The 288358-nt window shown below is 40.5% G+C and overlaps 1 protein-coding gene across 1 annotated transcript; it reads right to left on the bottom strand.

Annotated features, from left to right (window-relative positions):
• Window positions 1-54321: 54321 nt before the first annotated feature.
• Window positions 54322-276837, bottom strand: ca10a (carbonic anhydrase Xa). Its single transcript, XM_051416835.1, has 10 exons — window positions 276455-276837; window positions 275231-275687; window positions 249181-249255; window positions 186960-187102; window positions 85401-85586; window positions 71331-71426; window positions 61580-61652; window positions 57820-57974; window positions 57318-57492; window positions 54322-55356 (listed from the first exon to the last, which is right to left on the bottom strand). Exons 2-10 carry the CDS (start codon window positions 275289-275291, stop codon window positions 55334-55336), a joined length of 987 nt encoding a protein of 328 aa, XP_051272795.1. The 5' UTR covers window positions 275292-275687; window positions 276455-276837; the 3' UTR covers window positions 54322-55333.
• Window positions 276838-288358: the final 11521 nt, after the last annotated feature.

Below are 288358 nucleotides of genomic sequence, written 5' to 3'. Positions count from 1 at the left end.
TGATTGTGATCAATACTAATGAGCTGCTTTCTTGATGATCTCTAAAGCACCTTATCCACCTGTATCATTTTCGGTTGTAATTTTCATTTTCTTTGATGAGCTAAAATAAAATGCCACCGTCACTCCTAAAGTGCTGAGTCCTGCAGTGAAGACTCATTCCACCAAGAAACATTACTCTGAACATTATAGGGATGTAGCAACAGGGAGGCAGCCTCACACAAATTAGTTTAAGATGCAAAGTAAAAATGAAATTTTACTACTGCCATCTGGAACTAAATTTACACATCCACAAACACACACAGCCAGTAGACATAAAAATATTAAAAATGATATCATAAAACAGGAACAGAAGAGGGACTAGGTATTTATGTTCTAACTGAAATCTATCTTACAGCATGTTTTAGTGAATCCAACTGTTACAACTGCTACACTATAGGCTCAGAACAACTAATAATAAGGCCAAAGAAAGATTTCACTGAGTGAACTGAGTGGTTAAACTATAATATGCATGCAATATCATTTTCATTTACAATTTCAATGTGATAGGTTATATATGAAAAATTTTTCAATCTCATTAAAATGCAAAATACATATATTTGAAGATGCATTAATGGATTTTTTTCAGCGACTTGGTGGCAGCGGAACAAGCTAAAAAACACACATTAAGTTGCTATGGTGAACGTGTTGCCTGTTGACACATCAAAATCAGCATACATTCATAAGCATTCAGGTGACGTAGTACAATGACTGCATATGGAGGAAGTGGGGTCAGCAGCGGCACCAGAGAATTGTGATTGGGGGAGCTATGGTGGGGTGCATTATTTATAGCAGGTGCTAATGAATTCTGATGCAACAAAAAATAAATAATACTACTACAGAAAGATTCAGTGATTGGGATCACTCATAATAACTTTTAGCGAAAAGCAAGCACAATTCATTCTGTGAATTTAGAATGAAGAAATCAAATGCATATAAAAAGTTTAGCACACAAAGCATAAACACACAATCGTAATCCAAATCATATTCACCAGAGAAAAATTCTGGATTTACAATCCACCATAATCCACTAACTAGTTTATTAATTTATTGTATTTCACCGAATCAATCAGACACATGTAGGGACTGAACTGCCGACTAGACTAGAAACAGCTAGAACTGCTAATGTTATCACACATAGGCGTATGATACGAACAACCAATCAAATCACACAACAAGCAGCAAGGTCAACGCTCAACATCAAAACAGACAAGAGAGGGAGACTCGACCCTATTTGAAGTTTCAGTAAGTGTTACACAGAAACAGCCAGTAGAAATGTCCTTTAAAAAAAAAGTTTTGTACACTGAGTACATTTTTACTTGAGTAAAGAAGTTGAATCAGTACTTCGGTAGTCGTTTTTTACACAAGTATCTGTCCTCCTACTTGACTAAAGAATGTGTGTACTTTTGCCACCTCTGTGAAACCAAAACAATGAGCTGAAAGATGCTAAAAAGCTCTGTTGATCTGAGGGGAAGGGCAGAAGTTGAATCATAATGGTGCTGGTGTTGGCAGGGAGGAGGATGATTAGATGACTGCATCAACAACATGGGCTAAAGGCAGAAAGACACAGGGACAGCTGATTGGAAGTACTGTATGAAGAGCGGAAAAAAAACTACAGTTACTGATCGAATGAATTAAACCAAGAGAGAGGGGGGTGAGAAGAAGTGAATGAAAAATAAACGTGAAAGAATAGTCTTGTGGACTGAACCTTTGCTCCATTATTCAATGCATTAGGAACTTTGAATATCTTAAATTTTGATCTATATATTTACAAAAACATAGAATGTTGTGGAATGACCTTGTTCACATTGTAATTTCACTATAATGCAGATTTCCATCAGTACAACAGAGTCACTTTATACTCACCACTCTGCTTAGTTTCTTTTTAACAAAACTTCCAGTTTGAACTCACTTCCAATTGCTTTTACTTTGATGTTTTTTTATTGCTGTAACTCAACACTTTCTACAGATGTTTCACATTAAAAACCAGAAAAGGTACAGATGATAGCATTTGAGCTACTGGAGGACTTTAAATGTGAAGCATCTCTGCAGGAAGTTTCATTGTTGGTGGCTTAACAGCTATTGAAAAAAAATGAGACTACTCATGAACAGGAAATATGATAAAATATACTAATAAAGCTGGGGGAATTGGGACTAAAGACTTATCTCCAATATAAACCCTTTTCAAATGAAGGCCTCTGCACTTGCACAAGTATTCTTCAGTTTTTGAAGTATTCTCAAGCATCAGCACTGCTGGGAAAAGTTGGAAAGAGTGAGTGTAAAGTAGCTACGAAAAACTATGCAATGGGAAAAAAAAAAGGTGTAGGAATTTTATTTGCACTATAATACCCCTTAACCTTTTTCATTTTATTTAAGTGTCGGGAGCACTTACATTGCCCGAACACTTTCATTTTAGTGCAGGGAGACATCACATTAGTTTAAAAACATATTATAATGTGTCCTTTAAAATGGCACCTCAGGGCCAACTCTCCAAACGGACCCCCGTAGTAGTTTTACTATTAAAATGCTCTTAGAACAACCTTCAAGTTCCAAGTTATGAGCGAAGTTATTTTATTTGATCCATTATTGACAAAACCAGTGAGACGGAACTCTTTACATTTAAGGGCTTAGTCAATACAGCACAAATTCAATTAAAGAAAAAAACAGGAGCCAACTCGAGAAACTGTCCAAGTCTGAGGTAGGGTGGAGATATAAAGAACAGGAAAACACAAGTTTGATCAGCTCCGTGTTTGTACTTACTAAACGTAACGTTGCCTCCAAACAAACCTACCAAAACTCGCCCCTTGAATGTTAGTCTTTGGGAGGATCAATTTCCCAGATGATTGGCGCCCGGATGTTCTGCTGTTTGTTGATCAGGTTTCTGAGACGAACACGCTGATGAATGATTTCAGGGTCTGCTGGAGGGAGCGTCGGGAGGAGGAGGGTTGAGGGGACCAGCGCTGTCACACACATACTCTGTAGACAAAGCAATCAGACCACAGATCCCATTTGAGTAAGATATTTTCCCAGAGACATACAGAAAGATTTTTACCGTGGCTAATTTCATGCTGTCTTTTATTGGCATCTACTCCACAAGTGGGAAAGAAGAACTGAGAGCGCAACCGGTGATTTGAATGTTGAGGCATTCTCTTGCTGCGATAGTTTCTACTTAATTACTGGCAATCTTTGATTTCGCTTTCATGATTGAGTCTCTATCTGTAGTGCTAAAATAAGCCCTCTTTGCTTTACTAACCATACCATCCTGTATGTAATATTTGCTGTTGAAAATTTTATAAATGCATGCTATACAGAATGTTTACCTCTGCCAAGGATGTAGGATGTTCAAATGCAGGATAACGAAAAAACTGCTAGCCCTATTTAGTTATTTATGTAGCCCTTACACTTATAAGAATGGTGTTAACCTGACTGTGCCAGATGGTTTGTTCCACAGAACTAGCTGGGAAGTCGTTGGAAATTGTTTGGAAAAGGGCAGGTGCCTTAAAAAAATACCTGTCAAATAATTGGAAGAACCATCTGTTTATTGTCTATCAAGGGCAAACCTCAACCAATCTGATCAGTCTGGAGAAGAGTGAAAACATCTTTTCCAAGGTTGGTTTGGGTTAAAGCTGCAGTTGGTAACTTTTATAAAAATAACTTTTCATAATTTTTGCTGAAACTTTAACTATATCATGACAGTAGTACATGAGACTACATGAGAGTGTGGTTCTTTACTGCTAACAGCATCTACGCTAACCTTTTTAGCAGCTGCCATTGTTGTTGTCACACACACCTAGTGTTAAATCACGTCCATAACTCATGCCGTAGCTACCACTAGTTCCGCAAAGAATGTTGATTGGTTCCTAACCACTGTGATTTGGACACAAGCACAAAGATTTGCTCTAAAACAACAATGGCTACTGCTAAAGAGGTGTGTGTAGATGCTGCTATCATCAGTTGTATCGGAACTGAAGAGTATTTCTTTGCTGAAAGAAGAGCGAAGACAGGAATTGAATGCTTTTCTTGATGGAAAAGATGTTTTAGCTCTTCTCCTGACTAGACTTTGATCTGATTGGATGAAGTTTGTCTGTGTAGACGCTAATAGACAGCTGGTTCACCCAATCACCTGCCAAGTATTCTTTGAAAGGGCCTGCCCTTAGTTTCCAACAATAACTTTCCATTTGGTTCTGTAACAAGCCATCTGGTGCAGTCAGGTTGAAAAAGGTTGGTTTGGGTTTGAGCTGCAGTAGGTAACTTTTCTTAAAATACCTTTTTGTAATCTTTGCTGAACTTTCACTATATCCTGACAGTAGTACTGAGACAGATAATCTGTGAAAAAATCAGGTATCTCTGGCTCCTCCTAGTGCTAATGACATTTGCAAGAATCCACCAAAGCTGAATAAAAACAACCAATCAGAGCCAAGAAAGATAGTTGATAGTTCTCATTCCCAGGTTGTGAAATACCAACGCTTTGGGTTGGTGGCTTAAAGATTTTTGATGGTTGAGTCTAATTCCTGGGACTAAAATTTTGACAAGTAACTATCTTAATTGCTCTGATTTGTTGTTTTCGTTCAGGCCCGGTGGAAGCTGATTTTTTCAAAGATTATCTGTCTCATGTTCTATTGTCAGGTTTAAGGGAAAGTTTTAGCAAATATGACAAGAAATATTTTTATAAAAGTTACCTACTGACTTAAATGACATTTTTTACGTAACTAAATTTACATAATGCCTCTACGTAAATTACAATAAGTCAACATCGAATTTGTCTCCTGGGTGAAAGTCCTTTGTTTGACCCATTCATCTTCCCAACACAGACTTTGTCACTCTCTGTACTACATCACCTGACTTCCTTTCTTGGCTACTAGAGGTCGCCGCCGAACAATAAATGTAAATGTGGGCCATAATAAGCTGCTTCCACAAACAACATATACTGCTGTTTTTCAGGCAAGCACAGGCTGTTTATTCCAAAGAGAATAGAGAAATAGAAGATTCACTCAGAGCTCAATGCATGTTTTTCCAAGAAAGACTTGATGGTGAGTGTTTATAAAGAAAATTTAAAACTATCATAAAAGAAAGAAAGACATTAATACCAAAGTGACAAAAACAACTTCGTGAAAAATTCCCCAAACCCCTCCCCAGTGCAGCGCATTTCCTGAGATATCTGCATGGATTCACTGCACCTTACTTAACTGAACAGTTTAAGTTTGTAATTGAAAAAACAGTAATTGAAAAGCCTGTCTCTGGAGGATGTGTTTCTTAATTAATCATTTGATGCCGGTGTCGCTGGGCCCACTGGGCGTGCTTTATCTTTGACAGAGAAGGTGCATGAGGAATGGTCCTACTGCACACGCAATATCAAAGCAGGCTGTCATCTGCGTGATAGTACAGAGCCTAGTCACTTGAATTATTCAGAAATAACAGGAGGGGGGCTACTCTAAAATCTCCTGCTGTGCGAGATCTGTAAAATCACTTAAAAATGGAACAACACAACGGGAGCAGGCCAAAAGAAAAGGATAAAAAGAAGTAATAGTATCACCCTGAGTGCAGTTATTTTGACTCCAGACCTGGCAAGGTAACCATGATAATCTTGTTAATGTATTTTTCTTGAGGCAAAGCTTGACTGAATAACAGAAACATGGCTCTGACCATCAATAAATTTATCTTTCTCAACTGCAAAATACCCAATGCAGCACTCTTTCACTGTCTCTGAGTCTGAAGCCCTGAGGATATACTGTAGATATAGAGAAAAAAAGCTGCACTTTGTCAGAAACAAACAAAGAAAACTTGGTCTTCTTTCATTTAAGACGCAACACAAACTAATTCATTTAACCACGTCGAGGCAAAAGCCTTCCATCATAGAGCCCCATTAGTTCAAATTGGCTTGGGCCACTGTTGGCAGTTCAGTGTTCAAGTACTACAAGAAAGTGCAATATTCTGAGTTAACAACATCACACAAAAGTCTTATCAGACGTGCATTTTGGTGCATATTGAACAAAGTACACTTTTATTTATTCAAAATCACCAAGGCAGGATTTGGATCTGGCTGATCCAATCAATTCCCTAGAGTAAGAGTAGTTCATTAAAATTAAAAATGCGCTGTTGGGGCTGCTCTTCAGGGGGTGCTATCGAGCCATTTTGCCATGACCATGTGCGAGACCCATAAAATAAGTACATTTCACCACCACTGATTTCATATCTTTTCAAGCATGTTTCATTTTTTATAAACTTAATCTGAGCAGTTACAACAGGGTCCGTGGCGTGGTTGCTGCTTGGGCCCTTACAAAAAAGAATAACAATCTTGCAGGCCGGATTATAGTATATTTTCGATGTCATGTCCGGCCAGAGGGAGAGGGGTGGATAGACCCCTGGGGTAAAAAGACGATCTCTCTTTGAAGGCATTCATGTTCCACCCACTGGCGGATGAAAAAAGAGACAGAACTAGTTGTCTTCAAGTTCAAATCCTACATACTTTCCCAATTTTGACATTAAAAAGGTAATTAGTTATGCAGCTGTTTTGTCATTAACCATTTTGACCTTACATTGGTGCTTTCAATTCATGGCAATCTATCCAACACCCTTGTTGGGATATTTCACTCTGGACCAAAGTGGTGGCTCAAGGACCAAACAGCATTGTTAACCCTAGAGCTATGCATGGCCCTCGAATCCTTATGTCTCTATCTACAACACCAATAAGGGTATGTGACAGAATGGTGAGTTGAAGGCATGAACTGCTTCTAACATTTCAAGCCCTTGCTTTGAAGCTCTCATCACTCTAGAGACCTTTGGGTATAACCTATCAAAGTTTCACAGATAAAGGGGAATGTCAGAAATACCATAATGTGATTTCCACGACATATTCCTACCATCTCCAGCGGACACATTGTTAACTGTAACAAAGCTTCAGCTCCATATTGTTTTGGCTCAGACTGTGTGAATCTCATCATCATGCCATAAACACTTTTCCTCCTTTAATCCTACATTGCCTTTAAAGTCAGAAGCAGATTTCCTGCACACTGATCAACATTTAGGAGCTTTTACAGAGCTCTTTCTAATAACAGGAACATTATGGGTTTACTGTTGTCAGGCTTGCAGAGTTACCATCACTATACGTATTGGTTTGTTCCAACTGCATCCCACTCCTGAAGACTACAACTAAGACTAAGTACATCACTTGCTTAGGCTGCCTTTTAAAGCATTGTTTCCTATAATATTTCAGCATGGTGTCACAGAAATACTCATCTAAATGGCTGAGCTATTTAAAAAAAAAGGGTAAATGCTAAATTTGACACGGTAACGTTTCTTTGCCCAGGGCTATAAAACCATGAGTCATGGAGATATCCGCTTGAATGAAACAGAAACCTTAAACCTCTTTTGTGTTATGAAGCTCAGTTTTTTATTTTAGCTAAGTTATTTTATGTGATTATACATAAACTGCAAAAATGTAAAAAAAAACTGCAAAAATGTAAAAAGTACTTTCATCAATTTCACAATTTTCTTCTCATATTAAGGAGGGCACGGTACAAATTATCACGGTACTACTACTAATAATATACTTGGGTAATAAAGCTAATCTTTTGTGGCTAATTTTAGCCTTAACAACATTGAAAATGTTTCATACTGTCAATGAATACAATCTCTATTAATTGGATTTGCTACAAACTACAGCGACCAGTAGCGTTGTGGGTGGATCTAAAGGGATGGCATGGGGTTGCAGCTGCCCTCCAAAAAAATACCTGCTCATCCCAGCTGCCACTCCAGTTTGGTGTAAATTTAAACACATTATTTTTGATTAATTTTTAAAATATATAAATAAAAACAGAAATTTTCTTAATGATCTAGACTAAGTGAGAGGGTTAACTTAAATGGCAAAAGACATGTATTTGTAAAAATGTCTGAAGATTTGGAAATAAAACAATTTATTGATTTCTAATGCCACCTTTAAGTATCTGTATTCATTGCTTTACTAATTAGGCAAGTAAAAACTTCTTTTTAAGAGGCGGAAACCTAGGACAGACCCCTCGGCTCTAGGTGGGTTGTCGTCTGTCTCGACCAGTTAGGGTGAGAGAGAGAGAGAGACAGACAGACAGACAGACAGACAGACAGACAGACACACAGACAGAGGTGCACAGCAACAACAGAAGCAACAACTACACTAATAGAAGTGACTGATGATGATGAACATGAAGAAGATGATGATGGCGACGACAACAACGATGGGGGACAATGAGCAGTGATTATAGTAATAATAGTATCTGTAGTAATAATAATAATAATAATAATAATAATAATAATAATAATAACAATAATATCAGTGATATTAGCAATGGGAGTCAAGCTCAGTCATTTTAAGCCCCGCCCACTCAGAATATGTATGAATACAGATAATTTGAAAAGATATACAGATACAGATAATGGTGAATTTGTTAATCTCAAATGACAAGCTGTTTTGGGCAATTACTCCACCTTTAAATTTTTTAATTACAATAAGATTTATATTTTCAGTGGGAACAAATGGTAGTGACTCTTGGGGACTTATCATTGGCTCACAGACCCGGGGTCCTCGGAAGAAGGTCTGTATTTGGACCTCTCTTGTTTTATCACATCATAATTATTTTCATAAAGTGTTGTAGATTTGGCCTGAACTGAGAAAGAAGCAAAGGCTGGACACTCTTGAAGCAGACACAAATCCAATTTCATAGTTCTTCCTTTGCATTGACCCTCTTAGACTGGTGGTTTTGAGTTATAGTGAGGAATTAAATAGAATAGCTTGGGGAATGTCTTAGCATACAGATATTACTGAAGCAATGCCTGCTGAGAAAGTACATATTTAAATAAAGCCTGTGGCAAGCAATGTCCATTTTGAGTGAACCCAACCCTGATGTTCAGCCCGTCAGAAGTGGTCTGGTGTAGAGAGGATGGGGTTGTCCGAGTGCGATGCAGGCTATGCTTTATTCACATCTCTGTGACCTTGGGACTTGGAGATCCATTAAATTGTGATTAGTTTTGATGTTATTCTGCTGACTCAACCAGAGGTGCGTGCTGGTATCCCTCTCAGAGGAGAAGCCTCATAAACTCAATTCTGCTTATCACTGTATCAATATTACCAGAATTATGAATAGTAATAAAAAAAACCCAGCTGAATCTAAGGGAGAAGAATATATTCTCAGGGTGCTAGCTCAATGTATGGACTCACAGGCTCATTGCTCCTGCATGCACACACACTTGAACGTATGCTCTGTTTCTGTCTCACACACACCAGTCACTGTGGGTTATAACAGGACGTGGATGAGACAGGTGCTTGTGTCTCCTGTCCAGACTGATGATTGGAGTGGAAGACATAAGTGGAAGCTCCAATCAGGAATGAACACGAAGCTAAGGTAGCCTCTAACCTGACTGCAGCACAGTCAAGATGTCGGGGCGGAGGTCACTTTGCAGTGCAGTCTAGACACAACTGGACCCACTACACTGCTGCAGTCCTATTAGCTGAATCCTCTTCTAATTCAGCAACGAGAGCAGTATTTCATCAAGGCTGGAGGTTCTCAGACAGTTCACCATGTTTCAAAGTAGATATTTCCATATTCTGTTCTTTATTCCTACATTCAAGGACACTTAAAGACTTTGTAACTTTAGATAAGTTCCAAAGTCATAAGCAATTTTACTGTGGCAGCCTTACTTAGTCTTTTATAGCCATGTTCCTGTCATATTTTTTAGACTGTAATTATGAGCAACAGAGTCGGAAAAACTGTTCACGTCAGTCTGCGAGTTGTAATTCTTAACTCCCAGACTGACGTGTGTGAATTTCTGACAGCAAGGATATTTCCCTCTTGGTGAAATTAACGACATAAGTAAATCAAAATATAAAACCTCATTTAAAAGGAGCTATGCACAGTTTGTATCTGGTTTCATTCGTAACCAAATTTAGGCGTTAGGCTAATCTTAATTTGACTGTAAGGCTAGCAGTGAGCTATTCTTTTCACACTTAGACAGGTTTTCCTGTTCTTCCCATTCTACCAACATGGTCAAGCCCTGCAGAAGGGGGCCAGGCTTTGAAGCCAGTTTGACATAGTGGCAAAACTGTGTATTTGCAGTAATAGCATCCGTCACATGATGCACACTGGCCCAAAAAGAAACAATTGATAAATTTTTTTTGCGTCACAAACACTGACAAAATTACTCTTTTCACTGTCAGAATTTGGTCCATTTGGTCAAAAAACCTTTGGAAAGTCTAGAAGAACCACACTATTATAGGATTTTATCCCATTCAAGTTAGCAAGGGGCTTTAGCATTACCATGTTTTTCAAATGATGACATAACAATTCCTTGCCATCTGTGTTGATAAGATAATGGCTAACCCTAGCCCCTCTACATCTGCTACTATTCTAGACTCTTTCCAACCCATCGGCTTACAAGATTTGATGGATTTAGCCAATCAACTCACTGCTGCTTTGGAGAGGCACAATATTTTTGATAAACATCAGTGTTTTGGAAGCAGCACTGAAACTGCTCTTCTGAAGGTTTCTTGTAACATTCTCATTTCCTGCAGTGTCAGTTCCATTTTAGTACACTTTGATATTCTAATTAAGAGGCTATGTGATTGGGTAGGTATATCAGTCATAGCATTAGATTGGTTTTAATCCTATCTCACTGAGAGAAATTCCACTGTTATTGGATATTTTGTATCTGATTCCTCTCCCTGTCTTGTGGTGTTCCGCAGGGCTCGATTTTGGGGCCTTTGTTATTTTTCTTTATACTTGCTGACCCTGGGTCAGATCATAAATAATTTTAACATAGCAGGTGATCGAGCTTTTGAGGCAGTAGCACCTACACTCTAAAAACAAATGTCTTGGCTCTACGAAGAAAATCAACGTAGCAGTTTTCATCTCTCATTTTGAGTTGTGACAACACAGGATGAAATTATGTTCAACTAATGAAGTATATTAAGTAAGGCGAATTAGCTTTTCGTCTACAATGAAAGGTATTTTTAATTACCACCTACTTAATAATTAGTAGCATAAACACATGTTTTTAAGATCAATTTTACAAAAAACTGTAACAAACAGCAGCAGACAGTCACTATCAATGTACATTTAAGTTCCAATAGGTCAGATTCCCGTCAGCAAAGCACAGCACCTTGGGATATCCTTGCCCTCCAGGATTTTGGTTCCCTCAACCATGATGGTTGCTGTCATATGGTCAGATTCTAGCCTGTCTCAAACGCTTCTGTGTCCTAATCTGAATTGGTAACTGTCAACAAAGATAAGCCTAATAATTTCCATATCTGGAGTTGCATGTCTTTTATATGTCTGATTATCACTCCTGTAGCTCCTGTCCTTGATGAGACTACATCCATCATTTTTGTTGTGCAATGGTCAAGTCTGGCCATTTTTTCTGGAATTCTTTATTTATCTGTAGACTGTAGACTGAACTGTTTGTGTGCACACACAAACGGAAGAATTCAGTCTTGCAGACAGTTAGCTATAGTGCATTAATTCATACTAAAACACATTAGTTGAAGAGCAACAACTCCTCAACATATGTGAACTCTGACATACACTTGTCAAAAAAGCAGGGCACTGAAATGACCTACTATCATTGACTGCCATTTTGTTCCAAGTAGTCGCAAAAACCAGGCAATAAGATGGGCCAGTCAAGTACCCTGCTAAAGCATTACATTTTATCCAGTTTAATAAATACAAACAGCAATGTAGTTTACCGCTGAACACATAAGAAGTATCATGCTATTCCTCTCCATGGCTCTTATCCACTGCTATGCTACACTGAAGGGTAGAATGGCTAAACTATGCTGCTAAATATGACTAGCCCTATCTATGTTTATTAGTACAACATATACCATTAACTGTATTAACAGATGTAGCCTAACCTTCAGTCACAAGTCCACTGCTCAAATCACAATTGAGAATATAAATGCCCAAATTCTTGCCATAATTTATTTGCAAATAAAATGATAGACTGTGGAATGCTCAGCCCCCACGCTTACGTCTGTAGATTCTGTAGATCCTTTCAATAAGCAGCTGAAGACTCACTTGTTTATACATGCGTTTGGGTAACATATGTTGTGTGTCACTTCTGTATTTTATGTTTATACGGTATATTATTTATTGTGTTTTATGTGTGCATGTGTATGTAGGTGTATATGTATGTAAGTATATACACATATGTGTATATATATATTTGTATGCTTTGCGTAGGTTGTGTTTGTATGTTTGTGTATGTAGTTATATTTATACACTGCTTTATTCGATTATGCATTGTTCCTTCCTTTGTTGTTATTGCCTTTTGTTGCATATTGCCTATTGTGCACTGCCTCTGTAAAGCACTTTGTGACTTATGCCAGTGAAAAGCGCTATTGATAAATACATTTTACTTACTTACTTATTAACATGTCACAGATAAAGGTTTCAGTAGCTATCACAAAAGTAATACAAGAAACTAACACACCAAATTTCAGACTGTAGCACTTAGCAAACAATCTTCAGTGAACACCTATTTGGTTGCAAGAGACTCAACAATCACAACACCCCTCAATTAAAAACTTTAAACGTTTCAATAACCCCATTCATAGCAGAGACTGACAGCCTGGTGGAGATCAAAATAAATCACTTGACACCAAATGGCACAATCCCGACTTTTATATCCAAAATAAACCACTTCAACTCATTGAAAAAAGTAAGAATTACACATTTGGAACACTTATTTGATCACGGATCACTTCTTTCCTATAAAACACTAAAACAGAAGTATGGTATTGCCGGTAACAGCTTCTTGCAATATTAACAACTGAAATACTGCTTAAAGGGAAAAATTAGCTTGTCAAATAACAGTCTGCAAACACCTCCATTGTTCAACCAACCATAGCCACTAAGAAAAAAACTTATGCAATACAAAATCGTACACAGAGCTCATATATATATATATATATATATATATATATATATATATATATATATATATATATATATAATAAATCTTTGACTTGCATACATATGTAACAAAACAATATATACATACACACATGCTCACATCCCTCCCTAGATAACACCTACACACACTCTCTTTTCCCCTACTGTCAGTGCACCTCCTCCTATTATTGTCATTGTTATGAATAGTTTCACTGTATCTACTGTTAATGCTATTATTTCCCTCCTCTCCCATACTCACAATCATACAAAACGTGTTCCATTACAAATCCTATCTAAAACACCATTGCCACTGTATTACATATATTATGACTGTACTCATCCTTTTGTGTTTTTCAGATACACACCATATCAAGCCCTGCACATCACCTTGGGTGTTTTTTTGTTTTGTTTGTCTGTGAGTATTTTATTCCTCTTTATATCATTGTTGTACCTGTAAAGTCACTACTGTTTCATTTTTCTGCCAATAAAAAGAAAAAGAAAAGAAGAAGAACACACTATACCTCATTAGCACATGTGTTTGTTGTTTTCTGCTTGTGGTCCTATTCCATTTGTTCTGCTGCCAGGTCTTTTTTTAAGGAGCGGAGCATTATTGCCACCAACTGCTGTGTTATTTATATCCATGATATCAGCCCATCTTGTAAATAAGTTATGTAAAAACTAAATTTCCAGGTTTGAGAAGTTTTAAAATCCTCACACCTGCAGGAAAAAATCTAAAATCATTGTATAAAGTAATTATACATCATGCAGAAAGATGAGAACAACAGTTCCAAAAATTCAAAAGTTCAAAACTACTGGCTCAACAAAGAAAATAGAGAACATTTAGTGTCTTAAGCTATTTCCATATTTAATATTGATAGCACATCAGGCTGTACATCAGAATAACACACTAGATTCTGGGAACTCTGGGCCAAATTATTAAAATGCAAATTCTTAAAAGGTGTTTTTTCATTTCCTGGCAGAATTTATTCCTAAGTCAGAGTGCCATGCAGTCTTCTTGGCAGTGTCAAGTGTATTAGTCGGTGCATAAAGACAACGCTCTTGTTTTGAAATACTTATCTGCCGTACTGACTGAGAGGTTATCTTCGTAAGCTGCTATCATTATTCCTCCATGAATAAAACCTGGGGTCATCACAAAAGGTGTTCACTCTCAGAGAACCCAGATGGTAGGAAATAAAACTCATGCATCCTCTTTCACTGAGTTTAGACCATCAATGGCATTCTGTTTTAACAAATGGGAGGCTATACTTACCTAATGTGGACTAAATATCATGTGCTGTGGAAGTGGGATGAGCCGGGAGGTGAGGACGTGATGCTGAAATGCATTTGTACATATCGAGCTTTGAACTCTGTTTTGCAGGAATTGCAACAACACTAATGTAATTGTTTCGTTCGATGTACAGCATCTGTTTTATCAGACTGATCCCATTTATACCTCAGACTGAAAAGAAATCTGCATCTGGGTACCTCATCTGGATAAGGAAAACATATGTAACATCATTATCATAAGTACAGAGAACAGCACAAGCAGCATCATAGCAGTTCAGGCAGCCAACCATAAAAGTGCTGCTACACTCACATACTCCTTTAACTGGTCATGGTAGAAGCCGTCAATCATCCGCTCACTCTTTTGTTGCATCCCTGCTGCCAGTAAAAACTATGCTATCGATTCTGCTACATTTCCCTTGGGGGAAGAAGTTTTGGGGACAGACAAGGTCACACTGTACATATTCTACATTCACATAATAATCCAGTTGGCTGATTGAAATCATTGTATTTTCATGGAATTTTGTTGGTGGCAAAAGATGCTTTTGACTACCTGCAAACAGTCTTCATAGTGCTGACCTCTGAGGGAATGGAACAAACCAAAATGGCATTTTGTGGCAATGTCCTTTTTTAACCTTAATCAGTCCAGTTATTTTCATCATACGCAGCTGCAGTTGAAGTTTGAAGCAATTGAAGAATTGGTAAGTGGTAAGTGTTCTCAGATAACTTCTTCTGTTATGATTTGGCGCTCGACAAATAAAACTAAACTGAACTGAATTGAATTTACTAAGGAGTAAGCCTCCTGGAGCTTTTTAGGAATTACTGACTTTCTCTTCGGCATGACAGCTAACAAATAACCTGACAGGTTCACTGATTGACTGACACATACACACACAGACACACAGACACAGACACAGACACACACACACACACACACACACACACACACACACACACACACACACACACACACACACACACACACACACACACACACACACAAATCAGTATTGAATCCAGGTGTGGTGCATTGTTTGTGTTTTTATATTGGGTAATAATGAGTGGGACACAACATGATAAAATTTTACTTGTGGTGAAAACTGGGACAATTTGGTAGTGAATGCTGAAAACTGGAACATGTTCGTGTTTTACATATACGTGTCAGGACCTGCGACACCCATCTTAAAACCGGAACAATCCCAGACAAACTTCTGGTAGGCCAATTTTGGTGTCGCTCTTTTTCAGCCTATGTTGCTAGCTAGCAGGAAGTTAGAAAGATTTTAATCCCTATACCAAACTTTTGACCAAAATATTGTTTTCTTTCAATGAAATTGCGGAAGAAAGGAAAACAGCAGAAAAGTTGCAGTGATTGGACAACAGTGCAAAGTTGTGCAGAATTCACAGGGATTGGTTCGATTTGTGTTAATTGTTGCAATCACAACATCTCATCTGCTGACTGATTATTGCAATTGTATGTTACATATAGTAGATTGCCACTGTTTTTGACGATCTGATTAAATTTTAGCTAGTCCACATTTTAGTAGAAGGAGTATGACTGTCAATGCCATATATTTCTCCAGCCAGTCTTTTGCTGGGCCACCCACAAATTAAAGAATTTTGTGATAGTGGAACAGTAATACAGAAATTATAACCATCCGTGACCGTCGCCTTGCAGGTCCTAGCGGTCCCTGGAGACACTAGATCTATTTGAATCAGAGATGGTGTTGATTCAGTGGTCTGGAACAAGGCTGTCCAGCACCACAGTCAGGTTAAGTTCAAAAAAGGACAAAGATAACTTTAAGAATAAGAAGAGCAAATGTTGAAAAGTTGGAATAATGCATGACGGCTGGAAAATTCTTTTGCATAATGATGACCTTCACCTTTTGCAAAAATAATACCTCCTATAGTTCCTCTGAAGTGCAGACTGTGTGAGAGTAACTTCAAGCACTAAGGAGCCACTGAGGAGTGGTGAATAAGAGAAAGAGAGAGGAAAGAGAGAGCTGTAGTTGAGGACTTGAAGACATTTTGTATTTGTACATCTGAGTGCTGGCAGGACGCCCTGTTGTCTGCCTTTTATAAAAGAACTTGCTGACAAAGAAGGAAATGTGTGCAAAGACTGCTCCTCTTAGTAAAAATATACAGTATATTTTGGCTCCGTGTTTTGATGCCACCTGTCTCCTGCTGCAGGTGAAGTTGTAGCCTTCAAAGTGAGAAATATTCAAAGCTGTATCATTTTCACACCATATTTTTGGAATAAGGACGTTTTGCTTTGAGTTTGAGGGAGAGGTTACAACGAGGCAGCGTTGATCAGGACTGCTGGTGGCTGGCAAAAAGATATGATTTCCCCTAAACAAATTATTTCCACATACTGTAAAAAGCTTTACTGTTTCCATCAAAACTGTGGATGTAAAGTAGGAAATCAATATGCTTCCAAATGCCCTGATGTCAGACATTCTATGGCGTACATACAGCTGTAAAATCAATTACCTAAGCCGTGCAGAGGTAACATTTGAAGGATGCTGCATACAGTTCACTTGTTATCAGGAGGCTGCGGTTTAATCAAATCAGAGCGCTTGAGTGTGAAACCAATCCCAAACTGAACATTATTTATCTTGGAATGACACAATGGATGTGTTTGTGGCTAAACTGTAAGCTCTGAGCCAGGGAGGAGAGGGAAGGGAGGACAGAGGAGTTCCCATTCAGGTGAAATAACATCCTGCTTTCTACTTCAGTGCCCTAGGTGCTTTAGAAAGCGGAGGTCACGCGCAAACTAGCTCCGTTTTTTTCTCCACTTTACTTCACTTGCTGTTTCTGTATCGACGTTCAACCTTGAACTGCCAACCTGAATGGCTTGAGAGGATGACACGAGCGCTTTCACAGAGAGCTAAAAAGATCAGGTACGTGCGGAAGCTGAGTACATACGCCGACAGTCAAACAGCAACACACACAAAGACATAGAGACAGATGTTAACCCGTACTGACACACACCAGGGCTGTCGTTTTTTATTCAAAATCTTAACTTTTGTTCAGATGTGTGGGGAAAAAAACAATATTCCAACTGTAAACTACTTTGTCTTATGGTCTAGCTGATTGAGCTCTTAAAATTCAATATCATTCATTATCATCAGTAAACTAAGATAATCAGTAAAACTGGAGGACACTTGAGAGCAAAGCTCTGCTGATTGAATAATCACGACACCGAAGCATCTGAGAAGTAGTGTGTGAAAGTATTTTGGGTTCTTCACTGTAGATGTCAAAATGTAACCTGACTGTGCCAGTTTGTTACACAGAAGCATCTGGAAAGTCTTATTTGGAAACTGTTTGGAAAAGGGCAGGCACTTTTGAAAAAAAATACTTGGCAGATGAATAAAGAAATACTCTCCAGTTGGCTTCACTTCACACACCCGGAAGCTCTGTCCGTCAATGGTCACACTGCTAGTAGCCTCATTCCTTAAAAGGACGCTGTTTGCATAGCGTGTAGAGTGGCAAGACGGATTATCTTGTGATTTTGTGATCACAAAATCACACGAGAACCAGCTGCCTTACAAGGTAAGCCATACTCTACAACCACAAGAAATCTGAGGACTCAGGTGCTAGCTGCAACCCACATGAGGCACCAGAAACAGCAGTGGTGGGGTGGGTGAGTGGGTGCTTTTTTAAATAGTGACAGCCCCAACACACACAGCACCCATGCCAACCTTTTCCTCCGTGTGTCGGCTCTTTCTTTTCTGCTTCAGAAAATACATGCACAAACAATAACCAGAACCAAAGAGCAACATCACCTCGCAGTCCCCAGTGAGACAGAGAAACAAAGCCTGTTTTTAATGCATGATATCGTTTTGCACATTAGAAGCTCCAGAGCCAGTTATTCAGTACTCTGCTGTGTGTGTGTGTGTGTCTCGCTTATATATGAATCCTTAGCTCAAACTGACACAAAAGCACATCAAACTCTGCCAGCTAATAGAGTTTTCACTGAACTCGCATGACTTTAAAAAAAAAAAAAAAAAAGGAGGAAGGGCTGTTATTGCAACACAAACCCAAATCCAGGGCAGAGTCTCAATCCAATTCGGTTCAAAAAACTTTCTTTTCTTTTTTCCATACAGAGCTTCACGGGCTGCAGATAAATGGATGCACTGCAGACAGTACATATGGGGAGGATAAGAAAAGTGTAACAAAGGACGAGACAGCTCTATGAATACAGGGATGGGCTGAAAGGCCTGCCTATAAAAAAACTCAGAAATACTTGACGAGAAGACTCAAATTCACAGTATCAGCACACACTCTCATATTTATCAGTTCTGAGACGACAAATCCAATATAACAGTGCTGAGGCAAACAGGATGTCTGGGGATGCGCTAAGCTGATCATCTCACAATCTTGCTATTTGGAAATTAATTTTGTGTCTTAAGTGCAGTGTTGTGTGTCTGAGCAGTGGAGTGCTTCACAACATGCTGTGGCTGGAAGCACAGGCAGCGCTTAGCTGCTGGTTTGATAAAGACTGTGAGGAACTACAGCTCATTGAAACTGACTGTGAGGTTTTCATTGTAATAATGTTTTTTTTTTACTCCTTAAACCACAGCACATTATATTACATTGTGGCAGTTACTGTCACTGCCACTCCTACTTAGGAAGTTTAGAGGAAACAAAAAATGCTGTTTAAGATCACATCCTGGGTCATACTGTGCACCTGTTTAACAGTGTACGCCAAAAGAACTACAAAACATTAATTACTTTGTATTCTTGTATTAAATTAAATCTAATCTCTTTTTCCCCTGTAAAACAGAATGTGACGTGCTTACATTAGCTTGAACCAATCAATTTCAGCCATCAATCAATTTTCAACTTTAAGTGACACAAAGCTAAGATCCTCCAGCTGCTCTGCCTCAATCCCGCCAACTGCTGCTGTAGCTACCGTTAGTGTGCAACAAAACTGGACTGGGACCCAAAACAGCCAGGCAGACATTGGCCAGTTGGACAACAGTGGTACCGAGTACCGAGGTAACCACAGCAAAAGACAGTTTATATGCTCAGGCAAATGCCTCTGTGTCCAACCCAAAGTCCAATGCAGAGAGAAACAGCAAAAGCTTCTTCCCTTAGGCCAGCTGCATGGTGAACTCTGACCTGCATGCCCTGTACATTTACAAATGACTGTATTGTCCTTTTTTAGACAGCGTGACATTAGCAGAGATGTGTTTAATATTTCCAAAGTTTGCTCAACACCTGGGCAAAAAGTGAAAATGAGAGCTTCGGGGTGAGAGAGCTATAGAGAGACAATCTGCGCTGCTTTAGAGGCCACCGGTGGCCCCTGAACAGCTCAAGCCGCCTCTTGTCTATTCTCAGCCATTCATACATGCGTCCATCTAGGGACACGACTCCATACCCTCTTTCTCCTCTCATCCCCTCTATTTCCTGTTTTCATCTCAGCCTCTGATCCCCACAGACAACAGGGAGAAACTGAAAGGACGTAAAGGTGCTCTCTGCCTATCCCTGCCTGCATATTTCAGTGGATTTATTCCAGTTGTCTGGCCTTGTCTGTCCCTGTCCTACTACTTCTGCTTGCTGGTACCTGAGGGGTGCATGTACCCCGTCCCCACATGTGCAAATACTGTACCTATTCACGTGCATTCACACGCTTGCATGTTAGGCCCAGATGCATTGTAGACGCACACACGCTTTCCCCACATGCATTCTCTGTCTCCTTCTCTCTTTGACTCTATTTTGGGAGAATACCTTTAGAGCAGCTTGAATAATTCTCTTTGTGCAACACAAGGCTCTTCACTCTCAGAAAGGTTAAAGAAACTTCTCTCCGAAACCTGTTCCCTGGAGCCCTAAGACACTCAATGAAAGAATTTACATTGCATCACTGCACCTCCTTCATGGGAGTGTAGCGTGTATGAAACAAGGTTGTGTTGTAAGGGGCTGTGTGAAAGCGATAGGAGTGAGGAGGGGGCTCAAGCTTATGTTTGGCTTTTAAAAAAAAAAAAAAAGGCCCTCCCCAGCGTTATTAATATTTCCATCATATCCTGCAGCCTTGACTTAGGGAAAAACACAACAACACCCTTGTATTTTTTTTTATAAATAAAGGGTCAAATGACAACACGGGGTAACTCGTAGACAGTGGCAAACCCACAGAGGTCCCAATTATGAAGTTTCCCTCAGATCTACGGAGGCATTAGCATCTTTAAGCTCACTGTTTTGGTTTTATATCCTGCACCTTTACCCAATTCAATTCAATTCAATTTTATTTGTATAGCGCCAATTCATAACAGAAGTTATCTCAGGACACTTTTCAAATAGAGCAGGTCTAGACCGAACTCTTTATAACATTATTTACCGAGACCCAACAGTACCACCATGAGCAAGACATGGCGACAAGGGCAAGGAAAAACTGCCTGTTAAAAGGCAGAAACCTCGGACAGACCCTTCGGCTCTAGGTGGGTGGTCGTCTGTCTCGACTAGTTGGGGTGAAGAGAGAGAGAGACAGAGAGAGAGAGAGAAAGAGAGAGAGACAGAGACAGACAGACAGACAGACAGACAGACAGACAGACAGGTGCACAGCAACAACAGTAGCAACAACTACACTAATAGTAGTGACTGATGATGATGAACATGACAACAGCAACGATGGGGGACAATGAGCAGTGACAACAGCAACAACAGTAACCGTAGCAATAATAATACTTATTATAATAATAACAATAATATCAGTGATATTAGCAATGGCAGTCAAGCAGGACCATGGCAGGAGGCTCCACCAGGATCCATGAGAACCTGCGAGACGAGAAAGCACAAGAACTCCGGGGAAGAAGTGAAGTTAGTAACATGCATTAATGGGACATGAATGAGTGCAGAAAGAGAGAGAGAGGCAGAGAGTACCCACTGTACGCTATACAACCAGCACCAAACAGCAGATCGATAAGGTTAGCAGCTTGCTTGTAAACATAGAGGGCCATTTAACGACTAAAGACAGATATTTCCCTGAAAGTTGGTCAAAACTAGTGATGAGCAAGTACAAAGTTATCTGTATCTGTTCAACCAATTAAATAATCTGTATTTGTGTGTATGGAACGGGCGGGGTTTAACACAAATATGGGTAGTGCTTAAATCAGAAATGGGCAGGGATAATTAAACGTTAATTTAAAGGTCCAGTGTGTGGAAATGGATGTCCAAATATAATATTCATAACAACGTATTCATTAGTGTATAATCTTGAAAATAGGAATCATTGTGTTTTTGTTGCCTTCCATGGAGTCCACCATGTTGAACCGCCATGTTTCTACAGTTCAAACACTGGCTGTGCTTTAGATAAGGCTGCTTGCGTTTTTTTGTGCTTTTCCTGACCACCGTTTCTCCTTCATGCTTGGATGGGGAGGGTGAAGCAAGGAAGTTGTGATCTGCAATTATACCGCTCGCTAGATTCCGCTAATCCTACACACTGAACATTTAGGCCTGAAATTGATATGGGTTGATCAGAAGTCGCTATATTTATTAGAAAACTATTTACAGAACAGTCCGAGAATTTAGCTTCAGATATTTTTTTATCACAAGAGTGAGAGAACTATTTACAGAATAAAAAAAACCTGTTTTTAATAAACACTGATATATTTGCGAGTACAGATATTGACACCTTTTACTCTAATGATATTCTTATCTGTATTTTATACATATCTGTACCTGATGCTTGTTTCAGCTGAGTACTCGCTCAACCCTACTAAAACAAACCTAATACGTGGACCTTTCTTCAGTTGCCTAAGTCCATATCTTGTGTGTGTAAGGCACTTATGGTAAAATGGTAAAACATTACCATATCAAAACTGTTTTAGAAAATAGATTTTTTGAACCAAGAGAGACTAAATGAAAGTTAGCAAGAGAATAGTAATATGTATGTAACACTGATTAATTGCAAAAATCAGTAAAACAAGATGGTCGCATGTAATGCTTATAACTTTTAAATTGGAAATAGACTATTTTTTGTCATCATCACTATGAAGTAAGTGTTGATTGCACAGTGTAATGGCTATAATGACACCATCTGCATTCGGTTCCTTAGCCTCAGTTTCACTATGGAATTCTGGGCTCAATATTTCCTAGGGAAATGACAACTAAATTTTCTCCTAACCCTCTACCTTCCACCTGGACCCCAACCCCTCCTGTAGTTATTTGTGTGGACCAATAACGTAACCATGTTATTACTATGCAGTGCACATCATTACAAGAGCTTTAGTCTGTTTCCAAACTCAATATAAAATTGTGACAATTTCAATTTACTTCTTCAGTGAACATGCTTCTGTCTTCTCTCTTATTTCCAAGAGTAAACTGACTAATTCTGCTCCCTGTTATAATGCAGACACTGAGATAATGTTTAATCCGTAATAAATATAAAGATCCACAAAAATGCATTCTTGTGTTTCTCCAAACTGACAGTGATCCCTAATACCTAATACTTATTAAAAACAGTTTTTTTTATCCTGTAAATAGTTCTCTCACTCTTGTGATAAAAAAATATCTGAAGCCAAATTCTCAGACTGTTCTGTAAATAGTTTTTTAAATTGAGATATAGACAAATAACAAATAAGATGGAGTAAGAAAAAAGGCCATCTCCTGCCCCCCCGTGCCCCTTCTCTGCGCAACCCCTCTACTTTATTCTTTATGCATAACTGTATAAATGAGTCCTTAAGATCTGATTTGCGAATGTGCTCAGCTTAATTGTTATTGTACTTTTGTATTCTACTTAGCGTAGAAGAACATTATCCCTACTTAGCATTAATCATAATCACAGTTGGATGTGAAAAAAACATTATTGGAAGTCAAAATATTCTCTGTAAAGCATTTACTCGTCACCACTCACATTTCCTAATTTGCAATTCACTCAATCAGCAAGAGTTTAATTTTTCCCTCCAAAGCACTTCATCTGATTCAAATGTTGGATTAATTAGTCTCAGCTGATATATGCTTACACCTCACAGACAAGAACGATGTAAGGTGTTAGCGTATATGTGCGGTATCTCTCACACGTTCCTGTCTTCTCACCTCGCATTAAAGTTAACGCTCAATTTGAGCAGTGACTTTACAACTCGCTTCTGTAGCCGAGATTCAGACTCAAATTGTTCCACAATGGAGCTTAAAAATGCCACTGGTGTCATTGGCACAAGCAGCAGAAAGTGTCCCAGTGCAAAGAGAGAAGAGGATATGAATAAAAGATGGCCAGGCACTGCCGGGAGCTCTCTATTATTAAAGTGAGTTTCTACATCAAGGAACATGGAAGCTAAAAGTATTTGCGTGTTTGTGCGCATGTGCGTACCTGAGGTCACAGTAATTTACTGCTCTTGTCACACAAATGTTCAGTGTTCAATATTAAAAAATAAAAAAGTAAATAAATATAAAATAAATATTTACATGAATAAAGTGTGTAAATTATATGAAAGAACCAACAATTTCTGAAATAACTGACAAAATGATTAATACAAGTCATTCTCATTTAGTGTTATCTTTTTAGATATCATTTTTAATTCATTATCGATATTTTCATCCATTTTCCAAACATTTGTTTTTATTCCATATTGACTCTTTCACATCCCCCGCTAGTAAGCTCGAAAACTGCTAGCTGGTTTAGCTAGTTAACCCGTGTTAGCTAGCAACAGCAATGTAATTCTGAACCAACCGACTAGAGGCTTCTGCTAACACAGAACAGCCTTAGTATAAGCCTCAATTTAACAAAGCTGCTCGTGCTACCTGCCTAGACAGCTAACAAGCTTGGCCGGCTTGTGTGCTTGGATTATTACGCAGCATCAAGGTGAAGAACCAGGGTTAGTGTTAGCTAGCTCTTACCAACCATAGAAAAACAATTTTTGCTCTTCACAAAGTTCGGTGTTGTTCTGAGGAACATTTTTCTTCAAAAAAGTCTTACTTAAAAGACTACTGCTAATTGCTGCCGTTAAAGGTCCATTGTGAAGGATTTAGTGGCATCTAGTGGTGCAGTTAGAAATTGCAACAGTGTTTGGTTCGTCCCTTTTAGGCTACTGTAGAAATATGGGAATTCAACATGGTGGTCTCCATGCCGTTAGCTTTTTAGCTTAAAATAAAAAGTCACATTATGAAATAAAAAGATCCATGAAATAAAAGTGTTATCAGGAAAAATGCCATTGTGACTTTTGAAACGGGACATTTTGGGAATAAAAAGATAAAAATTTGAAATAAAATGAGGTCTAATCGAACTATGAAAATAAGAATGATGAAATAACACTTCATAATGAGTTTGAGTTTTCATAATTTCTTGAATTATTTCACAAATGATTCTTTCATTTGTATATTTTTACACAAGTTATGTGATAATAATTTTAAATATTAAACACTTGAACTACTCCATACATAAAAAGTCAAAAGCTGAATGGAGGAAAATGTGTTGTCTGTTGTTCAGGCATACTGCTGCTACTGACAATGATTAGAATGTTCAAAGGTACATTTGTGTGTGTGTGCCCGGAGTAAATCAATGACATTTGTATGTAACTTTATGGCCACAGGGATTAACTTGCTTTTGAGCTTCACTGATGCCATTGAACTGAATCTGCAACTTGCAAATGCATGCAAGACCCAAAAACGTTTGATCAGCTCATCATGACTTCCACAGGTGAATTATGAGATGATCACGGATGAATATATTCAGGATGTGTCACGTTATGCACTTTTATCGTGTGCAGCCTAGCCATGGGCTAGCTTTTAATTGGCTTCCCTGAGACATGTAAACATCAGCTTGCATATACGGCAAGCAAACATCAGAGGAGAGGAAATGGGGATGAAGAGGGTGAGGAGGAGTACGCCCTCTGAAACATAATGCCAAAATGTATGATTTCCTGTCCTCATGTTGAGAGAGTGCCCTTGTTTCTGCACTGTGTGTCCCACTGAGGAGGTAATTGAAATGATATTGAGTGAAGACCTTAGTGCTGCTTTTCCTCACGCCAGACGGCAATAATGTGGCGATTCCTCTTGCCACATGTAATCTGTGTCAGCCTGACATGCACTGAAAGGATAAAGTCATTTTCAGGCACTTGAAAAGCACAGGAGTGAAATAGAAATGGTGTGTGCAAAAGATATTGCTTGGGTAAATGTTGTAATTCACAGTGAATGCATGGAGCCCCCATAATGATTAATTTTTTTGTGTGTTTGCTCGTCTAAGTGTTTGCGATTACTCTGCAACCCGTCATCCTCACGCTGTCTGTTTCCTCTAGCTCCGCTCTGCGTCCCTGCCTCATTTTTAATATTTCACAACACATTTTAAACTTCTGTTTACTCATCTGCTGCGTGGGTACAGAGAAACATCAACTTGCTTTTAACAAATCAAACCGGGAATGGAGAAGCCATAGGCTGTGTGATAGTGGAACAACAAGAGAGAAGAGAAGGTTTCTCCACTGTCGATTTGAGTAATACTTTGTTGTCATACTCAGCTTTTGTATTAATGTCTTGATCTTTCTCTTTTATATTTATATGTTGTATGTATGTGTTTGTCTTTGTAAAATACTATCCATCTATCCAATGCCAAAGAGCATCTTTGGACAGGGTTTTACGATCTCCCTACTTATCACGTGGTGACAACTGAACCAGCTCCATGTTAATGCTGCTGAAGGCAATGAGATCTAGTAAAAAGGTTAGCGTAGATTCTGCTAGCATCAGTTATATCAGAGCTAGAGAGTATTTATTCACTGGAAGAAGAGCAAAGAATGGCACTGAAAGCTTTTCTTGATGGAAAAATATATTTTTGCTCTTCTCCTTCTCAGTCTTTGCCAACTGGCTTCAGTAAGAGTTTAACTATGTTATATGGTTTGTTGATCTGATTAGTTGAGGTTCACCTGTTCTAGATGGCAATAGACAGATGGTTCATCCAATCCCCTGCCAAGTATTCTTTGAAAATGGATGAACAAAAAGGCTATCCAGGAACTGAGGGCCATTCTTGATGGAAAAGATGTTTTCACTCTCCTCCCAACTGGCTTCAGTAAGAGTTAGACTACTTTACATGATTCATTGATCTGATTGCTGGAAGGTCACCTGTGATAAGCTGTAATAGAGGGATGGGTCATCCAATAACCTGCAGAGTATTTTTTGACTGGTCTTCTCCAAACAATTTACAACAACGACACAGTTCTGTGTAACAAACATTTACAGTATATATACAGAGCCTGGGTTCGCAAAGTGAAGCCAATGTGGGACTGTCTTCATTGTGCATTTTATGTAATGGACAGCAGGTGGAGCTCCACTGGCTGCAAATTAGGCAGATAGCATTGAGTCTTACAGAGAAATTACTTTACTTCTGACTTGATTTATTAGCTCAGTAAACAGTTTCCTAATGAGTTTATAGTCTCTCTCTAGTTTCGGTCTTCTTCCATACAGCATGATGTTCATTTAGTAAATTATGGTCCCATTTAGAGTAAAATAGACCATAAAGCAGGTTGTCAATGGACATCGGGTCCAAACAGTTGACATTGACATCACATAGAACATGAACTTGAACAATTCAAATTATGTTTTTTTTGTAGGTCTAAACAGTTTTAAAATATAATCTTTTTAATTTTGTTTTTTTTTGTTTTTTTGTTTTTGTTTTTGTTCTGCATATGGAATATTTTCAACTGATTATCAACTCATTCTCTTGTTCTGATGTACTGTTTTTATAATAATAAGGTCATTCATCAATACTGGCAAATTCAATACATGGCTTCTGACCCACTGTCCATTCTAATGGACAGCGATAAAAAAAGAACTTGCACTGAAACTTGCACTGAAACATGTGATATTACACTTCTATTCATACATTCCATCTGTCAATATTATATCAAAACTATGAAATCTTGGCACAAATATCTATAAATGTGAGTTAAACTGTTGAAAATGATCCTTACTTCGACGTGTGGGGTGAAGCCCTGCCATGCCTCTCATGGATTTTTTTCATACATCAACAAGCAAAGCTATACTGCTGTTTGATTGGTTGTTAAACGTCCAATTTAATGGACTTGAGGGTTCAAGTGGTGTTAAATGTTGCAAAAAGTAAAAAACCACTCCCCCCTGCTAAGACAGACTGTCGCCCACTCATTGAAGTCTGGGACGCCTGTAGCTCACCCCAGTTACCTGATCTGTCCCCATTCAACCTCCCTGCTCACTCATTGGGTCTGAGTGGATGTCTGTCTATCTGGATCCTCATTTCAGCCCCCTACCTTGATTTGTTCGCGCAATATCCTAATGGACTTCACTTGTATATGTATGTGTGTCTAACAGTATATGTGGAAGGATATGAGTGGAAAGCAGCAATTTAGGTAAGAGTGAACAAAACATGGACTGGACATTTACACGCAACTTGCTGTAATAACCTAATGGACGCAACACAGGATTAAGGCTGGATGGCCGCGTTGTTTAGGAAAATGAGTGGATTACTGCAATTAATAAATTGGAAATGAAAAGGAGAGTCAGAAAGGTGGGATAATCCGAGGACATGAAGAGGTTACATTTCAGGACAATAAAGCAAAAACGGTGAAGACTTACACAAAAATAACAAACTTGCCCACCTTTTAACATGAAACAGGTCAGCAGTGTTTTTATGAAAAGCTTTCCCACCTACAAATACACTTGATGGATGCTCAAATAGGAACATTAAAGGGTCACACCATATTGTTAAGGGCTTTCAGAAACTTCAAAATACATAAATTCCTTGTTTTTTCACACATCTCTCATTGAATGTTAAGTCAATAGGCCACAATGAAGTTTTTCCAGATCAAGCTGAGACCCAGCCCACATTTCCACAGTACACAACTCCCTGCTGTCAGGAACTGTGGGGGACTACGGCTGTGCCAGAGCAGCTTTATGTAAATCCCCACCTCCATGACAAGGTCTGAAAGCAAACCATTGCCCTGCGGTTATTTGGTGGGAGATGGAAGAACAGTTTCTCGTATCTGTTGCTTCCTCACAGTGGGGCAGTTTTTCTAATACATGTTCAGGGTCAGCGTATCTCCATACTGTGCATCATGTGGTGACGATAGAAGACAGAAGTTTTTATTGTGAAACTTCAACAAAGACTGAGCATTAAGGATGGTGCTAAGGCAGGATATGTTCCGTGAAATTCCATTTCACCATAATTAGCTTTAGTTTGTAAATACCCCTTGAGCACTGGTAGATATAAGTAATGTACTTATGTACAGTCTGGAGGTACTTTACTTGATTATTTTTACTTACTTAAGCACACCTTAAGCTTGGTATACTTGCCGTTGGTATACGTCACGTTGTCGCGCGACAGGTTGGGAACGGCGAGTATACACGAGCCTTTATCCATTCACTCCCTCCTTGACTCATTTTCCACATGATTGGCGTCATACAGGAAAAACAAAAACAAATACCTCGAACCACGGAGAACAAGCTCACGCTCAACTCTTCAGACAGCGACATGTTTGAAGACGAATGACCATCTCACGAAATCTCCAAGTCCTCTTCCTCGCCTTCCATTCATTCCTTCTTGTCAGCCACCCCGGCTCCGCCCAACAATCCACATGCCCCGACGCTCCCAGCCTTCATCCACTGACAACTCCAACACCATCGGGCCTTCGCCCCCCAACAGGTCCAGGGGAGTTCTCCGGCGTCCGGTGGACCTCCCTCCTTCCAGCCTCCTCCCTCGGCCGTAAACATACCCGAGCGGACGGTCACTTGCTCAAAGATCGCCCTCTCTCAGCGAAACACACCCTTCAAACGCACCGATAACAAAACTAAACTTCTCCAACTTCCCACACACTTCCAGGAAATCACCACTCTTCCTCGCCGAGCTTCACCGCCCGCTTCTGGGTTCCCAGCGTTGCGTCCTTGGCAACGCCGATGACGTCACAGTGCATCCCACGGCCCAGCCTTCCTCATCAGCCCTCTCAGAGGGCCAGGTCATATCAAAACCAGTACCTGCCATTTCGGCTTCACAAACAACCCATGCACAGGCATCCCTCCATCCCATTCCCCTTCTCTCATTTCTAACCTCCCCGTCCTGTCTTCCTTGACTGCTTCCACTCCTCTCATTCCAACACCGACCTTCTCAGTCGCACAGAGCGTGCCACGAATACAATCCATGTATTCATGTACGCTCCCAGCCAAAAAACCCTAATCCTCCTCCTGTTTCTTTTTACATAGCCAGTGTTTCTCTTCCTTCATTTAACACACCTCCTTCTTCCCCCACAGGTTCAATGTAGCCCAATCACGGACTTTCCCACCCATCCTCCCAAACATAATATTTTGATCTAGCCTCCGCATTACCTCCGGCACAGCCAATCCTTCCCATCATCCCCATGTCACCACTCTCAGACGACAGATTTTCATCTCTCACTATGTCGACATCACCATTTAATTCTGCACGCTGAACTTTTTAACGATAAATGAATGTTTCATGGCTAACTCTTAAAACCTATACGTAATATATCTTTTTACGTTCGTTCAAATACCGGTTCGCCTCTTAGTCCTGCAACAGTTAGTAGTTTTATTTCAGAGTCATCAGCGTGACATTAGTTCGGACTCATACGCATCGACCTCGCCATTCAATACATCCGTCCGAACTTACCATCTCTCGTTTTGGCCCATCGGGACCCAGTCGTCCCTACGTTCCAGGGTCTCCTCTCCTTCCCCGTTGATACTTTAACGATAAATAATCTTTCATGGCAAATTTTTAAAATGCATACGCACTATATCTTTCCATGTCCGTTCAATATACCGGTTTGCCTCTTAGTTCAAGCAAGCAGGAAGCCTTGCAACAGTTATTGGTTTTATTTCAGAGCCATCATTGTAACATTAGTTTACAGACGTAAATGCGTCAACCTCGTCATTCAATACATCTGTCTGAACTTACATCTCTTGTTTTGGCCCACCGGGACCCTGTCCTCCCTTCGTTCCAGGTTCTCCTCTCCTTCCCTGTTGATACTTATTTAACAATAATTAATCTGTTATGGCAAATTCTTAAAACATATATGCAATATCTCTCTACGTTCATTCAAAAATACCGGTTCGCCTCTTAGTCCAGACGAGCAAAGAGGCCTGGCAACAGTTAAACATTTTTATTTGAGTCATCATTGTAACGACAAGAGAAACAGACCAGTCCTTTACCATGCCAAGAGGCTGGTTCGTAACAATTCCAACAACCTCAGAAGCAACCTCTCAAGTTGCCGCTTTCTCCTCACCTGCTCCTCCTGCGGCGGAGCACGCGCAAGACCTGCATGTCCCCATAATCCAACTAAGCACAGCCCGCATAAGCATCCGAATACACCAATAAAAATCAACGCTCGTGCCACCGCCTCAAAGAACCACCCAGATTGACAGTTCGTTAACCACCTCATACAATGTTTTACACACATTCTTTACCTAGGTTTACAGGTCACGCCAGATTCCTCATACATGCCACAACTCTGTCAGCCACCTCCGAGCCCGACATAGTTGATAAATTCCCGGACAGAGAAAATAAAGACGCATTCATGATGGGTCCATTCCCCAGTCCACCGTTCCCTACATTCAGAATCAATCCAACCCACGTTGCTTCAGGAACATGACACACCAGACGATGCATGCAAATCATGGCACCAGTTCTTCCCACCACGTAATGGCATTTTATTCTTTTACAACTACCACATCACTAAGCAGCACCTCCCACCGAAGCTGCTGAATTGGGGCAGGTGGTTTTAAGCCAAGCGGCTGCTCGAATTCTCATCCCTTTCTTCTTCCTCTGTCATCCGTGAAACGTACCCAGTAATCATAGCAGTGATTCTTTGGGGTCACTAATGGTCCAAGAAAATCATGACCACCACCATACGACATCATAAACAAACAGTCCCACTGCCTTAATATAACGCAGTTCATACGGAAGCTTACCCTAGCTTCAGCACAGCATCAATTCATCACCCGAGCTTCTCGCATCCCACGTCACAAAAAACAATCGCTGACACGCTCTCGCTTCTCGTTACATAAATTCAGACAATCGGCACTAGCCTCCGACGCATACATACATCTGCTACAACCTAAACAATATCAAACACGCCACGCTTACGAGTCGTTTCGAAGTCTTTTTGGGGGCTCTCTACAAGAGATACGAAGAGACAGCTCCCCCACTCAGTGTCTCGCAACCCACTCAGTTCCCTCTTACATCGCGCCGAACCCCTCCATCCATTCATCGATCCGCCAACCGACCTTCATTCTTCGACCTTCATTCCTCCGACCTCCATCCCTCATCTCTCGACCCTACCTCCATCCCTCATCCCTCGACCCTACCTCCATACCTCATCACTTGACCCTACCTCCATCCCTCATCACTTCATCCCTCATCCCTTCACCCCTCATCCCTTCACCCCTCATCCCTCAGTATACCACATCGGTTCACATTTGTTCATTATGTGCAATAAACGTTTCTTATTTCATACATTCGATGGCGCGGTTGTTGTTAGTGAATTACTATATAAAAAAAAGAAAGGAAAGGAAAAAAGAAGACCATCACCATTCAATGGCACTTGAGAACATACTATACTGGCAATAAACTTGGGCACCTGACAGAGATTATGAGGTGCGACAGGGCAATGACTGACTATTGAAATAATTATTTGGTTCTAAAATCATATCTCTGTAATAAAGAGCTTACAGCTTTTCCACTTTCTCTGTTAGTTATAATGTTATTCAAATAATTTTTGAAATAACAAACTGTGGTTTTGGGGTTGCCTAAACTTCTCCAATAAAATAGAATCCTGGAGGTGTGTCCTATATGCTGAACACTTTATTTTTATTCTTTTACTCATATTCAGCCATAGCCACATTTTTCCAACAGATGGTTTCTGTCATTTGAGGTAGCTTGTTTCTCTCAGGATAATATAGGTGTTCGTTTGTCTGCTAAGTTTGGTTTTAATTAGTTATTTTAAGCTATAAAAGGGGGGTTTCACATCGTGATTGACAGCTGAGCCCTGCTAGTGATTGAGTCGGCCAGTTGTATGAGTGGGACTTTGAAACGGTGGCACTACTGCGCAGACAAATGACATCACCAAGACACGTAAGATGGCAGTCACCATATCCGGGTTATTTTGGCTTAATTTTCATACCTTGGGAGTAACTCGAGATGCCTCATCCATTTTTATGTCAATGGTTCACAAAGTTTATTCAAGAATGTTTGCAAACCATGTCTGTGGAGTTTTGGACTCTTCAACTCTCCAAGATGAATTGTTGTTATCATGTAAATTCACGTGACCTTGACGTGAAAGATAAGTGCCTTTTTACTTTGCCCATATGAGTGGATCCAATGATTGCGGTGATTCTAGGGATAGGGTACTTTTATTGAATTTTTAAATGCTGGTGTTTGGTCCTTTAAATTAGTGCCAAAAATTGGAAAAAGTTAGGTGTCATTCTACCAGGGTCAAACTGTTGCTTATGAAAAATATGAAAGTGTGAAACATGTTTGTTTGATTTGCAGTTGAATTTGTAGCTTTCTAGATATTGGCTATTTTATCCTGTGTTTGTTAGCAGGGTTTTTATATGGTAGCCTATTGTATAAAGTTAATCAAAGCTGTCCAGCTGTACCAGAAACAGAAACTGTACTGAATTACAGGTACACACACAGAAAGTACTTCTGTACTCTCAGCATTTTTCTTCATCACCCCTGGCTAACAAATGGCTCTTGGACACTAACTCCGTGCTGAATAAATTCTAAGTAATAGTGGTCAGCTGTATGCATCCTGTCCTTTAGAAGAGATCTTTAAAGGCGTGCAAATGAAGTACAATCTTGGGGCAAATACGTCCGCTCTGAATGATAGCTGTGCAGGGCATTCCACAGAGAATATTTCACAGGCATGGCATTTAGAATATGTTTGATGTGGCTTGCTTTAATTGTGCTTGAATTTATGACTTCCACACACGCAAAAAACATCCTTGCTGCCCCGATCTTCCCAATATTCCATTCCCAAGCTATTACTGCAGCAGGCACTCAATCCCTTTTGCCTGTATACTCATGTAATATCTATGTTGTTTAGCCCAGCAGATAAAGACCTGTGTGATCCCCGCTTTCCAGTCTCGGATGCACACATACACATTCACACACTGTACACACACCCTCCGACATCGATGGGAACCACCACCCTTATTCCATTTCCCTGACTGAATATATTATTCTCCCTCTCCCTCCGCCTCGGTTTGACAGGGACAGATTGAGCCGGCCTCTGATAGCTGCAGTAGCTACTGTTATGGGAAATGGAGCTGCACATTTACATTTACTCATTCTATTACTTTGATGGATCTTCTGGGCCAACAGGCAGCTATTTTATGGTTAGGGCGCAATGTGTCTTTTTTGGAGTAATGCAGAAAAAGATTGAGGACAGGTATTAAAAATGCTTAAAAACTGCAGAAATGTGTTATCAAACACTGCAGACTTCGCAAGTCAGGTTTTTCATGGATTCATAAGTGTTAAAATAATGCTGTTACTGTAAGTTAAATGAAAAGCTAAACAAAGGGAACAGTCACACTTAAAGAAACACGGTTTGCAATACTGTCTGGTTGACGTTGGCAAGCAGACAAGGTACATTTTCACACTCTGGTGAGCAGCAGGGCCTGTTCACACATCCAATCCCTATTAAATGAGAAGCTAATTGTGACTTATATAGAGTTTACATGTTGCAGTCTCGGAATGCAGAGTAGTCTTGCTCACACTAAGTGTATTAATATTCATAGTTTTGCCAACAAACTAAATAACTTGAAATTAAACAACAATACAAAGCATCATATGGTGCATCTACTGTAACAATGACAGCTTTCTACATAGCTAGGGACCTGCAAAACTTACAAACTTATCTAAACACAACATATATGCAACCATGGATAGTGAGTTTATTGCAAGATGAGTGCCATTTATCTTAACCGCTAGCTCCAGATTTTAATATTACTTATCTGTCTAAGAGAAGCTGTATTGTGTTTGAATCCCTTATCTCTGTTAGCTTGTTGTAGCTTCCCGCAAAGACTTCAGAACCGCCTCATCTTTGAGGGATTTGTGTCTTTAACTTTTGGCTTCCTTGTTTGCCACAGACGATTGCTTCCTCTTTTTTATTTACGCCTGGCGTAGAGGATTGCGTCGGCTGTTTATCTGAATCACACATAGCGAAAGTTGAAAAGTTTACTACTTGAGTTTTATTGTTGATGAATGCGCGGACCTTTAAAAAAGATTAATGCATCCCTCGCTGTGGAAAAACTATGCTTTAAGCAGACTTTATCAGAACTGTCAGCCGGAAATGTATCATGCTGCAGCACAGAGTTATGAGTGAGTGAATGGTGGTGCATAGACAGCACGCTCGTGAAATAAATGTCCCGGTTGACATCAAAATATTATTATTATTTTTTTAGATAAAACAAGCTCTGATTTCACCTTCGAAAAATGCCATAAAAGATGTTTTGCTGGGGATGAGAGGACAGATGCAGAGCAAATCAAGGACAAAGTAAGAACCAGTGAAGCTTTGGAGAGGGAAGTCTTCATAGATTTGTTGTGCAAACATGACTTCACCTTCGCAGCAACTGATCCACTCAAGGCAACTCCATTCTCATCCCTTTTGAGTTCTGCTGTTGTATTATGCATCTCAAGTTACTTAGTAACGCAAGCAAAAAGAGCAACTGTTCAAATGAATATTGATGAAAGAAAAATACAGTGTTTGTTCTGTTGCCAAGGTAGCAGGTGTACAAACTTAACAGCTCATACATAAATGCTTAGCTTGGAATAAAAAAACAACAACTTTTATGTTAATTCATCACTCAAATGTCTAGTTCCACAGTTCTTATATAATTTTCCCCATGCTGTGATTAATCATAGCTTCATTTGCTTTGATAACAGATGGAAATAATGGCTCTGACCGTCGTTCAGGTCAGGTTAATTCATTGACAGTTGGTACTGTGTTACAAGGAGCCATTAGGATTGGATGAACTTTGCAGGGCTGAGTTTCTTTTCTTTTTTTTGAGACTGGCATTTGGGTCAGTTCACCCAGCGACAGTAGGTGACTAACATTGTCTGAAATGAGAAAATAAAGGCCTTTTCAGACAGGTTTCATTTGCCTTTAAAGGTAAAGATTTTTTAAGCATCTGTAATGGCTTTATTGAAACATGTCAACATGTTTTACAAGATATTATGGCATCAGGTACATAAGAGGTGTCCGGAGAACACTGCATTGGAAAATTTCCACCAGAGCAGAAAGAGAGAATTGTGAGGCTAGCTCCCTTTTGTGCAAACTAGTGCAGTGCCCGTAGGAAGTATGTATTGCTATAGAAAAGTGGGAGGTTAAGTAGCTTTTTCATGGATGGCCAAATGAGGTTGTGTTTGAAGGTGGGACGTCAGGGACATTTAGGTTTGTTGTGAAATGTGTAGATTGATAACTATCGTGTTTTCATATAATTTGGCTTTTAGCAACGCCAATTCTCCGCACCCTCCTCTGTGTGAAAGTTTCAGATGTGGCGAGGGGGGAAATTTCGCTCCATCCCTGATCCTCCTCTGGTGGTAGTATCAGGGACGCAGGAGCGAGGGCGTGTCGGTCAGACAGTCTGATAACTGCACAGGTCTCTCACTCAACTTAATAAAGAGTAATGTCCCACAAAGCAACGTTACAGGACCAAACAACAGTAACGTAGTAACTGTAACTGTCTTTGGAAACTTTCATAAGGAAAAAAAATACTACAGCTGTACGTGGAGAAGCGTCTGTCCTCCTGTCTGTCCTCCCGCCTGTCCTACCGACTCTTCGTCACATTTCTGCCCGAAAAACAGCGTCTGTCACCGGCGAAAAATGAGTGTTTGTGATCAAAAATCAAAAATCACCGCGACCGCCAGCCCTCCGGACCGAAACATCAGTTTACCTTCACTTTTCAGGATGTTTGGGCTCTGCAGTGATTGGCTCTGGTGCGCACGTGGATACGGTGGCTATCATTGACAGTGCTTGCGGAATTTGGAAATAATTCATGAAATAATTTATTAGCGGTATCTTTATAGTCCAAACAAAGCCGACGTTGCACACCCTTAAACCACACAGCAGACATGTTGAAACTCTCAGGTCAGTCTGATCCTGATCTGCAGAGATATTTGAGCCACACACACACAGACAGACAGACAGACAGACAGACACACACACACACACACACACACACACACACAGATTTCTTGCTTTATAGATAGATAGATGCACAACAGGCTGCAGTATAAGTTGTCATGTTGAACTGTTGGTGGCCACAAATACAAAGTTGTCAATTCATAAATTAGTAATTAATTAATTTTATATATTTATATATGTCATATAGAAAACAACTAACAAGGGGAAATGCTAACATCGCTCCACAGCAGCCACACTGACAAGGCTGCCTGCAGATGTTTTTTCGGCCTTGTGAGTGCAGACATCAGCCGATGCCGATTATCTCAAAATGGCAGATATTAATTGGCTGACTGGTTAATTGATTAATGTTTACAGCAAAGTCACTTTATAAACTCAATAATAATCCACTGAAAACAAATCTAAAATGTCAGTCAAATAAACAATATTCCTGACATCAAAATACTGAGTGAAGTTTAGAAAGACTCAAGAACACAGACATCAGTGAGTATCAGTCATTCATCCTGTCCTCCTCTGATGTGATTCAGTGCCTGCAGATAAGGAGAGCGAAGGGGCGCGTTTGTCTCAGCCAGCAGAGGTTTACATGGATTTAACAACAATGCTATTAGTTGAGTGTGGCTTAAGAGCAAATTTAATTTTCACTGAAAAAACTAGTAAAGTCATGATGATGTGAAATGTTTAGGAGTCTATTCCAAACAAACATGCTTTCTTTAATCTGGAGAACAGGACTTGTAGGTCAGGGCATCTCTTCAGAACTCCAGTCCTTCATTATAATGCTCTTTGTCATATTTTACCTTTGTCAAACAAACTGCAGCTCCTGTGATTTGCATATTGCACTTGGCCATATTGCAGTTCGATAATATTTCAATTAATTGTGCAATTATTGCACTTACATACATCAGCTTTGCTTCAGCTGTACTGCTGTCTAGGTGTGTGTGTGTGTGTGTGTGTGTGGAGGAGCTGCAGCTCTGACAGAGAGCAGACAGAGAGGCTGCAGTGTCATAAATACTACAGTCTTTAGCCCTGGGGCCCATTTAATACCTGGTTTCTCTAGCCATCCCTAAAACAAAATATTTTTCTTATTTATCGTGTTTGAGGCTGTTTTTTGCAATGTGTTCATATCGCGGTGACAATGAATATAAGATTGGTGCCAATTTATTTGTATGTCAACTACTAATTTGTTTTCCATAAATAAGCCAGCAGTTCAAACTTACCCCTCGGCCTGTGGACTGAGTTCTAGATTTAAACTCTGGTCGTAGCTATCTGTAACATCTACAATACAACATACAGGAATGGAGAAATTGGCAGAGGTTCCAAACCCTAAGGAAGGGTCAATTTCCCACACTACTGACAATAAAGTCAGGGCATGCAGACTGTGTAACACAAAATGCAAAGTGTAACGTTACTGTGTTTGATTGCCTGAAAGCCAATTAAGTCCCCTGCATCATTGGCAGCTAAAGTTAGCACGAATGCAGCCAGCCCAGCGCTGAAGTTGAACCCTCCATGTACAGTGACACTATAATCGACATCTTCACGTAATTAATTAGCTAGTTGATAGTTGTTGCTTGAGATAACGGGGCTTTTCTCACTTGGTTGACAGACAGTGTCGCTCCCCCTCCTCTTGCAATGTGTGCAGGCAGGAGTGAGCGAGTTACCATGGTAACGGGGACACTGTGTCTATGTTGCTCTGAAACTTTCTCATGATTTCCAATAAGAGGTTATTATTAGGTTCATAAGCCTGTGAAAAATCACGAGTGTAATTGGGAAGATACCCTAGTTAGATTTGCTCTCCTGATTTAGGCTGTGATGTCTGGAGGTTGGCAAGTGTGCTGATCAACTTAACAGGATAATTAATGATTATTCGTTATGTGGTTTTTTAATATGTCTGAACCCTCAGTATGAAACCAGTAGTATGTGAAGAGCATACTGTTTACAGGAATATATTACAGTATGCTGGCACTGTGGTAGTAAGAGGAGTTTGGACTTATTTATAGAATTTACTTATAGAGTTTAATTTTGAACTGTAAAATCTCAGTACATTTGTTTGTGCAGTCAAAAGTTTGCTCATTGTTTCCTGGTTTATTGAACTGATTTTATTTTCTTGTGTAAGAGATAATAATTAAGTGACCAGTTTATTATTTATCAGGAGCAGGAGATCCAGATGTAGCCCACATTAACTTTGTGCGTGTTTAACCTTGTAGCAGTTATGTTAGTGTGATGAGATTCAATGTGACTTTTACTGAAAAGTGTCATCAGATTTATGTAATGAGGTCGATGCAACCCTGTCTCCTTTAAATGACTTTTATAGAATACTAATTTGCAACAGCAAATCCATTCTGAAAGAAACATAATGCTGCCCTGTTTTATCAACACAGATTGTCATCTTGGTTAAATATTGAAAAGGTCTATGCTGACTACAGGAATACTATTCATTCCCCAGATCCACTTTGTTTGAACCAATCTGACAGCATCCAATAACGTTAGTTGAAGAACTAACATTACGTTACTGACCACAGTTGGTAAAAATGATACACAATGCAGATTTTTTTTCAGGTAATGCAATAACCAATAATGAATTACTTGTTTCTCATGGCCAATGCCACTAAAATAACCAATAATGTCACAGTTTGGTATTTTAAATAGGTTATTAACCTGTTTTTACACACCTGAGGTGTCAGAATGGCTAAGATGTAGTGAGCAAAGATGGATGATTTAATATTCCATAGCTCAGTTCTAACCAAATCTAAATCATCATCAAAAAACACATCAATTGTTTTGCATAAGAATTCAAATTAAATAAAATTATTATTAAATTATTGGTTGAAATTTAATTATCGGGATAATTTATAATTAGGCAAATTTCCAATTATCGGCCAATAATTTCTGTTCATTATAACAATTATTGAGCATCCCTAACTGATATTTTTGCAATGGGCCAATATCGGCTGATAATATTGGCCAACCGATACATTGGTCAGGCTTTATTTACTTGGTCCCACCTCTGCACCTTACTACAACCTTTTGTGTGGTACAAGAATAAAACACTGTTTGAAATGGGGAAAAAAAAAATCAGTCAGTAAAAATAATCCAGACAGCAATTATATTTCCTCCTAACATATCTGACAAAACAGTGTGAAAATGTAACTATTAGGGGACTTAAATGAGACAGCTAAGGAGAGACCGTATTTTCATCACTGTGGGGCTTTGTGCCTGCAAATTGGTATTTTTATCTCCCCTGTACCGGTTTGTCAGTTTAGTGACTCACAGTGAACTTAACTGTACAAAAGTGTAAAGATAGGTACAGTAGGGATCAAGATCAAACAGCAGGGCCATTGTGGTGTTAAGATTTATAGCAATTTGTAGTTAGTATTTGTTGCCTGTTTGGATTAATGACACACACAGCACCATGCACAGCTGTACTGGTAAATAGATACGTCACCTTCTATGACGGCTACAATATGCTGGTCAGAATGGATTTAGTTATGAATCGCTCAAGTAGATGAATAAAAAGCAACACTTGTCATTCTAACTCAGTGCACATGGCAGTGGTGTAAACGGCTGTCATCCAAAGGGGGAATCATTAGTGTGTGCAGAGTGAGGACTGTGGGAGCAGCCATATTCAGTGTCCCCCCCCCAACACAATGTGTTTAAGTCTTTGCTGTAACTTAATGGTTTTTCTTAATGGGCAAATGTTCTCCTAGAATCAGAGCAGCACTGTAACCAAGCAAATAATCACCTCCACAGCTAATTTAATTTAAGCTGCCTATTATCATGTGGTGATTATACACCTCCATCAAGGACATGACTTCTGGGTGAAGTTTCTGTGGTGTGTCTGCTCCCTAATGCTCTGCCCATCAGGAAATAGTACTGATGAGATGCCACAGAGAGCTGTGTTTAAAGAGGAAAAGAGGTGACACTGTTTTTTCATGACTGATACCGAATCCACCTCATTTCCAGCTGTGCAACAGCTGTGCACCAAAAATCCATCTTCATGTCCTACATGCGGAGCTACTCCTGTGTCTGTATTTAATGCTGTGCACCACTGGCTCATAAATATAGAACCATAAATAGGAACTAACTGTTGGTGCAGTGGTTAGCACAGCAGAGAGAGTTCTGGTTTGAATAACAGAGATTTCAGGAGCCTAAAACCTTAGCATCAATTTGCATCTATATCTTACAAACTTGCATTAAACTGATCCTCTGAACGGTGCGTAGCTGGTCTACATTCTTCTAACATGCTCTCAACTTAAGTAACTTAGTAAAAAAAATACTGCCACTTGGCCCGTGGCCCTCTGCATCAAAATATGACGCATTAGGTGCCTATCTTGTGTCATTTCTGGGCTCCCCTGTTAAATTAGCAACAACAAATATGCAACTGCCAGTTATACTTTCGAAATAAAGCGTGTGTGGGTAACATGAAACAGTTCCATTGTTTCAATGTAGTTTGGTTATTGTTAGGTACAAAAACTTCTTGGTTGGGTTTAGAAAAAGGTTGTAAATGATGTTACATATGTTACGTACCTTCCGTACATTAGATTACATTTACCTGGCCGTTATTAACATCTTTATTTATTCTGGCTATTATCTGAGAATTTACAGTATATTATTATTTCACCTTGAATATGTAGCCAAAAATAAACAAAAAAAAAAATAAACCAAAACATTTAAAAATATCAGTTTTAAATGCCAAAGTAATCAATAGACAAACCTCCCAAAACTACCAGAACACTAAAGCCTAATTAAAGTCCCACTCCAAATCTGTGTTTCTCTGTGCTCATTGAAAATTTGAATTTAACGGACGGGGCCTACCAGCAGGATTAGTGACATCACAAATAGTTTGGAAATCAGTCCTGCTCCAGTATGCAACCTCTACAGTGTGATGTAGAAACTTGAAGCCACCACTGCACATCCACTGAGAATGGACTTTACAGTGAAGGAGAAGACATCTTGTGTCCAGCAGGAAAACTTTAGAAATGAACATTTACATATTCAGAGATTCTGGAATCTTTAATGAGGTAGAAGGAGGAGATGACTTTTGAAGGGTTTTAATGTGGAATTAATACCTTTATTGCGGCTGTGGCGCAGAGGCAGAGCGGGTTCTAATCGGAAGGTTGTTGGTTCGATCTCCGGCTTCTGGTGCCACACGTCGAAGTATCCTTGAGCAAGATACTGAACCTCGAATTGCTCCCGATGCTGTGCATTGGTGTGTGAATGAGTTAGTTTCTTTTCGATGGGCTTTCACTGAGTGAATGTGTGTGAAAGGACGAATGTGCCACGTAGTGTAAAAGCGCTTTGAGTGGTCGGAAGACTAGAAAGGCGCTATACAAGTACAGGTCCATTTACCATTACCATATTGCAGAAAAACTAATTAGACACACATTATTGTTCCAAATAGACAATTTTTACGTATGTCCTAACACATCTGGAGGGGATCTTTAAGTAAAAATCAATGATGCAATGACCAGGAGACAGTAGCAAACAAACTATGTCCTCACCACGTTTATGACACTGCTTGACCCAGTTAGGTCAGGACAAGACCGCTACTGTAAATCTCAATCCCAACAACACGCAAAGGAACTACTACTTCTGACAAGCACTCATATGCATAATAGATTGGCTTATCCAGAGACTGCTGGTCAGCAAAGCAGCAAGCACATGAAGCAGACATGAGTCAAGCCAGCATGTAGCAGATGCACAAGTCATGTACTACTTTGCACTGTCATTTTAAATAATAAACTAGTGGACTCTGTGTCCATTTGGAATTCACTGCAGAACGGGGAACTTTTCAAAATGTTATTTTATGGAAAACACTGCTTGCAGACTTACAGCACAGCTGACAGTTACTTAGGCTTTAGTGTAGAAAGCAATTTGTAAAACAACCCTGCAAGAACTGGGACAACAATTAAACTTAAAGCCTTTTTTTATTCACTTTGAGTAATGTAAATAACAATTGAGACATTTATATTCAAATCCAGTTGCCTCTCAGCCATAGCAGTTTATACCAGTAATCATCAAGAACTCTCTCAGTTCACCGCTGCCTGGCAGAGGTGGCGAGTCAGAGAGTGAAAGCAAGCAGGAGGAGGGTGGAGGGAGGCAGAGGAGGAACTGGTTCAATCCCTGAGAGGTCTGTCAGATGAGAGCGATGTAACACATCTGGCCCGTCGGCTGCTCCCGGGTCGTTAATATTCACAGGAACTCCCAGGAATCCGCTGTAAAAAACCCACAATGAATAATTGATGCATGCGGTGCCACAGAGCTCCTTCCTTCTGTTAATTGGATTTCAAGAAAAAAAAAGAACAGAGAAACAGGTAATAAAATAAGAAATCAAGAGACTATTTTCACGCTGCTTGCAATGCTGTAACAGTGGTCAGTACAGCCTTAATTATTCATCCTTTTTAAAGACGCTGTCCACTGGCCAACCTTGAGCTGTGCTGCAGTGTGGATTTGTCAGTAAACCTTACATTACTGGTTGATCTCCGTCATGTTCTCAGGCCTCCAATGAAATGGAACTCACATTTTAGATCTTGAGATCACTTTGCAGAATTGTCTTGCCTCGTGGAAGGTGTTGTCACGTCTAGTTTGGAAACAGAAACTCATGGTCCCATGGTTGCCTAGGTTACAAACAATTAGCTACTGCTAGTTCATGAATATCTAACCGATTGGAACCCTTTATGAGGATTTGTGAGTTGTAACTGATGATTTATAAATAGTTAATAAATAATTTATCAATATTGTATAGATAGTTGTTAGCTATTAAGAAGAACAAGTTTTGAGGTTGTGAAAAATTGGTTACTGGTACATTTATTGGTTGGTGGTATACATATTAACCAATTTTTTGGTGGCTTTTCAGTTCCTTTAATGCTTCTTCCTACAAAACTGACATATTCTTTCCCGTGAAATGCACCGTTAGTTCAGCATTATGAGCCAAAACTGCAGTGCTGTATTCAGATCACAGTGGGTAGTGAGAAGTTTCAGAGGCAGTCAGAATCAAATACTCCAGTAGTGAGTACAGTAGGAGGCAGAAATAACCAATACAACAACTTCAACCTCAGTTGGTGGAGCCTTAGAACACAGAGTGATTCCTCAAATGAAGGCCAATGGCTGAGTTTCAAATAATAGCCGGGCTGAGCAGAAAAACAAAGGCTGGGTAAAAAAACGGGGTGGAAACACCATGAGTTAAAAGCTCTAATAGGACAATATACTCAGCACTGTGCTGTTTTCTGTCATCAATGGTGAACAAAATGTTAATATTAATAAAATAGCATATTATTTATATATTATTCATTTATTTTTATAATGAAATTGTGGTGACATCTTAATACCTGCCATAATACATTTATGTAATGCGGTGGAGTCACAAGGAAGTGGTTGGGGTGAATAAAGTGCAGGACTGTCACACCACAGTCAAGGGTTTGCGTCCTGACTCCTACAACAAAAGCATTTTGGGTAAGCTAAGGGAAAGATCGGTTAAATGTTAATAAAAATTACATTTTAAAAAATGCTGCAGACACTACGGGTGGATAGTATTTCAAGAAAAAACAAAAAACAACTGCAATAAGTTTCACTGATACCTTTCAGTATCAACATTTACAAGACTTGCCAGGTATGTTAATTAACATTTCCTTATTTTGTTAACAGAAAACGGCGTTAGGGTTTCCTGAAAACATATTTGCCTTTGCAAATTGGTTTGTATATTAACATAATTTCTAGGAGAGAAGGCTGAACATCTGTGTGGGATATTTTGAGTTCACTGACAGTATCTTAACAGCAGTTAAAAAAATTCTCCCAAAAACATTCTAAATTCCCTTCCTGTGTGCTCCCTCAGTGGTGGAACGCGTCACCAAACTCAGCAGAATCTTTCTCTGCATTCTCCCTCCTCAATATTTACTTACCTAGCATGCTTGTTCTCTCTCTCTCTCTCTCTCTCTCTCTCTCTCTCTCTCTGTTGCTCCATCCCTCCACTTCTCTCTCTATCTCTCTCCTACCATTTACTAGGCACTTACACTTGGTTACTTCATGCACCTGCAGTCTTTTGGCACCTGTGCCAGGTGGAACACAGATCTCAGTGCTGAGGCTCTTAGCATTGAAGGTTTCTGCTTCATCTACCATGTCTTGGATCGTACCTCATTTGGAAAAAATTTGTTAATAATAGTGTAGAGTATGACGGGACTTTGTTGCTGTATAGATGTAATTAGTGCTGTGGTAATTTACATTATGCTTAATTTACAGCAGATAAACATGGGGGAGGTTTAGAGTTTGCATTCACACAAATGTGAGCGCATCAGAAAACAGGGATGTACAGTATATGCAAACACTGCTGGCTGTGCAAGTACCTGAGGTCCCTTATGAATGAGATCATTCAGAGCAGCTCGATTTCCAAGAAGCGTCCATATAAAGCCGAACACACCTTCAGGTATGTCGGCTCAATGAACTCCTCCGTCCTCAGCAGAGGTGTTAAAACCAAACCGCACACAGGAGATGTGCATTTTCTGTGGCTGCAGGCTACAGCCATTTAAACAGCAAAGAGAGGGCAGCCCATCTGTCGGCTAATAAAACCAGGTTAAAGCAAGCAGGAGAGGCAGAGTGAGAGAGGGAGAGAAAAAGGTCATAATATAGGCAGCAGTCCTTCATGTTTCACTGCCCCACTGCAGCCTTTATCCCTTTGCTTACTAGCAGGCCAGTGACACGCTGAGCTGTTAAAACAGCTACACGTTGGAGGGAATTTATGGCATGCAACAACAGAGCAAGCTTGTTTCGGAGATCTAAAGACCGTTATCTGTGTGTGAGTCTGTGTAATATAACCCATAACATGTGTTTCACACGTCGATTTGAAGGACAAATGTGTAGTTTTGGGCCGTACTTACTCCACAGGCCCAGTGAGATGATCCGGTGTTTTCATTATGGTTGTTGTTGCTGTGGATGTGGTGTGACACTGAAAATATCCAGTACCATCTGTGGAGGCAGGAGCAAAGAAAAGATGCTCAGCTCCTCTTTCCCTGAAGCCCATATCTACGCCTGAATGATGCAATATAACTCATACATAAAGCATTGTGTTATTATGAGAGCTGCTGTAAGCCTGGTGTTGTAAGAAAATACACATAAGACATGATAAGTACTTAATAAGGTCAAATATCACAGTGGAGTTTTATGGCTTTTCTACTCAATTTGCGTGAAGGTTTATAAGGTGTTATGAGAATGGCAGCGCTCTGTGTGGCTATATATATGTATATTGAGTGGTTATAGCAGCCTGTAAATCCTTTATGACAGCTCCTCATCGGATTATTCCACTACATGTTTATAGGGAGATATGAGGTATTTTATTTCAGCGTTTCTGTCACTGGTCATGGTCAGTGTTTACATCAAGTAAAGAAGACAGCATTGCAGTTTTTCTTTCAACAGTAGCAAAGGTGAAGATGTAGTCTATCAGCATTTCAGTTACGGATGCTGCTTGTCTTTAAATAGTAACTCCACTGCCAAACCCTGCCAGACTCTCCCTCCCAGCATACTTAAAACGAGAGGCGTAGGTAGGGACACAAAAGGCTAGCAGAGCCTTCAGCCATGGTGACAGGATTAAGATCTTGGAATGAGTGGAAAGATGTAGGCTCGCTTTGTTCAAAATAAATCAGGAAATCAGTATGCTGGAGAGCTAGACAGCTTTTTCAAATGAAGCCATGTGAGGATATTCAGCATTATCATGTTAATGGAAATTCACCACAATAAATGTATGAGTTTTTTATCACGATACACAATAATATCGTATATCGTCACATCCCTTGACATAGGAGTATACAGGGTTATGTCATGTTTTTAGTTTAGTTTCATTTTTAATTTTAGTTTTCAATTCAGTTTAGTTTCAGGAGGGTCTGTGATTATGTGTACAGTGCAACAACAATTCTTTATTGTGGCGTTCCTCCTTAAAGAAATAGTTTGCAGTCTTTCCAAGTGTGAAATGTGAAGATTGATACCCCTCTCATGTTCACACCTATTATTTCAGACTGTATCACAAAAACAAAAAGCGGAATTTTTTTTTTATAACAACTTCCTGTTTATTCTGAGCATGAGATATTGGGACTATCATTATATTTCTCACTTGGCTCAACTATATAAGTGTGAAGAAACCTGTGGCAAAATGGCTGCAAAGCCTCCATCACTGGCAGTTCCACTGTAACACTTTGAGCTCATTTAAAAGTGTCTGGTTTCACTAAATAAGCAACTGATGGAACATAAGTACCTGCTATTTAAAAGGTGTAACTACAAGGCTAGCAATAACCATCCTGAAATAATGTGTGAACACTCCTTAGTGGGAAGGTTTTCTGTTCCCAGACATTGCTTGAATTCAGCGTTAAGGAGAGAGCCAGGCTAGCTGTTTCATCCGCGTCCACCTGAGATATGGTTAGCTGAGCTTAGCATGAAGTTCACATGAAGTCAAAATGTTTACATGGTTTTATCACATATGTATTGTGCTATACCTTTGATGTTCATGACTCATCCTGCTCTCGGGAACGTTTACTAATTTTGCATCCAATTGAACCCTTTCTCGGTTTCTTTCTTATGACGCTGTTGTAGAAAAAAATAGGGTGAGAAATGACATAAAGTTGAAAAATAATTAAACTAATCTATATTTTATTAACATGTTTGCTGAGTTATTTATTAAGTGTGCTGTGTTAACTATGGGAGCTCCCCTGAAGTAGTTAAACAAAGATATAAAAAAAAGATCAGGAACTGTCAGAGCGCAAGCAGCCATTGGCTCTCAGAGTGGAGGCAGCGCTGACAGTGTGGATGGAAGACACCAGCTATTACGAGAGGCGAGGATGGAGGTATGGATGGCAGACATCAGCGGATAGTAGTAGTAGCCGGAGTGCAGAGTCAGCAGAAGATGAGGGGAGGTGTGCGCGTGCCACAGAAACACTACAGTAAGTTAGGATGGAGTTCATAGAGAGTTCAACCATATGAAAACATAAAAAACATTTGATCCGGTCCTAAATTTGGGCATAAACAAACGTCACCACAGTGGTAGGCAAAGGAAGAGCTCCAATACAATATACACTGATCAGCCATAACATTATGACCACTGACCGGTGAAGTGAATAACACTGATTATCTGGTTATCATGGCTCCTGTCAGTAGGTGGGATATATTAGGCAGCAAGTGAACATTTATCCTCAAAGTTGATTATTGTCCACATTGTGATGGCTAGACGACTGGGTCAGAGCATCTCCAGAACTGCAGCTCTTGTGGGGTGTTCCCGGTCTGCAGAGGTCAGTACCTATCAAAAGTGCTCCAAGGAAGGAAAAGCAGTGAACCGGAGACAGGGTCATGGGGGGCCAAGGCTCATTGATGCATGTGGGGAAGGCTGGCCCGTGTGGTCCGATCCAACAGACGAGCTACTGTAGTTCAAACTGCTGAAACAGTTAATGCTGGTTCTGATAGAAAGGTGTCAGAACACACAGTGCAGAGCAGTTTGTTGGTATGGGGCTGCAGAACATTGTGACCACCAGGGTGCCCAGGTGGTCACAATGTTATGGCTGATGGTCCCAGCACCACACTCATTGTTTTGTTGACTCCAATAAAGCTCTTATGCATCAGATTCTGCAGACCCCAGAGCATTTTTCTGAGTAATTTTCTGAATTTTTGAACACCACCACAGTGTAGTGTTTCTGGGTAGCAGGCCTCACTGATTACTGTACAAAAACCCAACTTTATAACTTTATTCACTGATTTTGGTGAAACTGTCCTCCAGCTGCTCAGCGTGAGCTCTCTGTGATTTAACTTTCTTTCTGATGGACAGATAGCTCTACTTGTTGCTAAGGTAGCTAACCACTTACTATAGTTAGCCCGGCTAACCGTGCAGCTAGTCCCTCCCTAGCTGCCTGCTTTTACAGGGAATGCATAAATATGCAGACGCAATAAGCACTGTGCTAGCTGTTTAATGGGAAACACACGGACATAAGAGTGGTACTGATATTCTCAGTTAACTCTGTGGAAGTTGATTTCCCTAAATGTGGACGAGTTGCAGAATTTATTGACAGTCCTGCTTTTTGATGTCATTTATGAAGTGTTCAAGAATTTGGCATGTGTGCACTGCCTCCCACTCAGTTTATTACAGATGTGTGCTTCTGTTTTCTTCCACTTTGACATTCTGTCTCCCAAGACTTTCAGTGCTCTGTAAATATAAAGGTTGTACCTATAACATAAACCCCCAAAATAATGAACCATAAAAATAGCCTACCTTTAAATGCTGTGACTCGGTACGTTGCTTTGAAAGTTTACACATGAAAGCGATAACGGTTAGATGTCTGTCAAGGCTGATACATCCTGCAAATTGACTCTCCTGTGCAGCTGCCTTTGAAAATGTAATTTAACTACTTCAAAGTCTTTAATGACTTAGTGTCTCTGCTATTTTGCCCACCATCTTAATGCCAGCCTTATATAGGTGTGCTGGGTGTTAACATTTGGAGATAGTCAGTAGACTGATACATGTGCAGCTGAGTTCCTGTCAGTGTCTTATTTTTAGCATTTTATCCAAATGAAAGTCATTTGCCATTTTTATGTATCTTCATTTTGAAAAAGATTCTCTGCTTTCGTGGCCCTAAATTTCAGCTCCAAGCTGATTGAATATGTGACGGCAGCACCGCCAGGCAGCTGCTCCATGGGAACAAAATTTACCATGCACAAATTAAGGACACCATGTATGTAATAAGACTGTCTTGGAGGATAAAGAGAAGTCTGAATAGCATCCAGCTGCAAAGGCAGCGAGAATACATGAATGGTAAAATTAATTAGCATCCTACGAGACTGCGATGTTAGTCCAGGGTGAGTTTTTATGGCTCTTAGAGGTTTGGAGGCCTCTGAAGAGCCTGGTGATTATGGAATAAGTAGATTATACAGCTCATCCGCACACTCATCACTGTGTGTGAAATTTCTGAGTGGGGGAAATTCATACAATCAAAAATGGAAAATCATCTTCTCGTTAATTGTTTCCAAACAGCCGTGCAGTTCACTAGTAAGTCATCTCAACAAGCCTGATGAATATGTAATTATACAAGTGAGAATTGAAGTGTAAGTAGAACCCAATCGTCATATTCTTACTTAGAAAAACTAAATATTGCATATTTATCTTAAGTGTTGTTTTTCAAGTCGCACTTATGCATTATGTATATAAACACTACTGAATACGATTAACACTACACACAGCCATCAGTTCATTCATCCGTATTCTTGATTGGTTGTATTGGTTGTGCTTGTAGGGGTTCTACATAATATGATATTTCCCTCTCTGTGGTGGCATAGAGACTCACTTCCACTGTGGCCGTTCGGAACAACTACAAACTGTTTTGTTGTCCGACAGGCAACACTTCTTTTATTTCATTCTTTTTGAGCCAAGACAATACCGCATAAACAGCCTGACCAGTGTCACGCCCCTCGGCACCTCAATGTAAACTCATCCATGTCAGGTGATGTGACGTAGGACAAAAAAAAAGGACAAAAGTAAACTTATAGTTATTTTAAGTTACATAAGTTATGTGACTGGTATCATCACTTACATCAACTGATTTTACAAAACATTGCATTGCCCATAATCTGGACAAATACATAGTGTCTGTAGACTCACTGACGAAACATGGACGCAGCATCAGTGATGTCACCGATGCTCAATGATCTGTTAAACCCGGTCCGTGGCGTTCATTGCCAGCTTGGAACCCACTGCAGATTAAATGTTGTCAATTCTGACAACTGGACAGTAAGATGACCTTTACAGAAATGATAAATGATAAAGGGTACTCCAGTGATTTTTTCTTTTATAAAGTTGAGAGACAAAGACAAGAAAGATAAAAACAAATAGAATGGAACAGCCGAGGTTGCGATATCCAGACTTTGGGTCTTGAAATACATGGGTGTACTCATAATAGTGGCTCAAAATCAAACACTGATGACATAATCAGGATTCTTTTCTGTGATTTAATGAATTTCCTCCAGATTATAGAACTGCTTTCTCAGGCAGAGTGGTACTCCATGTGATGAGTAAACTGACCCTTGTGTAAAAAAATCATGGCACTGCACCTTTAAAGATTAAGTCAAACTGAATTGTGGATAAAAATAATATTTTGAAAAGTGAGCCGGACATGTACTGGTTGTTTCCAAGTTTCAAAATAAACCTCCTTTCAAAATAAGAAGCATTCCTTGTGTAGAATCATTGGAGGTCCTTGAGGTTTGAGTAGTGGGCTCGTAAGTGGTTGGGAAAAAGGGAGCAAGCTCTCTCTTCTCTCCACCTCTGCAATCAAGCTGCCTCTGGGCAAGACACTTAACTCTCAGTGGCCCTGGTGGCCAGCCTATGGTTGAACTGGGCAGCTGTATAAACATGTGTAACATCGAGTGTGAAGACTGTTGGTGGTTGGGAAAAGAACACAAAAGCCCAATCAGTCTTTAAAAAACATAATTGTGTAATTGATATGAAGCACCCCCACTTGACTCAAGCATTCCCCTAACTGAATCAAGGAGAAAAGTTTGACTCCACCGCAGCAGGGCTGATTGAAAGCTGCGCTGTTGCAAACACATCTGGACAGGTGTGTCTCAGGAGTCAACACACATACGGAGATTTGCACATTTTCGATTTGGCTCGGCAGCTGTTCCGCTCCACTCTAGCTCCCTGCGTGCCATCGCCTTATTACGCTCTTATTAATGTAATATCATTAAATGTCCCCCTGAACATCTGAGTGCAGCAATTTATACACACCTCGTAACATTCATTCCTTTTGGCAGGCAGATAGCGGCCGAGTCCGGGGAGATCTACTGCAGAGTCACAAGGGTCGAACTGATTATTTGTTGGGATGTGGTGGAGTGAGGGTGAATTGGAGGAGGTGGTTGAGGGCGGGGGGGATCGGAGCATTGAATCATTTGGCGTATTTTTTATCCATCCTCTAGCTTTGGCTCAATCCTGCATCTCCTACATCAGGTAGAATAATGGCCTCCATAACCTTGGGCATTGGTGGCCTCAGAACTCTCTCCTCGCCCCCCCCTCCTCTCTATCTTTTCATTACAGTTCTGGAGAAAAAAGGCACAGATCAGATAGCAAACGGAAAGCGCACATGTGCGCGCCCACTCCCACAAGCTTTAAGGCAGTATTTCTCTCCACATCAGGGCTACAAGAGGAAGCATCCTGAATTGATTGGGAGATAATGAAGGAGGGCAGGGAGGGAGGGATCGATGCAGCAGGACCATGTTGACAGAAACAGACAACAAAGGGCTGGGTGCGCCACTTACACACAAGGCCAGGATGGATACAAAATCTATCATGATCCGGACTGTATTCATATTTTAAGTTTAAACTAATACCTATTGATCATTGATTGCTTCTGATGAACATTTCCTAATGTGGCGAATCTCTTCAAATTTGAGCATTTTGATACCACAAAAACCGCCCCAAAAATCTTTAACTGGGAAAAGGTGTTTACTGTACATCACTGTGGAACACTAAACCTCTCCAATGAAAAACAGAGCAATGAAGGTTTTTAAGGAGATTTATTAGGCCTTCGCGGGATGCTAAAGAGGCTTTTTTTTGCAGGTTTACGGGCTCCTTGTTATTTGAAATAAAACTAATATTCTTGTTAGCAATATTGCAGAAATAAAGTCAGAACCTGCGCATGCAAAAGATAATAAAATAACCCTGACAAGACGTCAGAAGTTGAACTATTAAATTTTTATAGCTGGTAATAGTGGTGGTGTTCGGCTGGCGCGCCTCCTTTCCAACCATAAAAGCACACAGTCCTTTTTGGAATCCTCTTTATAGTGAAGAGAGGGTGCTATTTATACCTGCATGCACAAAAGAATGAGGACGGTTGAATAGAGTATATGGACACGCAAACACTATACTCACATTTGATTAGTTGAACGGGACAATCATGGGCAATCTGCTGCCCGCTATAATAAGATTTTGAACTTCCCTGCAGGGATTTGCTCCCATTCAATCACAAGAGCATTAGTGGCATTGGATGATAAAGGACTCAGTATGCTTATAATGAAGTGTCTGAACCCCTCTTTCCAACAGGGGCATCAGAGAAGGCCATCCATCAAATTTTGTAATGTCTTTTGAAAGACATTCTGACCATCATTCCAACTTTATGCAGTGATTCTTGCAAGTGTCCAGAAATTCTGGAGCTGCTACTGCCATCGCTTTTTGTGGGTCATTATAGTTTTGTAGTTTTATTGCGTTTTTAATGTTTGTTTTCAGTGTTGATACTTTTTTTATAAAATGGGGGTATATAGAAATTTCCTATAGATTTTTAGTTTAGTAAGAAAACCATTTAGTTTCAGTTAGTTTTAATTGTATTTTAAAAGGTAAGTTTTTATTTTTATTCCAGTCAACTAAAATGTTTTTTCACATTCAGTATTAATTTTAAGTTTGATTTTAGTAAACTATAAAAAACTTGGTGGGTGCAACACCATAAATCAAGGAGAGACTGTGCGGATGAGTGTAATGTTACTCCATTTGTATGAATCGTTGCACCTCAACCCTGTCTACACCCCAATGTGTTTGGAAAAGGTATAGGCATGATTGCCTTTAGACGTGTAATCCAACGTAGTTTTCCTGAATACTATACTGAGACCTTAATTGAATTACCTTCTGATTTTTATAAAATCAAACCTGATACTGTTTAGTAAACAGTTTCATGCACTGTATGAACTTTTCACATTTAAGACAATAACAATAATTATGATTACATACAATTGAAAATTGTGATGAAAAAATGATCATTATTTGTTAGTTAGTTAGAGTCCAAGTTAGGTCTTTTAACGTTAGATCACATTGAAATCATTCAACCTCCAAAATGTGGTGGCTTTTATTATGAAACAGTAAATGCAATGTATTTGTCACAAAGATTAGCGCTGAGTCCAGGTGATCACAAGTTGATAAAGAAAACACTTAAATGAGATATAGTCACTTTAGGTGTTTGGCAGTGGATCAGTTTTAAATATTGTAAGGAAGGAGCAGCCACAGTGAGCTGCAGACTACAGGCTGCACATCTCCAACCCCTTAAAGTAAAGTAACAGCTGTTTACCGTGCTCTGCTTTTTTGTTGAAAACTACTCACAGCATAAAATTCGGCCTAAAATTCTGATCATTGGATTTTAGTTTTTGCTTTTAGACAGCGTACCTTGATAAAATCACATTGCAGCTGCCCATGGCATGATAGAAGACGGATTAAAACAGCATGAACTTTGTTTGGTTTCAAAGTTAAACAGGACTGAAATCTTAAAGATCATATCTTCAAGCCTGAATCAGTCAGTATTCTAGTTCATCCCAAAGGTTTTAGATGGGGTTGAGGACAGGGCTCTGTGCAGGCCAATATCATATTGAAACAGGCGAGGATATTCTGCACACTGTTGCCTAAAAGATGTCACGTCCGGTCTAGCTGCTGTTCCACTAGTGTCTGTAACTGTTTTTTAAAGTGAAATAGTCACTTTGCTCATTGACCTTGCTGAAAAACTGAATATGGGGTTAACTACCCATATTCTACACAGTTTGTTGCTTTGTTTCATTGATATGAGGTGTGTTCTCCCTTTCGCCCGACCTTTGATAACCACCTGAACCAGTCGTAGGGTCCTGGCTAACTTTTCCTGCAGAGAGAAAAACATGGTAGATTGCATCCGTACTGTTAGGCATGTACCCTCATCAGCACAGGAGAGGAGGTTCCTCTCCTCCACAGTCCCCTGAAGACCCACTGATGTGATTTGAAAGACTATGACAGGTCACGGCAACCCTGATGGAGCTTCCCCTGCGCCCGGCTGATAGGCTTCGGCTGTATCATGCAAACAACGGAAAGAAAGCCAGACTGTAACACTGCATCTGTTTCAGCAGGAGACAATCCCATGGCATTCTTTTAGAGGCTCCGTCAAGCAAACACTACCCTGATATCTGCTCGTAATCTAAAAGCAACGTGTTCTCGGTGATGCCGGTGTTATTGAGCATGCCTCTGAGGAGGAATATTGACATATCAACACATTTAATATGGAACAGTACAAAACAGGTACAGGTACAATAAGTCAGATCCTCATATAGTGAAGCATTTTCCAAAAGTGAACTTTCCAGACACATTTATTGGGCTGATAACATTACTCAAACACAGTGTATGACCATTGTAAACAATAAAACAGAAAAAAAGGCATCAGCTCCGTCTGAGAGCTGCTCCAGACTTCAAAGTGCGCCAAGCTTTTTAAAATTTTCAACTGTTTCTTTTTTTTTTTTTTAAATCCTCTTAATATATCTTTTGAATGTTAATTCATTACTTTTCTTTACATATTCATTTTTCTGCAGTATTGATAATTATAATATGTACAAACGAGGCCAAGACACTGGTTGCTCTGAGGCTCTAAGAAAGCCTGTAAATATTTGTCTCCCATGACATGACTAGTTTTGTAAAATGACAAGGTAAGGCTGTGCTCCCTCTCGGTTGGTTTTTGCTGATCGCATGCCTTGTTGGTGACTGTGATGTAACGTCCGTGTGAGTGTTTGTTGACCACTTCGTCTTGACCGGTGGGATGGGGGCAGTGACTTAGTCCTTGGATTTCCCCACTGATAGCAACAATTTTTATGTACAAAGGCTTTAAAGTCCCAACGTTGTCCTATTGGTTGGGAGGCTATCAAATAAATGCTTCCACGCTTTATTATTTTTTTTAGTTTGTTTCAAAGTGTCTTTTTTTGGTTTTTCTCCCAAAAAAGTATCAAAATGTCCGTATAGATATAGTTGTACAGTAGGGGAAAGGGCTTGTTAGCATGTGTTAGATCGAAGGTTCAAACTGTTCTCGATGTATGAAAAGAATCTCTTTGCCTGCAATGCAGAGTTCCGGTGTTGTTTTGTCTTTATACAATGCCATGAAATAAACCTTAGATGAGATGCAGCCTTAAGCCCGGGTTTCAAATCTCTCCCTCCTCCTGCCCCCTCCTGCCTCGTCCCGCTCTCCATCTCTGACACTCATCTCCATGCTCATCCAAGGGAGGCTACTTTAGCAACCACTCGTTCACTGGAAGAGAGGAGAAGGACAGGAGTGAGAATACTGATTTATATATGTAGCACTCTCCACAGTTCAACTATTCTCTGGCATCATTCACACAACCCCCCCAACCCATATTTCATCTTTAGTGATAAAATACAATTTAAAAGGAATGGTACTCATGTGAATGGGTGAATTGGTGCCATTATGTTTTGAGTGGCAGCCTTAGCAGAAAATTGTACCCCAAACGAGGAGGTGCAAAGAACACGAGTAAACATTGTAATTTGATTTTTTTTTTAATGTGTCTTTGCTGTTATGAGTAGAACTTTATTGAAGTCTCTTATCAGAATTCTATATTCTGACAATAAAAAGAGTGAACACGATTAGCTCACAAAGATTCCTGATTTCCTATTCAGTTACGCCGATGATCACCTCTCTGGGGAGGGGAGGAATGCGTCTCCCACTCTTAAGGTTGACCTTACACAAATCACCAAGGAGACGTATTTTCCCTTTTAATGAGACCCCCCCTCCCACTCCCCTCTTCATCTTGAAGGTCTTTAAATCTCTGAACAATTAAATAGGCAGGTCTGCCTTCCTGTGTGTTTGCTCTCCGAGGGTCCCTGGCGGGTGCGTTTGTTTGGCGATCAGGAGGCTCTGAGGTGGGTGGGGAGGGTTGAAATCCACCCACAACTGCTGCACGGAATAAGAATTTCATCTTTTAAAGGGGAGGGGGTCGAACAGAGCATAACAGAGAAGAAATGAGAGAGAGACGCAGACAGACAGACAATCACGGTGTGTGTCGGCCACAGTACAGTAAGTCCTGAGTAAAACAATACAATGAATAGAAGGGGGGGTTAACGTATTTACACTTCAGGGGTAAAATTCGACATTCTGTGCAGCAGTTGCCCCGATATATTGGCTGAAACAGAGGAGAGATGGCAGACTGCAGCAACACCTCCCAGGTTGCAGTGATCTGTGACAAGCAGGTTTTCAGCCTTCCAACCACCAGATCTGTCAGTCAGAGCCAAACAGGTGTTCTCACTGTACGGCCATCTGACTTTCTTCTGCCTGTTTTCTCTTCTCTTTAGCACATCAATCTGCACTCTACATTTTACCAACCATCAGTCCCAGGTCAGCACTCAAATTTGATATTAAGTTTATTAATTATAATGGTGAGCATAGATCAAGCAATAATCCCCTGGAATTTATGTGGATGTCGTATCTAAAACAAATTACTTCAGGGGCATTCAGGAGCCCTGGAGCAGAGTTTGGTGAGTAATAATTTATCACGCTTACTGACCAAAAATGATATCTTGTCAGTTGCTTGTCAGAAGTTTGCAGGATGTAAACAGTGCTGAATGCAAAAGGATATTAGCTTCAGGGACCCGTACAGCTTTGAGTTTAGAAAATTAACACTGCTAAAGAGAATTGAGGTCAGACCTTCGTCTGCAGTGCATTTTAAAGTTTTAGTCTGGTTTATTCCAACTTGGGTACTATTAGTAATGTTAATGTCTAAGATCTGGATACAGGCTAACACCGCTAAAGAAGTCTGATGGGGTACAGTAAGAAACACAAGCTGACTGGTTTTAAACAAACCTCCAGGCTGGTCCTACGGAGCCTGACGAAAGGCTGTAAAATGTTATTAGGAGAGTCTAAATTAATAATATGTAATAATATGAAGTACAGTCTATGGATAATCACCGTTATGTGTACAGGCTGATGTAGTTTTTCTTATGAAAGATAGAGGTAGCCAGGTAGCCAGCTGCAAAGGTTGGTGCTCAGTGCTTTCAGCTACTACTGTTTTCAGCTGGGTAAAACAGCTGTTTGCAAGCGAAATGACATTTTTTATTAAGCTCTAACATGCTTTAGATTCAAGATATAATTTGTTTATGGAATATAAATGAATATGAACCAAAAAAAAGAAATGAGAAGGGGGAGGGAGAGATAACATGGCAGCATTTATTTAAAAATAATGAAGTAATCGTTCCTACCTCGGTACTGCAGCTTCTGAGCCCTGTTGTTGGGGCAGTCTTTGCCCTGCATGCTGAAGTTGATATTGGTGCGGATGCAGCGGTTGTTGAGCGGCTGGACCGGGCGAACATTGTCACTCATGCTCAGGAAGATCTGAGACGGCTGGTTCTGGCTCAGCAGCCGCAAGGAGTGCATCTTAGATGAAGACAGAGACGGAGAGAGAGAGAGAGAGAGAGAGAGAGAGAGAGAGAGAGAGAGAGAGAGAAAAGAAGTCATTGAGGAAAAGTCAGCCAAAGCATCATGAAAATGTGAGCCAGGCATTTTAATCCATTTTTCAGGCAGGATTGTATGGAGGATTAACCAAAGGAAGAGCTGAGAAAGTTTTGGAGTAAAAAAGCCTCGGTGCTGGGCTGACAAGTTTCACGGCCAGAACAATAGAGAGAAAATCCTTGGCTGAGACAGACAATCCCCAGTGCATTTTGGGAGTTGTGTTTCAGGCATGGTTTGGCGGCTGAGGCTCACCTGCATGCGTGTGAGGTACACAGGCTTGTTCATCAGGATCCATGTGGCTGTTTCAAAGCATGGAGGGATGGTCATCGATCCATCATATGTGATAAAACTACTGGTCTCTGGGTATATCTCCTCTATGTTCAGGCCGGTCAGTAGATACGCATCGTCTGTAGAAAGAAAAGCAGACAACGAAAACAAAAAAAGTTTCATCAAAGGACACTGTACTGCCGGCTCACATTCTACGAAATGTCTGTATATCACAACAATTAAGCAATTAGAGAAAGGTCCATTTTTTTTATTTTTTTTCCTGTAAACATCAACTTAAATCAGCTCAGATTCAGTAACTTGATTCAGCAATTACAACATGTGTTAGTGAGTCCACTGAAAGTTGGTATAACTATACACTCTATAAGGGGCTCTACTTTTTATACTTTGGGTGCATTTTACTGATGATGGTGGCTGAAGGTAGTTGAATTGCAAACCTGCACTAACTGATCTTTTTGGGCGGTTAAGTTAATATGGTGAACACATAAGCAAACATACAGCAGTTATCCAGCAACATTATCATTCATTTGGTGTTCTGGCCAACTGGTGAATTTAAACCAGTGTGTAGGATTTAGTGACATGTAGCAGTGCATTTGCAGATTGCAACAAACTGAACACTGCTCACTTATATATTGACTGACCTGGGAATGAGAATGGGCTGGAAGGAGGAAGGAGAAACTAGGGTGGTTGTGAAACTTGCCAAAAGTCCCTATCTACAGCCAGTGTTTGGTTTTTCTGTTCTCGGCTACTGTAGAAACACAGTGGTTCAACATGGTGGACTCCACGGAAGACGGTGTCTGTAGATAAAAACGGCTCATTCTAATGTAATGAAAACCTAACAATGCCTTTATTCAGATGATTATACACTAATGAAAACATACTTATGAATATTATATTCCATTTCTGACAATAGAGCCTCCTACATGTTACACAGTGGACCTTTGCTCTCTACCAACTCCTGAAGGAAATACCTGGCTCTTTAGCTGCCAAATGTTCCACTGTCTGTCTGCTGAGCAGGTACAGTAGGTTTTTGCAGCTTTTTCTCAAAAGTTGTGGACCAGAGAGCTAAATAATGAGCCACTATATAAATCACTAACTTAAGCTAAACTCAATTTAAGAGAAAGGAAGCTGTCAATTCAGGTGATAATTCTCTGTAGGTTCATCACTACAATCAACACCTTTCACATTGTCACACTTTCATTTGATACATTGTCATATAAAATAACAGTTAAAGCTGTTTTGAGAGGACTTTGAGTTAAGATGATTTTTCTTGTGAAAAAAGTATTGTTACAACAATGTGTCTAGAATTAACAACCACCAAGTAGCCAATATGGCAAAAGTTTAGTGGAAAAGTAGCTTTGGGTCACTGGCAAGGTGGCTATTAAATCATATTGGAACTACAGCGTAGGGCTAGGTTGACATCGCTGTGTTTTTTATGTGTATCGGCTGAGACTAATGTCTGTGTATGTGTATGTGACATTAGCAAATCTAATCAAAGCAGCTTACTATTACCTGGCGCTTCCTACACAATGTCTATTTTTGCGACACATTCCTGGTGTTAAGCAACCAAAAAGAAAGCAGAGATAAAGGTCTGTGTTTTTGTGAGAAGCACTGTCTGAATGATGCAGGAGCCCTGAGATCCTGCTTCAAATAAGAAAGATTCAAAAGGTTCAGCAAAGCTCAAAACTTGATGCAATTATTTGTAGTCAAATAATACGTGATGCAGTTTTATGGCTAGTTTTGTACCATCAAATTTTGTGACGCAATACATGAAGAAATTCTTACTAATGTGTACACTCTACACACTCATACTGTGTAGCAAATAGAGACTGATTTCTCTCTCTCTCTCTCACACACACACACACACACACACACACACACACACACACACACACATTTTGTTGCCAACTCCCTCATCACACACTGGGTCTGGTCACCAAAAACAGGCTGCCCCCCCTCACTGCTCATCAAGCACTGCGCTCATCTGTCATAACAAATATTTCTCACTTCTTATTTTGCGTATCATTTACTGTTCTGTGAATGACAGGATGTTGGTGTTGCAGCACAAAACCTCTTTTATCCAAACTGTCTACACTGTCAGGACGTTAATTAGACAGACTGCAACTCTCTTCCTCCTTCCTCTTCACACTCCAGTAGCGCAATCTCAATAACTTGTCATCTGTTGGGACAGCGTTGACAAATGGACTGCCTATTGTGATAAGGTCAACCTGGTGGACCACCAGCTTTAATGCTAAATCAACTGTGCTTCGCACCAGTATTAAAACACTGCTTCTTGTGAACAGTATGAATAATTGATTATTTATTAATTTATTTGAGAAAATCCCCATAAATCTCTGATCCTCTCTATATGCCATTCCACCTACAACATGTGCATGCCTCGGTTGCTGATCTTTGATCTTGTAGTTGAAATAAATAATTCTCTTTGCATGGTGTGCATGTGTCTTTTTGTTTGCATATGCGTACATATGTGCTTTAAAAAAAAAAAAAGCATGGTGCCTGCAGCATTACTGACTGTGAGTGGTATATGCCTAAGGAAACATAAGCATGAGGGGGTGGTGTGTGTGTGAGTCAGCATGTGTGATACAGTGTATCTGAGGGAGTTTTGACAGCTGTCAGAATCAGTGCTCCTCTCCAGCTCCTCCAGCTGGACCCGGAGGAGCCTCCCCTGCCCGTAGCCTCCTGCTCCACCCGGTGCCACTGAGACCCCTCCCACCCACAAGGGGTCAGTGCGTTTATCCAGCCACTCACTGCTCTCCCCCCATTAATCCAATTATTTGTTTCTTTTTTCCAGTTAGCCCTGGGCGATGTTCATGCCGATGCTGCCTTTCCAGTGACAGTCTGGCAGAGGGAAACCTCTGGAGAGCAGCTGTCGACTGCAGCCTCACCAACAGCCTCCTCCAGCTATCAAGAGCTCCCATGCACGCATGTCACCATCCCCATCCCTTAAATTACCACTATGAAACGAAATAATGATGCTTTAAGAGATCAAAAAAAGGAAAGTGCTCATTATAAAAAACACAATTTGACCGCTGGGCAATTGACCATTTGCTAAACCCCTCCTCTGAACAGCAATTGTCCAGTGATAGCTTAGCAACAGTACCTCGGCATAGCTGGCCTGTCAGTTGGATTTCTCCACATGATAAAGCTGTCTAAATAAATAAATATATATATACAATGCGCTTATAAAGAGTTTGGGTTTGAGTTCCTTAATTTATCTATTTCTTTAACCAAATCCAAAAATATAAGAGCAAAAGTGTAATTTACAAATATTAGCATATCCTTCTAACTAGTCTACCATCTACAGCGGTAACCTGATCAATCACTACAGCCATTTGTGAGGTGAGAAAAAAAAAGAAAAAAAAGTTCACGACTAGCACTAGAGGGTGTAGTATTTCCTCACAGTGTGTGATCCTGTCTTGGATACTAAGAATTTAGGCTAATGTTAGTGGCTCTGTCCTGTTGGACTCCAGCGACCCCAGCCAAATAGCATTACATTTTCCAATCATAATGATGATACTTTGACTAGCTAAAGCACCAGTGTGTAAGACTTAGTGACATCTAGAGGGTACTGATGTTGCAGACTAGAAATGAGAAGCTGCTTTTCTGTCACCATTAAGACTGTAATCTGCTATGTGGGAATGGAAAACTTGACAGGTCTAGTAACAGTAGGCTAACTAAAGGAGGAAAAGCTTAGCGAATCACTTACTTTTATATGTTATTCTTGTGATGGTGTCTCTGTTCAGCATTCGATTCAGGAATGAGTTTGATGTCTCAGCAATCTGGATTGAAAGAGAGAAAGAAAGAGAGAGAGAAAAAAAAGGGTGAGGTTAAAAAAGGGATTGATCATGTAATGAATTGACAGCCCATCTAAAATTAAACAAAATTGAATCCACCAGTTCAGTACTTTAAAGGATAATGCAAGTGTATTTTTAATCCATCACCTTTAATGCCCATGTAATGTCTAAACCCACTGATGTATTTTGCACAGTGAGAAGCTCCTACACTCTATTGTACTGCTGCTTTGCCTTCTGGAAAACAAAGGCTCCCACTGTTTTCAAGAAACCATTAAAAACTGCTCACAGACACACACTGCTGCCATGACAAAACATAATCCATCTTTTTAAATAGAAAATGCATTGTGTTCTTGTCCTAACCTGACTTTTTAATGGATCAAAACAAGTTTTATTCTATCAGATCTGAATGTGACAAGATCATTGCCAGTGACCCCGTTACATGTTATCTTCCACTATGGAAGAAGAAAAATTAGTAACATAAAAAGCTGCACATTAATTTCATGTTACAGGAAGGAACGTTTTGAGAAATACGCCTGTCTTTCTTACCGTTATATGAGAAGAACATCAATTTCATGCTGTGTGTTACGGGCTAGAACATGGTTAGCTTAGCCAAACAGTTCCAGCAAGTAACTCTCCCTAAAACCACACATTGTGTACAATTTCTCTGAGTGCACAGGTTATTCAAACAACATACAATGTATTAATGAGTGATTAAAGGTGTAAGTAAGCATATTTTTGAACTGTGGACTAGCTGTTTCCCCCACTTCCAGTCTTAGAACTTAATGTAAAAACATAATGGTGGTATTATTGTCTTTAATATTATGGTATATTATTGCTAACAACACTCAAATAAAAAATAGAAAAACAGACAAAACAAGGACAGCAATTCTGATAAGCATTATATTTGCTAATTTAGCATTTTCCTATAAATAAAGAAACAATTCAATACAATAGTAATTCAGTTTTTTGCTAATACAGTTGACTCAATAGCAGGGTGCTTAGTACAAGGAACGTAGTAAAATAAGTAATTTTTTTAATGAACAAGCACTACTTGTGTGCCTTTTTTTAAAAACTGTACTGTTTTACTGTTAAACTTTACTATTTTTGAGCCAGTAATCTACTTTTTACTTTGCTACATTTACGGGCGCACCTCTACTGCACTTCCCTGCCTGGAAGGAAAATAAGCACCACCCGTCTTGATGACACGATGACGACGGAGCAAAACTCAAAAGAAGAGGTTCCAGTGACAATCCCTGCCCACATCTGGCACCTTTTTATAGCAAAATCTATAAAAGACAACAGTTACATGATGAAGTGCTTCCTGTGACTCCCAAAAACACAGAGATCTGTGTTTTTAAAAACTTGACGTTCAGTTACTTTTCATGTGTTATGTTAATCTTTGATGATATGGTAATGATAGTGGGGCTCTTGGGCTTTCAGATTGGTGTGCCTCTGAAATCTGTAATGTCATGGAGACGCCTGAACCAATCTCAGTAACCATTCGAGTTTTCCACCCTTTGCTAGGCCCCTGATCCTGCTCCTCCCTGCACACTGATCCCATCATTGAGCCACACCTATACATCCACTACTGGTGTTAATCAGTGAGGGAGTGTTTTATAAAGAAGAGTAAATAACAAGTGAATTCATGTTACACTACGGTGACTCCTCGAATCAGCCATCTGGCTCATTTACGTACAAACGATTTTCTGCCAGCTTGTAACCAGTTGTACAAGATTTTACAGTTTCCCCAACAGTGGATGCTTGAAAGAACAGCAGATAAGCATTAAGATGACTTTTTTTCCCAACAGCTGTGCATGGTATTATGACACTAAGGCTGTAACAGAGCACACAGCTACAGTAACTGTGCAGCTTATTGGTGAAAAGGGGGCAGTGACAATGGAAGATGCCTAACAGGACAAAAGCATACATATTGCTCTAGGGTGTAATTGGTTGAAGCTATTATTTGTTTAGATTTTCCATTAGTTGCCCTGGAAACACATGCTGCTAATGACAAACAACAAAAACATTCACAGTCATTGATGACAGACAAATCAAATTGCAGCCTTATTTCACCTTGAAGATTAAAGTAAGTATATTTGATGCAAATCATCTGCATCTGCAAGGACATTGGACTGGTAAAACCAACCCTGGATCAACTTCCTGACAACCTCATTGGCATTGGACACAGGTCTCCAGGTGCTGAATTTTCCTATATGGATGTAATTCTTCGGATGCTGGGTTAGGTAAAATAAAGCAGACATTTCTTGTCAAACCTTGCCACCATGATGATTCGGTGAGCTCTGTCAAAGACCATAGAGACTTTATAAAACTTTATACAATTTCTCACACTTGTGCTTGGCAACTAAGTTCTGGTTTAGGGAGGGGAAATAATAGACATTGTGGTTATAGCAAATAAACTATTCTTTAGCGTGAAGATCAGGTTTAGGCAACACAAACACATAATGTAAATGTTAGGGAAAGATGGTGGTCACTAATAGTAATAAAAACATTTAATGCAAGTCAGACTCACTTTCAACTTTAGGTTACATAACTAACAGGAGATCCATCCTCTTAAGCCTGGAGGTATATACACTGTTTAACCACAAGTTTGTGTTATGGATGATGTTCACAACCAACACTCCAAACAGAAGAGATGTGAGGCAGCCATCAAGCGCATGCGTACGTGTACATAAAAACGTATAAAGAAAAGTATATCTCCGGCCTTACCTCCCTTGCCACATAAAGGACACACTACTGCTTAATGTTGGCACTGAACGTGATGTGTTGAATCGTCCAATATGGACAAAATTCTGGTCTTGGTAAAATATACAGCATACATTTTTTATTTGACCCTGCCATCGAGACGATTTGGTGACCAGAGAGAACTGAGTGAAAAACAATCTCTAGTCACTGGCCCCAAAATCTGTAGAATGACTTTTAATTCCTGACTCCACTATTACTCTGCTTGACCCCCTCCATTGTTCATTGAAGATTGAGAAGTGTGCAGCAGTTCCCAACTCCAAGACATGCTTGCTATATAGCTGAGGGAAGCATCTCACACTTCATGTCCACATATCCACGCCTACGCCCTCCTCTCTGCCTTCCTCTCCACTCTTTCTATCGCTCACTCGCCCTAGTTGGACTTCGCAACTCTAATTGTCGAGATGTCTTTGGGCGAAGTGATTAAAAAGAGATGTGCTTGTCCCTCCCCTCCCCTCACTGCAACTAAAATTACTTAGTCTTTGACCTGTTCCCTGTGCTCTTCAGGCAGACGTTATGACTTTACAAGCCACTCATGCTGCTCTCTAGTTTTCCTACTCCCTGTCTCCCTCATTTTCATCATTTTCCTGGAAAAGCACCTGAGGGGATTCAGGCAATCTGCCTCTTCTATTCCAGAAATGTCTGCACATAAGAAAAGTACATACTTAGGACCACATGGCTGAATGTCGATCAGACACAAGATAACCACATCTTGAAGATTCATATATTTCTTGCTGTTACATCAATGGACAATCAAATGAGTGAATGAAATGGCCTTGCATTCACAGTAAAAGCCTGCCCCGGTGTCCCTCCATTGTATATCTGGCTTCCACTGAGGTCCCCACATAGCTGCAGTCACCCACTGCTGTCCTTAATGGTGCCTCACGACTCGACGCCCAGAATGGGGGCCCTTCCTGGCAATCTGAGTCACAGTGATGGGATCGGAAATCTGACAAGGTCTTGAACGCGTGAGTCACTGAAAAGCAAGAAAATCGAGCTTCTGCTCTGAGAATGATGTGGCTAATTACCACCTGTCTGCTCAGTGCTACTACGGGAGAGTCTGACCTGGTGAAACACGCTTAAGGCAGTGGGAGCGGAGAGATGTTAGCAGATAACAAGTGGAGTTGGGTGGGTGTGCGAGTAGGTGGCAGGTGAATGCATCTGCGTGAGCATGATTTTTTAATCTCTTGGATTAACAAAATTGTCTTCCCTGAACTTCAACACTTCACTGCTGCTGCAATGTCTTTTAAAGAATGTTGTGCAAGAGTATTTATCTAAAGCTTAATAAAAAGGGGTCAACTTAGTGCTGGGAAAGGATTCTGAACCCTTTTTGGTATAATGAAGAGGTTTATCTTAAAGCTTTGGGCAGCTTTTCAGGTTGACAAGTACTACTACTACTTTTAAATGAGGTCCAAAAATCCCACAACATGGGGTGGCGTCAAAAACTAGTGGATGTTAAGTTAAGTGAAGATGACAAATTGGAAAGACCACTTTGGAAGAGAGGTTTTCCTCTTCAGAGTGCTGATGACACCAGTTAGAATTTGGGAGAATGGAGCAAATGTATGGTCTTATCTAGCTGTGACTGAAATCTGCTCTCCACTTTCGAATTTAGACTGATTAAAAAGTTGATATATAGAGCTTACGTAGTGCACCTTTTAAAAAATAGACTTCTTGAAAGTACTATATGTAAGGGATAAGATTTGACAAGGTGTCCATTATCAGGAATTAATGGACCATTAATTCATAATGACACCTCGAAGGGCATTATCCCGCTTATACCATGGTCACTTGCCAAAGAAGAAAAAAGGATCATTAATTTATATTTTCATGTGTTTTACAATCAATCAAAATCTAAAGTTTTTTACAAGCCACAACTCTGTTTCCCTGGTAACACCTGAGGTCCTTCCTAATACCTGGAACAATCATTACCATCCCATAAGGTACTAACACAATGGAAACATTGTTCACTACTCCAGTAAATAGGATGAACCTTGGATATAACTTGGCAACGGGAGACATTTCTTGTTCCGTGAGGTCAGAGAGGCAGTGTATGTGCTTGTGCTCTCCTTGGCTTGGATGGACATACAAATTGAATTAAAACTAATTGAATTATCAATACAAAACACAGTACCAGAAAGTAAGATACAAGCCTGTGTACACGAAAAGTGTACAGAAGTGATGAGCATTTGGCTAAGAGATATCCAATCACTGAGCTTTAAGTACTGCTATGTATGGCACTAACAATGCATAGGAGTTTAAGATGACACTTTAAAACTACATTTAAGGGCTGAATTCACCACAGCTGACTCATGACTGACTCCCTCAGCAAGTATTTAGAGCCATCCACCATGCCAAACTGACAGAAAACATATGTTTTCTCTGAAACTAAGCTGTAATAAGCAAAACTGGTTGCCATAACATATTATCATTAACTTATCTGGGTGACTCCTGTGTTTCTGTGTTGAGGGACACAGACTACATTTACAAGCACACTAATTTTCCACCATTCCTAACGATTAAGTCAACTATTAGGGGGCATCCCTAGTGCTAATTAGGATAAATGAATATGAATAATATGCTAATTGATTTAAACTTCCCAACATTTTCACACACTCTCTTCTCATCTTCTCTTGAAGTTTACTCAACTTTTCTTCTCTTTTCTGTAAAACTGTAAATAAGGCAAAAATGGATATAGAAATCAATATATATAGTTGTTATATATATATAATATAGATTCAAATTTAGATTATTTATATTATTATTATTTATATTAGATTATAATAGATTATTTCTAGGATATTTGGTAATTTTCTGGTGTTTCCACGACTGGAAAACCAGTCTCTAAATTTCCAGGTTTACCAGGATAAGTGGGAACCCTGCATTAGTTTAAATTATTTTAACATGAAAAGGCATGTGAGGCCTTCTTGATTTGAAGGGTGTAAGAAAACTTTAAAAATATACACAGTAGGTCTATAGCTCATTATCCTACATTAACAAATATGCAAGCGTCGGGGGGAGAAGAAAAGACTGAATCTGTCAAAAAAGAAACCTATTATGTATGCTTGTTAAAAATGACAATAAATACATAACACAGACAGAATTTTATTAGAATTAAAAGATGAGGAAAACTCATCCTTAATCAATATTAACTTCCTGCCGTTATTGTATTCACTTTGTACAGTTTTTCGGTTGTTCTCTAAAGTTATTGTTATGCATTGAATATAATATGAAATATACATAGAATGTGAAATTTAGTCAGGGGTTGTCAGTTTAGCCAATGATAGAAAAGGGGTCCCTTCAGGAAAAAACACTGCTCTGCGGTGGCGAGATTAGCCTTACCTGCTGCAGCTACAGAGAGGATGCCAGCCAGAAGCTTGAATCAGAGCTCTAGCTAATTCAAATAAGAGAACAACCAGTTGTTTTCTAACACAGTTTCTCATCATCTTTGATTGATGATTTAACTGGATGAATTCAATGTTCCAGGCTTTGGGAGTGCTCCAACTGTCTGAACATGGACAGGACTTTAATTCCCAAAAACACTGATGCTGGAAAATTCTACTGACGTCACTACTCTGTTGTGTTCATATTATGTGTGGCACCTTTAAGATGCAATAAATTGGTATTGAAATACCAACACATGAGTATAATAAAATCGTTCTACATTTTTCCTATAGCAGTGCAGAGCTGCAGGGCCATTTCATCAGCCTTTGCTATATGCCAACCACACCTGCTGCACTCCCCTTCCAAAGCCCAGAGCCCCTCTCATAGGTCCACTCTCCTGCTGGTTAGAGGGGGCCAGTTGAGGAGGGTTGACCCAGGTCAGCGTCTTCCTCAGTCTCTTCAAGACTAAATGATGGTCCCATTGACATTGGGGAGCTAATTAGCAGTTAGCAGCTGAACTTTTCAGGCTTGTGCGCGCACAGTGCTGAGGACGCCGGCTGCCTCTTTGATCTCTGAGCCTCTCATTCAAGATGGAGACCTCTCATACACAACAAAGAGGCAGGGGAGTACCGCCACCACCGCTGACACAAAGCCAAGAAGCACAGCGTTTCGCTCCGTAGGATAATTGGATTGCTAATTGTTTGTGAGTTGTGAGTTCTTGAGTTGAAGATTTTGGGCAAAGACACAGAGGGAGCAGGGGAGTGGAGGGGTGGGAGCACTGAGGCCGGCGTGCTGCAGGATAATTCAGCTCTCTTTTAAACCAGTATTATGGCTACTAGATAGAAATACAGAAAATCAGCCAATTTAATGTCTTAAAGGAACATGAAATCAGAAAACAGCAGAATCAACCGTGATACAGTTAAGTTGAATATGGACTGACACTTTGTGAAATGAGAGCCTCACAAAATCACCTCTAAATCACACCCATATTTGACATTATTTGTCTCTACCTCTTCAAGAGTTGGTTTACACACTCCCTTTATTTACAGGCATACTTTTTATACCATTTGGGTGGTTTCCCCAACAAGAAGTTCCTCAACTATATTTCATTGAATGGCCCTTCTTCTTCTTCAATTAGCATAGAGATGTCATTAAAATTGACAGTTCAAAAGGCTTGACATGCAGTGACCAATCTGATAGACAAAACCAAATAACATTTAATTTTAAAACAACAAGGCTGAAACTTTCTTTTTCCCTTCTGATTATTATTTGGTCAGCTCTGTCATAAAAGCCTTGTAAAAGCTGACATCTGGTCATTTCTTCAAAATATACACAATAGGCTCTCAGCATATAGTATATAGTTCATTTCGGTGAAGAAAACTAAATTAATTATTACTTATTTATCTTAAATTTAAGATTAAGATTATTATTTAAGATCTAAACACAAGCTATATTCACAGAGCCTTCACTCTCTGATAAACAGCCTTGTCCTGCATTATAAAAGTATCTGAATTTGTCAAATAGAAGCCTTTTAAGTATGTATGACTGTAAAAAGAAAAAACAGAAACATAATACAGAGAGAATTGTATACACAAATCAGGAAAAACCTCATCTCATGCAAGCAATATTCACAGAAAATAATCTGCTCAAAATTCATCCAAATTCCTGTAGTTATTGTGTTCACTGTTTAGGTTCACTGTACAGTCTATCAGTCGTTCTCTACTGTTATCGTTATACATTGAATACAATATGAAATCTCCAGAAAATATTTCATATTATAAAAAAGGTTCCCTTGAGGAGAAAGGTTGGGAACCACTGATTTAAATGAATACTTTTCTGTAGAATATAGTTATCTAAAAGACTTGGAGTCTTTTGAGTAGTATACTAAGTTCCCTGACTGAATATGAGGTGTGCCTTAGTCGTCTGTTTCATTAGTGTAATCATTACAAATTAGCTCCACCAAATCTTATCTGTATTAGACAGATGATCATTTGTGGTCACATTGACACCTACGGGCAATTTAGAGTGGTCAGTGCGTGGACTGTGTGAGTAAACAGGAAGCAGGCATTGAGAGAACACGCACAAAAAATAAATAAAGTAGTAGAATGAGTATGATTTGAGTGCTTCCCTTCATACTTTGGGTCATGTAAACCTGAGGTGTGGTGTTGCCATGGAGACAGACAGGTAGCTATGGACTACACCACAGCCCTTTTTGTTGGTTTAATTTCCCAAATTTGATATGCAGATATTTATCAGCTAGAATACTTTTGATACTGAAGAAAATGTTGACGGGGCGCAGCTGGCTTAATCCAAATGTAGCGGGGTCGGCAGCTACGTGCACTTTTTTCAAATCAAGGAGATAATAGAATGCCTAAAATGTATATCATATGGGAAGAGTCATCCTGTGTAGAGCCTACATCTGGTTTTGTATCTTATTGTTCTTCAACTGCCTTCATCATTCTGAAACCAGAACACAAGAAATGTTGAAGATGACTATTTTTACTCCTGCTATCTAAAAACTACTACTTATGTCCATAAGATACTTAGCTTGCTCACTGAGGTGAATGAAACACAACACACACAAGACAACAACCTCCTATGACAATGTTAGCTACCTAAACTTAACCCTAACCCTAAAACATTCTGGGCTGGAGCCACAGAAGCCACTTCCCTGCTATACCCATATCTATGAGACAAGATCTCCTTATGATTTGTAAAATTCTCCAAAAGGCATTGTAGAAAGTGTTCACTGGAAAGAGTCATACTGATTCCAGCAGTAATTGTATGACATCTGTGCATTTCTATTTAAATGAGTTGGAGCCAGACCGATACATTGGTAATATATTGGTGTCAAGCCTAGTAAGAGAGAAGAAGCAGTTTTCAGCAAAGTCAACTAGAATTGGTTGAAATCGTATCTGTTAAATTATTGTTGAAGAATATTTAATTATAATATAATTATATATATTAGTTATATATATTTTAAGAAAGTTATTTGTTTAAGAAAGAGTGAGTACCTTTGCTGAGTTCTATTGGTGCTAAATCGGGACCCAATCCATATAGAAAAGGTCTATTTTCATTCCAACTCAAAAAATCACTAAATTGGTCACCATTTTGATAATTGGTGAATTGTCTTAAAAGAATGTTGTGAGTTGTGACAAAAAATGCAGTTTAAAGGGTTATAATCTAAATGTTTGTGTAAATGTCAAAGCTGCCACAGAAACACTTTGAACACTTCATGTTCAGTACTGCTCAGTTTTGTACTACATGTTTCCATCTGTGTACTGTATACTGTAGCTGTCGTGTAATGCCGAAACACTGACTAAACCAGGTCAGGTTCCTTGTGCAGCCACTGTAGCTGGTGACTCAAATTCAGTATGTCTAGAAGAATGTAGAAAACTCCTGTCCAATACAGTTATTAGTACTGTGTCAGATTTTCAGGCTTTAACCTATTACATCATTGTCTCATCATAGCTTCTGAAAGAATATACATTGACAGTTATTAAGTAAATGTATGAAACTTACCTTCATGAATATAGACACAATGACCAATCCATTGGGGCTTTTAGCAGCTTCTGTATAATTTGTGTACAGCTCATGGTTGTAGTGGATCAGTTGAACCTGGAACATACAGAGAGGAGAAAGAAAATCATACTCACATTCTTGGCTAAACATTGTGATAGTGAGACACAAGGTTGATCTCCACAGTGAATACAAAATAGTGGAAACCTTGGACTTGAAAACCCTTCTCAAGAATCTATATCTCATTCACCTAAATCCTTCCTCCCTGCTACACCATGTCAGATGATTTAAAAGGGAAAATCAATACGGATCAAATCTCTCTCATGGATTCACCGAGACACTCATGCAACGTTAGGAGCTAGTGTTCGGAACATTTTTATACTCGGCGTAGCTGTGGATGGGAGTAATAAGAGGGACATAAAGAGACAAGGATTCTGTCATCATTTGATCCAAGGCCAGCCTGCTCTCACAGGCTGAGGTGAGCGCGGCTAAACCATCTCCCAGCATGAGGTTAATGTCTCACTTACGCAGATGCTGCATCCACTCCAGCTGTTCAATATTCCTGCCTTTTAAGGATGTCTGGGCGTGGGCAGGCCGTACCGCTCAACTTCCGACTCATAAAAGTGGCCCACGGATTTGAAACATATAATGACAAAGTGAAAATGAATAGGAAGAAGCAGTCAGCAGAGACGAATCCATCTGTATATACAGTATGTATTTTTTATGCCTTTATTGGTAAGTCGACTGTGGAAAAACAACAGGAAATGATGGGAAGTGACATAAACTGGGCCTGGACCACCAGGGTGCTCCTGAAATATTATAGTATATATTATTTATATACTACATGTACACATTATAGTACAACATTGTTTTAGCAAGAGGACTGAGCTGTGGGCGTTGGTCTTGGTAATACTGGTTGGTCAGTCCCTGATCTTGGTATGGTCGAGGTGATAAGGCCAGATTGTTTGAATTGAACTGTCATTCAACTTTGTGTTTGTACGGGTTCAAAAAAGCCACACTCAAAAGCCACGCAAAATTTCTGCCATCATACCACATAGTCTAACATAGTCAAATGAAAAGTGAGCAAGTGTTGGTTGAGGCACAAGACTACAAAATGGACTACAAAAGACTACAAAAATTACGCTACTTAAGGCGCCTTTCCATTTAGTGTAGCAGAGCCTTTCAAGTGTGCCAAAATGTACAATAACAGTCGCCCGTTTGACCTGAATGGCACAGAATCTTAATTAATATTAATGGTAACACCTCTTTCTACCCTACTATTTCATGTCAAAATGGCTGTTGTGAAATGGTCTGAAGCCGACTGCATTCTAGTAACGCAGGCCCGGTTTTGGTCTGAACACCCACTCATACTGCATGTGCAACTTTGCGCACTGTCGGCTTAATGAAGAATGGAAGTCATCCATTCCAATGGAGGGTGAATGATGGATAGTAATGGATCAGTGCCTTCTTGTGGCCGTTTGGTCAGCTGGCCATCAGATCACAGATATGTGGAGTTTTCCAAACTTGGTTTTGAAACCAGACCGTCAGTACAACCAAAAGGAGAAAATGGACAATGAGAGCCTTGTAGTAAAATACACTTTTCCATTTATATTATGGTTTGAACATGATTAAAATGTAACAGGTCTTTTCTTTACAGCCCATTCCTCTCAAAATCATTATCAGGCGGTTTTGTAGCTTGTGATCACATCAAGACATTTGCCACTCTTACCCCAAAGGCAAGGCCTAGGCTTTACTCAATGTTGCTTCAGTGGTTCCATCCTGTTCTGTTAGCGTTCTGGGGGCGATTGTGCAAGTTGTACACATAGTGTTTTGTCTTTTTTCTTTGTAAGTAATATTTGTTCTGTTGCTGACTGAAAAATGCAAGTAGGTTTTTCTACCAATACCTTTAATTCACCAAGTGCAGTATTGTGGAATTGAAAACTGTAACATGCCATTCCTCATTACCTAAATCAGTAAAGCTTACAACATTACTACTCTAATCTTAAGCTTCTAATTTATTACCATAAGGCTGTAGTACTTCTCTGTTTGAATCGTAATATACACAATGAACTGCTATGTATATAAAAGCAGTAAAGCACTTATTTAGAGCACAAAGGGGAGGTAATGATTTTCAGATCCATCCCAAAGGCTCTTACTCTTTCTCTCCCCACCTCCATAAACTTCTCATCCTCTCTCATTGGCAAAGGCCTTGGCAAGTACTGTACTGGAGGGTATAAATAAACAAATGTAAGAGGAGAATAATTATGAAATGCTCGATTGGGGGAGCACAGAGCGACAGAACGTCTATAAATGCAATCAAGGCGAGAGAGGAAGTGATTAGGGCCCTACGTTGATCTGATTAGATTTTTAGGTGAGAGCGGCAGAGGCAGCCAAAAGAACTCATCCACACTCCCTCAATGACAAATTGCACAAAGTTTGCTGCTGGTGGGCAATAAAAGGCCAGTGTGGGCCATAATAAAGTGAGAATGTCTGCCAAATGGAGGAGAAAAAAGAGGGAGATGCAGAGCAAAAGCAGGAGAAAATAGAGGTCATAATTAGATACAGAAACAGTTGAAGAAAGAGAAAGGGAGAGGAGTCATTGCTCGTTGGCAGGGCCTGTGAGCCTGTAGCACTGTATCATTTATCACAACGTCCCTCTGTTCAAACACACTCACACTAACTGCTGAGTACAGTAACACCTCCGCCCATCTCACAGGTACAGTTTATTAAGGTTCGGCCTTTACACGCTGTTCCTGGGGCCTGTTGAACAGATTGTGGTGATGACAGAGATGCAGACAGATTTTATAATAGGGTGTGACAGATATTACAGCTAGTATAAATTAGGGTTGGGGTTCAATAGCACTTCATCTAACCGGAATCCGGTATTGAATCTGCTTATCAAATCCAAATCCCTGATCAAATCTATTTAGGTTCAGCTTTTAGACAGCTGAATCCCCCCGAGTCCATCAGTGGCTTTCAATATTTGTTAGGCGATAAAGAGAGAAATAACTAAAACACACAGCTTTTTGTTTGCAGAGAATCTAGGTCACGTGATAATGAGTGCTTGTATATGGTCACCATGTATTCTGGTCACCAAATGACTTAGGTCATGTGATGGCACCAGAGCCAGCTCCACAAGCTGAAGAAGATTTAACTAGGGTTGTAAACTAGAGTACCTAACTTTTTTTCATATTTGCTGAAACTTTCACAGAAAAGTAATCTGTAAAAGAAATTTAAAAAAAGAATCCACAAGGTCTGGACAAAAATGACCAATCAGAGCCAAGAAAGAAAGAAAGTTGATTGTTGAGACTTATTTCCAGGTCGTCAAATATCAACACTTTTGGTTTGTGGATAGCTGATTGTTAATGGGAATGAGACTAAACAAGCAGTTACCTTTCTCTGATCTGATTGGTTGTTTTTGTTCAGGCCCGGTGGATCCTTGCGAATAGCATTAGGAGCAGTAGGAGGAGCCAGTGGGACCTGATTGTTTCACAGATACACGTACGTACTACTGTCAGAATATAGTGAAAAGCAAATATGAAAAGAAAAAGAAAGGTCCAGTGTGTAACATTTAGGAGGCTCTATTGTCAGAAATGGAATATTCATAGGTATGTTTTCATTAGTGTATAATCACCTTAAAATAGGAAAATAATTTTCACTTCACAAATTCACTCTTAGCGAGTTTTTCTGCAGCCACAGTAGTTTCTCCTATACGTTTGGTTGAGTCCATCTCCAGGTTAATGGGATCTCACCGCTAGATGCCACTAAATCCTATACTGATCCTTTAATGCTCATGTAGAACATCTTTCAATTAGACCATTTTGGCAGTATCAAAAGGGTTCTTCTGTGTGGAAAGCCTCCAACACAAGAACAGACCAACATCAGCACAGCAAAACTTGTGCTGGCTCCTCAGTGTGTTAGCAGCTCCTTTGGCAGTGCCACTTGTTTTTAGGCCTCAGGGGTTTCACTTGGTTAAACCTGCAATGAAACCTGCATAGGAAGCCACACTGAGCGGGAGGGGTCTGAGACAACACTGAATTGGGTGTGAAGGGTCACTTTTGCATGGCTGGCTGTTTTTCTCTGTAGTGTGTGTGCGTGCGCTTGTGTGTGTATTTGCGTGTACATCTTGGAGGTTGTGACAGCCTCTTTATGTCATGATGGCTGGCCCTGCCCCCGGGGGGTAGGGAAATATTAAGACAGCAAGTCGATTGCAGAAGAGAGGTGTTCAGCGCTAACGGTGAGAGGGTGTTTAAAAGCGCTGGGCTGGAAATGACGCTCTCCATCTCCACTTCCATCCATCCGTCCTCCCTCCTTCAGATTAACTGGAGCGTAGATCCATAAAACTAACAAACGGACAAGGCCTTCCACCACACACACCAGTCACACTCTGATTATGCACATGGACATACATAGCTATTGTTTTTTTTTTATTCAGGTGCTTTACTGGCACCATACTGGCACTATCATGCCATCATTTGTGTTAATGCTCATCATGCTAAACTGGTAATTGAGCGTAATGCTAGATTTTGTCCTATCTTTTTTCTGCATGTTTGTTTTCCTCAGATCGAGCTGTGCAGTGACGTTCTGATGTGATTTTAATCCAAGATGCACCACAATTAGGACGCCGTGGTGCAGATGTGGGCGAAATGTGTTGTTTAATAGTGATTAATGATAATTAGGGGGAGAGAAAATAAAATGGAACAAGCTCCCTCATCAAAAGAAGCTCTGTGACCGATAATTTGCCGCAGTGATATTCGCTCAATGGGATTTTCCATGTGTGCGACTGTGTTTGAAAGAGGACGTACAAGGTGTGTGTCTGTGATTGAAGTGTTTGGAACAGCTGCCTATGGTGAATCCTTCTCAAACACTTCACAAGATTTGTATTAAATATAGCAGGATCCTCTGTTTAGCAACCACAGTGTTTGTAGGGGCTAGCTCTCTGTTGAATTTATTAGAGTAATCCTAATTTAATCTGTTTACACTCATTATTTGAATGCACCATTTGTCGTTTTTTGTCCATTCTCATGTTGTTTCATCAGATGATCTAAATAATGGGTGATAATGGGTAGAAAAGGTTATGAATGGAACAGCTGCTCAGTGATTTTCAATCATTCAGACTGCAGTTTGACTGGATGTTTTTGAAAAGGGAATGAAAACAAAAGAATAGACAGTCAAGTGCTTTCTACTATAATATGGCAGTATTATAATGGCTTATAAGAGGGTGTTTTTTCTCACTCATGGTCGACTGTTGTTTCCTTGTATTCTTTACATTGTATGTAAGGCATCTGTGATCTACCCAGATTTCCTCCGTACCTCACTCTAACAGCTTGTAACTTATTTGCCTCTTTGTTGTGCTTCAACTCAATGTTATCCTGCAATGGTTTTACAATATAGTATACAAGGTCAATTTTAGATTACTATAAATAAGGTACCAATATGTACACGTGTTAGGGTCGGAGTTTGACGGACAGTCAAAAGTGTTGGCTGGCTAGGCAATGTTATTTTCAGTTTGTTTAGTATACATTAGATTTAATATACATTGACTTACATGAATACTATTTAAACGTGCTACAAGGTGTTTTTAAAGCTGCAGTAGGTAACTTTTATACAAATTTAAATTTAATTATAATATTAAGAATATTTCATCATATTTGCTGAAACTTTGGCATTTACCTGAATGAAAACAACCAATCAGAGCTGAGAAAGATACAAAGATGCTCAGGGATGGAAGCTGGAAGATAGTTGACTGTTAAGTCTCATTCCCAGGGTCCCAAAACATCTGTATTTAAAAACCTGGGAATGAGACTCAACAGTCAACTCTGATTGGTTGGTATATTGTAAGCACAGCAATACATTGGGATTTTTAAAATCTTTCTGCCCTCCAGACACTGTTTTTTGTCTATTTCACTACAATATTATTAAATATTAACTTGTAAAGAATTTAAACTCAACTCACTTCTGTCTTTTGGCAGTTATTAAGTCCTTGTGTCGCTACACAAACAGGAACTTCATTTAAAACTCACCTTACTTGTGCATTCAGGGAAAATTAAGGGCATTTTTTTGCAGTCTAAACAAGTCATGTACTAGTTATTAGATGTGTAATCATTTGTATCACACGTGTATTGCCGGACTGCACTTTGTTACAAGAAGCAGCTTTGCTTTTGCAGCAATTAGAATGATCTCTTTGTCAAGACAGCTGACACTTCTAGACAATTCCTGAAGTAGTCAAGTGATTCTATTCCCTCACCTCGAGAACAGATTGTCATGAAAAGCACTAATGTGCTACATTCTATATTTTATATATATCTAGTATTTTAAAGACCCATCTAGGGATGGTATTACACATCTGCATAGGTTTCAATTACTGTGTAAAATCCACTCTAGAAGACTAAAAGATGGAATTCCATTATATTAATGTGATTGAGTTTCCTTTAACGCAAACAGCCAGTGATTTTAGCATAGTGATTGTGACCTTACTTAAACATAACTTAAAAAAATAAAGGAGATGACTTCTTCCCTGTGGTGGATCACATACGTTTCAAGTCTGTACAGCAGAAGACTGACAGAAACACAAAGCAGCAGCTGCCTGGTCGGAAATCAATCTACTTTAGAAAACAATTGGCAGTATTGTAAAGACAAATATTGGCATTAGAAGTTTATCCGCGTTTGCAAGGATCAAATCTGACTGTAAATAAAAGACATTTTTAGAGAGCAGTTTTGACCTGACTTATTCTGAAGACGCGTGTTTTTATCAGAGGATAATAGGATGACTGAGCGTTCCCTGAGTGTATAAAAACATGAGCCAACCTGGTGGAGGAATAGAATTTGGAATATTTTAGCACTTATTAAAAGGCAGAGGTGTTTCATTTTCAGATTAGACTGTGAAGCAGCTCCAGGAGAGCAGAGCTGAACATGCCACACACAGACACACACAGACACACACACTACATTCAGGCAGGAAAGCAGACATGGCATACAGAGGTTGCGCCTGTGTTTCTGGTTATCTCATAATTAATAATTTTATGAATACAGATGATTTGGTTCTCTTCTATCTCTGCAGTGTTGGTCTTCAGAAGCTGTAGTAGTAGCAGTATATTGTAGTGTATTATTATTATAGCACATTATGGTGCTGATTTTGACATTAGATTTAAAATAGTGCTGTCAAACGATTAAAATATTTAATTACGATTAATCGCATTAATGTCATAGTTAACTCGCAATTAATCGCACATTTTTATCTATTCTAAATGTCCCTTGATTTCTTTTTATCCCATTATTTTTTCTCATTTTAATGCTCTTATCAACATGGAAAAGTGGATCAGCTTGCTTTGTGCAAATGTTGTTTTTTTTAAAAAAATCTTCCATTGTTGCCTGGCTTTGACGAGGGGGCGGAGAATTCGCATCAGCTGTGTGTTTGGCCATCAAGTGGTATTTCAGACTGGAGGTGCTGCGATGATAGCTCAGTTCACAACGACAAAACACACAGATCACTTTGGTCTTGTCAATGGAACCATTTGGCAACTTTGTAAAAGTAAACTTTCCATTCAGAATATTATTGGCATCCATTTCGGCGTCTCGCGCTCGCCATCCACTCAAAACGTAACGTCTACTACTCTTAAACAAGTGTGTGCGGCATGCCTGTTGTTTTGTTTCCGGTCTAGCAAGATCCGGTGTGGTGTTGTAGTTTTTCTAACGTTACTAGTTGTTGCAACAGCATGTGAAAAAAACTACAAAGTATGCTAGGCCAAAAAGAACGTTAATCTTGTGATAAAAAAATTGACACCGTTAAAATGGGTTTTTGTTAACGCTTTTAATAACACATTTAACTGACAGCACTAATTTAAAATGAAATAAATGTGTTAATTCTAAAATGAAACAAAAATGCATCATCCTTTCTACAAATTTAGACCCACAACGTAATTAATTTGCGCTGCTACACATACTGTACATAAACCAAAATGGCAGGTGCGCTTGGAGATGATCCCAAGACCCACTGCCTGCACTTTTATAATAGGTCTGGCCCATGTGAAAGCATTCAGATTACAATGCATTCTGCCTGCATTTACATTCACATGCAGCTTTCCACATATTTTATTATTACCAGGTAAAAATGTAGTGTAACATTTAGGAGGATCTATTGGCAGAAATGGAATATAATATTCACAGGTATGTTTTCATTGGTGTATAATCACCTGAAAATAAGAATTGTTGTTTTTGTTACCTTAGAATGAGCCGTTTTTATACAGACATGTATGACAAGCCTTTTTGATGAAGTGATCCTCTCTTTTCTACATCCAAAATTCTAACAGTTTGTAACTGACTTGACCAGCTGACTCTGCTATGACCTTATTGGCTGTTGAAACAATCTAAAACCAGCAGCTGGCAACTGGACGAGCCGAGTCTCAAATGGTTAATGGACCTGTACTTGTACCCTTTCACACACATTCACTCAGTGATGGCAAAGCCCATCCAACAGAAACTAACATTCACACACCGATGCACGGCAATTTGGGGTATCTTGCTCAAGGATACTTCGACATGTACTTCCACAACCTTCCGATTGAGGAACGACCCGCTCTGCCTCTGAGCCACAGCCGCCCTGACACCATCAGGTCTGAACTGGGCTTTATAATAAACCAGAATGAGTGGTTTTAGTGATATCAACAGTAATTGACCCTTCGTAAGTCCCGTCCCATTGTGCTTTATTCTCCTCTGTCCTGTCCTGGATTTAGATATGCTATGTGCTACGCTGGTCTATGTTGAAAAGACAACCACATTTTGAAGAAGGTTAAAAGATAACATACATAGCCACATCTGACATTAGCACATGTTAATAAAAACATCTTCTAACAAGCTAGCGAATCACCATTAATCAGAGGAAAACAGTGGCGAACCAGCGAGCTAGTCAACAATAATCATTAGCTAGCTAGTTATATGCAATGTTAACAAAGCGCTAGCTAACTAACTAACTAGTTAATGAGTGATGCAGATCAAAATGTAGTTGTCTTTTAAACATAGGCGAGCTTAGCACATAGCATATCTCAGTACAGGACAGGAGGAAGGGGCGGGACTTATGAAGGGTGGAGTGCTATAGTGCTGCTTTGTTTGAAGAGGGGGGGAAAGCTACATTACCATGAAAAACATCAAATTAAAATCAGTTCCATCCTTTGATGGATAATATAGATACATATTGACATAAATCATATACTCAGAGAAACACACTTCCATGCAAATTGAATATGTGCTCAGTTGTTGTGAAGACCTGTGTTCAGGGCACCGTTTACCCCTTTGTAGCCCTGTATAGAGACCTCACGTTACAGAGGATGTTATTGTGAGCTAGGATTTATATTCATCTACATAAACGTACCCACATGTGAGGTACTGATAATAGATCCTATGAATACAAATGCATATGTAAAGTGGATAAGGTAGTGTATAACATAATTAATGCTCTGGTTAATCCTAACAAAGTCTATATATAGATATAGGAATATTTTGACTATGGTGATGCTGATGTCTTATTTTATCTGAGGTTTGTTTTCTTATTTTATGTGATGTGATGCTGTTTTTTAACGTTTGAATTTTTATCTTTTATTAACATGGTCTCTCTCTCTCTCACACACACACACACACACACACACACAGAGTCAGGCAAAATGGAAGGCATAGAAAAAGGCACGATCAGGTTGAAGATATAACTTATAAAGGGGTGATTTAAAGACGAAATCTTTGGAGTGTTAATACACCCACACACGCACACACACGCACACACACACACACACACACACACACACACACACACACACACACACCTCACCCCTCATCCTCCCACAGGCTGCCATTTCAGAAAGATGCTCTGCTTTAAAAAGTTTTAACATTTCTCTTTTTGTTCACGTTTCAAGGACACACACACAGCCACCACTCATCTGCAGATGGGGGCGAGAGGGAGTCTGAGAGAGGGAGAGAGAGGGAGACAGAATTTTCTGCATTTTCGATTATGAAACATCTTATTGGACCTTGAAGTCACGGCTTTGGCTCAGAGAAAGGCTGGGGTGGGCTATCGGGGGATGAGGAGGATGTTTTCTAGTTGCCATTTCAGTAAGAAACAGTTGTTTGAGTGAGGAGAACATGGCAAAAGGGAATGGGATGTTGAAAAAAAGCAAACATATGTTCGCAACCTTTCCTGGCCTTGTTTTCCCTGAGGTTTGGCAGCTCAATCATAGCTGCAACTATCTGTCTGTTTGAGCAGCGCTGCCAGTTATTCTACTGAAACCAACATCTACTGCTAACTCCTCATACAGAGATTGGATGTGAGAGTCTGAACCACATGACAAGTAAGTAAGGGAGGGGACAATGAAGAAAAGCAACATAAAAATCCCCAAATTATGAAAAATAGATCTTTGTGCTCTGTTAGCTTCTGTGTCATTACTGAACTAACTAACATGTTCTCACTCCCAACTTGTAAAATACTGCAGCTTGGTCAATGGCCCTCTGCTTCAAAATATGATGCTGTAGGTACCACTTTTGTCATTTCTGGACGTGCAGGGCTCCGTCGTCCAGTTAGCAACAATACATATGTAATATCTGCTTAGACTTTTAAAATAAAGCATGTCAAGCAGTCGCAGTTCGATTAGGTTTAGGCCACTTGTTTAAGACTAGGAAAAGATCGTAAGTTACGTTACGTTCCTGGCGTAACTTAAGTACCTCACGTAAATTACGTAATGTCCAGAAATTACACTAGAGGGAAACCTACAGCATCATATTTTAAAGCAGAGGGCCACTGACCAAGCAGCAGTATTTGACAACTCGGGAGTGAGACTAACTGTAACCCTGAAAATGACGATATAACTAATAGAGAACTGAGATATGGCTGTTTTAGATCTTTAACCACAAACTACAAATAAAATAAATAGAAATAAATACAGCATGTAAAGACGTTAAGACTGAAACACTGTTTTCATCACCTTATTTCTCAAGAAGTCTGTTGGTACCAATATTCAAATAAAAATCATTTAATGAAATTTAAATTTAATTTTCAAATTGTGTGTCTATGATGCATGACAAAATTAAATTGGTACATTTTCATGTGAAAAATGCCCAAATGAAAATGAAAGCTGTACAGTATAAATAAAATTATTTTCTCTTTCTGTTGTACAATTGTTGTACTAAACATAATGACATTGAAAGTGAATGTAAAATGGACTTGGTTTTAGCTGTCCTGTGTTAATGGAATGAAATGTTTGTAATGTTAAATTCATGGTGTCGATTGTCTGCTTGCATTGTAGTCGCCATATTCCTTTTAGATTTTTTATCAACCTTTTTATTAACTGCATCATGATTTGCCCGCTTTCTTCTGTTCCAATTTTAAATGTTGTTTGTTTTATTGTTCTATTAATAGCTAATCTAATATCTGACAAAGAACAACAGTTGGAAATTTGTCTTTTGGCTAGCACCAGTACATTTACATTGATGCTGATTAAAGTGCATTTTCCCTGGAAAACTAAACATAAATAAATAAATGAAAGTATGGAAAATAATTTGCTTATTACTAATTAGGGTGGGAGGATCCTATGACTATGAAAATATATAATATATAATGTATTTTAATGGAAAATGACATTTTTGATTTGATATAGGGGTTTCATTTTAATATCGGCAGAACATTGTCTGAGCATTAATCGATGTTTAATTCTAGTGGATTTTATGGAAATAATGCTATGAGACAGATATCATCACTTGAAAATCAGAATCTTAATATCATGACTTTTCCCTCCAAAAACCCACAGAGGAGGTTAATTTATTTATTTTTAGCCTGAAAAGATTTCTGTCAGGCTGTGTCTAGCCACAACGAGCTCCACCAATCAGATGAGCAAGGCAGCCTGTATGTAGCCTGAGACCTGAGGGCAAAATCAGGGCTATAACTACTAATGAAGACACTGATTTTATGTCCTCTCTATCTTCTCTGGAAATTTGGGATTTTAGTGACCTTTGGGAAGTTTACATCCTCCTATTAAAAAAATATGCATGTCAAGTATTTTAAATGCATGTCCCTCCCCCCACTCCCAGTGGAAATGACTGGCAGTCTGTGTAATATTCCTCCTCTGTTGCCTGCCTTAGGGATTCTGTGTGCAACATGGCAACAGTGTGACCTCACATTTCAGATATCAGCGACAAATCTCTCCAGAGCTTCTCTAAGAACTCCTCCAACACAGTGTTAACCAACAAAGGGCAAATCAGTGACTGAAGGCAGGGGTGAAATAAAACAGGAAGTTCTCGAAGGAGCCTCGAGATGCATCAGTGTGTGTGTGTGTGTGTGTGTGTGTGTGTGTGTGTGGACGTGTCCTTTCAGGCTCGGGTTACAGCTCTCTCCACCCTGAAGGACGCAGTAAACACTTGTTTTATTGTGATTTGAATATCAGCCCTCAGACTCTGAGGGAGGATAAATGATTATCATTAATTATAATAAATTTGCCTGTCAAGACTGTAATTATTTTGTTGCCACACAAATTGGTTATTCATATAATGGCGGCGGCGGAATGCAGTGGCGTGAGTGACTCATGATTTTGTTGAACAATCAAAGCCAGGGAAGCTAATTGTTTCACTCGTCAAAATTTTAAAATGGCGTGTGTTTGTGTGTGTGTGTGTTAAATGCTTAACTGTCACCTCCAAGACAAGTTTGTTCCCACTGAAAGCACTGATGCAAATCATTGCAGCTGTCATGTGAAAAAAAACTTTTAACAACATTTAGGCATGTGAAGACCTTTTCAAAATCAGCTGTATTAAGTGAAGAAAAATGTGTGATGGAGAAGCTGAAATCAAAGATACTTTAAATGGAGATTCAAGGTTTCTACCCATTAAGGACCAATTTATGCTTTTGCCTTTAAAAACCAGACATTTAAACCCACTTGACACTTAAAAATCTGCTTTGAGGTGGACAGCAGCCTCACTCAGACAGGAAATGTCTCTAATAGTACATGTTCTGGTCTACCAGAGTAATCATTTCAACCCCATATACTGCACACACTGGTTTTTTGGTGCATCTGCTGCTCCTCCTCTCATCTGAGACTTAACTGCAGGAACATTTAGCTTTTTTTGCCTTGTATCTCTGAATTTTGAGCAGAGATCCGCATTTCCTGTGTCTGAGTTCCATAAACTCCATACAACTAACTATAATGTTACGATTCTGTCAAATCCTGGAGAACATCCAATGCCACACAGTTAATGCAGAATAAATTATTATTATCAGCTGTGGTAAGGTTAAGTTAAAGATGGCGGTTATTGCAGATAAACTATGGTTAAGGCTTGGTTAATGTTCCAGGTTAGGGAATGATTGGGGTTATGGTTATGGTCTGTGACAGGACACAAACTGTGATCTCCTGTAATCATGGTAGGAATATAACATGCTGGAATGTAATAGAAAAAAGGATTTTTCTAACCTGATCAACTCATACAATAAATAAAACATTCTAGGGATGTATTCTGACCAAAGCAGAGTTGGTAATTGTTGGAAAGACTAACAAAGATTTGGTGAGCTTAGTTTCTGTCCACTTGTGATGTTACAATATCTGCGTAGTGAAATTACCATTTTTGTCTATGGAGTCTGGTGGCGAGCGATAGCTATGAGCGATTACATCTGTTTCTGGTAAAACAAAGGGTCTATCTCTGTAGGGATGCTTTATATAATGTTGTCAGACAACAATCTGAGCCTAGTGGGCAAATGAGAGGTTCAGGTGTGGGGGTGAAGGGAAACCTATCAATGGGGCATACTGTTGAGTTTCCTGTTTACTGCAATGCTATCCAGCAATAAGGTGGGTGGTACTGTAACTAATTCCTCCTCACTTCAGAGTGTTTTGAGTAAAACTGTTTTGGTACGTCTGTAACCATGAAATATGTACAATTACAACTAGTGCCAGAAGTACTTCCATTTTCACCTTGATGTTTTTTAAAAAAAAATCTGGTCCAACAAACTCATTATGGTGGAGTGTCTGTTTTTTTATATGGTGACAATAATGTGTTTACTGCACTTCTCTTGGCTATGAATTACTATACTGTAATAAAAAAAAGTGTATGCACCTCTCCAGAGAAGGCTTGTCCGTTCAGCAGGTGTTCGGAGCCCTGGCCGTCCTCACTTCCGAAGTGTAGCCGGATCTCCTCTAGACGATGGCTGTACGTCATCGGCCCTCCAGAAATGTTAACCAGATGCTCCTTGTCCAGTCGCAGAGAGACGTGGCGGCCAGTGTTGTACATCGTCCCTCCCACCTGGAGAAGAACAGATGAGGTACAGTTGATTACACAAGTCATATTCCCAAAGAAGGTTTCAGGTCTGAAAAGTGAAGCAAACATGAAGTGCCATAAACCTGCATTCTATGTAATACCCAGCAGGGGGCAACTCCAGTGGCTCCAAAAAGAAGTCTGATAGTACTGAGTCTTATGGCATACGATCCTACTTCTCACTTGATTTATTAGCTCAGTAAACAGTTTTCTAATGAGTTTATGGTCTCAGACTCTAGTTTCAGTCTTCTTCCATACAGCATGATGTTCATTTAGTAATTGATGGTCCCATTTAGAGTAAAATAGACCATAAAGCAGGGTATGCTTTAGGGCGTGGCTACCTTCCATCCAGCTCAACGCACCAAACTCAGATCCAACTGTCAAACTAGGCAGTGCTGATCAAATATGGATCCATCTGTTACTGTGTTTACTATTTCTCTCCTGAAATCATTTCAGAAACATATTTTAGTGTACTGTTACGAAAATACAAAGGTTTGTGACCAGGCAAGCTGCAATTTTTGGAAAACAAAGCCAAAACCAAGTGTAGCCCAACTTGCCAGCTCCACCCTCTCATCCAAACATTGTCACTTCTGGCCCCATTAATCAAGATGGCAACGCCCATAATGCCAAACTGAGGCTTCAACGTCACAATGGGTTCTTGTGAATGGCTTATTACTGATAAATAAATGATCCGAAAGGAGTACACATGAGGTCATGTCAACTGAAAGGGAAAGTTAGTGTGCATTATGTGTTCATTTACATTTATTTTATGACATTTAGACTGACAAATAGGAAACAGAGAAACTTCTAACATTTAAAGTGTAGGACACAAGCACAATTCACCTACTTTTTCATCTATCAGGAATATTCCTGCTTTCATGTGATGACCTGCGTAAGTGTTACCATGGTTAAAATGTTATCTTGCATAAATATATGCACTGTTTAAGCTGATTTGGAAATGACAGTGACAATGACAGTTCCTTCGAAGTTTGCTTTCAAACCACAATAGAACACGTCGGAGCCCACAGGGTTGTGAAATCATAAACTCAAAGCTTAAATAATGGACGTAGGTGAGAAATGAATAATAGAAAATAACAGTGTTTATACAAAAAATTCTGTTTACACGAAAAAGAAAGATCTGCTTGATAGGATGTCTACTATGTTGTGAAATCTTAAAGCCTGCCCTTGTGGAAGACTCGTTACTGAAGGCTACTGGTGCATTCTGAACGAAGGCTTGCCTCAGTCTCTGTCTTCCGGTTGACTTGACAGAGACAAGAATCATTTGTTTAGCGAGAGTTCCAAAAAACAAGCGAGGAAATTCACGTTCTCTTGAAGTCTTTTTCAGCTTTAGTTCCTGTTATAAGGAGATGCTGTTGTCTTGCATTTTTGACAGCTTAGGAAGTTTTGGTTGAAGCCTGTATCATCAACAGAGCTTACGCGAGAACAGTCCTGGGGGCTTTATTTAATTAGGCAGCAATCTGAGCGAGAGGCAGAGGCGATGTTGGAAACTGCAGCAACATTTGAGCACAAAAAGGGGAGAGTGAAGCCTCAAGTGAGAAAAGGGACAGGTAAAGAGGCAAAAGGGTTGAAATCATCAGAATATGCTCATAATCGATACACAGTGAGGTTTTAGGGGAAGCGCGGTATTACCAAAACAGCCCAGAATAACGATCTTTATCGGTAGCCCTGTTTATTTATTTATAATGAGAAGTTGTTTCAAAGTGAAGCATTGATATTCACGCCACGACTTTGGGTGGACTTCCATCTCTCTTATCTGCCTCTTTCTCTCCTCTTTCCACTCCCTCGGCTTTCCCTCCACTCCCTCTTCCTCATTCCTTTTACCACTCGCTTTCAAAATGATCACCCCGCCCTCCCCCCCCCAAAATCCCAGAGAAAGAAGTCTGCCCACACACTGTAAATATTTTATAGAAGCTCAGAAAAATCAATGATTTGAAAGGAGAGAGAGAGAGAGAGAGGAAGAGGAAGCGATGCAAAGAGGAGATAAGTATGGGGAGCTGAGAGGTGTGCTGGATTTAGTGCTCCAAAAAGAAAAGGTAGTGAGTAGAAGAGAAGTCTCTTAGGTTCCCGGAAAGGCGACATGGGTGAGGTGAGACCCCTGAAAAGGCCAGAAAAATCTCATCCGACTCGGGACCTCCTTGGGCTATTATTCATGAGGCACAAGTGGTGCAAGGCCTGTGGACTCTCCTCAAACATCACAAACGAGGAATGTCTGCCTGGTAATGAAGGACACTGTGAGATAATCAGCTAAAAATATGCAGCATGCAAAGGCATAGGAATAGGAACATGGCCCAAATTATGTGTATACCACAAATGTCATTGTTATCTCATTTCAGAACCATTGAAATTAATATGCTATAATCAGTCTTAAGAGTCCTCCAAACTAATCATAACAGTCATTGCCCTCTGAAATATGGAATATTTTGTGCCTGTTTGTCAGTGCCTTCCAAAACCATTACATATAACTGCTATAGAAATTATTCATATCTGATATGCCAATGCTATAGTTGAAGGCATATTATGCAGGATTTGTCCGTTGCTGTTTGTAAATGCACCATTCAAAGTTGGCCCTAAATCCCCGGCTGGAGCGAGCCAGAGAGACAGCAGCTTTGGTCGAGCTACATAGAAAATGAATGAGAAGAGGGAGTGATGTTAACGAGAATAAAAGCAGTGAATGGAAATGTTATTTAATGATTGTTTCACAGCAGTCACAGTCTGAAACACAAATAAGCACAGCCATGCAGGAGGGTTAAGGTTTGGTTACGTTTGGACCAAAAAATAATGAAACATTTAAGCTGCACCAATCATTATTTTTATATGAACAATGGATCAAATGACTATGTGTAATGTGAAAAGTGTCACTAGCAATAATGAACCCACAGAGAATTATCACCAAACTATCAAGTTCCCCGGATTTAAAGTGCGAATTTTAGTGACTTTTAGCTTATTGTTTTGGTTTTGTAGCCTACTATATTGATTCAGTCTCACTGCTTTCATCAACATTGTTATAAAGGGCTGCAGGCAGCTGTTTTCAATGAGAAATGAATGATGTCTGGACCACCCACCGCACACTACCAGACAGACACAGTTAGCAACTAGATTGTGAGCAGAGTGGAGCAGTTACACTGGTCAACATTTTTCACCATTTTCTGGGGCCAAACAACAAATCAATAATAACAATAATCATTAGTTGCAGCCCTACAGTAGTTTGTTCACTAATCGATAAAACAACTTTATAAGGCCACAATATGTCAGACATGTGTGACATAACGATTGTGGTTGCATGGGCAGCCAACTCCCAGGGCAAACTCACGTTGAGGGACAAGGTCCTATGGGTTCAGGCATTCCACTAAATGGCTGCTGCAAGGATTTGCTGCATTAGTGAGGTTCAACACTGATGTAAGGCCATAAGGAAAGGACCTTCCTCAAAAGTGGGAAACATCTATCATGATCTCATCAGGGTTCCCAAATGTTTTTATTTCACACCACAGACCCCCAATTTGAGAAGATTTGTCTTAAGGAATCCCTTAAGAGGATTCTTTTAATATTTAGGTTTTCAACATGTCAAAGTCTTCAATCAATGATCAAAGGACCAATATAGATTACAATCAATAAAACTGGCCAAGTCTATTTTTTTGTCTAATTGTTCTAACTTCCAAAAAATAACCTACTCAAGGACCCCTGATGAAAACCACTTTCTTAGACAATATATAGTTCCAAAGGGCCTAGTAATGACAAACAGATCAACAACCAAAAGTGTATAAAAGTATGTGGACACTTGTGCCACACAGTATGAATCTACGGAATATTGAGTTTCTCCTGCCTTATATTCACACACCATAGTTTCACGTGACTGTTGCATTTACTGTAGCAAACAGTGTGCACCCGTTGCACAGGATGACAGGTTTTTCTCCCAGCCAATATCTGTTGTTCGGGCTGATCGCTCATGTCAGGGTAAATGGCTGGAGGCTGGCTGGGAGGCGCGGGTAGCGGAGTGTGGTTTGGAATGACAAAGGCGAGGGGAATAATCATGTTTGTCTTACAGTGAAACCGAGATACGGAGCAGCCCGCTAAGAGAGCATGTACAGTAAAAAAGAAAGCAGCTCCTTCTCTAATTGGTAATTCTTTCATCTCCTGGGATCGATAATCCCCAGCTACTGAAGTGAAGCACTCACAGCAGCAAAACAGAAGAGAACATCATGCCACACACTCAGACACTGAGGTGTAAAAAAAGAAGACAGAGAGGCTGTAATGCAAGCTTGGATATGCAAATGATCTATAAGAATGGTGATTTTGAAAAGAAAAACAAAACTCTTCTGGAGCACAAAAGCGCTTTCTGGAGAGAGAATGAAAACCAAAAAAAAAAAAAAAAATCATTCTCATATTTTAAGTGAGATTGTGAATCTTCTGAGACGGGGGTTGAGAGAGATCATATTTAACCAGCTGCTGGTGGGAGCCAGACTTGAAGAAGAAATGAACACACACTTGAATAAAACTTGCTTACTTCACTTGTCATGTTTCTGCTGCTACAATTACCAGCCAGTCAATGTGGTGGAAAGGTTGCAAACAAAGCAGCGGCACTATATTCCAATCTGCTTTCTCATTATTCTTCTGAGGCTCAACATTTTCTGCGAGCGCTGGAGTAATTATTACAAGCGGGTTGTGGGGTTCATATTTTCTTTCTCAGTGCTGAATGTATTTCTGAAAAATCCCCAGCTTTTGTGCTCTATTCATGAAAATAAACCCAGCCTGTCAGATAAGCAGATGACTGTGTTACTTGTATATCAGGCTGTAAGACAATCAACAAAAACACTCTCAGCTGTCCAACTCATGTCTCGACATTATACTGTTACACTGATTATACTGTCTCCGCTTTTAAACTAACGGCTCCAAAATCACATCAGAAAATGCTTTTCTGTGCTCCGGTCTTTTGTTAAGAGTGTTGCCATAAACAGTATACAATTCTGTAGTTCACCTGATGCTACAGTGCTGCACATTAACATTCGTGTGGCCTGCCACTAAGGCTTCTGAGGCTCTCAAGCTGTGTCACACAGCCCCACTGTTGGCCCGAAACTATTAAAAACACATCAATGAGCCACACTGTTGCACATGTTCCTTCATTACCCTGAACACACACACAGTTTTGACTCATTCCCACATATACCGTTCTGCTGCCACAAATACTCACCAGAGCACCAAATGTGGATTAATCTGCCGCTGAAAATAGTTCCATAAAGAATGCACCATTTCCTCCTGTTTGAGTCATTTATGGTAATAACTTGGTAAAAATATATTCTCTCTCATCAACAACAATTGGTCAAGTTAGCAAAGATAAGTATGCAATGTCTAGTCAAACCTTTTACATTTTATGACTTTAAATGGTTGCAGTTTAGTTAAGTTTAGCTACAAAAAGTACTTAGTAAGGTTTAGGAAAAGATCAGGGTTTGGGTTGAAAAAGTATACTATGTTATGTGTACGTCACACAAAAACAAAACCAATGCTGACTTTTGGTTTCTCACAGGACATGAACAGTGGTCTGCTGGGTTTTTGAAGTTTGTTTGACATCTCCATCCACCCAAACCACCTCCAAACACAGACTCTCTCGCTCTTTTTACTACCTCACCTGACTTTGACGGCACATTAAAACTATACGCTAAATGAACGTGCCAAGAAATAACATGGAAGGGCTTCCCTCGGCATCATACTTTGAAGAATAGGGCCACTGACAAGGCGGCCAATATTTGATGAGTCCGGATGAAAACTACAGCGACCGACCATTTTCAGATAATTATGAGCCTTTTTGAAATGTATTTTGTATCTGTTTTTTAAGGAGTTATGTCTATATGCCACAGAAATAGTATGGGAAGTCAGAAAGTATTGAGTGACGGCTCAACATATTGTTGGTTTCGGGCCGTTTCTTGGGATATTTGAGGGTAACAAAAAATATTGAATATTGCAAGGCTTAAAAGTCAGCAACCAAACACGGACTCTAGATAGAGGCATTTGTGTTTTTTGCGCATTTCGCGGCCACCACAATTTCTCCTTTCCGCTTGGAAAGGGAGGGTGAAGTGAGGGAGTTGCAATCAACTACACTACTAGGTGCCACTACATCCTACACACTGGACCTGGTATAATTCATATTTTTGATATGTTTGAAATGTGAAAAGTGCCACTCTTAGTGATGAACCTACAAAGGATCATCAGCTGAACCTGCAGCTCCCCTCTGCTTTACGGGGCTTTATAGTGAGTTTCAGACTGGGCCTGGATGAAATCCGCCCATCTCTTTCTGGGTTTCTTAGAGTGGGTCAACTTGCACCTTTATAATTATAGTCCTTTTTCCACAGCCGACATTTTGTCTTATTATAGTAGAAAAAGCACAGGTGTTACTAATAACATTAACAATGGTGTCCCAGTAAGCCGGTGTGACAGTGAGCCAGCATGAACAACATCAGGACCTTGAAACCGACGCAGTTAAATGGAATTCATTCATTCTATTATTTACACCTCTGCTTTTCCAACTGTGACATGTCACAATGCGAAAAAGACACATAATAATGTGTGTTCAAAGACCCAGAAAAAGGGAGGAGAGAGTGAGACGTGAGGCAAAGATAGTGCATGAGGAGAAAGGGACAGGTGCAGGCAGGAGTTCTAACAACAGTGGGAAGTGAATTATTGTAGTTTGGCTGCTGTTGGGGCCGGTTTATTAACACAGTCAGCAATTACAGCAGCACAGATCATGGAGGCAATTAACCTGCAATTTATATCGTAGTCCTTTGAGTCACAGCTCTGTCAACTCTGAACTCTTACACATAGATTCAGAGTAAGTGTGATTTATATTTTCTAAGGATATCATTATCTCAGAATAAACATCCATAAATCTGCTTAGAAATTATAGAAAAAATCCAACCATACAGCTTCTGAATTCAAGTTTCTCTCTTATACCAAACTCAAATCTTAAAACACAACAAACCATTTTTATTAGTCTTTACATTGTTCCAACATTCATCGACTCTGGTGTCTAACCGTCTTTACACACTGCCTGACCTTCCTCGCTCATCTATTGCTTCATACCTCTCCTGTCCCCGCTGTGTCCTCTTAAACTCTTAATTCACATCAGTTAGATGTGAAAATACTCTGAGCCGATGAACGAGTGAAAGGAAAAACAGCTTTAGAGCCAGTGTGTGTACTGCGTTGCTGAACGTCACTGAGAAGTTCTCATTCTTCGGAGGTAGACCATTAAATTAGCTAAATAAAAGGACAAAAATCAAAAAAAATCTAAAAAACATCTGGCGATGGAGTCGATGGACTGATATATTCGTCCAATTGCCCAACCCTAACACACAAAGAGGCTTGTGTGATGAAACATATGCATGTTTGTTCTTCTATCTCTGTCAAACCTCAACCTGTGATCTCAACTCTGACACACCTAACCATAAGCCAGACTGTAACCCTTCAGCCTCGAACCCAACATAACATCCTCACTTTGGAGGTTTTTCGTGCTTCAGGCGTCACACTCATACTCAGAAGCAAACACAGTCGAGTGTGTGCTGGGAGCTACTTCAAGTCATCACAACAAGTGTATCAAAAAGACAGAGGAAGCTGTCAACGCGGCTTGATTTAGATAGAAACTGAAATCAAGCAAACTGCAGACAGTGTTGAGCCTGACAGCTGACACAACATTTCACACACACACACACACACACACACATCGTTACAACACAGTTCCAATTAATGGATGCACAGCAGTGAGGAGAGATCACAGCCATCAGCAGCATATAGGAACACACTGCTGGCCTGTGTGTATATAATTTATATTATAAAAATAAACAACTTTACAAAGTGCTTAAAAGCCGAAAATATACAGTGCAGTACAAGAAGCCATGAATTAAAAACAGAGATAAAAGACAATTAATAAAAATCTGTCAAAATAAATAAATGAAGAGCATAAAACCAATGAAAAAAAGTCTTAAATTAGTTTTACAAGAGAGTACAAAAGATATTTTCAGGTTCTTGCAGCCGTATTTTGTACAAGTTGGAGGCGGGCTGACTGATTTCTGGCAGGGTCCAGCAAATAGTGAGTTGCGGTAATCTAAATGGCTAGAGACAAAAGCATAATGTGAGTTTGTGCATCGCTGACTGAAAGGAATGATCTTATCTTGCTAATACTCCTGATTTGACCCATAGCTGATTTGATGATATTGCTGAAGTGTTTATAGAAGGTCAGGTGTGAATCAAATATTACTGCCAGATTTACGGCCTTATGGGTGCACTGCAGACCTTTGGAAACTATTGTGCACAATTCCTGTCCGCTTTGGGTCCAAACATAATTACTTCAGTTTTGTCATTTTTCAATATTAGGAAGTTGGTGGACATCCAGGACCTTATGGCTGTATATTGAGGCTGTTCTGTTATTGTAAATTAGAGAGTGCCATAGGATCTAATGTCATATGTCACTGCTTTGTTTCTTCTGTAACACCCCCCCCACCCCACACACACACACACACACACACACACACACCTCATTTTGTTCAAGCAGCCTAAGCATGCTTTTAATTTGTTCCGAGATGCTTCTAGGCGCGATGGAGCTGAAAAGGACAATTGCACCGCGCGCTGGTCCTCCCTTAACAGATAGTGATGATCACAACGCACTACCACATTAGAGGTAATAGCCTGGCGAGCGTAAACAAGTCATAAAGGAGATTGTTGACTGTCTGGGGCAGACTTGGTGGTAGTGGGCAGGTGCGGTAATAGAAACCATCAGTAGCCTGCTTGTAATGAGAAAACACAGGCAGCATCATCATTATCTGAGCACACAGATCAATAGAGTAAATTACCCCTTGTTACAAAGAAGAAGTCTTCACTAACTACTGTATATGTTCAGCTATTAGACCGCAGTATTGCTCTACTTAAATGGAACATTTTAAATATAAAAGCCACCATCAGTTAATGAAAAAGGGTTTTAGCTGAAAGAAAATCTTACACCTAAGCAAAAAAGAGAAAAAAAATGCAATATGCTGGAGTACTGTACGTGCCACCATGCAGGGTAAAATAGTTAAAGTATTGGAAATGGTGATAAACTACATGAATACATCAGGCAGTAACTGTGAAATGCTCACGTGCCTTAGCGAACCATCAGATGGGTTTTAATGTCTCCTCTAAAGGCCTGCAGCTCTAAGCACTGGATCATGGCAAAAATGTAATGTATTTGATTAAAATACAAGATGACTGCTGCTCTTTCATTAAGGTGTGCAGATGTGGAGAGTAAATGGAATAGATGGAGATAGAGGGGACGCATACAGAACACAGGAGGGCAGGAGGGAAAGAAAGAAAGAAAAAAAACTATCTGTGATGAATTAAATAGAAGCAGGGCTGTGTGGGCTGCAGCTCAGTAAAGTTATGGACGCACATAACAGTGCAGCAGTTCCAGTAATTCTACATGATGAGAGAGATTCAGCACAGATCTGAGGCATTTGGAGAGAGGTTTTAAGAGACTGCTCTGTCCTCAGCAGAAAAACAACAGCATGGGTGGTTTTCCCGAATCAAACCGTTCACCAGACCAGAAGGCTGGTCCCTGGATTATGTTCAACATACATATATCAACAATGCTTTTTAATAATCAGCATTAATATTTCTTTAACTTCTCTCTTTTTCTCATTTCTGCTCATACCAAATATGTCCGGTTAAAGCCAGGATATGCTTAAAACATACCTCTGACCATGTCTAAAGGCTGTCATAAACAAGGGGCCAGACGAATTGTACAAACAGAGGTTTACAGCAAATGCTTTTGGACAGTCTGTCTTCAAAGGCATTCATAGTGGTTGACATGTGGTGTGTGACAGAGATAGTCATTTGAGAGCTTTAGACAGAAGTTCAAATCTATGTATATTCATATTTTGTCATGTATTCATATCAAAATAGTTATCCTTTAACCAGAGATAGTGGTCATGGAAATACTGAAAATACTCATATGACACTTCGAAAGGCTTATATGGGTCATTTTGGAAGACCCTGACAAACAACATACAACATACAACAACGTTTTTTAAGCTTTGAGGACTTGTTGGATGTCAAGCAATGGAACATCTACAGTAAGACACTATATGCATCTATGCATTAAACTCTGTGGCATATTTTGTGTTCAGCAGGGTTGTTGGGCTAGAAGATGCTCAGAGAACAGCAAGAAATGGGACATTGCTGGACTATAATGCTGGTTAGTATGAACAGGCCTCCCTCTCTCGTCTGAGAGTCTCTGAACAGTGGAAATAAACTGTTAAACTCAATGGGTGGAGTGAGCAGCAATTAATTAGAGCCTGTAAAACATTTGGAAACCTATCAGGCTCCAGTACCTCAGGGACCTCATTTATAAAAATGTACTTGGATTCCATTTTCAACTTGACGGAAAGTGTAAGTGCACAGTCATGCACATCATGTACAAAAACAACTGATTTAGCTAATTACAGAAGTATATCACTACAATTAAACATGTAACTTCCAGATATAAATGACAAAACATGGCAAACTGCCAGAAATTCCTCAGTTCCACATCAAGGAAGGTCTGTATATCCAACAACTGAGGATTCCTTGACAGTCTCTCTGCATTCACTTTGGCATAATAAAAGTTGATTGTAGGATTCCTCCAGAGTTTAAGGGGTGGTAGAAAAACTAAACCCACAAACACTCTGAATAAAACTGCAGCGAAAGCACAACATGCACAAAATCCACATAATACATGTCTCCTTTCAGTGATTCTCCAAATTGTCGACTGTTGAGAGAAGAAGGCTTGTGAATACTGCTGCGGATGCTTCTGTAATGTGACAGCCTAACAGCCTCCTTGGAAATAGGGACATATCCTTCCCCTTTTAATCACATTAGAAGAAAGTGGTCAGGGGAACATGTGTAGTTTTAGAAAATGATTATGTTACATTTCTAATTCTGAGTACCTCTCTGAGCCTGGAGCAGATTCTTTTTTCTTCTCTCAGGCTGGAAGCATATGTTTGTCTTTGTGTCTGCGGTTATCTGGAGACGTCTGATGTGCCAGAATAGTGAATTTCTAAAGAGCCGTTGGAGTGTCTCCCAGATCCGGCCATCAAGATGATGGCATTTTAAGATAACTTCTCACGTCACCAAAACAAGCAAACTAAAAAGCACTGGGACCAGAGTTAAAAGGAGGGTTTTTGATTCACCAGACTGAAAACACTCCCACAAAACATGGTCATCAGGGGATCATCACTTAAAGTCCATTCTGACAGACTGAGAATCAGTTTCGAAAGGTATATTATCTCCTTTTTACTACTTCCTATAGTGTGTTTCAACTTTTTTAGGGCAGTTACTTTGAACCCTGGAGCGGTTTCTCCCTTTGTCGGGTTTGTTTGGACTCGTGAGAACACCGCAATCACAGTCGGGTGCAGACCAAATCAATTGGATCGAGCTCTTGTTGACGAGGAGGTTTCTTGGTACGCTTCCAAGCTAAGCCGGGAGCTTCGTTTGGACTGAGAACGTGATCTGAATGTGATGCCGCTGCATGATTTCTCAAAATTAATTGGTGCCTTAAAATACAAATGATATGCTACTTGATATGTATGAAATAGGCTTATGCTCATGAAGAAGACACAGGTATGACTGGCAGAAGGCCTGAGGGTGTGAAGGTCAGAAGATGGATTGAGTTAACATTACTCTGACAGCTCAGGTTCAATTCCCAATTGATACCAAGAAGTTTTTCAAAGTCAAGTCAAGCTTTCATTTGCAGAAAAAGTTTCTTTCAACCAAACATTATTGATAGCCTAAGAAAAAACTGATACAAAAAGGAATAGAAAAACATTTGGGAAATATGTATTTGAGACTTATTTGATCAAATTTATTTATCTTTATTCCACCTCCATATTTTACACACACACATGACATTGAGGAGTTTATCTTAGCTTGGAATTGAGACTGCAGTAAACAGTGAGGAAGGACTACCTTGGCTCAGTCCAAAGTTCAAATATACGCCTACCAACACATCTAAAGCTGACTAACACCAACCGCTCTTCCAAAATCAATGCCACTGGAACCAACTCTTTCAAAGAAATAGTCCCTATGAGTACTGCTGGCAATGGTTTCTGTGGATTATCCAGAGTAGTGGAAACACTGTTTCTAGATAGAGATGTTGCTGATTTTTTAACTGCTAATATTCAATGCTGAGATCCACAACTGAAGGTAGGAATCTCAGAGAAAGATATCTCAAAACATGGAACAAAACTATATGCATGGTTAGATACCAGGTAAAGGTAACTGAGAAATTATGTTTTTGTGTAATTTAACATGTAATTTATAATGATCCCCATGCATATTTCATGAAATCTTATTAAACTTGTATTAGATGTTTTGGAAGCAGCTGGAATTATTATTTTATTGTTGCCCAGAATACATCCTCTCCTCCACTAAATATGTGACTAATGGTGATGGCTTGCGGCTGTGGCTCAGAGGCAGAGCAGGTCGTTCCTTAATCGGAAGGTTGTGTGTTCGATCCCCGGCTCCTGGTGCCACATGTCGAAGCATCGAGAATCGAAGATACTGAACCCCAAATTGCTCCCGATGCCGTGCATCGGTGTGTGAATGTGTATGAATGTTAGTTTCTGTTCGATGGACTTTGCCATCACTGAGTGAATGTGTGTGAAAGGGTGAATGTGGCACGTAGTGTAAAAGCGCTTTGAGTGGTCGGAAGACTAGAAATGCGCTATACAATACAGGTCCATTTGCTCTTGAATGACAAATTGAATAGATGAATTATTAGCTGCTTTATTTTTACCCATAGTAGTGGATATCTCATAATATCTCAACAAATATTGGAAGGATTGGCTTTGGGGATGCTCTGACTTTTCGTATATTGCCACCAGCAGAACAAAGTTTTAACTTTTTTTTAGTGAAATAATAGTATTGATCGGCATACAATATGAAACAGAATGGTTTCCAGACAATGTATTTTATTTGACTTCAGTGAACCCCTGACTTTTACTTTTGAGACATTTTTGGTTAGAGCAAAATATCTCTAGACTACTAAAAGGAACAGTGCAGACATGTTCCCCACAGATAAATCGTTGTTAATTGTGCTGATTCCCTGAATTTTCCTTTAGCATTATCATCATCATCAGGTCAAACTTATTTTTTTCCAATATTTCCCATCAGTCTCAGCTGTATTTTGTGTTTAGTGCCAATTAGCAAATGTCATGTTGCTAATGTAAAGATGGTGAACATTGCTCAAAATCATTGCTAGACAGCTAAACATCACCATGATATCATTGTGTGAACATTTTAGCATGCTGACATTAGCATTTAGCACCAAGAGCTGCTAGCATGGCTGAAGGCTCTTGGTTTGGTTGTGTTCTCCCTGCTCCTCTGAGCCGCCTCTATTCAACTCACTGCTGGATTCCTCAGCAGAGGTCCCCTCCTCTTCTTACCAAACCTAATTGCTTGATGATGAGTGGCCACAAGTCCTCCACTGGGTCCAACTCTCCTCCTGAGCTTATCACTCTCTTTGTCATTCCTGCCACGGTGCACGCTTTCGCTCCGGAGCCGGCTGGCCAGATTAGGTGTCTGTAACCACAGCTGGAAATAACAGCTGATAAGGCAGAACGATGGAAGACGAAAAAAGCTGGCCATAATGTCATAGCGTTGCTATCTGAGAAGTTGATTGCAATCAAAACACTGGACAAGGGCTCTGTTTTAGAATTCAATAAGGGTACAAGAGAGTTCAGCTGGTTCCCAAATTTTAAAAGTTCTCTCAGCTCTGGCAAGGTCATATATGCGTACAAAGTGTACAAGTATCGAGAGGGTGAATAAAAATAATAGACTTTTTCTTCGCTCCCGCTTTTCTGACATTGTAGTGCTTACCTCAGGGCAAAGACAGGCAAAGGCAGCCAATAGCTTTGATGGAAGACAGGTACGGCGATAAATATTTGATGCTATTGACGGGTTGTTGTGCTCAGAATGAGAGTTATGGAACTAGTACACCCTAACATAATAAAAGGCACTCTCTTGCCAGCAAACTGACTCTGCATCTGTGTGTACAGTAATCACTGGGAGAGGTGATACCAGGTCTAAATACTGATATTGATTCAATACTTTGATCCAGAAATACTTTGGAAATCCTGCTGAGTCAGCTAATGAAAAGAGCCTTTTAAATGCAATCAGCAGTGAACATCGGGGGAGAGTTTTGACAGATGCTACGGAGCTGTTTTAACAATAACATGAAAATTGTATCAGTGCACTTTGAGCTGCAGAAATACACATTATTTACATAATAATGTTACCAGTCTTTAAAATAAACAGAGAAGACTGAATTCAAGAGAGTTATTTAACCTTCATTTATAACAAATACAGAAACAAAAATAGCACAATCAGACCCCAAACAGTTTCTGAAACCATCTGGCGGTTGTTTCTCTACTTTGATTCTCTTCCCACAGACTTTTAGTTTCTCTCCTCCAAGCTATAGTCTTGCTGGACGAAACAGGAGAGGAGAGGAGGAAGACGAGGCAATTCCCAGCCTTCTGTTCCTAGCATCAACTTCATCAGCATCGGTGCTTTCTGGCTGAGTGACAGTGGGCAGGTGGAAAGTGGCATCCGTCGAGCTCCTGATTAAGACCGAGGCCATGCCAGCGAGATGACAGCGCAGCAGAGGCCCGGTAGGAAATGACGCTCTGGAACTTGTCCCACAATGCCATCTGTTTTCTCATGAGCCGCATCACGGAGGATAGACGGAGTGTGAGTGGCAGTGTGGCTCACACACGTGACGGAAACAGACACACACACACTCATGGGCACACAAATTGCACGGACTGGCAGACACAGCCTGGGGGTTCCCATCATAATCCTAATGTAAAACGACTGCTCCATTACAGTTACAGTACAGCATAGCACTTCCAATACTTAAAACACTCTTCATATTTAGATTACAAAGACAAAGTTTGCTCTTTTATTTCAACATGGATGATTGCAGTGGTGGAAAGTGACTAAAATCCTGTACTTAAAGCTGCACTAACCATATTTTTATATTAAGAATGGATCAAATGACTATGTGTAACATGAAAGAATTGCTCATAGTGATGAACCCACAGAAAATGATCACTCAACACCGAAGTTCCCTATGCTTTAGCAAGCATTTTGGCATCTTTCAGCTCATTGTTTTGGTGTTACAGCCCGTAACGGCCCTCTTTTCCAGCCGCATCAGGCAGCTGTTTTGTTCCCTAGCTCCCTAGCTGTCCGTTCTGGGTTACTCAAGGAACATGACAGTTAAACATGGCGGATGGTATAATCCATTACTGACAAGAAATCCTATTAAATGTTACACACTGGACTGTTAAAGCATCAACAATAATAATCTACTGATGTGACATTCGGTATATGATAATATAACACTAATAAAGGAGCCATTCTGCAATATAAGTACTTCATACCAAATTATTTTTACAAATTTTACTACAGAACATTTTTATTGCAAGCAGGAGTGCTTGTGATTAACTATTTTTGCATAGTATAACTACTTTTACTTAAATAGTATATCTGAATATTACTTCCACCACTAGCTGTATTTGGACAGGACCAGAAATGCAGTCTTAGCCTTCTGTAGTCATTGGTTTACTATCATTGCTTCTCAATTTAGTGAGAGATTAATGCCCATCCTGCTCCAGGAAAGGTAACCAAATTCCTTCAACACAAATACATCAAATTCTTTCATATGGAAAGCTACTCACTTTAATAATTCACAAGACTGAGCATCAGGAAAACTGTATCATGATCATAAAGTAAACCATTTTGAGAATGCTCTCAGCTAAACAATCCTTACATTACCACAAACACGTTGTGGCCACAAGGAATGAGTTATGGCTCGGATATCCTGTGTGCACCTGTGTGACATTCACACAAGGGTCCTGAACCCTCAAACATACCCCACTGCTCACCGGGTGGAGGAGGAAAGGAGGTCATGATTAAATTAAATTAGCGTCAGAATAGTGGTCCGCTCACAGATTGCTGCTGGAGTTCTGGAAGCTGCTCCGATTGTACTGGCATCCTCATTAGCATTCAGACAGAGTGCGGGACTGCAAAGCTTCTGTCGGCCTACTTATCATTGTGTGGTGGTTAAAAAGCAGAGCCATATGTATGCGTCAGCCTGCATGAAGTACTGTATCTTATCTCCCTGCGAAGATCTGGATTCATACCACAGCTCCAGCTGCTCTACTGCAGGAAAATGCCATGGCCATTTTTCAAGTGGAAAGCCCCATATTTGTGTTTTGCTCTGTGGTCGGTGCTCTGAGTGGTTTATAAAGCACTTAAGCAGAACAAAGCCTAGAAGTAACTATTGTCATGATTGAACTTGGGAGGCTTTTAATTTAAAAATCACTTTAGCAAGTTAACAAACACATTTGAAGATGAGGGACATTAAACCCAAACAGATTATGACGCTGACATATGGTACTGTGGTGCTTTTCTCACTTTGATACACAAAGTACCTCAGCTGGAGAGCTTTACGCGTAATCAAAAATTACATAAAATGAAGGAATAACATTGTTATTTTGCTCTGCCACATTTCGGCAAGAAGACACAGAGCCAAAGTAGAAAAGGAGAGATGAGTATGGAGGGAAATAGCGAGGGTGGGGATGGAGAGTGAATCAAAGAGATGGAGAAAAAAACTTGTCCTCATAATGTGTCTTAAAATAGGGTAGGTCGCCCACACAGACACTTTGCTCCTGGGTACTTGGCTCTGATTTATTTATTTTGTTTGTGGTAAGGAACGATCCACTGGGCATTGTATAAGGGGAAAGCCCTATGCCTGGCCCTCAGGCCCACTTTATGCGGCTAAGGCAGCAGTAACTCTAAATTTAAACCCTCAATTTTTCACATCATTATCGCTCTGCCTTTTTTCTGGGAGCGTGAAGTGAGGACGGCTACAGAGTCGGTTTCTGAGTGGCTGGAGTGTGTTTCAAAGCTCAGAATCACAGAGGAACCCTGTGATGTGAGTTGTGTAAAACCTCTGGACAGTAGAGGCCTGTGGGAATGCACTGCGATAGAGTAAAGACTGTGGAAAATAAGTTCCAGTGTGATTTGTATCAGATTCACCGTTAGTGTTCACATCTCGGGGCTACAACAGAAAAAGACAAGCAGGCCAGCAAGGTTAGGATCATCGACATGAAGAAACAAGAAAAAAGAAGCCACATAGCCTCTGAAATGAGTGTGTGCTAAGTGGGGGAGAGATGAAAGTTGAGGTTCAGGGATGCTGCTCAACTCGCTGGATGCACAACTCAAAACACAGCAGAATCAAAGACTTAGAACTGAATCGGTGAAACAAAGGGAGGAAGAAAGTGGGGAAGGAGAGGACTTCTATCGTTTTAAAGCTTTTTCACTTTATCTGTTGTCGATTTAAGTCGGGACACTGAAGTTGAAGGGCTTGTTGCAGAGTCCCTGACTCATTAACACTGGAAACAAGTAACAGTGGCGAAGGGCCAGGTGTTTTTTTCAACCGTTTCAAATTGATTCTGTAGATGCTATGCTGCAGTGCCGTTTGAATACTGATTTAATGTGTAAATATTCTATATGAGTTTCTCTTTTGCCGGGATCAGACTGAAAACCATTTATGTGTCTCTAATCAAATCAGTGTCAGGACCAAGTCCAAAAAGTCCAACCTGCATCAGAACTGAAAAGTCATTTATGTCCTAAATCAAGCCTGAATCAAGACTAACAAATCCCAATGCAAATCTGTGTCAAGACCAACAATAGTCGGTCACTACACACTCTTATATAACATAATTTGAATCATAGTTAGTGAAGTAACAAGGAACTGGTATCAAACTCAAGGTCAAGTTCAAAGCGTTTTTTGATTTTGAAGTCTGAAGATCTGCGACTTGATCTGACTCACATCCAAGTCATGTGATTCACATCTTCTGCCTTGCCTATCAGAACAAAACACTTTTCTTTTCTTAATCCCACAGTGTTGTGTCCCACCCCAAGGGGGGGGGGGTCAACACACAAAGTGCTTTATATTAGGAAAGACGGGAAACACTAACTGGTCTCTGATTCTTAGTCTTAGCCAGCCTCAATTAGTCAGTAAAGGAAATGCAACAATAGGTCTCGTCGATGGAAAAGTACACACACACACACACACACACACACACACACACACACACACACACACACACACACAAAACACTTGAAGAGGATTCATTTTTTCCAAACTTTACAACAATTTTGCCACTTTTCATTATCCCATATTTATATATGTATATATGCTCTGTAGCCCACACATGCAGCAGGCACACTATATAATCATAGCCTGGGGAGGTTTATTAACAGTGAGAGTGCTCACACATTAGCCACTGCATTACTACCTCGCTAACTCAGTCTACCTTGCCAGTCCCTGATTAGTGATTCCTTTTCAACACATCCTCTCGTGGACTGGCATCCCCAGCTACCTGGGAATTCTGTGCTACAGCCAAAAACAATGCGAGTAATATGGTGCCAGAATCTGGGCCGCACTAAAAACTGAACGGAAGATAGGACTAATCACCCAAATGAATTCCTGGATTTCAACATAGACAGCAGGCTTATATTTCTAGTTAATACATTAAAAAACCCCGCAGTTGCACCAGGATATAATAACAACCTGGATTTATAGGGCTGTGTAGGTGTGCCTCGAAAAAACTGCAAAGACTGGCGGTGCAGTAATCTGGAAATATATAATAGGTCGGATGCTCATGATTGCAGCACTAATGTAGTCCAACAAACAAAACCTCTGACTGCTGTAGTAACACATGCAAAAACAAAAGTCTCACAAAAACCATCAGATTAGTAACAGACTTGAAAATTGTAGCTCTACGGATTTCTTGGAGTAAACGATCAGAGATGCGCTGTTGTCAGGAAGCATTTTAGAAGTATGTAATCTTGTCACAGACTAAAAAGATGTGAGATAGTGCGCTGTCAAACAGACCCATGAACCACCTCTGTTCATTTGATGTTCAATTCCCTTTGTTTTTGTACAACATACAACACACTCACAAAACTGAGTATAATTATTAACCCCAGTGGGTATTGCAGCAGCCCAACTCACCAAATGAAACGGTGTCAAGCTACTTCACGGTCTGCAAAATTCTGTAGCAGGCAGCTGTCTTTGGCGGAAAAGCTTTGGTAAAGCCACTGAATGTTACCTGCCCGAACAATAATGGCAGAACAATAATGCTGGCAAATAGCTAGTGAACACAGTGGAGCATCTGGCTTCTAAAGAGCCAGATATTGTACTCCATAGTTGGTAGAGACCACAACAAAGCTAAGAGGTGGGAGAATATTGGACTTAAGTATATTAAATGGCCCAAAACTCAAAAAGTCTGCTGATGTTTGCTAAGACATTAGCATAGGTTTGGAACGCCTTATTAAAGCTGCACTGATCAGCATTTTTTATATTAACAATGGTTAACTGTGTAAGGTTAAAGGGGTTGATCGCAGTGTCAAAACAACAGAGAATTACCACCCAACTCTGGAGTTCTGGAGTGTTTTAGTGCCATTCAGCTCCTTGTTTTGATCCTAAATGTTACACACAAATGCCATGTTGTGTTCATAGTTTGTTCTACTGCCCTCAAGTGGCCATCAGACTCAATTAATGCTGCTTTAAATTGTGTGGATTTGTACTTTAAACAAATATACAGTATGTTTAGACACTGGTATGAACAGATATTTCTCTATGATGCAGGAATACGAGATATCATAATACTAAATAGATAATAATCACAATAAAAACATCAATAATATAATAACAATAACAATAATAATAGAATGATAACCAATAGTACCAGCATCAAAGTGCCCTGTGCATGGTATAAAAACACGAGTCAGACAGTGTTAATGTTACAGCCACAGACTAACAATATATTGAACAGACCATACTGGCAACCTCATACTGTGAGACTGTTGCTGGGTGACTGAGACATCAACATGCAAGTCCTACTGCATTTCCAGCACCCTGAGGGCACTGACCACTGATCCATGGGACACACTGAGATGGTCAGGGTCAATATCTCTTAACGGTTTCGCTAATGCTGGATCAATACTACTTCCTTGAGAGCCAGCGCTAATCGATTGCGGCAATCGAGCCGAGCTGACTAGCAGCGCTAATGTCAGTCACTGGGGATAGTCGGGTGGCAGCTGCATCGAGGTAATCACTCCTACATATCTGTAATGTGGAAGTGATGGCCGTCATTAGGGACATCTGATCAGCCGCTGATGGATGCTACCAATATCTAGCACCAGTGACGAGCAGCTGTAGCTCCGCCCTGCTGCATTTAAATCATCCCAGAACAGCGCGGAAAGGAGTGGGCTGTCCAAACAGATAAGATAACTCTGACACATGAGACAGCACATTCTTCATCCTGCTGCATCTGCTGCTGTGGGCCTTACTTATTTAGATAGTAGTGACATCATTATGCAGGACGTCGCTGTCAACTCAGAGACTGTGGAGAACTGATTTGCTTCAAATTCATGCTTCAATATTCATTCAAAGTGGAAAGAAGTGTGCTTGAGAGAGTATTGAGCTATATCTCTGTCTATCCTCTCAAATCCATTAAGGTAAAACTCCCACCGCTCCTCCATGTATTGGCATTCTGATGGGAAGCATCCTTTTTAGCACACATCTGCCTCTTTCTTTTTTCACCTTTATTCCTAAACAACTCATTGGAAAGTGAAACATCAATGTCTTGTCTTTGGGGAGAGCACAGAGCGGGCGGCAGTGCAAGCTTTGAACCTTTAAAACCGCTCTGTGAATAACACTGAGATCTATCCCCTCCAAAAAAACAGCATGCACATGCACACACATAACACACTTGTTAACGCACATGCATACACAGATGCAAGCCCCCCCTCATACCCCTGGGATCCTCCAGCTTACTAGGACACTAAACCTGCTGAGTGGTGCTCACCACAGCGGGATGAAGCTAAATCATTAACACGATCTCACACTTGTGTAGCCATTTTGAAAGAGAGAGAAAGAAAGAGCGAAAGAAAGAACTAAATTATCCTCCTTTTTGAAAAGGATAGTTTGATATTTTAGGGAATAGGTTAGCCTAGCTTAGCAAAAGACTGGAACTTTACAGATATTAGCTGCAGTATCTGTTCTCTATCATACTCCCTCCTTTCGTCTCTGTATGTTTATGAGAATAATATAGTGGTGGAATACATGCAAGGTTTTTTCTCAAGTATATTTTCAACTTTGATAATATGTCTTTGACTCCCAGGCTGCAATTGCAATTGATTAAAAAAAGTCCTGCAGGATAGGCCACAACGAGTAGTGGTTACTGGTTCAAAGTCAACGATATTGTTTTAGACACAGGGGTTCCACAGGGCACTGTATTAACTCCCACTGAGTTTTCAATCTACACCAACAACGTAAATTGCAATACTGACAAACTGACAGTAAAGAGGACTAGGCCTTGGTGACCCACCTGACCGATATGAATTCCTTCTCAGCATGTTGCCAATATGTGGACTATGATCACCCTCAAAGAATATCTCAAAGACTAAAGAGCTGTGGGATCTAATGATGCCCACCCTTGATTTAAAAGGGAAGGGCTTTGAGCAGGTGGGGGCCTTCAGCTACCCGAGCACTGAAAGAAACTGAACCCTGTGAGTCCTGTGAGCACAGTAAGTGTTAGGACAGACATTGTAACAGCTGTATAGATGTCACTCATTGAGCCAGTCCTCACTTTCAACAGCACATCTTGGTAGGATTTTCTCTCTGTTAAAAACAAATCAAAATGTTCTCGGATCATCAACCATGCACGTAAAATAACAGGCACCACCCAGTCTTCAATATCAGATCTCTACACCCAGGCAGTTAAAGCAACACTCATCATACAGGACCTTCACACCCCCTCCATAACTCATTTCAACTCCTCCCATCAGGCTGTTATAAAAACCCTCCGTCCAGGACAAATATATTCAAAAACCTGCCATTAACGTTATAAACAAGCTATGAAAGGATTTAGTACTCCACTTGCACATACATGCACTTTACAACCAAAGTGTTTTTACTGTGTCTAAAAGTATATGTAAAGTGTAAATACATGATAAGACACATTTCCATTGCTTTAGACCCTTTTCACGGCAGCCATTTTGACGTGTAATAGTAGGGTAAACACAGGTGTTACCAATGAAACTAATTAAGGTTCCATTATATTCAGGTCAAACAGAGTCAGGGTGCTTCTACTTGAAACAAGTGATTGCTTAGCTTAGAAAAACATGGAAATAAACAGTCAATGACTTGTCAGTGACTTTTTTTCATAATAAAAGAAGGAAAGAAGAACTGAAGGACACTGAAGGCAAATCACACACTGAAGCCTGAGGGAGAAATGGTTCTACTCCTGCAGATTTTGATCATTACCTTCTTTCTTTCTTGCCCTCTTTTGCTCACACACATGCTCTAAAGTAGACTCCCGCGCACTTCTGGGAGCAGGGGAGTTCAAAAGTATGACTCGTGATCACCCATGCATACACACATACACAAAAACACACGTGTGGTATATCAACAGCAGCACAGCCTTTTACCACCTTTCCAAGAGTGCCATCACATCTTGAAATATGTACACATTTGCACGCGGAGGAATCAGGCTACATTCCAGTAACAGGTCGTCTTGAAGCTCAGGAGTCAATGTGTGTTGATTCTTTCTTTACTGCAGCGACTGTGTATTTACATCTGTGTGTGCTCAGGGTTCTAAATACAGCATGTATATGGATGCATACTTTCACACCTTTCCCAACCACATTATCACCTCTGTCTCTGCGGCTTTGTAGCGCCGTGCAGCAGCTTGCATTATAGAAGCTCTACTTTTGTGTGTGTGTGTGTGTGTGTGAGACTGTTTATTGCCAGGGCACTTATCCCTGCATCAGTTGGCCTCTGTGCCAACCACCAGCCAGCTGTCACTGTCAGCTCTTCGTGCTCCCACACACACACACACACACACACACACACATACATACATACACATACACATACACAAACACACACACACACACACACACACACACACACACACACACACACACACACACATACAAACACAAACACACACACACACACACACACACACACACACACACACACACACGCACAAACACACACACACACACATACACACACACACATATATACACAGATATTGTAGAAACATACGCTGACCCTCTCACTCGCCAGATGTGTGTAGACTGCTCTCCAGGGCAGCCGCGAGGATATTCATGGACTGAGCTGTGGTACTCTGGGACTACAAAGCAAACATGGTTTGACTTTAAGGACAGCGATCTATTTTTGATAAAAAAGAGGGGAAGAGCGACGTTCATACAAAATCTGGCTTGTAACTCTAATGTCAGGGTTCAGGCATCAGAGGTCCTGATGCCAAACTACTGGGGCTGTTTGTGTGTACGCAGGGCTGAAGTGCTTGGAGATCAACCAGGGCTCCAGTCATAGTTTCTTTTGCCATTTTATAGACATGGTCATGTGACCAACCCACTGGGGTGACTTCCCTCCCATGAAGAACTGCAGCATCAGTTGTTTCCGCAAGTGCAGGGTTCAATGTTAATGTTTTTTTTCATTTGCCTGGTCAGAAATCAACATGCCTAAAGTCAGTTTTTACTTGCCCAATTCTTTAAGCGCTTATAACCCGTTGGGGTCACCAACTGTATCTGTATCATCACTACATCTGTAGATCTGATGAAGCGAGATGGCTCACCCCTTAGCTTCTTCCATCATCAGTCCCGGAAAAAACAATGGCTTTCTTTTTTCTTTTTTACCACTTCAGGGCAATCCTTATTTCTTTTGCCCAGAAGTGCCTGAAAACTACGCTGAAGCCCTCTAGAAGCCAGAGTAATAGTATGATAGGAGCAAAGCAGGAAATCAGGTCATGTTAGAGTGACAAAGTCGGTGTAGGGAGGAGGTTAGGGTTGGTGGATCAGTCAACTATGGGAAACCTGGTTCCTCATAACTAAATACTGGAGGAGATAGTTAAGAAAGTTGACACAATGCTGTTACTCCCAGGACTAAAAGTAGGACAAAAAATGGGTCAGTCTGAGAATTTTTGGCCGGTTAAGAGTGATTTCCTACTCAGAGATGCTTGATAAATATAGGCCCTGCATGGACGCCTAAAATAACAAAGTATCTGTACAATAAGCATAGTACAATTATGAATCCCAGAGAGCAATGCAGTAAGAAACATCCACTAATGCAACTTTCTGCATGCATCTCTGGTTCATGTACAGAAAGATTTATCTTCAATGTGTCAGTTTCATTCTGTGTAACCATGATATCAATAGCCAGTTGAATAAGGAGACAGACAGTGAGAGCATTCTGTTCCTGATTAATCTGAAGAAGGGGGAAAAAGAAAAGAAGACATGCACTTTTATATTTTGGATCAATTTTGAATCAATCCTGGGACTACAGTGCGGCCGTTTGTTACTGATTGCGATAGAGCGAGTAAGAAGAGTATGATTTCATCACTCCAGCATGTGTCTTTTTCACTTCAACGGCTAATGAGTCTCATGGGGCGGCGTAGGATTTAGTGCCGTTTGAAAGTAAAATTGATTTGCAAGAAATAATTGAAAGATAAAGTTAACTTTTTCTGTTCAATTATATAGGAGATGTGTAAGTATTTCATGTGTTGAGAAACACTGACTTTATAATTGAAAGTAAACTTCTAAATGCACTCTTGCAGTGGGAACAAGCAGCTCTCCACTCCAGACTTCACTTCTTTAACCTGATCTTTTCTTTTCACAGTGCGACCAGGATGTAAAATTCATTTAAATTACTCTCTATAAATGCGTATGACTAATTTGTCTATTGTTTCTCAGGCCGCTCTGTTCATTATTCAATCTGGCTTGCCACAATTGATTAGGCCTTATTCAGTGGTGTAGTGGTGCCTGAATAAGTGGGTATACTCTTAATTCATGCCCCCAATTCTGTTCTAAAGTGGCCCGAAAAGGATAAAGTGTGTGACATGTAAGACTATTGTTGCATATGTAGCTCACAGTAGCATTCGAACATTGTCACTTAACTTCTGCTGCTTGACTTCAGGGAGTAAAGATCAATATGAAATTAACATTAGCCACAGATGAGGAGCAGATTTGCTTGGGACTTGTACTGGAACACAGTCAGTGTACTGTCAGCTCCAACTTCAGACTTCTGAGATACATGGATAACACCAGAATACTGGTTTTGTGTACGTTGTGCAAGTTCAGAGCTGACGCAAGGAGGTGATTAGCCTAGCTTAGCAACAAAAAAGAAAAGGCAATGAAAAGGGAACATCAATATAAAAACAGTTTATGGGGAATTATGTGCAATAATTAGCCGTTTCTTGATGAACAATAGTTGAATCATTGACCAGAAGCTTCTGCATCGTGTGTCCTACAGCACCATAGACCAAAGATGGTCGGTTAGCGCAGGTTTTGCTTTCTGCCTTTTGTTGGATTCAACAAACAACATACAACATGTAATTTACTCGGCTTTAGAGGAGCTGGTAGATATATTTTTTTCACTTCAGAGGTAGTAAGGCTAGCTGTTTCCCTTTGCTTACAATCTTTATGCTTCTTTATGCTAGGCTAAGTGCCTGCTACCTCCAGCTCTGTACTTAACTAAATTCCCTGTTTCCCAACATGTTGAACCATTCCATTAAAGCATGTGTCATACATAAAGGACAGCAAGGTTGTTTTTGGTGCTCTGTGATATTCTCTGCCTGTTAACTTAAAATTACTTTCTTTTCCTGAAAGATTCAGAGATTTAGGTGAACTTTTACCCTGACAAGCCATCAATGTAATGGCTGAAAAAAGCATTGTAAGCAGTAACAAACTGAGATACAAAATCCTATAAAATCCTCAGTCATATGAATGTCATTGCAGCATGTTTCTTTGACAAAAGAATGCAGATCTCATCCCTCACGAGAATTCCAAATCATAAAGGTTATCACTGAGGATATATATGTTTTTGTAATGAGGCTGACTTTCTCTCTTGTTTTGCCTCTGCCTCCCCATGACTCGGTGGGGCTGGTCTCCATTGTGGCAGATCATGGATTAGTCTCTTAGCAGGGATTATAGAGTGGGCAGTAAAGATGATTAAAGACTCCTCCAATATTCTGCCTTTGGGGGACAAATGGTGAGAAAGGGAGAGCGAGCCAGAGAGAATGTGCGAGATAGAAAGCACACAGAGACGGGATATATTTCAATGCCAGCTCGCGCTCGTTTGTATTGTTGACTGCCACTGGCTCTGTGAGCGTAAATCAGGGCGAATGACCGATGCAGATCCTCATGAAAGTGTTTTTTTCATTGTTTTGAACCCTCTAAACAATAATAACATTATGAACAGACGGTTGTGTGTTTTACTTCTTTCCTGCAATGGTAATTTGATTACTCATAGGAATAATGGTACTTATTATTTGGGAATATTTTCAGCACTCTTACTTTGTATTCTTTCAATTTCTAAACAAGTCCCAACAAGAGTCTTGGGAGTTTGTTGGATTAGGGATGCATTTTTTTCTTTTCTCAGAGTATCTTATTCCTTTGTTGTGCTACACTAACAGCTGTAACACTGACTGTTGCATGCTCAATCCCCATGTTAGCAAGCTGTAAAAATCTCTGTTTCATACTTAACATCTTAAGTTTCCCAAAAATATTCCATCTTATCCACTGCAGTGACTCATGTTGATGTCTCGAAACCAGGCTGAACAACGCAGATCTCTGTCAGTGAGGTAAATAAAGACAGTTCAGCTAGTACAGCTGAACTGGGGCTGCTGGCTTAGGAGTGTCACTACAACAAGTGCTCCAAAATAAAAGACGCAATATATATGCACGCAAAAATGACCCATATAGTGTGTATTTGCCTTCATTCAACAGCTGTAGGTGTTGGCAAGAATCTGGCGATACGATACGTATCACAATACAGGGGTTACGATTAAATATATTATGATATATTGCGATACTGTAAGCAAGGCTCTCTGCTCTCAGTTTACATTTACTACGCTGCTATCTAGCGGTTGGGGATTTAAGCACATCAATCGATGTGTGTAAGAATTTATACAATATCACAGAAACAAATCATGATACCTAAGTGTAACAATATTTTCTAACACCCCTAGAGTAGAAGCAGACAACAGGATGGTAAGGGAGAAAAGAGAAAGAAGGTTATGACATGCAACAAAGGTCCTTCGTCAGAGTAACCCTGAAATTGTTACATTTAGTTACAGAATGATTCACCATTCCATTATTTGTAACCATGGAAATAGTGTAACAGTAAAAATCTTCAACAAGGGGGTCTACTTACTAACTTTTTCAGGATCTCTCAACTACATTTTACTGTACGTTCTTTATTATTGGGTAGAGTTTGCTCTGTTGCCATGGACATTCAGGGAATTCAGAGACACTACTGAATGTGCCAAATGAGCAAATGTGCTGATGAAGACAATGAGGTGGTCGAAAGATGTGGTTGAAAGCTGTGGAAAAAGGTTGCAGGGAAAGATTGGTAGGGAACAGTATATTATTCTATATATAATGTATACTAAAAATTACAACATGGCAATTGACAAAACTCCATCCACTGAAAAAGCTAGTAAGTGGACCTTGAGTTAAGCTTTTTTTTTTTGGTCATTCTAAAACAGTTGCAGGAGACATAATAAAAGTAAACTATTTTATTTTGGCGTACATCCAATCGAAAGTGTATGGTAGCCTAACAAGGCAAACACAAAAGGCCGGTGTGCACCCCAGGCAACAAGCAACAACAATGTCTCTCTGTGAGGCAGTCAGAGCAGACAGAAATACAAGTAAATACAATCTATTGACAACATGGAGGCCGCATTTGCCTCAACAATCTGCATGCACCGCTGCATTGTTTTTCCTCTCCCTCTCTCCCTGTACCCAAACACCCCCACCATGTCCCTATACTGCCCACGCCAGCAGCTGGCTCTGATGTGTATGTTTGTTTGCATGTCTCAGGTTGAATGGGGGCCCATTTAAAAATCTTGAACCAGGGCCCATCAGCGCTCGCAGCCACCACTGGCAACACCATCAAGGAAATGCCACCTATCCAGGAATTTCAAGTATATGTGTGTTATGTCACTGCGCTGGCAGACATTTATTTTGACTCGTTTACAACAAATTATGGTTTTAGGCCTTGATAGTGGAATAAACCACATATTCTGTTTTTTTTTTGTTTTTTTTGCTTATGATATGGTCATTCCAGGAAGGTGCTAGCAATGTATGTACAGTGATGCTACAGTTGCAGGAAGCATGCTTAATTAGGTAAAAGAGGATTATGCTAAGCCTGGCCAGAGGAAGAAAAAAAGATATTATTACACTTTGTCTAGCCTATTGAAATTCTCTGACCATATGGAACACACATACGTGTCTATTACAATGCAAGCTTGTTGTACTATAAATACCCATCCAGTGGTGGTAAGTACTCACATCTTTTACTTGAGTAAAGATACCAATACTCCGCTTTAAGTTTAAAAGTAATGGTTCTACAGGAAAGAAAGAAGAAGAAACAAACACACCTGCGACACAAATGTGTATTCTTTGTTTGTACTTTTCTCTAATCTTGGCTTGGGGAGTGGAAAATATGTAAATATAGAAAATAGCTTAGAAGCTTTGGCAGATGCTGTTTGCACCCCGGTGAAGGCTACAGGCCTATAGCATTGCAGGCCAGCAATGGTATTTGCACCTGCAAACATTAAATACTGTATGTAAAAACTGTATGATCCCAGAGCGTCAAACACAGACACACTGAATTGGTGGCTTGACGCTTTGGGACCCATAGTGTTGGTTTTTTACAACCTGTGAATGAGACTCAACTATCTACTGTCTTTATTTGCTCTGATTGGTTGTTTCCATTCAGGCCCGGTGGATATTTGCGAAATACCATTAGGAGCACTAGGAGGAGCCAGAGGAACCTGATTGTTTCACAGATTATCTGTCTCATGTACTACTGTCAGGATATAGTGAAAGTTTCAGCAAATATGACAAAAAGTTATTTTCCTAAAAGTTATCTACTGCAGCTTTAAGTTTCTTACTAGTTAGTATTTAGCTTCTTTCCACTACTGTACTCATCTACTGAATGAATGTGTCAGAAAGAGATTCTGCACATTAACACCTACAGCACCGTAGTCCTGATTGAGATGCATGGCATGATCAAAGCTTTCTATAAATCTGATTTTAATTTCAGTTTTTGCAAGAGGCAGGCCAAGAGAGCAACAAAGAGAGGATACATGTGAATGGAGACTCATCAGTATGCTGGTCTCACAGGCCTCCAGAAGATTGATTTTAGCAGGGGGGAGATGTGGCCTCTTGCTCCCTCTTTCTCTCCCTCGTGCTGACTGTCTCATGCAGAATAGTAATAATCACAGTGATGTTTTCTTCCACACATGATGCTCTGTAGGTCTCCGCCTGTCAGATATGTGATTCACTGGAATCTGATCACATCTGATTTATAAAAAAAAAAAGAGGCTGGAATTGGAAATAAAAAAGGTGACCCACAAAAACACAAATGATCAGAGTGACTAAAATGTGCTTCTTGCAGTGTTTCCCTTCCTGAATCTGCCACTGTTTGTGTGTGTGTGTGTGTGTGTGTGTGTGTGTGTGTGTGTGTGTGTGTGTGTGTGTGTGTGTGTGTGTGTGTGTGAATCTGCATCCACAGATGAGTTTTTTTTTTTCCATTCGCTCTCAACCTCTTCATTCCTCTTTGTTCTAAGAAGAAAATTGCCTGCTTAGATCAACAACCTTGATAAAGCCAACTGCCTTGTTGACAATGCCTTTAATTTGAATGGGCCATTAAAACACTAACAGCTGAGTTGCCTCCATCTCTCTGACTGATGTGAAGCTGCCGGTCAGAATGAGGCTGACACTGTTTCTAGGCTAGGTCCATATGTTTCACTGCGGTATGGTGGGAAAATACAACCTCTGTTTGCTCAGCTGTTAGTGACCCGTTTGCTCACAGTGACACAAGTATCTAATTTTCCTGTAGCCCACATTAAGACTGCTAAGATGTTAAAGTAATTTTCTTTTAGATTGGCTTGTTGTTTCTTATCTGTTAAATAAAAAAATAGATAGCTGTTTAGCTGTGGTGCTCCGAGCTAACATTTATGTCATGTTGAGTGATAACAGTCTCCATACTAATGCTACTAAGGCTACACTAGACTGAGTGATTGTTGGCAGGCAGTAAACAGACCTGGAAGCATAAAAGCAGTTTGATTTTAAAGCTGCACCAATCCGTTTTTTTCATACCAACAAGAGATCAGTGATTATGTGTAATGTTAAAGGGCGTCACACAGTCATAAACCCACAGAGGATTATTGTCCAATACTACAGGGACTCATCAGCTATTAACCATTTTAGCATATTTAAGCTCATTGTTTGAGATTTTATGTCCCACAATGTTACTATTTAGTTCATTGTTAACTTTTGTTAGTTACTTCCATTCAAAAAAAGCTGTGATGAACCCACTGTACACTACCTGCCACCAAACAGACAATGTTATAGACTAGCTGGTGAACAGAGTGGAGTATTTAGCTGCTATAGCTGGCGGAGACCAAAACAGAGCCAAAAGGAGAGTGACTATTAAACTCAAATGTGCTTACTTTGCAATGCTGAATACCCAAAGGTACAAAGGTTGGGCACACATATCGTTTTTTTTTTTTTTTTAAGTATATCTTTTTGGGCTTTTATTGCCTTTATTACAGTGACAGCTGAAGTTAGACAGGAAAGGGGGGCAGAGAGAGGGGATGACATGCAACAAAGGGCCGCAGGTCAGATTCGAACTCTGCGCTGCTGCAGCAAGGACTCAGCCTTGGTACATGGGTCGCCAGCTCTACCCACTGAGCTATCCAGGCGCCCGTGCACATGCATTCTGGCTATTCATTGGGGCCTGGGGTATTTCACATTGGAGCTTATGACTTTGGTTTAGCACCACAAAAATACTGCATCCTTTCAAATATCTATGTCCTTACATTGCTTTCTGTCTGCTGGATGTATAGGCAAATGTTTTCTAACATGTCAGTCTTGTATTGCTTGTTGCACTGCCTCCAAGTGGCCAAAAAAACATAACATAAAAACATAAATGGGCCATTGCTCTTACATTATGTTGTTATGTAGTGGAATGGGAAATATATACCTCTTAACTGAAGGTCTAGTGTGTAACATATAGTTTTGTTGTTTGACATTATTCTGTTGTGAAACAAATATTCAATATAGTGTAAATGATCCAAAAACCCGTCTGCATGTTTGTTAAGAATGTTAATTAATTGTTAATGAGTGAGGATATAGTTTGCAGTGTTGCATTAGACTCGGGTCGGGTAGGGAAGTGTTTCTGCTATGTCCTCCCCCTGTACATTCAAATTAGCTTGAAATTCACTGGCTTTAAATTACATTGTTAATATTCAGCACTGCTGCATGATTTTGATAACAACTAATTCATCTCATAATCCACTGAGTCAGCTAATTTGGGATAATTAGGCAGTTGGATGCAGGACCGGGTAATTGGCCTTGGCAAAAGGTTTCAGTTTGGATTTACATACACTAGCTACAAGTTCACAGTGACAGTGTGTTATCCCATTGGCACAATGGCAAGCACAATGTCTTGTGTTTTATTATCCTCTGATTGCAATCACAGGCCTCGCTTCAGTTTCAAGGTCAGCCTCTCTTTGATGGATGCTTAAAAGACCAAAAGGTCCCTATATGTACGTGCCTGTCTCCTGTGTGTGTTTGCCTGTTTTCTACAGTGGCTTCTTTAGATGGAAAACTATTGGCTGATATTTGCCCACCAAAAGTTGCTTTCCAATAAGATCTACATGAACTGAGTTTGTGGGATCCTTAAAACTGAATTCTAATATTTTAATGTGACTTAAAAAAAAAAAAAAACTTAAAAAAGTATCCGATTAAAAAAATCTGTTTACATTGTAAAATTTAGCTAATTTTTGCATTTTTTTAACTGTGAAATTATTTTTTAGTTGCTGTTAATTTTCAAGTAAAACTTTAAAAACACCTGGGCTAAGAAAGACTGATTAAAAACACTGGGGTGGGTAAAATCACCTGTACTATAACGGCTCACATAGCAAATTCAGAATTATGTACATTTTCACAGCACTGATCCTGCATAATGTCATAATTTTTCTTTCATTCTTTTATAGTCACTACTTAACTACTCTCAGTGAGCCTGTACAAGTTTAGTTATTTTATATTAACTTGATTAAATGAAGTATGAAATATAGTTGCAAATTTTATAATGGTAGTTTATGTACTGAATGTCAATTTTCTCAATAAAGTTTAATAAAAAAAAAAAAAAAAAAACTTTTCCGTATTTGTTTCAAATGTGTTAGGGGTTAGTCTACTAAAAGGAAATGATCGTGACCTTGCCCACTGTAAGAGTTATATTGTGAAACATCAGTGCAGGAGATGTCGGGTTTCTTTGATGTAAAACTTAATGACATTAAAAAAAAGAATTGTAGAAGAACACAAAAGTTAAAAATGGAGAAGTTTTCAGTTTGAATTGAACAGAATTAACAGTAAATTAAAGTGGGAGCAGATAAGAAAGCAGTGAGGCTGGTAACTGAAAATACAAGCCAGTTTCAGATAAAGGGCTGTTCCTTTCTGAAGTTAAGTTAAAAGTTAACAAGATATGCTATACAATTATGGAGTTCAAAGTTATGAAATTAGAAAGGAAAAGAAAATCATTCACGTCATAAAACAGTCATATGTACTGTAAACCTGTGTATAGACAATTTAAATTGTGCAACAGCATGTGTCTCAGTCCACACAGGACGTCCTGTGCTCATGCTGCTGTCCCTGCTCAGCCATCTTGAAACATGGGGAGTGACATGAAAGGAAAGCATATGGGCTTCCTGATGACACAGCGTGACATAAGTTGTGACACCCACCTCCTCCAGGCTGACACCTCATTAAGCCTATTTTTCACACAGTTTTCTTTACAAGGGAGATAATCCGGTCTATATGGGCTACTGTAGGACAGCCGAAATTAGTACAATGCAAATAAAACTGTGCAAAATACATATACAGCAATCAAAAATCAGCTGTTTTGTTATGACCCCTGTCATCGTGAAGTTAACTTTTCCTAAATCTACAATATATTCCACTCTCATGCCTCATTTATCATGATAAAAAATATGAAAAGAAAGAGTGATACGGCATTAAAGTTGACTCTCCGAGGGTGGAAGTGTTAGCCCAACTTTGATTTGGTCCACTCAAATGTAGGTAGGAGCATTAAATATAAATGCTTGCACATTAGAGGTTTAACAATACAGTCGATTCAGTCTGATTCATGATACATTGATATGCTCATGATACTTTTATCAAAATAAATAAACCATGAGGGCAGAAAATCCCTTACTATTCATCAGGCATAAAATGTGCAGGAAGAAAGTTTTCAGTTTCATCATTCATAGTATGTGAGATTGTCTTACTGATTTCAGTGAAAAAGCAAATATACTGTCTTAAAGTGAAACTTGAAAGAGGCAATAACACATCCTCTGCCTTACAAATGAAAATTTGAATTCTTTAGATCATAAAACACAGGCTTTCTCAACAGTACACTTGGGGGGTTTGCTACACCAGCTTTACTAGATTTGATTTGATTTGGTTTTGACCAGTAGATCATAGTGGATAATGTTAGCTAATGTTAGCAAACTTTAGACAGATGTTACTGTCAAATCAATGACAGGACATAATAATGGACAGTCTCGGTCTCTGAAAAGTGAAGCTGATGTGGAAGTACTTAAAACCTACATTCTCTCTAATGGCCAGCGGGTGGCAACTCAATTTCTTTCAAAAAGAAGTCAGATTGAACGGAGCCTTATGGAGGAATGACCCTACTTCTGACTGGATTTATGAGCTCAGTAAAAAAGTATTTTTTCAGCTTTTTAACTGTCAAACTAGGCAGTGCTGATCAAATATAAATCAAGATTCTGTTACTGGATTGCCTATTTCTCAATTAAAATCTTGTCAGAAACATATTTAAGTGTACTTTTTATCCGTAACACGAGAAAGTTTGTGACCAGGCAGGCTGCCATTTTCTTTAAAGACAAGTTGAAACCAAGCGCAGCCAATTAGCGCAGCTCAACTCGTAGTGCGTCACCACTGCTGGTTCCAAAAAATACCAAGATGATGGTGGCCCTCATGCCAAACTTGAAGATGTTTCATGATTCCCTTATACTTGTTCTGTAAGTACTCACATACATGCTAATATAGATTTATATTTTTTTAAGTATACTTTTTTGGGCTTTTATTGCCTTTATTATAGTTGACAGCTGAAGACAGACAGGAAAGGGGGGGCAGAGAGAGGGGATGACACGCAGCAAGGGGCCGCAGGTCGGATTTGAACCCTGGGCCGCTGCAGCAAGGACTCAGCCTCGGTACATGGGCTGCCAGCTCTACCCACTGAGCTATCCGGGCACCCTGCTAATATACATTTTTGAATGGATACATCAACAATTGCTTAGGATATGCAGGAATATCCTCTTTAAGATAAGCACAAATGTCTGAATTTAGTTGGACTAACTTTCTCCAGTCTCACCTTACTTGCCATGAAGTCCAATTGCCAATGTCAATGTGGAGAATGCAGCAGTTCAGTTGCATTCCACAACACAATGTCAATATAAGGTCAGGATTTGTTTGTTAGTTTGCAAGCTGAGGCAGAGTCACGCCTGGTCGAGTTTAAAAATGTTTCAACTTAAAGTGAAAATGTGTGGTTTTCTGAGTCATTCAACCCATGAATGCCAGAGATGGGAGCAGAAGGTTGAAAGGAAACTCAAGAGAAACTCAAGTTCTGTGTAAGTTTGGGAATCTGTCTGAAACACACACAGCTGGTGCTTGTTGTCACCGCAAACATCAGCCAGAGAAGTCGTCTATTGGCAGGACAGACTTAAAAAACACTGTGCACAAAGTTACATAGAAAACTGATAAGATATCTAAAAAAAAAACATGTTCTATAAATAGTTATCTTACTCTTGGGCTCTTAAAACATTGCTCTGAAGCTCAATACTGAGGCTGTTCTGTAAATAAATAGTTTTCTAATTTCTGATCAACCCACATCAATTTCAGGCCACCGACTTCTGGTTTAAGCACCACCCATGTTCAGTTAAAGCCCCAACCATTCCAAGTACAGAAACGGATCCAGATAATGGTGTACTCCATCGCTAACTGTGAGCATGTTAGCTTCTTGAGGTTTTTAATGCTTTTGATTCCTATGTTGTGTCCCAGTTGATGCTTACTAAGTCCCGCCCCTTTTTTCTCAGTTTATAGTCTTTTACAGTCGTTAGCTAGTCAACCAACATTTTGCTGACATTAGATAACTTAAAATGTGACATATATATCAGTTTTATGTTTCAACTATCTTCAAAATGCGGTTGTATTTTCAACATATAAACCCAGCACGTAGTACAAGGAAAAGGAGAAAGTTGACTGAGGTTCTGACAGAGGCTTGCTCAATTGTTATTTTCCATACAGAGCAAAAAGGGTCGAGACTTAGGAAGGATCCATTCCATACTACATACTTACTGTAAACCATTTGTAGACTATAGTAACCTTTATAGTATATTCTTTTTTTTGTTTTATCAGGTATTCATGAGCAGTTTCACCACCATCCACAAACAGTTAAAAATGATTTTAACTGTAGGCAGATGGGCCTACTCCTTGTCCTTCTTTTTCAGTACGCATACTAATGGATAGAGTATTCACTTTACCAAGCGTGCACCAGTACAGTGAAAATGCTGATTAAGACAGCAGAAATAGTTATCTGCCTATCCACCAGAACCTGTAGATATAGACAACAGATCACAAATGAAGTGCACGGACTCCTGCAGTGTGTAAATAAACGAGCTGACTGTGTCTGACACCCCGCTATGACTTTAATCCACCCGAGATGCTCCGGTACCCTGCCCAAGGCCACAGATTGTTTTGTGCCAAAAGACAACATGTTCGCATATTGCAGCGTGCCTTCCAGAGACACTCATCCAGGCCTCACACACGCCATTACACTCTGTATTGTCCTCTGTGTCCCCGCCTCATTACTCCTCATCTATTTTTAAAAGGGAATATGCCTTATTACAATTAGTCTGTTTAGAGGCCAATCTGTCACGCTCATTACAATGAACTGCATCCCCCTGCATATTTTCCTTTCCTCTCTCTTTTATCTCCTCGTTTGTCTCTGTCTTTCTATCTCTGCTGTGCTTTTTGTGACTAATTCTGGAACTTGAAGATACGGAAGGTGGAGGACGGTAGGGGGCATTTTGCATATACATCTGGACTATGTGACAGAGGAGGAAACAGCAGGGTGAAATATAGAAAGACACTCACAGGCACATGTGGCAGGGAAAGAGAGGGCTAAAAGGGAGCCAGACAGAAAAGTAGAGGAATCTAATTTGTTCTTTTTGTTTTATTTAGACGATCAAGGAGGAATTTGGGGCTATCCAAACTGCTGCCGCTAATGACAGCAAGAGACAACACTTCCTCTCAGGCGCAGAGAGCGGAATTAGTCTCCATCTGAGATGGGTCCATGGAGGACCACTGTTTACCAAGTCAGCCATTTCTCCTCTAATTGTCCATGATCTGGTTTCAACCTGAAATGCATTACAGTCTGGGGCCTCTGAGGACCACTCCCTTTGCTCCCTCCATTCTTCTCTTTTCCTCCTCTTATTCTAGCTCTCTGTGAAACGGGGAAATAATTCCAACTTGGCTCTTCCGACTTCACGTGAAAGGCATAGAAAAGGCACTGCGGGGAACTTTTTAGCCACTTTAAATCTGCTAGGTGAACTTCACAGCCCTTTCCCACGCCAACCTGGCTGGAGGTGCGCACCACGGGGAGTGTGTGTGTGGAGGAGGGGGCGGCATCTCCTTGGGAAAAATGCATGCGCACACACAGTTGCACTCCCACAAAGTACAGTATACCGGAAAAGAAAAGGAAGAACCGAATGAATGACTAACTTCATTACGTTGCTTTGTGCCGAATGATTTTTCCCCCTCACCATGAACGCTCCAAACTGATCATAAAATCTTAATTAGCTGGATGTCCCTCTGTCCGTCCAGGCCTGCGAGAGAGTGTTTCTCGATCACTTATTTATTACGTTCTTAATTGTAATTTCACAGTGAGTGCTCATGACATTTAGAGACCTTGCAGCACTGGATGCAGCTGACTGAAGAAGAAGAGGAGTTGCTAAGATTCCACTGCGTTAATGACCACACACACACACACACACACACACACACACACACACACACACACACACACACACACACACACACACACACCAATCTTCATATACAACTCATCTGCATGAGAAAATGCACTTTGTAGGCAACAAAATAGTAGCCAAATTATGTTTCTATGAACATAAAGAGGAATTAGTTAGGACTGTCTAAATTACAGCAGTCGTGGTATGTTCAAACACCTACAATACCCAAAGTCAAGTTTACTGACAAGTGATGATGTGGTCATGTGAGTAACAATCGCTGTCTCTCTGAAGCAATAGCAGAAGTAGTGTGACATTATTACAGCCCAACAAAACCTCTCCGGTCACAGTGGATGGTTTGGTGCATAAAGCCCAAAGGGCATAGCCACACATGCACAAATTCCCTGATGCTGTTCCTTGATCATAGGGTAGTTCGCTCTTTTGGAAATTGTAGGAAAAGGTCTGCAGATTCTTTCAGGTTGAACATTTCTTTTGGCAGTCACCAGTTTTCAGATACATTCCCCTAAACTCTTAATGGTCATCTATAGGTTGATACTCATTGCCTTTCACTTCTGTGGTTAAGGTTTGACTTAGTTTAGGTAACTAAAACTATTTGGTTAGGGTTGGGGAAAGATCATGTTATCCCATTTACCCTAACCCAAAGCATTGGTATTTGACAAAGTAGAAATAAGACTCAACTATTTACTACCTTTCTCCAAAATGATTGATCCCACCTTTAACCAAAACCACCTTTCCCATAATACAGTGTTTGCACATAGGATGCAGAATACAAACCCCTTGTCTTAGGTGTCCTGTATGCCCAATCTTCTACGCCAAATCCTCCCTGTGACTCCTTTGTTTCTTCCAGGATTGGATAAAATGCATAATCCAGGCAGCAATTACATTTCCTTCAAAATGTAAATGTTAAAGCAAATTATTAGCATTTGTATACAACCCACTTTGCAGAACAAGGTTGCCCAAAAACATACAAGCTGCAATATGTTCCAACGGCATTAATGCAAGCATGCGAACATATGGCACTGAAAGCACCGCACATTGGCCTGATGTTTCCCACTGCACAAACACCATCATAATCGCCTATAAACTCAACCACTCTAACAAAGGCACGGGTTCAAAACCACTCAGTAGTGGCAAATAGCTTTCAATAAGCACGGCTGAACGAGTCCACCGAACAGGTGCTAAAGTAAATCTACAGAGATGCTACACTCATCAAGAGAGTGGATAAGTATTTGCAAAATGTCTATGAAAAGCAACAATGTGTAATATTTTGTGGTTCTGGATGTGGCCTGCCTGTTGTCTCTGTATCTGATACATAATTACAGATGAAGAATGAGCCGGCAGGGGATTACGGGAGGATTTGGAGGGTGATCTCTCATCCTCCTCTCTTTCCTGCTTTGGCTCCAAAAAGTTTCAGCTGCTTATCTTATCCCTCAAGGAGACGGAGGCAGGAAACGCAGAGACTGATAGGCTGAGGGAGGGAGACACAGACCATGAATTTATGTACATGCGGACGTGTACACAAACACAGCCGCATCCAATTACACACACACAAACACAAACCATCGCTCACACGCACACGCGTAATTTCTCGCTTTCTCACTCTTCCTCTCTGGTTCGCTCCCTGTTGGCCTGCCTCTTACATAAGCAGATGAGGAATGTAGCTGTGTTTTAACTCCAGAGAGGCCGATAGATCTGCGGTCTAGCAAAGGGTCAACAGGCTGGTGGCAGAGGGGCAATCGTTATAAAAAATATTTCAATATTTTATTGTTTTAGAAAGTCTGAACTCTGGTATGTGCAGATGGTGGGTTTTAGGCAATGTCGGGGACATCTGTTAAGCTCAGACATTTTCATAAACATACATGAAATTAGACTGTGCTTGATGTTTATGATCAAGTACAGTGAGACAAGAACACAAACCTTCCCCTTCACATTCTACAGCCAGTATATGGAATACATTAATGAAGGGTTAGTTTGACCAAATCACAAAAAAACACATTTCCTCACTTCTAACTAGGCAGACAGTTTTGGTTATACCCCACACCCAGTATGCTGGAGGTGAATGGAATTTTGTCTGAAATGCTCAACATTCTGAAAAAAGAGATTTTAGGGTTGGCGATATAACATTAAATCTATATTATAAACAATAAATGGTTACATTTACAGTTAAGATAATAATATAGCATATAATGCTAAAATGTTTTATTTCTAATGTATCAATCAGTTCATTAGTATGGTTATTAATTGCAGTATGACCAGTTAAAGGACTAGTGTGTAGGTTTTAGAGGCATCTAAAGGCGTAGTTGCAGATTATAAACCCTCGCCTTCCAAGCACAAAGGAGATTTGATTGGTGAAACTTCTGGTTAGATGTTATTGGGTGTTGCGGTCAATTTAGACAATTTATAACTAATAATAAAACAACATGTGAATATTGAAAATATTGGAAATTACTTGGTAATTCTCATTTAAATTGTGTTACTGTAGTACATAATCAAATACCTAGTAAACCTTAAATATCCCACTTACCTTGGCCAAACTGGTTTCAGGTCCTGAGCACTACAAACTGAGATTTTAAAAGGTCCAGTGTGTAATATTAAGGAGGATCTATTAGCAGCATTGTGTTTTCATTAGTCTATAATCACCTGAAAATAAGAATCCTTAGAATGAGCCATTTTTATTTACAGACTGCTTGTCGCCTTCCATTGAGTCCGCCATGTTGAACTGCCATGTCTGTATAGTAGCCTCCTTCCGTGTAACCTTTTTTGAAGGGGTTATATCTTGGATGTAATTCAGATTAAATTAGCTTTTATATAACCTCTGTCTCTTTGAACTGCTTTTAAAAGAATCTGGAATTTCACTGTTGTCTGTGCCACAAACTAGCTATGTCTGTATGTTAAAGGGGCACTCCATAAATAGGGATCAGCATACTCATCATGGTTAGAACTACTCAGTCTCTGAAAACCATTGTTTAATGTCTTCTGTGACTCTGGAGTAGAACAGGTTCACTTTCTTGCTTGTTGGTGAAGCTTTTGACAATATCACATGGTTATCATCAGCAGATACATTTTTCTCAGTTTGCTCTCAGGACTTCTTGTCAGTGCAGTCTTGTTAAGTTGAGCTTGACAGTCAGAAAGCTCCAGAAAAGAACCAGTAAGTGGAACCTGAGTGCTGATTGCTTTTTCAGCTGCTGTTTCCAAGGTCAAAAAGCAGCTGTCAAGGGGTTGTCTTATCATGGGCTCGGAGACTAACACACCCAAGGCACTTTCAAAAAATGCTGGTGATAGGTGATTGGATGAAACATCTGCCTATCACAGACTATCATGGGCAAACTTCAACCAATCAGATCAACGAACCATATAATGTAGTCAAACTCTTACTGAAGCCAGTAGGGAGAAAAGCCTTCAGTGCCGGTCTTTGCTCTTCTTTCAATGAACGAAGACTCTCAGAATCAGACTCTCCAGTTCTGATAACACTGATGCTAGCAGAATCTACGCTAACAGCCAACATTGTTGTTTTTATGCAAACAGACTTCCCACACACTAGCATTAACACACCCCTAGTTAATGCATTAGCTATCAGTAGTTCCTCATAGGACGTTGACTGGTCCAAAGCACTGTGGTTCGAACACAAACACAGATTAGATTAAACCCTGGCAAGATGGATTCTCACATAATCTCAGGAGTCCAGCTGCCTAGAAAGGTTACTTGGAGACTACAAATTTATAACAGAAACAAAAACATTAACCAGACACGGAGGGTCTAATGAAACATTGATTGAGTTGCAGTGTGAGAAATGTGGGATCCAATGTTTTTGGAGCTTTACTCATACAAGGGACTTGAGGATATTTTAGCAGCATAGAATAAATAGCTGGAATAAAACAAAGAGATGGTTTCAAACCAAATATAAAAAGCAAACAAAAAGTAATGATTGATAGTTATTGCTCATCTGATATCGGTGGACAGGATATTTCACATTCAGCTATGAACTTTCAAGTCAGTTTTATTTCTAAAAGTTTTCCCAGAGCCTACCTAAGTCTTTCGAGCAAGGTTGTCAGGTATGGTAGATCTCAAAAGAGCACCAGACTTCAGTTCATCAAACCTGCAGGAAATCTCCTTACTCTTCAGTGTGATAAAGTACATTCTTGCATCCACATGGGTGCATGAAAATCGTCTCACACAGTTTGAAATGTCTTCATAATAGCAGTGTGCCAGATGAATCCAACAATGGAGCTCACATTGAGATGACATGGATTTCCTTTCATTATTTCAAAATCTTTATGGTACGTGTCGCCATGTGTTTCTGAGAAAAGCTCCCCAAGGCAACAGTGTTAATCTGATCTGTTCAAGGACGTAACAACATCCCAAATGTCTCCCCAACGCGAGTGCTGGCACTGAAGCTGCTCCCTGTCATTCTATTAGAGAGACCATCACGTCTGCCAGAGGGAGAAACACAGAGGGAGAGACAAAATGAGACAGAGACTCCAAGTGATGATCCATGTCAGCATGCGTGTTTTGGGACATGGGGGTTGATTTGGTCCACCACTGCCATGTCTCACATAACACATGAGTAACCCACCAGGTCCACTGACAGACAGATGCATTACCAAAAACTGCCTCCCATGTCTGTACTTTAGCCTGCATGATTGACAGCTTTACCTGAGGGAAAGCCAATGATGTACATGTATCTTGCTCATTTCCTGGGCCCTGCAAAATGCCCCGCTGTCACACACATTGTGATTCCATAATGTGATTTTGACCTCGAAATGAGAAATGGTATTGGGCAAATACAGAGGATATTAGTTTTCACAGTCAATGCGAGACCATGTCAAGATAGCCTGTCTTGTGTCACTTTGTCCGTCCCTTCTGATGGGTGTGAACTTCCTGCCTCATAAGAGATTTGCAATAAAAGAGTTGATGGATAAACAAGATCCAGGCAACGCCGCAGCACACGGATAATATCTGTCAAGTAGACAGGTACATTGATGGAATATAGTCATAAGATATTTGTTTTAGATGATAATAAGATTGTCATGAGGACACAAAGTCACTGCAAACTGCAAATAATGGCCAGGTATCAAATAATATGTGGTGTCCAGCACCATTCAGAGGTAGGGAAGTTCTACAATGGCTGCTAAATTCTGCATAACGTACAGTTCAAGGTAACATTTGTCAGGTCAAACTATATGGAGAGAATTTTGTTCCTTTATTATTCAATCAAATTGAATAGATTTGAAACCAAAAAAGAGATTTGAGAGCAAAAAAGAGTAAGTGGCAATCAAAAACAATTTTTTTGAAATCGAAACAGAACAGGTTGCAATTGAAAAAAAAATATGAGAGAACATATTTCTTCAACTTCAATCAAAACTAATGTTTGTAAGTAAAAACATACGACCATTTTGCTTATAAATCAGTCCTCTTTGCTTGCAAGTTCTAAAGTTTTGCTTGTGAATTCAACTGCACTTGATGGGTGGATGAGAGAAGAGTTTCTATTGGTTGGTTTGACCTGGCTACGTCTTCCGCATTACACCCACTTCTCCCTGTGCTGTGCTGCTTGGAGGTAGCCTGTTGCTCTTGAAACGTTTCCCAGAAGTAATGAATTGCACTATATATCGTTGGCTACAGCCTGCCGTACATTCACAACAACAACAACAACAACAACAACACAAGTAATGAATTATAATGCCCTGCTGCTGTTAGCACACTGATTAGCAGCAACATGGTTGTCTCTGCTAGTCACGGCCTGAGCAGAGTAGCCTAATGAGTGAGTGAATTACAGGGAGGCGTATTCAACGTAGGGCTGTGATTGAAACATTTAGTGCAGCATGGTACTCGCAGTGCCAAAACGTCACGGTTCCTACACAACAGTACTACCGTGGATTACTAAACTACCGCTGAACGCGGTGCCAGTTTCCACTGTGTAGTGGGCTGCCGCCACTCCTCCCGGCTCCCGTTCTCTACAGCTGTTCTAATGTCAACAAACACACGTGGCGACATCTAGCTGTGCAGTTTCAGATTACAACTGACTCCCTTCCCCACAAAGAGTGTATAGCCTTATCAAGAGGCAGTGTTTGTCCATTCTGGGCTACTGTAGAAACATGGCTGTTCAGCATGCCGGCTGCCACGCAAGGCAACCGGCGCCATCTGTAGATAAAAAGAAAAGTGACAAAAGATACAACATTCTAATACTGATTTAAAATGGTGTAGTATTGTAGACTGAACCTAGCAAACATGAAAAGTAGGCAAACCACAGTAAAAGTATCATATGGATGGCAACTGTACAGAATGCTGAATTAAGAAGGCTTACTAATCAGATTTTATTAGTAGTATGTGCCAAAATGTGATATAAGCTGTTAATTGCTCTTCATTATCCATAACCACTACAGAGGCATGTATTTAGCTGTTGATTCAATAATTTGTACATTTATACAAGACTGTATAAGTACAGAAGCCCAGATGTTTGGGCCAAACCCCTGCCTGCCAAGAAAGGGTTGGATTATTCCATCTGAGTTGCTGGATGTGTTTTAATGTGAAACATCTGTGATGGAAGTGTTGAGTTTTATTGACAGCAGCTTAACATTGAACGAAAGAAATGTGGAGCCGACTGGAATTAATTAGGGAATAAGGAGTGTATACAGAAAAAGTAGCTGAATACACATGCAATTCACATCAAGAAACTTAAGATTTTGAGAGACTGTATTCTGTGGTATAGTTCCATACACTTAACTGATTAATGAATGGCACAGAATTAGATAATTACCAAACAAGTTAAGTTTCACTTAAACTTTTATTTTATTTGCACACTTTCTCTCTCTGTCTCTCAAGTTGTCTAATGACTACTAAATGTCATAAATGTAATTTAATTAATTAGGGTGTATGTGCCTGATGTTGAGGCTATTATTATATATTTTGGCTGTAAATGTCTGACTGCTGGGCCCCACTTGCTTTAGGAGATGAACAGAGCATTAAGGAGCTCCCTGGTGCCGAATGCGTCCTTTAAGGCAGGTCGGCTGCCAATCTCGCTGTGTCTCAGCCTGCTGGTTTTTACATTTGACCTCCCAGTTACATAGTGCTGACTAGTGTATTCACTCTCTGGATTATGAGTCCTGTCTGTAGTTAGCTTTAGGCAACAAAAGCCCTTTGATTAAGCACTTTTTTATATGAAACCAGATCATGATCTTTCCCAACCCCTAATCTAGCGCTGCCAATTTCCGAACCAATTGTGAACCTGTGGTGGCATCACCCATTGGTTTGTGAAGCATTGAGTTCGGCATTATAGTCTTCACCATGATGCCATGATCCAGCTGTGCCTGGTTTTGACTTGCCGGTAGCAGGAAACAATGGCAGCTATCCTGGTCACACACATTCTCGTATTCCAGATACACAGTACAATAAAATAGTTTGTGAAACAAGCACATTCATGGCTATTTGTAAAGGTTTCTGTGTGGTACCTGTGTCGTAACATTAGCTAATCTAGTCAGAGAGGCTAACTCTTGAGTTGTGGAAGAAGCAGCAAATAGAATGTGAATTTGCAACTCAGAGGCTATTGGAAAATGTAGTGAAATAGTAGAGTAGCATCATTGCCACATGTAGCATCGCTACTAAGCAGAGTGGTATGACCAGACTACATTGCTGTGTAATGTGTATTTACACAATTCTGTGGAAATACACATCATCCTAAATTTATCAAATTCAATTTTGAGTTTGTATTAACAGCATAAAGAGAAGAAGTATACTTTGTGAAAATTGGGAATAAATGCCTGGTTCTCTCTACATTTTAGGTAAGTTAGAAGTTAAAATAGTGCACAAAGCTATTACAAATGACAAATAAAGTCAATAATAGTAGTAATTGTGAACAATAACGAATTTACTGTGTTGCTATTGATGCTAGTAACACTTAAGTAAAAAGTGGATGTTGCTACTGGACCACTTTGCTCTTTGTGTGTGTTAGAGAGCTCTGTGTTGGAGAGCTCTTCACACAGCAGTGTTGCATGTCAGTCAAGCCCTCAGCGTGGGCTAAAAAAACCAAGAGATGAGTTAGTGGAGGACAGGGAGGTCGAGTGGAAGAGGAGGAAGAAGAGGTGGAGGAGGGGGAGGGAGAAAATGTAGGGGTAGATGGAAGTAGCGAAGATGAAACATCTGTGCGGCATGGGAGATGACAGAGCAAAGCTGATGTGACAGACGACAGGACAGCTGTGGGAGATAAGAGGCAGACAGAGGGAAAGAGAGGGAAAAAAGAGGAGGAGGAAGAGGAGGCGACAGGATGCTGGCCTGGTCTGTCAGAGATGAATGTAGTGAACAGGTAGAAACAAACGGCCAACAGAGAGCTCGGTAACTGGCTTCAGGATTCAGTTAGGTAAAATATAAAAGGCTGAAAAGGAAAACGTAGCTGATGTTCACAGTCCAGCCTTGGACTAAAGGATGACTCAGCTCTCAGGGTGACCTTTGGGCTTAAAATCCTCTTTCTGCTGAAATTGGTCTGTAAGATTTGACAAATTGTCGATCCCTCCTACTTAGGCGTCATTAAGTGAGCATCTGATGAAAATGCCACTAATCACTGTAGCTGAAAGCTTTGAAAAGGAGGGAAAAAGTTTCTTTAGATTAGTCATGTCTGACAACAGGCCCACACATCTATTATTCCTCTTCGTCCTTACAAATGCATGAAAGGGTTAGGTCAATTAAACTAAAAAAAGTGTTTAAAAAAGCTCTAATGGGATCTTGTCTTTCCTATAGAAACCAGAAACAGCCATAATATTGCCTTCACTCTCCACCAGACTCCATTGACAAAAATAGTAATTTTACCTTACATATAATCGTAACGTTATTAAAGGTGGACAGAAATAAAATATAACTCACCAAAACAGTCCTTTGCTGCTATATTAATGTTTTAAATCAAATGTATATAACCTTTGATGTAATGTAACGGACAGCCAAAAGTTTTCCATTTTCAGAGACACTAGTTGTGTTTTCATCCAAATGTATTTTTGGATTTTCCAAATGTAATTTTGAGAAAACCGGCTAAAGCACGTAAGTACTCTTTTGTAAACAATTGGACGCATCAAGATGAACAACTGGTCGCACTAAGTCACCGGCCAGGTGCCATCAAACCATTGCTAACAAGATGACATAATGAAAAAGGGTCAAAAGATCAAGATCAAAAGAATAAGTAGCTTACTACACTGCACTTCACAAATCAGTCTTACATAATCCAGTTCCCCACTGTCTAACTTAATGTTCAGTATTCTGAAAACACCAATGTTCCACCAAAATATATCTAAATCCACCATATAAATTCACACAATATTCTATAATCTCATTCTTGTATCAACACCTTTGGCAAAGGCTCCTAATCTCTCGTGTGTTCAACTATGGCGTTAGAATCATGCCAAAACCTCACACACACACACACACACACACACACACACACACAAACGTGTTTTACTCACGCCCAACGATTCACAAACAAACTCAGTGTGGTTTGCAAATACAAAACATCATTCACAAACTAATGCATTTTGTTGTGCAAATAAGAAACGTACCTATCAAACAAATACATCATGCTTCAGAAACAAATAGTATGTTTTACACATACAAAGAAACATATTTCTTCAATTACCAAAAAATATCCTCCAAGTACAAACTAAAATCTTTCAAGTACAAAAAACAATTCTACAAGTACGAAAAAGTCACGTGACTTTTGGCACTAATTTTCCACCTTGCTGATCCACACACAAATGCCAGTAAACTCTCTAACAAATGTCCTGTAATTCACTCTCGACAACAGCAGGTGGCGCTGTTGAGTCAATTTAAGGCCAGGACGATCTTTTTTTCCCCGCCAACAGGAGCTACCGTGTGTGGATTCGACTTTGACTCGGAATCGCACGGACACGGATACCTACCATTCACTGGATAAAAAAAAAATTGACACCATATCTCGTAATTAGGAGATCCTGATCAAAGATAAAGAAAAAGGAAACATCTGTAAATCCTCTCTCAGTGGCAGAGATGGCGCTATCGCAGTTCATCTCCTATTACTACCTTCTCAGTTTGAGAGACTGGGAAATACTGATGTTTCTTAAAAATGAGGATGGTATTAATATTATCATTTTCCTGGCGAGTGCGCAAAAAGCTGCATGCTGCCTGTTACGTTACTCCAGTCTGCTTTTTTTTAACTTCTTAACTTTTTTCTATTTTTGTTCGTACTTATTTTTTCACTGTAACTCTATGAAGTCCTGACCTCTCTAACGCTGTTGTTTGAGAGAGTTTTTGTGTTTTTTTTCATGTTTTAGGGACAGGTTCATGGAGAAGGAGAAGATTTAAGCCGAGTCTCCCCTCTCTTGTTATGGTGGATGTGTGGTCTCCTAGCAACGGAATGTACGAGCTGACGGCATTGATGCGGAGCCACGCAGAGTACCGGGAGTCTGGTGTGTTTCACTGGGGCATGGCTGCACAGGGACATTACCTACCAGAGCGTCTGGGCGGACCGGGGTTGTGCCGAGAGTGAACGGGTGCTGAATTGCTGGCCGTTGGACTCCGTCCATATCATCTACCGAGAGAGATCCTGCACGTCATCATCGTTGTCGTACATCCCTCCCTCTGCAAACCCAACATCCTGCTATGTGCCTCTGGTGAAGAGGAAGCCTGCGACCACTTTACACTTAAATTAAATTATACTATATATATATATATTCTTGATATATGTATGTCTATCTCATATGGAGTATATAACGAAAGTAATTTCCCCCTGGGGTTATTAAAGTATGTCTGATTCTGATTCTGATTAGTATGTCAACACTGTGCAGGCATCTTAAGTCGTTAGGATTGTTCAGGTGGAAAGCGCCATCTCTGCCACTGAGAGAGGATTTACAGATGTTTCCTTTTTCTTTATCTTTGATCAGGATCTCCTAATTACGAGATATGGTGTCAATTTTTTTTTTTATCCGTGCGATTCCGAGTCAAAGGCGGCGGCAAGTCGAATCCACACACGGTAGCTCCTGTTGGCGGGGAAAAAAAGATCGTCCTGGCAGCCTTAAATTGACTCAACGGCGCCACCTGCTGTTGTGGAGAGTGAATTACAGGACATTTGTTAGAAAGTTTACTGGCATTTGTGTGTGGATCAGCAAGACCGAAAATAAGTGCCAAAAGTCACGTGACAGTTTTTCACACTTGTAGAATTGTTTTTTGAACTTTTTTTTGTACTTGAAAGATTTTAGTTTGTTCTTGAAAGATTTTAGTTTGTACTTGGAGGATATTTTTTTGTAATTGAAGAAATATGTTTCTTTGTATGTGTAAAACATACTATTTGTTTCTGAAGCATGATGTATTTGTTTGATAGGTATGTTTCTTATTTGCAAAACAAAATTCGTTTGTGAATGATGTTTTGTATTTGCAAACCACACTGAGTTTGTTTGTGAATTGTTGGGTGTGAGTAAAACACGTTTTGTGTGTGTGTGTGTGAGGTTTTGGCATGATTCTAACTCCATATTCAACCCTTCGAGGTTATGTGAAGGGCACACCTGGCACAGTCTGCTCGCCTCAACATCTGATAACAGCCGACCTGCGACTCCATGCAGTTGAACACAGGATTATCCATTTTAAGGTCTGTAACAATGCCTTGTGGATTTGTCTGGGCTGAGCATACAGTCATGACTGACTTCTAGCTGAGCAGCAGCAGTTTCAGAGGTCCCCCTGGAACTAGTAGGTCTCTGCTTGGATCCCTGGAAGAGCACCCTGGTACACAATTTATTCTTTCTGAACCAAGACCACAGTCTGTCCAAGAGCGAAATGTTGCACCTCTACCTGCTGTTTATCGGAACATTTCCTCAGTGCAGCTACCCTCTGCTTTTTTGATCAGAAGCTAAAAGACAGATAAGACTGGCTGACGGTGCTGAGGACACCATCAGGGACAACTGGCTAATTAAATACCAAATCAGTGAGCACAGGAGGGGGAAAGGAGGGCAACCATGCCTCACTCCAGTGCTTTCCAGTTCAATACAGTCCACTGCAGGGATCATTACAAAGGTTTAGGTGTGCATTGTTGCTTAAAAATGGTGGAGGAAGAGTTATATGTAAAGAAAGTGAGAATACCTACAGCAACAATGAAGACGAGAGAAGCTACACTTCACTAATCTCTCTCACACAGGATGCAGATTTTATGAATCCACCTTGTGTACTAATAAAATCAGGTTTCTCAATCCCATTTATAGTGTTTTGTAAGCTACAACAAGACCATATAAGCATCATCATTAATCTTAGCCCTAATTATCAGAAGCACACAACTGAGGCTCTCCTGATTAATCTGTAAAGACTTTCATTTGTAACACTGCCGCTCTCCTTCTGGTCCGTCTCTCTCTCTCTGCTCATTGGGAGCAACGGGGCAGCGGTTTTATTTGTGCCACTCGAGCAGAGGACAGAAGCCATTTTGCCCAGTGGAGCAGATCTTAGGGCGTTATTACGCTGGTTGTTTGGTAAATTAGATTAGAGTATGGAGGTGCACACTGTGTAGGAGATGGAATGAAACACTTACTACCCTCCAAATTTATTAGAGACACATACACCCACATACATGCATTCATACCCTACATACTTGGCCCTTTTGCACAGGTTTACAATGAGTAGTAAGGAATCAGCATATTGCTGGTTCATTGCATCTCAAATCAATTAGTATATCACATTTACAGTGGAAGAAATCCAACTACAGAAGTTACAATATGTCTCATCTACAGAGAAAGTTGAAAGAAAAACTTACATAAAAAGTAAGTTAAATGAATAAGCAATTACTTCTGAGGGGAACTTTCAAGGAGTCTTTTTATCTGCACCAAACACTACCAGAAGTTTCATCACATTGGAGAAAAGGGTTTTTATCATTATAATTGAGAGCAAAGATCAAGAAAAACCCTTAGAAACCTATTTGGAAGTTACAATGTTTACTTCAGAGAAGCGTTCGGGATCAGTCCTTCCTCTAAGATTGGCGACGCTAATCCACACGGCAAGTCCACTAATTGATTATACTGAACAAATTATATCTCGTAAGTCATTTTTCTGTTGGTCCCCAGAGGTTTTGGTGGCAAATATCAGGTGCAGGCACTCTGCCACTTCAGTGTTTGCCTGCTTGTCTTTTTCCATTCCTCTTTACTTAACCTTTGACGATACACACTCCCTTTCATTGACATGCTCGACCAGCCACGAAAGCAACAGCTTGTTTCTGCTCCCTCTATCTGACCACTGTTGATGGGAAGAGCTTCAAGGGGGAACGTGTCGGCATTTATCTACCTGTGGAGCTGGTTCATCTGCCCAGATCTACCAGGATTGAGGGTAGGTGGTGTTGGTGGCGTAGAACGTGAGAACGAGAGGAAAAGAAGACAGGTATTGGGGGTGAGGTACGGAGGGGGAGGCGTTGCAGATCAAGGGGGATTTTCTGCTTGTCAAGCTCTCTACGTCTTTCCGAGAGGCGAGGAGGGAAGCGGTGCAGCTGTCGCTACACTATCCACCTGGGTACTTCAAAAAGATGTCCAGATGCTCAACACCGTGGCATACACACACATCATCTACCACCCAACCCAGCCCCAACACCCCAACTCACACATACACATAAACACAGAGACGGCTGGTGAGAACATTACCCACTTGACTTGAAACTCCCATTGCACTTGACACGTCCCGCCCATCCTTGTCTGCTCCCATATTACACTGGCAACTGCAGCTGTTGCGAGATCACACATAATTTGCTCCTTTCTTCCTTGTTGTCTTGACAAAAAAAAAAGAGAAGTCACATTTTGTTGTTGTGCTGAGCCCGTAGACTGTACCTTTCTAAAGCCAGAGGCTTCAGGAGACACAGAGACAATGTCGCCACACTACGCTGTGGGTGGCCGTAATTTGCTGTTTAACAGTCATCCAGATGGTTCAGTTGATTGGACCATAATGGCAGTATCATTAAAATGGTGGTATCATCAGCTCCTGTACTTTTAAGAATCTGCATAATCACAGGAAAAAAAACACAGATCTCCTATTAAAGCTTCCAGTTTTGTACAGTACAAATACAGAAAATCTGGGTCCTAAACTATATTGTGTAAAATGAGATAATACCACATGTGACTAATACAGACAGGTTGTGGTTACTCTATTACTTTCATTTTTAACCAGTTTTGGCAATTTTTGAAACACAACCTTTTCAGTTTTATTGTCATTAATTAACAACATTTCCTCAGGTTCCTTAGGTTAATAGAAAGTGTAAATTGGTCAGCCTTATGTTTTCCGTAAATCAGGATTTAAAAATGACCCTTGTTTGTTTCTGGGAAGACCGGAATAAAATGCAACCCAAACAATCTTACATCATGTTGAAACATGCTGCCTCACATCCAGATGTCTACCTGGATTGTAATTAAAAATACGGAGCTCCTGGCAATACTCATAAGATGATGTGTGCAGCTGTTGCCCCGGTTACCTGTGGCCGTGGCTACGCAGTGTTTTGGATGGAGATACTAGGAGGGGACTGGCAGAAGAAGACAGGTCTAATTATACCCTGAACAATTAAAATCATCTTAAAAGGGGACAGATTTTCCTGATTCAGATTGTCAGAGATTTCTGAACCCTGTAAAACACTTGTTGCTTCCTGCTGTAGCTGCTGCAGATACATGTGCTCCACCCTTTCACTCTCTGCCACCAGGGGGAGTGTTTAGACTGAAAAACTCAAGACGAAACACTCCGACAATTTATGGACGCAAGCATGGAGGCACACACACATACACACCTTCATACACAGAGCACACAGTCCCACACCCCTTTTGGCAGCGAGGAGTGAGACTGATGCAAAGGTGAATGACGCGATAGGGGCCTCGGTTATTTTTTCAGCCGAGCCAGGTTCAATTTCAGCGCTTTGATCTGTGAAATAATGGCAGCAGACTGCAACATTGTCATTTCCCGCAGGAACAGGCGAAGGAATTGAGAAAGACAAGCTAATTCTGCCTCTCTCAGAGCAAACAGGCAGAAGCAAGGCCAGGAAAGGTTCCACGGTGAGGAGGAGGAGGAAGAGGAAGAGATACGGGAAAGGGTGCAGTCTGAGCCACAAAGAAGGAGAGAAGAGATGGAAGAAAGAGAGAAGGGTGTGACGGTGGGGTGACCGCCAAAGTGGCGGTGGGATACAAATATAGGCGAGATGACAGAGTAGATGAGGGAAGGGAGAGGAGAGAGGACAGGACAGGATGATAGAGAGAGCCGGGAGAAGAATGAGGAGGCGGAGGCAGAGAGAGAGGAAGAAGGGGAGGAGGAGGACGTAGGAGGAGGCAGTAAAGCAGTTATGGTGCTAGTCTTTCCTTTGGCAGTCACCAGGTGAGATGAGGGCAGACACCTCTATTCCAGCACAGGGCAGACCAGTGGCACCCGGGGGCTCCGCGGTCTTCTGAATATTACATGAGCCTGTCCGTCTATGAACTCTCTCACACGCGTACACACGTCTAAAGATGAACATGTGAGCCTATGCATACATTCAGACACACACACACACACACACACACACACACACACACACACACTGAAGGGAGTGGAAGTGGGTGGATAAAGCCAATGAGGCCAGTGGATCAAAAGAGACTTAAATCCCACAGAAAGAGGCAGAGGGATCAGACTCGGGAGGTTGGGAGAGTGTTTGCGAGTGTCAGGTCAAATCTTTACCAGATCAATGCACTTTCCTCTTCGCTGACTCGACTGAAAATTCATTCATAATGCATGCACATATGTGGCGGTCACCATGATGGCGGTTGAAAATGAAGAGCTTCTTCAAATCTACCAGATGTGCATTAATCTATTCTTTTACTCGGCCTCTATGTTCTTGCCTTGCACTTGCTGCCAGATTAAAGGGTCAGTCCACCCAAAATAAAAGATTAAAAATGATACCAAAATATATATTTTCTCTGCTAGTTGTATCTACGCTTGCAGGTAAATTTACTGTTGCTTGTTGAGATTTTGAGAAATCTGCCTCCACCACAACACACAGGGGGTGGATGGAAGTTTGTGGAAATTGGAAAAATGTAAATAATCCATGCATCATCCATAGTTTCCACCTCCCCCCTCGAACTCGAATTTGAATTTATGTCTGGATATAGTCTACTATTCTGTGCTTGTATGATTTCTATCCACAAATTGTTTTTTTATTTCTCTTTCCCCTTTTTGTTGTCTTCTTTTTCATGAATATTAATATTACTATTATTATTATCATTATGACACGTAAAAAAACATAATTCCTCCCAATCCTCACTAACATCACGCCTGTATTTTCGACGTTTCTGAGCGTCAACCTTTGGCCAGCGTGCAGGTTCAGATGTTGGGTTAGTGAACTCTATAAAGAGCTGCAGCCTGTGTGTCTGTTTGACCGAGGGTGTGCTGAGCTACACACAGCAGGCAGTGCAGCTTCGGCACACACATAGGCCCAAAACACAATCACACACAGGGCTTATAGACATGCAAATGTGCAGAGAAGATGGAGTGATGGACTGCCACGTAGCGGCGCTCTGGGAGCAGTTAGTTGTGTACAGTGCCTTGCTCAATGAAACCTCTGCAGAGCCCAGCAGAACTGGCTCCTGCTCTCCAGCTACACACACTCCAGACTCTGTACTGTAGTCCGTGCTGAAGCGGTGACCCTCCAGTTCCCAAGCCAGTCACTATGGACTGCCATTACTATTGCTGCTCTCAGTTGAGGTGGAGAGGGAGTGGAGTCAGTTTCACATCAATAACTGCTTGATTTACTACTCTCAACACAGAACACAACAGATTTCAGGGACTATTTCTTCATTTGGAAGTAGATCCGATGGAAGCTGCTCATTATAGACAATATTTCCTGAAACTGTATTTGGAAGGGGGCAGAAGTCACAGACCTAAAAACCTGAAGTAAAAGGATAGCAAAACTAACTGTGTGGCTTGATTTCTCTCGAGGTAAGTTGTGTTTTTTTGTGGATTGTGTGAACTGACCCTTTAAAGTCATTTACTTTCAGTTGGCTGATATGAAGGCTCGCTCTGAACTCTCACTATCCATTGTATAATTTAAAAAACCTCAGCAGCAGGTTCATTCCTGTGTGTTAGTCTCCAACTTCACTGTCAGAGACCAGCTGTCAATCAAAAAGAGTGGGTGGTACGGTGACGTTCTTGAAGCTGTTAATGAAGTTTGAGTTTCTATACAGACAGTGCTGTTCTCTTTATTTCATTGCTATCACTGTGCACCTCTTCTTGTTACTGCAAACATCACACAGTGTGAAACGCATCACTTACATGAACTGATTATTGGTTTGATATCGATTGAAATTTCATGACAATATTGGACATTAGTTTGTAAATTCATATACATTTTCAACAAACAATATACAACAACCAGTCAACATGAAAATCTCCGCTTTTCCCACAAGAGACCGAGCGTCAGTCTAATTCCACGTAGTTCCCCTCTAACTCCGCAGTGATAGGCCTTTGTAATTCAGAGCCCTGATAGAGATAAGAGAAGAGCCTCCTGCCTTTCTTTGTTCGGGGGAGACACCAGCTTTATGGATTAAAACCTGTCGACAGTAACGGGATGTTGGTCCATGGACAGCTTTGATGGTGTCTCCCCTCCCGCTATTGATTTCCTCCCTGCTGGCCATCACTCAGCCCGGGCTGTAAGTGAGTTGTGAAACTCTTTGCGTCTCGCCCCTTCTTTGTTGATCTCCGGTCAGTCGGAGAGCACTTGTGTGTGTGGATAATGTTACAGAGAACATTAGGGGTGTGTGGGTGTGTGCTAGTGTGTTAGAAAGGGAAGAAAAAAATCAAATCATAGTTTTGAAAGGAACCTTTATGTTTTGACCCAACTTTTGATTTGATTCAATTCACCACATTTAATTTGACCCAAAATTGTATTCTTGCCAGGGAGGAAAGGAAGAAAGGAAGGCAGTACACATGAATGTAGAAGGTAAGTATCTAAAGGACCAGCGTCTAGGATTTAGGATTTAGTGCCATCTAGAGGTGTAAGTACAGATCTCAACTACCCTCGCTTCACCCTCCCCTTGAAAGAGCAAAGGAGAAACTAAGGTGGCCACAAATTGCACACAAAATGCAAATGCCAGCGTTTGGTTTTTTATCCCTTCTGGGCTACTGTAGAAACATGGAGGTTCAACATGCTGGATTCCATGGAAGGTGACCCACAGCATCTGTAGATAAAAACGGTTCATTTTAAGGTGATGAAAACACAATGATTCTTATATTGTGGAGTCTTCCTGCTATATAGTGCTGCCATAATCCATTTTATTGGGCTTTTACCAGTCCCCCAACTTGCAGACAGACACAAACATTGTCAGAATTGCTGCGACAGAGGCCAAGAAATACACTGGATCCTACATGTCCCATAATACAAAAGCAAAAGCTAAACAACTGAATGGATCGATTGCATCCATGCCCTCTGGTGGCAGACTGCAGAATAGATCATAAAGGCCGCTGCCTCCATGTTAGCAGAGGGGAAACAGGCCAAACTAAAAATATCTAATTACACATCAAATGTTTTTATTTCCCAAAGATGGTTTCTGGCATTTTAGGTAGTTCTTATTTCGCTGAGGTATGTTCAAGTGTTAAATTTTCTGATAAGTTCGGCTTTAATTTGTTATTTGAGGCTATAAAAAGGGGGTTTCACTTCACGATTTACAGCTGTGCCCTGCTCGTGATTGAGTCGGCCAGGCGTATGGGTGGGACTTCACTAACACGGAGCCAACCTAACACTATAAAATCAACACAGTTTGGTTAAGTTTAGTCTTGTGATTGTGCTGAAAGAAGGGTTGTTTTTTTTCAGAGTTGCAGTTTTTTGCAACACAAAAACATGTGAATGATAATAATAACAATGCATTTCAACGTTGCCCTTTGTGCAAATTTGAAATATCAAACCACTTGCTCAGAAATAAGGAGCACTTGCTGGCTATAAATGCACTTCCATAATGGAACCATATGGAGAAACTAATTTCTCTCATTTTTTTTGTATGTTGATGTCAGGGGTTGTTCGGTAAATTCCAGCCAGTGCAGTTATGTTCACAATGATTCAGGAAGTATAATGCTAGATTACCTTGTTATTTGTGCAGATCATTCACTGTTCTGTGAAAATTACATTCTGGCCTCTTGAGAGAGGTGAACGAAATTCATGAGGAGTCAAAATGGTTTGATTAATATGTGATGAAAACTGATCATTATCCAAATCAGAATCTGTCACTCTTCCTACTGCAATGTCAGCACTGCTGCAAGGGAGACAATGGTGTTAGATTCAACTTTAACCATGACATAACCATTTCATATTTGGCATAACTACGATCTCTGCTTAACTTTAACCATACTGTAGTTGCTATGCACAGGTAATGTAGAAATCGTTTGAATTTGAGTCTCATGAGTGTGTTGGGCACTTTCCACCTATATCCTACCTTATCATGGGAACATTTCACAGACAGTGTACATTTTCAGTCCTTAACTGAATACCTGAAACCTGATGCTTAAATCCAATGTATTATTGTGAGTATATAATTAGTGTTGTTGCATTGGGTACAATGGATAGTTACTCTCAAGGTACCAAAAGGTTCTGAACATCAGCCATTTGTACCCAGGCTCAGACCTAATGGGAACTGTTCCCAAATGTTTCAACACTATATCAGAGTTTAAGCCATAGTGGCTCTCACCAGCTATTTATTGGATATGGGGAAGTTTATTCTCCAGAAACCCTCACCATATTTGTTACTGATATAATTTGCCAAATTCTTCTGTTAGTACCAAAAGCATAAATCTGATCTTTTTGGGAGGTTTTCCTATCCGAATCAAGGGTCTGAGAACTGAGGGTGCTGTACAGAGTGTAAAGCTCCTTGAGGCAAATGGTGATTTGTGATTCTGGGCCTATAAAAAATTGACTTGACTTGATCTTAGTGTTGCCAAGGACATTTTTCTGGAGTAAGCATCCAAGTGGAATTTCTATATTAGAAAGAAACAACAGTCTGATAGGACATTTTTCAGCCACAGCCACAAGAAAGCACATTCATTGAAAAATACTGATGACTTTCTTGGAGGGAGGGGTTAAGGTCTCTAGATTTGTCGCTCTTCTGAAAAAAAGTTCTTAAATGTTGCCAAATTTAGCAAGAAAGTCCTGTGTCCATGTCTTCTACATAGTAATAATGCTGACTTTTAGCCTGGCATATGATAGCTTTAGGCTCAGTCTTTAAGCATATTTAAGTATGCAAGTGAATATTGAATTGCTTATTCTATAATAATTACATTTGCATAAATTAAAAACTGAACTAGAGACGAAGCATAGAGAGAAGAGGGGCAGTACTAAGGAAGGGTCAATTCACAAGTTACTAAGTAGCTAGCCAGCTACAGCTGATGGCGACACATGTCCTTTCAGCAAGCAACACTAAAATGAACTAAAAATGAGAAGACTGCTGTCTCCCTCTGTTTGGAATCAAGATCACATTATTCCAAAAATGTCTGAGTGCTAAATGTGCCACTATCATTGTAAACTGCATATATGCAAAGTGCTGCTTTGGAAAGCTTAGCAACATTAGCATCTGGGCTTAGCAAGAAGTCAACTCATCTATCCTAGATAGGAAAATGTTTTATTCAGAAAGAGGATACCAAGAGCACTGGCCACCGGGGACTGTTTGGTTCACTTTAACTTGTTGCAAAAGGAGGAAGTTTTCGTTTTACGTGAGGGCATGACAAATAGGCTACAATAATATAATGACAAGTTAGGCAAATACTTTTAAAGCTAATTAAGTTAGACTTTTTTTTTTTTAAATTAGTAAGAGTACAAGCAGATTGGACAAACGTTTATATGTGCAGTATGCGTGCATGTGAGTGAATATGCCACAGAAAACATGAGAGAGTGGGAGATGGCCCGAGGGAGGCTCAGGCAGACACAGGCCACACAATTCTCTCATAATGCCATTACGAGGAAACTCACAACTTTTAATGGCTTTTGCACTCTTCGAAAGGGGATGGAGAGGCGTCTGGTGCTTTAAACTGACTGTTCTGGGGGATTAACGCTATCGGGACTCAAAAAAGCAATTTTGTTCGAAAACATGTCTTTTCTAGGAAGGTGAAAACAAATGCATTAAAAAAGAGGCCTTCTCTACATAGTGGTGATAAATGACCTCATTATCAGACGTCGGCTAGGTGGAAAGGCTATGTGGGATTAAGTGCAGTGTAAAAAATCGAAAAGGAGGAAAGATAAAGAAAGGGAGACAGCGGAGGAAGGAATGAGAAAAAGACTCAAGACGCAGGGAAGAGAAGCAACAGCACAATTAGCTGTCCTTGAGACGCCTTCAGAATCTGAGAAACACGTCGTGAAACGTCTCAAATGAAGAAAAAGTGGAGGATTAACCTGCTGTCACAATTTAGACCTGGACAGCTATCCTTTCATCAATCAATCCATCCATCCATCAGTCCAGTCTGATACCCTTCAATTCCTCTCTCTTTGATCTGTTCTCACATCCCAGCCTTCTCTTTGGCACTCACCATTATTGTAAAGTGACACTAGCAGTCAGCTGCTCTGTACTGTCCTGTACAAGATGGAAGCTGAGATGTATGAGTAGCATTTACCCATCAATCAGCGGTGAGAGGTCCCAGTGGCGTGCAATAACACCGTGCCAGCACTCGGCACTTCAGACAATATACAGTATTAGGGCTACATAGTGAGTGATGGCGACATTGAGAGAGTGGCATTGGAAAAATGAGGAAAACGAAACATCCGTCAATTCTGTTTGTTTTCTGGCTTCTCCTATTTTTTTTTTATGTGAAGTTTATTTATTTAGGGTACATTGAATGAATTTGCTTTCTGTCCTATTAGACCCTACAACAGGCACAAGAAGGGTGGCGTTGAGGGCGCTGCACAACCCTGTGCTTGGCGAGACTGCAACACTGCAGAGAATAATAAGGACCCCTAAACTGACACACATTTGGACCATGGACTCCCATTTTATGAGATTTTGTCCCAGGGTCCCCCCATCTGATAAAGTTTTTGCCTTTGTTACCATGGCAATGGATGGGCATGTAAATGCAGCGGCCAGTAGCGCCTTCAAACGTGTTACATTTTTGTTGTAATTTGTATTTTGTTTTAACTGTATGGCTGAAGACATCATTAAATAATGTCTATTTGGATTTGATTTTTAAGGGCTAAGCCAAAATTGTTCAAAGCGACAGGATCAAGAGATTCTGACTATGGCAACGGCTGCACGGTTCAAGTAAAAATTAAAAAGTGTGGTGCTATTAAATTAAATTACATTTTATTTGTATAGCACCAATTTATAACAGAAGTTATCTCAGGATACCTTTCAAATAGAGCAGGTCTAGACTGTACTCCTTATAACATTATTAACAGAGACCCAACAGTTCCCACCATGAGCAACCATACTAGCAGTATCCTTTAGGGTGTCTACTTTATACAAAATGTCAAATAAAAATGAGAAACATTTCCCCGGTTTCCCATTACTTCCCCACTGCCACCAAATTAATACATACAAGTAGAAGAGAAATTATAAAAATCCTATTCACAGCCTGTGTACACATAACACTCTACATGTAAAGCATGTCATTTTCATATAGGTTGTTCATGTTTTCCATCACAGCTGCCAAAGGTAGACCTAGGCAACCACTACAAAGCGCAGGAGAGTTTCTAAATGGTAGCAAACATATTGGGTGTATCTAAGTTCAGAAAATTGTTGCAGAAAACAAACAATAGTTTTCTTGAATTTATATAAATAATTTATATATAAAGAGGCAAACAAAAGAGCTAACAACTGGACCATTAGAGTGTCCAGATGTAAGACTATTCAGCTGCGTCCGTCAAGTCCAATTCCCTGGGGCATTCATTTCATTTCAGTCAACTACAGTATCACTTTCACTCAGGAGCATTACAGCACATTAATCTCACCTGTGGGTGTGATGTCATCCTCTGCTTACCCACACACTCACCCCGTGTCTACCATCTGGGAGGAAAAGTGACCACGGAAGGTTCCAGCTTCACTTTCATTCATAAAACTCGATTACATATGCATAATTTGTTGTTAGTACGGTTCATTGTAGGAGTGTAAGGTCAGTCTCACACTCACCTATGTGTAACAAGATTCAATTATACAGCAGTAATATGTGTAATGGAGACATATTATTATGAAAGATTATAATAACACAAAATCTGCCTTTAAATAATGATATCATTAATAGAGAGAATACGTGGAACATTTGAGTCTGTACTCTGATGTTCACTTTCAGGGGATCCCCTATAAATGATGTTTCCTGCCTTTACCCTTCTCCTTTTGCTATTGTAGGCTACTTCATGGGAGAGGTAAGCAACGTTATGCTTGGATACATTTCCATGTTTTGCGTGTTCATTTACTTTAAAAAGTTTACTTGCTCACTTATCTTAATCCTGTGTTGTTTAATTAGTTCAAATTACATGATCACAATTGGCGGGAGGATTTTGTTATTTACCTCTTTTGTCAGATATGTTGTCTGTGTTTTAATGTATTGAACATAATTTGTCCACTTTCGCTATTGTACTCCAAGGGAGAGGAGTAGTTGCATGATCCCAATTGACAGGATTTCATCATTAACCTCTTGTCAGAATAAACAGCGATCAACTGCAAAGATACTCTGGTCTGGGCATCTCAAGCAAAACACAAGGCACACAATGCTAGACACCACATCACATGAACACATGGTTACAGATGAACATCACACAAATTGTGACAGAGGATGGGGGTCCAATGTCTACTGTCTTTCAGTCTTGAAGACAAAGCTACTTCTTGTTCTAGGTTACATGTTCAGATCTGGTAAGTTGAGCTGAGCTTCACTTGGCAGGCACAGGCTAAATATCTCATGAACACTTCGAACATTAGTCATCAAATGCTGAAATGATTTACCTGCAAGCTTCAATTTAAAGGTTCCTAGAATTTATTTTTCTATAAGAGCTGCCTTTGTAACAAGTATAGTGACACATGCAGCTCAGTTTATCCTGAAAATGTCAATTTATGTCATGATTAAGCCTGTAAATAAGAAAAGGAGTGCAAACAGAGCAATTAAAAAAAGCTTGGGGTTCAAAGGGTTCACACAAATCCTCCAGTAGGAATTATTTGCTGACACTATTTGACCCAGCTCTACTCGCTGTGCAACCTTTTGCCTTGCCGGTGCAGTCTGCAGCGTTGCATCATGCTGCGAATGTGCGCTGACTTGAATGCATGGGGAGATCGGCGAGGAGGGGAGTGGTGGGTTTGTATGGTTGGAACAGACAGGCAGAAAGGATGTGAGGAAACAGCAATCAGTGCACTTTCTCTGGGGTTGTAGACAATAACGTTAGTTCTCCAATGAGGCAGGTTTATTAGAGCACGTATGAGGAAAATGTGGAACATGGAATGAAGTCAGAAATCTGAAAAAATGCTGTTAAACATCAGTATATTTGTTACTTTTCAGTCCCGGTGGTAGTCGGAGAGCCAAGAGGGAGTCGTCTCCCAGAGCAGAGCTTCTGGCAGAGCTGTGTCAACACTCGGAGTTCTGATTGTACGAGTGTGCATTTGTTTGCCCGACTGTTTGCTTCTCTCCGGATTCTTCAATCAGGCACTCCTGTTGTGGGTGGCCTTGTGCAGCGAGCATACACACACGCGCATCCGCACACGCACACAAGGACCCATGTGGGTGTGCAGACAGTAGCACAAAGACCTCGTCCTGCTCTTGCAGGTCCAAGTGCATATGCTCTGCTAATTACTTTCCCATTTATACCTAATGCCGCAAGGCTCCTTTCAGAGCTGCAGTGAATTTCATAGCCGACAAACACGCATCCTCTCCCGCTTCCTCTGCAATAATTTAATAATAATTTCAGTATTGATGTGAGCCTTGAGCCTCGAGTGTGCATGTATAGAGATTTTTCTTTAAATGGGTCTTTTTGCAAGGCAGAGATGAATATGTATTAATGGTTGTTATGTCAGGTCCCTTGTTAGAATTGCACAACCTACTGCATTTTCATGATGATAATGAAATTAATACAATAATATGCAGCAGGCTATAGTTATCAGGGATGTACTAAAGTCAAAGGAAAGGAGACTGTGACTTTCAGCTAATGAAGGTCTATCTTTATACATTCATGCTCCACTCTAAAAGTAAGCGGTCATATAATACCTGCTCGACATACTCAACCCTGTCACCAGACAAGAACGTAGATATTAGAGGATTCTGAAAAAGCCAGTGTTGTGTTCATTCACAACAATGCCATTGTTTCTAAATGTCTTGCAGTACAGTATCAATAGGTCATGGTATAGCAAATTAACTCTGGTATGGTAAATGGACCTGTACTTGTATAGCGCCTTTCTAGTCTTCCGACCACTCAAAGCGCTTTTACACTACGTGCCACATTCACCCTTTCACACACATTCACTCAGTGATGGCAAAGTCCATTGAACAGAAACTAACAGTCATACACATTCACACACCGATGCACGGCATTTGGGGTTCAGTATCTTGCTCAAGGATACTTCGTCTTGTGGCACCAGGAGCCGGGGATCGAACCCACAACCTTCCGATTAAAGAACGACCCGCTCTGCCTCTGAGCCACAGCCACCCACGTAAAGGTTATGAAACTGAAACATTGAAATCCAACCATTCTGTCTTTGTGTAAACCAAAATGTGACTTACGTTAGCATGAACTAACCGATTTCAACCAATAATGGCATGAAATTCACTTGTCAGACAATTTTCAACTAATTCATTAGTTAGCAAGCTAGTTAACAGGAGGGCTAGCTACTGGAGTGGAGAGTTCCTGGGGGCCTCACTGATTACTGTACAAAAACACAACTTTATCAGCGATTTGGGTGAAACTGGATCAGATTTTATGGAGAGTATTGGTTTTCCCTATGACAACCTCTGACTGCTTGGCCTCAACTCTGCTAACTGCTAATGTAGCTGCTGTTAGTGTGCAACCGAACGGGGCCTCAACACCTCAGAGACACAGAGGACAGTTTCACGACAGCGGTACCGAGGTGATTTATGGAGTTTCCAGATGAACTTGTTGCTAAAAGAAGCTAACTGGCACCCATACTAATGTTAGATGTTGTTAGTTATCTTGTGCAGCTCATGTTAAGCAGCAAAAAACCCCAACTGGGTACTTTATTCCCTATTGTCAAACTGTCCACTGATGGCATTGCACGCTGCCTTCCGTCTTGGTCTGGATGTGCTGTTAACTGGGAGCTCCCAGTCCAGCAGAGTCAGCTAATGGTTCCACTACAGCTGCTTGACTGGGGGACGTAACACAGCGCTATTAGCTACTGCGATCCCTCCATAACTGCCTGTTTGTACAGGAAATACGGAAATATGCAGAAGCAAACAGCTTTCTGATTTCCATTTCATGTGGACTTTAAACATACAATGTGTAATTTCATCATGGATCAGGATCATGGGAGTTGTTGTCTTCACCACCATTGCCGTCATTGCAGACAGCTTTTCCCAGTTAGGATTCCTTCAGTGTTCATGGTTCAGGAGGTTTCTACCGGGAGACCAATTATCCACAGAGGTCTCCTCCTCTCTAAAACAAACAGACCCGCTGATTAAATTACTAAAAAACACTGAATAAAGCAGTTCCACCTTAAAATATACTGGTTCTCCCACGCTGTTGCTGCCGTGATCACACTGAACGTGAGGTGAAAATTCGAGATAAAATGAATGCACGCAAAATATAACTAAAAACACTGACAGAGATGTTGAAAGTGACATGAAGTTGCTGTAAGGCAGTTAAAAATAATGACTGTACATTACACCCATTATCTGGCTGGGTTTTTTTTGCACTAAAAACTGGCATTTTACTAACAATTTACCTCATACTACATAGTTAGGACTATTATTTTATTGTAAACCAAAAAGGACAGGACATTGGCAGGACATACATAAGATGATTGCTACTTGATTGCATGATCCTGTTTAGGTTCGATGTACTTTACCTAGTCCAATTACCTGCAAACATGACTTTAATAAGTAGTTTGAAATAATCTTGGCAGCAAGGCTCCTATAACAAGAAAGTAGTTACAGCCTGAACTGCCTATTAAAGGACTTTAAGGACATTTATGTAATTGAGAAACATTCTGTCATATTGGGCTAAATGCATACAATAACTTTTTTCCTAAGGAACCCGTCTTCTATCATTTAGTAAACTGATGACATATTAAAGTGACATATTTCATGGATATTTCATATTATATTCAAAACTGGACAATCTAAATAAAGTGAACTCAGTAACTGCAAGTTTTGTGATTTGGAAGAATTTTTGAGCAGATTATTTCCTGTTTAGGGAACATTTTATACAATACTGTCTGTATTATGATTTTTTTTTATCCTTTTACCAATCATACAGAACTAATAGGCTTCTTTTTTTTAAACTTTTCTAATGCAGGACGAGGCTGTTTATGAGAGAGTGAAGGCTCTGTGAATATAGCTTGTGTTCAGGTCTTCAAAGTTTAGATTTAAATAATAATCTGAACTTTAAAAATAATTTACTTTTCTTCAAAAAAAAAAAAAAAAAGGCTGAGATACAGGCCTACTGTCTATACTTTCTATTTTAGTATACCCCTTAAAATCATGAAGGCCATGTGCATTACATTACATACAGTCCACGTACATACAAAAACATATGCGGTATTAAAGATAAAAATGGTCTATGAAGATATTATAAAAACTATTGGTGAAAAAAAGAAAACAAAAACAAGAGAAACTATATGTTAAAGGTGGATTCCAAAAATGCCAGTTTTGGTGCAACCATTGTGCAGTTTCATGGGTTTACTGGTTTATATGCAGCATAACCAGCTTCCTCATCATTGTTGTCATTGTCATCGTCAGTCATTTCTAATAGTGTAGTTGTTGCTATTGTTGTTGTGCACCATTTTCTCTGTCTCTGTACTTTTGTCTTTACCATTTGTTATGAATTGGCGCTATACAAATAAAATAAGAAAATATTTGAATTATCTTTCCTGAGTTGTCCTTGCCAGCAGCAGTGGCCTTTACAATTCTTTTTAAATGGAGCAAACAACCAGGTGGAAATAACATTAAAATAGTTAAATACAAAAATAATTGACTTGTTTTATAAAAGGCACTAACAAAGAAATATTTCTTCAAGACAAAATAAAAAGGAAGGCAAATTCAGATGTTTTGTTCTCTACATTCCTAACCTTTTCCAGCGACTCTAACCGCCTTCTGCTTAACCTGATCACAGTCTGCTGCGGAGATTCCCCAGTGGGCCCATAAAACCTGAAAAGTGGGACTAAAAAGGTCTATAAACATCCCAACAGAGAGGAAGAAGGAACATGTAAGGTTTCAGAGTGTGCAGAACGTGACAAAATAATGCATAATGTAGGCTTTAATTTAAAGGCCAGTTGGGAAAAGGGATGATAAACATGTTAGTTTTAAAGAGCTAAGAGCTGATGGAAAGCCAAAGGTGTGCTTAAAGAGAATAGGATATCCAAACAAAGAAAGAAGAGAGGGAGATCCAACTACAGGTACTGTAGCTCTGTAGATCGAGGGATCCGGCGGCCCAGGTACAGCTCATCCTTTTCGTCAATGAGAATCAATGTGAATTATTAACAGCTGCACTCCCTCCTGACTGTATATACACTCTCAGGCGCGGCATTTAAAAACCCACGTTTGGAATAAAGCGAGGCATCATTGCTCAACACCTGCTAGTCAATAAAAGTTTCATTCTTTGGTGTAAGGAGTTTTATGGCCGTGTGTAAACACATCGCCTCCTGTAGACAGTTTTGTTCCTGTTCACACCTTCTGCGAGGGGGAGGGAGGATGATGAGCTGGAAATGTACAGCGTCCTCATATATTCAACATGCACTGTGCTTTCACTCTCCAGCAGGAGGAGGGGAGCTTCAGCGTAGGATGAAAAAGTACATTTCATGTTCCACAGAGTCGTGTATGATAATTAGGAGTATGTGGTACTCTTGAGGACATAAGTGAGGAGTTACAGTTACATAAGCAGGTTTTTGTGTAGGTGTACTTTTTGAGTACTTTTGAAGTCAGTAATTTTTCCTTTGTTTTTACTCTAGGCTTAAAGTTGCAGTGGGTAACTTATGAAAATAACTTATATGACAGATAATCTGTGAAAACTTAAAACACCAGTGCACATCCAATGAAAATGGACTTTACAGTGAAGTAGGAGACATCTTGTGTCCAGCAGGAAAACTTTAGAAATGAACAACATTTGCATATTCAGAGATTCTGGAGGGATTTTTATTGTCCTCAGTATGAACCTATGGTCTACAGCCAGAGTCAAAGGAAGTTAGAAAGAAGTGGGAGATGGACAAACAGCCATTTTATACGATTTTTTAAAAAGTTATAGAAAACGGCATGCCAGCTATATTCTTTTACCAAATAATGTTCATATAAAATATATAAAAATATAAGCAATGAACATTTGGTCCCCAGCCATGCTCGCTTTGAAAATACATTTTCAAACCTATTGAAACTATGTTATTAGTTATTTTGTCTATCAATGTCAAACATAATTCAGTATGAAAAAAAACAACCTCAAGTCCCAGCCAAGACACATTTTTCATTTTCCACCATGCTTAATACTCTGGTGCTGTTTTTCTGCACACCTACGCCTTGTACTGGCATGTTAATTTCAAAATGAGAGCCCCAAATTAACATTAAATCCAAAGATAACATCTTTATGAATAATAATAACAATAATAATAAAAACAACTGTCAAGTGTTAAATAAAGACATCTGCTTGGTATAAAAAGTCTCAGTTGGACCGGAGGACATGGACAATTTATATGCAGTTCATGAGGTCACCTAACAAATTCCATCTTGCGGCTTTCAGCACGCTTTGACTGACATACAGTTTTCTGCATTTTATATCCAATTCAAATTTTGCAGCCTTTCCATTAGCGTTTCTCCAAATGCAGGCCAATTTACGAGCAATGAAGGAGGAAACAAAGTGATGGGAAGTCAATGAAAGTCATAAAATCCAAATCAGCCTTTAGCCCTGGCTGGTTTGGATTTGCAGCTCAGAAACCGCCACTGACGCCTCGCTTGCTGATATTGTTTATTCATGCTTTCTTTGTTCGTTTAAGTTGAAAACCTTTAGCTCACATCCAATGTCCTCTTATACATTGCATGTGAGCTACAGGGCCATAACTGTACAGCTGTAATTCTAATAAGAATTTTAAGTTCAGTAGTGTTTCTACCATAGCTGATCTCAGTGCTGTCTTGACCCCATGGCTGCAGTATATTGTATCACTTAGATTTGTGTGGCGAGGAGTTGCAATTCCCTCAAAGCTGTGGGAGGATTGTAGGTTCAGGAGGTCAGGCAGGTGGTTAGGCAGCGGGGATAAAACAGCCTAGACATGCTCACTGGCTGGATCTTCCCTGAATCACACCCAAGATTGGTAATGGATGCCTACAGCACCTATAGGTCACCCGGTGCGCACACACAGACTCACTCTCGCACACAGGTGATAGTAGTTGAGGTGTGGGTGTGTGCGTGTGTGACACAGTGAGCTCACTCCATCTTTGTCACATTCCCTGTGGGACTGCAGCCTATCCAAGTGTCAGCCGACCCGACAGGCAATCAGAGCTCAAAATGTCATCCATAGCCTGAGCCTTCCCTGCCCAGGCTGACCGCCAGAAAGACCATCCATTTATCTGTCTACCACACACACACACACACACACACATCTCTCCACCTTTCTTCCTGCACCCCACCCCAAGTTATCTAACCAGAAAAAAGCCAGATCCAAGGTGAGCACAATATTTTTTCTTTCAAAGTGAGAGGCAGCATTTCAGAATTTGCTGGCAGAAATCCATCACCAAATTAAACCGGCCTGATAACAAAAACCTCCATTTGACTGCATTTCATTTGAGGCTATCTTTTATACACGCTCCCAAGAGCTCCATAAATTTCCTCGCCCTGTTGCTCAGTGAGCCGTCGAGCAGGTATCAGTCATGCGCCTGATGAGAAACATGTTTTCATGGTCCACTTGATTATTGAGCGCGCACTCATGCCAAATCTGAGATAAAAGCCTTAAAAAGGAACACCAAGGAGGCATTTGCCAGCTCGTATTACTCCAATCTATCATTCTGTGATGCTTGCGTGCTGCACCGGAGAGCTGCCATAGCTTGTGTTACCGCTCCACCGGAGAAAGCCACTTTACAAGGAACGATAAATAGCAAACACAATAGATACACAAAGGGAGGGCAGCGTTGAGGACCAACAGCAGGGCGCTCTCACATTTCAAAGGTTTGTTTGAAAAGTCTGGGTGGGGAAGTGGATTGTAGTGGGTCCATAAAATATCTGTTACATTCAATATGTTACTCATCAGGGCGGCTGCAAGCACTGTCATATGATTTGATGCACGGTGGAAAGTGTTGTATTTTTGTCTTTCGCCGCGGCAAGGTCACAGAGAGCGGCTGATGTGAAACACACACATGCTGGTCTTAGCTCTACAAGGTATGACCTTCTAGAGCACATTCAATACTTGTTCCTGAGGTCGTTTTCAGTCAGACAGGCCAGACATGCACTGGCACAGTTGGAAAAAAAAAAAGAAACAATGTCCAGCAACACACTGTGTTGGCCAATAACGTTTGAAAGTGCTGTTGTTCCTACAGCATTTTAATAATGTAATATTTCAACATGCCTCACCTTGAAATAAAGTCTTGTTTGACTTGCAATCCCTGGAATACCTTTAAAAATAATTTCAACAATTTTCATTAAAACATCAAAGTGAGTGTTATCAAATGCACACACTGTTAGCCAGGCATTAGCCACGTACATGCGTTTCAGTCTGACTGAAACGTTGCATTGTCAGTAAACTCCATTACTTTCTCTCACATTTAAAAAAAATCGACACAAATCATTTTGTCATTTGCAAATTTTCTCTTTCCTGTCTTTTCCTAGAAGCTAATTCTGAGCCGTCCTCATTGCAAAGAGACACCTGAGACCTACGAGAATTATGAAAACCAATGTTCTCCCTTGAAGGCCCCATTTTCCCATACAGTGGCTCATTTAAGTTCGATACTAATTACTAAGATTGCTTCATTATGGCTACTCCCTTGCTTCACACATACACACTGTCACAATCTGCCTCTGTCTCTCTTCTCCAGCCACATTTTCCCTCATCCCCAGGCTTTACTCTGCTCAACAGACCTGCCATTCTCCAGCTGACCACTAGATGCCCTCAGACTTTCCCTCCTTTGTCCGTCTACACACCTGATCCCACTTGTCAGTCTCTCACCATATATAGAAGAAGTAGAACCAGGGGCTATAGCCTTTTGCCTTTGTCATTCACAGCATTTGCATACATGGAAACAAAATTTGTCCTTCTCATTCAACCCCACCTAAACACTTGGGGTTCAGTGTCTTGCTCAAGTACACTTTGACACATGGACAGGCAGAGCTGGTGGATTAAATGTCCAATGGTTAGTGGACGACCTGCTCTACCTACTGAGCCACGGCCACCCATATACCAGTCCACTTCCCTGCCAGATATAGTGTCTTTCTTTTTGTAGCTGTATGCTACTGATCTGCTACCTTGTGTGTTTCGGACATTGCTCTATTTTTGGGGGGATTTTCTGCCTGTCCCCTGGGATTACTTTGCCTGTGTTAGGCTACTCTCATGATACCATACGATCAGAGACCTCAGCGTCTACCAATTTACACCCCTTTTTTCAAGGACACACCTTACAATGCTCTACAGTAGATTAAACATGATTAAGTGCCCTCTAGAGTGCACTTCTAGTGGAGAAAACATGACAGATTGCCCCCTAGGATGCCCTTCCAGTGGACAAAATGTGCTAAAGTGAAACACTGTCTAAGCTGTTTAACCATAAATGCATCACAACTTTCTGTGCACTGGCACCCTTTTTATTTTGTCACCCCTGCCACTGGTCCTGAACAACATTATATGGTACAGTATTTACAAGCAGATGATTTCTGCATGTTACCAGCATGTCACTGCCAGACTTTGGATTGATTCTGCAATAAAAAAATGTGTAAACTCTAGTTGTTTAGTCTTCAGTCTCTATTGAGCAAAGCCTTTAGAGACTGGTTTGTGAGTCTAATGTTGGAATGCTTTCCTGGTTTTGACCCTTGCCTGTCTCAGTATTCAGTAAGCCTTTGTACCACTTGGTTTTGATCATTAAATCATTGAACTGCATCCGCTCTGCATCTGTCGTCTGCATTTGGGTCCTGTCCACTGTGTTCCTGTTCTCCTGCGTGTTAGCCGTGACACATACACTACAAACCCATTAAGACATGAGAAGTAAGTTCCTCTGCAGTATTCACGTTTGTGTCCCCAGCTACCGTGTGCTGAATAACAAGCTGGATTGTGTTTCATAAGGCAGCCTGACATTTCCATTTTCACTGTGGCGTTAAGTGCTACCTTACCTTGGGCCTGTCCCACCCCGACACATCACTGCGGCTAGAGAGGGAGCACACGCTGCACACTGTCATCACTCATACCTGACTAAAGACCGCCGGCCAATTCACAAAGATAACAAAACAAATTCAATTGGCGGGGTAGACAGAGACAGACCAAAGTGGCTGCGCTGGTCTTTCAGCAATCCCTAGATGACAGTGAAAATAATAATGACCCAGAGAGGACGTGAGGCCTCACACACACACACACACACACACACACACACACACACACACACACACACACACACACACATACACACTGACACACACTGAACACGCCACACATGCGTCATCCTTTTGCTATTACAGCAGGGGGAGATGATACAGTTTATTCTGCACTGCTGTCTTTGTACAAGTGTGTGTTGCACTTTAGGCTGCACCCTGATCACATGACAGAGATGGTATTTGGAATAAAAAAAACATTTTTACTGGACATCATTGTCACTGTCACTGAGCAGCAAGTCTGAAGAGAGAGGGAAGATCAAAGGCGAGTAGAGCGATGGCCTCTGGCGGTGGAGACTCGCCCTGGCATGGAGGTGAAGGACAAAGTCTCTCAGAGCTCCCTCCTCCTCCTCCTGCTCATTTCTCCTCCTATTGCTTACTTTCAACCCAACCTGGGCTTTGTTCACCTTGTGCTTTGAAGCAGGCTGCAAACTTCATGTCCTAATTTCACTTGTCACAGTCACTTTTTTAACCACAGACATGTTTTCCATTTACCTCCTTCTGCCCTTTTTCTTTGCTGCTGTCTGCTTCTGTGGCAACTGGCAGCCATATGATGTCACCGAAATATAGTGTCCATCACTATATTTGCCATACATTGCTTTGATAAGGAGTGTTAACAAGCAGCGCTAGTCGTGGGGTATCATTGTGCGTGGACATTAACGGTAATCAAAAAGCAGCTAAACTGCTAGTGAGTGTCCTGTGAGGAGCAGTAGCAAAACATCATTGAGCTTCATAAATGGGAAACATATTTCAACCAGGCAAATGCAAAACTCCCTTGACCCCCTAAACACTTTTTCCACACACAATAAATATGAGAAAAAGAGAGAAAGCACACTGCTTTTTAAAAAGGGAAGGAGATTTACTCTCCTTAGCTCTTCTTGTTAGTTTTTTTACAGATGGGAAAGGGAACCTGTGGTTGCTAATAATCTTTAAGATCTGTCTTTATCACATCCTCATTATCTTGAGAAATGTGTTTGCCTGATGATCATCTTATAATGGCTCATGGTGATCATAATGTACCTACAGCAGACTTTATCTACTTGCATTTTCTATAGTGGGACATGTCTATGTTTTCTTAAAAAGCTAACTTAATAGCATTATAATTAACTGGGATGAGATAACAGCTTCATACCTCAAGATAATAAGATGATGATTAAAGTTCCAGTATTCAAATGTTTATTATATCAACAATGAGCCAAAAGAGGTCATTCCAATAATGTGCACAGAACATCCAACTGTGTTGCTCTACAAAACTTTTTAGCTTCTTTAGGCTTCTTCTGGGTCACTGTTTTGGTTTTACGGCACATTAACAGTATTCATTCAGTAGCATGCAGTTTGCAACTATGCCCAGCACCAAACAGCTGACAAAGTTAGCTACTTAAACTGGTGAAAAAATGTTCACATTATTTTGCAGCTAAAGAACAAATATTTTTGCAAGATTTGAAGTTGTTGCTCTCTACTGGATGTTTTTTCTCCTATCCCAAGGTGGGCAAAAAATGAATTAGAGCGCAACAAGTTGCAAAGGTTTAGGCACCAAAACTACTTGGGTTGGGTTTGGCAAAAGATTGGGGTTATGGTTAAAGTATGTTAATCCAGGACATTATTTTAGATGGTGTATTGTGTAGTCTGTTGGGTTTTCCACTTGTACACAAGGGGACAAATTATGTGGTTATTTCAGCTTGCAGTTCTGGATATTGAGGGCCTATTTGTAACCACTGCATCTCTTACCCTTATTTCGGTTCATTCACGTTTTCAGCAAGCCCATTCTCCTCTTAGTTGTTTGTTAGTTTTGTTCATAGTGAAAATAAATAAAATAAAAGGCATTACTGAGGCCACACACTAATCTAAAAAAACCCTGAAATTTCTGTCACAAGAAATTTGTCAAAAGTGTTAGGAGTATAAAAATAATTGCCTCTAATAACTAAGTAGATACAAATTGAAGATTTAGACTAAAACAAAGCCTGTGATGCCTGTAGTGAAAATGTTTTTCATGCTAAGTAGGGGCCACAAACAATTATGTTTGGATGAAACCTGGGATGTCTCTCCTCCCAGTTAGGCAGCAATGTTACGTAGTCTTCCCTAATTGGAAGACCTTTTCCACTCACTGGATCAGAGTGTCACTTTAGGTAGTGTAAAGTGTAAATACAAATACTTGAAAACTCAACCAGGGTTGTATTAATTATTATTATTGTGTATTATCTCTGAAGAGATGTGCACTCTCCCGAGAGTTCCCAACAAAACTGAAGTCACTTGTCTGAATTAATTAGTGTCTTCATGATAAAACCCTGGCTTCTGTGACACAGGAAGACATAAATGAGAGAAAGACATGAAATCAACATTTAAATACAGGACGTTCAGACAGAAGCAGAGTGGCCTTGTGGGGAAAGAAACAGAAAGACTCAGATACGACAACCACAGGGTCTCGGTTAGGGCAAAACTGAAGAGACATGACTCAGATGGTCTACTCTATGAGAAAGAATGGAAGACATCCTTGTAGCACTACATTCTCCTCATGTAAACATCCACACAATTAACCGGACTCAATTGCAGAAGTGGGAGGTATACGTAAGAGGAAGACAGAAAGCCAGAAAGAGCACAGTTGGACGGATGTTGAGAATTTCTCTATGCCGCTATGATTAACCTAGCTAGTATCTTCTGTGCTTCTTTTCATAAGCCTCTTTTCACTGCTAATCACCCCATCTCCTTCACTGTATACCTCTGTGTTCTCTCTCAGGCTGTCAGAGGAATTCAGCTCTAATCATGTCAGTCCACTGACATTTTTGGTCGGAGTATTTGAGATCATTCTGGGCCTCTGTTGCTATTGTCATTGGAAGAGGGGAAACTATTTAACATGAGTAAGGGTTCATTACGCTTTAAACTTCTACAAAGTGTCGTCGAAACATGTCTAAAGGCAAAAAAAACACAGCTACACAGGAAGGTTGTAATAGTAGTAGTCTCTTCTCAAAGGCATTCCTGCTGACATGGTAGTAGTAGTAGGTGTTTTGGAGAGGATTTAGATTCACATTAGGGTTTACATTTGTAAATTTAGCAGATGCTTTTGTCCACAGTAATTTACAGTTGATCAAGGAGAAACCTTCAAGAATAAGAGCCCCAACATTCAGTTCCATGTTCCACCTGATACAAGCGCCACAAGACAGATGCATGACGTAACATAAGTAGCAAGCAAATGACGACACTTGAGAGAAAATGCATATTAGATGAGTATGTAGTCTTGTAAGCAGTAGGTCTTCAAGCATTTCTGAAGACAGTAAGGAATTCTGGATTAGATAGTTTTTACGAGTTGAGCATTTATTAGCAATTACTGAGGCCCTAATCCTTCTTTTAAAGACACACTGACCAGGTCAACTGGAATCCTTCTTTACCTTGAGTAATGTAGTTTAATTCCGGTTTATTACATCCATGGATTGCATCCTTGCATTCATAGTTCTGACCATCATTCTCATAGGTAAGATTGTACTCAAAGTAATTGCTGACATCTGAAAATGTCCAAACTTAAACAGAAGTCAGACCGGGCAAGAAGATGAACTTCAGACACTGACCCACCGATCTTGACATAATGTGTGTGCACACATGTACAATGGATTATTACAGACATTTCAATAAAGTAGTAATCTGACTAAACTTTTGGCTTGTTTACAACCTGTCTGATCATCTGACATCTCATGTTTATTGCCAAGTTGGATGTGACTCCATTCTCAGGTCTCAACAATCTATCACTTATGATAGTATGGCAATTTGGCAATTACAGTGTTTCATAAGTGATAAAAAATGATGGTCCAAACTATGGTAAATAAGACACAAGGTTGTAATGAACCCAATTTTCCTTTAAAGCATTGGTCTGCCAAGCCAACAGAATCCTTCTGTGCCCGAAGTTGCACAGATTATTACCACCCACTGTACAGCAGCACCTATGACACCAAATGTACAATGTTTTTAGACATTTGTGTATGTTTATTTATTTAATGTTTTTTCCATTACCAAAATATAAAAGGATGCTTTTTAAAATTCCAGAGTGAGTGTGAGTGCACCCCTCTGGGCGTGAGGCAATATTGAGTGAGGTTTACTGTGAAATCCGTTAACATGTGCCTCCTTGGCAGGGCCCAAACACTTGATTGATGAGAAAACGGCAGGGGATTTAATGCCTCTTCTACTGCGCCCTGATGCCAAAACTACCCCGCGTGTCAGCACCCAGGAAAATATGACCACAAATTGAAACCATGGGGGGAACAAAATATATATATGGTACCCTTGAACTTTCCCCAAATTCATTTTCGGGGGGGAAATACAATTTGCAGGATGCTTGCGCTGCAGAAAGAAACAGGGCTTGGTAGGGGGTGCAAAATGAAAATGAACGGACCGTTTTGGAGTCTGGGGGTTTGTGTGTGGAACTGATTCCACAGCTTCTGGCCCCACCGGCACGCTGTGATGTGGCTGACACCTCTACAGACAAGTTTATTTAGCTCAGCAGTCTGAATTAAAACTCAGCTGGGCCTCTCTGTGCTGTTTACCTATTCAGAGGAGGCTGCCATTCTTAACGTGGGCAATCCAATGAGCAGATGAAGGAGGCATGGGAGAGTGTTTTTGATGAGGTGTATTCCACCTCTCATGACTCAGGGGGCTGACAGAGAGGTGTGCGTGCTCAAGTCCTCAGTCACCCTATAATTCTAAATCATAAAAATAGACGTTTTCAGTTTACTGGTGTTTATCCAGGGCCTGCTAGATACACAGAGGATGACCAGCCTGCATAATTTAATCCTTATTGGATTTCCTTAACTTATTCTCGCTATTTCATGCATTCTCCCAAAGATCAGGCTGCATGGGGTGCTGAAGGCGAAGACAAATAACAAGATTTTAAGAGAGGGAGTGAAAGATATAAGAGAGGCAGGATCAGATCTGAGGACTGTAAACATGGACATATGGTGCAAAGGAGCAAGGAAGACAGAAAGAGGAGGAGAGGAAGGAATAAGGCGGCGAGGCAAGCAGCAGATAGCTGATGGGTAAACAGGCCTGGCACGGGCTGGAATGAAAAAGTGCCCTCCGGTGGTTGGGACTTTGGAGAGAATAAATGCCAGTGTTACAAACAGCCCAAACCAGTATTAATCTCCCCGATAGCCTTCATGCCCGCCGTGCATTAGAGGAAATAGCGCGCTAAGCCACAGAATCATTCAATCTTCCCTGCGCACTCCCCGAGTGCTGCCTGCAAACAGCCAAGGCCCAGCGCAATAAGGGATGATGGAGGAGCCGAGCTTACAAGCAGCCCCATCCACTGCAGCGTTTTACATTTTAATCACATCACACAATAAGACAGGTGGAAATCAAGTATGGGCAGGTGGAGGGGAAGCAATTAACAGTGACAGTGGGAAGAAGAGGAAGAAAGAGATGGAAGAGGTGGAAAGAAAAGTTCTTGGTCATTTTGGCTTTCATTAGCGAGTGAAAAAAGGGCTTTAGATCAACTTTTCATTCTCTGGGCAGTGATTTAAGGTTGGATGCACACAGAGTATTTGATGGTACTGAAATTATGGAAAGTGTTTAAAGCCGTAGGAAAGAGGATTAGTGCTATTTTCTCCTGTTAAGGGAATGTGACCTTGTTTACTCACACCCTCAAAGGGCCACATTGGTCCAACGGGGCTTACCAAGACATGTAGCCTCTGGTCAAACTGAGAATTAAGCACTACACTCCAAATTAATTACTCACCAGATTATTCTCCAGCCCTCAGGAGGGTTTTGTCATCACCCAGAAAGGGCTGTGGTTATCCCACCTTGCTTCCTTTTAGGCAGGTGTCCAGGCCCTGTGCCAAAGTCAAATGGAGTCTTATGGAGTCAAATGGAAATCTTATGTTTTGCTCATTTTCTGCTGACTCCAGTCATCAATCTTTTAATCTGCGGTGAAGTGCAGTCAGGGTGGTTTCTGCCCGGCTCCTAAAGCACACCGCACTCTCAAGGTTTTACTCCTAAGTGTGACAAATGAAGAGTGGGAGAGGGCTGCACATGCCACCTTGCAAACTGAACTTACAAACACTTATAGTGACAACAAATGGGTGAATGGTAAATAGCAGGGGTTGAATGCTTTTCTGCGGTTTAAAAATGATCACTTCCTCTTTTCCTGGAAAGAAAAAGGTTTCCTGCTTTAAGCTTGATTTTAAACACAGAGTAGTAGAGCTAATTCTCATTTTATGTTATCCATGACATACTTTGTATTGATATTCATTTTGGAACAATGACTCCTCATTGCATCTTCAAGGTGGAGAACAACATACGCAAACCTTGCAGAGCTGTTCAAACCTCTGCAACTGGTCTGCAATTTGGAGTCACCAAGTGACAAGCATTTGTGAAGTTGTGATGCTGCCACCATTTGCAGTTTACATATAACAAGTAGTCACAAAAAATTGCTTTGATGAAACCAGCCCAATTCATGATCTTGAACCCCTATCATACACTGCACAGTGGTTTATAACACTGAGTCATTTTCTCCCTGTCTCTCTACAACCTTATCTCCTACAAGTGTGCTTAGATTTGATTCGCCATTACAGCAACTTACATGATGACACCACATTGCATTGGAGCAAAAGTTGAACCAGGTTCAATCATTTCCCTAGCTCAGCTTAAGGGTAGGCTTGAGGATGTGAATACACACAAGTCCAGTGCCACGTAGCGTGTCCTTTATCCACGGAGACTGAGTGGTGGAGAGGCAAGTAGTGCAACTGACCTTAATCAGTATCAGAATTTGGGTTATTGCCAGGTAGGTTTTAACACACATGAGGAATTTGTCTTGGTGCATTGGTGCATAAAATATACAAATCACACAAAAATATACAAATTACACAAAAAACACACAAGAATAAAGTTCTTTTGAAATATAAATAAATAAAGATAAGAAAGATAGGAAAAGAAAACTGTACAGAAAACAGGAGTGCATTAATGTAATGGGAGACTAGAGATTGCGTCCCATCATAACCCTAATCCTAGTTGATGTTCCTTTCCATTAATAATAACCACAATCTTTTCCTAACCTTAATCAAGTGTTTTAGTGTCCTTAATCATATTTATTTTCTATAACCACAGCCACACTTTCTTTAACCTTAACCATACCATAGTTACAAGTTGTTAATCTTATCTGAGGTTTACAGGCAGAATTGTCCAATATTAGTGCCCTGTGTTGATAGGGTTGGGGATACAGTAATGACTCCTGTTGGATTGAATACAGATTTCAGGTATGAACAATCTGCCTTTTAATAAAAAAAGAAAATCTGGCTGTCAAAGAGTTCATCATTGACTCCAATAAGTCATTCCAGTGTGGTGTGTGTTTACTCCACAGCTCCAGGGGGGTCGATCAGTAAAACCTACAACAAAACCTGTCTCAGCCCGCCTGAAGGAGCTGCTCGACCAATAAAAACATTTGGGATTCAGCAGAGAGCTTTAGTGATGGATGGTCTAAGTGAATCTTAAGAAGCTTTTCCTCCCTGACAAGAATTAAGATCAGAGGGAAACATAGAATCTCCATGATCAGGTGATTATATTGGCATGAAAAGAGTCCATGATATCTTTAATTTTCTGAACTAAAAATATAAAGATTTCACCCTTGTCAAACTGCACTTGACAGTACAGTACTCCGTTTCCCAGTGCTGTCGAAGTAATTAAAAAGTGAAGTGCTAGGAGTTGGCTCGGAGTTGCCCGTGGCTACTACTGCATCTGCCCTCTGCTGAAGAGCACATGTCAGGAACTGTCATTACCGCCAGTGAGTGAGCTTGTTAGCACTGGGGTCAGCAGCTAAGGGTTAACAGGAGAATGAGGAGCGGTCAGGAAGGGGTTGGAAGTCAAAAGCTTAAGTCAAACCCTAGGAAGTCAGAGCACTAATGGGATTCTCAGTTTGGGCTGAAACGCACACGGATCGATTGGTGTTTTCTGTGCCTCTTTCACTCACTGGTACTAAATCCAAACTACATTTTCTCTTAGTACTTGATAATATGCACTAAACGCACCATTTATGTAACTCTCCTGTCTATGCAGCAGGCTGTGGAGGTGTCTGTAACCTTTTGTGCAACCTCTCCCTACACCTCTCCCCGCCCACATCTTTAACCCCCAACCTGTAGAGCCCAACCCCCCCTAAGAGCACACCCTGCAAGGAGAGGTTACAGAGATACACAGAGACGGATGGAGCCAAACATGGAGAGCGAGTGAGATAGCGAGAAGGTGGGATGCTGGTAAAGGTCGCATTTGCCTGCACCCCCGCTGCGTCTCAACCCCCCCCTGCGTCTCTCATTAGTACTGCACGCCGCAGAGCAGAGGGAGGGAAAGGTAAACAACTTGCCTTAAAGAATACACTGAGCCTCTAACCAAACAATCCGACGGAGGCTCTTTATGCCTTGCCTCAGTCTGACAGAGCAGCATATGTTGTTTACATGCTAAATTAGCAAAATCTTGTGAATTTTGACGACGGCTACAGTCTGCTGCGTTGATACTGTAGGAAATCTGCAGCAACAGCAGAGTAGGCCGAATGGCTGTGGCATCAGGAACCAAAGTATCACTAATGTATATGTATTTTTTGGATATGTTGGGATATTATCAGACTTTTTATTATTATTATGATTAAAATTATTCGAGTTTACAATGGGAGTCCTCTTCACATTCAGGGGTAGAGCCTATAAAACCATTAGTAGGATCCTATACATTTACGTTGTAAAACAGACTTATGCTATGTTTCTTATGAACAGGGACTTTTTAAAGATCCTTCAGACTTGTATTCAGACATAGACTTCTTGGAATGAAAATGTGTGTCTGATGTGTTTTTTCCTTAAAAATTTCTACATTAAAATCCTTAAAAACTCATCCACTCCTTCTACCTCATTAAAACTTCAGAATCTCCGAATATGCAAATGTTGTTCCTTTCTAAAGTTTTCACAAGATGTCTCCTCCTTCACTGTAAAGTCCATTCTCAGTGGATGTGAACTGGTGGCTTCAAGTTTCTACATCACACTGTACAAGTTGATACTGGACCAGGACTGACTTTGACTGGCAGGTGGCTTTAAACCTAAACCGAGGTAACCCCAATGACCTAATCCAGGTGTCATCATTTAATTAGCATTTGTATAAGCTCACTTTACAGTGACAAACTGTAAATGGCTTGCTGACACAGTTGCTATTTCTGATTGCTGTAAACCTGGAAAACTAAGCCAGAAACTGTGACCATGACGACTGACAACCCACAAAAAAATGCAAATGAAGAAATACTGCAGCACCCTTGGCATGTCCTTAAGGTACCCTGGGGTGCAATGGCACCCACTTTAACTGGTTTAAAAAGCTTCCTCCAGAGCCACAGAAGACATGTTACAACTTTTTTCCACAGGCTGAGCAGTACTCCTTATGACAACTGCCCTGATCTTAATGTGTAAAATCAGCGATGCCCTACATCCCACTGTAACGTTTTCATTAGAGCAGCATAGAAAGTGTATGAAGAACTAATTAATATGAGTCTGAGAGCTTAAGCAGGTGGTTTCACAGCAGACCTGCCACGCTGGCTGGGCCTGGGGTGTCCAGGGAAACATTAGTGAATTAAATAGCTTGAACAGCCTGTGGGATTATACAGGCAATGCACATAATGTGTCCACTAGGTTAGGTTGGAACCAGTAGTATTTGCATTTTAATCAGTTCCCTTTACTCGTGAGCAATTTCCAAACGTATACTCTCCTTTTGAATTCTATCAACTCCTGAGAAAAATGTTTTACTTTTTAGCCACTAAAAGCTCTATGTTCACCAGATACTTTGTCCGTCTTATTTGGTGCTGGGCATGTAGTGTACATTTATGTTTATTAGGATGCTGTTGTGTCTGGAAACGAGTTTGACAAGTAAGTTGAGACTGAACCAAAACACAAGCAATAAGCTAGCTTAAAGATGCTATAAAGCTCTGTATTGCTGACAGGATCTGCATTCCTGTGATAATAGTCTGTGGGTTTGTCACTCTGAATGACCCTTTCACATTACAAATAGTCAGTTTGACCCATTATTGATATGAAAATATTGACTAGTGCAGCTTTAAGATGAAGAGTGGCAATAGATTGCTTAGATTGATATATTTAGATAGATTAAAAATTAAAGTACAAATACATGCTTAAATTAATAAGACAGCTTGACAGGTGTCTAAATGCTGGCTCCATGAGAATTTGGAACTTAAAACACTGAGACATCCTGGACCTTGACAAGCCAAGACAGATAAACTGCTGACAGGCTCTACTCATCCATGTATTTTCCTTTGTACATCATTTCCACACAGAAAACTCAATAACAGACGCCCATACTGACACTGGCCACAGTGCAAAGACATCTGTGATGCCTGAGTAACACAGCTGGCTAGCTAAAACTGCCAAGACTAGCGGACTGATGAGAAACGGACAGAGGAAGAGTTGAATGTGGAGGAAAAAAAAGCGAAACAGTAGCATATACTCTGTTACACCATCTGGAAGTCAGAAACCTTTGCCTGTGCTTTCTCTCTCTTATTTTATACACACACACACACACACACACACACACACACACACACACACACACACACACACACACACACACACACACACACACACACACACACACACACACACACACGCTTCATGCCTTCAGTTTGATCCAATTAGGGATGGAACAGAATGCTTCACAGCTGACACTGGCTTCAATGCAAGCCACGGGGCTCTACAGTATGGACAGACACCATTATTCTTATCAACCTGCCTCACTGCTGATAATCCTGCATGTCATGCTCTTTCCCTTCCTTTTGTAAATATTTTGTATATGCTGTGCTAAACTCCCACTGAGTGGGATTGAGTGTACAGAGTGGCTGGATCCTCCCATCGGTGTCGCTGAGAGCTAATGTAAGCGAAAATGTGTTATGTGTTCACACCTGACAATTTGGCTGGTCTCAATCTCATTGTTGTAACATCAAAGACAAGTTTCTGTCCACATTTGAGCACAGTCTACATTGAATGTCAGCGTCCAGTGCTAGAAGTATGATGCATGGTAAATGCCTGTTTATTTCTTTTTGCAGATTTAGCCATCATTTATTGGTCATTGTACTCACTGGTGGACTCAGGGGCAATCAGACGCTGCCTCTTTTCGGATGGCTATGGTAGATAAAACCCGACAACGTGCCCTCTAGGGTCCCTCAAGGACCTCCCCAGCTGTGAATTTGTTGCCTTAACATGAAAATGTTTTGCAGTTTTGCAGTAAAAGAATGGAACTGATTAGAGAGGAAAGAGTACTTTTACCTGCAAACAACACTGAATGATAAGCCCAAGTACAGCTTCACAGAGCAGCTAGCATGGCTGTAGAAGCAGTAATAACTGAATAACTCATTTGGAGAGGACTACGTTCAGAGGGACTTCAGTAATAAATTTAGGGACAAATATAGGATTTTGGAAAATGAGGGGTAGATGAAAATGACACCCTTGCACCAAACATCTTCTGAGGTTATGCAGTCAATGTAAGCTCAGCGAGTTGCAAGTTTCTACACGTGTTTTCTCCAAGTAGCACAAGGGCTCACTACATTAAATGTTTGTTAACTATAATCTCTCAGTCAGCCCCTGGAAGAATAACTACCTGGGACTAAATGATGATCACAAATGACTGAATGTGAAAAAACTGAAACCAGGATAAATGAAAACACTGCAGGTAACAACAGAACAGATAGCTGCCTATTATTTTCTCTTTCTAGCTGCAGCTCCATCATCCATCCTGCTTAATGTGTCAAAGAACGCACATGGATATTGTGCAGCTAAACATAGTTCAAAAAAAGAGTGTGGGTTGATGCACTGTTCAGAAATAGTGCACATATGGCTTTTCCATTTGACATCCAGGCTGTGTTATTCTGGGATAGACTGCAGACACCACATACTGCGCACAGCAGCCTACAGCAAACAATACAGTAAATCAAATCTCACGACCATTAGTCAACCCAGATCATATGACTTACATCAAACAATATAAGCTTATTAATGATCTTCTATAATAAGCAAGAAAATCATGCACTTCATGTAATATGAGAATAATTACAGCCAGTAAAGGTCTATAGCTTTTATTCACATATTAAAGGCTGTATTTTATGACAGAACTGCAACCTATATAGTGGTATTTCAGAGCTAAGTATCCTAAACTACTGAAGAGGGATAAGACTGCGGTGAACTGTGCGACGCAGAGCTATTACTGAGGAAAAGTAGAAGAAAAAGGCAGAACTAAGCAAACATCAAGGAGCAGGGAACATCCCTGTGATCTTCAAGCCTTCCTTTATAGAAGGGGACTGTATATTCTGCAAACTGCTGACACTTCACATGCACTGTATACTGCACAGAGAGAAGTTCCCTGCACATAAAGTACAGCACAGAAAGCAAAACAGAGTGAGGGAGCGCTTGTTTTTGGCTAATGTCGGCATTTTGCCCATGACAGCTTTCCTTTTAGCCAGATTTCTGCTTACATGTGAAATGAATTCCTGTCACTAGAATATAATGAAAGCTTCTTCGAGCTGTTTACCTCCCAAAAGAGTAGTAATCCACTTTGTATCGCCGTGCTAAAAATGCAGAAGACAGAAAAGAAGGGAGGAATCTGGCAGTGACAGTCGAAACTTTAAGGAAAATAACCTCAATTTTGTTGAGCGAGATACAAGGTTTGATGGAGGGGTAGGAACAGGAGGAGTGAACAGCTTCCTGTCCTTCATTTGTCATTAGTGATACACATCTGCACTATGGCATTCACACATTCTGAGTGTCTCCCCGCAGGAGGAGATGACAGCGGAACAATCCCAGATTGTTTCTGATGTCAGCAGGTGGTAGGAAAAAGCAATAAACCTCCGACTCAAGGTAACACCACGATATGTTTCACCTTTGATTTTGACATGTGTTTACTGGGTGTATGTGCCAGTGCTCTGCATAAAAAAAGAAAATAAGTATATAATAATTTCATCATGCTTAAAAGCCACAACATGGATTATTGTTTGTCTGGATCCCTATCACCTCCCCATTTTAGGTGTTTCCTCCTAATAGGATCTGTAAGAATCCACCATGGCTGAATGAAAACAACCAATCAGAGCCAAGAAAGATATTTGATTGTTGAGATTGTTGGGTTGGGTTGGAAGCTTGAAGATAGTTGAAGTGAGGCTCAAAAACCGTTCTGATTGGTTGTTTTCATTCAGCCATGGTGGAATAGTTACAAATGCCATTAGAAGCACTAGGTGGAGCCACAGGAACCTGTACGTCTTTTTGCTCTGTGGTCCAGGGTCCAGTAACAGTTAAACAGGCCTGAATGCTCCCCTTTCCTGTACTTAAACATTCTGCTAGACTCGTCTATGTTGAAAAGACAACCAAATCTTGAAGATTAAAAGATAAAGGTAACCTTATTTTGGCACATCTTAAGTTAGGTAATGTTACCAAAACTCTATAGCTGACTAGCGAGCTTCATCAATGATTAGCTAGTGAGTAGTGTTTTGATAACATTAGCTAACTTGAGGTGTGACTATATCCAGCTTTTATCTTTTAACCATCTTCAAGGATTTGGTTGTCTTTTCAACATAGACGAGTCTAGCAGAATATTTAAGTACAGGAAAGGAGGAAGCTGACCAAGGTTCCAAATGGAGCGGAACTTAAGAAAGGTCAACTGTTCATGTAATATTCAAATAAAGTGAATATTATAGTTAATCTCCACTACACCCAAGATAATTACATCAAAACATAACATGAGACATTCAAAAAACATTTAAGTATACAGAGGTTTTTAAATTTGACACAATCAAAGAATTTCTCACTATTTGGAACCCTGCTCAAACCAAAGGATGTTATTTAGTATTGCACTTTGATAAAGTTTGGGGACACAGTTTAGAAGAATACAAACTGGTGCAGCAAACTGCAATATCCTGACTTTTAGCCCCTAAAATGCAGCCTAAGCCAGATGCAGAAAGAGAAAAGAGACAGAAACATTAGAACCATATGACAGAAAGACACAGAGGAGGTCATTATGCCAAAGAAATGGAGTTGTGGGATGTTGGTGTGTATGCCAGCCAAGGACAGGAGCTGGAACAGGACAGGACTATAGATTTCAGACTGGTATGAGTCTACCCGGCCGTCATTAGCAGCGGGATCACGTCCATCCTGAGGCCCCTTGCTCTTTCCCCGACCCCGTCCTTCACCTCCCCGACCTGGAGATGGAGAGCTGGCGGGCTACATTCAGACACACATAAGGGTGTGCAGGTTTCATTCACACCCGTACATGCAGAGACATACACTGAGGAGTAAGTATTAAATTCAGCTCTGAAGGACCTTGGTGATGGGAGTGAGAGCGGCCCTCCTAGACAGGCAAGATCCTTGGCTATCGATTGTAAGTCTGCTCGACTCTCAGTGTGGAATAAAAAACTCACATCTCCAAAGCCAAGCTACACCTCTGTTCTAACTCACATCATGCTGTGATGATTCTTTACATTTGATTAAACTGCTTTTACTTGATACTTGCTACTTAATAAAGTTCTCTCTAAACTGCAGTGATGTGGAAGTGTACTCAGTCAGTACACTCTGACACCACAGTGTGGTCAGAAAGGTCAGTAAAACTGTTATTTTCAGCTTGATTTTTATTTATTTTCACTGCAGCAGATGCTTGCTAAGATGGTAGCCAGAACACCTTCATATGGGCATAATAAGTCAAGTGGGTGTGTGTTCAAGTTGTGGTGGAGTTCTGCCCCCAAGTGACCACAAAAGTGGTGTTTTTTCAGTTTAATAGGTGTGATTCTTTATTTTGGTTAAATCCTTTAATGATGTACTGAAGCTCTTGCTGTTGGCTAATGGACAATACGCTGTCTCACAAACAATCTAGGTCACTGCATAGTAGCAGAAAGTTGACTGATAGAGCAACAGTAACTAGTATTGGTCAATCACTGAATACTCGTACATGCTGTCAGGCTCAACTACAAATGGGTGCGGAATTTCAAGTCTAAATTTTGGATAATGGAGGGTGTGAAAAGAGGAAACAGTTTATATTTCTCTTCTCACTTTCAATTTGTCACATCCTGCATGTGGAAGAGAAAACCCAACAGAATTGAATGTAGAAAAAAAGAGCAAGAGACATTCTCTTTTGCAAGCCTGCTTGTTCCTTTGGCTCCATGATGGGTGTATTTTTAGATAGGAACCCGTGTATAGTTCCGCTTTAATGTAAAAACTTCCATGGGGATGAAAAGTCTGGTTTCATCTACAGCTGGGCTAAAAATACTACATTCTGGTATATTCCTGTAAAGAAACTAATTGTAACATTCCTTGATACTTCCAGACTTCGCAAGACAACGTATTCCCGGCTTTCCTGTTAAAAGTTCCTTAATGTTCCAGAAATATTCTATGACCAGTGGGAACCTTAAAGCACTCACAGGTATCAGGCAATGAGCTGGAGACGAGGTGGTGGGAGCAGAAAGGTTACTCCTAGATGAAAGAAGCTGAATGATAATAGAGCACACGGCTGGCCCAGAGATGATTAATACCATTCTCGTCTCCCATTTGCTGTTCATTAACTCACTGTCTGCCATAATGGCCTGGGCTCAAATGAAAGGGGAGGGAAGAGGAGAAGTTCAGGTTGGCATCATTAGAATGAACAAAGATGGAGTGAGAGAATAGGAGGAATAGAGTCAGGAGGGAGGGTAGGAAAGAGTGCTGATTAGTGCAGCCGTTATCTACATCTTAATCAAGACGAGTATTGCTCTCTTGCCCTTAAAAGGCCACACAATGACAAAACACAGCACCATTTAGCATAACAGTCTATCCACTAGAAAAGTCTATCGGAGCTGCAGCTGGAGTTTATTGTCTGTGATGTCTTGCTTAATAAATATTAAAGTTGACATGCAAAGTAAAGTCATTTTGTTAGTGAGAAGAGCTTGTTAGGGCCAGTACAAAATGTCAAAAACCAGAACCGTAAAAAGCAGGGCCTCCAATTTTTACATATTTTGTTCCTCACTAAGCCGAGAGCGCCGAGAGGGAGCAGGCAAAGTCAGGTGCGCTGGATAAAGAGAAAGGGAAGGTAGATAACACCAGAGTGGATGTGCATTTAGAGAGGCGTAACACGTAGCATTTCAGTTATTGTAAAACTCCGGCGGAGATAAAAGCATCAGGCATTATGAATCCCGTTCTGCTTGTGCATAAGGGTTGAAAAAGATGGACACGCGCAATTGGATTTTGAGAGCTGCCGCAATATGTTTCAATCTACGTCAGTGCTTAACCTTATAAAACTGAAGAGTATTGAACTGATAGAGAGGATGGGGAGAAGAAACACCCATCCACTAAGACAGCACAAGAGCCGGGACTGATACAGAAACACAGGGAGTATAATTCTGTAAATATCCTGAAAAACTGAAACTTAAGAGTGGCAAAGAGGAATAGAGTGTGAAAAAAAGGGTAGAGTGGAGGTGTTCAGGAGAGCAAAGCAAACAACCTTCATTTGTCTTTACCAATTATATTCTCACACAAAGAGCAAGCCTCAGTAAGCCTCAGGCTTTGACTTCCTGAACAAAATGTTCTATTAAATATTCCTTGAAACCTATAAGTGACTTGAATACAGCAATTACAGCATATACAGTACTGGTGATGCCTGTAAAAGCTCTGCTTGTCCTCAGATCTGAACCCATGTCGATATTTTATATTGTAAATGGGAATGTCATTTTTAGCAATACAGCAGCGTTCATATTTAATACCCTTCCGGCACTGTGTCAGTCCCTTAAGTGCATCCCTACAGCTCCGATAGCGTTGCCAAATGCATCATTATGTCATCAGTATCACTAAATGCAACTGTAGGACGGGATAAGTTCGTAAGGATTCTGGGTAGGAGGAAAGTGACCTTGCTTGAGGTCTTCTGCTACTCTGAAACATTCAGAAATGTCTGTCCTCATGTGGTTGCATATCTAGCATGAAGGCACTTTGCTAAGTTTTGACTGTTGTTCAATAATAAATATTATATTATATTAAGTTTTTTTCCAAGTAAGTTCACTGAGAAATGGGTAATAGGTAAGGATTTATTTAAACTGAACAACCCTGATACTGAAGACTGGCTTAGGGCATCATTGCCATATTGTTTATTTGATAATAACGGAAAGCAGCAGGTTCTGAAGGATCTTTGAAGTGTTCCAAAATAATTATTAGCATTTCGTTTTTAATTAGACAGTAGTATAGTTTTAGTTGAGACATTGAAAGCAAGCGAAGCTACAACAAAAGCCAACAGCCATACATAAAGTTTCTACTGTGAAGACACCGCTGCTGATTCTGATTGATTCCTCATACACATGTTCAACTGCAGAGGCTGCCGTTAGTGAAATGTCAAAATGGCTTTGGCAAACAGCATTTGAATTAATTCAGTGTATTAATGTGTGGATTTGAGCAGGAGATTAACTTGTTGCTTGTGCACAGCTGTGGGAGGAAGAAAAGACGTGCTGCCAGAAGATAGTAGAGCTTTCTCTCTTTAAAGCATTTTACCTACCCTAGAACAGACAGTAATGCATCTGGGGACTGAGACCAAGTGCTGGCTTATATCTGCTTTGGGTTGTCCACTATCTTAGAAATTCCTAGAGCAGGATTCAAACAAAAACAGGTGCCATTGGGGAAAATGACTCCCTATTATGCATCTCTCCCTACTGAAACACCAAGCCCATACAAACAGGACTATCATTACTCCACCATCAGGGTCCAAGGAGGCTCTAGAGACCCTGAGTGAAATGACTGATGAGAATATGGGATTATGGGAGAAAGAGGGAGAGAGAAAAATAGGTGTGTAGAGTGTGTGAGTGGAAGAGAGGAGTGATGGAGCAGGTGGACTCTCATCCATCTTGTCCCTGCTGACGGATATATGAGTTGGGGCCCCTGGCCGGCCGTCAGCCGCTGTGATGGATGAGAGATAAGTAGTGAAAAACATGTACATTCAAATGACAGCAATGCAAGCTGCACGCAAAGGTGTCACAGCGTGATTGGACGCAGCTTAGAAAAGCCTGATGCTGAGTGCCACATTTAGGTCAAATCCAGTGAAACATACAATTAATAAGCATTCAGAGGTTAAATGATTCACTTATGTCAATCGTCATTGTGCTTTTGTCCTAACATTCACGCCAAAACAATCGGAAAGCAGCTTCTGAAGTTCCTGCAGGCAGTGTTTAATTATCTCTAAAACTTACAAGCTGAAATTTCTAGATAAAATAAAACATATGCAAGCAGTCTATTTGGTTTAAAGGGGGAATCCATGAATTTAGTATGGTGTTTTCATAAGGTTGGGAGACCCACAAGAGACAAATTTTAAAAAGAGTGCTCAACAGTGATGCAACAGAGGCAAGATACCTTGACTTTCAGTCCCTAATTTGGGTCAAGCTCCAAAGACACTGGATCCCACATATCCTATAATGCAACCATTGGCATATATTTATTCATCCATGCCTGGTGATCACAACCGTCTTTTAATCTACATACACACCTACGTTTGTAAAGTTGAAGCTGTAAATTTAGAGTAATACCACATTTAAAAAAAGTTGTATAAAGCCTTTTGTGTGCAAAATGTGATGAATTAAATTTGATCAATTAAATTGAGTTACATCACTGTTACTGAGTCAGTGTCAGTGACATCACAAATCTGGGGGTGTGGAGTTAGACAGCTTACCAGACCTGTGTAGCTTGCTACTAGCATAACCCAAAATTCCAACTGAACTGTCATTTACAATTTTTTTTAGCCATTGTTGTGCTATGTAAATGAATCTGTACTTTGATTCCGTCCAAGAGCATGTTTAATGCTTTAAGATTATTTTGATGGGTTCCATATCAGATTAGTTAGCTGTATTTTGCCCAAAATATTGCTAGTGTCATGGTTTTTAAGCCACACCCTGGAACACAGTGGGATAAATGAATTGTTCAGCATGTCAATAAGTGCAAAATCCTTCACTGAAAGATTGTACTTCAATATAATGGGTATTACTAGCAGTAGGCTGAAATGTTTTTTCATCTGCAGCTGCAGTTGTGCTTGTTTCCATCACCCTCCTCTCCTGCCGTCTGTTCTCCTAGAGCTTTGGCTCCGTTCTAAACCTGCAGAGCTCAGTAGATGGATTGATATCTACAGCGCAGGAATATATGCCCCTGTTTCTTCTTTGGTCTCATCTGCCAGTCTGTCAGGAAGCTGTCTGCTCTTTCCCAGCTGTCAGCCACCCTGCTACCCCCCTCCTTTCCAAAATAATGTTTGTGCTGCACCCACTGTGCACAACCGTGTGTGTGTTGGTGGGGGATTGTTGGTGTGACAAGCCTGCCAGTAACTGCACTCTAATTACTGACTTGTGCGTGCCCAAGTTCCGGGAAGTCTAGTAACCTTGTTAGGTTAAATAAGTCTTCATCAGCAACAAAGACTCACAGAGAGTCCCAATGGGCTCTGGGTTGACTTCATCAATTAAACCAGCCTGATTTGGTTATGTATCTCACACAGGTAGCATTTGGAGGACTGATCACTGAGCTGGTGACGCAGTTAGAGTGGTATAAGGGAGTCCTCTGTAGCTATGGACATACATCTGAGACTTAGCTCACTAGTAAAAAAAATAGCACTTACTTACGTAGCAATATTAACATTCATTTGGAGTCGGGTTTGTGGCTACCAGACAAATGTAAGCTCTCTTTTAGCTCTGTTTTGGTCAGACCCATCTTCAGAGAAAAGCTACTAGTTCTTAAGCTGCTAAATGCTCCACTATGTTCACTTGCTTGTTGCTAACTGCCTGTCTGTTGTTAAACAACTGTAATGGGAGCAGTGACAGGCAACTTCTTTCATATGATAAAAAGTCATTTGATCCAAGTATTAGGACAAATCAAAGTACATGTTGGGCTGTAAGGCACCTGAAACAATGTACTATTAACTATACTTAATATACTTAACTTATGTCAGGTACGCAACGTAATTTCTGATCTTTGCCTAAACCTAATGAAACTGAGACCTCAGCAAGCTTTGTTCTGAAGGGGTAACCAGACGCTGCATATTTATAATTGTTAACTTGACCGCGGAATGAGATAATAGGGTCTATTACAGTACACGCTTTGGCATTATACCATATTGATTTTACAACTAAAATAAATCCAGTTAAACAGACTGCTTATCAAGTCAAAAGAGTAAAAAAAAAACAACCTAACAATTCTGTTAAAATTCCGAAGTTGAATTCTGAACATTGTTACTGTCTGTGAACCTTAGCAGAGGGTGCTTGTGCTAAGGTCAGTTGATGATGTTGCAGATGTGTATGACAGTATGTGAAGTCAAACTGTGGAATTCTTTGGGTAATAATTTCAACATTTCTCTTCTCCCGGCTTCTTTCATCAAGGAATGTGTATTTCTTGTTACTGTTTACAGCTGATTTAGTAGCAAGTGACTGAATGACAAAAAAAACCATCAAAACCTGGAATTACCTGGAGTGTGATTAAACACGAATAATGATATGGAATATGTGCATGTGCTTTTGTAATGGCCCTTTTCCTTTAAGGAACATCAGTGTCAGCATAGACCCTGAAAGCCCCTCTGTCAGCTGAGCCCTAAACTCCCGCGAGACACAAGACTACAGAGCTTCCTCCCTCGGGATGTCATTACCAGCTCTTTGAGAGAGGATCCATCAATGGGAGAAAGAGAGGGAGAAGTTTTTCAAACAAGTTGTAAGGGCTGCACACAGACTTGGACAGAATCCAACCAAGATCACATGAGATTTCCTGACTGATTTTGATTTTTCAACGGTGGAAATTTACACATCTCATATAGATTAATAAGACATTTTCCCATGTTGCAATCAAAGGAAAGCATTGTGATGGCCTTTGATGCCTTAGTGTTTATTTCTTTAATCAATGCCATGAGAAAGATGGAGGCAGTCCTGTGTATCATGTTGTGCAGTGTCAGAGTCTGTGCTGCAAGATAGCACCAGAAACTAACTCTGACCCACTTCCCTGTGAATTATCCTGCTGCACACACCCTGTGCACACACCCTGTGCACACACCAGTCATCTCTCTCCTCCACCCAAATACCCCAAAACACAATATATGAGCACACGCTCCTCTAATCTAATACCTCTGACCAGGCAGAGAGAACACAAAGGCTTATGGCGTGTTGAGGCTGTAAGCAACCCAGAGGAAATACAGACCACATGCTGCGCAAGCACATGCAGCTGATTGAAGTTTGTCTGGGAGGATATACAGGACGGATAGATGTAGAGAACACACAAGCAAAAGTTTCATTTTGTTGTAAGATCAACTTCGTCCAAGTCGACTGATTCCCCTTAGGTACAATGCTGTCCATGTGGCCGTTTAACAGAGATCAAACAGCTGATGCAAATTTAGACAGTTATACATGTTGTTATGGTGTTTGGATGTGATTGGCATTGCAAATAATGAGGTGTGTGGGTTGTCCATGTACCAGCCATATGAACTACACCCTGTAGATAACCTTCAGTGCTAGACGTTATTTCAGATCTGAAATCAACAAGTATTGTGTGTGTATCAAAGCCTGATATATCCTATTCCTCTGAGCCTCAGACCTCCAAAAACTAAAACACATCAAAAAGGCTGACTAACAAACTTGGTTTTGGTCGACAAATCATTTGTAAAGTGGCCTATTTAATGAGTTCTGTTTTCTCATGAACTTAAGTAAGAATGACTTTTTTAAAGACATTTTATAACTGTGTAATGAAGGCAGCAGGATATATTCTCTAAAATCAAAGGCACACTAAATAGACTGTGTTAGTTCAGTTTGTACGTTAGTAATATGTAAAAAGTATATCTGCATATGAGGCAAAATCTGTAGGCAAGGGACCGAGATTTTGGCATTGGAAGAGTTCTGGTTTGCATTTGTAGTCAGAGTAGTATTGACCAATCATGTTTGAGCAGGCTTTGTCTTATTGAGATTAGCCAAAATGCACTCTGGTCATACTCACGTCAGAAGTTGCTAATTGGACTGCCAATGGAAAAAGGAAATCTTGGCCCGAATATATGTGAGACGGATATCCGCTGGCTACACCAGAAGCCCCAAAACATTGGTCGTTGCCACCAGAGGCTAGATCATCATCAGACGATGGGTTCCGAGCTTGGTGAGTCAGAAATAAACCGTATGTTGAGAGGAAACGCTCATATGAATTGTAACATCAGTAGATTTGTGTGGGTTTTCCTCTCAGGGCTGCTATAATATTATTATTGTTTGGATTGTGTAGTATAGTAGTAGTAGTAGTAGTAACTTCCATGGGACAGCGTATAAACAGTATGTAACTTTTAAAGGACATTTTGCATGTCAAGGCTCTGCATTTTAAAGTTAAATGAGATGCTACCCATTTTATGCTTTTTGTGGGCCATTAGAGAGAGATGGCACATTTTATGAGTTTGGGATGTGGAGGAAAAGACGAAGCAGGTGACCTTCATCGTCAGTAGTCAGGTGACGTGAAACGGTCGCAGTTTAGTTTAAGCAACAAAACTACTTGGTTAGGTTTAGGAAAACATCATGGACTGAGTTAAAAAGTAAGTAACTTACATCACTTAAGTTACGTGTGTTAAGTTACACAATAATGCATGAAAAAATTTGAATAAGTCAAAATTGACTTAACAGTCTCCTTGGTAAAAGTTGTGTGTTTGTTTGACCCATCCATCCCTATATGTGAGGGTTTTTTTCTCTATAACATTCATGAGTAAAATGACTCTACACTGGCTTTGAGGTCAAAAAAATCAATTTGATTCCAAAAGTTGTGATGGAACACTTTCCAGAGAGTAAATTTTCAGAAGAGGTATAGTTCCCTTGGCGCCTTTTAGCAGATGCTGGACATCCATAGTTGATTTTTAGAGTATAACCAATCTGAGTAATTACCTTTTTCGTCGTGTGTATTGACCGCAGGAAGATGCTGCATGAAATCAACCATCTGTCTTGAACCAGCTGCTTGTTGGTGCATTGTATGGGATCAACATATCTTGATTGAAATGAACAATGGCAAAAATAATTAGTAAATTCAAGATTTTTCCCAGGATTTAACAATTCTACAGTTGCAGTCTTCACTTGCATCCAGCATCAAGACAGCAAGGCCTTGAGGCCATACCATGATCCTGCCTTTTCGGTCCTCTATTCTTTCTTCTGTCCCTCTGGTGAACAGGTTGTAATTGAGATTCAGGCCCACAGATGGATATGCCATGGATGCTGGCTCCGACATCGCTGTTACACGTCCAGCTATCTGCGGAGTCGCAGACATGAGAAGAATCCCTCAGCTTCAAGGCCCCTGCATTGCCGAGGCAATTAGAGCAATCTCCCGCTTTGAGAAGTGAGAACAGGGCCTCAGTCAGATGATGGTAATTGCAGTTTTCATGCACGGGGCCCGCTCCCTTTTGTAATACTGCGACAGCCTCGCAGGTTCAGCCAACCCAAACTTGTGTCTAATTAATTTGAGACGTCAATTTGCATAATTGAATATTTACGTTATTGTAATGCGTTCCCCACCTTTTGCAACTGACAGCAGCTCGTGTTTGCAGACTCATACTTGTCAGGCCATTGACTCCTATGTGTACAGCAGCAAACATCGGTACATGATGGGAGTGTGAATGTGACCCTGCCACACGTACACAAGCCAAAGGTGCTCTAGATTGAAGACTCAAGTTTGTACGAATAAAATGCAAAGAAGTTTCACAATAAATGTGGTTTATAGAAGGCTGATATATGGTATTTTTGATCCTGTATAATATTAGTAGTAAATAGAGCTTTGATCGGGCCCAAAAAAATCAGGCCCAGCACGACCTGAGCCCCGGACAAAATTCTGTGTAACCCCAAACCATGGAAGAAGTTTTGGGCCCGACCCAAAGCCAAATATAGACATGTTTGATCAGTTAACCACTAAAGCCACAAGTTGATATTGTGGCAGTTGTTGACTAGATAATATAATCTTAGATTAGATTAAGATTTATATTTCATTATTTATAATTCACCAGATTCTCAGCAGTTAAAACATCATAAAAACATAATTACATTATATTTCTGCCATATTCTTCTAATAGATCCCCCCAAATCTTACACACCAGACCTTTAAACTGCACAAATTGCAAAAATAGTGGTCAGTATCTGAAAAGTAAACCTCTCTGTTAGCTATTTCGCAATTTAGTCAGATTGTCAGGTGGATGGTTTTGCACTGAAACTGCAGGAAGTACTGCCTGTTATGAGGTAAGACAGCTCAGACTATTTGTGTGCGTTTATGCGTGCACATGTGTAATAATACCAAAGTGTGTCAGGTGCTACAATCAATAAGCGATCATTTCGACATGCGTTGAGAGCTTGAGTGTGTGACTGCGACAGCTGACAGAGCTCCAGACTTACGTGTGAAAATGCATCACGTCACAACGCTTCATTTTTGTCAGAGAGAAAAGAAATCACAAACAGGTGCAGAGTCTTTTTTCATCCTCTGTGGGTTACCAATAACACTAAACACTAAATTCTGCACTGACATAGTTTCTTATGAGTGAAGCTTTGCCTGTGTACACTGCAGTCATCTAATGAGTTTCTGCACTAACATGACACACATCTGGCATATATCTCATGTCTGGTCTATTTTGGAGAAAATATATTTTTTTGTAACGCTAGCGGGCTTATCTGCTTAGGAGGCCAGCTAATGAACGCTTAACTCATCACTTAGTTAAGTAGTATCTAAAGGAATTTTAAACATTTTTTGTTGTTGAGAGAGCATTTTGTAACGCTGCATGGATGAAATAGATGATCATTACATCAATGACAAAACCTGATATTGGAGAGAAGATTAGAAAACGTGCAGGTTGCAACGTAAGAAATCTGACAAATGGTTATCATTTCACTGCTTCCTGACTGATCAGCAACTGAACTTGCTTGCTGCCCAACAGAAGCTAATGGGTTATCAGGTATGTTGTTCGACCTTAAGATATGGCCCGATGTCCTTCCGGATTGTCACTCTCCATTTTCTTTTCAGCCACAGCTAGCTAAATATATTATGGACTACAATGGACATTACGCTTTTCAAGAGTCATCCTCAACATTTGATGTTCCAGTATTCAGAACACTTAGACACTTTTCCTGGGCAAATTATGTTCAAAATTTTGGCATTCTATTATCTTAACTGGTTTTGAAAATAGTTCCTAGCTGTCCTAAATGGGGAAAAAATCTTCCTGGGGGAGAATGCTGCCGGAATTTAGCCTAAGCCCCGAATGTTTACAACCTCTGTTCCTGTGTTCTGGAAAATGACAGCTGTGGGAAAATGATGAATTAAACCTAAAAGTGATTATTTCTTAGGTTAGTGTGTTAGGATTAAGATTGTTTTTAAAAGTACAAGCAGAATACATTCATGTTTCCCTAACCTTTTCCTTCACGTGCCCAAAATGTAAAATATCTGTTCACAATAATCCTACAAGGGAAACAAGTTAGACATAATGGCTGCCCTACAATCCATAAGAGTCAAATATTACATAGATAGAAATAAAGAAACACTGTTACAGGACTCCCCAGCCCCTGACTAGCCACCACTTTGCAAAACCTTGCAACTAGTAAAAGTGAGTGGGCTGGAAACCCCAGTGGCCACAGCTTATAGTACATCTGTTTCAGTGAGCTATAGCCAAGAATATTATCTATGGGTCCAGGAGCACATGTATGGATCCCCTCAGCCCCCTGCAAACATCTGCAGCGAGCCCGACCTGGAAAGGACCCAACACTAGCAGCAGAACCCACACCGGCCTGCAGACAGCTTCACACACACACACACACACACACACACACACACACACACACACACACACACACACACACACACACACACACACACACACACAGGTACACACCTGTTATCAGACACACAGGATATTAAAGCCATGTGCAGAAAGAGCTTTAGTGACTGGTTGGCTGGCTCTCTGACTGATATCTGATTGGTCGGCTGGCTGGCCAGCTGGGCAAACCTGAGAATGTTGGTTGTTTCTCTCCAGAGTGAAAGTACAGTACTGCCATCCAAGAGCCTGCTGTTTGTTGTTCTACCTAACACTCTCTGTAATTAGGCAGATTCAGGGCTGCCAGTGGCACACCCCAACCTGCATGCTTATCAGACCTCCTCATCTGGTTGAGCAGGACTACAGGAAGATGTTTGTCATGAACAGTAGAAGAACAAAAAAGACAGTAGAAAACGGCCCTGGTGGGGCAAAAACCATATTTTGGTTTTTGGCTAAATTAAAGAGCTTTAATAGCACAACTTTAGCTGAACTCGGAATTCCATTTAATGAGATGTAATTACTAAATAGCCCTTTTTCAAAAAAAAAAATGGAATGCACCACCTGGTACTGTGCTGTACACACCTGACTTCAAAGAGCGAGAACAAAAGAAGAAGAGAAGCCCCGCGTCCCCAAATGTGAAGAGCGCCATCAATTTCACAGCGCTAATAGATTCCCTGTTTTCTAAAATAAAGCAGGGAGCAAAAAACACAACTAAATAATCCAATCCTGTTTCATTAGCACTATTCATAAAATGTACAGGAAACACTTCACAGGGAGAGAAATCACTATTTTTTTTTCACCTCCCTGAGTGATTAAATTCATTAAAATCTCTTCAAGTAATTGCAGCTCATCTATGGTAGAGTAAATATTCAATTAATGGTGCTTTTTTGATAACTGTGATTCCTTCAACCCACTGCACATAGCCTTGCATGTCTCCTCGTCATTAATTAAAATTTCTGTTTGGAGGTCAATTAAATTTCCTTTAACTATTCATTAGTCACAATACAGGGCAGCACAATTAAAAAGGGGAGCTCATATGCAGTTTCCATGTGTGAAAAAAGGGGTGGTGGGGGGTTAGGAGGGGTTAATCCTCTCCTTTGCCTTCCTCCTGGACAGAAAGTGGGCTTAAGCTCTCTCTGTGTCGAGGTGGCAAGCTGAGCCGTGGCGAGCCAAAGCAGAAGCTCTTTACCGGTCTCTGTAGCGTGTTTGGCCAAGGCTGACTGGCTGCCAAACAGCCAGAGACAGAGCGTGGATGAATCAGCACTGACAAGGTGAAGCCAGCTTCGTGTTCGCCGGCTGACAGCTCAGGTGCTCAGAGAGATGGAGACACAACAGATTACATTTAGGCCACTGCAGAGAGAGAGAGGAAGGAAGAGAGAGGGGCAGATAAAGCGAGAAAGAAAGAAGAGAGTCCAAAATGGCTTTTGGACTCCGGAAACTTTTCTCAGAGATAAAGGAGAAAGTTGGATTGGTTCGTGTGGGTGATAATGTGAGCTTTCAATATGTGGTGGTCCTTAAAGCTGGCAACAAATGTGATGCCTAAGAGAAGCAATAAATAAAAAAGAACAATACTATTTGAGGCTTCTAGTGTATAAAGTGTGGAGGAATTATGCATCAGTTTCTCTAGCGTTGTCTGCCAACATTGCAAATACATAGATGTACAGTATGTGTGTGCAAGTACATGTGTAGAATAATATGCATGCTTTGGTGTGTGCGCGCGTCTGTATACAAATCAGTGGTGGATAAATGTGTAGATACTAAGAGATACACCTCTCTGCATATATCCTCAACCAATCATTTCTTAACAGTAATTAACCAGTATCACACCAAAGCGTGTAATGCTCCTCCTGGGTGGTAGTCACGTTTTCAACATGTTATCATTCAAGTTAACGACAATAAATATGCAACAGACGCTTAGACTTTCAAAGTAAACTTGTGGAGGTCACACCTTTTTTATGTTTAGGAAAAGATCTAAAGTTTAGTTATATACCTGACGTGAGTTAGTTGACCTAAGTATGTTACTTCAGTTAAAGGCTCAACAATGAATTGTCATTAATTGTCGTTAATTCTGGCGGCCCCAGTGGACAAAAGCGGTAGTGTAAAATTTTTATTTTTGCTAAAACTTTCACTACATCCTGACAGTAGTACATGAAACAGATAATCTAAGAAAAAAATCAGGTTCTTCTGGCTCCTCCTAGCGCTACTAATGGCATTTGCAAGGATCCACCGCGTAGAAACAAAAACAACCAATCAGAGCAGTAAGTTAGTAAGATAGTTAATTGTTGAGTCTCATTTCCAGATTATTAAATAGTGATGCTGAGAATAAATCTCAATAATCAACTATCTTGATGTGTCTTTCCATCTTTCTTGGCTTTAAATTGTTAGTTTAACATGTTTAACTTGGGTACATGACTTAAAATAAGTCAAAATTGTTTTTTGGTTTCACACAGGACCCAAACAGCGATTGCCTGGGTGAAAGTCCTATTTGTTTGATGGATCCATCCATCCATCAACCCTAACGACACAGACTTTTTCGCTTTTTATACTTCATCTTTAACATCTAGGTGAGGCAAAACAATACACACTCTGGTGTGAGACTGGGCTGTAAAAGTTGTGATCCTGCTGATTGGGCATCGGTCACAAAAGGCTTATACAGGTAATTTGGGGGCAAACAACCTATAAAACAACATAGAATTTCATGTATATACCTCAACTACAAAGTACCCAGCAAGTCCTCACACCTAAAATAGTTCAGTTGTCACTGTCCAAAACAACCCATATGACCCAATGAGTGTTTTAAAAGTTTGGTTAAGTTTAGCCAACTAATAGCAAGCCTAATGGGTGGCTCGAGGCAGAGCGGGTCGTCCACTAATCGGAAGGCTCCTCCCGCCACGTGTCAAAGTATCTTTGAGCAAGATACTGAACCCCAAATTGCTCCCGATGCTATGCATTGTTGTTTGAATGTGTATGAATGTGCGTTAGTTGCTGTTCAGTCGGCTTTGCCATCACTGTGTGTATGTAGTGTTAAATCACTTTGAGTGGTCGGAAGACTAGGAAGGCGCTATACAAGTACAGGTCCATTTACCATTTAATATAGTCCACTTTAGCTGTGTGCCTATCTGGTGGCAGGGTCTACTGGGGCCAGCTTTAAACAGTCTCCTACCACAAACAAAGCTACTAAATGCTAAAATTTAAGTTATTTTGGGGGGATTTTCGCGTTTATTCATTCGTGTTTATGTTTAGGAAAAAAATGGACAGAAAATGCAAGGAGAGAAAAGGGATAACATGCTGTTGTTCAAGCCTCACAGTGGTTCACCAGTGGAAAGCTTTTATTGTGTAGCAATAAAAGGAAGGAAAAGCAGGGTATTCATCACTGAGACCAGAAGAGCTTTGCTTGTGATGCCATTGTTCATTAAAAAGGACAGGATGTAACCGGTAGTCTCTGGTATCGAGGTATCACTCATTTGTTGCGTCGACTATCTACCCCAACAGTACAACAACATCACACTGCTTCTGCTTTGGCTATTCAGAGAACAGTGATTACCATCGCGACTGCAAGAGGTCACTTGTCAAGAAAACATCAATTTATGCTGTATAAGGACAGTCTCAATGTGGCATATCTCTTACTGTTTGTCCAGAAGCATTTCTCAAGAGCGATGACATTGTCTCTTAATATTTGAGACGTAGCCCTAAGTAACACAGTGCAGTCTCTACTTCCCTCTCAACTCCCCCTGCTTCCTTCTGATTCATCCTAATGGCAGTAAAATTGTGCCATTGTGAGTGATGTCCTCACTCCGGACACACTGCAGGGTGGCTTCTCTCAAAGTGGAGTCCTTGAGGGAGCAGCGGGGGAGCCCTTGCAAAAAGAGGAATTGTTAAATTTAATTTCCATTTCAAGTAGAAATTACACCAGCGAGAAAATGTATGAGTGACTATTCTAATCACAAGTTTCCTCACCAATTCTATTACATTCTCTGAGTGCGGACAGATTTGCAATCTGATTCTCAGCTCCTCCAATAAGAGGCCCAAGGACCAGATCGGATCAGATAGGGGGTCCAAGGACATAACAAGGGTCTATTTTTGGATCTGTTAGATGTGCCATAGGTGGTAAACTGCAATGCGTCCTATATGCCCTCTCACTGCCCAAGGCCAACCCTGTGCTCACTGCTGGCATGTAAACATAAACTAATCATAACATTAATCTCACCATGCAACTGTGCACTTTTGAAAGCAGCCCATCTGTGACGGCTTCCCAATTAGCTGCTGTCATATGGCCCAGGATGGAACAGATTTCTGATACACACTGTCCTTGGTGCACCACTGTACAGGAGAAAATAATAAACAATATGCTCGACTAATCTGCTGTTAGGCTGCGGGATTTCATCTGTAAAGCCCTTAAGATAATGTTAAGGCCTTCCTTGAACCAGAACACTAGCATTGTGCATCTCTGAATAGGTGGTTGTTCTGTATTTTATCTCCAGGAGAGGGTTCCTTGTACAAATAGCTCACATTGTCTGCCGACACAAACAGCAGTCAGGATCATCGATCAGGGAAACACACCTTATCAAACTACAATAGCACTGGAACAGCAACCAGCACCAGAGCGGTGTACTGCGCCGTCTTAAGAGATGCAACAAAAAGAGGGTCGACAAAGCCCCAGCATCCATCAAGCCAACAGTGGACGGGAGTGTTTGCGTGTGTGCGTGTCCTTACCTTGCGTCCGCCTGTGTTCAGCTTTATGGGCGTAAGGAAAGGGTCAAAGATCATGTGGCTGGTCTCGATGTTGACTGGCGACTGCCTCTTCCCCACCGAGCACAGGTTCCAGGCCGAGTTTACCAGCCCCCAGAAGGACGGCACTGCAGGACAAAGGACAAGAGCAGGGTGTTCAAAAGGGCGAGCATCTGCGGCGACGAGATAGGAGAGGTCACACACAGTTTGTGCTTCAGCATTTTTTTTTCAATCCAGGCCTGCCAGACTCTCAGTGGGAGAAATGTAATTAGCAGGGTTCAACTGATGTGGGCTTCTGATAGCCTGTAGCAATACTGTGGGATTGAATAGCTCCTCAATTATATTGCTTTTAATGATTGTCAAATTCTGAAATATACAAGAATTTCTCACAGGATTTTATTCTTGCTGTATTCTATATTCTTGTTGTATCACCATTAACATCACTGTCATACCTTAGAGTTTTTACTGTGTTGAAAGTTCAAGCAGACTTGAAACATGGGTCAGTAGAATACCTTGCACTGGTCTGCTTTAGTACATGTGTATGTACCCTGTTTAGGGGAGTAAGAACCTAATGCAGACACACATGCACATACATGCTGTATCTACAACACACATAAATGGTATATATACAGTAAACAAAGCTCCCCATGCACACGTACTACTGTCAGCATATAGTAAAATAAATAAATAAATAATTTACTTTCATAAAATGTACCTACTGTAGCTTTAAATTATTGGTGGCAGATGTGTTCTGGGCCTCATTTACAAAACAGTTGCAAACACATGTGAGATATAAACGTACACAGACATGTATATGCTTATAATTGTGGATATATTCATTATCATCACCACTACAAGTACAGGCTAAACAAGTATACTAAAAAAATACTGAAACTGGGTCCTGGCACACTTTCCACCCAGGGAAAATATCATGCCAAACTCCCTTTAAGAAATACGACATTTTAAGAATTCTTATTGTGTCCATAAGAACACATAATCCTAGAAACACAAGATAAAGGGCTTCATATGTCGACAGTCTTCTTGTCAATTCGGTATCAATATAATCTATGAAGACACATTTTGAACTGTACATTTTCATCAGTCAGTTGGTTAGCTGTGTTGTTTTAGTGGGGGAAGGCCGTTTGAATGAGAAGCAAGCAGTTTTATAATAACAATACATTTCTCATTAAAATGATGGTTTTTGGTGGACCGATATCCGCTGATTAAACACCGACTCATAACACTGTTAATCCACTGTCTGTCATGTTTGTGCAAAGATATTTTAGAAGTTTTTTCGATCGTTACCAAAGTAACTACACGATACACTGGTTGTTGTTTGGTGCTTAGAGAGCGCACCTAGCTTCCGAGGATATTTAATACTGGCTGCTCCATCTTTCCCTCATTGATAGTTCAAACAAAGGCTCTTTAAACATGTCGACATATTGATTATCTTTTCAGCATTGACCGTTTATGGGTGATTGTGGGAAGACACTGGGAGGAGTACGTGCGCGCACACTTCACCGCAGGCTATAATGAGAGACTGCCTGCAGGTGTGCAACGTGCACTTTTATAGACCTGAACACTTTCTACGGAAGCCCATTTCCGCCAATGTGACGGAAAAAATGGATTCTGTAAGTCATTATAATAAGAAACCTTCTCAAAATATTAAGACAGAATAATGAGGAACTTTCTCAATATATTTACTTTATCTTAAAATAATCAGAACTAAGATACTAAGACATTATTTTGAGAACGTTTCTCATTATTTTGTGATACTAAGTCACAATATTAAGGTTATTTATTATTTTGAGATACTTATTTCTCAGACTTGACAAAGCTTCTCCAGAGCCACAAAGACATAACACTGTTATCACTCCCCATGACGAATACACTTATTCACTCTGTAATATGTGGAGTTCCCCTTTAAGGGACTCCTTAAATCACACTAAACCCATACAGCTAATCAAACTACATTATATCAATTTTATCAAAGTTTGATTAATGGACAACAAATTGAAATATTTTATTTTTAAAAGGACAAAAACATCGCCACGCGGACAAGCCTGTCTGTTCCAAAGCATTAGTATTAGCTATATTAAGACAACACCCTGTTTATTGCGTGTGTCAGAATCCATTAAATTTGAAGTGTAAAATCATTCAGGAAGTGTCAAAAGAATGAATGTGACTCTTTAATAATCCTGTGAAAAGATTTGGTCACCTGAATGCATTCTAGCATTCATTCCTGGCCTATTTTAAGGAGCTACCTCACACTACAAGTCATTTAATTTTCAACATTACAGACTGCAGCAGGCAGTGCCAAGGTGAGAATCACGAAGCTCGTGGGCGAAACCAATCTGCACCGACTTTTAGCAATTTGGTCAAACCCTCATTCTGAATAAAGGAGACATTACTGAAGTGAGGGAAGTGGAATCAGCCTATAATCAGCTAACACATGTACTATAAGCCTGAGAGGACAGGATGGCACAGTGAGAGAATGTCAGCACTGTGGGCGTGATAGGCATCTCAGCCAGTCATTTTATTACGCAAGACTTGGCCACCGGAACCAAAAATTCAATTCCTTCAACAGGGAGGGAAGCAGAGGCTTATCGTCGTCAACTCTAGCAAGAGGCAGTTTGTTGGTTTTTTTTTGCTACAATATCTGCTGGAGCCTAAAGCAGCATTTTCCATTTAGGAACACAGCATTACACAGAGATGAGTCACTGGAATTGTGCTAGGCAAATTCCGCTGAGATTTCCAACAAAAGCTGAGATAATTTGAAACTATGCAAATTCTCGATGAATCAGAGGCAAGCAGACACGACACAGCGTGAATTCAGAGCCTCGGCAAGTCCTACAAGACTTGCAGCCACAGAGTTGTTTGCGGTGCTTATAGACGTGTTCTACAGAGAGAGCACTACATTGCAGCTCAGATAAAACCAGAGGATGAACATGGTGTTAGCTGGTATGTGCAGATCTGATGGTGTTTCGCACAATGCATACATATCATGAGAAAGCACTTGGCTAAAGCAATCAGGCTAACACAAGTGATTAAGCTGTCTGAGCTAAGAATTATGGTCTTAAATTACCTTAAAGCTGCACTAATAAATATTTCTATATTAACAAAGGGTAAAGTGATTATGTGTATTGTGAAAGGTGTCGCTTGTCATAATAAATCAACAGAAAATGATGACTCATCTCTGCAGTTCCCCTCTTCTCAGCAGAGAGATACAGTTAGCGGCTAGCTGGTGAGCATAGTGGGGGACTTAGCAGCTAAAGAGGTACTGGTGGAGACAAACAGAGCTAAAAGAAAGTGAATACTGGACATTCATCAGAAACACTACTGCTAACTATAGCTGCCCCTTAGCTAGTTAGCTCAGTTAGCCGTGCAGCTTTCAGGTTACCAGACTCTGCCTGGCCTGGGAGCTAGGAGTCAGTCAGCCGATATGAGCTGATAGGCTAACTGAGCTAACTAGCTAAGAATGGCTGCAGTTATTTTAGCAACAAGTAGAGCTATCTGTTCATCAGTTACTCCAGAAATCACAGAGGTATGAGGCAGATCAGATCCGGTTTCACCAAAAGTGAACTAAGTGACCAAAGTTCTAAAGTTGTGTTTCCGTACAGTTGACACTGAGGCCTGTCCCCCAGAAACACTCTGCTCCACCAGCTCATTTTCCCAACCTGATTCTTGTCTCATTTGTGGTTCAATAAACAATAAATTCATCAAGTTCAGTGCCCTATATCACTATTGTCCCAGCTAAGTTACTGTAGCTTCCGTATGCCCTCAAGCACCAGCAAGAGGACAAGAGGTGCTGCTCACAAGCACTGGGTGCTGGCCCTCAGCAGGCCTCCGGAAGTTGGTCAATCAGAAGACAGTAGTCTTTTAGGAAGGTGGCCCTTAAACAGACAGGAGCTAAAAGAGTGAAGAGTGAACTGCAGGGCTGTATAAAAGGCCAATATGAGGTAAGTGAGGAATTTTTTTTTTAACATTGATTCATACAAAGCTACTCCAGTGGAGTCCCAGAATAAAAATATAGAGCTGGAAATGGGCACAATAGGTCCCCTTTAAAGTAATATAGAATATATAATAGAATTCTACATATCATAGGCTAGTTTTAAATGTGGTATAGGAATAGCTATAGGAAAAGCTGTTTTCTTTCAGTTTTTTTTCTTCTTCTGTTCTTTCATTGCTTATGAAGCTCATCTATTGTATATCCAACTCAAGTGTAGCAGAGTTAAAGCAGTACCTTGATACAATGTTAAAATCAAAATAATGCCACTTTATGGTCGCTGCAGCTGCAGTTATTTTTCAGAACACTTTGAAATGACCATCTAGACTTCACTCCCTCACTGGCTGAAAGTCCACTATAGATACCGAGTGGTGACTGTGCTATAGACATAAGTTATGGCATACTGTAAGACCTTAGTCACACAACACTGAGTCACGCTGCAGTAAAAAGCTTTGCTTTTTGTAAGCTGTCAATACTTTGACTTTATCACAAGTAAAAAAAAATAGTGAAATAGTAAATACTGTAGCTTTATGAGACATGCCTCTAAACTTGACCTCAAGTACAATGTTGGACATTATGCTGACTTTCAGTCCTCACACACCACGAGGCGAGTCACTGCCTTTATTTATGTCAGCAGAGTGTGGCGGAGGCTTTGTCTGCCAGTCCAGCAGCAGTGGCAGCATGGGACTAGATGTGTGGTCACTAACAAGAGCCTTTCTCTGTTTCTGCCATTTATACAAGAGCTTGATAAACTGTGGCATGCTGGCCTCTCTAGCTCAGATACTGAAGAATGCCCTGACCAGTCAACTGCAATGTTTGACCGAGATGCAGAAGGAGTCCCTGGTGGTTCTGGTGAGCTCTGTGTAACATATCAATGGCAGCTACAGCTAAAGCTACTTCATAGTGTGAAAAGGCCAGGTTTCTTAAGGGAGCTCATGGGTTTGCTACAAGAGTAGTAACAGGACAGTCCCTCCAATCACCACAGTGCAGAAACCTGATGAACGTAGGGTTGGACCCAAATGCAGACGAAGCAGGCAGCAGTGACTTCAGTTGTTTATCGATTAGAATAGTTTACAGGAAGGTCAGGTGAGTAGATGTGTGGGGCAGTCTGGTGATGGGGAAAGGCAGGACAGTCCAAGGGCATCTGGTGGCCAGGGAGAGAATGTCAGTGGTTTGAGGAAGTGGGAATGTAGCTGGAGGGAACGTGACAGCAATGGCCTTCACAATCACAAGATCTCAACCCAACTCAACACTAAGGGAGACTTTGTGTTAGACAGCCTTTTTTGCAAGTTTAGTGGCCACCGTAGTTTCATTATTATAATGTATTAATTTGTAGTTGAAAACTTACTGTGTCTACTTCACAACTACTCATCAGAGAGGGCAGGAAGTCTGCCATGTTTGGATAGGAAGCGTTGTATCGCTCCTGATGAGCAGGTTGGCACCTTGCATGGCCTCTGCCGTCAGTGTGTGAATGTGTGTGTGAATGGATAGATGTTGGCATGTGTTGTACAGAGCTTTGAGTGGTCGGCATACTAGAAAAGCACTTTATGAATGCAGTCCATTTACGATGCATGTATGTATGTTTTACATTTTCATATACTAGAAAAATTGCACTGGTGGCCTTTTAATAAATACAACACATATACAGTCAATCTTTTTTTAGTCTTTGAAATTGCAACCTTTGTATTTCTTTTGCTAATTCTTATGTTTGACTCTTCTCTTAATTATAATTCTTTATTGCTCACTAGCCTTTTATCACAGCCTCAAGAGGATTCCAGCTTGCATTTCACTGCACATATTGTAAGAACATATGAAAAGTAAAACCTTTGAATTTTGAATCTTAAATCATATGCAATTTTGAGTATGTATAACAGTACTGGTAATGAGCAAAACAAACCATTTGTACCATGGGACGTGCAATCCCTTCTTCCTACTCCTTATAACTATAACTGCAAGAGTTGGCAACACAGGCCAATGGGAACAAGCCACTCATGAGCTACTGTGTTTGCACATCAGAGAGTGCATTTACATGCACACAAGTGTCCTTTAATTCCATTTCCCCAAAAAATGCTCTGCAAAGATGAGAAATACTATCAAATTGCTTATTTAAACCAGTATGAAAAATAGACTATTCAATAATATATCAATTGTGAGTCACTCATTTGATCATTTGATACTTTGATGCTTGAAGGGTGAACTGTGGAGATTCTAACTGATCTAACAATGTGCAGCTTGTCCATATTGACAAATATTTAATAGAATGTTCAGAAATGAGGATGATTGCATGTCACAGTATCATTCGGGTTTCTATCGGAGTACTCCACATAGCATATCCAGGTTTCTGAAGCCAAGATATGATTTTTACAACCAGGACACTCCAAAAACCTGATCATACCCAGGATACTAGAGCACATGTAATCACAGATTTTTAAACTACCTAACAAGTGCCCAACAGTTCAATCCCTAGACTCCTGCTGTTAGTGGAAATGTACTCTATCACTATCTGTCTGTAGGAGGAGAAAACAGCAAGACAATGAAAACACATTAAAGACTGGTTAAGTCATCATTTGTTAAAGGTAGCATTGAATTAGGAAGTAACATATTTCATCAGGGAGGGAGGTTTAGGGGAGAGAGAGAGAAAGAGAGACCTCTTCTGATGCAAAATCCTTCATGAAAATGACAGGAAATCCATGTGCAGAATGGGAATTGGAGTGTGAGCGAATCGATCCATTAAACCCGGGCCCCTTGTCGTAAATGTACACATAATTATTAGCCGTTGATAGATTCTTGAACGCAACTACGGCGGCAAGGGACATCACTCACTGCTGACATAGGCACAAGCAGCTCTGTCAATAATCTACACACACCCTCCTATAGCACTGATACTCCTATATTTCACTTGGGGGCTTGCTCGCGAGCGTTAGAGCCACTTTCATTCCTTATTGGCAAGCTGTAAAAGTGGACGGGGATATATGGTGTGGCCTTTTGCAGATGTCGGACAGAGTGGATGTGTAATGTACAAGTGAAAAGGGCAACTGAGGGTGGGAGGTCTCGGTGTCACAGCCGGTCTTCATCACACTTTTTTATCAACAGGCCTCTGCAATTAGGATTTCAAATGGTGGAATGTGGTTTGGGACAATGAGCAGCATTCACAGCAGCCAACTTCAAACAATAATTACAATCTTTCCAGCTACTAACAGTACACTGCATCCATTTGTCATCTCTCTGTGTGTGTATGGAAGGGAACAACAGCGTCTTTGAAGGGTTTCTCTCCTTAATTCCAAATCATGCTTACTGTACATTAGAGGTAAGAGATATGGATAAGATCTTTTATCACGGTATATGTAAGTTAATATCATGACATCAATATGTAATGATGTTTGAGGCTAACCCAGGGACTTAAATACCAGAAAAACATCAAGGTACTTCATCATATTGATACAAAAATCCTATGCAGTGTATCGACCACTGCCAGCCTTGATCCGCGATCTACAGTGGCCAGTAATAGCTATTAAAGAGGTTGCTACCTCAGTCTAGAATGCATAAGACAATCCCTGACATTTAAGCTTTTATCATCTGCGATATAAACCACCCTAAACCTACTGCACATTTCTGCTGACAACTTTCAAGTATATATTAGATTCTTGAAGGTATTCTTCTCTTTCATTTCTCAGTGGTTTATAATGGAGAGTTAAGCCTTGTTGTGGTTTGAATGGTTGACTGCTTGGTGTGTACCGTTGTCCTCTGGGAGAATTTTACCCGTATAGATAAATGTTAGGTAAAATGCTGAACAAAGGTCACTGGTTTAAAATGTAACTGAGTTTACCATACGTATAGACTAATGTGTCGTGTGCGAGAGGACTTTTCTTACTTTGACTAATCTCCTATGCACATGTGCAAAGATCTTGTTGAGCTATAAATTAGCCTTTTTGTCTTGAAAATTCTTTAAAACCTTAAAATGAAAAAGTATGTCACCAATCTATTCATTCCCCTGCATTTCTGGAATCAACTAACGTTAACCCTATTCATTCCTAGCCCCTGGGGCTGTTATCCATTAATGAGTAGTTGTGTGTCAAGTGGATGTGATTTGTAGTCCATGTGCTGGGATGTGTAAAACCACTGGTATGGTGCAGTAAAGCTGCGGGACTGTAGATTCACATATTTACATCCTCAAATAGCAGCAGGCTGTTTTAAATGTTTCAGCATTGAGCGATAAAGAGAAAGATTTAGGGGGTCCCAGATAGCTCAGGTTGGTAGAGCTGGTGCCCCATGTACCAAGGCTTGCTGCAGCGGCCAGGGTTGGAATCTAACCTGTGGCCCCTTTGCTGCGTGTAATCCCCTCTCTCTCTACCTTGTTTCCTGTCTATCGTCAGCTATGCTATCTACTAAGTCATTATTTTGAGATGCTAAGTCAGTACTTTGAATAACTTTCCTTTTTCCATCACATTGCCGGAAATTGGCTTCCATAGCTTTCCCACTCCCACTGCTGATATTTAGAAAAAATGTGAGACTTTGCTACTAAATTTAAATGAGTCCTAATGTCTAGTTTCCTCTGACTGTTCCTGACACCAGAGCTACATTTGGGTAAACAGTGAGAATCTACATCCATAAAGATGACAGTCCATTACTGTCACATGTCAGTCTGATAGAATGTGTGTTTCCCACATAAAAATTTCCCTTCACTGCAGCTATAGGCTCCTCTGCGTGGGCATGCGGGGCCATGTTTGCAGACTAATTATGCGGCTGCCTCGGCTTGGAGTGAGGTGCAAGCTGGGTCGTCCCTGTGGGCTTATTAGAGTTCGGGGTTGCGGCGAAGGTGGGATCCGAGGTCTGGGGAGACACTCACCGGACAATTAAGCCCTACATTAATTACTTCCACGGCCGAGTATCTTATAGATAGCCGCGTAGTTATAAACACAAAGCCTGGAGAGACATAGTTTCTCATTATAGCGAGCAACTTGGAGAATGTTGGCATTATATGGACATACACCTGGGAAAATATACAGTAATCCATACTGGAGACTGCTACAGCTACAAAATTTAAAAGGCAACCTCCTGTATATTTCCAAATTACACTAAATGAGATACACATACACACATCTAAGAACACATATGCATGCACTCTCACACACAAAGAGCAGTGTTGCTGGCTGCAGAGGTATGCATTTCATTAAACAGACCCAGGCGCAGAGATAGCCTTAATGAAACGTCTTTATTCTGTCAACTGGATATGGATGAAAAGTTAGAGTAATAGTCTTTGGGAAACAGGAGGGAATTGGAGAAATGTAAAGTGAACACACACACACACACACACACACACACACACAAAAACACACAGCCTTTCTCCCTCTTTCTCCCACTCCCTCCCTCTCCCAAAGACCCAGATGCATCCTGTACATCAATTTCTTGGACGAGCATCAAGAAAAGTATAAAAAAGTGCCTTCCTTTTGTAACTGCTGATGCAAAGCCGGGTTGCAAATTCTCCCGCAATGGGAGATGGGGAGAGAGACAGAGAGAAAGAGAGAGAGAGAGCTGAAGGAGACCTAACAGCTTGGGGATAAATGCTTACTTAAGCAGGTATGGAAACCAACATCTTAATGATAATGAATGTCTAAGAGCAGCATTAAAGGAGCTGTCATATTCTGCTAGCTCTCAATTTGAAACAGTGCTCTGGCGCTGTGGGCTCCATCTTGTTTACTCACTGGTTGGGGGGGGGCATTTTAACAGACATTTTGGTGCGTGTGTGAACAGAAGAAATTATGCTTTATATAAAAGCTCTGGACAGGGACCAGGTGCAGCACATTTATGAAAAAGTTGTCATTGTTGTGTGAGGCGGAGGGAACTTGGAGACTGTAAAACCGAGAGGCTTCTGGGTAAAAATAAAATGCACGGGGGCTAGTATGTAACACACATCCCTTGCATAGCTCTGCATGCAGTTTTTGGCTCGTATGATCGGTGTTTAGAAGGTATATTTTTGTAACAAAGGCAGACACATATTTAGGAATTTAATGGCATCCAGATAAACATGGCTCAGGAATAAGGAGGAGGCAAACAGTAAGTTAGCTCACCGTTTAACTCCCAGGGCTGCCCTGCAAAAACAACTAACAGGAGCAGCCAGGCTTAGATAAACAGAGCTAATACAAAGAGAGGGAGGCTACTAGAAGAAGTGCCACAAACAGTTCATAATAATGATTATATTCATTAGACAAGCTTACAGGCACAAGCAGTGCCTCTATAATTACTGTTTAACCGTCAGTAACTGGGCCACACAACAATCAGAGCAGTTTCACTCTCTTATAGAGACTAACAGAGAGATCAGGACCCTGGACAGCTCCAGCTACAAGAGATGCTGTGTGTGACATGACTTCCTGTGTGCTACCTGGTGCTCTGTGTGTAGTTCCAACTGTTTTATTATTATTATTAATATTTTAGTATCTACATTTTCCCAGAGTAAAATTCTTGCACTATAGTAATGGTTCCCAACCTTTTTTCTATAAGCTGCAGTAGGTAACTTTTATAAAAATATAAAAGATTTGTGACATCACAAATAGTCAGTCCTGGTCCAGTATGCAACTTGTACAGTGTGATGTAGAAACTTGAAGCCACCAGTGCATATCCACTGAGAATGGACTTTACAGTGAAGGAGGAGACATCTTGAAAACTTTAGAAAGGAACATTTACATATTCAGAGAGTCTGTAGTTTTTATAGGGTAGAAGGAGTAGATGACCTTTTAAGGGTTTCAATGTGGAAATAATACTTTTTATGTGGAAAGAACACAGACACACATTATTATTCTAAGGAGACTATATACTGTATGTCTTAATACATTTTTAAGAGACCCTTTTTCTGACGACCCCTGACTGAGTAAGATATTTTATGGATATTTCCTATGACATTAAGTGCATAACAATAACAGTACAGCAACTGATAGATGTAGAGAAATGAATGAAATGCTGAAATACAGGCCTACTGTGTATATTTTTTTAAGTTTTCTTACGCCTCTTAAAATCAAGAAGCCCTCATGACCCTCTGTGACCCCGAGGTTGGGAACCAGATCACTACAGAGTACAAGAATCCAGCCATGTCCATTTATTTTGATGATTGTGACCCGATGGGGTACTCTTCAGCCCTGCATTCTCTTGACCTCACTACACGTATGATCTAAGAAATTAACATCCCTTGAAAAAGGATATTTGCTTCTAATAAGTATACGAAAACAACAGCAACAAAAAAAAACACTCGCACAAACAGTTGGTGCTGCAGATGAGGCACCATCAGGTCGTAGAGCAGACTTTTATCACCTGGTCCACAGTTGTCTCATTACCGCAGTTCATCAATAGCCGCTTTTTATCAGCCATAGCATTAACGCTAATGGGGCTAACACTGGCGCTGCTGACGATTAGGAGAAACAGACCGTAAATCACCAGGCTGCTATTAGAGGCAGGCTGCCGCAGGTACTTGAACGTCTTTCAAGATGCACACGTATTGAGTGATGTTGAGTGAATGCACTGGACTGTGTGTGTGTGTGTGTGTGTGTGTGTGTGTGTGTGTGTGTGTGTGTGAGAGAGAGAGAGAGAGAGAGAGAGACCAGTAGGAAATACAAGTGTCTGTATTAATTAAGGACTACAGCCTGAAGCCAGGTTTTCATCCAAATATTGTGCACATTTTAACCAAATTGTCAGAAAACTGCCAACCGAAAATGCAAATTAATTCCATCCACTAATGTTATGTGAGTATTGTTGATTCATGGAGATAAGTAGGTGGGGCTAATTCTCCAGTCTCCAGGACATTATATTGAGTTTTTAGAAAAATGTTTGCGTTTTCACTCGTTTTTTTTAGGCTCTGTCCTGCTGCTGCCTTCAGATCGGATCTTTGAGAAAATTAAAGAGGATAGTTCAAAATAAAAGGGTGGTGTGTTATACATGGTGTCATATTTTGCTAAAGCTCAATGGGATGTTGGGACAGTTAGCTAGCAAAGATGTTCCCACTTTTTTCCAAGCCAAGCTTTTGGCAGAGGCCCCCCTCTTCTCAAGATTTCTTTAAAAACCCAATGACACTACTTCAAAATATATTCCCTTACATTTATTAATGCAATACTAATTATGTAATAAAAATATGTACATTTTTGTGAGTTTCCACTAAATTTCAGCTTTGTGGCAGGTGCAGTTTATGCGATGAATGCTGTTTTGACTGTCTCCATTTCCCCTTATTGTTACGAAGGTTTATTAGTAAACTATATCTGGGACATTTGGACCAGTAAAATAAAGCTTTGATACATGAATGTATCCAATTATTGACTGAGTTAGCTTGTGGTTCACAGTGGCTAGCAGAGGGGCACCATAGGTTGAATGTGTGTGGTTGGATGTCTGTTCATAATTGAAAAACAAAACAAAACATGAGCACAGTTTAATTCAATTCCGCCCCTCTAATGGGTAAGGCGTGCATGGAGTCCTCTCAGGTCCTCAGTCACAGTCCTCAGGTTTGCTAAGTCATGGCCATTTTTTAGGAATCAAATCAAATTCCATAGCAACTTGATCAACATTACACCTAAGTTACAATTCACTTTGAGATAGGTCAAAGTACAGAAGCTGAGACTGAGAGTACATTGTGCATTTTCCTTTCTCATTGTTGACCTGCTGTGGGGAAGTCAGTGCCTTTCCAATGCTGCAGTGTGCTCATGCCTTTTCAAGTTAATTCATTATTAAAACATCAATTATATACCTAATGTTCATTTTCTCTTCTTCATTTTCTAGCTGCAGCACAAAGTACCGCTGCTTGACCTGTGATATGGAACCCACTGCAAAATTACTTTGTACCGCTTTGCATTTGTTATGGCCAAATGCTTTAAGAAATTGCATTTGCAACTCTTGAACTTAGGAGTGTAGTGTGAGCACCTGAAGGCGGAAGGAGTTCAATGTGTGTGTTCGTGTGTGCAGCGGCGCCTGTGTTGGGTGTCTGGGCACTCTCAGGGAAATGGTCAGTGACAGTGGGGCTTGTTTGTGCTTGTCCTGTGATGCTGGGGTAATCCTGCTGGCCCAGCACAGCGCGAAGGCCTCATTAGCACTGCCCAGTCAACAGAACAATAAACATGCCAGTCAACCTAACTCCTCCTGTCATGTTGCTAATGGTCAGGGATATACAAGCTGGCGGCCAGCAGAGGCCTTCGCTCTCAGGGGTGGAATAACAAATACAGCGTCCCTTGAGGTGGGGTGGGTTGGATGTGGCGGGGTAGTGATGGAGGAGGAGGAAGTGGGGCACTACTCTGGAGGGGGAAGAGGGGAGGGTATTTTTCTTCTGACTCAGGTGTTTGGTAGGCAGAGGCATCATGGGGTATAGGGAGTGGATGGGAGGTGTTTCCAGTAGGTGGTTAAACACGAGGGTGTCTCGACACACTTCCCAATGAGTGAGTCCTCCAAGGGCAGACAGGGGCGCCAACGTGTCTCAGTGGTTGGAAGAAGTCCTGGGTTTGAAACTTGTGGTCTTTCAAATGGTTTAATGTTCTCACAATGTCTGTGTGGGTTTCCTCTGGATGCTCCGGTTTCCTCCAGCAGTCTTAAGACATGCATGTTAGCTGAAAAGTGGAAATTTGTAAAGGTGTTTTTCTATGTGTGTAAAGGGTTCAGTATGCTTCAGATGAACTTGTCGGATGACACCGCTGTGTCTTATGTGCATCATTGTCCAAGTATGAATTGCCCAAATGGGGATAATGGAGCGCACTTTTTGAGCGGTTGAAACTCTAAACCTTTCGTGGTGTTGCACTCGGTTGTAACGACGGATTAGTTGTTAAAAATAAAAGAAAGAGAGCTTCAAAGAGGAATTCAAACCCTGCCTTCTTTCACACTCCCACACACTTTACCAGTCGCTGCAAAAAGTGGGCTTGATTGTCGGACTGTTGAACGAACCACTCCTGAATGGGGCTTTCAGACATTGTAAGATGACATGACAAGCACTTTGTCTGCTGCACACTGATGCCTTTAGTCAGTTTCCAGACCAACATTAACAATACTTCAAAAATGTCCAGCCTTCTAATTCATTTCAGAACTCAGCATTATAAGAGCAGAGGCCCCAACTCAGTGAGATCAAGGTCATCAAGCAAAATGCTGAATGCAAAGTCATCCAGGAAAGCACTGCATTGACCAATCAAACGTGTGCAATAGCATGTTCCAGTTGGATTGCGTATTTATTTCTAATAATTTCCTTGTGACAGCAGTGACAGGCTAAGCTGACGTTGACCATGACAAATGTCCACAGTATAGACCTTTTTCACAACAGATACTTTGACATGAAATAGTATAAACACAACCTTAATTAGTAGCATTGGTGACTCCCAATGATAGAAATTAAGGTTCAATTCCATTTAGTGTGACAGAGTCTTTCCAGTGAGCCAACATGCACAATAGCAGCACCCTGACTCTGTTTAACCTGAATGAAACCTTAACTAGCATTGTAAGACCTATGTTTACCCAACTATTTCATGTCAAAGTGCCTGCTGTGAAAAAAGTCTTTTGTAAACTGCTCTGCAGTGTTCCAGCATCTAATATACCTTCAAACCAGAGAGTCTCATTGTGTTTTGTGCAGTGATACTTTCCTCCGTTTAAGATTCCCAGTCTCTGTCCCCTCAAAGTGAACACTGTCAAGACAGTTTACTTAATTGCTCAATGGTGAGAATTTGTGTCAACAAAGTCAAACTCTACACGAAAACTCCATGCAGACATACTTTGCTTCTGTCAGTGAATCTACTGACCATGGCGAGTACATTTAAAATATCTGGTTTTGGTTTGATTTTACTGTTACAAATGGTAGTGTGACTGGGCCCAAACCCATGAATGTATTTTTCAAACTGGAATTCTATTTCATCTAATTTCTTTCACGTTCAGACTAACTTCATCCCCGTGTGGAACAACGACGCCCTGTCATTCCTTTTGACTGAAACCACTCTGGTGTTTGCAGCAGGGGTGCTTATGCAGGGGGGCTAGGCTAAAAAAAAGTTGTTTCAACTTTTGCTGCAATGCTGTTTTTTCGGTCTGACGATGGATGGATAGCTGAAACAACATTGGTACAGTGTGTGTGACCATGGGAAGCTAGTTTAACTTGTGAAAGTAAAATAAATGACACAACAGGTGGGAAACTGCACAAACTGCCACAGTGTACCCAGATTTTACAGAAATGTGACAGGCACTATTCAGAATACAGAATCTTTTTGTGCCTTTTTCTGAATATTCACAGTTAATGGGGGGGAAAAACTACTGATTTGCATTTTCTTTTGCCAACTTTTCTAAAAATGTGTGCATCACTGTGATAGAGACATAACTCAATAAAACAAACCGACAGCAGGGACAAAATATCAATGCGATGAGCCCCAGCTGTCAAGCTTTCTCACACTACATTAGCAACTTGTCCTTATCTGAGTTCTAATACGGCTAAATAGTCTTATCCCTCCCAGACAGAGAGAACCGGAGAGGGAGTGTCAGTCATTTGCTGTGTTAATTAGCAGCAGATCTTTTGAGGGCAGACTCCATTTGGAAGCTCAGCCCCCCAACTGATAGACACCTTACGACTCACGGCAAATGTACTTTTATCCTCGGGAGTCACACGTCACCGACTCGGCCCCCGCGGAGACTAAAGACAGGTACGATCAGAAAACAACTGGAGTAATAATTACCTAAAGGTGGCGGATCAGTGGCTCTGCCAATCTGTCCCGGGGACAATATGCTTTTTGCAGATAGCTGTACTAAAACAGGTGGGGAAAAGCAAAAATAATGTACTAATTTTTTAACGGCCCTTCTTAAAACCAGTTTGTGGTATTGACTTAACGCACTGCAAGGGTGGCAGCTTACATAGCAGGAATGAGTGAAACAACCTTGCTGCATGCGGCGGAATGAGACTGAGGGCTAGCCTTTCTTCCAATTTCCCACGGCTTTGTTTCTCCATTTCAATCACAGCGGGGTGCTCGGCCTCCTCGACAGTCCATGTCATTACATTTTATTGTGGTTCGCCAGACTACGTGGCGAGCATGTCCAAGCGTGTATGCAGGCTTACACGTAGCCTCAAGTCCCTGGGAGAATGTACAGGGGTAATCTCTGCCTCTCTCAGGTCTTCTCTCAGTCTAGGCGTCACTTGGACTCCCAGTCTATCCGGATGAAGAAGGAACATGATTAAAACACGCAGTGGCGCTGACTCCAGTCCTCCGGGGTCAAAACGCAACATCTCTTGAAGAAAGTAAATGAGAAAAGCCGGGAATAGAAGCAGAATTAATAAGCAGGGGTGGAGAAGCTCACAGCTGAGTGACTCCACGCCTCCTCGCTCTGCATTTTTGCTTTGCTTCAACGTTCAGTCTCAGTGATGCCGACCTCAGGGACGACAAAATCCAGGCCATTGAAACCCAACTCAATACCAGAGAGAGCGTCTCTGAAGGTTTGGTAAAGCCACTGTTTCTGAAAGGACCACTGATAAGTCGCTGACTGAATTTCATCTAGCAACACAGAAAGAGAACACTTTTTAAAATGTGGCTATTGACTGAAGAACCCGTTCCAGACTAATGAATCCATTTCCCACTCTTACCTCCCTCCCTCTCACTCATAAGCTCTGAATAAAAAAAAAAAGACCTTTACACTAAAAAAGAGAATTACCACTGCTAATCTCTTGGCTAAGCGCCTGATAAGGTCCGCTAATAGAAATCATTGTGTCCCGCTTTCATGTCCCCAAAAAGGGGACTTCAATGCCGGCAGACAATGAGAGTCCACATGCTTCTTCTTCTCCGGCTCATTTCAGAGGGGAAATATTAATAATGGCTCTTCTTTGACTCTGTGTGCCACTGCGTGGGTTGTTTTAAGCATAATGGCAGCCGAGTGACAGCATCAGCGCTGCTCTTCCCTCACTCTCTTTCCCACACCCACACTCGCTCTCACTCACACACACACACACACACACACACACACACACACACACACACACACACACACACACACACACACACACACACACACACACACACACACACACACACACACACACACACACACTGTCCCTGCTAATGAAGCGATGGAGAGTATTAGAGCTGAGAGCCCGGGCTGCTCGCTGTTGTCGCTGGTATTGAAAACCTCTTCTCTCCCACTGGTGACATGAAAGTCTCACACACCCACTTACAGGATTGTGGGTGAGCGCGACATGCAGCTAATAATAATGCGATTTGTTCGAGATCCTTTCAAGGTTCTTCTGCTAAAGACAGGTCAGAGGTCGGCGGTTGCTATAGGACAGCGGCCTTGGAGCTAAAGGGGATTCAGAATCTCGCTTTAGCATCATGTGTGTCTGCAACAATCAGGGCTGGAGCGTGTGTTTTCTTGTCGAAGGACGTTCTGTATAATCTGTTCAAGGTTTCACAGAGCCACACTGAAGAGTTCTGAACACCTTACTGAACCAACAATATATTGATCACATATTTTAAACTCAAGGTTTAATTATGAGCTTTCCCTGAAACTACTGACCATTCTTCATGGCCTTCTGCATAGAACTTGCTCAGGTGTCACAACCCCTGAGCAAAGCTGTGGATATGGGAAAAAGCTGAAAAGCTGACCTCCAGTTTAGAATATTTTTATCACAGCTTCAAATTGGCTCATTTAAAGTATTTGATGGTTTATTAGACTGATTTTATTCTCTGATGACTAAATGACAACTTTATTGCAGTGCTTTTAGCAGGGTGAAACAATTTATGCATAATAATGTCTGTCTCAATATAAAGAATTTGCATATTTTAATGGTAATGTTGACAGCATTTAATTAGGACTTGAGCCATGGCTGGAAGTTATGGGAAAGTTAACCATGTCTCATGTCAGGCTGCAATCTGGACTTTTATGGAAAAGGCACTGAAACATGAGAATGACATGTATAATTGCCTGAACATTTACATATCATTCCCAGGTCGTCAAAGTCTTAGGACCGACAGCGTTGGTATTTTACAACCTGGGACTGACACTCAACAATAGACTATCTTTCTTGGCTCTGATTGGTTGTTTTTTCGTTCAGGCCTGGTGGATTCTTGCAAATGACATTAGAAGCACTAAAACTGTTTAAATTGATTTCCCTTTCACCACTAAATATTCTAAAATAGTTGTATAAAACACTATAGTATAGTTTGTTTCAGCTATACACCAGTAAGGCGGTAAATGAAATATTTATATATCATAGAGAAAATTAAAACTGGTATACTGGTTCATCCAGCACTATCTATAAAAACCTGGATTGAAAGCAGAATTGATAATGGCATTGGTATCAATAAAACTTTTTGAATTCCCATCCCTATTCATGAAGTGTGACAGTTCAATATTTTAAAATACCTGAATGTAGACTTGTTACAGCCATAAAGAGTGTAGACTCTGAGCAGAAATTTTACTGTAGTCTGCTTCCACCTGCTACAATAGATTTACAACTAATCAATGCCTCATATTTCCCACTGATGGCACACGCTCACCCAGCCCTCGCCATGCATTTGTGTTTTATCTCTGGATGAAACATTTTGTCGGTAATGTCTCCAGACAGGCTTTCGGAGCCCTGAGTATACTAATGTACATTCCCATTATTCAAAGGCACCTCAACAAAGAGATACGAACTGAGGTGGGAGAGTGTGTTATATCATGTCACATCATCCACAATGTGTTGGAAGCCTCTTCTAAAGACAGTGTGGGAGTGGGAGTGGGTGGAATGGAGACTTGGCTGCTCATTAATCTGGTCGCCGTAGTCGACTCTCAGCGTTGAAGCGAGCTCAAGAGACTCATCGCGTCATGTACGGGATTGTAGTCTTCCTAGATCCTTCCTTAAATGCTAAGAGGCCCCCAAAAAGCAAGCAGATAGGGGGCCTCGTGAAGCTGACATTTACAGGGCGAGCCACCGGCACCAGCTATTTTTCTCATTCTCTCCCTTTCTGTCCCTCTGCATTACTTACATTTCCACCGAATCATTGGCAAGATTCAATAAGTGCTTATGTCAGCTGTCTCCTGCATGGCATCACATACCGCAGCCGGTCCACAGAGTCTGTTTTACATTATCATACAAATAGCTCCTTCTATGCACGCTTGTGAATCGCGTCCAGATAGCAGCCACAAGGAGATAAACTGACAATGAAGTCAAATGCCTCCATAGATCTCCTTTAATGTGTGTTTGCCTGGTTTTGCTGTGTAAAGGTCAGGCCGGAGACAGGGTCACATGCTCGGTGATGGGTATGAATGGGATGTGAAGAATATGCATGAGTGCATGCACCCTTTTTTCCCCTGGTATTACCAGCTCAGCGTATGGATTAGACCCATGGAGTGAAGATGCAGGGGCAAAGAGCTATTAGATACACTAGGCGGAGGGGGAAGACAGTCATAGAGTGCATATAGAGAGAGGGAAAAGAGGGGGAAAAAAATCTAATCAGCTCTAAAGAGGAGAGTCAGTTCAGGGCCGGATGGCGAACAGAGAGAGATAGCAGATGTGCTGATTTGACTTCCGAGTGCAATCCTGAGCGACTTTAATACTTAGCTGCTTACTGACACCAGGCTCAGGACCCACTCAGGATGTGTCTATTTAAAGTAGAGTGTGGCTCCAGGGTTGAACATTGAGATCCTTGTATTTCACAGAATTGTAGCCAAAATCTACAATAATTTCCCAGAAAACCATACCTGGGGAAGCCAAAAATACTTTACATTTAAGCAGGCCCAACATCAGAGAGGTGCAAAAGGTATGCAAAGGCCTATGGTTGACCCTTAAATGGGATCAAGAACAAAAATGTACTTACCTTATATGCATTCACCTGACAAATAAATGTGTTGTTTTCACTAAAACACATTTCAACTTGTCATCTGATAAGGCAGAAATCAGACCCCGGCTCTAGGTGGCGTCTGCTTAAGGTTTCTGCCTCATGAAAGGCGTTTTTCCTTGTCATTGTTGCCAAGTGCTTGCTCGTGGTGGGAACTATTGGGTCTCTGTAAATAATTTGTAGTACAGTCTTGCTCTGCTCTATTTGAAAAGTGTCCTGAGATAACTTTTGTTATGGTTTGGTGCTGTACAAATAAAATTAAAACTGCATTGAACTGAAGATGTGCAGAACACACATGGACTAGCTAATTCAAACTGCCTCACCAAAAATGAGGCAGAAAAGAAAAGCCAAGGTACAGAGAGAACAAGAAAATGATGGATGGATGTATAAAGGGCCCAATTTGGAACATTTTTGTCCATTATTCCTAAATGCTGACCTGCATCTGTGTGTGCAATTAAACTTCCAAACCTCATTCAAGCCTACATGCAACTGTTATAGTTGAAGCCCAACCTTGAAACATTCTTATTACATTAATACAGTACTGAGAACCTAGATCCCAATTTTTCCATGGAATTCTTGCCAATATTTGAGAACCAGGGTTTTTAGAGTGTGTAATTGCATGTCTGTGTCCGCCTGGATGTTCCCCTACTGAAGCATCTGAATTATCACATGTAATGAAAGACATCTTCTCCAAAACTCATGAACATTAGCACAAATCCATTGTAACTCCAAACCAGAAATACTGTAGTTACTGTAACATTTTCAGCTGCAGTGGTTTTTGTACTGTTTACAGTTTGGATGTGGCAAAATACTGTATTTTGTAAAAATGTACAAATCAGGGTGCAAGATCTGTAAATGAAATGAAAGACATTCTGTATGGTTTTCATTGTGATTTTCCACCTCTAAGATACTTTCAAGAGGAACTGCCGTTCTTCTAAAAATATTGCCACATAAAAAATTAAAGACAACATTAGAAGAACAAAACATTTACAGCAAGAAATCCCAGGAAAGAGCATAAAATATATTTTCCCAGAAAGTAATAACTTTCAGAAACAGAAAAAAATAACCACATGAAAAAGTGCTCTGCTTGTCCTTGCTGAGAACTGAAATACTGTCTGTGAAATTGAAAGAATTTATGGGTATAAGGTGTGGGCTAATAAAGTCATTCTTTATAAATAAGAACACCTTTTGGGTTGTGGTCTGACTGGAGAATCATTTTCTAATAAGCCACCGGTTTTGCTTCAAATTGTTAACAAAGTTTGTTTGATGCATTCTAAAGTCATACGTTCGGATTACATAACTTTTAGAATGACATTAAGGGATGTAAATGAGTCCAAGGATGTTATTTGGTTTCCTTGCATTAAAGTTACTGTGCAGGTCCACCTTCTTTGTCATGGTACTGGCCGAATCATGTAGGCCTACTTTATTCCACACACCATAATTGATCAGGAATTAATAAGGGAATCCATAGAGAATCGGTTCGATAAGCAAAACCGATAATGGTATTGAGTTCAATAAAATCTTACCAATACTAATCACTAGTTACTAAAGGCATTATTTACTGCTCATAACCCTTTAATATAGGGCCCCAGAAAATGGTACGGATCAGTAACTGAAGGGGTCATGTCCAGCATTAAATCGAATCTGCTCTGACACCCTCTGCCACCAAAATCTTTACTTCAAATTAGAGCTCCATTAAAGCATCAGGCTAACTGTCAATTGGCACCAAAAATATAAAATTCAGGGCTAACTGACCCTCATGACTCTGCCCTCTGCTGCAGGATGAGGCTGTACATCCACACTGCCCCTGTATGTGACCCACCTACGCCTACATGCCTACCCCCTCACCTCCACAGATTATTGCGGCAGAGAATCATGAGGTGCAAGCTTTGTGTAATGCTACTGGGATGAAAAGGCAGCCTCACCTGCATTGCAAAACCAGAATTAACACATTTGTTTTGAAGTGAGTTAAAGGAATTCAGGAAAAAAAAACAGATCCTTTTCAGAGGATTAGAGTTGTTTAGTCTCCCAGAGCTTGTGTACAACTACATCTGTGAGCAGCGCGAGTTAGTCATATTCAAAATAAGAATAAAAACATTAGCACTGACTCAGCTTAAAATGCGCCGCAAAGCTCCTTATGCCGCATTGTGTAATTGTCAGTCTGGATGTGTGTGTGTGCTCCATGCATGTTGGCACATGTCGACGTGGACGCTTAAAGAAAATGAAGGCCAGGGGCTGATGCGTGTCTGAATATTTCTAATTATTGTGAGCTATTTGAGCAGATTATCCGCAGTGTCATGTGTTCCCAGGGCTGCAAACAGCCAGACACGTCAATGAAACCCTAATCTGATTTTCGCTACCCAGAAAGCATTTGAAGCTACGCATCAGGCTGTGCTCCTTCCCTTTCCCCCTCCCTAACTGCGCAGGTTAAACAACTGACGAATCCTCCAGAACTGTATCTGTGCGACTCCGATGTGACATGCGTATGATATCAGGAAGTAAGGTAGATGAGTCACAGCTCAAAGGTTGCAGGGCATCTGGGGGAAAGTATGTGTGTTTCTCTTTTTTGTGTCCTGAGCAGAACTTTGAGCGTCAGTAGGGCGCCATGCGTCTGAGGCTGGGGGCGAGCCTCGAGGCTGGTTCTGGCAGGCGGGTTTTGTGGGGAATACTGAGCAGACAGAGAAGAAGCTCCTTGCTGCTCCTCTCAGATCTGAACATGAAGTGAAGCGCTGGCGTCAGGCACTTCAAAGCCCTCTGCTGAAGTCACATGTTGTCTCTTCTGTTGTCTTTAGTCTCTGGAAAAGGTCAAATAGGGTCCTATTTGCTCTGGGATTATTTCTGTAGTAATTGTGAAGTCTGTCACTGTGATTGTTAACAAGTGAGGGTGACAGCAGGGCTTTGCAAACACACCCAGAGCGTTCGGCGTATATGCTGACATCTATTATGTTCATGCACTATTTTCTGCTGATTCCACCTCTCCTTTTCAGATGAGCAGGCTTATATTCAAACACTCCGTTATTACATTTGCTTTAACAGTACTATTCAACTGAGGCGAACTACAGTAGAATGACAGTCAATAGAATTAGATTTTGAATACGCTGGACTAGGGTCTGGTTTTATTACTGTAGTTAGGATTATCCATATATCTGCAGCTATATGTAGGTACAGTACCACTAACAGGTAGTGTGTGTATCAAAGCCTAATATATTCTTCCTCCGTGCTGTAGAGCTCCATTGTTGCTATTAAAAACACATCAGTAGCCTAAGCCACACAAGTGCACTGGGTGACATGTTCCTTCATCACCACAAACACACACACAGTTTTTCTCACATGAACTATCCACTTACTAGAACACCAAATGCATACTAATCCGCAGTTGAAAATAGTCCCCAAAAAACTATTTCCTCCCGTATTGCTTGATAAAAACCACAGTGGCCAACTGCTTTGGGAAATTAATATAAAGTATATATTTAAAGCTGCAGGTAGGTTGAACTTTTATAAAATAACTTTTAGTCATATTTGCTGAAACTTTCACTATATCCTGACAGTAGTACAGTTACCTACTGCAGCTTTTTTTCTGACATTTGACACAAAAAGAATTATATAAATATAGCACCTACAGACTGTTGGTCCACCCTCACAGGTGCTCACACTTAACTTACTTAACCTATTAATAGGACTGTGGGGGCATGGACAGACTGTGCTTGATTGACATCTCCCTTTGGCAAGTTGGTGCGCCTGTTAAGGTGTAACAATTTACACTGCTACAGTTTTTGTTCAGACATGTTTGATGATGTTATTCTCACCATATCTCCCTCCAACGTTTACCTGAGCAGGTTTAATCAGCCACACTAACTGAAAACATCTGAGTGAGTGTAAAACGCCTTCAGATACTCTGTAGTGACTGAACATCTAATTATCTGGATGTCTGAGACTGATCCGCACAGTCTGGAAAATGTTTTAAAACCAATACAAGCACAGAAGGTGACAAACAGAATCTAAAGAGTTGGTTCACTCAAAAAGTGCTTTATCATCCCATAAAGTTTTCACTCAAACCTGGGGGGTCCTCTTCTATGGAGTCTGCCATGTTGAACCACCATGTTTCTACAGTAGCCCAGAGCGGACACAGTTTTTGGAAAAAGAACACAAATGAAATTCCTTTCACCTGCGTTGTACTGGAAGGGTTAGGGTTGGGGTTAAAACCTGGAAAAGTAAACATCTGCAGGGATAGATACCACTAAAGGAGGTGAGAAAATCTGTTTTGTGTGATTTGTCTGAACTGACCCGTCAATAGTAAAATTCAAGCTGCTCTAACCACATTTACTGTATACTTTCCCTCTCTTTTCCCTCACAGATCAGCCCAGGCAGTCACCATCAGCATGCTATTTGCAGTTTATTGACGTTGCATTACATGATCTATTATTAGATTGTATTTTCTTATTTTTTTCCAAAAAACGTGACGTTAGCTCTATGCAAAGCATTTCGCAATCAAGGCCACTTTAACTCCTCCAACTCACTAGATCTATTGTGTTGTCACAGACAGCGAGGCACCAAATCTGCATCATAGCCAGGAGCGATGCCCAGTCATGACAACAGAAAAATCCCAAAATTCTTCAACTACCACAGTGTGCCGCAAATACACCAAACCTGCAAAAACGTGCCTGCCATCTTCTCTCTCTATTTAAAGGCCTTGGCGATGCATGTTGGCAGTGTGCGAGAGAGCCTTTTTTCACTGAAACAAACATTTGGGGGAGGCTGAAAAGATAAAAGCAGAGGCGACTCTCTCTCCAGGTTGCCAAAGGATAAAAATAGTGTAATTTCTGTGCCTCAGAACATGTTGTGTTCAGTCCTTTGTGGCAAATGAGGGAACAGTGTTAGAGAGCAGAGCCCTTTACCACTGCTTTAATCCAAAGTAATCCCTCGTACTGTACACCACTCTCACATATCTCACACATCCCCCGCACTAGATCCTTTTCTAATTACATGGATGCCTTATCTTCCCCTGCATCATTTTCTTCTTCAGTTTCTGCTCGCCATCCATAATAAACTGTTGTTCTGTTTGTGTATATGTATGTGTACAGAATAAAAAACAGGCTGTTATAATTCACTCATTAGTATGTTGGGGAAGTTTGATCATGTATGCACTAATCCAGCGAGTATTAAACAAGCGTGTGGTTCATGAATGGATTGGTCAAGGCCGTCCAGCTGTATGTGTAAAGACTTGTAATCCGAAAGGAAGCATCTACAACCCTGTGGTCAGAAGCTAAAGCCTTCAAACTCTGAAGTTTACTAATGATCATATGTGCGAAATTAGAGAGTGAGCAACAGCAGCTTTGACCTTCTGACAGTGAGGGTGGCTTTGGAAAACGTGATCGACTCATTGCCACAAATTGTATAAATCACAGAGGAAAGGGAAGATTGAAAATTAAGACACTAAATGAGCGACATGAAATAAGACACAAAAACAGATTAAAAACTGAAACAAATGTCTTCATGACTGATAAATCATTAGCTCTCAGATTAAAGAGCTGTGTCATTTGGCAAGCACTTAATCAAGCACTCTCTTCTTGTTTTTCTCTGTGGTTTATAATGTGTTTTTACAGTCCTCGTTGTGATGGATGGACCTGGCACGTTATGTATTTCTGTGGGCCAAGCAGACTAGAGATCTGTTTGAAGTGAATATTTTATGCATAGATTGCAAATCAGCTTTGATTTTACATTAAAGTTAATACTGAGCAGAAGGAATGTGAAGTAATCAATGATTTGAAAAGGTAAGTTCACCCGAAATAGATTATGAGATATACAGTGTGTATCTGTGATTTCCTCTTCTATCTCATCACAATGGAAGAGGAAACTTAAAGATCCCTATGGAGTTAACTTAAACAAGTATTTATATTTACATTTATGCTTGTCGCCATTTTCCTTGCACTATTTTTTGGCATTCAGCAACTGACTAGCTGGCTATGTAACAAGAGGATGTTTCTATTCTAAATCCTGCCAACAAAGCTCTGGTAGGTTGATTATTATATGGATATATGTTTACAATATTTGAGTCGGAAACTCACTGCCATCCCTAGTGCCATGCCACTAGCATTGCTAAAGACAATGGAGGGTTTCTGGACCAATGACTAGCATCAACCATTGCAACACAAACCATTAAAAGATGAGGCTGTGCTGATAGAAATCCATTTTTAAAACGAAGATATTTAGATGTTTGGTGAGAGGATCCACAGTGGGCTGCTGTCCAGCTCAGAGCACACAAGATTTCCCATGATGCCTCAGTTAATGGAGCACTTCTCATGGAGCACCGAGGCTCTCAGAGGACCCCCAAGATCTACTGGTCTTTCATCAGCCTCTGGGCGTCTTAGCTACTGCCTGAGAAATAATTACTGAACAGCTGAAATGCAGAGCAATATTTCTCCTGTCTCTGCTCCCCTCCTCTCCAGTACACCCCCTGAGGCCTGATTGCCAAATCATTTGAAGTATGATATGAATGAGGCAAGAGGAGCTGGAGCTTATGCATGAATAACAAATAGGGGATATAAGTTTCATGCCTGTTCTTTTTTTTCCTCCCATTGCAATCCCCTTAAACTTTGAGACATAGATTTGATCAAACATGTTGAGATTTGTATTCCTCAAATATATATCAAAGCCGACTTTGGCATACAGTAAATCATGACTTGAATGTGGCACTGTTGATCTGTGTGGCTAAATTAGATTCCTGGAATCTGGCATCGTACATAAGCTGATCTTTTGAAGGGGACACGAAGGCCTTTGATCAGCAAACGTTGTGACAGCGGATCCTTTTCAATCCTTCCACTCCATTCTCTCCTTTCCCCTTTCTTCTCTGATTTGATGCATCATTCTCTGCTTCACTTCCCTCTCTCCACACTGGACTTGTGCCTTTTTCCCTCTCCTATTCCTGGCGCTGGATCCCTCTCTCTTTTCATCATCGCCTCTTCCTTTGCAGCTACACACTGCACAGAACTGCCACTCCACAAACTCCTGCAGCACTTACAAAATGGATGCCCTGCTGAGAACAGCCACCACTCCTGGCATGAGTGGGAGATGAGAGGAATTGTGGGAGAGAGAGAGAGAGAGAGAGAGAGAGAGAGAGAGAGAGAGAGAGAGAGAGAGAGAGAGAAACAAGATGACAGATGAAATAAAGAAAAAGGCCCAGAAGTGGGGCCTTAAATCATTGCCAGTTACGAGCTACAAGTGTTGAGTAGGAGCTTAGCTGCTTAGTTTTATTTGGTATGAAAGGAGAATCAGGCTCAAGTTTCCTGGGGTTCCACCATTACAGTGACTAAAGGGAGGGGGACAACTTTGTCAGTCATTTGTTCAAACACTTAAAACTATGCATGTTTAGGTTTTCTTGACAGGGACCTGTTGTGGCTGTGAATGGTCATCCTGGACTCAATCTAAGGCATCAAATACTGAAGGTTGGTCTGTGGACCTCTAGGTAGAGGGGTGGATGGGTGGCCCAGACAAACAAGGACTTATTCATGTACTTACATCAGGTATGTCACATAACTTATTGCCTTTTCCTAACCCTAACTAAGTAGTTTTTGTGCCACAATTCAACCAAACTGTATTTTGAAAGTGTAACTGGCAGTGTAACCTGACTGTAGAGCCCTATCATAAATATCCCTGACAACTGGAAAATAAACTGAAACAAAAAGAAGCAGAGAAGGGGTGGACATGTGGGTGTTTTGGTATCTGGGGGAAAACTGTCTAAAGCTCCTGGGGAAACCAAATTAGGTGGACTCCTAATGTCAGGAGCTTTTCATTTTTGTTCATATACACCCACCAACCAAGAGCAAAATCACGACTTGGGCACTTGACAAAACCTTTACAATCCTCCATTAAGTTGCTTAGCTCAGAGGTTGAAGTAATACAAGTGTGTGTGTGTGGAGGTGTGGAGTGTGTTCAGTGATTATTACACTGGGAGTGCACAACCACCAACACACTGGGGGCTAATGGCCTGAAGGAGCATGCGTGGCTGTATCACTTGATGTAGGGCTATAGGTGTACAATTGCTTTTGTAATCCCCTGAGACTCTGTGACCTGGAAAAGGTACGAGTGCAAAGGGCCCTGGCTATACTTAGCCCCTAGCTTTCTCCCATCACTCACAACGTATTTACCTTATTTGCTGTGGAAGTTGTGCGGGTCCAGTACCGGGGGAGGCGAGAGATTGTACAAAGGGGGAGGAGGGATTGCTGAGTGGAGGAAGCTGCAGTAATCCACAGCCTGTTGTAGATCTTTTTCTCTGAAATGTTACTCTTAATATCAATTTCCATCAGTACTGTTTTGTGACCAAACCTGGGTGCTAAATCTATATATGTAAATGTATACATGTCAAAAATATAATATATGTAAAATCTATATATAAAATAAAAGAAATATTACAAGTTTGAAGAAGTTTAGTATGTAACTTGCATTTTTCAAGCAGTTTTCCACATGCATTTGAGTTTTCAGTTGTATATTTAACCCAAATAATGATATATAAATATATATATATATATATAATGGGTTCACATATTTTATTATTTTATTGTTCAATGCAATTTGTTATCATTTTTGTTCATATATTTATAAATATGCAAACTGTTACTCATATAATCTGTACAAAATATATATATATTCTTTTGTAGTTGAAATACATAACATACATAACAATGCATGATGTCCAATTTAGTGGACAGATAATAAGTTAATAAGTGTAGTTTTCTTTTGGAAATTTGAACAACTGTATTACTCCTTAGTTGGTACTTGGTGTTTTATTGTATTTTATTTACCTGCAAAGGTCGACTACTATGGAAGGATTGGACAGATATTCCTGAGCTGCTCAGCGTTTCTGCTCCGTTGACCATCTCGTTTTTAGACATTTTTGTTGCACTGACAAATGGCTGGCCAGTGGGTGGCAGTGTATGTGATAATGCACAACTATAGACACAACATTTCTACACATCCATTTCATGAGGCAGGTAGGTTGGAGTGGGCTGAGCACACTGACTAACATTTATTTGCAAAGTTTCTGTACTAGACCTTCGTTTTGCCTGATGAAGGTCTACCTAAACGCTGCAAATCTTCACCACCATCAGAACCCATGCATATACAAGAAATAGCTATCATTTGAATAGCTGTCTGCTGTAGTGAGCACTGTGTGTCAGGCGGTTAAGGTGGATTGGGGTTGAGACGACCACCAATCTGATTCATGTCAGTTATGTTTTCAGACATAATAGCCTCACTGCGGTACACATTATGACTTGAATGTGTGAAGGATTTACTCCAGCTTTAAAAATGATTGGCTAACCGAGGGTTTATCCTTGACTGCAGCAGGACTTTACTTAAATGACAAACCGCCGTGACTTTAATCAAGGAAAGCATTCTGACAAACAGCAACCTGTGAAACTAACCACAAATCCCTTTCTCTTTCATCCTCTGCACATTTATTTGGTGTGTCAGAGGTGTTAAAGAGAAACAGGAGTGAATCCACCCGCTGGTGACTGAGCCGTGCCTTTTAGCCAGGCTTCACAATCACAACGAGCAAGGCCGAGCGCCGTGTGAGCTCCGAGCAAATGAAAAGCCAAAAAGACTTGAAAGAGGATTTTGAAAGTAGCCAGAAATAAGAAGAGAGTGTGGAGAGTAGGAGACTGCACATGAGCACAGGGGAAGCAGGCATAGAAAAACATACTCATTCCTGATTACTTTTTGTATCGATTTATCTTCATGTTGTTTTTGTAGTTGCAGAGATGGATCTGGACTTGAACGGAGACTGTAAACTGCATTTTCCATGTGGAAAAGGTCTGTTCCTTTTTGTCCAATGTTCTCTGGCTCTGTCCAAAATCACTCCCCCGTTTGCTCACTCTCTACTCCCTTTATAACAAACAGGAGTTTACTCTGTTGTGAGAGGCAAACTGAGATTTCAGACACTTACTAATCATCCTCATTTTGCATCACAACTGACAGATGTAGTGTTGCACAACTTTAATCTATACACCTTTTTTTGTCTATGGTGCAAACTCTTGAGGCCACTATTGTATTCACTTCACACTCTTTCTTCAGTCTAAAGGGAGTCTGACTTTGCCCTTACCGATCTGTGGCGATATCTGCATCCACACACTAGTTGCATCCTGTTTTCTACGTAAGCCCACCCACTGGACTCATCCTCAACCACATCATTTCAGGGTGACATGTGTTAACTTGTCCATATCAATACTATCCTATTTTCTAGCATAGATGCATTTCAGCTCTTCATAAAAGCAGCAATTTGATCACATTTGATCCCCTGATTGCCACCATAACTACATCTTCTGACTGTGCTGTGTAGATGCTCCACAACGTGACGCAATGCGTGGTGCACTTTACTTGACAGGGTGGCCAATGGTACGGTTGCTAATAGCACTTAAAGGTCAGTCATTCTGGAGAAAGATTTGAATGTTGAGTCTCATTCCCAGGTTGTCAAGTATGGATTCAGATCATGAATCTGCTCCGAATGCTAGTTACCTTGTTTTCTTGGTTGCACCAATTTTGAAAGCATTATATGTAATTCAAATAGAAGAATACTTGCATGCAAGTGTGCAGAGCCTTATTTTCTTCATATTATTTGGCCCTTTTGCACCTTAAAATTGTGTTATAAGTGCACCGATCTTTGCAACAAATTATACTATTGTTGGTGAGAATCAAGAATTATTGTATTTTCTCCAAAGACTGAAAGCTGCAGCGTTTAAACTTCTTCGTTTAAAATCAATTTCCATCATATTTTCACTCCATCTCAAAGTAACTTTTGTGGTTCAGTGGTGTGTTGAAGGGCAGCTTTTAATCTTCAGTCTTCTCAAGGCAGATGCGTGCACAAATGTGTGTGTGTAAGTGTGTGTAGACATACCTGTAATTAATGTAGTCACTGCTGTTGCCCCCGTGTGACTGCGCTTGCAAAGCTTTCATACTAATTTAAAATGTAATGTTTTCGAAGGCTATACTCGCTTGCAAATGCAATGTTTTCTTCTCCTAATCTCGTCTACTTTGTTTACTCCAAAATACTGTAGCACTGCAATTAAAAGGCTGATGCAATGCCTCAGCGCCATCTTAACTTTCCATCAAGGCTGAGATGCTTTTGCTCAGGGAGAACTCATTTGTTACTTCCTCTGAGTGCTCCGTTTTTATTCTTGTTTCTGGCTGTTTTCGAAATCCTCTTCCAAGTCTTAACTCATTTTGTTGCTTCAAAGATCAGAGGAACTGAAAAGGATTGTGATTTACCAGAGGAGCTGCTGTCTCACTCTCACAGCAGTGGGGTTTACAAAGTGGGGATAATTTCTGTTTTGCCCAAAAGCTAATTGGTGTTTCTTTTTTTTATTTCAGCTCTTTCCTATTCACATGACCAATAGTGTATACTGCTTAATACAGTACAAATTTGAGTATGTACAGTAGGGTTGGACGATTGGATGGATATATCGGCTATCTGCAATTGGCAGTCCATCACTGGTTGTTTTTTGGGGATTCTTGTCATTTTATTTGGCTAATTTAATGGTCTGCCTCCGAAAAACGAGTGAGAGGAAAAACAGCTGTAGAGCCAGAACATTTTCACATCTCTCTCTGTGAAGTGAGCGTTTTTTTCAACCAGTTTTGATGATAATACAGGTGATTTACAGCGGCTCTGACCAGGACTCTGATTTCAGCCACAATGAAGATATGGTGGGGACAGGTCAAGACAGGTGAGGGGTCAAGCAGGAGAGGAGCGAGAGGGACATATCCCAACCCAAATATACAGTGTAACAATATATGCTTTATCTTCTGAATGTAGAGCAGGGTTTGTATCAGGAGGGACCAGAAACTTATATCTGCAACCATCTGTAAAGTGCATCAATACACCCAAATAGCAGCAACATTGGAAAACCAAGGACTTCATTACCCAGAAGTGTCAGGCTTTTTCCATTTGCTCTTCTAAGCTCCCACTGTTGGTTCTTCCTCGAATAAAAGAAACAGAAACTTCTGTGTTTGCTGTAGTTGCAGCAACAGAAGTCTGTTTGTACTACATTGAAGAATGGAGTGAGACTGTGCGAGCACAGAGAGCTATTTTGCTTCAATAGACAAAGAACATAACATCCAAAGAAAAACAATCCGATTAATCAGTCAGAGGAAGACAAGCATGCTATAGGGGAATGCTACAGTGAGCACGGGAACTGCTTGTACAAGATGAAAACGACTCAGACATGAAAGGGGACACTGTGAAGCAGCATCGATGCAGATTAGTAGGTTTTGTTATAATTCATTGGCCACAAGTTTGTCTTTATTATTATGTTGAGTCAGTGTGTCCCAACACCACTTCTAACTGCTGTTCCACTAGCTTCTGAAACTCGGAGTATTTGCTAGTGCAAGGGTTTCAAACGTTCCCATGCCAAGGCCCTAGGCCCTAGGCTTGCTAGCACTAGCTAGATGCTAACAGCAAGCTTAATTTCAGGAGCAGAGCCGCTTCGTGGCAGACACAGACTGTTACCAGGTCAACAAAAACAATATGTGATGAATGATGTTGATTAGAAATATGGCAAATAAGATTTTTATGTTATATATTATTATACATTATATTTTAGAATAATGTACATGATAATAGGGAAAGTATGGGGATGAGTAATTTGTGTTTAATCTTTTAAAATTATTTTTTTCATTATTTTCCCTCATCTTCTCTCAAATTTTCTGAAGCCCCCCGGCACCTGCTGTTGGCCCTTGCTCCGACTCCGACTGTCTGACTGTGTGTACAGTGCAAACACCAAACAAATGAGAGCTAGGTAATTAAAATAAGGCAGGTAATTAAAATGTAAGAAAAACTAAAAAAACAGAAGACACAGGGTCTTAATGAAGGTTAGGGTTACAGTCATAGATGTGAGTGACAACATTACGTGACTCACTGTTTATTAGAATAAACAATGCCTCTGATGGCAGAATGTTTTAGAACTTTTATGATTTCTGGGATTTTGGTTGTTTTTGGCTTTAAGTCAGCCAATACTTTATAGAATGAAAATGAGCCAAACTATTCTCATGTTGAAAATTCTTGTTGAGCTCTTATCAATCTAGGGTGCATTTCTTTCCTTGTGCTTTCTAACCAATTACGGTATGATGAGGCTGAGTTATTGCCATCTGGCACCTCGGAGATTCTACAGAAATGTTCCTGGCTCATGCGGCTGACTGGAGAATACTCTCTGCTGCAATATTTAAATCCATCCACATAATCTGCAAATATATCAGTCATAAGAATAGTTTAGATTACATTAGCCAGACTCGCATGATCATGTGTGGGTTGTTGATAAGAGCAGATCATATGCATAGCAAACAGATCAAACAAGAGAACATACTGAGAACACAGAGAAAGATAAAGGATGTTCACTGACAGCAGATGTAACTGTGCATTATTACCTCGCCATATCCATATGTTTGATAGTCTGTTAATTCCCACTCTGTTAGGGTCTAATCACACCATTCATACGGACATGCATACACACGTTGTGGATCACAACATCAGCAGGGTAACATGAATACGACAAGTTAGATTCTGAGACACCTCGTGATACTTTACACTGTAGAGTTAATTTATGATTAATGACTCCAGCTGTCTGGCTTCCTGGTTGATCAGCTAAGCTCCTCTAGGATTGCCTACACTGCGTCCTAACTGCATATTATCTGCTAATTCTAGCTGTGTTTTTACATATGTAGTACGCTCATACTGGTAAAATTACGAAATAAAGCCTAAAGAAGCTGATGGTTGGATACTGTTGTCCCAACAGAAATGGAGGAGCCTCTCACAGCTGGAGATCTGCTAAAGAAGTGGTACGATGACGAAAGCCTATAAAACAGAATTTGAAATCAGTAGTAGTGTTTAGAGATTTGTGAGCCCATCAGGCATATTTTAATGGATCAGTGTCAGCTAAAATAAACCCAATCAAATGCCAATGCTCTGTTTATTGTACTCTGCTGGGCTTTGTCCACCTCAGCCTGCTGGTGTTGAAGCACCGCTCTCCTATATAACAGCTGGGCTCTACAGTACTGACATTTTGCTCCATATGCAAGTGAAAATTAGAGTGTGTGAATGTGAAAAACAACACAGAGGTTGGAAGAATACACAGATTAAATAGGTTCTGGCCTTGGCGCAAGTCTATTATGAAGTCTGTTCTCTCTCCTCTATCTTTCTTACTTCCAAAAATCTGTGAAAAAAAACATCAGGTAGTAGCTTCTTTTGTCCGGGGCAAGGAAGGAAGCCAACGAGGAAATAACAAAACTGTCTGTAAGTGGAGTGAATTTTTATTTAACTCACCCATTTAAAGTTCTGCATAATTAAGGAGGTGGCTGCTTGTGTGACAGCTGGGTGTCGTCACATGAGGTCATTTTCAGTAACCAGCTAACTCAGCTCCACTTACTTGCTCATTTTTTCCATTTTTAAATATACAGTCTATGGTCCGGGGTTGACTGTTGCTTTCACCTCAAATGACAAATGTTGCCAGCAGCAGGTCATATCAGCTGTTGCTAATTCAACAAGTAACTTTTTAAAAATGAAACTATTCTGTTCTCTGGTTGAAGCCCCTACAAGGAACTTTCAGTTTGTGTTGACTATGGCGGCCCCTATGGACAAAGGTGGTAGTGCTTCCACCGCTTCGTTTCATTGATTTCAAGGGGAATCAGACCCGATGGCAGCCCTTAAAAATAACTATAGAAATAGACAATCTCCTCTGATGGTCTTGTTTGTTTATGTTGGTCATATAAAGGCATCACTATTAAATTGAGAATGTTTCATAACCAAAAGAACTCCTTTCAGTACATTTAAACGGCACATTACTGTACATTGATAACTGAACCATTAGCAAACATACTGTAGCTTATAGCACAGCATTACATATAACCAATAAGTTGCTCATGTGGGTCAGTGCTCAAGGTCTTCATTCCCAGATAAATGTGTACATTTCCAAAGGTGAATGTATAAATATTCCTGTTGATGTAAACGGTAAACACTTCCTCGCCCTGCTGACCCACACCAAGAAAATGATAATTGCATCCTGTGACACTGTCCAACACTTCACATTAGCATGAAAAGTGTAAAGTGTTTTTTGCAGTAGAGGTTCATTAACAGGATGCCAGTCTCCCCACAGTGCTTCGTGGCATATTTTACACTTTTACACTTTTGTACACATGGATGGAAAACGTGTTGTTGAGGCTTTTACATCCACATTACTTGTTCAGTAATGCATGAACCTACGGTATGTTGTTTTTTTAATCACTGCAGATATTTTTTACTTGTCCTTTATGTTACAATATACCAGTGTACTGAATAACAGCAGACTATGTCCCCCAAAAGAAGAAAGCGCAGCATGTAGATTCATTTACATTTACTGAATGAACTCTGGCAGCTGTTTGGAAAAGTGAGTCCAAGTGTGAAGATTTGGCACTGACTTATGCAGGGGTGGCATGTAGTATGTGTCTCTGCTTTCTATTCATTCCCAATTTATACAATTTTAATACTGTTTATGGAACCCAGTATGCAGAGATATTCAAATACACTAGGCAGAAAAAAAAAAAAAATGATACCACACGCAAAGAACTGTTTTTTGCCCCAAACTACACAGAATTAGCATAAAGTGGGCAAGTCTGCAAAGGGGAACTATGTGGGTACCGACTTTTATTCAGATATCTTGAGATAAGAGGGATCCCTTTGAAAATGCTATGCCAGTTTCCTGCTACGGTTGAAATTTGAAACTGCGCAGCCAATGAGTGCAGGTCAATTTGCAGTACCGGCACTGACTCTGAAATATCGTCATACTCCACAAACACAATAGGTTCACGCTTGGGGTGAAGGCAAATTACAATAATGGAATGTACTTGCTGGGTATTATCTCTTACATACGGTAATAAGTACAGTTACTTATAATGGAGTATGTTTATATTGTTCTATTGAAACTTTTACATTAAATAATAAACCAACTGGACTGAATTTATGTATTTTTGGCTTCTAGGTGAGAGGTGTCTACCTTTTCTGTACATGCAGTTTTGATTGGTTTATTTTTTATTACGTGCTCACTGTATCATTGCACTCATGCATATTCATCATTGTAAAGAGTTTCTTGACTCCCGAGCTGCAATTTAAATAAACTGGTCCCAAGTTTCCCTCAACACTTGTTAAAGTTTTGAAAATAACACCACGTTCAGTGCATTCTCTGTTCATTACACTGGATACTGCTCAGTAAAGACCAGACATCATTTGTGGAAATGATTTCTCCCCACTGTGATGAAATTTGATAGGTAGAGAAGTGAAGTGCCTCTCTCTACATCACTGATTAAAAATTGCCTCTTCAAGAGGAGAAAGGGCAGGGGAGGAAATTGGTGAGGAATAAAATCCTCACACATTCACAAATACACACACACAGCACATATAGACTCCTGTGGTTTTGGCATTCCCCCTGTGTTTCTGTGTCTCTGTCGTCTGTGACAAGCCATCTCAGGGGAGAGAAGCTCCACCTTGGCAGCGTCTGTGGCTCCCCGGGTCAACTTATTAAAACACTGAGACGTAGTGTAGTGAGGATCTGGCACACACACACACACACATATGCACAACCATAACAAATTCTGTGGTGTTTCTCCCAGGTACTGCACACAAGGGCCTGAGGTGATTCATCACTTCCCCGAGCTATACACAAACACACACACACACACACACACACACACACACACACACACACACACACACACACACACACACACACACAAACCTGCTTGCATATGCACATACAAATGCAGAAACACACACTTTTAGCTACATCTGTTTACACACACACACAGCCTTTTGTGTACCAACACACACTCCCCTAGAAAAGCAGATGGACGCACACTGCAATCTTTTTCTCAGATTTCCTCTTTGAAACACCTGCTTTGGTTTTCTCTTTTCTCTGCCTTTCTGATTCAGAATTATGTCAGTTTATCTGTTTGACTGGGTGGAATTGAGCAAATGGACTCGACTAAAAGCTTCTGAGCCGCAGTGATGCAGCGGCAGGCTAGAGAGCACCAGCGAGCAGGCCCAGCACCATTTGTTGGCTGTAAAATGAAACAACACAATATACAATGAATCTCATCTTAATGCCTTTGCAGGCGCATTTGAATACAAATCAACAGCAATCACAACAGCAACGGCGGCAGGGGATATCTATCATCGCGTTGTTTTGCTGAGGCTGGAGGTCTGCACATTTAGATGCTGGAGGACCTTCAGTGAACAGACAAAAACAGCAGAGCATAGGTCCACCGTCTCCTCAGATCCCTGCACAGCCTGCTGGTTAATGGGCTTATTTATCATAATTTTTGGTGTTTTGCCAGAGGCAGAAACAAGGGATCAATGTTTTGGGGCAGCACTTCAAGGAGAGATCATAGGGGCCGAGAAGGGAGCCTCATCTCCACTGATTATTCGGTCTCTCTCCCGCTGTCTCCCTCTGTCTCTCTCCTCCAGACGTGCTGCTGGCCCAGATTGAATTGATTAGATAAGACTCCTCTGATTTCCAGCATGGCCCAGACATGATCACTCTGGAATGCCAATAGTCCCGCTCTGTCTGGGTCATTTTTCTTGACCCACAGTGAGGCTCAGCTGCCCGGATAGCTGGGGTTACATCGATTTATGGGGCCAGTATCGGAGTTTTATTGAAAGTGGCAAGTGGGCCGGTCAGCCACATCCCTGTCTGATGGCGTGGATGAGATGCAGTTTGTTTGTGTATATATTTATGGTGTCATTGATCAATACTGATTTGGTTGTCTATAGGAAGCCCTTAACCTATAGATTCTGCTGTGACATTTTCATCTGATTCCAGCTAGGGAAGAATACATGACTGCAATTGTCATCACGTTAGATGTTCCACTACTGTGTCAAGGGATTTTCAGTCATCATTTTTCCCCTTGAGTTAGGCACTTGCCTTTTTCCATTCAGAAGTTTACAATGTGTATAATATCATCAATCCTTCCATCGGGTCACAAAGGCTTGTTGCTCAGCAAGAACTTCACAATGACAATTTGTTTTGTATGTCCATTGCCATCCTATCAAAAATGTTGCTTCCTTCAAAATGTAGTGTGGCAATTACAATATGGTTCAGATTAGGGTAAAATGACAAATAATCTATGGGTTGAGGGTTGGGAAAGGTCATGGTTACGTTTAATAACATGCAAATGTTCATTGTAGGTGTGTGCCTCCTGCATGAATGCTCTACAAACCCATCCACCACCCTGACTTTCACACTCTCACTTTGCCTCGCCACATAAAGGGCACACTCCTTCCCTCACTGGAACTGGACATGAATTGTGAGATATGGAATCAGCAATTTGTAGGGATATTGGGCTGGAATGAAAAGATGTAACACTATTTTCTGCATTGGCATTGAAGGTTGGCCTTGAAGGTAAATTGCTGCATGCGGGAATCATCCAAAATTTATGTCATTCTGGGCTACAGTGGCAGCAGGCTAAGCAAGCCAGATTCCCTATTCCCTACCCATTTCCTCCAGCTCCTCTTGGGAGATCTTGAGGTATATTCCCAGGCCAGATGAGATACAATCCCTTCAGTATGTTCTTGGTCGGCCCTGGGGTCTTTTCCCAGTTGGACGTGCCTGGAATATCTCTGCAGTGAGTTATCTAAGGGGCATCCTAATCAGGCACCTGAACCACCTGAACTATCTCCCTTCAATGCAAGGGAGTAGCAGCTCTACCTCAAGCTATGAATATCCAAGCTCCTCACCCTGCTCTATGGGTGGACACTCTCAGGAGAAACATAATTCAGTTGCTTGCACCCACAAATTCTAATCATTATCCAGAGGTCATGACAATTGGGTGAGGGTTGGAATGTAGATCAACTGCTAAATCGAGAGCATTGGGTTCAGTCTCAGTTGCCTCTTTACCATGATAGTCTGATGCAATGCCTACATTTACTGCTGATGTCGACCAATCCAACTATCTCACACTCCATCTTATCAAGATCCCAAGGCAGCTGAACTCTTTAACTTGGCTAGCTAATTCCCAACCTGAAGTGGGCAGTCCACCATTTCCTGACAGGGTACCATGGCCTGAGACTTTTAAATTAGTCAGATATTAAACAATCTCTGGAATTGTTGGGAACCATTGTTCCTTTGTTAAAGGCGATGCCCCATGGAGTTTAGCAATGGAACATTCAATAAGGAAGCTGTACAGATAGAGATGTATTAAGGTAGATCTCATTTCTGCCTTAAGATCCAACTGTCTTCAGTGGTGTACCAGCAAAGATCTTAAGGTGTTAAATAGTTTGTGGTGAGTGCAGATTTCTTGTAAACTCTAACATTAAGGTTAAAAGCTCTGAAAAAAAGCTGGTACATGGATTTTGACTTCAAGAATGAACCTTCACGCTCAAATCATTTGATGACTCCTAGAAATAACATTTATATAGCAGGTATTTAACCTGGGAATGAGACTCTCCAGAGACTTCTCCAGAACGACTGACCCCACCTTTAAAGGTCCAGTGTGTAACATTTAGAAGGATCTATTGGTAGAAATGGAATCTAATATTCCTAGGTATGATTTCATTAGTGTATAATCACCTGAATATAGAAAAGGTTTGCTACCTTTTTTTTGTTACAATTAAAAAACTTTTTTTTATCTACAGAGGAAGTGGATAGTCCTCTATGGAGTCAGCCATGTTTCTACAGTAGCCCAGAACAGACAAACCAAACAATGGCTCTTGATAGGGCATTTTGAGTTTTGCAGCCATCGTTGTTTCTCCCACACACTTCACAGCTGGTTCTCCTTCCGAGGTCATCAATTCAGTTCAGTTCATTCCAATTTGAAACCTAACCACTAGGTGCCACTAAATCCTACCCACTGGTCCCTGAAGTTGACTACCACTTACAACTTAACTGGGAAACAATGTTATGGGAAATTTGATTGTCACCATTTTGAAAAAGTGCTAGTTTTTCATGAAGTGCAACTAGTTTAGTCCTAAATTAACTAATTTTACTCAGTGATGCAGGCTTATAGTGTCTTTGTCTACTTTCTGCAATTAAACAACCACAGCAAACGTTGACATTTTTGGGACCAACTGAGTAATTTTCACTATCCGCTGGATGTAGCTAATAAAAGACAGAAAAAGACACAGAAGCAGAAGGACAAAGTGAAGGACTAAAAAAGTAATTGCACTTGAGAGAAATGTATGGCAGAAAGACAAACAAGACTGTGATGTGTAGGAACTAAATCAACCACAATGGATGAGTAGGTCCACAACGGGAAACAAAAGCAAACAGTGGCATAATGAATCTATCCAAACAGTGCATTGTGGGAACAAGCAGTGGAGGAGCTAATATTAGGAGGCTTCCGCTGGAGCTGCGACATACTGCAGGTGGAACCCGGCACACGCTGAGCCCTGACAGATGTAGAGGACGTGGAGAAGGGGAGGCTCGCTGATGGCGTCCTTGCAAAGTACACAATTACTTTATGTTTGCTCTCGTCTGCCATATGTTCTCATTAGAAATGCACATGTGAAACTGCATTTATGGGAAGGGCTCATGCATTCATTTATACATGCATATACTCATATGCAAGTTGAACAACACAGATGCACATGGACCAGAGAATCCATTTAAGCCTGCAGTGTTAATTTAATGACGTTTTTAATAAGCAGAGGAGGGGCATGTTGTGAAGATTTATTTCCAACATATATCACTCCGACCCTATAGGGCCTGTGTTTGACAGGAGGTATTGTACATGGCAATGCAATCAGTGTAACCTCTCCTTGGAAAGACATGAGTGCTGCTGAATGAAATGTCCACATTTTTAACCCATCTGCCAACAGAAACTTGTGTTCAGTGTATCGAGGTCTCAATACACAGGGGGACTCGTCGGCCAGCAGATGTTGGTAAACAGTCACAGTAAAGGAGATTAAGGGAATCATATGTATTTATGTCAGGATATGATGAACTACACACGTGTTTAATAAACTGCATACTTAATCTTTTAATGCTTCATATACAGGAAACAGTGAATGTTATTTTTTGATGTTGCTATTGATATCATTAACTGTGTGACTAAATAGATGCTTTAGAGGATTAGTGATATTATAAATTCAGTAAAAGGTAAGTTGTTTATGTGCTATAATTTGTGGCATGACAGTAATGAAAAATGAGTTGTTGCATTAGCAAATAGAACTTTGTTCATGAACACAAATGCTTTTTGAATAAAATCCTGCCTGCAGCGTGCTACCTAGAGAGGACATACTTTCAGACCTTTACAACAACAATGCCAAAAGAACTAATGAGGCCTACTGATAGTTGTACTTAGTGTGAAATACTCCTTGTTTTACTGTGGTTTCACTGCCAAGTCTTTTATCTCTCTCTCATTCAGTGCCTCATCATTTTATAAGACTCACTTGCACCATGTCCCAACAGAGATTAGCATGAAGCAGATTTGAGAAGCGGATCTGAAAGTATGGAGCAACTTACCCCAATGTAGATGGGGTCAACTGTAGGTTAAGCTGCGTTTTCACATGTGAAATAGATACAAGTAATGTTGTCCTTGTCATTTGAATGTGTAACCACTTAGTTTTACCAATAATAGAAGAATAGCTGTACAGCCTGTAGCGAACTAATGCGTTCCTGACAACTCAGAACATTTCTGAACTTGTACCAAAAAAGGTAGAATGGGATGACAATCTACCAATCCATCTACCCTGACATCACAAAGACGCAGTGATGTCACACAACAATGGCAGCAGACATGGAAGCACACACTCTAAATGTTACAGTCTGCCTCTGATTGACAAGTGTTTATTGTCTTTGTTGGTTAGGTTTAGTCATGAGGAGTGAGATGGTTATACAAAATGTCAGAGCCAATCAGAGGCAGAGTAGGGGAGGAATACAGGTAATAATTAAGTAGGCGAACACCTGTGTAACTGTGTAAACACATCGCTAGCTTAACGCTGAGAAAAACACCACTCTATAACCTGAGTGAACCGTGTGTGTTTGTACGACTGCAAGATCGACAAAGTGGTGACTGCCCTCACCTGACTGATTAGATTTGATATGGGAATCAAAAGAATTAGATACTAAATTCATTTTAAATAAAATGCAGTGGAGGTCCATGGAAGGATGGATGGATAGTTTGCATGAAAAGAAACACGTCTGTGATTCCCTTCAATTCTTGTACTTGACAGACAATCCCATGCAGAATATTCTATTGATAAATCAAAATAAAAATGACAGAAAACCATCTCAATTGTTTCTTTGACTGCTTTTGGTCCAGGAGCCAGGAGGGCAGCCCGAGTGGATGAGAGAACGCAGCTGACTGTGAGCTCTCTCCTCTCGATCTGCTTTAGTTCTAATGAATGAAATATTCATCAATCCTTCTGCTGCATGACTACACACACACACACACACACAAACAAATCACATTTTGGCCCTCCCTGACTGTGATTTGTTTGCAGATGCTGGTCAACTACATCCATTTGTCTGCTCCCCCAGCAGCAAGACAGCTCTGCACGCCTCTCCACAGCTCATAAAAACGCCGGTTGAATTTCCATCAGGCCGTCTGGGGTGTAAATTCCTCCCCGGGTCTGTGGCCAGACAGGCCGAGACACGGGCCCTTAACGCTCAGAAAGGGGAAATGGATGAAGTCAAACGAAGCAAGGGTGATAATGAAACTGATATTACCCCAGCTAACCTTCAGCTGGGGAGCAGCACCCTGCAGCTGCCTCCTGTGGGTCGTGTGAGTGGTTAAAGTCATCCATCTGTGTATCCGAGGGCAGAAGGGCTATGAGCATCAGAATGGAATAATGGGATGGCTGGTACAAATATATGGCCCACAGGAATATTTTAACTGGTACAAAGAAAAATGGTACCAAGTTCATTATGCCATCAAGTTTCACACAGTCAGGATGCAAAAAAAAAGCTTTACTTACTTTTACTTACTAATCTTATTTTTCTAAAGCCAAAATGAGGCTGCTCATGCTTTGATTTATGGGAGTGCTACTTGTTTAAAATAATTGCTGAAAAACTAGGGAACAGAGGGAACAACAGGGGACATGTTGTCTTGTTACAAGGAGTTTTTTCACAGTTTGGGTTTGTTTGGAGCTAAAATTAGATCACACCGAGACAGTGTGGTAAATGGAAAACATTCAGAGCACTGTCATCAGGGATCGGGCAATAAAGTCAGATTTGTGTCTTGACACATATCCACCTTCTTAAGGGGGATGGTTCTTCGCAAGCATATTGTTTTTAGAAGATTCAGTTTTTCTAGGTTTTGTCTATGAGGTATCCTATACCTTGATACAATGGAAGTGAATGTAAAGTGCCTTGCAAAAGTATTCACCCCCCTTGGCTTTTTACCTATTTTGTTACATTACAGCCTTTAGTTCAGTGTTTTTTTAATCTGAATTTTATGTGATGGATCAGAACACAATAGTCTAAGTTGGTGAAGTGAAATGAGAAAAATATATTCATAAAACTATTTTTTAGAAATAAAAAACTGAAAATTGGCATGTGCATATGTATCCACCCCCTTTGTTATGAAGCCCATAAAAAGCTCTGGTGCAACCAATTACCTTCAGAAGTCACATAATTAGTGAAATGATGTCCACCTGTGTGCAATCTAAGTGTCACATGATCTGTCAGTACATATACACACCTTTTTTGAAAGGCCCCAGATGCACCACTAACCAAACACTGCCATGAAGACCAAGGAACTCTCCAAACAAGTAAGGGACAATGTTGCTGAGAAGTACAAGTCAGGGTTAGGTTATAAAAAAATATCCAAATATTTGATGATCCCCAGGAGCACCATCAAATCTATCATAACCAAATGGAAAGAACATGGCACAACAGCAAACCTGCCAAGAGACGGCTGCCCACCAAAACTCACGGACCCGACAAGGAGGGCATTAATCAGAGAGGCAGCACAGAGACCTAAGGTAACCTTGGAGGAGCTGCAGAGTTCCACAGCAGAGACTGGAGTATCTGTACATAGGACGACAATAAGCCGTACGCTCCATAGAGTTGGGCTTTATGGCAGAGTGGCCAGAAGAAAGCCCTTACTTTCAGCAAAAAACAAAATGGCACGTTTTGAGTTTGCGAAAAGGCATGTGGGAGACTCCCAAAATGTATGGAGGAAGGTGCTCTGAGACTAAAATTGAACTTTTCGACCATCAAAGAAAACGCTATGTCTGGCGCAAACCCAACACATCACATCACCCAAAGAACACCATCCCCACAGTGAAACATGGTGGTGGCAGCATCATGCTGTGGGGATGTTTTTCAGCAGCTGGGACTGGGAAACTGGTCAGAGTTGAGGGAAAGATGGATGGTGCTAAATACAGGGATATTCTTGACCAAAAACCTGTACCACTCTGTGTGTGATTTGAGGCTAGGACGGAGGTTCACCTTCCAGCAGGACCGTGACCCCAAACACACTGCTAAAGCAACACTTGAGTGGTTTAAGGGGAAACCTGTAAATGTGTTGGAATGGCCTAGTCAAAGCCCAGACCTCAATCCAATAGAAAATCTGTGGTCAGACTTAAAGATTACTGTTCACAAGCGCAAACCATCCAACTTGAAGGAGCTGGAGCAGTTTTGCAAGGAGGAATGGGCAAAATTCCCAGTGGTAAGATGTAGCAAGCTCATAGAGACTTATCCAAAGTGACTTGGAGCTGTGATTGCCGCAAAAGGTGGCTTACAAAGTATTGACTTTAGGGGGGTGAATAGTTATGCACATTGACTTTTTCTGTTATTTTGTCCTATTTGTTGTTTGCTTCACAATAAAAAAAAACATCTTCAAAGTTGTGGGCATGTTAAAATTTAATTTAGTTATAAATTTAAATTAAATGAATCAAATCCTCAAACAATCCATGTTAATTCCAGGTTGTGAGGCAACAAAACACAAAAAATGCCAAGGGGGGTGAATACTTTTGCAAGGCACTGTAGTTTTGTTTGTGGTGCTCAACCACATGTTTCCCTGTCACTGATATACTTTTCAAATATGAATTATGAAAAATGAATTAGATGGTTTTACCTGTGAAATGTTTTCACTCCAGTTAGCGACTGACCATTGTGGGGCCCCTACATCTCTAAATAGGTTTTGAAAATTTGCTTAAGGGAAAGAAAAGTGGCTGCTTAACTCCAAATGATCTCACTGTAAATCTTGGCATCCTTTGGTACAGCTCACCAGTGCAAACTGTAGAAGGTCAATTACCACAGAATCCCAGCGCCGTGTCAGACAATTTGAATAATGAAGGAAGTCATCCACGCTGTGCCAGCTGTGCATAAAATACGCAGGATTTATTAAATTAATTTACAGATAATTGCAGTTATGGTTTTGCAAAACCGGACCCATGCTGGACACCTTGATCTGATTTCCACTGCAACTGAAGTTGGCAACAGGGTGGCTGAAAAAGGAAGAAGTTCCATCATCAAGACCGAGATGGAGCAGTCTCATTTTTCTTTTGGCTTTCTGAATCCTTTTTGACTGGGAACATTTTGCAGCACTTTTAATTTTTCTCAGAGAATTGACCTGGCAGCTTTACCAGGAGTTTAGAGTGTGCAATAATTAGTTTCAGCCCGTTCCCATTCTCAGGGCATCAAATACCGACATTTTGTCATGGCCCTTTGGCGTTTCATACAGACACACACACGGTAGTCTTTAGCATCTGTTGGAGTCGAGATGCACTGTGCTTTCATCTAACTCCAATGTAACCCATGTCAGGTACTGTAAAGAGCGACTTTCACCCAGGAGGCCAGGGTTCGTAATGCTGACTTTTCTATGGAGAAAAGCCTTGGGTGCCATTCTTTGCTCTTTAAGTCTCCAATTCTGAAATAACTACGCTAACCTCTATAGGAGCCCTCATTTAACGAGTAGCTGCCAGCAATTCCTCAAAGGGTGCTTATTGGTCCACATATTGGGTACCACTGTAGCTCATGTAATTTTGTGATCTTTCAAGTCCATCCGCAAGGTTGCTTTTCCTAAACGCAATCAAACTACAACTGCTTCATTACGTTCACTTCGTCTCATACAGATGCTAAAGGGTACCTTCTGCTCTTCTGTATTATCAGTCCCTCCAGGAAGTTGCAATCACAACAGTTAGCGCAAATTCAACCAGTCCCCATGAATTCTCAGTGACCTTGCAATTTTGTCCAATCATCGCAAATTTGACCAATCATTGCAGTTTTCCATGCGAAACAGTGAGGCATACTTGTTGTTTCTAGATGTGAAGATGCAGACCATGCAGACATGTGTGACACAAATATCTCACATTTACCCTCAGAATCCTGAGCCTTTTTGGTAAGCTTACTCAAAAGTTGCCTTTGATTTTTAATGAATTATAAAACAAGATCACTGTCTTCTACAATTTCATTGCAAAAACATGCCTAAAAACATTGCAAAATGCATCACAATTTTTTTTTAGAAAAGCTGCTGTAAAATAATAACAATCCCAAAAAAGCCTGCAAAATCCTGGAGGGACTGATATATGATGCCTAGGAGTGTGACAAAGTGCCGTCAGTATTTTATGACATAGGATGAGAAAATGTCGGAAGTATGGGTACTCACATGGACAGACTGAGAAAACAGAACCCTAGGTAGAGACATGTACAAGGCCCTCCACTCCTAAAGGAGCAAGACACCCAGACTGAGACACCAAACGTTTGTAGAAGCAAAAATCTCAAGGAGACAATTGAAGCAACTGATCTGTATTAATAGATAGCACTATAGGTCAGTGAGGGGTTTTCATAATGTGGGTGAATCAACCCTTTAATGTTGTAACGTTTGAAACATCACTATGATATCAAACTTTTTTGCCAGATTATTTCATCCCATTATCCCTCCCTGATTGAAAATCAAAGCTTCAGTCTGATCACAAGCCTTTATGATTCAACACAGCATTCAATACTTTAAAAAGCGACTCATTTTTTTCTGTCTGACCGCCGTGAGTTTGACAGGTGCAGTAATTGAGTCATTTCCTTTGGAAGCCGCTCTATGATTGATTGATCTGGATCAGTACAATTGCCCCACTTGTAGATAATATCATAATTTCAGCTGCCTCACATTGCCATTGATTCACACACTCATTGCTATGCAGACGGCTTCCTGAGTTGAGAAGTTTATAGCAGGGAAACGTGTATGAAAGATGGTGCGAAAACTTTGCAGTGAAGGCTGCGGTGAGGCTAAAAGGAGTAATCTGTCTTGCCATGCATGAAAAACACCATTAATTCTGTTCAAGTCAACATCTTATAAATGTGTTACTTTACAAAACTGGCGAGTCAACAAGGTTTTGGTTACAAACCGCACAGGGTGGCCTTTGAGAGAAAACACTGAAATCAACTTAATGAAATATTCGTTAGTGGGGAGTGAATTGGTGGATTATGGACTGCGAATCAGTAAACGTTTCTAAATTGAAAATGATGTCCTAGGTTGAATTGATTTTCGTGTTGAGTGTCTCGTGCAGTTGATCTAATTTCTCAATCAGACAGAGCGACGAGAAGGTTATTCCAAAGAGCAGATTGAGTTAAAGGCTGCCAACAGTAAACTGTACACACCTCATCCGTCCTCTCTCTCTGACACACACTTTACACTTCTTTCATCATTATCTTACTGCTATCCCTAGGAGATTTAACACAATGTCATTCCGCATATGGTAAAACATATAAAAAAAAATCACTGCTGGGCACAAGTGATGAAAGAAAAGCCAAAGATGAGGGCAAATGAATAGTTATGTCATTATCTGCCCATTTCACTCAGTCCCTGCCGTGAATTCCACGTTGCTAATTCATCTTTGTGTCCTTGCTCAGATCTGTGGAGCAGATTTGGTTATCAGCAGGGGGTCACCCGCCTCGGAGGCACTCCTTCCTCATTACAATCTAGTCCGGTGAGGAATCCTACAGGCACTGGGGTAGAACTGCAGCAGAGCCCCGCTGAGGGGCTTTATTCAAACAGCGTCGCGCTGTATTACCTAACTTAATGGAGACTCCATCCCCGGACCAACCCTCGGCAGCTCTTGTATTTGCATGGGGTTATCTGCACCTCAATGTCAAGCATAGGGGCAGCACGCCGGGTCGAACGGGAGTGGGTCGGAGGACAAAATGGCCCTCAAAAAGGGGAGAGTCTGACCTCTGAATGTGGGTGAAGAGCAAATCTCATTTACTTGGTTGTTAGCTCAGTTAACTGGAGTGATAGAATGAGAATGGCCGGTTTTGTGGGTCCAAGAGAAAGCCAGCAAACAGTGAAAATGAAGGGGTAAATATAATTATGGAATTGAATTTTGAAGGTTTTTAAATGCAGATTTGTATAGAAAATGGGTCTAAGATCAGTCACATAGGAATGTTTTCAAAGGGATCCATTATATCATTAGTTTATGATAATGATTTATGCATGACACAATCATTCTGCTAGGGATGGTAAAGGCGGAAAGCACCAAAGTAAATTGGCAGAAAGAGAAGGATGGAGAAATTATGAATTTTTGAGCTCACAATATATACACAAGTCTGCCTCATCCAACAGCATGGGATGTGTTTGAAAGTTCTTATGTGGGTGTCAGTGGACTCACTGCCAGTCCACAGGTCCACCAGATCACCAATTAACTCCCACTAGTCCAGATGTTCAGGCCACCCCTGCTGCTGTCACAGACCTGTAGCAAATGAGCTAAACTCAAACTAATACAGCCAAAAGGCTCTTTATTTTTCTGTGTGAGGCACCAACCATATGACTGATTTACTGAACTGTTTATGTTGGCTGTGGCTAGAAATGTACTGTTTCATTTCTGTAAGCTTTAATTGTTTTTTCTACAGGTCAATAGACATCTAGATGTCTAGGTTAAAACCTGGCTAAATATGGTTAAAATAATAATATTTGTAATAAACATAACATAGAAACATAGAAAGGATGTCCCCTTGTGTATTCCATTGTAAGGGAGTTCTTACAGTAACTTTATGTTGAAATTAACTTCGAGAACTCCTCAAAGCGCTCAGCAAAAATAGAATGTTTGAACAGCTGATTATATTGTGTGTATGGGGGAAATTAGCAAACAAATGAACCTTTATTTGAATTTCTTTTTGATAAATAGTTGTAACGTATAGAAGATGGAAGAAATCCGACTATTTGGCCATAGGAGTCAAACTGTTTTTCTGGGTGGTGCCCAATCATAGTCTATTTATAAAGCCTACAAACTACACAAAGAGCATGAAATACTCATACTTGAACAGTTTTTGCACTTTAAAGTAGTGCTTTAATCCCTGCTCAAACAATGACCTCTACAGAATGCCTTTTGTAAAGCGTCATATTTATGCTTATTAGGTTGTGCTGACAGTGAGTTCATCCTGCTCTTGTACTCTGCTGCTCACAAACTAACTCACTGAGACAGCGTAGCGGCTGTAGGAGTTTGTTGTGTGTTTGACCGCCATTGATTTGTCTGTGTTTGAAGCGATCAGTGTCTGCCGGTGCACTCTGCATAATGTCTTCAGACGCGCTCTCGCTCTGCCAGCCACCTCGCACTTACTATGCAAGCCGCGGTTCTGCCTTCATAAGCAAAATGGAGAACGCAGGGAGCCCGAGGATGCAGCTTAATCTTTACATCTCTCTGAGCGCGGCAGGCACCACAACACAAGTCCGTGATATAATACTCAGCTTTTGCATTCTGCTGACATTCCTCTGCAGATCCTCGAAGACAAAAAGAAGTTTTATCAACAGTGAGTCACTCCATATAGTGATTGTTTTACTCACCTGCCTCTGGCAGACACTTTGGTTATTGTTGAAAAAATCTCAAACCAAAGCCTGGAAAACAATATCAATCTAAAAACGTGACATGTATTTTATTGTTTTGTTTTCCTTCACATTACTAAGCAACTGATATATGAAGGAGCAGAGGTGAATCATAAAGCACCTTGTGGCACCTGTAAGCAATCTGTCCACAACATTGCGCACAATTTGTTACCCTCTGGGGGAGTATGTAAGGAGTTTAACACAACAGGATTTACCGATGCGATGCAAAGGGAAGACTGGAATACAAGCATCAGCAACTTACTGTACTGTATGTACACAGCTGCAATGCACAAACACTGTATGCTAATTCTCCTGGATGACACTCTGAGAGGCTAAACACACAACGCAGCCGCAGACAGAGGAGAATATAACCCATAATAGAAAGGACGGGCAGATGAGGGGAACCAGATGTAATCGTGTATTTTCCTCTGTAATCTTCTTTGTCCTGCACCGGGCTCAGACGATGACAGATTATTTGACTTATATCACAGTTTGTAATCCCCTCAGTACACAGTATCAGTATCAATAAAGGCAAATGCTATTTGGCGAAGATGTTTGTGGTGTGATATAAACCGGGCCATCAGTGGGTCCTCTCCGGTGCGATGTTGTCTTCAGGAGATTTTAATATGTGCGGAATACACGCAGCTTTGACTCACATGGCTGCTTAGAGCCTGAACTGAATGCTGAATCACAGCTAGCCTGCCAAATGCTAACTGGCACAGCTAACATACTGCAATGAAGGGCGTTTTTTCATTTTCAACCAGAGCATGGTGATTTGATGGGCAGATCAAATTCACACTTGATGAATAACAAGTACTGGCACACATATTAATCAGTGTTGTAACCACATATGAACATTTGGAAAAGAACAGATAATATCTCCTCAGAATGCAATCTGAATTAAAACTGTAATTTCTCTGATTGCATCATCTACTCAGTGTGTCTTGTCTGTAGGTGAGACAGTGTGTGCCACAGTGAGTGTGTCAGGGCTCCACAGCTCAAGTGTGTGTGTTGTTTATTAGATCATCTTCCATTATTTTGCTTTTCAAGCTGGTAATCGCTGCCCAATTTTCCAGCCCTTCGAATGAAACCAAAAGCCTCATCTAGCTCCAAGTAGGCACTGCATTGGCTACGTTTTTTCATTTACCCCTTCAAAATGTGGTGACAAATTAAAGGAAAAAACAGGTGCTCCCTGCATGGCTTGATGAGTAGGAAAATGATGTGAATCATATGCTGTGGTGTTCATAGTATCCAGATCAACCCATTACACACCATGGGGAGATTTGGGACCAATGTGCTTGCAGGTGTTCAGACTGGGCCTGTGCTGGTGGGGTGGTGCTGCTTTGACACAATAAAATACGATCCAGGCATGAAGGTTTGAGTAATAGATCTATTAGGCTGAGGGCTTATCAGACACCAAACCACTGCACAGTGGTTGGAAATACCACAGGACAGGATTTTACAACTCTGTGACAATCACTTTATCCTCTGTGACTGTGATTGTGAGGTAAACACTAGCATTACAAAGTAATCCATCAGAAATGTACATTTAAAGCTGTTTGATCGCCCATCGCAGTGTGCTGGCAGATGACATTGCATTGTCTTGCAACAAAAGTTGAAATTTGTTTCTTCCCTTTATATAAAGCCCTCTGCCTTGTATTGAACTTGAACTGAAATCATTTACATTGATGATCACAATTTGGGTTTAAGGTTTTGCTTAGCTATGAGCATGACCTCACTTTAGATTGACGCAGCCAGTGTTTGGTTTGTCCGTTCTGGGCTACTGTAGAAACATGCCGCGTTCACAGTTTCTGTAGATAAAAACATTTCATTCTAAGGTAACAAAAACTATTCCTATATTCAGGTGATTATACAGTAATGAAAACATACCTTTGAATATCATATTCCATTTCTGCCAACAGATCCTCACACTGGAGCTTTAATATAAAGTGTTACCGGAAACTGATACTTGAAAGCCAAACCAACTTCGCAGAGAGAAAGAGCAAAGGAAGAGCAAAAGATTCAGAGAAAAAGGCAGATTTGATTTAAATAAGGATGGAGTGAAGGTACAGAGTAAGCCAGAGAGACAGTTTTGGTTGAGCATATCTTAAGTGATCAGCATGGATCAAAAGAGGGAGAATGTGAAAAGAAAGTTTTCCTGCTGTCTGTGTAAGGAGGCCGGCGGTGCTTACAGTGGCTTTGTGACTGACAGCCAGCCACAGATTCACACTGACCTGTGGAATTGAAGGATTTAAAAGGAGGTGAGGAAAGTGTCTGTGCCCATCATCACAGGGTTACTGTCAACCGTAAAGGAATATTTTTCAATTTCCAATTTTCTTCTTTTGCGTGGCTCTTTAAGAACCCCCCCCCTCCAACCTTCAACTCTATTTATCCCACCGCTCCCTTTCTCTTAACCTCCACCCGGCTGCCTCCGCTTTCATCTCCTTGCTTGGTCTAACTGAGACCTGACTTCTCTCCTCATAAAACCCCCCCTTCAACCCTTCCCTGCCCATCTACCGTCTTCCATGCCCTCTCATCTCCTTACTTTCATCTTCCCTCTCCTCCTCCCCTCTTCACCTTTCCTTCTCTGCTGTCATTTCTCCTTCTCTCTCGCTCCAACTGTGCCTCCCACTAACATTGTCTTCTTTTATGTCCTAACATCTTTGCTTATATTTCCTTTCCTAGTTTGTCCTGCACCATCTCCTCTTTCATCTGTTTAATTTTCCTCATCTTCATCCTCTCTTTCCCTGTCCTGCCCCCCCGTCCTATTTTCATGTTTTCTTCCCTCCATTTATGCTCCATTTCCTCCTCTCCTCTCCTCACCCATATTTCTTTCCTCCTTTCCTCTGATCTTTTTATCAATTTCCTGTCCTCCTTTCCAAAACTTTGCTTTCCTCCTTTAGTTTCCTTCCCTCCTCTCTCCTCTCTCTCTCCCTGCTGTCAGTCAGTGGAGGGTAAATAAAGGGGAGGCTATGAGGGCCATCCTGTCTGAACCCCATCCATCACACTGCCACTTAATACCCACAGCTGTCACTGTGTCTACACAAGTGTGCATGTCTGCACGTGTGCATATGTGCGTGTGTGCTGATCTTGTTCAGCCGGCTGGAGTGTGCATGTGCAGGATTTTCCAAATATCAAATTAGAAATTGACAGACGGTCTCCAAAAATGTAAATACTGCCCTAACAGCAGCCCCACATGTTCTCCTCCTCTCTGCTAAAATTGTTGGAATTATTATTTTCCACTGTGTGTGTGTGTGTGTGTGTGTGTGTGTGTGTGTGTGTGTGTGTGTGTGTGTGTGTGTGTGTGTGTGTGTGTGTGTGAGAACAGATGAGAGAGTGTGTTGTGTGCAGGCCTGCTGAGCGGCTCCAGCGTTCCTCCAGTCCTCTCTGACAGTGAGCAGTAACACCACACAGTTCCCTTCCATTGAATGTGAACTCCATCATACACTCATACACAGACAGAAAGCAACAACACAGGGAGGCAAGAGAAGTGTCCATCATGCACTGGATGGACCGGAACACGCAGAAGCTGGCTAAGTACTACCACAGTACAATACTGTTGCAGCGTAGTACATTAAATAACTCCACTGACATGGGACCCATCTGTCTCTGATTGGTTGTTTTTGCTCAGGCCCTGGTGGATTCTTGCAAACACCATTAGGAGTGCTAATAGGAGCCAGAGGAACCTGATTGTTTCACAGATTTGATCTGTCTCATGTTCTTTTTTCAGGATATAGTGAAAGTTTCAGTAAATAGGACAAAAAATAGTTTTAAGCCCACCCCTGCTACTGCCTATATTATTAAAAGTGAAACAGGTTAATATAATATATATTTGATATAATATATATAAATATAAATAAATATAATAATTGAGTCCTGCTCTATGATTGGTCAAACTCTTCTTCTTTTGCTTTTTGGCAAGGTAGTTGCTGATGCCTCATGCAGTTAGACTTAAGTACTGCTCATGCATAATTGAGCTCACAGGCATTATCAGCATTTTGTGTAGTTAGAGTAGCAAATTGTACCAGTGTACTTTGATGTTAAAATGCATACAGGTTGGCAGTTCTGCGACAGGATTTGGTAAGTTTCATACCAACTATGCTATGCCCCACTGCTCTGGTTTGTTGTAGGTCCAGAGGTTTTTGGTCTTTTTCCACTTATAATGGCACTTGGAAATAGAAAATTAGTTTCAAGACTAACATTGGTGATTAAGTCTGGCAATGCCAGGCTAGTCCCTGACAATGTTGATCAGATTTTATGAACTCAAATGGCAAAAGATGATGTCAGCATACAGTATGCGAGCTGAAGAAACTCTGAATCATCAAGCAATGGTTGGATGTTTGGAACAACAAGACTGTACGGATTATTTGGGGTTTTTAAAAAAGGTAGTACATTTTAGACTGTAGTTCAAAGAAGCTGTGTGAGTGAGAGAAAATCCAGCCTCAGACATCGTACTGTACCCAAAAGATCCAGGAAGATCCTTCTCTCTTTTCATATTTTCTAAATGTGTCAAACCAAACTCTTTCAAAGTGTTACATATTCCATTCGTGGAAACCTCAACGCTAAAATATAAAGAGGAAAAAAACCACCAGGATGCTACTGCTGTGTACCAAAGTGGAAAAATAGTGCTAGAGGAGGTAATATTTCACTGTGATGAGTAGGAGAAATTTCTTCTGCAACCATCGTCTCCACTGGGGCCAAATCTGTTTATTTATATGCTCAAGGCCCATCAAACAGCCTTGGGTGTGTAGTGTTGGCTGTCAGAGAGCGTCTCCTGCACTCTGTAGGCACTGATCCCACCACTGGGAGACCTCTCCTCATCAGACCTTCCCCCACGCCACAGCAGCTTCCAGTCTTATTTCCACCTCCAGTGCAGAGGCTGGCTCTGGTACGCTCAAAAACAAGCTGGTGATGTGCTATTGGATATCCATTTTCTTCCCATAAACCCACCGGTGACAAATTGTGCGTGGCCCTGCCGGTGGTGTCTGTGCCTTTTAATTGGTTTTCGATCAGCGATTGTCACTTGAAGAAGAGCTCGCTACCTACCAGACATATATAAAGGAGCTGCCAATTAGCCCCCATTGATTCAGAGAGGGGCTTAGCCGGAGTATTCGGTAAAAAAGAAACGTTTAAGGGGATTTTTCACAACACTGCTTTTTGGACTTTTACGACTGGTGGCTAAAATTCTATAATTGGTACTTGGCTCTCTCGGTGGGATGCCAAAAAAAATAAAAAATGTTAATCAGCTCACAAGCCTGCTAGAAAAACTGCAGCCGTTCGTCTGATTGCTGGAAACAAAAGCGTCTATCAAACAAGAGTGTGAGGAGGGGAAAACACAGGATTAAAAGCGATGAGAAGCTGTGACAAAATGCTCTGACGGGGGTGGAGGGCCTCGGAAAATGGAGCATCAGATGTGGAGATGTACGATAAGGTGTGATGATTAGATCGGATGCTCACACATTCAAGATCAAGAGCCATCCTCCATGCTTTGTTAACAGCAACAAAGCACAACAATAGTCCTAACTGGAGCACTGCAGTACATTACTCAACGCTTGTGCCCAACAGGTTTTATCCCATTTAAAATCAGGAGGGTGCTTGACAGCCAGGACTCCAAATTCAGTAAATGCACCTTTTAAAAGGGTCATTATCAAATTACCAAAAACACAAACTTTACCACTAGACATTGTGCCTCATGCAAAAACATTTTTCACTTTGTTCTCTGAGGCAAGTTCCTTTGAGTGTTCATTCCAAGTCAGATTCACCAAACTCTTCTAAGTGGACAAACTTGTCATACATAAATCGCTCGTTCGACTCTGCTTGTGGAGGGGGCAGGGATGACATACTTTTGTAGGCCAACTCAGAAGTTAGCATTGGATTTTGGATTGTTGCAAAAGAGGTGAACAGAAGTTAATGACACTTACACATTTTGTTCAGCAAGATAATCTTCACAAATTAACACCACTTTTATGATTTTTGAAGCGTAAATGGGACGATAGAAGTAAAAAAGCTAACATTAAACTAACGTTAAGTTAAAGAACTACATTACAGACTAGACTTCAACATCACCACCACTAATTTTCTGACTTGAGCTTAAATCTTGTAAATAAAATCCACAAGTTGGAAAGTGTGAGCAAGAAAGGTTTGCAAGAGCGCGAGTATAAACACAACAAGGCTGTAAAGGCGGACTAGTGAGTAGTGCGTTCCATTTAACTCAGAAGTCCGAAACTGAGCTAGGAATGTCACAAGTTGACCACGTTCCAGTACAAGTCGGAAAACCAAGCTCTTGCCAGGTTAGCCTTTATCCATTGTTAGCAATACCAGTTGACAACAACACATTACGTAGTATTTTGCTCATACAAACATGTCCACAGACAGTTGGACAGCTGACACGTGGAACAGCCATCTTGGATTTTGTGGTCGGGGCTTCTGAGGTTTTCTGGGTGTTCCAGTTCAAATGGATTGCACCACAAGTCTACATCTTTGGCGTGCTGACGTTTAATGTCACTGACAACCCTGTGTAATCTGGCATTCTCTTGTAGAACAGTATGTGAGAATTTCTTCGGCTTTTATTAACTAGACCTTCTTTCAGCCATCTAACAACTTCGAGAAGATGGAACTGGAGGTGCTAAAGTGCGAACTCAGTTCTGGTTTTAGGAGTCATTCTTCCAGCAGTCCATTTTGTAAGAGTCAATTAAATCCACGACCAAGTATCCCGCATTAATCATATTTGCTGCTTAAGAGTAAATCTGGACGTTCGAGTGGTTCTTGCATGAGGCCCATTGATTGTGGGAAGTAGCTGTTGAGTTTTGAATTCCATTTTACAGTACTTCCACTGTATTGGAGTGGAGGCAGAAATCACAGAGGCAGATGGAGTATCTCATAAAACCACAATCGGCATGCCTAGATATGACTTAAGGTAAATTATAAAATTGGTTTATTACTCATTTGTCTGAATGGGCCCTTTAACTGAACTGCACGTATTTATAAATTGTCATGAAAAAAGCCCGAAATTCTAATTACTTTGAATCATAAAAGAGCTTTAATTTGCTAGAAATTATCCTAATTATTGGATGTGTAACGACTAATAGAATTATAAGCGTCACTCATCCTGCTACTCATACAGTATAAGTGGGGAGTTAAACATTTTAATCCTAAATGAACACCAACAAAGTCTTCTAATACGGATCCCTGGGACATATCTGGAGGACTGTGGCTATAATGGATACAGTATAATATGTGTGTATGTGTTTGAAAGCCAGAGCGATTTCAGTGTTACGCCATTAGCTCTGTAAAAGCATCCTTGTGTCAGTCTCTCAGAGCACTCTCATCGCTCTCTGTCCTGCAGTTGCCCTCTCTGTGGCTCTCCTGCCATCCAGCTCCTCCTCTCTCCATCCTCCCCCTCAGCTCTGTCATAAGCCCCGGGTGGGAGCTAACATGGGGAAAGCCCTGCTGCTCCACCCTGTGCACTGATGCCCTATTATATCTCTCCTAATGGGAGACTGGCAGCAGGATTATGACCACGGTGGGGGACAAATATTCCCAAACCCCACGTTCTGTTGGCACATGGGCCATCAGAGGGCTCATATGGGAAGAGGGAACTGTACCACTGACAACAGCGGTCATGTCATGCCAAGGATTAAACAATAGGACAAATGAATCTTAACTCAAGGTCTACATACTGATTTATTCCAGAGCCTCTGACCACGTCATCCAGTCTTCATTAGCAGATGGAATGTTTTTCAGTTATCAAAGGAAAACATGGACAATAAGTCCTAAAAGTGCTGAGAACACATTTGAACATGTACAGTTCCAAGACAACTAAATAAACCCCTTGTGCTAATGAAGACTGGGAAATCAACCAATGTGTTTTTTTCAGGGCAGATACAGATGCCAATTACTTGTAATCAAGGAAACCAACAACTGATATAAAAATGTATGTGTGTCAAAAATTTGAATAAATGATGGAGTGTGACTAAGTACATTTATTCAAGTACTCTACTTATGTACAGTTTTGAGGTACTTTACTTGAGCATTTCCCTTTCCCCGTCTGTGACACAGCAGCCTTCAGTATTGACAGGCTATTACTCATGGCGTTCAACCAATCACACAGTGCTGTGGGTGGGACACTGATCGAGACTAGACAGTGGTGATTACAGACAGGTAGGGGCGGTACATCAGAGCCAAAGTAGGCAATTTTTTAGTTCATTGATTTTATTGACAATAAATAAAAAAATCTGAATAATTGGATCTGATAATTGCCCAGACTGATAATCGGTCTATTCCTAAAGACTGAAAACTGGACTCTATAAAGTAGTTTTCATAGTTGGCGGTGTCCCCCATTCCTTTGCTGGGAATCAGCAATCCAGCGTTAGTTTATGTAATCTTATCTCATTTATAACTGCCATGCGCTTTAGTGGTCATTCTCCTACAGTTGGTTAGGAGCTGTGTGTCAATTACTGCTAATGCTGATACTACTTCACATTAAAAGCATTCAACTGGTGAAATGCATGGTGGTTTTTATTGTGAAGCAGTCACAGAAGTTAGGTTAATGCTGACAACAACCATTCATCAGAAATGTTTCTACAAAAAAACTTTTGGTCAATTTTTGAACAGACTTGGACTCAACCGTGGCTACAGCCCAGGGTTACTATAGAAGCAGGGAGACAGGAAAGACTTACTCGGATTTAAAACTAATAAAGAACTCTCAGCAAAATAAAGAAGACAGGCTATAAGACAGAGTTTAAAATTACATTAACCAGCAGTCCTCTGTTACACTCACCTAAATACAGTCAGACTTCGCCCACTGTACATATTGCCATTCGCAGGAGGCAAACCTTTCATAAATGTGACAATATCATTTCTATAAGAAAAGCACATGCACACAGCCTGAGGCACTCAGAGGCCCTCACTCTGTAAATCAACATTTCTTTCTTGCCCATGCATGCATGTCCATCACAGGCCCCTGCTACACATTCAACAATAAACACAGAGAAGCAATCACAAAGTGGCTCAATACCATAAATAACACAGATAGTTCATAAAAAGTATTTTCTTATTGTATGTCTTATTATGTAGGTAAAGCAGTTTGTATGGATGAGCTGAAGACAGGCTTTTGTCAGCATCTCTTCAACCTCTTCAAGCCTGGACATCAATATTTAAGATCAAATGCAGCATTGAGTTGTGATATATCTGCAAAGTGTTGCTGGAATAAATGCTGAAGGACAGGATATGGATCAGCCTGATCCATGATGGATCGATCCAATATACTTTTTAAAGTTTAGGTTATTATTTAAGATATTAAGTTAAATAAATCTCACAGGATAAGGGCATGGTGAAGACCTGAACACAGCTTTATTCACAGAGCCGTCACTTTCTGATGAACAGGCTCATCCTGCGTTAGTCTTTCATTGTTAAAATTTTCTCTAGGTATCGAGATAATATTGTTATTGTGAATTATTTTGGCCACAATAATCACGTAGTAAAAATTTGATATCGTGGCAGCTGTTAATATACTAATTCACCTTCATTTTATTGTCTGTATTTTTATTTTAATACTCATTTTTGTATTCAGATATTTTCTGTAATACAGCTGTGATGGCCTGACTGACCTGTACCAATCAATGATAATCTTTTTTTAAAGTACTATCATTATAATCTAAGCTATTCACATTCTCAAAAACAACACATACTATTAGTATTGGTAATATGGTTACATCAGATAACTAGGGCATTACAGTGGCAGCTTATTAGCCGGCTTGAATGATTTTCCATTCCATTGGTCCTTTGACATTATAATAAGTTTAAGTCTTTTACAACACAGCAGGAAGTTGTAAGTTTGGCAAAATTAGATAATTTATTTGTGTGTTTGCACTGCAACATTAATTAAAGTTCAGTTAAATTATAAAGTCACACACCAGACACAAACTAATGAGCGCATAAATTAAATAAATCACACGTGTCCCGTGTGCTTCCAGTAAATTGCAGTGAAATGAACACACTAATGTGCAAAAAGACCTAGTAGTGGAATAAATGGTTCAGTTGAACATGCAGAAAGACATGCAGAGTGAAACTGTTGACGGATTGCATACCTTTTAACCTTCGACTCTGAGAGTTAAGTCGCGGCCAGGAAAGAGGAGGTGAGAGCAAAAGGGGAGCACTTAAGAGTTATATCTGACCTTTACTAAATTTAAAGCTAAATGAGAGTGCAGAAAGGATAAGCAATATTCAAAAAAGGTCAGCCGCAGTGACAGGGGTCCAAGAACGCGATTACATTTGCTTTGCTGACCTCGGGGTGCGAATGCTCGGAGACGCTGGACGGCGATTTTTGACCTCTCCCACGAGATGTTTCAGGGAAGAGAAATAAGCCATTAACGGGTGAGGAAAGGTCTGATAGCACTACTGTACCGGAGCAGAGCCTTACAGTGATATTATTGCTTTTCCCAGTGAGGGAGCAGAATCATTGCCATTTCAATTCCTACAATATTATTTTGTCTGCCAGTCAAACACATAAGTCCTATAACTGTCAGATGATAAAATATTCAAAAACTATCCCCGGCAGGCGTCTCCTGAGTTGTTACACTGATCATTTCTAATAAGCAATATATGAAATAGCTGCAGTGTATATGGGGAAAGTCATATAACACTCGTTGTAATGGATTACGGCTCTGAGGGAGTATATTATTACTCTGAAATGAGCTAGTGCTGTAATACCTTTTTTTTTAACGAAATGCCCGTGTGTATATCGCATGACAAAAAATTCCAGTATTCAGTTTTCAATGAAATCTTTTATCACCACTCACTGTCCAAGTAGACCGAGTACAAAGAGAATATGTTCCATCAACATTATTTCCCCGCGCATCATTAAAGTGGGCTTCATTTGCAGTGAAAAAGCCTTCCTTTCTCTTTTATGTCCCTGCTACTGAATCCTGCCGGCTGCAGAACAAGGTAACTAGGGTTGGGAATTCTCTGCACGGCCAAGAGAGGATCATGAATAGTGTTTAACTGCTCCAGCTGTTGTATGGTGGTTAGTAAAGCAAGTGTGCCGTGGAGAACTGCTAGAAGAGATAGCCGAGATATAAACGGAGCAGCAAACCGCCAAAAGTGGTTGGTGCCAGAGGGAAGGACAAACAGGCACTTATTTATGTATGCCTGGACTTGCAGGAAGAGCCTCAGTGTTTGCACTGGGAAACAGATGCCTGTATTTTGCTGTGTACACAATACCATACTACCTCACTGTTACACAGCAGCTATGCTTTTATTCCCTAAGGCCCTTTCCCTAACCTCAGTATTCACCACAATGTGCCAACTTTCACCCTAACGACTAATTTGAAATTTTAAAATTCATTTTGAAAACGCTCATGTCAAACATATTTTATCACGCTTCAAATTATTTATTTCAAAGTCAGTTTTAACTTGCCCTGATACAAATAGTTTTATTTAGTGGCTTTCAGATAACAACAAAGACCCTTTTAGCTGCCATGCAAGCGAGATGCTGTCGGCTCTTGTTATGGCACTCCAGTGATGTGCACAATGCATAGTTGGAGTTTGCCCTCTTCCTCTACCACTACCCAACTAAACTCCTGTTTCCAGGATAACTAAAATGCTGACTTGCACTTCAGCTCATAAACTTTGTGCCGCCATTTTCTCTTGAGAGCACTGAGCATGTGCATGCAAGCATGACCTAAGTGACATTATAATAGCCCCGGGCAAACAGGAAATCCTTATTGTGATAAAGATACCAGTATTGGGTATTGAGTCCGATACTGATACCTCACCCGATACTACTTTACAGCAGTGTGACGTTATCTAACATCTTGTTAGTTGGGCAGGTCGGCAGAGGAGAAGCGATGTCAGCAATATTTTAGGCAACTTTTGCAACATTTCAAATATTACAGTCAGAAAGTGAGCAACATCTGATGAAAATGAATAGAAATGAAGAACTGTTAGAACTCTAATAGTATCATTCAGTACTCTTATGTGCCCTAATGTAAGTAATGTAAAAAGTGGTATCTGTGTGCATCCCTAGGTGAAAGTTTGGTTTAAGTTCCAATTCACTAAACCTTACGTTAGTTAAGAATATTGTCTCAATCTACAAAAGTCAACCCAAACCTTTACCTATCTTATGATCTCTTATACAAGAAATCCCATTCCCCACCGTTAACCTTAAAGTAAACCTTGAAGCTTCCAGAAGTGAATACCAGCAAAATGTCCTCTTTTTGAATTCTCCTAATTGTTCCATCCATACGCAGACATTTGGTCCTTGAAAGCATAGACACCACCCCACACAGCCAGCTGCAGGCTTTATCAAAAAGCACCTGGGCTCAGCAGAAAAACACAATCTCCGGAAAATAATTGGCCTGACATGCAGATACACAACAAGATGGAAAAGGTGGAAGGAACAGCGAGCTGCCGTCAATCAATCAGCGAGAAAGCGATATCTGCGTGGGAAGGGCGAAGAGGTCTTGTCAGAATGAAAAAGTAAAACTATTGCCATTGGCAAGGTGGCCCGATGTTATCTTAAATATGTAATAAGGTCTGACTTCAGGATCAAGCACACAGTGTGGTTAAAGTGTATGCAGGAAAAATCTGTATTCTGTGAGAAACTTCCATGCATCAAAGTGCTGCATAGTGTTTTGAGGCTTACCTGGAACAAAGCTCCCCTGCACCACCTCCTTGTACGCCCACCATCCTTCGTGAATTTTCGGCGGATTCGGCTGTGCTGTTAGATAAGGAGAAGAAACACAGGAACAAGGGACATCAATCACTTCGATCTGAAATTCAGACAAGAAAGCAAAAACACGGTCGTGCCGTGTTCAGACGCTCTCCAGCTGAAACACTGCGTTTTTTTCTTTTTCTTTACCGGCCTCATCATTTCCAGACGCCCTGCTAACCTTCTCAGCAAGAGGCCTCGGCAAATAGACTCCCTGGAGACGGCCTCGGAGCAAAGGCCTCTGATTCAACCTCTTCTTTCGGTCCAACTGCACACACACACGTGGTACACACACACACACACACACACACACACACACACACACACACACACACACACACGCATACTCCCCTGTGATGCAATGACTCCCTAGACGTAATTATTGAAATGCATTCTGTCATGTTGTGTGAGCTGTGGAAGAAAGCCCCAGATTAAAGCAGGGTGGTACAGTATAATTGAGGTTACTAAGTAAAGGTCTCAGTACAGGGAAAGAGTTGTGACCGAGAATTACCCACCAAGCCTTCAGGATATTGCTTTTTACACCTCAACTTTTTTCCCCGTCTCCTGTTCATTCACCAAACGCACAAAGCGGGGCTTAATCGAGGGTCTGGAGGTTGACCCGCTTGCTTGTTTTTAATGAAAGTTGAGTTGGCCGAACAACCCTCCTCCCTCCGCTATTCCCTCCAAACAGCCTTGCTGCAGCAGAGTTCAATTTCAGAGAGGTGGGCCGGCTGGACATGGTCCAGAAAAAGCTATTTTCTCAGAGGGCAATCTCTGCTGCCACAAGTTGAAACGGAGGGGGAAAACGGCAGTTGCATCCTGTTTGTCAACCTTTTTCTCAAAATGATTCATCGTTTCTCCATTTTTTCACGGAAAATGAACTTGAAGCAAACACCACCTTTGATTGGAGTGCGCCAAAATCAGTGCAACACCCAACCAAGCGGCAGCATTGAGTCAGACTTTCTGAACCATTAGAGGGAAGCTGGCCCCCTGCCCTGCACTGCTGGACCCTGACAAAACTCCCACAAACTGCAGCACAACATAATTTATAAAGTTTGTATATAGTCAATTTTACACAAAGTGGAATCCTAAAAACACAGAATCAGAATCACTCTGCTGTTTCTAACAATTGTTTTCCCTCTTTTGAAGCTTTTTTTCAGGATATGACCATGTTTAAATTGCTAACACTAACACCATGGCACTGTAAAATTCATTGTGATGCTTTGGTGGAGTTGTTATCATAAAGAGAGACTCTGAGATGTTTGGAGCCTTGGTAGGATTATTAGTGGAGCTGTTTCTCAATATTAAAAACACTTTTCCCATAACCCTCTTTGCTACCTGTGCAGACAAAATGTTTCTTTATTTTACATCTGTGTTCGGAAAGCAGTACCTTTTTCTTGGGCCACAAAGAAATCTTTCTCCGCCATGTAAAGCCCAAGAGTGGATTCTGAACTAAACCCAGCCTGGAGGTATACACTGTGAAATGCAGTGTTATGGCTAAAGTCGCACACAGCAAAAATTTGAGCCAAAATGGATTCGCTGCAACGGGTGAATTCAGGAGGAAGCAAAGAGTTTGACTTTGGTGAGCTCTGACACGTGAATTCCAGCAACTGACCAATAGCAAATCATCTTGAAGTGCTGACAATAAAGGGAACAGTGCCCAACAGTGTTAGGCACGTTCTTTGAAAAGTGTGATCAATTATTCATTACCTATTACTAATTTACAAAGCTCAACAGTGAAATTCATTTGGTACATTACTAAATTACCTTCTGTCACTCACAAGCTCCTTTAAAAGGTGCCTTTCAACAACTCCAAAGCTAACACGTCCACACCTAACATCTTCTGTATCGTACAATGGAAAATGAGAGTGCTTTAATGAGGAGCCAGTCTGCGGTTACAAGCCAACACATTGCTTCTGTGTGAAGCTAACATGTTACCAGACTAGCCTTTCCACTGAATGTGTAGTAAAGTCCATTACTCTACATGCTATTAGAGAGTTAATTTCACTTATTTACTCCCTCCTTTATTTGACTATGTATTATTCTCTAATGCATTATATTGGTTTTCCCATGGGGAGTGGTCTGTAATGTGCAGCCTTGGCAGACAGTGATAAACTCTGTGGTGGAGCTTGCAGGTAGCTACATTACCTGGTTCTTTCTTTATTTTTAGCATGGGATTACGTGTGAATAGCATTAGCAAATAGCATTTTTATAAACATTTTGGATGTTATGTCTACGCATTTGAAGCTTTTTGTGTGGCATTTAACAATGTCAGAGATGGCAAGATTGAGATTTGGACGTGCAGGAAAAGATGTGAAATCAGTTGATTATTATTATTGATAATAATTAATATGTGGCTAATGTTGTGACACAGTGGAAGTTTAGGTACAAAAAAAATTAAATATGTTACGTAAATGAACTTAAATAGGTAGATTAAAACATATACAAGTACTTTAAATGTATTTTATTTTTCAGTCTCCTGGGTGAAAGTCCCGTTTTTTTGACCAATCCATCCACCCTAACTTCTCTTTACACTATGTCATCTGACTTTTTTTTTTTCTCTATGACATTTGACCTAAAAATGACACGGCGTCTCTGCACAATATAATTCAGTAGAGACATAAATGTTTTATTCATACGCCATTTGGTGATACCAGCCTGATCTTTTTGTATTTTTTGTTAAAGCTGGCTGTGGGAGACCTAATATGATTCTGTTATTTCCAAGTCATTGTTTACTTAAAAAATGTGTTGCCAGTCTCCTGTATCCTGTCCCAGTTTATTTTTTGGAGCTTGTTTCCACCAGAGCTGGTTGTACGTGGGAGACCTATTAACATTCTGTTGTTAGCAGACCCCAGTTGGTAGAGAAATAAACAGCTGGAGGCAGCAGTGCAGATTTGAGCATCATTCATTACACAATTAAAGAAGAAAGTACACAAGTGCAAATATGCACAGAATTGAAATAAATATCACTTCACAATCCAACTCCCTACCCCCCAAAATGTTGAAGCAACAGGGCATTACAGTTTTGTAACTGCTTTGTAATTACTGGATTTAAATAGTCATCTTTTACACTACTTGTTATCTAGAAAGTAATCATATTACTGCAACAGATTACTTAGTAATGCAATGCTGTGAAATTAAAAGCAATGCTTTTCGTATTAGTTTTGTCATGAACAAAACTAGCAACAATTCTAGCCACTGTCACCAAGCTTCAAACACCACTAATTTCATACAGGACGCACAGATTAAATGAGCTGTGTCCCTGTTTTCTACAACTTCACACCTGAGGCTGGTGCCCCTGTTCTCTTTTTTGCTCTAACTAAACATAGTATGACAACATAGATAATTCACTACGCTGTACAGTACATTTACATATAGCTAATCTCACTGCTGAATAGATAATGTAGTGTGATGATGGTGAACCACTTTATCAACTGCAGAGCATTTTCATCATGTTTTATGAGATAAAAGTGCAGCAGTAAGAAATATAATGAGCGGTCAGACAGAACAATAGTATACAGTGTTATTGGGTGTTTGTGTGTGTGTGTGTAGGGGCGGTAGTGTGTGTAAGAGAGAGCCCTTGGGATTCTAGCTACTGTAAGTAATAATATAAAGGCGATTCAGAGGCCTGTGGATATGATCCTCTTACAAGCTACCGACAAGAATAAAGATACAGTCCTCTCTTACTTTGCACATGTGCGCTGCAATAACAGGCTGTAACAACACAGCTGCTGTCCCTGCTAAAAAAAGAGAATAAAACACCCTTTTTGGATTGATATGCCCACTCTCCCCGTTATTTCAGTCTAATTAGAGTGAATGTGAAACAATTTTATCACCATCAGTTTTAGACAAATTGCTGCTGAGATACTACAATGATAAATTCTGTGAGGTAAATTGAACCTTTCATGATCCCTGTGGGAAAACTGAGCTGCTGCAGCCGCCAAACGGCAGCACTAATTACAGCAAAATATATTATGAGGAATATGAAATTGAAAAATGTGAAAATATATGAATTACCCAATTATGCAAGATGTAGTAAATGGGAAAGAAAATGCATGCAATATAAAGTATGACTAATGAACAAAGTCTTTTTGATACTATTTTCATTTTTTTAATCAAGATGTAGGGCTAAGTATACTGAGTCTGGAATGTACCATGTAATGACTTTTTCAATGTGTAATAAACAATTAAGTTCAGTTAATAATGTAATATATTATGTAAAACATTAAGAATTATTCTCATACATAATTGAATAATATATTAATTTCTTTATTTAACCTTTTTTCTACTAGTTTTTTTATTATTCTTGATTTGTGGTTATTGTATAAGCTTGCAGCTTCTTGACCTTTCCTGTGAGTATACGTTTGGAGAAAAGCTGCATATGACTGTGATATTAGTTTTAAGTTCAATTAACTAAATGGAACTGGTAAAACTACTAATGAAAATATAATAATTAATCAATACTATACTTGAGTTACTCAAATTGTGTTGTAATGAACTTAAATGGTTTGAGGCAATCAGTTTTCTCAAATTGTTGCAGTGGAACTCGTTGGGTTCCAAGTCTTTATGTTTAGTGCAAAGTATATAAATTCTACATATTGTGCTATAAATATGCATAACGACTGCCCTCTAAATGGTTGAAACCGGCTATTTCAGTTGAATTTTGCCTTTGGCTGATCTGGAGGCAGAGGATGTATATGATGGCAGCATTCGTCACCAGCCAACCACCCCTCCCCACTTACTGCTATAAAACCAATGTCTCGACTGTGCAGACTGTGGCTGTAGGCTGAAACTCTACCACAGACACTGGGAGTTTACTTAATGTTACGTACCACACAGAAACTTTTAAAACTTCCGTGAATGTGCTTCTAGTGACTGTCAAAGCTCCAGAGGATTCTCTGTGTTGTTAGTGTGGACATGGGGAGCCTGACATCTGATAGATATATTTGAATATGGATCACAAAATTAATTTTGAAAAAGGCTTATACATTTCACTTTGTCACTAGTTTATATCTGCCATGTTTATGTATCTTCTTTAATTTAAAGATGGGTAGGCAGTGTGCAACCTAAAATATAATTAAGTCCAACCCACAGGGCAGCAACAGGAGCAGGATTAGCAGGAATGATGTGTGGGATCTGAGCGAAAGAGCCAAGTTTATGAATAAAGAAATTAAATTTTATGTATTCCATTCAATATCAATTTAATTAAGCGTAAAAAAGTTGTGATGGCACACTCCAGACTCATAATCATGTAGGCTTCTGTTTTTGCTGGATAGGAAGTGATAGCAACTGGTAGCGAATAGATGAGACATAATCACTTCCTGTGGCTCATCAGAAGAGAGTGGTAGGGAAAGAAGCAGCAAAACAAGCACTGTCCCATTTCTCACTATGCCTGGCTGTGGCCCCAAAACACACTTCCTGACATCAGCAGAAAGGAAATGCCTCCAATCTATAAAGGGAAATGCAGACGAGACGCTGTAGGAGGTGGTATATGGGAGGAGGGGTTGATGGATCACCATTTTCCATTTTATCGGGTCCCAGAGCTGTTTAGATAGACAGTATAGGCACAGTGCAGAACAGGTATGATGTTTAAACAATCAATTAGGTAGCTTCTGAGGTAGAAGAAGAGTGGATGCTGCATACTGATAATGGAAAATTATTTTTGAATGCTTTTCTATAGGGTGCAGGGATGTGATGTGTCATTCTAAAAAACAGAACTCAGTTGTTCTTCTGAACCCTTAATTGACCAACTTTTCTCTCTATCCGACATCCACAACAGTTTTACCTAGTTTATTAGTGTATGGGACAAGTACAGAGCAGCAATGACAGTTGCAGAAGCAGTGTACGATGTACTGTGCACATGTATGTACTTGAATGTGCTTTGAGCTGGCAGGTAAGTGTTGTACCTTTAATTGAGAAAGCAGTGTTCCAAACAAGTCTTACAGTGTCAAATTCTACAATTTCCTTCGGATGTACTTCGGGTGTTTGTGGCAATATTGTGAAATCTAGTTATGAAAGTGTTGAAAATGGGTGGAGCTAGATGGTGGAGACATTTTAATGAGTGTGTGCAGTTTTAACCATTATTAAAATAGTCACAACTCGGGATATACTTTTTACTCATAATACTTTTATTGAAGCAGGACTTACACTACAAAGAACGAGCCGCTCATAGGGATCCCGTTACATTTCTATAATTATTCAATAGCATCTGTGCTGCTGAAGATACTCCCCCAGACAAATCCTGACAAAACTCCGTAACAAAATGTTTTAGGGGAAACATGACTAGAGATATAGTTTTCAATATAAAGGTTGGGCCATCTCAGACCCCATCAGCTACTGTCTGACCATGATCTAGGGGCAACAGGCAATGTTTTTGGGAATATTTTGAATGCTACTCAGACAAACAAAATATAAATAAATATACAAACCAGAAGGCTTCCAATGCCAATATTTTGGACCCTACAGATTCTGTATTCATATGCAGATATCTGAATATAGAGATTAGGGTTAGGGCCGCAGTTAAAAATGAACAAATCACCAACTGGTAGTTTTAGCTCATGATCATCAGCTCTATGAGTTCACCATAGGTATGTAAATGTGAGCTTGCCCCAGCAGGAAAAGTAAATTGATCTGATCAATTGCTTGAATGTTGAACTGATCACAGAACAATGGCCAAGTAGCATTCAAAAAGAAAAAGAAATTATCTCCATTCTAAACTTTACTACCCATGGATTTCACTGGATTTGCACAATCATTAACTACAAAGTACATCAAGTACAGATATCATGCTTAGACAGTTTTATACACATTTTGTACACTACAGTGTTAGAGGAAAGCAATACACATCCAACCCCAGTACAGTACATTTATGTGACAGCTTTAGTTGCAGCCAATTTTATAATTCTAATATTTACAATTTTTCTTGTTCCTCTTTCCTCATTTTTCCTACTTTCACTCCATCTTACTTTATTTCTTTCCATCTTCTTTCCTTTGTCCTCACATCTCTTTATTTTCTCATATGATTCCTTTTTAGTGGCAGTAAATACATCAACTAAATCACCATTCCATTCAACATTCTTAGTTCTTCCTCTCTTTTTTCTTTCTTGTCTTTCTTTCCCACTATTTTTTTCCTTTTATTTCTTCATCATTTCCATGCTTATTTCTTCCCTTTTTCCCTCCTTTCTTCTGTCCTTCCTTTCTCCACTGCTGTAAAGACATCTCCAATATGCTCTTTCATTGCTTTATTTTACCTTTGTTCTTTCCTTCTTTTCTTTCCATTAATCTATTTATTTCCTTCCATCTTTCATCATTATTTCTTTCTTTTCTGTCTCACCATTTCTTTAGGTTTCCTCTTATGGTTTTCTTCCTCCTGTCTATCCTTCACAGTAATACAAAAAGTTATTTTAACCCAAGAAAATTGTTCATTGATTACATTTAGAATTTTAGGTAATGCAAACTCTTTTTTGGAAGTTTAAAAACATTCTTAAGCAGTTTTTATGAGTAATTTTGTTTTTGCTGTTTTGCTTCCTCCTCTTTTTCTCTTTTCCTTCTGTCCTTCCTTCCTTCTGTCACGCACTTTTAGAATCAGGCTTTGATGTGAATATTTCCAGTGTATTCTTATGATTTTATTTTGATGACACACACACTGCTATGTATTGTATTTGTTTTTTATGTGTGTTATGTTTTTAATCTTTTTTTTTAATTGCATCTCTGTCTGTTGGTGTGTTTGTCGTTGTATCTCTCTGCCTCATATTGCTTTTAATTTCATTCTTTATTGCTGCTATTTTTTGTGTGTATGTAAAGCACTTTAAACTTTTTTAAAAAACGTGCTATAAACACAGTTATTATTATTATAGTTATTTGTCTGTCCTTACCTATTACTCTGTGTTTTTTGTTAGTTTCTTTTCTCGTTTAGTTTCTTCCACTCTCTTCCTTTCCTTTCCTGTTACACTGATCTGAAACCTTGAACAACTCCAGATATACTCCAGTATTTTACCACCCAGCCACGCCAAACTGTACTCTTCTAACTAAATACTTTTACTTTGGAAACTTTGGATTACATTATATTCCTAATACTTTAACCAAAGCAGTACTTGTACATATTGCTACTTCTGTTTAGAACTCTGATTCTCTGACTGGACCCAACAAACCCGGTTCAGGTCAAAAACTGATTCCGTAGGTTGGGCTCAGTTTGGCATCGCACAGATGTTTTCTGGGGTCAGGTCAGGCCTGATCATTGGGGCCCGATCAATGGTCTACTTTAGTACTTTAGGTAAGTATAGGAGTGCTTTATTCAGACAAGCAGTCAAGTCCAGAGTCTGGTATCTGTCTCTTGACTAATACATACATAAATTACTTCACAGAACCACCCAAAACAAATGTGAAGTACATGTACCACTAAGACAAACCCAGAACCACTTGAGACCTCATCCATTCGCCACCTGGTTCCAAATAATACCATGCCTTTGCTATAGTGTTGGTTTGAAGCAAGGAGGCTCCTCTAAAGCTGTATGACGGATCAGGTTGGCCACAGCCTCTTACTGACCTGAATCCTATTCAGCACAGCACCGGCCTATTTCATCCTCATACTTGGGAGTCTGGCAGCCAGCCCCCACCATCCTCCCATAAAGTCAAAATAGAGAGTGACTGTAAATAAACAGTTCATTTTCATATAATATCCAAACTCTTCCATTAATATTCATTGAAGGGCACAAGCAATCCTGAAGCCCAACCATGCAGAAAGAGAGCGAGGGAAGGACAGAGGGGAGTGACAGCGAGCAAGACAGGTACAGGACTGGCTCAGATGGAAAGAAAAGGGGAGAAAGAGAGAAGAAGAAAGACAGATTGGAGAAGACAGAGAAACAAAACTGAGAGTGGCGACATGCGTCCATAAATGAAACTTGACCTTGCCAACAGCTGTGCTTACTGACTTATGAGACAATTATCTCTCACCAAGCTCCTATTGGTGCCTCTCTTTAATAGCCCCAGCTGTGTGTGAGTGTGTGTGTGTGTGTGTGTGTGTGTGTGTGTGTGTGTGTGTGTGTGTGTGTGTGTGTGTGTGTGTGTGTGTGTGTGCCAGGGCATATTTGCCTCTGTGTCACAAAGTGAAAGATCTGGGCCCTGAAGACTGAATCAAACCAAACCAATTGGTTTCCTATCTTGGATGCAGTGGGCAATATGCCGGCCCAATGCTACTCTGTCTTCATGTGCTGGTTCAGGAGGCACCAGTCACTCAAGTTAGGTTATTTCCATCCGAATGTAGCGCACATATTAACTGATGAGAAAATGGGCAAAAGAAAATGCAAATTAATGCAACTTTCCATCCACTACACAGCTGTTGGCGCTAATTTTCCAGTCGGGTGCCATTGAATATTTGCAGATGAGGGCGTAACACGATGATGAAATTCAACACCAGTCAACCTCAAACAGTGAAAACCAATGTAGAGAACATGGGAAATATGGCATTTCTGTTTCTTAAGTGATAAGTGATTTATAATGTGAAACTAAATCGCAAGGTGCCACTAAATCCTACACACTGGAACATTAATGGGGCAAATTTAAAATGTGCATAAAAACGTACCTTAAAATGCTGCAATGGGGAATTAGGATAGCGGGAAATGGCTAAAATGTATCTACTAAAAAACAAAATGTGTCCTCTCAGCTTTCTCATCCATTTAAACTAGTCTGTGCTTTGAAAATGGCCATGCAAGTTTTGCCAAAATCTAGCCTAAATTTGAGGCATTATTATTTAGCCCCCTTCCAAAATGCCGGTTTTCAGATTTCAGGAAATGACCCTGCTCTTATGATATGCTTACAGGAGATGTTTCTCATAAACATCCCAATGGACAAATCATGGTTGTGTAAAAGTGCTTGAAATTACACAAAGAAATGGGAGTTCATATTTCTCCACCTGATGATCGGAACTGCTAATTTCACTTCTTCTGACGTGCATTTTGGGGGGCGTATTTTGCAGATAAGATGGCTTAAAGAGTTGTATGTTTATGGTTGTGTTTGCTTTGACTGACAGGTACCTCAGAAAACTAAGAGAGAGCTCCTGTCTCTCTTTGCTTTGGCTCCAAAACAAATACTGACAAGATGGCAGCAGCTGTAAACCTAAATCCAACCTTCAACATGTCCCCTTAGAAACCTGTAAGAAAGACAGTGCACTATATCTTTGTTATTCTACACTTCCCCAAACCTCAGAGAAAATAGATATGCAGGCAAACAGAGGAAGGCAGGCTCAGACTGATTGTTTAAATGTTAAAAAGGTTGCGTGTTACAGCTTCAGTATCACAGTAACTCTATTTAATTGGTCTTCTCAGCCCAAAACTGTGTCACTGAAACCTCTGAACACATAATCCAATATCAGATAAGACAAACTCTCTCCCCACTAATAGTTGGGTCAACAGAGCGGTGTTATTTTACACATCGTTTCAGGAGGGTGTCGGAGGTGTATTCAGTGGAGCCAGAGAGAAGTAGCTGAGTGTTTATGGATCGCTGATCACACTCAATCTGCCTCGGACTCTGACAAGAACACACTCCATCTGTTTGCCCACTTCCTCCGCTCTGCCCCACTTCTCTTCTCCGAAACATTTTCACTGGATTTTCCTCTGCTGAGTACCCACAAAAAGAAGAAATGCTTTATTTTGTTTGTTGTTGAGGTAGAGAACGGAGAGGTGAAGCAGGAGAACGGGAAGCACCCATCAATAATTGAGGGGGGTTTGAAGAAGGTGAGTACCTTTGTCCTCTCTGGCCTCTGATCCTATTGAGCTGAAAGCCTTAAAACTCTGTGTACCTGCGCCATCGACTAGACACTGTACTTACCACAGTGTGTAACAGCTTCGCTCTGTCTCAGCACACATACAGACAACCGAGAATAGCTCCGGTGCCCTCACAGTTCACCATACTTAGTCATTCAAGCATTATTTAAGGCAGAACAGGGACACAGTGTAGCTTTAAACACACATAAACTCACATTCTTTTAGCAGAAGCTTTGAAGCCAGACATAAAAATGCATGACATATGTTCATACATAGTCTAGCTCACAGGAAGTTTTGGGCTGCAGGGATGACGAACTGTTTTTGGGCAAAGCCGGAAGTACTTCCTGTTGACACCAATCAACCTGGATTACTTTTGATACTGAATAATTTGTGGACATTTATTCCCAACATTAATCTCAGATTGAATTCACTTGGGTTAAAAGACTACAAATGATATACCATCACCCTTCCCTCTGGACCATATATACAAAACACGTGATATCAGGTTTTTTTTTTCAGATTCAAGCAGTGACCAACAGTAACTCTGCTGTGCCGTGTTAAACCTCCGGCAGATTGTGTAAACACCGGCGCAGATTCTTCCAGAAGAACTGGTGACATGGAAAAACAAACAGCTACTGTGCTACTGTCACAGAAAGAGAAGGGGAAGTGAAGCCTGGATAAACACCAGCTCTCTGTCTCTGTATCACCCACCCACCGACTTACTGTAGAACATACTCCCTTACTCTTCATCTCGCTCATACAAACACATTTCACTCCTATTCTATTCCCGCTGCAGGACACACATCTGCACAGGATTATCAGATTAGCAGCTGAGATTTGGCTCCCCTGACAGGGCCTCTGTGTGGCGGGGAGAGTGAATTGGGGCATTTGGATGGCGCTGTAGTATGGAGCAGGCTTTGTGACTTGTGGTCTGGAAAACTCGCTGTCCACCTGCAGCATGCGCCACGGCCGCCGTCTTCCTTCCTTCTTCCTGTCCCCGCTTTCTGTGCCAGTCCCCATCACCGACTTACTCATCGTGCTCTTTTTGGCTGCATCAGTCTTTCACAGATTCGAAAACACACACACACACACACACACACACACACACACACACACACACACACTCGCCATCCCATCTCCCCGTGGTAAATTACAGCTGGCGTGGAGGTCGTCTCACTCCAGCTGGCTGATAGACTTCAGATTCCTGAGCAGCAGATGTGATGAGCTACGGCTGCTTGGGGACAAGCAAGGTGGTCACTGTCTCTCTCTCTCTCTCTCTCTGACACACACACACACAAACACACACGCACATACTACTATATACACTTGTGATTACTTCTTATAGCCATCATTCAATCTCAAATCCTTGAATTAAACCTAAACCCAAGTCCTAATCTTAAACTAATGTCAGAGGGTTGTAGGCCTATATTTCTACAAAACAAGCTCTCTTGCAACAACTAAATGACAAAATGAGTCCATGTGACAGTTCCAAAAACAATATAATATGTGGTTTGGTTAAAGGCCCAGTGTGTAACATTTAGGATTATCTATTGTCGGTATGGAATATTATATCACCTGAATATAGGAACAGTTTTTAGTAGGGATATACTGATTATTGGTCTGGTCGTGTTTTTGTTGCCTTAGAAGGAAACGTTTTTTACTACAGATATCATGGGTCCTCTTCTATGGAGTCCACCATGTTGAACCACCATGTTTCTACAGTAGCCCAGAACGGACAAAACTGAAAAATCCCTGGCTCCTTGTCAAAGTATCCTTGAGCAAAATACTGAGCAAACTACTGAACCCCAAATCGCTCCCAATGCGTCAATGCGTGTGTGAATGTGTAGTTTCTGTGTGAATGTGTGTGAAAGGGTGAATGTGGCATGTAGTGTAAAAGTGCTTTGAGTGGTCGGAAGACTAGAAAGGCGCTATACAAGTACAGGTCCATTTACCATTTATTGATAGATCATGGTCAGGGTTAAAAAAAGACATAAACCAGGATTAAACACTACGCTAACACTTTTGCTTCTGAGAATGGACAGTCGTTATAAGCGCAAAGACTTTTGATAGGTCGGGAAAATGTAAACATAGATAAACTGATGCATTTGAACAAACAGCCAGTGCTGTAACTTTTTGGTCAGGACAGCAGTTTTCTATTAGAGGAGCCAAAACCGCTGGAGGTGAAGAGTGGGTCGCATATCAGCCATGCAGACATATTTACTGTGCACACAGACTAAATGTCAAGCAGTTTGTCATTTGTTGGCAAAATTGCTGAGACCTCTCTTCACAAACAGCAGCCACCTGCAATTATTTATGTCAGCAAAGACGCAGTGCTTGAGGAAAGTTAAGGTGAAACAAGCACATCTTCAAGAGTTCAGCCAGACACGAGCAAACAGAACAAAGTGTCTGTCTGAGATGAAAGGGGGCTTTCTTTCCACCCTTTACACATTTACTGTAGCAAAAAAAAAAAACTTGCGCTCATGGGTGGAAACATAAGCAATCAATTTTTGTTTCTTTTCCTTGTGGCATAAAAGGCAAATTTGAGTACTGTCAGGAGAAAAATCTGCATTATGGAGCATCAAATCAGTTGACATGTCAGTTGGGGCCCATTGCAGAAATGTCACAAAGATGAAAGTAGTCAAGGTAAGTAGCCGGGATGTACGGGATGAATGTGAGAAAACTGCTGCTGTCTGGAGGGTTGACACACTCTAATGCTGTGAAACGAGACAGTGGCACATCCTGAGGCACGCTGGCTTACTTGTTCTGATGCGTGCCATAGTGTGGTGTGTGTTAAACCCCAATCCCAAACCCCTTCTGATGAGTTTCCAATACAACTTTGGCCCATTACAAATGTTGAAAGTGATGGATTCAAAGGATTCCGATTTGATACACTGCATTCAGATTCCATAAAATAACTCTTACTTCTTAGTCTCTGCTGTTGTAGAATTGAGGACCAATCAAAGTGACTTTCACAGCTCAAAACTGTTGGTGCTCACAAGCGTAGTAAAAGGGCAGCACACACACACACACAGACACTGACACTGACACTGACACTGACCAGACGGCCATGCAGGAGTGGGTGGGCAGAGATTCAAGCAGAAACCCACTGCCGGCGCCATGTGCCACTGGGGTTTGCAACATGAGATACATCCACTCAGAACAGAGGAGGCAGTAACTGCGGGCGTCCTCAGTGACACGGATGTTTGCTCTGCAGCATATGGCCGGCTGGTGGAGACACGTGTTATTGTCACGAATACACCGTGCGATTTTCCTCATCCCATTTAAATTTCTAAGCTTCCCCGAGGCCACGCTGTTTCTCTGAAGGTAACGTGTGATTATCTCCGGCGGTCACAGTTGCTCGCAAAATGAGGTTCAGCAGGGGGAGCGGAGCCGCTAATGTGCCTCTGTCCCTGGCAGCAATCAGGTGTTGGTATTACTTTGCCTTGGAGCCAACTCTTGGCTCGCACAGCTTGTTTTGAAAACTTTCAAGTAATGCGTGAGGTGGGGACTTCATTACTGCCTTCGCAATCTCAATGCTACTTCTACAGAAGAATTCAATATTGGATTTTATAAACTTTCAGCACTGCCATCAAACATGTTTTGCAAGTTGAAATCCCATTTTCATATGCAGAGGGAAGAAAGGAAAAAGCACAGATTGTTTAAAAGAGGAAGAGGAGCAATTTAACAACTGAAAACACCTCAACAGGTTGTCAAACTGGCACAGGAGACAGACACACAAAAACTGCAAAAGGAATGGTGCTGTAGCAGTGTATCTGACAACACAAACTCTATTTAGTGTGCCAGGGTGAATTCTTATATATATATATATATAATATAGGTATATGAAGAAAGGATAAATTCTTGTTTATGCTCAGCAAAACAATAAAGCTTAAATTACAGAGAAAACTGCATTGTGTTTCAGAGCTGTGTGATAAATTAGCATTAGGCACATAATCATTGTTTAAGAGCAATGTGTGCACTGAGCTTTCCTCCAGGGACCTCAAAGAAAATTAAGTAATTTTTACTGCTTTCACAAAATTTAAATGTCTACTTATTAAGTTCCTAATAATAAAACTCCCTTACTTGGTTTACTTCAAAGATTCCCTATACTTTGGGGTCTTCCTAATAATAAAACCCCCTTTATTTGGTTTACCTCAAAGATTCCCTATACTTTGGGGTCAGGGGGCAAAGGAAGATACATTAACTAAAAAAAAAATTCATAGAAAACATAAACTGTCAAACCAGATATTGTAATAAAGTTAATTTAACTCAAAACATTGTTTAAACATCGAAAATTGTAAATAAAACTAACTTAATTTTGTAAGTTAACAAAACATTCTTGATCAAGTAGCTTTAGTAATTTTAAGCGACAATCATTTCAAAATGCTGAAATGTCCAAGCGCAGTACAAATCATGGAACACAAAACCCAGCACCTAGTAAGAAGTTAAATCAGCTTTACAAAATTAAGCTGGCGAACATAATTGCCTAATGCTTTAAGAAAACCATTTAATCCTGTATGGCTATTATCGGTATCGGGTTTTTATAACCAATGTTTGTTCTGTAGGCTTCAGCATTTCCGAGCCTGCATGAACGCAGCATGGGACGTTTACCGGCTGTATAACAACAACAACTACAAGCTACACTGGTTGGTTGCTAACCGTGGCTAACAAGCAATCAATTTAAAGCTGAATGATTTTAATATTAACACAAAATAAGTGCAATGCACCTTAAATATTTTACCCTGCTATGAGCTGTTCCTTAACCAAACTAACAATTGGCTTAGACTTTACATTAGCACTCCTTCAGGTCACTAGCGGCGCCAGGATTTTGATTGTGGGTGGGCCGCCAGAAAACTGGATGGGCCAGTTAAAATATAGCCCTATTCACACGGGACTAGTAGCCTATTACCTGGGTAGGTAATTTGCGGTGGAATTTTTACTTTACAAATTATGGACATGGCAGATTCGCACGGGATTAAGATCACAGACGACCTCCGCAATTATTACAAATTACAAGAGGTCCCAGGTAATACTAGTCCCGTGCGAATAGGGCTAAAGCCAAAAATCATCTCCGTTTCAGCGCTTTTCTGCGGCACTGAGGACAGCCACTCAGTAGCCTACCTGTGTGGCTCTTGTGTCGCTGTTCTCAGCTCAGTGCTGAAGCGGACAAAGACATTCAATTCAACTTAATTCAGTTTTATTTGTATAGCGCCAATTCATAACAGAAGTTATCTCAGGACACTTTCCAAATAGAGCAGGTCTAGACCGAACTCTTTAAAACATTATTTACAGAGACCCAACAGTACCACCATGAGCAAGACCTTGGCGACAGGGGCAAGGAAAAACTGCCTGTTAAAAGGCAGAAACCTAGGACAGATCCTTCGGCTCTAGGTGGGCGGTCGTCTGTCTCGACCAGTTGGGGTGAGAGAGAGAGAGAGATAAGTAGTTACCTCTGCCTACTGCCAATATTATTATTCCCTCCAGAAAATGTGCATACAGACAGCCAGACACTAACGTTAACGTTAGCCTAGGGCTGGGTGATAAATCGATTTTATCGATTAATTCGAATTTGTAGTTAAACACAATTTATTTTTAGTTAAAATCGGTTTTCTCTTGAACTTCCACAACATCAGCGCTCCCTTTGGGCTCCCGTAGGTCAGAGTGCGCTTACCCCTTCCCACCCCTCTCCACAGATAAACACAACACGGCAGCAAGCCAGGATGAGCTCGTCCCCAAAAAAGGCACAGTGTCGTCGGTTGTTTGGAACTGGTTTGGTTTTGTGGCGTCCGACAGCGAACAAACCACGACCCACTGCAAAGTTTGTTTGAAAGCTGTTGCAACCAAAGGTAGCAGTACGACCAATTTATTCCAGCACCTCAAGCAGAGGCATGCAGCCGAGTGGGAGAAATGTTGCTCTCTGCGAGACTTGATGGGGAGAGGGCGGCCGAGCAGGATCGTAACTCGTCACTCGTTTCGTGTTACTTGGTGCATTTAAATGAAAACAAGCTGCTTTGCTTTGCCATGTTGATGTTTCATATTAGCTAATAGCTACCGTCTGTGTCTGTCTCATTGAGCTTGCGCGCCAACGTCATTCGTTTCATTGGATCACTTGCTGGTGACGATGCAGCCTGTGGGCAGGCTTAAGAGTCCACACGTGGGGTAGAAGCCGCTGATTGGCTGGGAAGCTTTCACTCAAAGCTTTCCTCAGGCTGCTTATTGGATGAACAGCTAGAATGAAAATCACTCACTACTCACTATAGGCCTGGGTCAAAATGGGTGGGCCCAATAGTAGCGCCGAAGGTGCATCAGGTGCATAATACAATTAAACACATTAACCAAAGCTAGCGCTTAGCTAGCGATTAGCACGTAGCTAGCGATTAGCGTTAGCGCTCTTCAGTATTGATACAATGAAAGTTGAAGTTGTTCTCTTATTTTGCACAGACAGTGTTTACATTTGGAAAGCCATGTTGCATTTATGTACGCATCCAGTGGGGCATCACAATAAAATGAGACATAATGTGTTAATTCCACAACAGGCGATATGTTATGTTGTTACCTAACAACAGTTTTGGTGTAAAAAGCCTGCATATATCGGTGTCGGGTGATATCGGTATCGGAAATTGAGAGTTGGACAATATCGGAATATCGGATATCGGCAGAAAAGCCAATATCGAGCATCCCTAGTAATATCCATTTATTAATCGTAAAATGTTAAATGTTACACACTGGACCTTTAAAAGAATAGAACAAACAAATCTGACATTGGAATGAGCAATGTTTTTCATCTGATCAAATGCAATGCAAGTTTCTTGTAGATTGATCAGATGTGTTGAAGATTTTTATGGAAATGTCAGTGCCAGTGCTGCTGTGTCCACCTGAGGGTTTCTAATATAAAGAGAGAGGACAAGGGCAGAAACATACACAAAGAGACAGAGCCGCAATAGAAACGTACTGGAGCTCTGCAGAACATGGCTGTCGCAACATATTTAGTCTTGTGTTGAATCTTTAAAAGTGTTTATCTCAGTCTCAATCTGTTATCCAAAAGAACTGATTTTTTCTTTTCAAACAAGCTGGTTTATGTAAAAAAAAAAACCAAAAAAAAAAACACAGATCATCTATCCCCCATCTGCATTTTCCACTTGTTCTCAGAGGAGCGTTAAATGAAACAAGGGAGGGAAAAAAAGAAAACCAGTCCCTTTATACCAATCTGTCACAGTGTGGAGGATAGGAAGATTTCTGCTGAGAACATGTTAAGGCAAAGCTGAGGAGTGGGACAAAATGCATTTATGTGTCTGAACAGATGGAGAACAGCAGACAAAACTGTTTACCTGGCACATAATGTCAAATCCTGTTTAGAACTGGCTTTTTGAGCACTTCCGGGCAGAGGAAGCAAATAAATGCCGCAGGAGAAAAAGATACTGTAACAGAGGAGAGGTAAAAATCCTCTGCTCTAACGCAGCACTACGACAACATATTCCTGCTCTGGCCTTTTGCCATAAAAGAAATAAACTGTGTAAAAGCACACACAACGAGTCTTTATAGATCTCTCCACAACTGGAGTCCACAAAAAAAAATCAATGCTTTTTTTTTCTTCCTCTGGAATATCTGAAACAGGCCGACTCTTCTGCGTTAGTCTGAATTTCTGATCTTTGATTCGGTCATTAGAGCGCCGATCCAGCCTTAAGGCAGCCTGATTAGATTTTACAGTGGCAGACAGTTGAGTCAATACATGTGGGCATTAAAGATGTATCTCCCCAAACTACAAACCAAAAGAACTGAGGCTCCAATCATCAAGAAGCTGCCAGTAAATAATGCTGATTGAGTCTAATAATTGATCTCTGACATCCAAAAAACATCATTTGAGTTGGTTCTTCTCAGTGCACCACTTTATATCAGAACTACTAAACGAGCAAAGCAAACTATTTTCTACCCCGGGGCCCCAGACCCTGGCCAACAAAAGGTTCACTGTGTGTCAGCTGACCCTTTCTAAGTCCCGCCCCTTTTTGTTCTGTGCTCCAATAACAGTTGAGCAAGCTTTCCTTTCCCGTACGTAGATATGCTATGTGCTACGTTCGTCTATGTTGAAAAGACGACATTGTGAAGATGGATATAGGATAAAAGCAATACACAGTATCTTCATCTATCATCTTAAGTTAACTAATGAGTGATGTAAATTAACTAGGTAGTTAGCTAGCATTTTGCAAACATTAGGTATCAGATGTAACTAGCTAGCTTATTATTGATGTAGATTAGTTAGCTGGTTAGCTCAAAACTTGTCTTTTCAACATAGACGAGGTCACAAATAGCATATGTAAGTACAGGACAGAAGGAAGTTGACCGAGGTTCTGACTGAGGAGCGTTCAACTGTTATTGGAGCACAGAGCAAGAAGCAGGACTTAAGAAGGATCAATTGGTTTGTAAATTAATTGCTATAATTAAATGCTATCGGCCATAAAAGGACCATACCAGTGATTTTGTATGTTTTGGCCCATTTACTTCAAATCATAACACTGCTCTATTATACATTTAAATGTATAGGCTATTTACTTTGTCCCAGGCAGCCATTGTTTCCCATTCATTTCTGTACAATATCAAATTTAATTAGAAGACTCCTGAAACTTGCTTAAGTCATAATTACATATTATATAAAATAATAATAAGTAATCCATCACAGCGGACATTAAGCCTGTACTCGGTTTTGTCTACGCTGCAATATTGTTGTGTGGTAATTAAGTGCAGACTTTTCATACTGTTGCTCTTTTGCACTCTGACATCATATTCAAGTCCTCATTCAAATGCTACCAGTGAATGAAAACCTTGTGTCCTGGGGCCTCATTTCTAAAAACTGTCCTAGATTTAAACTTCAACTTAGTCTTAAGATCCCTTCTATCAATGTGCTCATGTTCGATTTATAAAAGATACTGAGTGTAAAAAACCTTCCTTATGCAGGTTGTAAGAAGTCAATTTATAACTTATGCACATGTGTGAGACATTTTTGAAACGGTTCACCTCTCATTCCCACTGTTTTCGCAGCTAACCAGCAGAGCCTGAACGAGGTGACTGTGGACTAATGACACACTTTATCTTGAGTTTCCAGAGTTATACATTATTAGGGACACATAAGGAATTTTGTGATATACAATATTTCTTAAAGGGAGTTTGGTGTAATATTTTCCTCCATAGAGTGCAGGGGGCTTATTTAACTGCTATAACATTATGTATCATTTTGTCACTACAGAAACACAAGTATGAAGGTATGAAGGTTGTTTGACGTTGACTGCTGTTAGTTATTGGTTTAATTAATGGTTTAATAATTTGTCTATGGATCACTGACGGATGATCAGGCTAATTATCATCCATTTGTACTAAATTTCTAATGGCAGTTAGCTAGTTAGTTAACTAGGTGCCAAGCTGTATGAAGGTTCTAGTATTTGGTAGCACTAGTATTTCGTGGCACAATGTGTATACAGTGCTGGTAAAATAAATTTGAAGAGCTGAATGTGTTTCTGGTGCTGCCTCTCAGCTGGGAGTGACTGAAGACTAACATACTCTCAGTTTGGTTAGTTCGGTGGCCGCAGCATAACGTGCTTAATGTGGTAAAATGAAACCAAATTGAAGATGACAGTGTTAACTGCTGCTTGATTGTGCCGTGTAAGTTGTAATGTTTGTGTTCAGGTCACTCACCTCTGTTGTGTGTTCGAGCTAAAAGAGTCCCCAGGGTACCTGAGCACCAGTTTAAAGGTTCCGGGAGATACCATGTCGAAATCAATGTAGGGGTGTTACTAGGACAGTGAGTCCTGAGATAACTTCTGTTATGAATTTGAAATTGAAATTGAATAATTATCTGGGCCGATAAATTATCGGCCAATAACGGGAAATTGATATTATTATCTATTTTTTCAATAATTATATTATAGGTGATAAATTATTAGTAATAATTTAATTTGAAAACATTTGATAGCCTTTGTGTTCTATGAAAGCCAAAGTATGTTTGTGATGTTTTTTGTACTTTACTTGAAAAAAAAATTACATTTGAAGAGTCGGAACTACATCTTAGCCTTCCTTACCCTGTAGTGCACAAACTACAGGTAATGAACTAGTTTCTAAAATACAAAAGTGTGAAATTATTGGTTGTCTTATCGGTATCGGCCATGAGAAGCAGGTCATTATTGGCTATTGTATCTGCTGAAAAATATGATTCTTTTGTATTGTGTAACATAAAGTAAGATCCTGGAACAGCAACAAGACAAATTATTTGACACTGACAAATTATCACTGACTTGATTTTAACCACGATGAATTACAACACTCAAGAGACTTTCATGGCTCCCCCTGCATGATAATACTTGAGCCATTTTTAATAATAATAAGTATCACTATTCATATTAGCATTGATAATTCTGACCCAGGTATTACTTGATCTGAATCAAATGTTGTGGTATTGACCAGCACAACAGAGATTGGGAAAAACATAGGTCCAACAGCCTATTTTTGCCCCTGGGGCCCAAAGTGGGTTAAATCTAGCCCTGCTTTACATCCATGACATTCTTTTATATTTATCATCTTTGTACATACTGTCTCTGTGGAATCCCAAGACAGATATATGGAAAACCATCAGCATACATTAGAGATGAGGCTTCCTCCATCACGGCTATTATTAGATTGGATTTCAACGGAAAGAAAAAAGTCCTGTGGCTCATATTTACCATTCTTTGCTGATGTTTGGGTGTAACAATCAGTAGAATTAAGCGTATATTACAGCTGATCTCAGTCCAGTGATCAAATGAATATGACCCAGATGAAACAAACATTAGGGTTTAATATGGAGGCTAAGGAGGAGGTTCAACTTCAAACGTTCTATATGTAGACATCAAAGGTCCATTGTCAGATAACCATGAAACCATGGTTTACAATTAGCAATTCATAATGAAATGACATCATCATCAAGACGATTACTTCCCTCCATCTAATGCCTGTAGCACTGTTGGAAAAAAGACCAAAAAAATAGGACATAAATTCCCATAAACCCTAGTGCTTCCTGTAACCAACATTCACTCAAATTAATTATGAACAAATGTATGAAAACAAGGGATTACAGCTACAATCTTTCCTCCACTCATTTAAAGAAGGGGAGGAGGAAATAGAAAGATGTTGACGAATCAGAATTGAACATGAGGTTTGAGAGTTGAGACTCCAGATGAGATTGACCCTACATTAACATCAGTCCGGCGGGGCCGCCTAGCTAGAGGATTTTTAATTTACAGCCAGGGCAAACCATCAGATGTTACAGGAAATGGTATTGGTGAAATATTCCCAGACTTCGAGCCCAGTCCACCTGACCTTTGACCTCTGGTCTTATGAGAGTACCGATCTCTGCCTTTGCAATTTGGTTCATGGTGCTGCAAGCATTGGAAAATAACGTTTTAAACCTCTGCAGCAACATATTTGTCAAAAAAGAGTCTCCTGATTGCAAACAGCACTTAAGTTTTAAATTTAACAGCCTTTTGAGTACCCTTGCATTGTCATATCAGTGCACAAACCACACAGAAAAGCTTTCATTCCAGCTCAAACATTGATCATACATACATGCCGTATCAATCGAGCACTAGTTGCCACAATACTGGAGAACTACAAAGTAGTTCAATGCCTGAGCGATGTGTTTCCACTTAATATTTTACTTATTCAAGTCCTGGTAAATCTTCATATTAACAATGGCTCAACATGTACATCAAAGATGTTGCTGGTAGTACAGAGAATCTCTTGGCTCTGCAGGTCCCCTAAGCAGCAAAAGACGTTGATGGAGCCCAGAACAGAGCAAAAAGAGAGTGACTATTGGACTTACATTCATCAGGTGGACAGGGACTAATACTGCTACGTGTCTGCAGGACAAATAAGCAACCGTTTAATAACACATTAGCCACGTGACGTTGAAAGTGTATACTGCCAGTTTGGTGATGTTTGTTCATGTGATGGGCACAATGTCAGACTTTGAAAGCCCCAGCTTTAGAAAAATGACTGCAGCTCCCTCTCTTCAGAAAATCCCCTACGGGTGGTGTCACTGTGCCCACGGAGTCAGTCTCCTGCTCACTGTCATCGGAGCAACGCCAAGCTTTGCCTCTTGATTACATCACAGATGAGAGCCTTCTTGGCACTGAGGAGACTTTCATGTCCACAATCCAGGCTCAACTGTGCAGGATAATAGTCTGCCTTGAAGTCTGGTTGAGCTGAATTATCATTATCATTCCTGTAGACTGCACTAGTTTAACATGACATCAAGCTACATAACAATCGGTTATAAGTACATTTACTCAAGTGTACTTTGGTAGCAATTTGGAGGTAGTTTTCTGTTCATGTTACTTTCTATTTCTACCCCGAAAACCATCAGTCGATCAATGGAGAATCCATTGAATTCATAATGAAAATAATAAATAAATAAGTCAGTTAATTAACTAATAATCAGTCCTATAGAAAATAGATAAAAATTAGCTCCACACTTAGTTACACACTGGACCTTTAAGTATATTTTACTGATAAGGCTTAATTACTTTTACTTAAGTTTGATTTATAAACACAACTTTAACTTATTAAGCATACGTATTTGTTAAGTTTGATAAGTATAGTTTTAGTAATTTTTCTGAATGAGAGGATCTGAATACTTCCTCAGTCACTGCAATCAGCTGATAAATGAGCTCCACCCCATCAGATACTTACTATAAAAATAAATAAAGAATCTATCATCAAAGGAAGATTTTCAATGTCAAATGTGACTCACACAACAAGTACAGGGGACACACAGGTCTAAAGGTTAGCATACTGTGACACCTGGTTAACACAGGTACACCCTGACCAAAAACTGAACCAAGACGTAAGCGGCACTGAAAATGTTGAAGTGGATTCAGCCCACCAGAAGAAAGGAACATTTTATAGGAAACTCCAGCAAGATCTAAAATGTTTCTATACATTCTTGAACCAGCAATTTACAAAACAATCTCCACATAAAGTGCATTTACTTGCTTGTTCTGGAGCTTTTGATCGTCAAGCTCAATTTTCATGGATGTCAAGTCGTTTTTGTAACTAATCCTAACCAACATGCAACGTTTCACAACATTAACCACACAAGCTATATTTTGAACGTCTACTCAGACTTTGCAAATTTATCATTGCTAACTTGACCGTGCGTTCCAGAAATACGCTAGGTCTACCAGACCAAGTGACTAAACATCTACAATACCCTACAAAGCTAAAACGCATGCTAAAATGGAGGTAAGATCAGACTCTCACTTTCTAATGACTGGTTACCATTTTAAAAATGTATTCCATAGAAATTTATTATTGGTGTGAAAAAATGTTTTTGCCAAGGTCGGGCTTGGAAAGATTCTAAAAAAATATATGTATTTAAGATTTTACTAATAATCCATGCAACTGTAATTAAAGAATGAATGTGTTATTTATTAGTTTTGATAATAGCTTGCACTTTATTATATGCACAAGGCAGTTTAGCTTATAATAAACTATTTCAATTATTCATTTAAGCGCAAATTCGGGTTTGGCTCAGCTTGGGCCCAAAACAGCTTCAGTGGTTCGGGCTGGGTTCGGGCTTGCACACTCGGGTTTGGTCGGGCCACTCCACTACCACAGGAGACATTAAAAACATTATTTTACAGGCTGATGGGACCTTTGTGTGTAAATGTTAATATAGTGAGGTCTGATAAAAGATAGAAAGATGACAATTGGCTGAGACCAATAAATATTTGATGTGTGTTACAATGAAAGCTGAGTCTGAAGATGTTTAGGGGAAACATCAGCTAAGATGAAATATATTGTCTAAATATTACAGTAAATTATGGTCAAAAAATATTTACATCCACCACCTGGAAGCTCTCTGGGTAAGACAGCCTGAAGCTGGAGTCAGTGGTAGCAAGAACATACAGTATCTACCCTCTAGCCCTTTACCAATTTAGGCCTTTTAATTTTATAACTCCCCAAAAAAGGACAGAGTCATCTTGTTCCTGCTTGGCTGACCTCAATTAAAACACGTTCTTAAGGATTAACCAATCAAAAGTGGAGGGTGGGTCCCGGCCACTGACGTAGAGGTAGGTGGTTGTCACATGAACTCCTCTCTGACAACCTGGGGGGCCGAGGTACATGGGAAATAGAGCCCGGCGTGCGTAATGCTTAAATACAGTGGATGACGCACCCGTTTTACAGCGTAGTGAATTCCCACGTTTATGCACGCACGGATGCAAAAAGTTGACTGATTTCATTTGACTTATTTCATTTCAACATTCATGAGAAACACTCAGATGGTGTGGCTACAACTATCCAAAATGCGGCTTCTCCGGGCGCCTCGCTGTGTGAAAGGCATTATTCCACTAATATCTGCCTCGATTTTAAACACCTCTGAACACATCTGCGCAATGTACAGCGGAAAGAAGTGTGATTTCTGCCACATTATTTGAATACGAATAAGATTCCAAGGTTTTGGATTCAGAAGTTGTTTAAACGCACTACCAACAGCAAGGAGTAAAATCGGTCTAAGTCTTGTATCAGCTGGAGCACCGTAAAGTGAGGGAATGCATAGCTCCATTGGTGAGGACGCATCTGCCTGCACGGCGCACACAGAGCCGTTACAACACAGCATCACCTCCAGCCCCGCATCCGCTCACCGCACCGCAGAGTGCCGTGCGCTCACCGGTGCGCACAACTGCTTCCTCTGACCGTCTCAACTCTGACTGAATGGTTTCTGGAGCGCAGAGAGGAGAGCTGAGGGGGGATTCTGGCTAACGCGTCCGCGGAGCAACAAAAACGCACGAAAACAATCCACGGTGTTCACTGTGGCATGCATTAAAAAAGCCCACCCATGTAATGCGTGCGTCAGAAGCCTGCGCATCCAGTCCTGGAGGCTACACGATGACTGTCTTGAGTCACACACTGTCTCACACAAACACACACACACACACACACACACACACACACACACACACGCTGAATGATCTATAGGTAACCAGAGACTAAAACAGGGATTATTCCATGCCAGGCTCACAAACTAGGGCGCGTTTTGCAATGTTCTAACCACAGTGCGCCCTGAGGAGCATTTCTTGACAATGAATACAACCAAACTGAAGCAGTCACACCACAGAATGTCGGGAAAAGTTCAAGATAATTCATTCCCAGATTTATCCGATGCACCTGCCCAAAAGACACCAACGACGCCCATAACTCACCTGAAATGCAGACGATAAAATTGGCTTGAAGGATGATCAGTATTTCCCAAATTATATCCATCCTCTGTCTTCATTCCACGTACATTACGCACTGGTTAAAAAAAAAGGAAATAAAGAAGAAACGGAGCTTTATCAGTTGCAGATGTCCTGTCCTCCCAGACTGGATCCCGCTGTGCACCTTCCGCCAGGTATTTTCCACACCAGACACATAGCAGGTGATCAGAGCCTGAGGAATAAACGCTGCACGTTCCCACCGCTAAAATGTAACAATTCCAGAGAAAAAACCCCACCAAACTCCAGACAAAAGAGCCGAGCAGATCCTCTGTCAGTTCACTGTGTTATTCCAGCGCGCCCTAGAACGTACACATCCATCCATCCATCCATCCGGCGCTGTTTCACAGAGCGGGCGTCCCGTTCTCACCACGGAAAGTCACACATGGTCGTTTCAGTGAAGTCTCTGTGCGGAGAGAGAGAAACAGAGAGCGCACATTAACGGCGGTGGGATCAGACTAACACCTGGAGACGCCTCACAACTCAAAAAACTCGCATCGCCAGGTGGCGAGCCTCCGATCGAGACTTCTACCCGTCACTGCGAGGGACCAGAGTGAAGAGTGAGGGGGGTAAAACCACTGCTTCCTGTTTAGCCTGTCAAAATTAAAGCTTTGCTTTGGCGACTTCAGTGTGTGTTGTGTGTGCGTTCAGGAGTAAATCGAAGCAGTGGAGGTGTGAATGCGCTCCGGGAGACTTTTAAACATTTTCCTGTCAGTGAGGATGAGTTAAATGAGAGAGATAACATAATAACATTAACTCTATACAGGAGGCATTTTAAAAGGACTCTCAAATTGAAACCTTCTATAACCAAGCAGGGATTTAATAATAGTGGATCTGATTGGTGTGTACAATATATTTTTTACATTTATTTTTTCTCAACCACTTAAAGCATCACAATATTGTCACATTATAAACCGCTGAGCACCTTTTCCATTTAGGGTTTAATTTACTGCTCATAAATAATCTGTGCTTTTAATTTGTATATATAGCCGCACAACTTCCGGTCCTGCTCTGGCTCTCTGTGTTGAGCTTGACGCAGGGCTGCTCCGCTCTCCATCCCACACACCCTGGACTCAACTAAAACACGGATTCTTCCCAAATGAAAGGCGCTCCGTGCAAATGTGAGACTGGCTGTGTGGAGTGCGTTAATGAGAGGACATGAGACACACTTACAGCGACTGGACACAAGTTCCCTGCCAATAAAAAACCGGTTAGGAAACTCCGAGCCGCGCAGCTTTTGACGCACCAGAAGATGTTATCTGCCCTGGAGGGAGAATCTGCTGAGAACTAAAAGTAGACAGCAGAAGAAGATCAAAACAATCCAACTCGGTAGAAAAGACACTGATCTGCCGAATGTCCTCAAAGAAATTAAAATAGTCGATAATAATGAGCAGCAGCGCAATAATAAAGATAAACTCCGTATCCAAACGTGAGGAATGGCGCACTCCCAGGAACAAGCGGGCTGTATCCTCACTAACGGCGCGTAGTGGACTTGCTGCTCCAGTCTAGCACCGGTCGGGCACCCAGCGATGCCACCCAGCTCTGCGGCTCTACACACACTATTAGGATTCACGAGGAGCGACGCGCGCGGCCTGCGAGCGCATGCAGCGGGCGCGCGCACACAGGCAGGCGGGCTGGGGCACTTGTGGATGAACACCGCGCGCACTGCAGAAAAAAAAAAAATGGCTCGTGTTTTGGTGTTGAAATGTTGTTTGTGTTAAATGGGACACTGATCTGCAGCAGGAGACAGAAAATGACTCCAAACTGCACAGAGATACAAACGGGTGAGATCATGTTCCTGCCAGGAGATTTCTGGGCGCTTGAATTGGAAGAGACACCCACACACACACACACACACACACACACACACACACACACACACACCTACACTTACTCTCTTACACACACAGGAAAAAGAGAGAGAGTATAAACAAACAAGATCCTTACCAGAAAGACTGGCAGCCTCTCCACCAGTCTGCTCATTTCATACAAAAAGCATCATGTGTGTCTTTGCGTATAAAGATGACACACATTTACACTGTATCATTCATTATAAGCCTAAAATATAATTGTTATAGCCTTGAAATTGAACACTGGAAATGTTCACAATTTACACTTAATGTGTGTAGCAAAGGTGTGGAGTGATGACTTTAAACTCAACTTGACAAAATCAAAACTGACTTTAACAACAATGACTCCTGAAATCCCAACCGCCAAGCCCGAAGATGAGAAAGCATGGTGGCAGTGAAAAATGCAAAAGGCCCTATCTAGAGCCAGTGTTTGATTTGTCTGTTCTGGGCTACTGTAGAAACATGATAGTTAAACATGATGCACTCCATGGATATATTCAGGTGATTATACATTAATGAAAACATACCTATGAATATTATATTCCATTTCTGACTATAGATCCTCCTAAATGTTACACACAATTCTCCAGATCCACTTTGTTTGAACCAATCCGACTTCATCCAGACAAACTGGGTGAACTTTGTATTGCATACTGTGTTGAAGTGGATTCAGACCGCCAAAAGAAAGGAACATTTTAAAGGAAACTCCAGCAAGATCTCAAATGTTTCTATACACTGTACATGCATATGCACATTTTCAGATAAACATAAGCATGTGGACACCAGGGCATTAAACCCATATGTGATGTCTGAGCATGGCATTCCGAAACAGTGGTCATTAATGAGCTGCTATAAAAGCCTCCACTGCTCCGGTGTCACGCTTTCCACCAGATGTTGAACCTGGCTGCAGGGATTTGCTCCAGTGCCTGAACTGGACCAAAAAAGGCGCCAGTACCCTAATTCAGCACAACCCAGGGACAAGGGATTTAGAGAAATATTCATGGACAGAGGTTGGCAAGTATCTTATATATATCAATAATATGTCAATATTTGTGGCATGTTAGAAATATAACATATCTAAAGGTGGCATTAGAAACCAATAAATTATTTTATTTCTAAATCTTCAGACATTTTTCTTTTTTCATTAAACTTAAGCCTATCATTCACACCCACACTCACAATCTGTCCATAACAGTTCTTTAAATTACATGTTAATTTAAATGTTTAACACAAAATTTAAAATAAATCTAAATTGATGTGATACATTTGACAGTATTTGACACCCAACTGACTGGGGTGGCCAGGCATTTTTTAGATCTAAATCAGCCCCCACCCCTACCCCTAACCATACCATAACCCTAATTTTTGTTGGCGTTTTTTGTATCCGATTTAACAGGACTAATTTTCAGCGAAAACATAATGTGGGTGCTTAGGGGTGCACATGTAGACTCACGAGGAGGTGGTGGTAGGCAATACAATGTAGGGGTACTCGTGGGCAAAAATCAAACGTGCAGGTACTTGCCAACCCATTTCAGGTACTGATTTGCTCCCATTTAGCCACCAGAGCATCAGTTAGGTCCAGCACTGATGTTGGGAGATCGGGTCTGGCTCTCAGTTGGCGTTTCCAATCATTCCAAAGGTGCTGGAGTCGGGTTGAGGTTCCAGTGAAGCGCTTTGTAACTGATGATGTCAGAGGTTACACAGGAAGTTATTTGTGACAATAGTGAGCGAAACACACAGGTTGTACATAATTACTAGCGTTGAGCCGAGTACTCTGCTGACACAAGTATCCAATACAGATTATGTACTTTTTTTTTTCTTCTGATCAGCCCATATCAGTTTCAGGCTTCAATTAACAACTTCACGTTAGCCATGCCCATTTTAGATTTAAGTGCCACCCACTTTGGACTGGAGCCCCTCCCATTCAGAATACAGATACAGATACAGATAATGGTGTACTCGCTCATCCCTAATAATCACACACTGCTAAAGCCTCATATTAACTTCAGATACACTTTTTACACAGAGCGAGCACTGTCCTTCATCGTCACTGAAATAATATTAACCCATTTGTACCTGCAACTGAAATGAAATTGAATTTCAATTTAGTCTCTGGGCACATGGGACTACTGTTTTTTCGTAAAATGGTAGAAAATACCTGAGAAAAAGCAATAAAAATAAAGGGATATTCATTGTTTTCAGTACACACATGCCACCAGCCCCTATCTATATATTCCATATAAATAAAAGCTGCACGAAATTGGCTCTATCTCAGAAACTACAAGGAGCACAATCTATTTGATTTCTAAAAACTCGTAAGAAGTTGAATATCAAAGATATGCACACATATGCAGTTAAAAAAGTTCACATGGAAAACATTTAATAAACACAATTTGAGCATTTTTTCCTAATTTAAAAAAGATCCTGACTTTGATCGGTTGATTAAAGTGTGTTACTTCATATGATCAAAAAATGTAATGATTTTACTGTCAGATACTTGCCCAAAGTTTGTCCACACAGAATTTTAAGACTTCAAGAACAAATGTTACAGTATTTTTCCTTATCTTACTAAATATGTTCTTTGGGCGCAAAAGGGGTAAAGAAGGTGTCTTTTAATGGCCAGTATGAACAGGAGGAATGAATACAGCGAACAAAACCCTTTTCAGTGTTTACATGGGCACCGTACTGTGGTTTTAAGGCAGACATGAAAAATTGTGAACCTAGGTGAGTCACCATAATGCCTGGCATTATTTTCCACCTGTTTTGATTAATGATCCACCTGTTGCAGCAGTAGAGGAGTTTAAAAATACTTATGAACCTTTTCAGAATGCACTTACAGCCGAGCACATTTTTATAAAATCAAAACGCAGTGCAGCGATTGTATCTAATCAGGAAATTGCATTCATACGATATGAGCAGGAACGTTTTAGAGACTGTGTACAGCACTCTTGTTGAATGTGTTTTAACTGTGTGGGAACTTGGGGAATTCAGTCAGTCCAGAATTATAAACATGGCATGTAAAATTATTGTGAAAGAGCAGAAACAACTGGGATGTATATATAAAACAAATTGTATGATCCTGTCCCCTTTTTATAAAACTGCCCTCTGGATAGCCGCTATAGAGCCGCTGCAGCAACCTACATTAACAAAAACTCTTTCACACCCATACTGCTGACATTGCTATTTATGGCCATTTCATTGTGCTACCACACAGTTCTTAATGTAGACCTCAGACCATACCGGCTACAGTCACATATCATATATTGTTGGATTCAGTCCATTTAATATTTTTGGAGAATATGAAAAATGGTAAGGGTATCTGAAGAACTGAAGCTCTGTTCTAAGGCAATGACTTTGCTTAACTCGCAAACACCTCTGGAATCATGTTTGTTATTGTCTGTACTGTGCATTTTGTGTTATTTATTATTGTATGTATTCTGAGTTACCAAGGTGTGTTTTAATCAACCTGTGAAGCTGAAGGCAAATTTCCATTTGTGGACATTAAAATTATTATTATTATTAAAGCCTCAGGCCAGTGCATCCCCTTTACCCATTTTTAAAAACTGCTGTCTTCAGTAGAAAGAAATGTGCTTTAGCGAAGCTGAAAACATTTTTTTTGGTCTTTTCATGAGATTTCTTTGAAAATATGAAACATACAGAATAACACAAGCCTTTTCCAATATTATAATACTGTTTTCACTGGCACTGGTATTGACACTCACCTTCTGATATTAGATAACACATACATATGTATTTTCTATATTCTGACAAGCACATACAGCTCACTATTGATCCCTCGTTGTCAATAACAGGGCTTACTGTAGGATCATTCTGTTCATTTCAATGGCAACCGCTGCTGTGTGTGGTGCAGCACACTGTAACCGCTCTGCAGACACTCAACCGGGTTCATGCCAAACCATGCTCAGTAATAGACCTGCTGGTCCAACACAGCAGTGGGTCCACCGTGGCAGTGTCACATTTTGCCTCGCCAAAAGTACTGAAAAGTACCTGCGCAGTTATTCTGCAGCTATATTAGCAATAATACATATGTAATGTCTTGTTACACGTTCAAAATAAGGCTTGCTAAGCAACATTTCACACGATGGTTGCAGTTTTTGGTTTGGATTAAAATAAGTATGTTAAGTAAGTGACATTACGCACGTAAGGTTACGTAAGTTAACTCATGTACACAAGTTAAAATAAGTAACACTGACTTTTGCTTTTCACACGAGAAGTCTCTTAGGTGAAAGTCCTCCTCCCTACATGGACATTGTCACTCTTTATATACGTTTGTCCTTTGCTCCCATCATTACCGCCCCCTACTGCCCACACATGCATGTCCAGGTGTACTTTTCACGCCTAGGTAAGGCAAAATGTGACACTGACACAGCATTCTATAGGGGATCGGCGGGTCTATTACACACTATGACATCTGATCAAATAGCTGGAAAAAGATATTCCGCTTGAAAGGTCCAGTGTAGTTGCAGATTAAAACTCTTTTGCTTTACCCTGCCCTTGCAAGTGCAATGGAACAACGGTAGCAGCGAAACTAAAAAAAACTTAAACGGCCCTATCAATAGCCAGTGTTTTGTTTGGTTTGTAGAAACATGGTGGTACAACATGGCGGGCTCCACGGAAAACACAGGAATTTTTATTTTCAAGTGACTATACACATAATGACAACATACCCATGGATAGTATATTCCATTTCTGACAATAGATCCTCCAGGGCCTTTAAGAAAGAAGAAAATACCAGCTCTCTTCATCTGTTTTTTTCTTTGGCACAGAGTTGGGAAACCCAGAGTTTTTGTCAGAAGGTGTTGTGTTGTGTGAAGGTGTAAGGATGTAATGCTATGATTTTCCTCCACTTATCCCTTCCCGTATGTGGCCCCTGTGATGTTCCAAGTAACAAAGGCTGTGCAGGAGGTAGACAATGACGGGCAATCAATAGCATACACAGCCTGATTTTTCAAGTGCCACTTCCCCACATCAGAGAGGCATATCCCTGCAGACTCCCCTGTCCCTTTGGGCCCGAATGCTTTTACCCATCGAATCTCTTCCGGTGTCTCTTTCACACCATGTGGGCCTGCATGGTGTAAAGCTGCTCCTTTTAAGGAAGGGCCTATCAAAGGTTGCTTGCTCCTGGAAGCACACAATAGCGCATTCTGTTTTAACTCCAGATATGATTGTTATTCAGCTGACAATGGTCTCTGTGCTGCTGGCGTGAGGAAGGAAATTGCTGTTCTCACAACTCACTCTCTCATTCATTCTTTTTCATTGATGTTTTGATGATGTTTTTTCAAATATAGTCCGACCATGACCCTGGATTACAATAATGTCCTGGATGATGTTTAGAAAGGTAAAAAGAGAATCTGGCAAATGAATGGCAGACAATTCATGCTCATTCAAATGCAGTTTGGAAGCTTTCCAGAGAGGGAGATATCAGTTCAATTATGTCTTACCTTCAAACTTTAAATTGGCCTAAGTGGTAGACTTTCAGAACTTCAGAAATTCCTTTTTAGCTAGACTAGTTGGGTCCCCATTGTACTGTGTTGAGTAGTAAGTCCATTGTGGATGGAAATCGAACTTGTTATTTCCATTCCAGTACTGATGCTTCTTTCTTCTGCTTATGACGCGTCTTTGTTTGCAGTGCTTTCTTTTCTTTCTTTTTTCTTTCTGCTTTAAAAAACAAGCCCAGCAAATGTACTGTATGTTCTTGATATGGCTGCCCCCTCAATGTCAATGATTTGCAACACCAGTCGAGAAGCTCACCGAGTCGAATCTTATGTTGTCAGTTGAATCACTACAGAGCAACACAGGAAAACAGAATGGCAGGCTTGTCTCAAAATGACCTAAATATAAAACTGTAATGGAAGTAGAAAAGGTTGATGGAAACGGAGGTCCGACTCGGAGCTCTGGAGGTGAATGTTAGTGAAGTCAGGTAAATTACTTCTACCCAACGTTGGTGCATCTTCCTCTACTGTCGCCCAGTGTGACTGACTATTCAGCTGACAGTGCTGTCTATATGATAGATAACTGTGAGCAGGATGCAAACCTTTTATTTCTGTATGGAAATCAGGTGTTTTCCTATCACAGACGATGAACATTACACATTACATTGTGGGTCTTACAGCTAAAACATGAGACTGAGGTAGGCTGATGTAGGAGTTCAGTATGGGGTGACTGCTCAGCAGGCACACTCGACTGTACTGTAACTGGGTAGAGGAGTGAATAATAATATTTCTCATCATTTTATGTAAGGTTTCTTATGGGAAAAACATCAGTAATAATGTAGTATGAGTATTAACAATAAAGAAAAAAAAACAAAAAGCAGAAACCACAAGGATATGGATGAGCGAGTACGCTATTATCTGTATCTGTTTAACCAGCTCTAATTTATCTGTATTTGTGTGCGGGTCAAACCAGATGTGGGTGGGGCTAACTGGAAATTGTCAATTTCAGCCAAAAATGTATATGGGTTGATCATAAGTTGCTATGTTTGTTGGAAAACTATTTACAGAATTGATCTGTAGAACTGAACTGTGCAATAGAAATGGTCCGGCAGTGTCTACACTGGCATATTTGCTTATTGTGATGTAATTTCTTTGAGTATCTTGAAATGATTCATATTCCTAAAATCTGTACAACCTCAGGTAAAAGTAAAGTAAAGGAGGTACACTGTTGGCCTTGGAATTTAATTTAATCTGGAATAAAAAAATATAGAATTTTGTTTTTATTTAATAAATTAAAATTTTTCAATACTTTAAAAATTATTATGACTTTTAAAACAGACATCCACAAGAGGTCTGTTTTAAAAGTGTTAAAGACATCTTGCAAACTAGTGCTTCTGTTTATGTGCCTTTTTTATCCATATCAAGCTAAACACTCACCCCCACCGATCACAATAAGGCAGTCAGGGGAAACTGGGGTTGATTTAAATTAATATAACATAATATAACATAAAAAGTGTGACTGAAGTTTGGTTTGATGCTCCCAGATATGACCATTAAGTAATATGTCTGCAGTAATTATTACAACATATCAAGAAGATATCAGATATTTCAGCATTGAAACAGATTGTATAGTGATACTGATATTTAATAGGGCCACAAGTAAGACATTTCAGTTAATACATTTGCTGGCACACACTCTCTGCACTCGTTGCCACTTGCAATTAAAGTTTGAGAAGTTCCCTAATTCCTTTTGTAGACTTCGCTCCAGATACTAGGGGGCAGGCAGATGTTAGGATCAACTCCAACATGATCAGGAGTGTATCCTCACTCTAAATGAAGCAATTAATATTATCATCTCTTTAAAGTCTTGGAAACATGTAGTTGTGCCTTCCAGGCTGCACAGTTAAACAGCATTACATCAGCTACAAGAGTGGTGGAGACGAGCTCGTAGGATGTAGACCAAGTCTGTCTTAGAGTTGTACTCAAATCCTATTGATCAAGGAAAGTATTACTCGTGATGTCCACTGGATGCTTCTGTTGTTCCAGTGTCTACTGGAGTCAGTTCCCCAGCAGACCCATTTACAGTGTTATTACCTCTACCAAGGTGGTAAGGCTTTAGGTGCCACTAGCGGGCTTTGTTTTAAAGTTAGAGTGAAGATACTAGTATCATGTAAAGCTAGAAGAACTATAGCATCTATTGTTACCAACCATGCCGTTCTTGGATGTCAGAAAGGGGGCTAAGTGCCGCTGCAAAAGTAGGCTACATTTTGACAATGGAAAAACTGGCATGGTCATTTTCAATGGGCTCCCTTGACCTTATTTAAACCAAATGCATGTGTTATAAATGTGTTATTTTGACCAAGTGTATTTGAACATTTCTGTATACTGGGGTCCATAGACAGTATTGGAATTTTCATAAATTGGGATAATTCAATATTATTAAGTATTTAACAATTATGACATAAGTATTTAATTCAGAAAAAAAGCATTTTTTGATGCAAGCACAAGTAAATGCAATACCCTTCCATACAAAAGACAGGACAAAAACTACTGAATGAAAAGCATCATAAACAAACTATAATTATACAATGTGAGCATATTGTTCCAGACATAAAACAGCTTCACAGACACAACAGTTGAATCTACAAAGAGGGAATGTGACATTTGATGGTTTAAATCCTCTTTGTGATGAGCTATCATTATAATATCAAACTTCCTGAAATGCATATGGCTTTGGTTAGCTTGGCTTAAATGAAGCTTCTAAACAGCTTACAAGGTTTCTATATGATCAGTCATATTTGTGCATGTATCTTAGACAGACAGTATTATCAGATATTTAAACCTTTAACCCGTCCCATAAATGTCACCACACTGGCTTTGTAACAGCTAATTTTTTCCCTCCTTTTCTTTGCATCTAATACGTCTTCAGTGAGCGAGGAGATAGCAGAGAGATTTTTCGGTGATACCAATTATCCCATGCTGGCTAAATGGGAAGCATGAATACTAAGAGGATTAATTTTTAATGCTAATTGCGGTCCTTCTGTAAAACGACATCTCAGGTTTGTATGTTTGAAGGAGACACAGGATCAAATGAAGTATAAATAGCAAATATGTGGCGGTCAAATCTCCAGCCAGATTTACATGTGTCTGATGAACAACAGAGAGAAAAAGAATCCTGCGTTTTCAGCAGCCACTATAGACTTCATCATTTGCAGGTAAGGCTGTGCTTGCAAGCCTGATCAATATTCTTGTGGTTCAGAGGCCAAATTTATGCAGATGAAAGACACTAATTATGCTCTTGCCTATGTGAGGAAGAATGACTGGGTTGCTAATGGGAAAATCAAAACACATTAAGGACAGCCAAATGATTTTATTTTTCTTCAATGACTTCGCCTTCTCAGAAACAGATGGAGAATGGAAGGCAGGGAGAGAGAGACAGAGAGAGAGAGAGGGAAAGAGACAAATTAGATGCACGGAGAGGAGGAGAGAGAAAATGCAACATGTTGAAAGATTTCATTTGGGCTAATTATGATTAATTCCGAATATATCTGTTCAAAGACGACCAGGTCTCATTATTATTCTGCCAGGGTTTTGTTTTTCTCTTGTAGTGACAGTCATGTTGCAGCTGTAAACAGACAGCTTTTCGCTGGCCCCGGGAGGATTCAAAGTGTCCGTCAAAGAGAGTATTAGAACTGCACAGTTTGTGAGTGTGGGAGCAACCATAGCGAAGGGTTAACCCAACCTGCCCTGTATGTAAATGTATTTGCATGTTTGACTCATCTTTTATGCTGACAAATCTGTAATATGACATATAGATGGTGTCAGATGCTGGCAGTGCCTGCCAATGCTGGACAATGACGTCCAATAATTATGTGGTTTCAGTTCATTGCTGCATACTTGGTATGTAATGGCCTTCCATAAAAATAACCCTACATGCAAATACACAAATGAGTGGATAGGGAGAGGGTGCAGATGATGGAAGGAACAATCACCATACTAATGATTTTCATTATTTACAACACTATGGCCACTCTGACCACAAATGGCAATGACAGGATAATGAATTCAGTTATCTTGACTCATTTGCTTTAAAGCTGCTTTAATCAATATTTATATATTAACATAAATGAAATGAGTGTGTGTAACTGTGTTCACTGGCGATCCCACCCAGAGAACTTAAAAGCCCACTCTGCAGATCCCCTCAGCTCTACAGTGTGACAGTCACAGTTAGCAGCCAGCTAGTAACCATAGTGAGCATTTAGCAGCTAAAGAGCTTAAAGGAGAGTGTATGTTGAAATGACATTTGTTAGGCGGCCACAAATCCAAATTGAATGTTAATGCATGTGTTTAGCTGTTTAAATAAGTACCATAAAAAGTTTGTATGGTGATAATATGTCATGTTTTGTTCACAGCTTGTTCAACAGATGCTGTGTGGCCAATATGTGTTTCCTTTTTTATTTTTGTGATAAAACCTCTGAAATTAATCTGTGACATGATAAGATGTAGTGTAACAGTAGCAGAAGTTGAGGAGATTCATACAGCCTGCAAACTGAGTAATGTCAATTATATAGCAATATATTACGTTTGCTACTGGTCATACCAGACCAAGTAGCAGCAAAGTCCTTGACTGTATTCAATTCAACAATGGTGAATTTAATTGCCAACAAATTAAACTACTTTTCATTGTCTTACTTTTTGATTTGTCCAAACACTGGCTACTGTAGAAACATGATGGCTCTACATGGCAGACTCCGCCAGAAGACAACCCACTCTCTCTGTTGATAAAAAATGGTCCATTCTAAGGTAATGAAAACACAATGATTCTAATTTCCAGGTGATTTTAGACTAATGATAAATATGCCTATGAATATTATATATTTCCGTTTTGCCAATAGATCCTCCTAAATGTTACAAACTGGACCAAAAAACAACAACAAGTGGGGCTACAAACATTTGTCCTAAAGATAGCACAACAGGAAAGGTAATTTTTTCACGCTTACCCATTTTGGAACATGAATTAAAATACTGAACATAACCGGAATCTGATCAGTAGATCTTGATATTTCGGCCCACTGTATTGTAGCATTAAAGGAAAGGTCAGTGGTTACCAAAATCAAAAGGGATCATTCGCTGTGGATATATAACCAGTTAGATATCTTCACTCTGAACCACCGCTGTTAAGGCAAATGACACCAATTAATTTCATCATTTGCTGTTTAATCAAACTTTACTTCATTTCATTCTTGTGTTATGGTTTTCTGGTCTTGACGAGAAAGAAATGCAATTGCTTTTGTTTTCTATGTGACCGGAATTATCACTGGCTCAGTATTCAGTCAGCATAAATCTGCATTACAGAAAGAGGTTGGTTTCATAATGAGATCTCCATTTAATCAGAAAACTATTCTCACAGTTTGACTGACAGCACAAAATTACAACAAATGGCACTTTCTGAAGGATGGTAGGCAACTGTAGTCATCGGCTGATGAAATGAGAGCTCTTCACGGACAGACTCCTCCAACTAATGGAATGACAAGCAAGTATTTAATTGCATAAAAGTTTATTTTTCTGACTTACTGTTCCGTTTCTGATGTTTCATCATCATATATAATTAGAGGAGATGACTCGCTGGATTGAAGTTAACTGTTGGCAAAAGAAGGGAATGACATTCAGAGCTCTCCTCTCAGTCTGACTCATCAGGTCATGTTTCCACATCCAAGCGGACATTTTGAAAGGGTTACAACATCAAACCGTCCCAAGCGCAGGCGATCTCGGAG

This window comes from Dicentrarchus labrax, unplaced genomic scaffold, assembly GCF_905237075.1.
Source record: "Dicentrarchus labrax unplaced genomic scaffold, dlabrax2021, whole genome shotgun sequence".
NCBI lineage: Eukaryota > Metazoa > Chordata > Actinopteri > Moronidae > Dicentrarchus > Dicentrarchus labrax.
This window is presented reverse-complemented; position numbering and strand designations above follow the sequence as displayed.

What these genes read in the sequence shown, in the direction of transcription:
- ca10a (XM_051416835.1), bottom strand. Translation starts at nt 275,291, where the DNA reads ATGGATATAATTTGGGAAATACTGATCATCCTTCAAGCCAATTTTATC. An exon ending in TGAACACAGGCGGACGCAAG is followed by an intron (nt 85,587 to 186,959) that starts GTAAGGACACGC and finishes GTTCTTCTCCAG; the next exon opens with GTGGGAGGGACGATGTACAA. An exon ending in TGTACCTCACACGCATGCAG is followed by an intron (nt 57,493 to 57,819) that starts GTGAGCCTCAGC and finishes TCTTCATCTAAG; the next exon opens with ATGCACTCCTTGCGGCTGCT.